The sequence below is a fragment of the Rana temporaria genome, chromosome 4 (assembly GCF_905171775.1).
Source record: "Rana temporaria chromosome 4, aRanTem1.1, whole genome shotgun sequence".
NCBI lineage: Eukaryota > Metazoa > Chordata > Amphibia > Anura > Ranidae > Rana > Rana temporaria.
This window is the reverse complement of record NC_053492.1, coordinates 305,490,558-305,778,915: the sequence shown is the minus strand read 5'-3', so window position 1 is coordinate 305,778,915 and position 288,358 is coordinate 305,490,558. Positions and strand designations below refer to the sequence as shown.

The window sequence follows — 288,358 nt, the reverse complement described above, 5'->3', positions numbered from 1 at the left end:
GAACATATCTCCATACAATATCATAAATATCTAAAGTCAGCGGCGGCTGGTGCTCAAAATTTTTTGGGGGAGCAAAAAAAACAAAAAAAAAACATAAATTTCTGCCACTGTGCCCATTAAACGCAGCCAATGTGCCCATCAAACGCCACCAGTTTGTCCCCTTAAATGCAGACAGTTTGTCCCCTCAAATTCAGCCAGTTTGTGCCCCCAAATGCATTCCGTTTGACCCCCCAAATGCAGCCAGTTTGTGCCCCCAAATGCAGCCAGTTTGTGCCCACAAATGCAGCCAGTTTGTGCCCCCAATTTTCACCAGTTTGTGCCCCCAATTGCCGCCAGTTTGTGCCCCCAATTGCCGCCAGTTTGTGCCCCCAATTGCCGCCAGTTTGAGCCCCCAACTTCCGCCAGTTTGTGTCCCCAATTTCCTCCAGTTTGTGCCCTCATTTTCTGCCAATTTGTGCCCCCAAATGCAGCCAGTTTCCCCCCAGCCCAGCACTTACTTTCCTCGGGTCAGCGCTGTCCTCTCCATGCTCCATCGATGTCTTCTTCTCCCGCCCTCGATGTCGCTTCAGCCAATCAGGTGACCGATAACCAGACCCGGTGCACCCGATTGGCTGAGAGGCAGGGCAGTCTTAGGGAAGCGATTCCCTAACACAGCACTGTTTAACCAGGGAACGCACAGCCTGTGCGCCCTCTGGTTAACCATTTGGAAGCCGATTAGAGCCCACAGGCTGTAATCGGGAAGCCTATTAGCATCTCGCTCTAACCCAGAGGACCAGGGGCCTACCTAGAGCATTTGGCACCCCGGGCGGATCCTATATCTGGCACCCCCTCCCCCACATTAAAATGTAAAAACACCCCACTGTGCCCCATGCATACCTCTGCATCCTTCAATATCTCTTTGACACTTCTGTGTACCCCCCTCTCCACAACTGCACCCCTTTACATTACACAGCACCCTGCACCTCTGGCCCCCTTTACATTACACAGCACCCTGCACCTCTGGTCCCCTTTACATTACACAGCACCCTGCACCTCTGGTCCCCTTTACATTACACAGCACCCTGCACCTCTGGTCGCCTTTATATTACAGAGCACCCTTGCACCTCTGGTCCCCTTTACATTACACAGCACCCTTGCACCTCTGGTCCCCTTTACATTACACAGCACCCTGCACCTCTGGTTCCCTTTACATTACACAGTACCTTGCACCTCTGGACCCCTTTATATTACACAGCACCCTGCACCTCAGGTCCCCTTTACATTACTCAGCACCCTGCATCTCTGGACCCCTTTACATTAAACAGCACCATGCACCCTTTTACATTACACATCAGCCTGCACCTCTGGCCCCCTTTACATTACACAGCACCATGCACCCTTTTACATTACACATCACCCTGCACCTCTGGTCCCCTTTATATTACACAGCACCCAGCATCTCTGGTCCCCTTTACATTAAACAGCACCCTGCACCTCTGGTCCCATTTACATTAAACAGCACCCTGCATCCCTTTACATTACACATCACCCTGCACCTCTGGCCCCCTTTACATTACACAGCACCCTGTACCTCTGGCCCCCTTTACATTACACAGCACCCTGCACCTCTGGCCCCCTTTACATTACACAACACCCTGCACCTCTGGTCCCCTTTACATTACACAGCACCCTGCACCTCTGGACCCTTTTACATTACACAGCACCTTGCACCTCTGGACCCCTTTATATTACACAGCCCCCTGCACCTCTGGATCCCTTTACATTACACAGCCCCCTGCACCTCTGGACGCATTTGTATTACACAGCCCCCTGCACCTCTGGGCCACTTTACATAGCACCCTGCATCTCTGGACCCCTTTACATTACACAGCACCCTTCCCTACCGGACCCCTTTACATTACACAGCACCCTGCCCTTCTGGACCCCTTTACATTACACAGCACCCTGCACCTCTGGACCCCTTTACATTACACAGCCCCCTGCACCTCTGGACCCCTTTACATTACACAGCCCCCTGCACCTCTGGGTCCCTTTACATTTCACAGCAGCTCTGGACCCCCTGCATGTTATACAGACCCCCCCTTCAGTACAGAGACCACCCCTTCAGTGCAGACCACCCCTTCAGCGTAGCCCACCCTTCAGTGTAGCCCCCTTTAGTGCAGACTTTTCCTTCAGTGCAGACCCCCCTTCAGTGTAGACCACCCCTTCAGTGTAGCCCCCCTTCAGTGCAGACACCCCCTTCAGTTTAGCCCCCGTTCAGTGTAGACCCCCACATTCAGCTTAGCCCCTGTTCAGTGCAGACCCCCACTTTCAGGGTACCCCCCTTCAGTGCAGATTCCCACCTTCAGTTTAGTTCAGTGAGATTCAGTGCAGGACCCCTACATATTCAGTACCTCAGATCAGCGCTGCGGCGGCACATGATGCACAGCAGGTGAGGTCCCCCTCCCCTGTGTACACATAACAGAGGAGGGGGAGGCGGCTTCTCTCTGCACGGCTGTGCCTGCCTGTGTGATATACCTGGGACGGGATCGCTCAGCCACACAGCCGGCGGCTGCGAGAGGGGGGGTGGTTGGTGCAGCGGTGTGTCACTCTGCACACCCGCACATGGCACACCCCCCTCCCCTTCCTTCGATCGCTCAGACACAGCCGCAAGAGGAGGGGATGGTTCATGCAGCGATCACGGTGTGTCACCCTGCACCCCGCACAGCCCCCCCCCCCCCCATCACCACTATAGCTTGCCTCTCCCTGACTGCCTGTGCCTTTCACTGCAGCGCTGTCATTGATATAATCGCGGAGGGGGTGTCGGCCTCGGCCCGACACCCCCCCAGAGTTTGGTACCCCGGGCGGCCCGCCCCCCACTTAGTACGCCGCTGCTTAGGACTGAGGTAGCGGAGGTAATCCTCCTTGATAGACTTTGGCCTGGATCACCTTCAGGTAGTTTACAGGTTACCGACTGACAGGTGACCAACGTCCAACCTTTCAGTCATCGGTTCCCTTGATCGAGACCCTATTGGATTGCCAGCCTCTCTTGGCTCTCCTCAGATGGACTCCTAACCGAACAGCCTCCTCTCACTGGGAACTCGCTTGGGATCTTCTCAGGGTTGGGGACCCAGTCGATTACTGGGGCCCCACCACAGCTTTAAATGTTCCAGACCAACATGGTCCCGGAACCAGGAACACCGCGTGGCACGCGCACCCCAGCCTGGAAAGCCATTTCACTGGGTGCCGTGATGCAGTCACCCTAATGGTGGGTGCCGCATTTGAAGACAAGACCCAGACCAATGGCGTCTGTCTCATAAATACCCTCCCCCAGCATGCACAGCAAGGAGAAACCCTCCTAATAGGCCGCTGGGGAAAAGCACCCAAACCTCGACTCCACTGCTGCCACCCATCGTCCTGGGGTGGGAACAGCACCCCAGGAACAACAGAATAAGCCCACAGCACAGCCAAGCTGAGACAGAGTCCCAATTCAACAGAATAACTGGATCAGAGCCAATTAACTCTCTGATCCCCCTCTAAATTTAACAAAGCACTGGTACTTGGAAGTAACGAGGCGCTACAATAACAAGCATGCTCTACTGCATATACAGACTGATTTTATTATTGTGAGTTCAGTAACACTTCCCAAATTGTAGGTGCTATCTAAAAAAAGAGTACACAGCAAAGGTTGTGTCTGTTTGGATTTTTTTTTACCATAATGGTAACCATAATTTTTTTTTAATTCAATATTTAATTTCCCCAATACAAAGACCCTTTTAGTGCACAAATGAAGATATAGAGAAAATACCTATGCATAAACACAGAATTAACATTGTGAGTACCATATTTTCCGGCGTATAAGCCGACCTTTTGTACTTAAAAATATGCGTCAAAACTCGGGGGTCGACTTATATATGCCGGTACCTGTATGCAGATTCTCAGTCAGATTGCGGGTGTCCATTTTCCAAAAGCCGTGCCTCCTCCTCGTGCTGTTCAGTGATAGGTGGAACCTCGGACAAGAGGACATCCGTGATAGGTGGAACACTGAACACAGGCTCTGCTGGGAAACTGAGTGTTCCACTTATCACGGAACAGCACGAGGAGGAGGCGCAGCTTTTGAACAATGGACACCCGCAATCTGACTGAGACTCTGCATGTCAGGGATAAGGTATGAGATCATCGAGGTGAGGCATGCAATGGCACAGTGAGGTATGCAATGGCACAGTGAGGCATGTAATGGCACAGTGAGGCATGCAATGGCACAGTGAGACATGCAGTGGCACAGTGAGGCATGCAGTGGCACAGTGAGGCATGTAATGGCACAGTGAGGTATGCAATGGCACAGTGAGGTATGCAATGGCACAGTGAGGCATGCAGTGGCACAGTGAGGCATGCAGTGGCACAGTGAGGCATGTAATGGCACAGTGAGGTATGCAATGGCACAGTGAGGTATGCAATGGCACAGTGAGGCATGTAATGGCACAGTGAGGCATGCAGTGGAACAGTGAGGCATGCAATGGCACAGTGAGGCATGTAATGGCACAGTGAGATTTGAAAAAAGCTGAATAAAGCCTGTTCCTGTCAGCGGTTGTTCCGGCTACCCCTCAGCTTCCACACAAACTAGTAGGAAGGTAGTCGTCTTATACAGTGAGTATATCCCAAAACCTAAATTTTAGCTGGAAAATTAGGTGGTCGTCTTATACGCCCAGTCGCCTTATACGCCGGCAAATATATCTGGAATGTTTTTTGAGATAATGAGAAAAGCTTTTGGACAAGTCAATCATGAATTTTAAGAACATCCATCAGAGGCTCTTTGCACCAACTTATGATTGATCGGGCACACTTTGAACTCCCTACATACTATTTTCAAGGCACTGAAGACCTGAGCCTAAAAGTAACTTCAAGCAACCTGGAAGTTTGCGCCGGGAACAATAACAATTGGATTCTTACCTGTCCAACTGCTACTTTTTGGCTTGGGTGCCACCCATAAATATGAGATTGTTACCTGAAAATGATAGGTACCTTTACAGTGAAACCTTATCTAACTTTCGCCATGCAGCTAAAAGCCCTGCTAACAACCTGGCATCTTGTACCCCGTGTTAGGTAATATAGAGGTAAAGAGTCATCCATAGTTGATCCAGGAACATTACCTTTTCTTGATGTGCCCTCATTTGCCTCTGTTATCCACACAACACTCCCCATACTTACTGCATAATGGATTCATTCTGTTTGGTGATTGCAGAAAACTTGGGACCTGTAGCATTATGAGTCACTTAGTGCACAGAAGTGACTAATAAATTTGTTCTGCATATCCAATGAATACAGTGATCTGCCAAATCCTTTTTAATTTCCAGTGGATATATTCCATTAAAAATAAGTGGATTTGCTAAGTCAAAGGAGGCAAATTGAAATGAATAAATCCCATCAAATGCAAGTCAACGTTTATAAGTTGTACAAATGTCAACCTAGCAAAGAAACAATAAACTGATAGGTGAAAAAAGGGTAGCCGAACCTTAACTATAATGATATTTAAAAAAAAAAAAACACTGACTGAATACTTTGTATATAGCACAAAAAAAAAAAAAAAATAAGAACTTTATTTGCTCATACCATTTGAGATAGGTTGATTGTACCTTTTGTGTTTTCTCATGTTATAAAAATAATATATGCAATATATATATATATATATATATATATATATATATATATATATATATATATATATATATATATATATATATACATATATATATATATATATATACATATATATATACATATATATATACATATATATATATATATATATATACACATACTTCATTAGGTACACCTTACTAGCACTGGTTTGGACCCTCTTTTGCCTTCAGAACTGCCTCAGATCTTCGTGGCATTGATTCAACAAGGTGTTGGAAACATTCCTCAGAGATTTGAGTCCATAGGAACATGAGAGCATCACGCAGTTGCTGCAGATTTGTCGGCTGCAAATCCATAATGCAAATCTCCCTGTCACCCACATCCCAAAGGTGCTCCATTGGATTGAGATCTGGTGACTGCAAGGGCCATTGGAGTACACTGAACTCACTGTCACATTCAAGAAACCATTTTGAAATGATTTGAGCTTTGTGACATGGAAGATGGATACACTGTAGTCATAAAGGGATGGACATGGTCAGCAACAATACTCAGTTAAGCCGTGGTGTTTAAAGGATGCTCAATTGGTACTAAAGGGCCCAAAGTGTGCCAAGAAAATATCTCCCACACCATTACACCACCACCAGCCTGAACCATTGATACAAGGCAGAATTGATCCATGCTTTCATGCTGTTTATGCCAAATTCTGACCCTACTATCTGAATGTCGCAGCTAAAATGGAGACTCATCAGACCAGACAACATTTTTCCAATCTTCTATTGTCCAATTTTGGTGTGAATTGTAGCCTCAGTTTCCTGTTCTTAGCTGACATGAGAGGCATTTGGTGTGGTCTTCTGTAGAGTTGGGCAAACAGTTCAAGCAGAGCAAAAATTCGGCTCGCACATCGCCTGTTCGCTCGTTTGGCGAACACTCAAATTTGCAGGGCGCTCGGCGGGATGTTCCCAACTGAACGCCCCTCAATGCACTGCGCGCTGCACAGTGCATTCAAAGCTTTGCCCAATCAGGGCATAGTGAATAGCTGGTTGACAAGGAGCTGTCCGGGAGGCTGGCCACTGCATCCTTAACAACGGATGAGTCATCAGTTGTCAATGGGCTACCCTGCTGACAGTTGAATGGAAAAAATTGCAATGGTGTGGGGTCCCCCCAATCTATACCAGCCCCGTTCGGTTATGCTATGGGTTTTAAGGGGAAACCCATACTAAAATCCATACCAGACCCTTATCCGAGCGAGCTCTCCTAAACCAAACAGGCCACATGCCCTCAACATGGGGGGGTGCTTTGGGGCAGGGCCTCTTCCCCACAACCCTGGGCTGTGATTGTGGGGTTCTGCAAAGCCCCCATGTGAATGAGTATGGGGTACATAGTACCCCTACTCATTCACCAAAAAGTGTAAAAAATAAATGAAAACACACACAGTTTTTGACAATTAAAAATAAAAAAACAATGTTCCTCACTGTAGATCCATCATCAATCTCGATGCTGCCGCCAGTGCCGGACCTGAAGAAAGAAAAAAAATATTCCGCCCACAACAAAGGTTAATCACCATCTGCCTGCTCGGCCATCTGACAAAATACTTGCTCCTTACTATTCTTGAATAGGTAAGGAGCAAGGCCACCCGGTGAGATTACCTGTTGGCACCATCCCCATATGACAGCACCGACCCAGCATGCCCCTGGCCTCAGCACCCCCCATGTTGTGGGCATATGGCCTGGTATGGTTCAGGAGGAAGGGTGCTCACCAGTCCCTCCCTTTCCTGACCTACCTGGCTGCATGCTCAGTTAAGGGTCTGGTATGGATTTTGGGGACTCCCATGCCAATTTTTTTTAACATTTTTGTATTTCCGCCAATTTAGATGTAATTTTTTTTGCTTTATAAATGTCAGTTTTGCTGCAGCAGGTTATATACATGGTGCACATGTGCCACTTTACAGGCAGACTAAGGGGACCCCCCAGGTACTATATTTAAAATTATTTTTATTTTTTATTGTTTCACTTAATGCATCATTAAAATCACTGCTCCTTTAACAACTTTTTTCAAACTTTTTTTGCATTGGTACATGCTTCCCAGGGCAGTAGCCGAGCCCCTATTCACTTTTTATGGACAATAACCTGCAAAAGCACTTAAACTTCAATGGGGTTCAGGGTTTGGGTCCGAACGTTTGCAATGTTCGAGAGCTCTGTCACAAACCTAACCGTTTTTTTTTTTTTTTGCCCCATCTCTAGTCTTCTGTAGCTGTAGCCCATCAGGTTTAATGTGCGTTCAGAGATGGTATTCTGCATACCTTGTAACGAGTGGTTATTTGAGTAAGGCTGGATTTACATATATGCGTTTCACACTGCATCCAATTTGCATAACATGTGAGTGTGACCTGCTTTCAATGGAGCCAGTTCACACATGTCCAGGGTGAAAAAGGTCCTGTGCATTTTTAGGTCTAGTTCTGGTGTGAATTTAGGGAAAAATTTGCACCTGAATCGCACCTGAACCAGTGTACAAAAATGCACAGGACACCGGACTGCAAACTGCAGCTGGACCTGTTGAACCACTCTACCCATTCTTCTCTGAGGAGGAAGCACAAGTGCCAATTTGAGTGTAGTAAGAAAGGTAATTTAATACAAGTTTGAATACTGGTACTCACAAGGATTAAAACATCAACAGGCATTGAGCACAAAAGTGCAAGTGCGTCTATGAAGCTTGTACATCAGGATGGCTTCTGCGTGTGGCATTCAAAAGGACCATGCCAGTGGTTGCCGACACTTTCTGGAGTCCTGGAATGCACAGGGAGCCTGATGATGACGTCACTTCTGGGAAACAATGTGGAGAAAACAAGATCCATAAAGACATGGATGAGCGAGTTTGGGGTAGAGGAACTTGACTGGCCTGCACAGAGTCCTGACCTCAACTGGGCAGCCAGACCTTCTTGTCCAACATCAGTGTCTGACCTCTCAAATGGGTTTCTGGAAGAATGTTCAAACATTCCCATAGACACACCTTGTGAACAGCCTTCCCAGAAGAGATGAAGCTGTTATAGCTGTAAAGGGTGGGCCAACTCAATATTGAGCCCTACAGACTAAGACTGGGATGCCATTAAAGTGCATGTGTAAGGTCAGGCATCCCAATTCTTTTGATAATATAAATATATATATATATATATATATATATATATATATATATATATATATATATATATTTGCACTGCTCAAAAAAATTCAAGGAACACTTTGAAAACATATCAGATCTCAACGGGGAAAAATCTCATGCTCGATATCTATACTGATATGGACTGGGTAATGTGTTAGGAATGAAATAAAATATTTATACCGTACAAAGTGTACATATTCACCGCGCTAACTAAAATGCAATAGATTGCTAGCAGCCGACACCACAAAATTAGATCAAATTTGTAACACAAACTAGACAAAGAAAATAAGTGTAGCGCTAAGAAATTGAAATAGACTAAGTGAATGAGTCTTGTAACAAGTAGAATGAAGACACCATAGGTGCTTACAAAGTCCACTAAACACAGTGCAAATAATGTTGATTAAAGTCCGTGAAGAAAACCAAAACAATCCAACTCAAAGTGACTGTGACTTCCAGGCAGCTCAGGGTATAAAAGACAAAAAGAAAAACGAGAGTGCACATAGCGTGAATCCGTAAAAAAAAGTTTACTTTGCAGTATTTAAAAAAAATTACACTCACATTTTAGGTGAACATAACAAGCGCTTAAAACCAATCGAGCAGTGGGGTCAATGTTGCGTTCCGACGCGTTTTGTTCTCATGAACTTCATCCCAGATTAGGCCGATACGTATTCTTCTACATTTTTTTGGTAAAAAAAAATCGCAATAAGCGTTTATTGATTGGTTTACGCAAAAGTTATAGCGTCTACAAAATAGGGGATAGTTTTATGGCATTTTTATTAATATTTAGTTTTTTTACTAGTAATGGCGGCGATCTGCGATTTTTATCAGTACTACGACCTTATGGCGGACACTTTTAGCACATTTTTGGGACCATTGGCATTTTTATAGCGATCAGTGCTATAAAAATGCATTGATTACTGTAAAAATGTTACTGGCAGGGAAGGGGTTAACACTAGGGGGCGAGGAAGGGGTTAATTATGTTCTCTAGGTGGGTTCTAATTGAAGGGGGGTGGGACTGACTAGGGGAAATGACAGATTGCTGTTCATACAATGTATGAACATGCGATCAGTCATTTCTCCCCCTGAAAGGACTGGGAGCTGTGTGTTTACACACACAGCTCCCGGTTCTCGCTCTGTAACGAGCAATCGCGGGTGCGATCGCGGATGCCCGCCGTAAAACTGGTCGGCTAGTGGTTTACCGGTTAAAGTCACATCTCAACCACTCCTGCCTATACACAGTAATACAGAAGGCTGTAAAAGATCACCTCCAATGTCACCTTTTACCTTAGCATATGCTACAAGGGTAGAAAAGGACTTTAGACTTTAAATCCACCGCACACCAAGATACTCAAAGTGGCTTTAGAGTTTTGAGTTCCCAGAGTTCCTCTTTACATCAGAGGACAGGGATTACCGCTGGAGAATCAGAGGACAGGGATCACCACTGGAGAATCAGAGGACAGGGATCACCACTGGAAAATCAGAGGACAGGGATCACTGCTGGAGAATCAGAGGACAGGGATCACCACTGGAGAATCAGAGGACAGGGATCACCACTGGAGAATCAGAGGACAGGGATCACCACTGGAGAATCAGAGGACAGGGACCCCTGGCAGGTCACTTGGCAGAGCTCCTTTCCCATCCCAGCACTGTATGCAGCTCCTACCCCCCCCCCCCCCACACACACACACACACACATACTACACAAGGCTGAAATCACATTCCTTTACACACAGTCTCTCAGTCTTCACAGGCTGTTTTCTGTTGCCCTTCTGTGAAACTCTCTGGACAGAACGGCAGTGTAGTTGCAGTAGGCAGATATACCCTGTGCAGATCATGGCTAACTGGCTGTGTTGTTAAAGCGGAGGTTCACCCATAGCCAACACCTTTTCCCCTTAGCTTCATGCTCGTTTTGTCTAGGGGAATCGGCAATTTGTTTTAAAATATGATCCGTACTTACCCGTTTTCGAGATGCATCTTCTCCGCCGCTTCCGGGTATGGGCTGCGGGACTGGGCGTTCCTTCTTGATTGACAGTCTTCCGAGAGGCTTCCGACGGTCGCATCCATTGCGTCACGATTTTCCGAAAGAAGCCGAACGTCGGTGCGCAGGCGCAGTATAGAGCCGCACCGACGTTCGCGATGGATGCGACCGTCGGAAGCCTCTCGGAAGACTGTCAATCAAGAAGGAACGCCCGCTCCCGAAGACCCATACCCGGAAGCGACGGAGACGATGCATCTCGAAAACGGGTAAGTACGGATCATATTTTAAAACAAATAGCCGATTCCCCTAGACAAAACGAGCAGGAATCTAAGGGGAGAAGAGAAAAAAAAAAAAGAATTGGGTGAACTCCCGCTTTAAGGAAAGTGATTTCAGCTCTGTGAAGGAGGAGCAGTATAGAGTGCTGTAACGGGAAAGGAGCTCAGCAGCCGGGCATAGTATCCAGAGCAGCGGGGTGGTCAGGGGGTGGGGTGCAGCTTAGATATAGGATGGCAAAGCCATGTGACATAAAATCTGGTGCCTGTAGCCCTTCAGGGGCCCCCTGTGGAGGTGTTAAGGGATTTGTTTTAGCAATTTCTGAAGGTTTCTCTGTCAGTGTTGGCAGGAGGAGTGTGTCTTTTCCCCACTTGTCAGGGAAGTGGGGTAAGCGGACATCCCCGAGTGGGGGTGTACAGAGAATCCCAGCTGGTGACTAGAAGACACTGAGCAGTGTCTTACCCCACAAGTGACATCGGTCCCATCATAGCTATAGGACAGCACTTTCCTCCTCTTGCCTCGCTAAGCACAGTTACCATTCCATGTTGCCAGCACACAGCACAGACACTTCCCCATCCTGGACTGTTCTCACCTCGTGCTCCTTTCCATTCAGGAAATGCCTCACAGCTTCTTCCCAGCCAATGAGATTGGAGGGATGTGGACTGTAGAAGGCAAAGTAAAAGCCCAGTACTGGAGCGTGGCTGTGGGGCCCTAGGGCAGATCAGAGCTGGACTTAGTGGAGGGGTTGTGATTGTGACCCCTGCAACCCCTTATGCTACGCCCATAATTCTCTGCATACTCTATGTCATGGAATGAGAGGGGGCTTTTCTGTTTACTGCTGGAATCCATCTCTTGTATTTGTAAAATCATACACACTTTTCAATGGGTGGTTGGGTGGATGATACATAAGCTTTATTGACAACTGAAATTACCACCCTTCTTCCAAGCTGTAGAGTGGGGGTTATTTACTAAAACTGGAGCGTGTTAAATCAGGTACAGCTCTGCATAGAAACCAATCAGCTTCCAGGTTTTATTTCCAAAGCTTAGTTGAACAAGCTGAAGTTAGAAGCTGATTGGCTACCATGCACGGCTGTACCAGATTCTGAGCGCAACAGTTTTAGTAACTCTTCCCAGTCTCTTACTGTTGCATGGTTTATTGGTTGGGTCCTGCACGAGTATTATAGTAAAAACAAGGACAACCAAGGATAGGGAGCATCTCAGTGTGTTCAATATGAGTAGACAGGAGATAATTTAGGTACCTCTACAGTTCATTACAAGTGGCTTAGTCAACATATTTCTGACAAGGCAAAGCTTTTAATCCTATCACCACTTCCAAGATGCAAATGTGGAGTAACAAGAACAGACATGACCTCTGATTTACAAACAAAGCAGGAAAAGCATATTAGATCACTAGAGCAAAATCCCCCAATTCTGACAGGTGCCTTTTAATAGGAACATGAATTCCACTGTAACAAGTCTGATCTTATAACTAGTCACAATAGCACGATCACATTAGCTCAAGATCATATGGTTTCCAAAAAAAATTTCAAAAAGTATTTCTGCTCAGCCATCCTGCTGTTCACGTAGAGGTGGTGATATTGTACTCCTGTGTATAATGTAGATTTTTCTTTTGTAATTCCTTCTACGAAGGTAACCTTGAAAGTTTTGCAGCCAGAAAAAGCTTGCAACTAACCCAAACCCAAGTCCTCATTATGGAGTAGCTGTAATCTTCCACTTTCATTGCATATTAGACACTGTAAACACATTGTGTAATTAAATGTATGTAACTCGTTTAACCCAATGGTTTCTTAATTACTTTTGGGGAACTCAAATGCCACTATTGAACTAATTATTTTTCATGTATATACAGTAGAATGCCAAGGTTCATGAACAAGTTATTGCAGTATAATCCTATTAAGAGATTGACAGACTCATCCAAGGCAAAAGCCTTTTTCCAGTCAATGCTTTCTAGTGTTTCAGTCTGTGAAGGTGGATGTGCCAGGATTTAAACTGGCCATACACAGCTTGAATCTTGGCCTATTTCTGCTGAATCGGCCAAAATTCGAGCAATAGATGACTCTGTGCAGACTACCCGGCTCAACAAAAGTTGATTTAAAAAAATGAATGAGCCGGGTGGAAAATTATCTTAAACAGTGACTGCATGCTATCAAATGCAGGCATTGTTAGAGTCGGTTCACACCAGGGCGACACGACTTCCAGCGCGACTTTCAGAGGCGACTCCGACACGACTTGAACATGAACCACAGGGCGATCTGGGGCGATTTACAACACGACTTGAAGTCGTCTCCAGGACAGGAGACTTTCCAGTGGCCAATCAAACAACAATCAGCTCTGGGAGAGGGAGGGGGAGGGAGAGGTTTGCCTGAGAAATGTATGTTATCTTCCTGTATTGTTGCTTCAGTTAAGACAGTGATCCGACTTCTGAGGCGACTTCCATTGAAATCAATGGGTACAAATCGCCTACAAGTCGGATTGAAGTAGTACAGAAACCTTTTCTGAAATCGGATCGCCTTGAGTCGTGTGTATTAACACCGCTCCCATTCACTTCCATTGTTTTTCTCTACAGCGCGACTTGGGACGACTTGAGGCGACATGAAGTCGGATCGCAAGTCGCCCCAGTGTGAACCGGCTCTTAGGGTATTCCAGCAGCAAGATTTGAAAAGTTTACAATGTAAAGTGAATAAATACTAAACACAGTTCCAATTTCCTGATCGTTAAAATAAATGAACATACTGTATACTACTTAAAGCGGTAGTTCCGCGGGAAAACGTTTTTTTTTTAAAGACGTTTTTGTAAAGCTGATGGTACAACGAAAATTGTACTCACCAGTCTCCTAGTCGCAGCCGCCACCAGGACGATTTCCCCCAAAAGAAGATTTTATAAAATCTGATGATGGACATTGCCATCTTAACTGCTGGCACCGTGAATCCCTCCTGTATTTTCTTCCGGGATGCGGTGTCTCCTGAGAATACCAGGAGACGCGCCGTGTTTGAAATCTCGCGATATCTCGCGGGTCACGTGACTAGTCACAGCGGGGAGTGTCCTTTTCAGGACGCTGCCGGCTGTTGTCCTAGCAACTATGCAGTGTGACGGCGAGCCGCGCCGTCAACACTGCATAGTTGCTAGGACAACGGCCGGCAGCGTCCTGAAAAGGACACTCCCCGCTGTGACTAGCCAGACTAGTCACGTGACCCGCGGGATTTCAAACACAGCGCGTCTCCTGGGATTCTCAGGACTCGCTCCCAGGAGACATAGCGCTGATCGGGGATTTTTTGAAAACACGCCCACTCCCGCGGGGAAATGTGAGTGACAGCTCACAAAAGGCCCTCAATCCAAGGTAAGGAGGCCTATTAAAAAAAAAAAAAAACGGATAGATACAGTACAATGGCTGCTGGTTTTAACAAGAAAAACTTGACAATTAGGGTGAACCACCGCTTTAAGGTTGTTGTGGGGGTACAGTAACGGTCAGAGATACAGGGTGGCCCTGTCTTATCCTGGAAAGCCTGAGGCCCCAAACATTGCTTGCTTTTTTGAAGGTGAATAAAAAATGAACTTGATATTGATGGTGTACTTGCAATCACTTTTCTTGTACACTTTGGTGGCAGTACTGCCTGCCAAAAGGGACATGCTGTATAAAATTTGCTGCAGAGCGGCAATCTATACAGTCGTGTACACCAACAATGTTAACTTGCTGGCGAGCAGTTGGGAATGAAAGAAAAATGCAGATCAGTTGCCTGTTTTTACCACCCTGTTGCCTCCCCTGTGGACGAGGCCTAAATCGTACAGATTCCTTATCTGAAGTTTCAGATGCAGCTGAGGGGGATGCTTTGTCCATCTCTGACACTCCTGCAGCTCTGAGAACATCCACTCCCCGTATCTCTTCAGACAAGGTTTTTTTCGGGTGAAATTGTTAACCCCCAGGGGTCAAAAAACACCATGTCTGCAATGTATTATCAGCACCCAAAGAAAAAGCAAACAACTAGAAAACAGGACACTGCAAGAAAAGGCAAAGGCGAGGGGGGAGAAGACGGAGATCGGCGATATCCACAGAGAAGAAGGAAATAAGTAGCAAATTATCAACTGTCACCTCAGTAGTTAATTTAACGGATGAGGTTTTAACTGATTCTGAATTATCTCTGTTGTCATGGGGTCTATCTTTTTCACCCACCTTTCATTTTGATATCTTTAATACTATTTTGGACACCAACAGGTTTGTCAGGAACCTTCTGCTGCGGAAACTTTTTCAACAGGGAACCGATGAACAGATGGATGACCCACTGACATAAGAGATGGTGAGTGAATCTGACCAAAACCAATCAACTGTAGAACAAGATGTTTGCCCACATGTTTCTTCGTTTATGTTTCAGGATTTATCTGCATCATTAACTTTAGAAAAGCTGTATTCAGAATCGCATATGGGTTCCTATGGAGTTTCATGCAGTACATCATAATATGGGGATACGTTTTTCTACCCTGTAAGGCCCCTTTCACACATGCGGACCGTATGTCTGCTTTTTCTTCCATCCGTTTACGGCTGAAAAAGGGACATACATTGATCCCTATGAGATAGCGGGTGTCAGCGGATAAACATCCGCTGACACCCGATCTCGTCAGAGTCCACTATGCTCTGATTCTGCAGACGGAGGAAAATCCTATTTTTCCATCTGTCTGCGGATTGGATCGGGTGAACACGGACAGACGGTCCCTGCACAATGTGCGGGGACCGCCCTGTCATCCGCCGGCTCAGCGGGGATCAGCGGAGCGATCCCCGCTGAGCAAGCGGAGGTTTACGGGGAGGATCGACACGGATCTGTCCCTTGTGAAAGGGCCCTTAATGCGAGAAACTCTACTATAGACACTGTTCAGGCTGTAATAGAGGAGGAATTGATATAATTGAAACAATGTAGCTTAACATCTAGAAAGATTAACATCTCAAAGCAAGAGAAAGAGGCTCTACGGCAGTTAAAAGACAATAGGGTTAGTGATAGAGGAAGCAGACAAGGGAGGAGCAGTGGTGGTGATGACTAGGGAACAATATAGATCTGAAGCTATCAGACAGCTCAGTGATAATGATACATATCGACCAGAGGCGTATCTAGTTAAAATGCCACCTATGGCAAGCACTAAAACTGCGCTCCTGTCGAAACATATTTCAGATAACCTTAACAAAAAAAACAGCTAACAAAACTAGTGATTTTTATCATCCCTTGTGATACCTTGGGTAGTGACATATTCTCTTTATGGAGAAATCTGGGGTTTATTAGACCCCTGATCCCTCCTCTGCCCCCCAAGGCCAGGTAAATGCAGAAATCTTCATCACTTAAGGCCTTAATTTTCACAGAGGAGAGGGAGAAACTGATGTTTCTCCTTCTTTGTGCGCTGCCAATCCGACCAGATGGAATGGGAGAGCCTTGGAGAACAGGGGAGGGCTGTGGCTGAACGCAGCAGGTATAGCGCTGCCATAGTCCATTAGCAAAGGTGCTGAAAAGGAGATCCTGCCTATGCTCGGGAGGAGGGAAGAAAAGACCCTCAAACCCTGGTAAGTGCCTTGCTGCCCAGCCACTCAACAGCGCCCCCTTCATATGGCACCAATGGCACTTGCCATGGCTGCCATACCCTAGATACGCCACTGATATCGACCACTGTCTAATAATCCCACTACTGTTTTTCAATCAACTCTTTTAAAACATTTTCAGTTGGGCTTCAGTATGAGAGTTCTGTCATCCAAAACTGCTGAGTATCTCTATGTGGATAAACCTGTGGTGCCGGTCTTCCATCATCTCCCTAAAATTCATAAATTTGATCAACCCATACAGGGACGACCAATTGTGGCTGGAATTGGCTCCTTATTGGAGCGTTTGGGAGAACGGCTAGACCAGCACCTACAGCCTTTGGTACACAGATTGCCCGGCTACATCAGAGATACGAGCACAGTCCTATCCCATATCACATCTGTCAAATGGACATCCACCTATGTGTGGGCTACACTGGACGTGAAGGCATTTTATTCGTCGATCCCCCCACAGCGCTGGATTGCAGGCCATCCAATATCATCTTCAACGCTATAGTACCTATTTTCAGGAGCTACAGAAGTTTATTTTGTTAAGCGTTGAGCTTTTATTAAAGCATCATTTTTTTTTTATTTGATGGCGAATATTATGTCCAGCGCTGTGGAGCATCAATGGGTGCGAGACTCTCACCATCCTTGGTAAATCTCTACATGGGTTGGTGGGAGGAACAAGTTTTGTTCTCTCCCAGAAACCCGTTTGCCAGGCAGATTGTATGGTCTAAATCGATGACCTTGTGATGGTGTGTGATGGTGACATTATGGGATTGCATGAATTTTGGAAATTCCTGAATGATAATCAGTTAAATCTATATTTTTAGATTGAGCATGATGTTTCCAGTATACATTTTTTAGACATCACCCTAAAGGGTGATCCAACTACGGGTGATGTTTCAACATGCACTTATAAGAAACCATGCTCTGGTAACGCTACACTTTTTGCAGCCAGTTGTCATCCATCCCACACCATCAATGCCATCCCTTATGGGGAGTTTATTCAAGCCAAACGCAACTGCTCAACAAACTCAACCATTGAACTAGAATGTAAGGTCATTCATCAGCACTTATTGGACCGAGGTTATAACGAATCTGTTAGGCCTCGTACACACGACCGTTTTTCTCGACAGAATCCATCAAGAAATTGGTGGCAGAGCTTTTTTGCCGAAGAAAACTGTCGTGTGTATGTTTTTCATCAAGAAAACTGTCGAGGAACTCAACGAGAAAAAAAGAGAACAAGTTCTCTTTTTCCTCGTCGGGAGTCTTAACTTCCTCGTTGTGTTCCTCGTCGGGGTGGTTTTTTACGACGAGAAACACGTTTGTGTGTATGCTTAGAAGCCCGCGCATGCTCAGAATAAAGTATAAGACGGGAGTGCACCTTCAGTAAAAGTAGCGTTTGTAATGGAGATAGCACATTCGTCACGCTGTAACAGACTGAAAAGTGCAAATCGTCTCTTACCAAACTTTTGCTTAACACGCAGTAACATGAGATTAGCAAAAGCAGCCCCAAGGGTTGTGCCAGTGGAATCGAACTTCCCCTGCCGTCGTATGTGTTGTACGTCACCGCGTTTGAGAACGACGAGATTTGGTCTTGACAGTGTGTACGCAAAGAAAGCTTGTCAAGATTCTCGACAAGCCTAACAAGGAACTCGTCAAGGAAAACGATGTTTCTTTTACGACGAGTTCCTCGGTCGTGTGTACGAGGCCTCAGTTTTTCGTTGACGTGCTCGACGAGAAAAAAAGAGAACAAGTTTTCTTTTTTTCTCGTCGGGAGTCTCAATTTCCTTGTCGTGTTTCACGTTGGGCTGGTTTACAACGAGAAACACGTTCGTGTGTATGCTTAAAAACCCGCGCATGCTCAGAATAAAGTATGAGATGGGAGCGCACCTTCGGTAAAAGTAGCATTTGTAATGGAGATAGCACATTCGTCACGCTGTAACAGACTGAAAAGCGCGAATCGTCTCTCAGCAAACTTTTACTAACACGCGGTAACATGAGATTAGCAAAAGCAGACCCAAGGGTGGCGCCAGTGGAATCGAACTTCCCCTTTATAGTGCCGTCGTACGCGTTGTACGTCACCGCGTTTGAGAACAACGAGATTCTGTATTGACAGTGTGTACGCAAAGAAAGCTTGACAAGATTCTCGACAAGCCTGACAAGGAACTCGTTGAGGAAAACAATGTTTCTGTTACGACGAGTTTCTCGATCGTGTGTACGAGGCCTTATATACCAAGGACTGGAAAGGGTTTTGACAATGGATAGAGAGAATTTACTATCAGATAAGCCTAAAATTAAAGAGAGAGCATAAAAATAAGAGTAAAACTCATCAACCTAGAAATAGAAAAATGGGTAAACCTATTACATTTGTAACCACATTTTCTCAAGAATATAATCAAATAGGTAGAATAATAAAAAAGAATCTGCCAATATTGCATACAGATAAAGATTTATGGGATTTTGCAAGCAGGTTGCCTTTTTTCTAGCCAACGTGCACACACACTAGGGACTGCACTATCACCTAGTCTATTCTCATCCAAACAATGCCAATCCACCTGGCTCTCCTATCCTGGAAGTTACCCCAGTAATATAAAAACCTGTAGGTACTGTAATTTGTGTGATCTGGGTAAAACATTTGTTGCCACAGCTACAGATGAAGAGTTCACTATACAGCAATACATCAACTGTGGCACAAATTATGTAAATTTACCTGATCACCTGTACTTCATGCAGCCTCCAATATGTAGGCTGTACCACACATCCTTTGAGAGCCCGTATAGGGGAACATTATTGTGACACAAATAATTCAAACGCTAGAAATATTTCCAATGCGACACGTCACTTTAGGGAATGTGATCAGGGCGATCTCTCCTCTTTCCATTTTAGAGGAATAGAACGGTCGTCTCACTCACCCCGAGGAGGTGATAGGGAGAGAAGACTATTGGGGAGAGAAGCATGGTGGATTTTTAGATTAAAAACTAGATTGCCTCAGGGGTTAAACCTGAGGTGGGATCTGGACTTGCACTTAAAGCGGTAGTTCACCCTCTCGTACTTGATTTTACCATCGAGACAGGCATTGTAGCGCGAGCTACAGTATGCCTGTCCCGATTTTTTTAACCCCGTACTCACCTCGTAGTCGTCCATCGTAGATTCCGGCTCCCGCGGGGAATGGGCGTGCCTATGGAGAGGGAGGATGATTGACGGCCGGCCCTGGCACGTCACTCTCCCCGAAGACAGCCGGAGTAGGTCTCGGCTCTTCACGGCGCCTGCGCACAGGCTATGCGCACGCGTCGTGAAGACCAAGCCTATTTCGGCTATTTCCGGAGAAGCGTGACGCGCCAGAGCCGGCCGTCAATCATCCTCCGTCTCCAGAGGCACGCCCATTCCCCGGTATCTTCGATGGACGACTACAAGGTGAGTATGGGGGGAAAAAATTCGGGACAGGCATACTGTAGCTCGCGCTACAATGCCTGATTTAAAGGTAAAAGAAAAAAATATATTTTTTTTCCCGTCGATAGGGTGAACCCCCGCTTTAAGAATGCCTCTTCCCATAGCCTCCCCTCTCTTTCTTTCTTTTCCTCCTCTGGTGTCTTTTTTTCACATACCTGGATTATCATTTTTATCTTTTGTATTTAATGTTTTTTTGTATTTCATGGTGTCACTAAAGGATTTTTTTTTTTTAGCTAAATAGATTCTTTTACCTTACTGCAGTCCTGGTTTTATGTCCTCATTGTTCGTTTTTGCTCTAATCCTTCTCTGTTCTGAACACTTCTTGGTTGTCTGTTTCTTGATGAAAAAAGTCATGGGAGCTTTCTCTCTGTGGTCACTAATCAAGGAGGTGTGATTACTGTGGGCCATATTCTGGTAGAAAGTAGGCGGGCGGCGCGTAAGCCATTTACACTCCGCTGCCCCAACCTACAGGAGCAAGTGCTGTATTCCCCAAACACTTGCTCCGTAGTTTGGGGCGGCGTAGTGTAATTGGCCCGGCGTATCCCCGCGTATATCCAAGGTGGCGGCTTGTATTTAAATTAAGCGCGCCCCCGATTCGAACGAACTGCGCATGCGCCGGGCTTAAAATAGCCCAGTGCGCATGCTCCAGTTCTCGGTGTAAAACGTCAATGACGCCGACGTGTGCGTCATTGACGTAAAGTCGTATTCGCAGACGACGTAGTAAAACGACGTACCCGACGGGAAAACACGACGCGGACCCGACGCCATACTTAACATGGCCTACGTGGGACTGGTGTAAGGTTACCCCTCATATAGCAGGGGTAACCTTACGCCTACGCAAACGACGTTAGCGACGGTTACGCGACGCGATTTCGTTCGTGAATCGGCGTATCAGGCTCATTTGCATAAACAAATGAGACCTGAACGTAAACGCCACCTAGCGGCCGGCGGAGTAATTACATTTAAGATCCGACAGTGTAAGTGACTTACACATGTCGGATCTTAAGCGTATCTATGCGAAAATGATTCTAAGAATCACTCACATAGATACACGGGCCAAAAAAGAGAGATACGATGGAGTATCCTGAGATACTCCATCGTAACTATACTCAGAATATGGCCCAGGGTGTCTAAAACCCCTTAGCATCAATCAGTTTCGTTTTACAAACCATCACTGCCCTGTATTGGCTCTGGTTCTCTGTACATCACAGAAGCAGGAAACAACATGCAAAAACGAAACTGAAACTGTAGGTACATTATATGATTGATTTTTATCTATTTTTAATCATTTTTAAAAGGAATCAGTTAACTATTATGTCTCTATACCCTGTAAACAGTCATTTCAGCAAAAAAATGTTTTCCTTTACAACTACTTTAATCATGTATATGTGTATGGATGCATGCACGAGTGTGTGCACACATGTACATATTATCACTACAAGGTGAGTGAAAAATAGTAGCATACACATGGATCACCCAATATGCATTGCAACTGATTCCCTTTTTTGGATAATCGCCTGCAGTCAATTTAGACAATTAATGGGTGGAGCCAGTGATCTTTAGAGCTACTATTTATTTCAAAGTTTCGTGTCTGTAATGTGGTTATGACTAAGGCCTTATAGGCTGAAACGTGTCAACCATTCCTATTTGCGTTTGTCCACTGTGGCTTGTTAATAAACACTACAAATTTTTAAGAGCAACGACCGGAGTGCGGATCATCTTTTCTTCACATATTATAATATTGTTCACAAGAAAATGGGATACGCTAATTGTTTATTTAGAAATACAGTAAAATAATTGTTGTACAGTCCATAATTTCAAGTGTCCGATGCTGGACGTAAGCAAGAATGAGCAAATGCAGTCACAAACACTTGGAGAATCATCAGCTATTCTATAAACATCTAGGCCCGGATTCACAAATCACTTACGCCGACGTATCTCGAGATACGCCGCTTAAGTGTAACTATGTGCCGTCATATCTATGCACCGTGCCCACAATCTGAGATACGCCTAAAAATAGGCTTCCTACGACCGATGTAACTTGCCTACGCCGTCGTATCGTGGGCGCATATTTACGCTGGGCGCATTTGCCACTCCTATTGATTTTCTATGCACATATGCAAATGAGGGAAATACGCCGATTCACGAACGTACTTGCGCCCGGCGCATAATATACGCGGTTTGCGTAAGTCGTACGTCCGACGTAAAGTTATTCCCCATATATGAGGCGCAATCCATGCAAAGGTATGGACCAGGGAACACAGCCGTCGTATTTTACGTAGTTTACGTAGTACGTGGATAGGGCTCGGCGTAGGTTACGTTCACATCATAGGCAGTGATCCGTCGTATCTTAGGGAGTAGTTCCGACGTGATTCTGAGCATGCGCACTGGTATATGTCCACGGGACGGCGCATGCAGCGTTCGTTTTCAGTACTTGTATGGCACTCGGCCCATCATTTGCATGGGGTCACACCTCATTAGCATGGCTCACGCCCACTTCCACCTACGACGGCTTACGCCGAGGGAACCCAACGCAGTTTGGGAGGCAAGTGCTTTGAGAATTCGGTGCTTGCCTCTCTGCGAGACGTCGGCGTAGCGTATATTGGATACGCTACGCCGGCATAAATATGCGCCAATGTATGTGAATCCGGGCCTTAGTGTTTTAATTGTTAATAACAGTTCTGGCTTCTTCTACTTCAGCAGCTCTTAAACGTTGGTTTAGGCCTAGTTAACACCTATGCATTTTTTGTGCGTTTTCAGTTTTGGAGAAACAGACTACAGTCTATATAACATGGTTTCCTATGGGTCACGTTCACATCTATGCATTTTATGGAAAGGGCCAGTGACTTTTTTCTGGCTTTTGGTTCCATGGACTTTAACCACTTCCCGCCCGGCCTATAGCCGATTTACGTCCGGGAAGTGGTTTTGAAATCCTGACTGGACGTCCATGGACGTCCGGCAGGATTTCAAGCCGCGGCGATTGGTAATGCGGGGTGTCAGTCTGACACCCTGCATCTCCAATCTCGGTAAAGAGCCTCCGGCGGAGGCTCTTTACCACGTGATCAGCCGTGTCCAATCACGGCTGATCGCAATGTAAACAGGAAGAGACGTTGATGGCTCTTCCTCACTCGCGTCTGAGAGAGCAGCCCCCCTCGGATCGCAACAGTGGACCACCAGGGAAGCCCACCCTGGACCACCAGAAAAAAAAAAAAAGGGGGATAAAAAAGAAAAAAAAAGTCTGAAAAAAAAAAAAAGCATAAAAAAAAAGATGCCAATCAGTGCCCAACATTTGTAAATCAGTGCTGCCCCACAGGGTCCATCAGTGCCACCCCAGTGTCCATTAGTGCCACCCCACAGTGTCCATCAGTGCCACCCCACAGTGCCCATCCATGCCCAGTGCCCACCTATCAGTGCCCATCTGTGCCACCCATAAGTATCCATCAGTGCCACCCATAAGTGCCGCCCATGAGTGCCCATCTGTGCCGCCTATGAGTGCCCAGTGCCGCCCATGAGTGCCCATCAGTGCCGCCTATGTGTGCTCATCAGTGCCGCCTATGTGTGCCCATCAGTGCTGCCTATGTGTGCCCATCAGTGCCGCATACCAGCGCCGCCAATCAGTGCCACCTCATCTGTGCCCATCAGTACTACCTCATCGATGTCCATCAGCGCCATCTCATCGGTGCCCATCAGTGCCGCCATATCAGTGCCCGTAATTGAAAGAGAAAACTTACTTATTTACAAAAAAATGAACAGAAAAAAATAAAAACGTATTTTTTTTTCAAATTTTTTTGTCTTTTTTTAGCTGTTGCGCAAAAAAAAATCGCAGAGGTGATCAAATACCACCAAAAGAAAGCTCTATTTGTGGGGAAAAAAGGACGCCAATTTTGTTTGGGTACAGTGTAGCATGACCGCGCAATTGCCATTCAAAGTGCGACAGCGCTGAAAGCTGAAAATTGGCTTGGGCGGGAAGGTGCGTAAGTGCCTGGTATGGAAGTGGTTAATGGATCAAAAACGTGTATTGAAAAACACAAAATGCATCTGGAATATGCAAACTGCAACCTGCATAGGTGTGAACCAGGCCTTACACTCTGACCAAGTTGTTTTTCTGATGAATGTGACCATAACTACTCACACACTACTTGTTCTGAGTCTAACTTGAGCCTGCACTACCAACCGGTTATGTAATGTGCCTGACTATTGACACCAAACCAGATCCACGAGTTTAGTGACATCACTTTAGGTGCTTCTGCATTGCTTGCTGCACGTATACTCTTTTAACATGCAGGTGTTTCTGTGCTGGCTAAGGTGCCCAAGTACACAAGGCGACCGTAGCAATACCTGATTGATTTTGAATGTGAATTAAGTCTAGTTTTGCAACAACCCTGGCCTGTTTTTGGTGTACTTGTCAGTCGGTTGGCTGCATTGCTACTGTTATCTTGAGATCAATTTTCTGCCTCGGAAATGGTCATGCATTTGTTGTTGATATAAACATACCTCATGCACTTAAAGCTTTATCTGTAAAACCCACAGTATATAGAGATGCATATATGCACATGCGTATATGCAGTGTATTAATGCACCAAGAGCTGTTTGGGGAAAATGCAAAAACTAGTGCAAAAGCTGGTGCCCATTCCAAGTGCATATTCTCTCATAGGAAAGGGCATGAGCATGCATTGCTGTTGAAGGGTATTCAGTGCCATTTAACAGTGCTGTAACCAGCCTTAGTCTAACACAATAGGGGTTATTTACGAAAGGCAAATCCACTTTGCACTAAAAGTGCACTGCAGTGCACTTGAAATTGCACTGAAATTGCATTGGGAAGAGCAGTCGCTGTTGTAGCTCCTCCTAACCTTCACCCTATAATTCTAGAAGGTTCTCAAATCTTCTAGACCAGGGGGCACCAGAGAGCTGCCAGGATGAGTCACCCAGCCCTGAACCTTAGTAAACCCTGACCCAGAAGCCATAGCTCATGCTTAGACCTGAGCTAAACTATCATTTTCCTACTCTCACTTTTAGCACACAGAGGGTGCTACAAAAGTATGACAAGACAGATGTCAGCCATGTTAAGCACAGGTATCCTGCATTATCTATCAAATGAAATACAACCTTCAACAAGGTAACATTGGTACCACTGATGACCGAAAAACAGTTTGAAATTCATTACTTATTTCCACACTGTCGTGACTTCATTGATCAGCTTTCACCGCATCAAATATAAAAAACTGTAAGTCCCCCTTATATTTACCTGAGCCCCATCTCGATCCAGAGAGGTGCATGAGAGCAGCGGCTCTCCCGGGCCTCTCTCTCCTCATTGACCTAAAACGACGGCTCATTTAATAGACGGGTCGTTTATTTCTTCCATATGAACCGTCATTTTGGCTAAGGAAGTGTCGATGCAAGTGGTTGGGTGAAGCAGGGTGGAAGGAATTCAGTATCACAGGAGATTACCATCACTTCCTACCCAGCTGAGATGAATGGACTATGATTTGCATATTGTTGCTTTTATCACATTGGCACTTTTTTATGCATTTTTTTGGCAGGATTGTCACAGTTTATTTAATACCTATTTAGGTTCATATTATTCACTTTGTATTACTGTACAGCATATAGGGTTGATTTTAGCGCATCATTACATCACATTACCTTTTCTTTCGATTTCCCTTCTAAATGTTTTTTTTTCTTTGTCTGAATTTCTCACTTCCTGTTTCTCCTCAGTAAGCTTGCCCCCATGTTCTGTCTGGGGGTTAGTCAACCAGAACAGCTTACTGAGGAGGAACAGGAAGTGGGAAATTCAGACAAAGAAAAAAAAGGGAAATCGAAGAAAAAGGTAAGTGAACCAACGATGCACTATCTTAAAGGGCTGTACACATACCGCAGCCTACCGCATACCGAGCGTTATCCCCTGCTGAATGCAACCAATGCAAGTCTATGGGGCCACGCAACAAGTTCCCCACCACTGTGTGTAATGCCAACGATTGTGATGTAGTGGTGCACTATTTCCAGTATTAAGGCAGCCAACTACTCACCTCAATGTCAGTTTCTATGACATGTCTGTCTTGCATTGAGGTGAGCTTAGAAATACTAGGGTTGTCATCCTTAAAATTAGTCATGCGTCAGGTATGTGACAAAAAATGCTAAATAGATTATCGTAAATAGCTATGTGCAGGATTCCTGCAAGATTCTCGTAGACTATATATAAACTTGTTTGCACTAGACATTTTAACTGGGCGAAATGTAAACTGTGACCAAACTTCGAAAAGAATTTGAGAATAAACTATAAACTGAAAGTGATAATGAGAGGTAGTGCAATAGTTTTTCCTAACCTGGGTTGTGCCATTCAGTGGACAGAGGACTCTGAAAACTAGGCTTTCGCCTCCATGGTGCCATAACCCGACAATTCCATACTGAGAGCATTTTTTTTTATTTAAGTGGTACTTTTATTTAAGACTACTATGACTCGAAATAGCTGGCCTCGTAGAATTCCATACAATTAATCCCTAGTATGATCCTTGGTCAACTTATTATATTGATCACCTCCTGTATATATAACTGGTTGGTAGATATGTCTCTGAAACTAAGGCAACAAAATTGTGCTACTGATTTTATATTCTAGGTTAGTGCCTATTTTTTATATTTTGTGTAATAAATACAATACATTTTTTCTATTTTTGTGTTATTCATTTTTATTGCATATGTTGATGTGCTCGACAACCTCAAAATGTGGATAGGGAATTGGTTCCATACAGGTCAATGAGACGACCAAAAAAACATGGTGCTCTTATAGGACGTCTGTTTGACGCTTTCAAAGTGGTTGTAAACTATTTACAACCACTTTAACCTACAGGTAAGCCTAGATTAAGGCTTACCTGTAGGCAGGGCTGGACTGGGACAGAAATTTGGCCCTGGACTTCATCCAGACTGGCCCACTTTGACAGGTCTCTCCCATGGCGGCCGGACAACTCCCGCACCCCCCCCCCCCCTAGCCATCCAAGCCCCCTCTCCCCCTTCACTAGCCACTAGCCGTTCTACTTTATTAGAGTAAAAGGGCTGGTACTGCTCCCCCTATAGGCAGTACCAGTGGGGAAGCTAGACATTATTTCACCCGGGGCAAAGAATCAGTTCGTCCCCCCCCCCCCCCCCCCATGGGACAAGATTAGGTAGAAGTGAGAAACTCCCAGGCCATAGCTGTTGAGCCAGCTGTCTGTCCCCTCCCCCCATGATCCTCTGTTCCCCCCAGGTGAGCGCTGTGGGGAGGGAAAGACAGAGGAGTGGAGGGGGGCGGCAGTCCGCTGTCACTGAAGCCGGCCCACTGAGCCATCGGCCCACCGGGAAACTCCCTGTAGTCCCAATGGCCAGTCCATCCCTGCCTGTAGGTGCAAGAAATATCTCCCAAAAAAAGCATCACTGACGTCACATCGGGCGCAGGCGCACTGAGAGTGCCGCTACTGACGGCATCGTGCTCAGTCAGTCACAGCGCCACAGCAGAGATACCCGGAAGTCACTCCGGGTATCATGGCGTCGCTGGAGGAGGCGAAGGAGGGCCGCTGCGGGGGCTTCGATCTCAGGTAAGTAATTCATAATGAGCTAGTATGCTATGCATACTAACTCATTATGCCTTTGTCTTGCAGGTTGTCTTTTTTTTTTTTTGACAAGAGGGTTTACTTCCTCTTTAATTGTACTGTTTATGCATGAATTTTCCACTCTGGGTTCCCCCACCACCATTTTCAAGAGACATCTCTGTCCTCTGGAGTGCTACCGAACCAGAGCTAATGTGCCCACTGATAATTCAAGTGACCCATTGAAAATGTCTATCCAGCGCCATTATTTATGTACTCACATTAGTGCATGGCAGTGGCAATGTGAAGAAAGGGCCCCTGTGCACCCCAGCCAGCCCCCACAAGCAAATACTGCCAAAATGCTTTCATTGAGGACAGAGATGGCAGATAGATAGACCTCGGGGGATGTGAGCAGGCACCACGGTCTAGGTGGCGTGGAGGGTCTCCAGTGAGTGAGCGAGCAAATCCACCATTGCCAGCTCCCTGTCGGCTGAGTGACTAGCGGGGGGTCACTCTCATTGTCACCTGTACAGACTGAATCCCATCATTGTTAGATGCACAGCCACTCGGCCAGGCACCCTACACTGGTTGCAGATTCTTCAAGAGCCTGTTCCGGGACATCCTATTCCTTTGAGCTTTGGTCTCATCAGGATTGGAGAGCAGGCAGAAACCCACTCTTTTGCACCCTACAAAGACACTGCATCTCTTTACATTAAAGGGGTTGTAAAGGTTTCACCTTAATGCATTCTATGCATTAAGGTGAAAAAACATCCGAGTAATAGCGCCCTGACCCCTCGAAAGTCCCACGCCGTGAACGAGCAGGCTTCTCTGCCATCTTCCCGGCTCATTCATTGGTTGATTGAAAGCAGCGCAGCCATTGGCTTGCGCTGCTGTCAATCACATCCAATGACGCGGCGCGCCAGGGGCGGGGCCGAGTGATACAGTGAGCGGCTATGGCCGCCGGCTGTATCACAAGAGTGCGCCTGCAAGCACTCAACACCATGCGAGCTTGCTCACATTAAGGTGTTGAGTTCTTGTGGGGGGAGCCAAGACAGCGGCCGAGGGACCCCAGAAGACCAGGTTTAGGGCCACTCTGTGCAAAACGAGCTGCACAGTGGAGGTAAGTATAACATGTTTGTTATTTAAAAAAAAAAAATTCTTTAGTGATCCTTTAAAGATTCTAAAATGAAACACTTTGCACATGCTATGTTCTGTAAATCACTGAAAATCACAAGGACTCCTCCACTCTTCTCCTCCCAAATTACACAGACACCAGACTGTAGCAAAGTAAGCAAGTATTTTACTTAAGATTCTTGAAGCAGATAAGAACAAGAATTACTTAAACCCATATCTTTCAGTGTTTAAACTCTTTCCCCTTGTAAATATGCAAACGTTATGCAATGCAAAGAGAATCACAATAAGTCAAATAGCATTAACGAGTAGGTCCTGAAGAACCTATGACCCCAGGTATAAAAGGGAAGAGAATCATCATTTATGTTAGACTGCTCCCTTCAAATACTGAAGCCACGGACCCAACAAATTTTGTGGCACAATTATAAAACAACAAGTTACAAGAAATGCAATATTCAATCTCTGAGGTGAAGATGTGCAGATGTCCTACACCACTTGGTTACCACAAACCAGTAAAACAGTTAGGGCATAAGGAAAAATGTTAGAGTATGTACCGCTCGCACAATTTCATTCCCGCAGGCAGTGTGAACCAGGGCTCAAGTGAGTGATGTCCAGTTCTATGATGGCAATAGGGGTCCATGCAACTGACTGACCCCCATCTAGTATACTGTAAATTGGTGTGACGGGAGTCACTTAGGGCAGGGGGCCCGTGGAACTCAGCTCCCCATGCACCTACTATGTCTAAGTCACCCTGTGTCTCTAATAGGGGCACAGGGTGACCGAGAAATCCAATCTGATCTGTACTAATTGGACTCACTGAACAACCACACTGGAATGTTGTGTGTGTATATATATATATATATATATATATATATATATATATATATATATTATACTGTCTCATTTTGTTGTGTACTCTTTTCTGGGTCGTTTGGGGTGTGGCTGTATTACATTGTTCTATTGTGTCTGTCTGCCTTAGGTATTATAGTATGTGTAAGTGTGTTTGCTGTGAAAGGGGGGGGGATTCCTCCAACAGCTCTCCCTGCTGATTGGATAGTCTACCCCGCCCAGAAAGGAGGAAGGATTGTCCCTAGGATTACCTGTGTACTTGTGTTTCAATAAAGAGTTCTTGGTCAGCAACCAAAACGAGTACTGCCTAGTTTGTGGTTGCAAATGGTAGGGAAGTTCTGATATCTATATTCAGACAGGAAGATAGCCATATATGATGAAAGCACTCAAGCGGAGTGTGGGAGGTTTTGTTACAATTGGCCCTAAGTTCCAGAGGGCCCTTGTGCAGCTGCAATAGCTGTAAACATTGTGGGTCTACCCCTGGTCCATGGGGCGGACTAGTTTAGATATCTGTACTTTCTAAATAACAGCTGTGTTTTTAAAGGCTTCAATTGCCAAAAGGCTTAGCGGAAGCTAAATATATTTACTACACGTAACACCTAACTCTCACTATACTTTCACTTTATACTCAACAAAATTCTTTCTTAATTAGACAAGAGGTTGTTGTTGCTATTATTGCACTTTTGAGCCTCAATAATTAAAAATAAATGACATCGGCAGCCTTCCCTACTCTCCTTTGCAGCAGATAGCTTGGGGCAAAATGGCAGGTGCCAGTTAAGCTTACAAAACAAATTATGAAGGCACATGCTTATGTCAATGATACTCAAACTAAACATTGCCTATGTACAATTTGTTCCTCACATTTATTTTTGATCTAAGGCCGAGTACTCACGGCAGGACATGTCCGATGAAAACGGTCTGCAGACCGTTTCCATCGGACATGTCTGGCCGGGGACTGCCCGGGGACTTCTGTTCGATGGCTATACACACCATCGAACAGAAGACCGCGCGTAAACAATACGCGGGGCGTGTCCGCGGTGTCGACGCGTCGATGACGCGGTGTCGCCGCGACAATGACGCGCCGGCGTGGGCGGCCTGCCTTGAAAATGCTTCCACGCATGCGTCGAAGTCATTCGACGCATGCGAGGGATGGCGGGCGGCAGGACATGTACGGTAGGTCTGTACAGACGACCGTACATGTCCGGGCGGACAGGTTTCCAGCGGACTGTTTTAAAGCAAGTCCGGGAAACAGTTGTCTGCTCAGAAACGGTCTGTCAGACAATTGTTTGCTGGAATCCTGTCCGCGCGGCTGTACACACGAGGGAACATGTCTGCTGAAATTGGTCTGCCGACCAGTTTCAGCAGACATGTTTGGTCGTGAGTACGGGGCCTTACATTGGAAGAATACAATTGTTCCCAAGGTCTTACAACTAATCATAAAACAAAAAGGTCAGGGAGGTGATCACATATTTCTACAGTTACAGCTCACCTGATCTGATCTGTGTTTAATATTTCTGATATATGTTAAAGTAGTATCAAAGCCAAAACCAAAAAGGTAATATATTGCAGCTTACCAATCATTATGGTAGCTTCATTCGTTTCAGTAATGATCCGCCTCCGTATGTCCGTAAGCTCAGCGGAGATCGCTCCGTATATTCCCGCTGAGCCGGCGGATGACAGGGCGGTCTCCGTACACTGTATAGGGACCGCTGACACCCGCAATCACATAGGGACCAATGTATGTCCCTTTTTTATCCGCAAACGGATGGATGAAAAAGCTGACATACGTAGGTAGATTCACGTAGGGGCGCCTAACTTTAGGGCGGCCTAGCCTAGTCTTTTTAGGCTACACCGCCGTAAATTAGTTAGGCTAGTAGTGATTCTCAAACCACTTACCTGCTAATTTTCGGCGGCGTAGCCTAAAACGAGCGGGCGTAAGCGCGCCTAATTCAAATGACTTGGAGGGGGGCGTGTTGTATGGAAATGAGGCTTGACCTCACGTTTTTTGAAGTTTTTTGACACTGCGCATGCGCCGGGCGACTACATTTCCCAGTGCGCATTGCGGCTAAGTAGGCCGTACGGGCCTATTGATTTCGACGTGTACGTAAACGACGTAAATCCCGATTCGCGGACGACTTGCGCAAACGACGTAAAAAATTCGAACCTCGCGGCGGGAACGGCGGCCATACTTAACATTGTTATTCCACCTCATAGGTGGAATAACTTTAGGCCGCCTATCGCTTACGGAAACGACGTTAATCGTCTGCGGCGGGCTCGTGTTCGTTCGGGAATCATCGTAAATGCTCATTTACATAATCTACGCCGGCCGCAGTGGTAAGCCAAAACATTGCAATCTAAGATAGGACGGCGCAAGCCGTCCTAACTTAGATATGTTTAAGTGTATCTCTGTTAGAGAATACACTTAAACATAGGTCGGCTTAGATACAGATAAGCCGGCCTAACTCTTTGTGAATCTACCTAAGAGTCCGCACGTCTGAAAGGGATCTAACATGAAAGGCACCACAACCACTGATTTCCGCTACTGATTACACTGCAATGGCTGCAAAAGTCCTCTTGCTCCATTTAGGAGCAGTGCGCCCCTCACAGCTTTTTAGTACCTCAGGGAGGGACAGGTGCAGCGTCCAGCCCTGCTGTAGGCAGCTTGTCAAAGTCTATGACTAAATGTTCTACCGAGGGGTACTGGCATTTAGGGCCCTGTACACTGATGCAGAACCCAGTTCTTCAGATGGACACTACTAGGCGCACCAAAATTCCCAGGAGGAACTTCCTGCTCCTGCAAGGGGCCTAATGCTGCGCACACACAATCGGAAATTCCGACAAGAAAACCGTGAACTTTTTCCTGACGGAATGTTGGCTCAAACTTGTGTTGCATACATACGGTCACACAAAATTCCGACCGTGTGTGCGCGGCATAAGTTCATGGAGTAATAACCAACTTCACCATCTCAAGCAGGTACACTTTAACACATAGGCATTCTCAGAGAAGCATGGAAAAAAAATCTCAGGAATATTATACTTTGTTGAACAGTGAAACCATGTTTGAACAAAGGGTGTGAGCCATAACTAAGAACAATAATTGTTTCATTTAATCAACGTGCAAATGAGTCATACATGGAGCATTTCCAAGTCTTGCAGGAGCACTTCATGCACTTATTCTTTCTCTCACCTTCATTCTCAGACCTTTCTGTTCACGGTGTAAATCTTCAGGGCTGATATGTAGTCATTGGGCTCATTTATGCACTAATAAACATAGTTTTATTGAAATCAAATGCACATGACTGGATGTTCACTAGAGATCGTGTACTACAATTTCCCGCTCTGCAAGTAATGGGGCTACATCAGTGATACATTCCATCTCTGTGGCTTGCAGAAATTGTCCTCTTCCCCATCCATCAGACTACAGTATTGTAACTATATAGCAGGTCACAAAATGAAAGGCTGAGGAAGGAGCTGGTCAATGTCAAGAACTTGTGAAAACAGCCAACAACTGCACAGGCACCAGGATATACATGAATTGTGTCATCTCTGAGCCAGCATCGCAGTATAGGAAGACCATGGTGATGTCTGCACAAATATGGGGTCATCATTCTGGAGAGGAAAAAACATAGACGAAGGCAATGTTAGGGGGAGTGTTGTGATCTTTTTGAGAGCTAAAAAAAACTGATGAAAAAATGCATGAATCGATGTATTGTTAACTTCAGCGGCGGTGCAGGAGAGAGAGGGGACGGCGCTCCTGTGCCCACTATCGACGCACCGCCACTGCTTACGGATTTTATTCTGCATCGGCTGGGGGGGGGGGGGGCAAAAAAGGCATGGACATCTATGTATGTATATTTGTTTACCCAGAAAACCAGAGGGCCTTCATTACAGTCCCATAGACTTCTTTGGGACGCTCTCTCCAATTGTCTTTGGCCTTTGGACACAGCCCCATAGAAATCTACAGAGCTGTAATCTACAGGCAGCAGCCAGGAAAGCGAAGGCTTGCACCTCTGCATTAAACAAACAGCAGAACCACAGCCATGGTCAAGGTAAAGCCCGTACACATGATCCGAACATCAGGCGGTGTTGGCTGGTTCAATAGAAACCGGCTGACATTCAGCCTGTGTGTACAGCAGCAGGTCCAAAAGAAGCCGGCCAAACTTTATGCATCTGTTGAAGGGGCATGACTGAAAAAGATCCGCCGATCGGCATTCGATCAGCGCTCTCAGCCAATGGATAACAGCGCTGACTAGTGTGTTCCGGTGAGAGGACAATCTCCCTGTCAGAACACAATAGCTCAGTGGTGAGATCGCTGTACTGACTTTGGATTGTTAGTACAGCTGCTACTCTCAAGCTCCTCATTTTTATTTTGTTGAGCCCGTTGGGTTGAATGATAAAAACTCACTAGTGTGCACTAGGCTTAAGTGTGCTTCGGTTGAGGGGGTGATGGGTTATGTTAGGAGAAAGAGGCCTAAAAGATAAACCCATGTAGCCAGATTCAGAGAGACGGGCGCATCTTTAGTTAGGCGTAGCGCATCTCATATGCACTACGCCGACGTAACATTGAGAAGCAAGTACTGTATTCACAAATAACTTGCTCCCATATGTACGCCGGCGTAGAGTAAATGGGCCGGCGTAAGCCCGCGTAATTCAAAGTAGCAAGGCAGTGGGCGTGTTGTATTCAAATGAATCGTGACCCCATGTGAATGCATGGCCGAACGAACGGCGCATGCGCGCGAAGGCTCGATATCACGTCGCAAATACTCCCTATGATACGACGTCACAATGCGTACGACGTGAAACCTCACTTACGCCCAGCCCCATTCACGTACGACTTACGTAAACGTTGTAAAATCCGAAGGCACTTCCGACGTCCATACCCTAAACGACTTAGACCAGCTTTTTGGTGGTTTAACTTTACGCCGGAAAAACGCCTTACGTAAACGACGTAGATTACAGCGACGGGCGCAAGTACGTTCGTGAATCGGCGTATCTAGCTCATCTACATATTCGACGCGTAAATCAACGGAAGCACCCCTTGCGGCCAGCGTAAATATGCACCCAAGATACGACGGCGTAGGAGACTTATGTCGGTCGTATCTTGGCCAAATTCAGGCATATCTGGTTTCCTGAATACGCTTAAAGATACGATGACGCACATTTGGACTTACGACGGCGTATCTACTGATACGTCGGCGTAAGTCTCCTGAATCTGGCTAATGATGTTTCTTTGATCTGCCACATTAAAGTGGAGGTTCACCCGAAAAATCTATTTTTAACATTAGATTGAGCAAAATTATGCGAAGCAGAATCGGGTGTTTTTTTTTTAAATCAATGCAGTACTTACCGTTTTAGAGATAGATGTTCTCCGCCGCTTCCGTTTATGGGCTGCGGGACTGGGCATTCCTATTTGATTGACAGCCTTCCGACGGTCGCATACAGCGCGTCACGAGTTCCCGAAAGTTGCCGACCGTCGGTGTGCAGGCGCCGTATAGAGCCGCACCGACGTTCGGCAACTCGTGACGCACTGTATGCGACCGTCGGAAGGCTGTCAATCAAATAGGAACGCCCAGTCCCGAAGATCATACCCGGAAGCCATGGAGAACATCTATCTCTAAAACGGTAAGTACTGCATTGATTTTTAAAAAAACACCCGATTCTGCTTCGCCTACTTAGCCTCAATCTAATGTTAAAAAAAAAAATTCGGGTGAACTCCCGCTTTAAGGTTCCTTGGTCGACCACTGCATATGTGATCTTCAATGTTGCCCAATGAATGGTGTCCTCAATGCTGAGAAATACAAGCAGATACTTATCCATCATGCCATACCATCAGGGTAGGACAACAGCCCCAAACATACAGTCAATGTTATTAAAAACTATCTTCAGCGTAAAGAAAAACAAGGAGGCCTGGAAGTGATGGTTTGGCCCTCACAGAGCCCAGATTTCAACAACGTTAAGTCTGTCTGGGATTACATGAAGAGACAAAAGGATTTGAGACAGCCTACATCCACAGAAGATCTGTGGTTAGTTCTCCAAGATGTTTGGAACAACTTACCTGCCGAGTTCCTTTAAAAACTGCGTGCAAGTGTACCTAGAAGGATTGCTGCTGTTTTGAAGGCAAAGGGTGGGCATGGACACACCAAATATTGATTTGATTGGGATTTCTCTTTTGTTCATTCACTTTGCACTTTGTTACCTGATAAAAAATACATTATTAACAGTTCTATTTCTGAAAGCATTCTTGGTTTACAGCATTTTTTCACATAAAACTTGTGCACAGTAGTATATACTGTATATATGAATGTATAATTATTTGATGCATGAAAGTATATCTAAAACCAAACTTTTTCTTTTTCATTTTAATAGACATTTGTTAAAACCCCTGTATTTTTTTTCCCCATCTGTGTGGAGGAGAGGAGGGGGGGTTGGGGGGATTGAGGTGGTTGTCACATCCTTCATGTTTCTTTCTTCGTTGGGTGCCAAGCAAGGGTCACATGAGATGCCTAGCCGGGGGTGCATTCTTCTGGGCTACATTAGACACTTTGGATGGGGTCATAGCCATACACATGGGGTACCTTTATTTTAACAGACGACTGAACTCTAGCTTACTCTCTAAACGTTAATAAACACCACCATGGTCAATGATGCCTTTAGGAGGGACATACAGAGCCAATGTCCCCCTGCACCTGTTCAGCATATCTCTGCTACCTTACTCCCAGTAACGATATGGGGTCCCACCAAGCACCTAGCGTGGCCTCCATGTGTGCTCTTACTAACTCTTCCTTTTCTGTACCGGTGTAAAGGCTGGGGACCTCTGTGATGCTGATCTACTCATGTTGCTATGGGAGATGGACCCGCTTTGGGAGAGAGTGCCAACAACAACTCGTCCTGCAAGAAGCTATCCCACCTGCCACGTGTACATGCTTTTACGACAGGCTGCTAGAGAAACAGTTGTTACCCTTGATAACCACTTATATTTTCACACTGTATTAACTCTCACACTGCTGTTTTCATACCCCAATGTGCTTAGCTGACCCAAGCCGTAGGCCAAGTGTACTTGTTACCTGCATTACACCCTTTAAGTAACTTTGACCATGCAAAGACAAAGTTTCAAAAGCTTATGGGAAGGTTCTCCCAAGGTTTTTTTTAGCAGCAATGTAGCAAGGTTAGAAGTGAAATAGATAAGAAGTTTCTTTATTTTGAAAAATTCCAATGCCATGTTACAAATTAAAATATAAACTCTGGCTATAGGATACAATACATTTTCCATGACACAGTCATGCAAACACAGATATGAAGAGCATTCCATTAAATAATGTTTTAGCTGTGTGGAAACCCCTGAAATTTCTAAAGCTTTGCTTAATAACTTGGCATGACAGTCAAACAAAGGCAAACTAATCCCTAACTCAGGCATGTGGCTGCCCCAGTGTACCACTACCTGCACAGGATAGAGTCCATAACTGGTTGAATCTATGGTGGTGATGTCCAAGATTGGCATCTTCAGGGTAGACTTCAGGTCCCAGCAATCCCCCCATGTTTTGGAAGACTCTTGAAGCCAGATGTTCGCTAGCTGACACTCCAGTCTCAGCATATTTCATCAGGCTAGCATGACGGACTCTGGCCACGGTACCACAAACAGAAGCAATGAACAGCAAACAGCAACGATTGTTTTTACAGCTCCTGGACTCCTGTCCCTTTTTTGTAATACACAGAACCAGTGGGTCGGACCAAAAAAGCTTGCCAAATAAGAATAGGGAAACACAATTAACACTAACCCTCCCAGCTGGGGCAGCATAAAACTTTACCTGCTTACATGTGTTACAGTAGATATCTCTTCACTTCCTGTCCTGTAGGCACATAAGGAAGCCAGGAAGTGAGAGGAAATCTTTCCCAAGTGAAGGAAATCCCCTCCTAGTAGACATGTACGATTCGGTTCATAACAAATGGATTTTCGTACGAATTTGTTAGTATTCATACATTCCGATCAATTCGAACATCTGAATAGCTGAAAGAACCAGAATACAAAAATTACTAAATTGCGAATAAACAAAATAACGAACATGCGAAAATACGAACTTACGAATGGATAAACTTACGAAACACCGAAACAGTAAAAGAACAAAAATTACATCTATAACAAATGATTTGCATTCCGTATTTTCAATCCTTTGTCTGTTCGGAATTTCGAATGTTCGTATTTTCATTCGTATGTTCGTAAATTAGTTTCTTTGTCTGTTCGTGATTTCGTGTTCTCGAATCGTTCTTTCGAATGGGCAGTGTAGTGAGTGATGTATCTTACTTAATATCTTAGCCAATCAGCTTATATCTTTTGTGTCTGAGTCACAATGTTTTCCTGAATCTTTTTAGATTCAGTTAAGGAGGAGACTGAGTCAGGTCTCGTGACTGAGGGAGTGGACTGTGAGTAAGTACAGGACTTATTAGAAATTAAGCAAGATACACCCTCTCAAAATGGCATACAGGGGCGGAGGCTATAGCCGCGTGTTGAAAACAAAACTAAAATACACTACGAATGACTGCAATGTATTTTCGAAAGTACGAATGCATTCGAAGCACGGTAGTAGACACAAATCAACAAAAACAAAATAATGCTACGAATCAACGGAAAAGGCAATCTCACAAAAGTAACAATTACTAAATTGCGAGTAGTAATTACAAATTTCGAATCAAAGAAAATAAATTTGACAGAATTACGAATCATTCAGTATCAACGAAAATAAAACTGTTACGAAAATACGAACGAGTCCGAATATGAAAACTCGCGTCTTACGAAATTACGGAAACTAGACGAAACAAAACCACATTTTTTGTTGTGCACATGTCTACCTCTTACAACCAGAACAAGAGTAAGGCCCGGATCGGAAAAGAAAGAAAGGAAAAGTGTGTTTAGGGGAGACAACGGAAGGGTTAATATGAGAAGTGTAGGAGGGGAGGTGACAGGGAAGAAAGTCTGAGGGGGTGGTGTTACTTAACCCCTTAACGCCCGCCGCACGACTATATACGTCCGCAAAATGGCACGGACAGGCAGATGGGCGTATATATACGTCCCTGCCTTCTAGCGGGTGGGGGTCCGATCGGGACCCCCCCGCTGCGTGCGGCGGGCGGATTCCCTCGAGGAGCGATCCGGGACGACGGCGCGGCTATTCGTTTATAGCCGCTCCATCGCGATCACTCCCCGGAGCTGAAGAACGGGGAGAGCCGTATGTAAACACGGCTTCCCCGTGCTTCACTGTGGCGGCGTATCGATCGAGTGATCCCTTATATAAGGGAGACTCGATCGATGACGTCAGTCCTACAGCCACACCCCCCTACAGTTGTAAACACACACAAAGTGAACACTAACCCCTACAGCGCCCCCTGTGGTTAACTCCCAAACTGCAACTGTCATTTTCACAATAAACAATGCAATTTAAATGCATTTTTTGCTGTGAAAATGACAATGGTCCAAAAATGTGTCAAAATTGTCTAAAGTGTCCGCCATAATGTCGCAGTCACGAAAAAAATTGCTGATCGCCGCCATTAGTAGTAAAAAAATTTTTTTTTATAAAAATGCAATAAAACTATCCCCTATTTTGTAAACGCTATAAATTTTGCGCAAACCAATCGATAAACGCTTATTGCGATTTTTTTTTACCAAAAATAGGTAGAAGAATACTTATCGGCTGAAACTGAGAAATGTTTTTTTTATATATATATATATATCTTTTTGGGGGATATTTATTATAGCAAAAAGTAAAAAATATTGAATTTTTTTCAAAATTGTCGCTCTATTTTTGTTTATAGCGCAAAAAATAAAAACTGCACAGGTGATCAAATACCACCAAAAGAAAGCTCTATTTGTGGGGGAAAAAATACGCCAATTTTGTTTGGGAGCCACGTCGCATGACCGCGCAATTGTCTGTTAAAGCGACGCAGTGCCGAATCGCAAAACCTGGCCTGGGCATTTAGCTGCAAAATGGTCCGGGACTTAAGTGGTTAAAGAGGAGGCGGTACCAAGGGGGAACAGAAAGTTGGGGAGAGAGAAAGAAGTAGGCAGTTTTTCCTACCCGTCCTCCCTATATGTTTGTTGTTTGTGTGTGTGTTTATTTTCTTTCTTTCAGGAGCGTTGGAACATGGTCATCATGGCAGCTGTAGTTTGGCAGTGTTTTGTTTGGTCTTTGATGGTGGCAGTAAACATATGTGATGGAAAGGGGTGGGGGGCTCATCGATAGTATGTGCCCCTCCGGTGTATTCCAGCATAAAGGTTCGCTGGAATACTGGTAATGGTTGCACTGCGGGAAGGGGGTTGTATCCAAGCTGGTTATACGGCTGGAGGCCTATCATGCTGAAAAGGTCCTGCAGTGTATTTGTGGAATATGTGTTGGAATTCGGGGTGCCGTCAAAGACTAACAGACTGGGTTAATCAAGTTGTTACGAATGTTATATATTTTGATATTGGTGTCATTTATATTTATATTGTGTTAATAAAATTGGCTGCTATGGCCATTTATACTCCAAATTAAGGTGTGGACTCATTATTTTAGAAGGGTAAGAAATGGGGGTGTTGGAGTACAAGTGGTTCTGCAGTAAAAGGGAGGTTGGGTACATCTGGACTACACTGGTCATGTCCCCACTAGAAGGAATTCTTTCTCTTGTTCTGGTGGCAAGTCACAATTCTCTCGCTTTCAGTCCCATTGACAATGGTCATCATAAATAACTAGAAAGGGTAAATCTCCGAAACAAGCACAGAAGACAGAAATAAAAACCTGACAGGAGTTCTTAACCTTCCCCACACAATCCAAAAAGTTTTGACTTTAGATACTCTTTAAGGTGTTAAACTAGACAAAGGCTTCACTGAAGCTAAGTTGCTCTCTTTAAGTGCTACACTACAGTTACATGTTCTGAAAATGAAAACCTCTAGGGTTGGGATTGTGTTGGCAACTAATAATAACCAAAAAAATATATATTTAAAAATATATTTATTTTACAAAATAGTAATAGACACAATGCCACAGTACAAACTTCCCCTGGGGGGGTAAAGAGAAAAAGTGGCTCATCCGACGCGTTTCAAAACAGTCATTACAACATGATCTTCTTCAGGGATATCATATTGTGTCTTATTGTTTCTAAATAAAGAAAAATAAATTGAATAGAATAGAATGAAACTAATCATATCCAATATAGAATCATACAAACATATCAATAACACAACTCACTTCATTGAATGCCTGTGTATATGCATCAAACCCCCAGCAGTCTCTGCGCTGCCAAAAAAGTGTATCACCATCCAAAACACCCAACCGTCTCATCAGAGACTAGGAACAAGGATCCAATAAGGCGTCATATTGTATCTAAGGAAAAGGAATATAGGTATAGGCTGGTTTATCTACAGTTATGTACATGTTCTGGGCATTATCATTCATTTATGTCAGTGCCTATATCTACACCATCCTCTTCCTAAAAATCTAAGCTGCAGGTAATAAAATAAAGCCACCCACATTAAGGAAACCGCTTAGTATCTCCACTGTCACATGGAATCTGCCCATTGTACAAATCACAGTTGCAGTGTTGAAGTATCACAGCTGCAGTATGGGTGTGCTGCAATCATTTGTCTTACATTCTGTCCTGGAGATAACCACTCCACCTTTGGATACATCTCAATACAACACAAACACACCTGACAGCCTAATGTGTAATATACACATATAACAGGCACGTGAAGAACATGTGCTGAGAGCTACCTTTTTTTTTTTAAAACAATTTTTATTGTTTTTTTTTACATACACATCCGGAAAGGAAAAAAGGCACAATGGTTGTTACAAAATCTGCATAAGGTGGCATAAAACTAACATTTGAAACCCCCATGCCCTGTCCCCTCCCGGAATGTAACTGCGCCAGTCCCTCAACGGAGGGACAATTTGTCACCAGATGACCCAGCCTGAGCCCAAGCTGGTCCACCGGCGCAAATACTTGACTGTCAGTAAAAGAAACAGATAGAAACATGACATATCATCCACCGCCAACATTCACACCAGCTCACACCCACATACAACCATACTGGCATCCCAGCCCATCCCCCCCCCCACACACACACCCTAGCCCAGGCCGCCCGGAGACCCCCCCCACCCGCAGCCAGTTATGGCTGAGAGAGCGGGGTATCCCCCCAAAAGAATCCGCTATGTCCAGCCAGGGCTGCCAAATCTTGTAAAACTTCTTGGGACAGGCCCTTCCCTTATATATACACTTAAACATAGGTAATACCTTATTCACCATACGATACAACATTTGGGTATTTGGGGCAGAGGCACTCTTCCAATGTAACAAAATCAGTTTCCTGGCATAGAATAGAACAATTTGTATCAAAGTTCGAGCATGGGTGGTAGGTACAGAGTCATTGAGCACCCCCAACAATCCGGTCTCCGGGGTGAGAGGAATAGAGATGTGTAAAGTGTCCTTAAAAAAAGAAAATAATTCCCTCCAGTATAATAAAACAGCGGGACATGACCAAAACATATGTGAATAGTCGGCCTCAGTGGAGTCACACCTGGGGCAGGAAGCACTGGGATTCAGACCCATACGGGCCAACCTGGCAGGTGTATAGTGCAACTGGTGCTGAGAGCTACCTTAACGTCAACTATAATACCTATGGATTTTTTTTTAAATGGCTTTTAATTTAACCATGGCAGACGTGTAGGCTCAAACAAGAAAGGCCACAGTCAGATTCATTTTTTTTTTTTTTTAACGGTATGCACCAGATAACAATAATACATTGACTGTATACAGTTGTATAATGCGCATTTCAGATAAATGCAAGGCAATAAACACGAGTATCTGACAATTACACAGAAGAAGTATCAGTGTGCATATAAAAATGGTATCAATCCAAAAGACACAATATGCTAGTATATTTTTACACCCAACAAAATAAGACTATGTAAGCTGACATATCGAGTTGGGATAGGCATCTAGGGGTCCACTAATGATCAATGAAAATAATTCAGAGTGCACAAGTATGCAGAAGCCATGTGTATCCACATCAGCCTGGATCTGTGCATACCAAAAAATTGTTTCAAAAATGTAACGAGTGGAAAATAGACAAGAGAGGGAGGAATAGAAACAAAAATGAAAAATTGAAAACCTCTAAAGAAGGTGAGATTTTCCGGGCAAGCACAATTAGGAATGACAACTGAGGTCATAAAAATATTGGTTTTAATACAAAAAATAGATAGACATACTAAATATCATAATGACATCATATGACACCCAGTCAGGATAATACAACCACTTTTCGGCCATCATTCTGCTATATTGGCGGACAGAAAGTGGTTAAAAGAAAACTCTTATAGTTTGGCCAGAACTGGTTCTTGAGGGAGTCTTTTCCATATTTTCACAGTTCTTACTGTAGAGAAGCATTTCCGCATGTGGAGGATACATTTATTTTCCTTCAGACACAAGGAGAACCCCCTTGTCCTCTTTAATGATCTGAAAGCAAATAATTCTATACCAAGTTCACTATATGGACCGCCTATGTATTTAAACAGTACATGGTAATCATTTCCCCCCTAATTGCCTCTTCTCAAGACAGAATATATTCAGTTCAGCTAATCTTTCCTCGAAAACAAGCTCCTTCATGTCTCTTATCAGTTTAGTTGCCCTTCTCTGTACCTACTCTAGTTCTCCAATACCCTTTTTGTTAATTGGTGCCCAAAACTGAACTGCATATTCCAGATGAGGAATTTCTAATAATTTGTACAGGTATAAAATGATATCTCTCTCTCTGGAGTCCATACCTCTCTTTTAATACAAGAAAGAATTTTGCAAGCTTTAGCTTGGCATTGCATGCTAGTAAGTATATGATCTACTAGAACACCCAGGGCCAGATCCACAAAAACCTGGCGCAACTTAAAAAATCCCATTTAAGTTACACTGCCTTAAAATTTCTACCTAAGTGCCCAATCCACAAAGCACTTACCTTGAAATTTCAGCCTGTGTAACTTAAATCCGGCCGGCGCAAGGCGTTCCTATTCAAATGGGGCGAGTCCCATTTAAATGAGGCGTGCTCCCGCGCCGGCCGTACTGCGCATGCGCGAAGTTACGTTACGCCGAGTTTTGTGGATCGCGAAGTTGCGTCGGGAGGGGGGGGGGCGCTCGCTCGTCCCCACTCCCATTCCTGGCCGGCCGGGTAGCGTGCTTTGGATACGGGTCTGGTATGGATTGTAGGGGGACCCCCTACGTCGATTTTTCGGCGTAGGGGGGTCTCCTTACAACCCATACCAGACCTAAGGGCCTGGTATGCTCCTGGGGGGGGAACCCATGCCGGTTTAGATTTTACAAATTGCCGTGGAGTTCTCCCTCAGGAATGCATACCAAATGCCGTCGCTTGAATGTGCTTTTACATGGTGTTACTAACTTTACACTTTGTAAAAGCAGCCCTAATTTTACACTTGCAAACTAAAACTTACGGCGAAAAAACGAAGCTGAAAAGCTTTGTGGATCGCCCTAAGTGATAATTTGCATACCAGAAGCGGCATTTCGAAATGCCCCCAGCGGCGGATGCGGTACTACATCCTAAGATCCGGCAGTGTAATTCAATTACACATGCCGGATCTTCTGCCTAACTTTGGAAAACTGCTTCTGTGGATCAGTTCCAAAGTTAGGACAAGGGATACGATGGAGTAACAGCAGTTACTCCGTCGTATCTCTTTTGTGGATCTGGCCCCCAGTTCCTTCTCAACCATTGAGAACCCCCCAGCTGTTGTCCTATGTAGAATATATGATGCTGCATGTTTCTAGCCTCCAAGTGCATAACTTTACATTTATCAACATTAAACCTAATTTTCCACATAGTTGTCCAAATAAATAGTGTATTGAGGTCAGCTTGTAAGTTTGTGACCTTCTATAAGGATGTTATTTCAACATAGCTGGGTTTCAACTGCATACACTGAAATGGTACTTTGAATCCCAGAATCTCATTTATAAATGTATTAACCACTTAAGGACGCCTCCTGCACATATACGTGGGCAGAATGGCATGGCTGGGCACAGGCACATACCTGTACGTCGCCTTTAAGAGCCCAGCCGTGGGTCGCGAATGCGCGTGACCCAGTCCGAAGCTCCGTGACCGCGCCCGCAGGACCCGCGGAGCCGATCGCCGCCGGTGTCCCGCGATCGGGTCGCAGGAGCTAAAGAACAGGGAGAGACGATCAGTGACGTCACACCTACAGCAACGCCCCCCTACAGTAAGAATCACTCCCTTAGGGCACACTTAACCCCTTAGCGCCCCCTAGTGGTTAACCCCTTCACTCTCATTGTCATTTTCACAGTATCAGTGCATTTTTATAGCACTTTTCGCTGTGAAAATTACAATGGTCCCAAAAATGTATCAAAAGAGTCCGATGTGTTCACCATAAGGTCGCAGTCACGAAAAAAAATCGCTGATCGCCGCCATTACAAGTAAAAAAATATATATATATTAATAAAAATGCCATAAAACTATCCCCTATTTTGTAAACGCTATAACTTTTGCGCAAACCAATAAATAAACGCTTATTGCAATTTTTTTACCAAAAATAAGTAGAAGAATACGTATCAGCCTAAACTGAGGAAAAAAATAGTTTTTTATATATATTTTTTTTGGTGATATTTATTATAGCAAAAAGTAAAAAATATTGCATTTTTTTCAAAATTGTCGCTCTATTTTTGTTTATAGCGCAAAAAATAAAAACCGCGGAGGTGATCAAATACCACCAAAAGAAAGTTCTATTTCTGGGAAAAAAAGAACGCCAATTTTGTTTGGGAGCCACGTCGCACGACCGCGCAATTGTCAGTTAAAGTGACGCAGTGCGGAATCGCAAAAAGGGGCAAGGTCCTTAACCTGAATAATGGTGGCCATAGCCACTCACTGTATTACTCGGCCCCGCCCCTCGGCGAGCCGCGTCACTGGATGTGATTGACAGCAGGGCAAGCCAATGGCTGCGCTGCTCTCAATCCATCCACTCTAGCCAATCAGCGGCCAGGCTGAGCGGTGAAGAGGATATCGGGACCGAGCGCGGGACTTTCTATATTAGTATACTTTATTATATTAGTAAACTATATTAGTAAACTAACTTTACTATATTAGTAAACTAACAGGTCTGTACTTACTTGGTGAAGACTTTAATCCCTTTTTAAGTATAGGCACGACAATGGCCTTATGCCAATCCAGTGATACTATGCATTCATTAGAGTCTCTAAAAATTAGAAGCAATTACTTTGTAATAGCAGAGCTCAATCTCTTGAGGACGCATGGGTGTATGCAATCTGCTGCAGGTGCTATATTCACCTTTATTTTGTCTAAATGCTTCTGGACTATATCAATTTGAACCATCGGGGTTCTTTGGGGCTATGTCAATACTAGAACAAAACAAAAGATTATTGTCTACTTGCAATCCTCCGCTTGCAGATTTATGACTGCGTCTATAGCAGCAGCTGATTGTGTTGTGTTTTTATAACCATTTTCTTATCTTACCATTTTCTTTATGTAGCAGCATGAACAATATACACTAAAGCCATACAGGGTTAGTTTATTTCACTGGCTAAATAAAAATAAATAAAAAATGAGGTGGATGGAGGAAATCTCTCGTTGGGTAATTGTCTTCTGACAGCAGCACCCTACACTGTTATAATACACTGAACATCTGCTACAGCCAATTGGCTGCAGTTTGACATGGAGTTCTTAATACCTACCTCGCTTACACGCTTAATGATACATCAACTAAGTGGGTACAACCTTGTCTATATAAGAAGCAACCCATACAGTCGCAGCTATAACCCATAAAATCCATAACGAATGATAACTGCCAGAAAGATAACAATCTAATTTATTTATACAGAGAGAAAACTTGTATTAATCCGATATTAGCAACTATAACATAAATGATACAACCTTAAAGGAACACTAAAGGTTAATTTTTTATTAGATCAATTGATTGCTGTAAGCTAGAGCATTTAAATATCACTTACCTCGTTTTTCCTTTTGACCTCCAAAATGCAGCAATCCAGGTTTGAAAATGCCATTTCCTGTCTCTCATCTTCTTGCTTTCCACCAGCACCTGAGCCGTTTTGCATGGTGGAAAGCAGAATGTGCTCACCCCCTCCCTATGACTACAGCCCTGCGTGAAGATGCTCTCTTATCCCTCACAGGCATGGATGCTAAGCCTAATGGGAACTGTAGTTCCCATTAGCCCGTGATGTAGCAAGAATGAATGCGCAACGCAAACCAGGAAGTTAGTGAGAATAATGATTCAGGAGTGACGGAGGTGAATAAAACAGCTCGATTTCAACAGGTATCAAACTAGTTATAATGCAAAACATTACTTTTTACGTTATCGGCTACTGTCAGACTTTAATTTAAGAGGAAAATATTTTTGTCTTTACAACCCCTTTAAAACGAAGATGTTACCAATGATACAAAATAATACAAATAGGAATATCGTTATAATGGACATACAAGAGCTATCCGTATATCAGGACAAATTGTAGGATAGGAAAAGTTACAGAAAAGAAAAAGAGAAGCAAGATTAATCTTAGGCAACATCTTGAGATAGAAGAAAGTTAGGGAAAAGTAAAGAGAGAGATAAGGGAATACGTTACACAGAGATCTTACGTGACCATGTTGGCTCCAGACCATTTTGATGGTATGGAGCCAAGCAGAGAGCACTTCACCATGCTCCTCAGATCAGATTGTCAGGCTAATAGAGACCGATGGTGTCTGGCCGTACCCCCATGCCCATACCCCCCCATCCAGGTTCCAACCTCCCCAGGATCTTGTCATTGGTCCAGAGTTGCTCAAAATCTGATTGGCTGCACCTGAAGCCACCTAAAATGTTCATGGTCAGGTAACTTCCGGTGCCTCTCTGTCTAATAAACAACCCCTTTGATCCCCAGCCTACCCAGTTTCCACATTAGCATGCTAAGGGCCCCTGCTGTGATGAAGCTTTTAGGTCTGCCCAGGCTCTCTTCAAAACAAAAGGATCATTTAAATTTAACTAATTTAATTATCACCTGAAGACATTTAACCATTCCATTAAACAGGAAAAAGAGTCCTTTTAAAATATATCATATCACAAAATATATAAAGTCCTGTTAAAACATATACATACATCCTTGCAATGGTTCCCTTGAAGCTCCATGATATAAATATGAATGTCAAAATATCCACCACAGTCCCCCCTGAAGTTCATTCTTGAACTTATGTCCTCGTTCAATGATTTTGTACCCATCCACAACAGCCCAGAAGCCCTGACCCTTCCCACACCACCACTGCCTCTTCCTTTCTTGAACATACTGGAACCCATCAAGGTATACTTGAGGCAGTAAAGAAATCCTGGTGCCTTTAAGACTTTACATCCGAATCATGAGTGACTATACTGCAATGTTTCATCGCCCCTCTGCTGTGGAAGAGCGGAACTCCAACTTTGATGGCGGGATCCTGGCATATCTAGTCCTGTAACTTGGGAATATGGTGAAATGATTGGATCAGACAGCACTTTTCAGCATGGTGAAGGAAAGTTCAGGAGAGTCTTATTCATGGAACATTTGTCTCAAGAAATTACTTGGTTGTCGTTGCTTCTTCGGGTGGTGGTCGGGCGTGCCTCCGGACAGTCGAGCATCAGTACAGAAAAAGAACGTCAGTGTACAGTTATTGGAGGAATGCCAGACAGGAGCAGCAGTGTGGCCATTAAGACTAAATACTTATGAGGGGTGTAATGTGGACGAGTAAGGTGGGATCCCCACAGAGTACAGAGTCCAAGCCACAGCCAGTATCATCCATGGTAGGGATCGTCAACACTGGCTGCTATTGCCAGGTCCCTGTGTTCACCACACCTGTTCACGGGGCTCAGGTTAAAGCAGTAGGCAGACTAGGGGAGGTAGAATTATATTAAGACATAAGACCTGGATGTCCAGGGATACTTTGTGAAATATGGTACTTGTATGTTGAGGAACATTTTCCAACATCTCCCTTTGACAGAAGTCAAATGATTAAGGTCTGTTGAAAGGGGACGGTCACACACTGACTGAAATTTGTCCAGTCTTTGCTGAACCAGACACATTTTAGTCATTGTATGGTCAAATGAAAGTGGTTGTAAAGCCACTATGTGATGTTCATACCATACCCTATGTTAGATAACAACATGTGCCCCACTGTATATGCTTTATAAAAAAATATAAAATAACACTTTAGCCTGAATTCAGATCTAACACAGCACTGCAAGGATCTTTATTTTAGTAGAAATTTTACTTTTTAGCTATGGTTTGCAAATTACAACCATGTAGCGAAAACTCCTGGCAGTTTTTTTTTATGTAATTTGTGTGCCATGGGGGGGGGGGGGCGATTTTCTTCACTTCCTTTTCCAATAAAGCGGGAAATTAACGGCAATCTGGGGGAGTGGGAACAAACCCCTTTTGCGTCTAATATGAACGGTGGTCTTCTTTTCTGATGTAGAATATGGAGCAGTATGGGTCACACTCCTGTAACTACAAAGAATGAGACTGTACGAATCAATGGGTGAGTCAATATGCTGGCATCTAAGTAAAAGGCTTAGTTCAGTTCTGTGCAAATCCCCATTTTGACTTATTTAGAGAAACTAAGTAATGTTCTATTTTCTAAAACACTGGGAGATTTAATATATCTTTATATTTTATTTTTTGGTACTTCAGCAACAACTTTGAATACAATGTCAGTCACCATTGCAAATCATCATTACAAATGGATGAGGGTATAACAGACAGAGTGAAAAACAGCCTTGACTTTATCAAGGAATGTTTTGTATCTATCCACAAATCCCTCCATCTGCCAGGGATGTAATAGCCAGGACTATGCATGCCTTTACTGAAGTTCTGCATACGGAGAGAAGAGTACTACAACGGTAAGTTAGAGAAATACTGTACTCTCTAAATCTCGGCTGGTTCAACAGGACCAGCTGAAATTTGAACCATCTATGGGCAGGCTATTGATCGACTTGAGTACAACCAGCATGTTGGATTTTTCATGCGATTATTTTCAGTGGCTATAGCTGCGGTTGCAGGAAAGAAAATAGTACCATCTATGGCCAGTTTAAGATTAGGCCTTTTGACTCTATATGGCAAATCATAAATCCTTTTGAAGGTCCAATCTTCGACAAGAAAGATAGGTATTGCTGAATGGCGAGTTACTAAAGGTCTTTGTAGAAGGGAAGTATAGAATGAAAACAGAACCCAAGAAAACAGTGACCAAAAAATCAACTCATCTGCGCAGAGCGTGCAGACCCTGCGTAATGACAATTCTGAGACCTGCTGCTGCTGCGCACAGCCACCAATTGAGCTGCATTAAAAGAGGCAGCTCGGAAAACAGTGTACATTTGGAACATACATCAGTGCACATGTGGGTGCTTTATGCAACCCCTCACTCACAACCACACATAGCTGTTTCTTCTTCTGCAACTGAATGGGAAGCTGTAAGACTGGCCATGCACTGATATATTATTTTTTTTTCAGCTTGAAGACCAAGGGAAAAATATATAACTGATTCCTCCATCCACGCTATATACTGTAGCACAGATGGACAAATCCCTCTGCTGAACTATTGTATTCTGAATCAATCTATTGGATTTTGATTGGATGCCACCACAGTTTGCCTAACAATTTTTAGTTCAGTTCTTTCAATTTCTCGATTGAGATGTTGGAAATAAGGGGGCTGACAGGGAAACCCACAAAGCATTTTTTGGCTGGTTCTTCAGGAAATGTATTTTTCATATTTGATCAATTACATTCAGCTAAGAGGGTGGGAGCAGCCATTTGCAATTATCAGTTATTTGAGTATTTTTTTTGTTGTTGTTGATAGGCATCATGATTAATATATATATATGTATATATATATATATATATATATATATATGTGTATAAATATATATATCTGCATAGCTTAATAATGTTTTTAAATATGTAGATATTTTTTAATAAAGGAATTTGTTACCGGTGTTATTTCTTTTATCGACTAAAGGTCTTTGTCGCGATCTAAGTGCTACTGGACTTTTTTTGTGAATGAGTAACCCCTTACTCATTCATAAAGGGGGGACAGTATCTGGGGGCCTCTTATTTTGTCATAAAGGGGGGACAGTATCTGGGGGCCTCTTATTTTGAAGGAGGCTTTCAGATTATGATAAGCTTCCCCCCAGGACCCCTGGGCCAGGGTTGTGGGGAAGAGGCCCGTGTCCTCATCAACATGAGGACAAAGTGATTTCCCAGGGGGCTTCCCCTTGGCAAGGCATCCTCCTTATATTGAGAGTATGTGGCCTGGTATGGTTCAGGAGGGGAGTTTCAAGCTTGTTGCCCACCCTTACCTGGTCATCCAGGCTGCATACTTAGAAAAGAGTCTGGTATGGATTGCCGCTCTTTTTTAAAATGGGTTTCACTTTGTAATCCAAACCCTCATAAGGGTCTGATATAGATAAAAGAATACTCCAATTGCTTTATTTACAATGGAAGATGTAATTTAGTGGCCGATAATTTTTTTTTTTTTTTAAAGGAACTGTGTATTTTTAATGTTGCTCTTTAAGCCTTATTAAAAGAGCTGCTCTTCACTAAACAATTTCTTTTAAGACATTTTTTTTTTTTTTTGCACTAGATCGTGTCCCTCTGGCACTGCACAGCTCCCCGTGCCTTTGGTTTGATTTCAGGGGTCCCTATGCAATAAAAAAAAAAAAAAAAAACAAGCTGGAAGGGAAATGTACCAACAGTAAATTGGTAGTAATTTTTGTATAGTACATCCTACAAATGCGCCACTTCACAAGCAGCTTTAGGGTGCTCCAAAAGCATGTTATTTCAAGGAATCGTCCTTTTTTTTTTATTGTACTTTTTTAATGTTGACCTTTAACCCTTCCTCTGGAAAGGATGGAGGGCTTACATTGAAACAAACTGCATCCAGCTGACCAGCTTAGTAAGCCTTACAAACTAGGATTTCCCTTTTGCTTATAAGCTTGAGGTTGCTTCAGGGACCATTAATTTATAACAGACTGGTTCCCCTAACTCTGCAGATTAAATGAATAGTTGTTGTCAATCGCTGACAAGCCACTGATCGCAGCTATTTAATAAAAATGTCCAACATTCCAACACACATTGTCGCCAGCCACCCTACATGGTGCCATGCTTGTGACAGTTACTCCGCTTGTATGCCTCTGATCAGCTATGCCGATATAATTATTGAACATTTTACAAAGCTGCCTGATTTTTATAATATTTGCTGGGGCCCCCTGACTACATAGGCTATTTTTTTGGAAAGGGTAGTTGGTGGGCTTGCTTTAAAAATTACCTATGTGCAGTGCAGTGCACTTTCAATTTGGCAATCAGTGTTACCGCAGTTCAGTTTACTAACCACTAGATTGGAGATAGCACAGATCTTGTTGGACCACTGATGCCTCTTTGATTGTCCAAATCACCCATCAAGTTGTTGGAGGGGTACAGACTGCTATGGAGTAGCAATGACCCCTTAGGAGAGATCAGTTTCACTCCATGGTCCAACAAAGAACTATGAGGCTTTCTAATTGTGCCTTATGTATTACAGATACTTAAGGGCATATTTGCCCTCTTGTCTTAAAAAGATAAATAAAAAAACATACTGTAAGTGACAATAAAGTGACAATAAAAAAAAATACCAAATGCAGTCATGAGTCGCATAGCAAAGAATATTCAGCAAACTTGCAGTAAAATGAAACCACTTCATAATACAGTTTATAATGCTTGACTGTAAGATATTGTGTGAAGATGCACAGATAAGGAAGCATCAATGAAAAAGCCTTTACGCGTTTCACCAAAATGCTTAACCCCTTCCTGGCCCAGCCCTGACCCGTCCCTTTAATATAGCCTATATGCCCAGAGGGGCAGGACAGACTTCCTGAACACATGACTATTGTGGTCACATAATTGGGAACCTGTCCCGCTGGCTCCTGATCATAGCAAGAAACTGAGAAATGTCTATGACAGTTTGGTTATTGTGCTGGGAGTGTGCAGTGAACTCACTCACATCACAGAAACCTCAGCTGCCTATAGACGAATAGGTGCTGTGTCTGGGCATTAAGCCCACCATCTTTACTGCTGCACATACAGGGGAAACTCGAAAAATTAGAATATTGTGCAAAAGTTCATTTATTTTACTAATGCAACTTAAAAGGTGAAACTAATATATGAGATAGACTCATTACATGCAAAGCAAGATAGGTCAAGCCGTGATTTGTCATAATTGTGATGATTATGGCTTACAGCTCATGAAAACACCAAATCCAAAATCACAGAAAATTTGAATATTACATGCAATCAATAAAACAAGGATTGTACACAGAACAATATCGGACCTCTGAAAAGTATAAGCATGCCTATGTACTCAGTACTTGATTTGGGCCCCTTTTGCAGCAATTACTGCCTCAATGCGGTGTGGCATGGAAGCCATCAGCCTGTGGCACTGCTGAGGTGTTATGGAAGACCAGGATGATTCAATTGCGGCCTTCAGCTCTTCTGCATTGTTCGGTCTCATGTCTCTCATCTTTCTCTTGGCAATGCCTCATAGATTCTCTATGTGGTTCAGGTCAGGCAAATTTGCTGGCCAATCAAGCACAGTAATCCCACGCTCATTAAACCAGGTTTTGGTGCTTTTAGCAGTGTGGGCAGGTGCCAAGTCCTGCTGGAAAATGAAGTTAGCATCCCCATAGAGCTCGTCTGCGGAAGGAAGCATGAAGTGCTCCAAATTCTCCTGGTAGACGGCTGTGTTGACCCTGGACTTAATGAAGCACAGTGGATGACATGGCTCCCCAAATCAACACAGACTGTTGAGACTTCATACTGGACTTCAAGCATCTTGCAGTGTGTGCCTCTCCATTCTTCCTCCATATTCTGGGTCCTGCATCCCATTTATATAGGCATCACCGTCCCATCATGCTCCGGTAGGTACCCACGTGGTGGGTGCACGTGGGTAGGCACCCACCACGTGGGTACCTGCCGGAGCATGATGGGACGGTGATGCCTATATAAATGGGATGCAAGGCGCGCTTCCATCATTACAGTGACAAGAGGCGACGAGGCAACATCGGAAGAGGGGAGAAGAAGAACCTGACGTCACAGAAGACCGCGCTGGCTGCCTGTTAGTAATTGAGCTAACACACAAAGATAGCAGGCAGCCAGCGCTGAAGAAGAAGGCACCGGACAGCTGGAGAAGAACCGGGGTTCGCCGAGTCAACAGCGGAGAGCGGCGAAGAGAGAAGAAGACCCCCGGAGAGCGGAGAAGCTCCCCCCCGGAGAGCGGAAGAAGAAACCCCCCCCCGGAGAGTGGAAGAAGACCCCCGGAGAGTGGAAGAAGACCCCCGGAGAGTGGAAGAAGAAGCCCCCCCTGGTAATAGAGCTAATAAAGAAGACAGGGGGGGCCTCCGGAGCAGAATAATAAATTATTTTAAAAACCCTTGTGTTGTGTGTTTACTAACTTTTACTTTTTGCCTACAGGTGAATGGGTAGGGGTACGATGTACCCCATATCCATTCACTTAGGGTGGGGGGCCGGTATCTGGGGGCCCCCTTATTTGAGGGGACTCCCAGATTCCGATAAGCCCCCGCCCGCAGACCCCGACAACCAACGGCAAGGGTTGTCGGGAAGAGGTCCTGTCCTCATCAACATGGGGACAGGGTGCTCTGGGGTGGGGGGGCCCGCAGTGCGCCCCCCTGCCCCAGAGCACCCAACCCCCCCATGTTGAGGGCATGCGGCCTGGCACGGCTCAGGAGGGGGGGCGCTCGCTCGTCCCCACTCCCTTCCTGACCGGCCGGGTAGCGTGCTTTGGATACGGGTCTGGTATGGATTGTAGGGGGACCCCCTACGTCGAATTTTCGGCGTGGGGGGGTCTCCTTACAACCCATACCAGACCTAAGGGTCTGGTATGCTCCTGGGGGGGGGAACCCATGCCGGTTTTTTCTTTGAAAATTGGCATGGAGTTCTCCCTCTCAGGAATGCATTCTGAGCGACGCTGTCATTTTTTTTTTATAATTATTTGTTTTCCCGGCGCGTATATTTTTTTCACCCGTCGCAACTTTAGTGTCCCGTCGCAATCCACAAAGCCGCCCGGCGTCAATTACGTTCGTGCGCTGCACGTCGGGAAAATTACGTCACACGCATGCGCAGTACGGACGGCGCCGGAGCGCGCCTCATTTAAATTTTAAACGCCCCCCGGAGAGGAGGACCGCCTTGCGACGGTGGCACTTAAGTTACACGGCCTGAAATTTCTAGGTAAGTGCTTTGTGGATCAGGCACTTAGGTAGAAACTTTAAGTCAGTGTAACTTAACTGCTGAAAGTTAAGTTACGCCGCCTGGCTGAGGATTTGGCCCCATGTTCCCAGCTCAACTAAGATTCTTAAACAGGACACAGGACTACTGTGTCCATAATCTAAGGCAGGATCCCTATCCAAGACCCTGGCATATGTTACACCCGCTGGGAAGAGTCGGCTCCCCATCAACTATCGTTGGAGCCAGGCTCCTCTCATCACATGGGTGTCTCCCTCCACAGACCAAGAAGGCAATGGTTTTTTAACCTAATAATTAGTAATTGGGAAAATATAGTGTGGGTGAAACAAAGTGGAGAAAAAGTGTAGAAGAGAGGACAGAGAATGGAAAGTTGGGGGTGGGGGGGGGGGGGAACGACTACACCGCGCCCAGAGGCCCATCTTCTATAAAAAGATCTAATCTGTGAGCGTCCTGGGGTTTCATCTTATCCTGCGCTAAGGCTGTCAACCTTTCATTTAACATCAGCCATGACAATTTGTATTTAAGCTGATCAAATGGCAGGGCAGCAGACCTCCAATTCCTGGCTATAGTTATTTTCGCAGAAATAAATATAAATGTAAGAAGCCGTCTCTGGGACTTGGAAGCCTCCGCAACCCTACTACCCAGGAGTGCGTGTTTTGCTGATTTCGTCAGGTTAATCTGGGTAAGGGTATATATAAAATTGTAGACATTGATCCAAAATCTCCTGATCTTGGGGCAAGTCCACCATATGCGATAGGTGGTTCCCACTTGGCCACAACCTCTAACGCACCCAGAGGTAGCTCCGGGTACAAAGGTGGCCAGTACCATATACCATCTCAATAAGACCTTATAGTTATCTTCTATAAAAGAGGGTCCTGTTTAAGTGGCTTCTAGGGCAACATAAAAAAACAGTATTGTGTTAATTTACAGCTTTGAAGGGCGGCTCATTTATTCCGGGAGGGCGTCCATGAATGTCCACCCTGAAGCACTGCCCCCCACTTGCCCCCTTGGGTGGGCATCTGGCACACACTATGATCCTCCAGATACAATGCAGGTTTTATAGATCTGTCATTATGTGAGAGCAATAATTCTAGCACCATAGCTCATGTTTAACTCTAAACCAGGGGTCTTCAACCTTTATTACCATTATTTTTACTTTATTAAAGGCCACATTACTGTCCTTCAGATGTTAGGGGGCCGAAGTCTAAAAATGTCCCAGTGTCATTAAACAATGCCACAGGCTTGGTGGTCAGAAGGAAAATTACATGGTGCCTGTGGTCAGTAGGAAAAGAATAGTGCCCTATCATTGGTGTCAGTGGGAGGAATAGTGCCCCATTGTTTGTGTCAGTGGAAATGAATGGTGCCTCACCATTGGTGTCAGTAGAAGAAATAGGGCCAGATGAAGGCAAGCAAAGGGCTGCAGATTAGAGACCACTGCTCTAAACTGATAACCTGTAAAGGCTTTCAAAGTGTCACATATGGACAATTTTAGGTACTCTAGTTTGTTGCCATTATAGAGGCGTGCACAATTTTAAATCTTGACATGTTTGGTATCTATTTACTCGACATAACATCATATTTTATATTTTACCACAAATTGGGTATTATATTGTGTTTATTTGTGCTGAAATTCATTTGAGCACACATACGCTCTGTGTCCATAGGATACAGCTGATCACAAATCGAGGTAAAGAGCCAATTACAGCGGCTCTTTATCATGTCCAATCACAGCTGATCACGATGTAAACACAAGCCGGTTATCTGCATTCCTTTCCTCGTGCTGACTGCGTGAGGAGAGGAGTGCCGGTAATCGGCTTGTGTTAAAAAAAAAATCTGCACTGATTATGAGTGTCCTGATTATCAGTGCAGTCCCAACAGTGCCCACCAGTGCTGCCTATCAGTGCCCATCAGTGCCGCCTATCAGTGCCCATCAGTGCCGCCTATCAGTGCCCATCAGTGCCGCCTATCAGTGCCCATCAGTGCCGCCTATCAGTGCCCATCAGTGTTTTTTTTTTCTCCAAATATTTCATATAGGTACATAACTGTGCAATAGTCATTCAAAGTGTGACAGTGCTGAAAGCTGAAAATTGGTATGGGCATGAAGGGGGTAATAGTTTCCAATAGGCAAATGGTTAAAGCAGTTATTTAACTCGTACCTACAGGTTAGCCTGTAATGATATCTTCTAAACTTGCAGTGAGAGATTCACACTGGAAGCAGCTGATGACATCACCGGCACATGCGCACTGCGCTCTAAATTGGAAGGATGCGATGCATACTAGCACATTATGGCTTGAACTACCCAGGGGCCCGCATTTTTTTCTTCTTTAAGGAGTTTACTACTGCTTTAAAGGCTAAGTTCACCTTTTTCCAAAATGATAATAAATGCACATCTTTTTGCAGGTAAAAACATTTTTTTATATATTTTTTTATTCTGCAGACTGTAAAGGCATTGCACCCATAATCTGCAGATGGCAAGTGCAATGCCTGTATCCTGCTAACTTTCAGTACGCAGTCTGCTCGTACTTTCGATATATGGGCAGCCAGACAGTTACTGACTCACAGGAAGAATCAATGGACTACAAGGGCTCTCACAAGGACACTCATAGTTCATTCATTAAGAACTACAAGCTATCAGCCGCAAAGGCCAACAGTATTTGTGGTTCATTATTTTACAGAACTCTGTAAATTAATTATTGGGCTTGTGGGCGGAACCCTGCACAGCCTTGCTGCTTTTAAATTCTGCAGCGGGTGTTTGAAGAAGATCCCCTGCCCGCTGACATAGGGAGGGGGGACTGGGGGGGGGAGAGCTGCAGGAACTGGAACATGTTTCATCTTAAATCTGGGTGGAGCATGTAAGGTTTCAAAGGTGAACTTATCCTCTGAGCAGCATTGTTTAAATAATTAATAAATTGTCATTTAATATATAAAGGGCTGCAATATTTAATATCTTCTGCAAAGCAGGGATGAGAAACTGGGAGAACTTTAGTAAAAAGCAACAAACTTTTCACACATTACACATAGTTAGGTACACTTTAGATACAATCTTGATTGCCCTACATGTTACTCCTTCCCAGTCAGTGTCATTAATACAGTGAGGCCCCATACACACCATAGAATCTATCCGCAGATAAATCCCATCAAATGGGTTTCTGCTGCTAGATTCTATGGTGTGTACACTCCGTCGGATATTTATCCGCGGATAAATCTCCCCTGGGATGGATTTCCAGCAGATGGATATTTGCTGACATGCTCAACAAATCCATCTGCTGGAATCCATTCCAACGGATGGATCCGCTCGTCTGTACAGACTTACCGGATCCATCCGTCCAAAGGGATTCCCCGCACGCGTCGTAATGATTTGACGCATGCGTGGAATTCCTTATATGACAGCGTCGCGCCCGTCGCCGCGTCATAATAGCGGCGACGGCGCGACACGTCATCGGCAGAGGATTTCAGCGCGGATTTCAATGCGATGGTGTGTACACGCCATCGCATTGAAATCTTCTGAAATCCTCGAGAGGATTTATCCGCGGATACGGTCCGCTGGACCGTATCTGCGGATAAATCCTCTCGTGTGTATGGGGCCTGACAGTGTATAGTATTATAGCACCCTTGTGTTTAAACAGGGTTGCTCCTAAATTTACCTGCCAGGTATAGCTACCTTGGCCTATTGTTAGGGATCAACTTAAGTCTGCAATTGCTGTAATTCTCTCTTTTGCCGCTAGGTGGCCGGGTACCTGGTGTCCGGGTACCTGGTGGCTTTAGATATGAGAGGGGCAACGCAAGGTCAGTATATGGTTATATGGGGTATCCCAGGCAATGGGCAGGGATTTTCTTAAATCCCTTGGCCTGCTGGGAGAATCGATATTTTTGAGTGGAGTCTTGGGTGATCACTGTTGGGTGCTGTCTGGGTGGACGTGTGTTGTATTGCCTGGGCTGCTAGACTGGAGTTTGGGCCTATCCCGGGCACATCTGGCTGCTAGGCTGTCTGAGGGACTATCCAGAAGCAAGAGAGAGCAGCGCAGGGTTGGGATTGCAGCTTGCAGTCTAACCAGAAATGCCGGTTCTGCCGGCCGGAGAACCTGTCGTGGTTGGAGGTAGAAGGGAAGCTGTCACCATTAAGGGACCATCCGCCTTATTATCAGGGACCACAGTGAGTAACTGAAGCAAGTACTAGAGCAGCATTCTCACCAACTGGGGGGGGGGGGGTGAGGAATCGGGAAACTTCAGCGGGTATCAAGCCAAGGACCCAGCCAGCGGAGGTGTTGCCAACCTACCAGATGGCACGACACCCGAAATGTACTGGCACAGCCACGTTTTTACTGGCATTTCACAAAAGTTACTAAATAAAATTTTTAGGTGCAAATTTCAGTATTTAGGCTACAAACAAGTACGCTAGGCAAATAGCAATGTGATTTAAAGCGGTCCTCCACCCTAAAGTGGAGTCCCGCTGATCGGAACCCTCCCCCCCTCCGGTGTCACTTTTGACACCTTTCAGGGGGGAGGGGGGTGCAGACACCTGTCTAAAGACAGGTATTTGCACCCACTTCCGGCCACACGATACGGGCGAAAGACGGGCATTCCGTCACATCCCGTCTGTCGCCCGTTGTGTGCTGGGAACACTCGGCTCCCAGCACACAGCGTGTGAGCCAATCGGCGGGCGCAGCGCGACTCGCGCATGCGCCGTAGGGAACCGGGCAGTGAAGCCGCAGCGCTTCACTTCCTGGTTCCCTCAGCGTGGATGGCGGGGGGAGCAGCAGAGTGACGAGCGATCGCTCGTGCTCTGCTGCGATCGGCGCTGGACTCCAGGACAGGTAAGTGTCCTATTATTAAAAGTCAGCAGCTGCAGTATTTGTAGCTGCTGACTTTTAATATTTTGTTCCCATGGCACATCCGCTTTAAGGTAAAAAAAAACATATTTCTGTTATTTTCGATATAATCAGGGCAAATTATTTAGTCACATCACCCCCTGCCTCCATCCCCCTCTGCCACCAACACCCCCTGCCTTCACCCCCCTCTGGGGTGTCACAATTTCCCTCTGCCTCCAATCTCCCCCAGGCCCCCTGCCTCCAATCTCCCCCTGCCTCCATCCCCCTCTGCGATGCCACCAACAACCCGTCTCCATCCCCCACCTTCTGCGGTTCCACCATCCCCTTCTGCAGTGCCACCAACACCCCCTGCCTCCAATCACCCCCTGCCACTAACACCCCCTGCCTCCATCCCCCTCTGCGGTGCCACCGCAGCCACCATCACCCCCTGCCTCCAATTTTCAATGCGCAGTTCCAAGCCGAACCGGTCTCGGCTATTTTTACTGGCACATTCCCGCAACCACGGACATTTACGAACAGGGGGAAAAAGTGCCCGTTTTTACGAACTGTCCGTAAAAATACGGACGGTTGGCAACACTGGGTGTTGCTTGCAGAGCAGCTTTGTGTGTCAAGCCAGGGACCGAGCAGGCCAGATCGGTGAATCTTGAGAAGCATCTTGAGTGTCAAGCTAGGGACCCAGAAGAGAGGGGGGGGGGGGGTGATGCTTGAGAAAGATACCACCGTGAAAATTGGAGGAGCTCAAGGGATTCAGTGGCAGTGAATCATCTAGTCTAGTGAGAGACTGGAAGCTCAGTGGGTCAAAGAACTACAAGGAGTAATTGTGGTGGAAGTGAAAGAACTCTTTGGCCCCGTACACACGTCCGAGGAACTCGACGTGCCAAACACATCGAGTTCCTCGTCGAGTTCTGTGTTGAAGCCGCCGAGGATCTCGGCGGGCCTACTTTCCTCATTGAACAACAAGGAAATAGAGAACATGTCGGCTTCCTCGCTGAAAAGTGTACACACAACCGAGTTTTTCGGCAGAATCCAGCTCCGATCGAGTTTCTGACTGAATTCGTGTGTACGGGGCCTTACACTTTGTGTTAGGAACTGTTAAAGACTGTTGCCATAGGAGACAGCATCCCTGTACATGCAGATGTAGCGTCTTGCTGGATGCCTTTCCCTGCATGGCTGTCCTTCTGTTGAGGTCTTTAGAGGCCTGCCAATTGAACTTATAACTACCTAAGGGTGTCCTGGCCCTAACATTCTCTCCCCAAATGGAACTTCCGCTTTTTTTAACCCTCCGGTGCCACATTTGGCACCTTTCAGGGGGAGGGGGGTGCAGATACATGTCTAAGACAGGTATTTGCACCACTTCCGGGTATCGACTCCCGCGGGAGTCACACCCCTTCGCGACACCCCCCTGCTGTCTTCTGGGAAACACACTTCCGCTTTAAGAGAAATAAACTCTTTTGCATTCAAAAGGTGTCTGGCGCCCAATAACATTAAACATTGCACCCACCATGCCTCACAACCCACCATATACAGAAGGATGTCAGCTATCTTTAGCACTGGAGGTTCTCATTAGACCGAAGGAGGCCTGGGTGTCAAATGAATTATCACAGTCCCAATTTTAAGTCGCTGATTGCTGCCATTAGTAGTATGAAAAAATAAAAAACAAATTCCAATATATATAACATAGCTTGTAGGCTCTATAGTGTTTACGCAAACCAATCTTTTTGGGATTTTTTTAAAATCAAAAATATGCAGCATATTGGCCAAAATGTATGATTTTTTTTTTTTTTATTGGATATGTTTTATGGCAGAAAGTAAAAACTTTTTTTTTTCATATTGCAAAAAATTAAAATAAAACACGGTGGTGATCTAATATCACCAAAAAAAAACTCTATTTGTGTGAAAAAATTATATACATTTTGTTTGGATACAGCATTACATGACTGCGCAATTACCAGTTAAAGTAGCGCAGTGCCGAATAGCAAAAAATGGCCTGGTCATGAAGAGGGTAAAATCTGCCAGGGCTGAGGCTCAAGTGGTTAATATAAAAGAGACAAAGAAAGTGTCTGAATAAAAAAATCCTGTCCATTCGCCATTTTCCTTTTCTAGCCTAAAGTTCTACTTTAACCGAAATGTCCCAAGTGACTTACCATACTAGTACTGCATGCCATCATTTTTTTCAGCACACATCACATCAGTAGTGTGACATGGCCCCCGTACAGGGCTTTTTATCTTGTTTTGAGTTGGGGTTGTGTTGGACAGGGGTGCTCAGTGCCTGTAGCTCAACTTTAATTGATTTCACTAGTAAGGCCACATGCACACTGAACGTTTAGCCTCTGTGTGTTCAAACCCCGGGTGTTTTTGTGCACCTGAGAGGCACAGGTGCTGCGTCCGGCCCTGTCAACATCTCAGACAGGCTGAAATACACCGATACTTATGTTTAAGGAAATACAAGGTAAGGGAAGTATGCCTGGAATGCAGATTACCTGTAAACCAGACATACGTCCTGAAAAGGCTCATTTGCACCACAATCCTTGAGTTTATTGTGCAGTTCCACTTCCGCATTTGTACGTTTACATGCATTTGTAAAAGCTCTGTGCTGTTTTTAGGCGTTATAAATGCGACGTGGAAAACACGAACATACCGCAAGTTTTATGCCCTGTGTTTCTGAGCACAACTAAGGCCCCATACACACGAGAGGATTTATCCGCAGATACGGTCCAGCGGACCGTATCCGCGGATAAATCCTCTCGAGGATTTCAGAAGATTTCTATGCGATGGCGTGTACACACCATCGCATTGAAATCCACGCTGAAATCCTCTGCCGATGACGTGTCGCGCCGTCGCCGCTATTATGACGCGGCGACGGGCGCGACGCTGTCATATAAGGAATTCCACGCATGCGTCAAATCATTACGACGCGTGCGGGGAATCCCTTTGGACGGATGGATCCGGTGAGTCTGTACAGACGAGCGGATCCATCCGTTGGAATGGATTCCAGCAGATGGATTTGTTGAGCATGTCAGCAAATATTCATCTGCTGGAAATCCATCCCAGGGGAGATTTATCTGCGGATAAATATCCGACGGAGTGTACACACCATAGGATCTATCCGCAGAAACCCATTTGATGGGATTTATCTGCGGATAGATTCTATGGTGTGTATGGGGCCTAACCCTTAAAGTAGGGTGACCAGACATCCCCAGTTTCCAGGGACAGTCCCCAGATTTTGGACACTGTCCCTGGAAACCAGTCTGTCCCCGGATTTGTCCCTGGATTGCAGTGGCATGGCTCATCTGGTACTCTTGCCCCGGGTGCAACATTTAGGTGGGGGGGGGAAATCATTACTGTGCCACCCAAGTGTGCTGTGTTGCCTGCCCAGGGACTCCTGTGTTCCAGCCTGTCCCCCATGATCCCTCTGGTGCGGGCGGCCCATGTGTGTGTGAGAACGACGGAGCGGAGGAACGGTGCAGAGCGTACGGCAGCTATTGGAGAAGTTCTTGGCATTGGTATCAGGGGATACTGAGGAGCGGCTGGGTGTCGGGAACAGTACCTGGTGCTGGGGAGAGACCTGCTCCGATGGATTATCATGGAGGCCATGGAGAGGTGAGCAAAACCAATCGATCTACAGTGTTCATGTGGGGGGGGGGTGTGAGTAGTGCAGAAATCAGGTAGGTCAGTGTAGTGGTCAGTATAGAAATCAAGTAGGTCAGTGTAGTGGTCAGTATAGAAATGAGGTGGGTCAGTATAGGAATCAGGTAGTTTAGTGTAGTGGTCAGTATAGGGATCAGGTAGATCAGTGTAGGAATCAGGTAGGTTAGTGTAGTGGTTAGTGTAATTGTCAGTGTAGGAATCAGGGTAGGTCAGTGTAGGGATAAGGTAGGTCAGTGTAGTGGTCAGTGTAGGGATAAGGCAGGTCCGTGTAGGAATCAGGTGGGTTAGTGTAGTGGTTAGTGTAGTGGTCAGTGTAGGAATCTGGGTAGGTCAGTGTAGGGATAAGGTAGGTCAGTGTAGTGGTCAGTGTAGGAATCAGGTAGGTCATTGTAGCAAATCATGTAAGTCAGTGTAGTGGTCAGTGTAGAAATCAGGTAGGTCAGTGTAGTGGTCAGTATAGAAATGAGGTGGGTCAGTATAGGAATCAGGTAGTTTAGTGTAGTGGTCAGTATAGGGATCAGGTAGATCAGTGTAGGAATCAGGTAGGTTAGTGTAGTGGTTAGTGTAATTGTCAGTGTAGGAATCAGGGTAGGTCAGTGTAGGGATAAGGTAGGTCAGTGTAGTGGTCAGTGTAGGGATAAGGCAGGTCCGTGTAGGAATCAGGTGGGTTAGTGTAGTGGTTAGTGTAGTGGTCAGTGTAGGAATCTGGGTAGGTCAGTGTAGGGATAAGGTAGGTCAGTGTAGTGGTCAGTGTAGGAATCAGGTAGGTCATTGTAGCAAATCAGGTAAGTCAGTGTAGTGGTCAGTGTAGAAATCAGGTAGGTCAGTGTAGTGGTCAGTGTAGGAATCAGCAGGGCCGGATTAACAAGGGGGCTGATGGAGCTGCAGCTCCAGGCCCCTTTCTCAAGATAGGCCCATTTGCCCAAAAAAAAAAAAAAAAAGATCGACTTTTTGGGGGGTTGTAGCTCGACGACCAGAGGTCACAGAAACCCCACAATTGGGGGGTAGGCATGGGAAGACCTACCCCACAACTGTCAAAATATGGGACAGCTATCAATTATGGTTCCGGAGATACGGGCCTGCTTGCACAGCCTGTCAGAAGCTACATTCAGAGCGGCCAATATAAATACAAGCTGACACACTGCAGCAGACTGATAGGATCACAGGGCCTGATCCACAAAAACCCTGCCTAACTTAATTTTTCCCGTTTAAGTTACACCTCCGCAAAATCTCTACCTAAGTGCCCGATCCACAAAGCACTTACCTAGAAATTTTGAGCGGTGTAACTTAAAACCGTCCGGCGCAAGGCGTTCCTAATTTAATGGGGCGAGTCCCATTTAAATTAGGCGCGCTCCCGCGCCGGACGTACTGCGCATGCTCCCGACGTCATTTTCCCGACGTGCTTTGCGCGGATTTACGTTGCGACGGGTTTTGAGAATCGCGACGGGCGTAAAAAAAAAAACGAATTGCGGCGGAAAAAAAAAAAAAAAAAAATGACAGCGACGCGGGATAAAAGGGTATACTTTTACAAGGTGTAAACAGTTTAGGCCTTGTAAAAGCAGCCCTAATATTGCGACGGCAAACTAATACTAATAAAAGCTTTGTGGATCTCCGTAAGTGCTAATTTGCATACCCGACGCTGGATTTCGACGAGAAATGCCCCCAGCGGCGGCTGCGGTACTGCATCCTAAGATCCGACAGTGTAAGTCCCTTACACATGTCGGATCTTCTGCCTATCTCTTGGAAACTGATTCTGTGGATCAGTTCCATAGATAGAAACAGGGATACGACGGCGTATCAGTAGATACGCCGGCGTATCCCTTTTGTGGATCAGGCCCACAGTGCTTATAATAATTATTTGTATATTACTCATGGTAATTAACCCCTTACCACCCAGGCCAATTCTGACACTTCTCTACTACATGTAAAAATCATCATTTGTTTTTTGCTAGAAAATTACTCTATGGTGGTCTTTGCACTTTTTATGTTGCACGGTATAGAGCTGCACGATTCTGGCTAAAATGAGAATTGCAATTTTTTTGCTTAGAAGATAGATCACGATTCTCTCACGATTCTTGTGGCGTAACATCATCTTTCACATTAAAACAAACAACAAAAAAAATGGGCTAACTTCACTGTTTTGTTTTTATGGTTTTTATTATTCATTGAAGTGGGAAAATGCAGTGTGACATAACATATTGCAGCAATTACCATTGTATTCCCTAGAGTCTCTGCTAAAATATATATAATGTTTGGCGGTTCCAAGTAATTTTCTAGCAAATAATATTGCTTTTTAATTTAAGAAACAAGTGTTGGACTTTAAGTGGTTACATTTAGTTACAATGTTAGTTAGTTACAATGTTTCATTTTGTTTACAAACTTGGCAGACTGCCCAGATGTTTTCTTTACACACAGAAGTGTATCCCTTTGATCTAAGAAGGAAGCGTTAGTTACAATGGGGTAGATTCAGGTAGCTTTGCCCCTTTTTTTATGGAGGCACAGTGTACTGTTTTGCCGCTGCGCCTAAGTAAATTTCCTGCACTACGCGCGATTCACGGAGCAGTAGCTCCGTAAATTGCGTGTGCGCTCCGGAAAACTGCCCGGCGTAAGGGCGCGTAATTTAAATGATCCCGTAGGGGGCGTGGATCATTTAAATTAGGCGCGTTCCCGCGCCGAACGTAGTGCGCATGCTCCGTCGGGAAACTTTCCCGACGTGCATTGCGGCAAATGACGTCGCAAGGACGTCATTTGCTTCAAAGTGAACTTGAATGGCGTCCAGCGCCATTCATGATTCACTTACGCAAACAACGTAAAATTTAAACTTCGCGACGCGGGAACGACGGGTATACGTAACATTGGCTGCCCCTGCTATTAGCAGGAGCAGCCTTACGCAAAACCCGACGTACGCAAACGACGTAAACTGCGTACGCAGGGCTCGCGTAGGGTTGTGAATCGGCGTTAGTATGAAATTTGCATACTATACGCTGACCACAACGGGAACGCCCCCTAGCGGCCTACGTAAGAATGCAGCCTACGATATGACTGGCATAAGAGCCTTATGCTAGTCATATCTTAGGCTGCCGTCGGCGTAACGAGGTTCCTGAATCAGGAGCATTGGTAACGCCGGCGCAAGTAAGCAATTGCGCTGCGTAACTATGGTTACGCAGGCGCAATTGCTCTTTGAATCTACCCCAGTGTTTCCTGTTAAAAACTTGGCAGACTGCCCGGATATATTATTTTGATAGCTGAAAGTCTCTCCACTTATATGAAAGAATCGTCAAACTCTGCATTGGAGATCGTCAGGGGGGTTGAATCGAGATCACAATTTTTTTAACGATTAATTGTGCAGCTCTAGCACGGTATTTGCGCAGCAATTCCTCAAACATGTTTTTTTTTTATTCATTAAAAAAAACACTAGTTAGTTAAGTAAGCACAATTTTTTTTGGTATCCTAAGCGATGCTTTAAAGGTCCAGTACTAGAATTATTGGGCCAGATTCACGTAGAACTGCGGTGGCGTAACGTATCGTAGATACGTTACACCGCCGCAAGTGCAAGTGCACCGCACCGCCGCAAGTGCAAGTGCCTGATTCACAGAGAACTTGCGATGAAAACTACGCCGGCGGCCTCCGGCGCAAGGCGGGCCAATTCAAATGGGCGTGTGCTCAGTTTCGCAATTCCCGTCGTGCTTTGTGCGCCGTGACGTAATTTTTTCGAACGGCGACGCGCGTAGCGTACTTCCGTATTCCCGGACGTGTTACGCAAACAACGTTAAATTTTAAATTTTGACGCGGGAACGACGGCCATACTTTATACAGCAATACGATTGCTGTGTAAAGTTAGGGCAGGTCAAATAATGACTAACTTTGCGACGGGAAAGTAGACTAGCGGCGACGTAGCGAACGCGAAAATCCGTCGGGAATCGCCGTAACTCCTAATTTGCATACCCAACGCTGGTTTACGACGCAAACTCCCCCCAGCGGCGGCCGCGGTACTGCATCCTAAGATCCGACAGTGTAAAACAATTACACCTGTCGGATCTTATGGATATCTATGCGTAACTGATTCTATGAATCAGTCACATAGATAGAAACAGAGATACGACGGCGTATCAGAAGATACGCCTTCGTATCTCTTTGGTGAATCTGGCCCTTTGTTCTTGCTCTAACAATCGTGGCGTATGTAACCTGTGTGTATCTGGCTCTGATACTACCAGTGCCTACCCAGCCACTGACTAGTATCTCTCCCCAGCCTGTCCCCACACACCCTCTCACCTGCTGACCTGTGGATGGGGGAATCACTTCTGCAGTGTTATTGTGTTCTGCCAGTGAGTACAATGATCAGTGTTGCTAACTATAGATGGCAGCACTGATTGTTTTGGGAAAAACCTAACAGGCTGGTTGTACTCAAATCGAATAATAGATTGACTTGTGTAAAACCAGCTAGCCCATACATAGATTGACTATGGCTGGTCTCTGCATAATTGGTGTAATTTAAATCCATGTATGACCCGCTTAACCACTACGCAGTCCCTAAATATCCTTCCACTTCTGTACATAGTGCTCACTGTCATACTCTCCACACTCCTCTCCTGTACATAGTGCCCACTGTCATACTCTCCACACTTCTCTCCTATACATAGTGCCCACTGTCAAACCCTACACACTCCTCTCCTGTACATAGTGCCCACTGCCATACCCTCCACACTCCTCTCCTATACAGAGCGCCGACTGTCATACCCTTTACACTTCTCTCCTGTACATAGTGCCTGCTGTCATACACTTCTCTCCTTTACATAGTGCCCACTGTCGCACCCTCCACACTCCTCTCCTGTACATACTTCTCACTGTCATACCCTCCACACTCCTCTCCTATACATAGTGCCCACTGTCATACCCTCCACACTCCTCTCCTATACATAGCGTTCACTGTCATAGTCTCCACACTCCCCTCCTATACATAGTGCCCACTGTCATACCCTCCACACTCCTCTCCTATACATAGTGTTCACTGTCATACCCTCCACACTCCTCTCCTATACATAGTGCCCACTATCATACCGTCTACATTCCTCTCCTGTACATACTGCCCACTGTCATACCCTCCACACTCCTCTCCTGTACATACTGCCCCATCATACCCTCCACACTTCTCTCTGGTACGTACTACCCTCTGTCATACCCCCACACTCTTCCTGTACATACTGCCCATTGTCATACCCTTCACACTCCTCTCCTGTACATAGTGCCTTTTGCCGTACCCTTTGCACTCCTCTCCTGTACATAGTGCCCACCACATTCCTCTCCCTCACCTGCACATACTTCCCACTTATATACCGTCAATACTCCTCCCCTATGTCACTTACCCACAAAAACAGTTCTTTAAAATTATACTGAATACCCTCAATGTTACCAGCTCTAGAATGGACACACTTTTGTTAGTTCAACTAAAGGAAATCTCAGTTCTCATATTTGTTCAGCCCCATTATTAGTACTCCTTTAATTTTGTGATTACTACTATGATGTAAAGAGGAACATCGGGGATCTCAGCTACTCTAAATATAGCACTTATATAAAAAAGTGTCCCAGAAAATATTTTTTAAATGTTGGCAACTATGCACTTAGGCACTGCCCAAGGACCACTGGGTCACTAGGGGGCCCCATGAGAGGCTCCTGAGATCCTGTGATAATAAAGCGGTAGTAAACTTTCCTGACATTACTACTTTTTAGAGGCCCTGGGGTAGGTTATGCCACAACGTACAAGTATGCACAGCATATTAGCACATTAGTGTACACTTCAATTTTCAGACTGAGCCCTCCACTGCGCTGTGATGAATCAGGCGGGGCCCGTGCGGTTACATCTTCACGCGGTCTTCCTTCTGGGTTCTGGGCCTTTGGTCACTTGCCTTGGCCGGGCTGCGTTCATGTCATTCCCACGCATTTATTTATTATTTATAAAAGGCCCCACCAAAATCCTCAGCACCAGGCCCATGATGTTCTTAATCTGGCCCTGGGAATCAGGTAGATTAGTGCAGTGGTCAGGTAGGTCAGTGTAGGAATCAAGTTGGTCAGTACTACTGTACTAGTGGAAGGGACTCAGGGGGTGCTAAAAGTCTGGGGGTGCAAATTTCTTGCCTTGTGCCGGGCGCTGACAACCCGCGATACACTATTGATTTTATATATAATTTGAGGGAAATATGCATATAAAATTGTTTAACATTTGCCTATAAAGAAAATGTCCCTGGATTTCATTTAAAAAATCTGGTCACCTTACCTTAACCACTTCCATACCAGGCACTTACGCAGCTTCCCGCCCAAGCCAATTTTCAGCTTTCAGCACTGTCGCATTTTGAATGACAATTGCGCGGTCATGCTACACTGTACCCAAACAAAATTGGCGTCCTTTTTTCCCCACAAATAGAGCTTTCTTTTGGTGGTCTTTGATCACCTCTGCGATTTTTTTTTTTTTGCGCAACAACTAAAAAAAGACCGAAAATTTTGAAAAAAATTAAGTTTTTTTTTTCTGTAATTTTTTTGTAAATAAGTAAGTTTTCTCTTTCAATTACGGGCACTGATATGGTGGCACTGATGGGCACAGATGAGATGGCACTGATGGACATCGACGAGGTAGTACTGACGGGCACAGATGAGGTGGCACTGATTGGCGGCGCTGGTATGCGGCACTGATGGGCACACATAGACGACACTCATGGGCACACATAGGCGGCACTGATGGGCACTCATGGGCGGCACTGATGGGCACTCATGGGCGGCACTGATGGGCACTCATGGGCGGCACTGGGCACTCATAGGCGGCACAGATGGGCACTCATGGGCGGCACAGATGGGCACTGTGGGGTGGCACAGATGGGCACTGTGGGGTGGCACTGATGGGCACTGTGGGGTGGCACTGATGGACACTGTGGGGTGGCACTGATGGACACTGTGGGGCGGCACTGATGGACACTGTGGGGCGGCACTGATTTACTTGTTGCCAGTCAGTGCCCATTTGTGGGCACTGATTGGCATCTTTTTTTTTGCATCCTTTTTTTTTTCCAGACTTTTTTTTTCTGACTTTTTTTTTTTTTTTTGACTTTTTTTTTTTTCTCATTTTTTTTTGTTTTGCCCTTCCCTGGTGGGCATCCCTGGTGGTCCATGTGGCGATCCGAGGGGGGGCTGCGCTGATAAACAATCAGCGCGAACCCCCCCTGTCAGGAGAGCCGCCGATCGGCTCTCCTCTACTCGCGTCTGTCAGACGCGAGTGAGGAAGAGCCATCAACGGCTCTTCCTGTTTACATCGTGATCAGCCGTGGTTGGACACGGCTGATCACGTGGTAAAGAGTCTCCGTGAGAGACTCTTTACCGAGATCGGTGTTGCGGGGTGTCAGACTGACACCCCGCAACAACGATCGCCGCGATGCGCGCCCCCGGGGGCGCGCAGCGGGTAAGAATCCTGAGGACGTCATATGACGTCCAGTCAGGATTCTACAACCACTTTGCCAACGTCAATATGTCATTGGCGGGCGGCAAGTGGTTAAAGAGGTTCTCCAGCCCCCCCCCCACCCCACCCAAAAAAATAAGAAGTCAGCAGCTACAGTATGTGTGCAAGGATCCAGCACTATCCTCACCTGGGCCAGTTCTTTGCGGGTCCTGGGGTCCCCGGCTGTTGTCATGCTAACTGTGGGAAGCCGTCTGGGACTTCTTGCAGCTTCTCACTGCACATGTTCAACTTGCCCTGCAGCCTTCTGGGACCTGTGATGTTTTCCAAGAGGCTGCAGGCAGAGGATGGGGGGGGGGTGAACTTCCGCTCTGTTCTGCTTGGTGACACGGGGCAGAAGTGGAATCGGGTACCTATAAAAACCAGGTACAGGAAACTGCATGTGATCGCACTGCATTCCTGTTCAAATCACATGTGATTCTTTGCAATTTGATCACCGATCACCGATACATTTTGACATGACACCTATGCCTCTTAGGCATGCAAATACGCTAGGCGCGTGGGCCTTGGTGCCGAGCGCCCACACATTTGTGTGCATTAGTGCAAATACAACTGTGCCAAGAGTGGGCACCCTGCGGCTACCAGGAAACTCCTGATCTTTCAAGGTCTTTCCAATCACATGACGGCCGTGACAGCCAATCACGGTGGTAACATGATCATAAACCCTGTCTTACTTCCCGGCATCAGGAACCTCTTAGGGCTTGTTCACACTTGACTAAATGCTTAACATATGCTCCTATAGCGCTAGTGTGGGCGTTAGACTGGTGTTAATGAGCTTTAGTATGGGAGTTAGACTGGTGACATTGAGCTTTAGTATGGGCATTAGACTGCTGTCAGTGAGCTTTAGTATGGGCGTTAGAATGCCGTCAGTGAGCTTTAGTATGGGCGTTAGACTGGTTTTAATGAGCTTTAGTATGGGCGTTAGAATGCCGCCAGAGAGCTTTAGTATGGGCAATAGATTGGCATCAGTGAGCTTTAGTATGGGCTTTAGAATGCCGTCAGTCAGCTTTAGTATGGGCGTTAGAATGGCGTCAGTGAGCTTTAGTATGGGTGTTAGAATGCCGTTAGAGAGCTTTAGTATGGACGTTAGACTGGCGTCAGTGAGCTTTAGTATGAGCGTTAGACTGGTGTCAGTGAGCTTTAGTATGGGCGGTAAAATGCTGTCAGTGAGGTTTAGTATGGCCAATAGACTGGCGTCAGTGAGCTTTTGTATGGGCTTTAGAATGCCATCAGTGAGCTTTAGTATGGGCGTTAGACTGGCATTTTACAAGCATTAATGATGAGCTAAAAATGCTCCTTAAATGCCCTGCGCGCAGTTTTGAAGCGTTTGATGAGCGTTGAGGTGCGTTAAAACCGCTCCACAAATGTCTATTTTTAAAGTGGTTGTAAACCCCCCTAAGACATTTTTACATATAGGTAAGCCCTAGAATAAGGCTTACCTATATGTTCTGAAAATATCTCCTAAACTTGCGCCGTTTAGGAGATTTAACTTGTAGTGCGCGGATGATGTCTTTAGCGCATGTGCAGTAAAGTAACGGCCCTCCGAGCCGTTTCTTCCCCAGCGTGTGCCGTGACTGGCGCGCGGCTCCGGCCAGTCACAGAGCCGGAGTCCGCGGCCCCGGAAGGAAGAGGGGTGAAGATGTATGCTTCCACCAGTCGCAGGCTTCGTTTGCAGGTAAGTGCCACATAATGAGTTAGCCAATCACGGCGGTCACATGATCATAAACCCTGTCCTACTTCCCGGCATTCTGAACCTCTTAGGGCTTGTTCACACTTAACTAAATTTTTAACGCTTAACATATGCTCCTATAGCGCTAGTGTGGGTGTTAGACTGGCGTCAGTGAACTTTAGTATGGGCAATAGACAAGCGTCAGTGAGCTTTAGTATGGGCAATAGACTGGCATCAGTGAGCTTTAGTATGGGCGTTAGAATGCCATCAGAGAGCTTTAGTATGGGCATTAGAATGACGTCAGTGAGCTTAGTATAGGCGTTAGAATGCCGTCAGTGAGCTTTAGTATGGGCAATAGATTGGCGTCAGTGAGCTTTAGTATGGACGTTAGACTGGCGTCAGAGAGCTTTAGTATGGACGTTAGACTGGTGTCAGAGAGCTTTAGTATGGACGTTAGATTGGCGTCAGAGAGCTTTAGTATGGACGTTAGACTGGCGTCAGAGAGCTTTAGTATGGACGTTAGACTGGCGTCAGTGAGCTTTAGTATGGGCAATAGATTGGCGTCAGTGAGCTTTAGTATGGGCAATAGATTGGCGTCAGTGAGCTTTAGTATGGACGTTATACTGGCGTCAGAGAGCTTTAGTATGGACGTTAGACTGGCGTCAGAGAGCTTTAGTATGGACGTTAGACTGGCGTCAGTGAGCTTTAGTATGGGCAATAGATTGGCGTCAGTGAGCTTTAGTATGGACGTTAGACTGGCGTCAGAGAGCTTTAGTATGGACGTTAGACTGGTGTCAGAGAGCTTTAGTATGGACGTTAGACTGGCGTCAGAGAGCTTTAGTATGGACGTTAGACTGGCGTCAGAGAGCTTTAGTATGGACGTTAGACTGGCGTCAGAGAGCTTTAGTATTGACGTTAGACTGGCGTCAGAGAGCTTTAGTATTGACGTTAGACTGGCGTCAGAGAGCTTTAGTATTGACGTTAGACTGGCGTCAGAGAGCTTTAGTATTGACGTTAGACTGGCGTCAGAGAGCTTTAGCATGGGCGTTAGAATGCCGTCAGTGAGCTTTAGTATGGGCAATAGACTGGCGTCAATGAGCTTTAGTATGGGCTTTAGACTGGCATCAGTGAGCTTTGGTGTGGGTGTTAGACTGGCGTCAATGCATTTCATACATATTACAAGCATGCATTTTACAAGCATTAATGAAGAGTTAAAAATGCTCCCTAAACACCCTACGTGCCGTTTTGAAGCGTTTGATGAGCGTTGAGGAGCATTAAATCCGCTCCACAAATGTCTATTTTTACGTTTCCACCAGCAAGGACATCGCAGGCTTCGTTTTCAGGTAATTGTCACATAATGGGCTAGTATGAGATGCATACTGGCCCATTGTGCTTTTACTTTTGCAGGGGAATAAAGAAGCAGTAAAACCCATCAGGGTTTAATGCATTCTGTACTGCAGCTGCCCCCCAGAGCCCCCCTTTTTTTTACCTGAACCTGTCTGTTCCAGCGATGAGCACAAGCCCAACAGCTCCAGCCGCTTTCTCCATTCTTTTTGGATAGATTGATAGCAGCGGGAGCCATTGGCTCCCGCTGCTGTCAATCAAATACAGTGACACGGGAGCTGGGGGGGCGGGCTGAGTTCTGCTGTCTGTGTCAATGGACGCAGCAGCAGGACTCTGGAGCGTGCGTGCACAAGTGCCTCAATGGAATGTGGCTCTCTGAGGGGGCACTCAATGAAGAGGAGGAGCCAAGAAAGCTGCTGGGGGACTCCAGAAGAAGAGGATCAGAGCTGCTCTGTGCAAAACCCTTGCACAGAGGAGGTTTATTTAAAAAAAAAAAAAAAAAAAACCTTTACAATCACTTTAAGTCTAGGTTCACACTTGTGCGAACACAGACATCGCATGTGATTCGCAAACCGCACTGCAGGTCCAATCGCATGCAAAGTCTGTGCAATACAAGTTCAGCCACACAGTTGTATGGCTGAATTTGAATTGAATTCGCACAAAAAGGGCACAGGGACCGCATGCGTGTTCTCACCCATGCGATTCGATTTCTGTGCGAGTTCACAGTTCGCACTGCGATCTGTAAACCGATTTGGATGTGTCATTAACATTGTATTGACACCCGCAGCGGTTCGCAGATGGCAGTGTAAACAGCCTGTGGGAGAAGTGCGATGCAGGAACCGACGCTGGAATTGCGCTTATTTTCCTGCATCGCACATGCGTGAACCGGGGCTGAAGGGTCCGTTGGCGCCGGCTCTGAGGGGTTTAAACAGTATAAATATACTAAGTATATGGAAACCCTGAAAATACACATAACAAGTCCTTTGCCTGGTTCCTGATATTTACAGACTTTTGTAAAAGCCACTGATTTTTCCAGTCAGTAAATTTACTGACAGTTGGCAACCCTGAAGTAAAGCCCAAACTTTCTTTTTTTTTAAGTTTTGCATATAGTTTTATAGAATAAAGGTGTGTAAAGCAGTACTATAGATATATATATATTGGTGTGTGGTGACATGTGCTGGTGCTGTACACCTCGCAGGCTGTGGGAGTGGAGGGAGAGGCAGGTAATGGGTGACACAACAGGTCCCAGCTGAGGGAGTGGCAGGACTGAGGGAGGGACCAGCTGGACTAAGTTGGCAAGTCAGCCATATTGCAGCCAGAGGGGAGTAAAGGAGCACCGGGGGAGAGAAGAGCTGGGCACCTCGGGCACTGACTGCCATCTACAGCGGTGAGTAGTGTGAGGTGTGGTGTGTGTGTGAGGTGTGGTGCGGTGCCTCATCCTCCATGCTGCTTGTCTATAGCAGTAATCCCGAGGAGGACGTGTACTTGTATGTACGTGTAACAGGTGTGAGCGGGATTAGTGCCCCTGCTAGGAGAGGGCACACTGTTTGAGATTGGAGGAGACACAGAGCAGCATGCTGCGAGGGAACGTGTATAGAAGGGGTACAGGGCAGACAATGGAGGTTTGTGGGTGGCAGTGTTGTGTGTAGATGGATGGGGTGTGCCTGTATTCAGGTGTCTTGTGTAATATAGAACACACAGAGCTGCCTGTGAGGAGGACTCATAAATCCCAGCACAAACAGCTCTTCACATGTACAGGGCAGGATTGAGGGAAGAGAAAGTGGCAGAACAAGTTAGAGGAAGGCAGACAGGTAGAGGTGGGGCTGAGGAGAAGTTCAGGGTCACCATACCCTACAAAGGTTCAGTGCCTCGCCATGAGTGCCGGTTAGGGTCATTCACCCACCCATGGACACATCAACTTTACACTTCATCCACACTCTTTTTACACACACACACACAAAAAACACATTTACAAGCGTATTTTTACAGATCTGACCTTCATGTAAACATGATCTGTAACACGCAAACCGAAAATCTGCGTCTGAGGACACACGTGTGCATGTAGAACAGATGCAGGTATCAAGGGGGGAAAAAAAAAAAAATTCTGCAAGTATTTTCTAATCATTTCTCAGGATGTGCGTGAAAAAAAAGCGTGTAATGTGATGGTAAAACGTGTGAATGTAACCATACACAGCCATTTATCGGTGCCTCCGATTTGTAGAGACTCACATTTATAGTGGCACATCTTTTCTGTTACCAGTCCAGGCTGCTGTTTGTTTATGGCATTTGAATTTTAGCTTTGGATCAGTTGTATAGTACTGTATGTGTAGTATTTTATCAGTATTGTGTTAAGCAGCTCATACATGATTCATTTTTTGGTTTGAAAAAAAAAAAAAAAATACTTGATTCCCCCATAACTACATTTATATGGATGGAGGGATCCTCCCTGCTGGGTTATTGTATTCTGACACCGGGGAGACTTTCCTGCCATCAGAATACACTGATCAGCGTCGCTGGCTATAGCCGGTGGCACCAATCGAGTGGAAAAAATCTGACAGATTGTCAGATCTAAGTATGTATCTATGTAGGTGGAAGTCAATCAGTAGATTGTAGTACAACCAGCCTGCCTATACATGGACCAAAATTCATCTGGTCCCAGTCAAATTTCAATCCTTGTATGGCTGACTTTAGCAATCAATTCATATAGAGCTTATGTCTAGGGCAGTGGTCTCCAAACTACAGCCTGCGGACCAGATGCAGCCCTTTCCTTGACTTTATCTGGCCCTTTGGACACACTTCCTCCCTCTGACAACAACAATGGGGTAATATTCCTCCCATCGACATCAATGATGGAGCATACATTCTTCCTCTGACACCAAAGATAAGGTACTATTCCTCCCACTGACACCAATGATGGAGCATACCTTCTTCCTCTGACACCAAAGATAAGGTACTATTCCTCCCACTGACACCAATGATGGAGCATACCTTCTTCCTCTGACACCAAAGATAAGGTACTATTCCTCCCACTGACACCAATGATGGAGCATACCTTCTTCCTCTGACACCAAAGATAAGGTACTATTCCTCCCACTGACACCAATGATGGAGCATACCTTCTTCCTCTGACACCAAAGATAAGGTACTATTCCTCCCACTGACACCAATGATGGAGCATACATTCTTCCTCTGACACCAAAGATAAGGTGAGAAGGGAATAGCCGCTCCAGGTGGGGGAACCCAGATGAATATCCCCTGTTGCAGGCAATGCACTTAGCAAAGCAGGAACAAAGATTGTCTCTGGACAGCCGCACTCTGAACAAATTGTAGCCTTTTATTAAAAGAAGGACAGCACTACAAGTCACAGCAAAATAAAACCTGACTCTGACGCGTTTCGCACTGAAACTAGTGCTTAGTCATAGCAGTGCTATTCCTCCCACTGACACCAATGATGGAGCATACATTCTTCCTCTGACACCAAAGATAAGGTACTATTCCTCCCACTGACACCAACAATGGATCATATATTCTTCCTCTGACACCAACAATGGGGAACTACCGTATATACTCGAGTATAAGTCGACCCGAATATAAGCAAGGCACCTATTTTTACCGCAAAAAAATGGGAAAACGTATTGAGTATAAGCCTAGGGTGTCCATCTGCATGCCCACTGTGCATGCCTCACTGTGCCCATGCCTCACTGTGTCCATGCCTCATTGTGCCCATGCCTCACTGTGCCCATGTGCATGCCTCACTGTGTCCATGCCTCACTGTGTCCATGTCCATGCCTCACTGTGCCCATGCCTCACTGTGCCCATGTGCATGCCTCACTGTGCCCATGCCTCTCTGTGCCCATGGCCATGCCTCACTGTGTCCATGCCTCACTGTGTCCATGACTAGACTGATGTTTAACATGGGAGTCTATGGAAGGGGTGCCCGGCTCTTAAAAAATCTGTGCTCCCCAGCCGTAGGTTCCCGGACAACAAACTTTGCACACTTGTAGAGGATAAATGGGGCTACATGTGTGTCAAGTTCTGGGTCCAAGGAACCTACGACCGGCCGGTACTGGGTCCCCAAAATCCGGGAGATCAGGCACAAAAAGGTGACTCGAGTATAAGCCGAGGGGGGGCATTTTCAGCACAATGAAATGTGCTAAAAAACTTGGCTTATACTCAAGTATATATGGTATTTACTCCCACTGTCCACAATCTGGCCCCCCTAAAGTCTGAAGGACAGTAAACCGACCATTTGTTTAGAAAGTTTGGAGACCCTTGCTCTTGCAGGGGTCTCCAAACTATGGCCCTCCAGTTATTCAGGAACTACAATTGGCATCATGCCTAGTCATGTCTGTGAATGTCAGAGTTGTACAATACCTCATGGGATGTGTAGTTCCCGCAACAGCTGGAGGGCCGAAGTTTGGAGACCCTTGCTCTAGGTGTAGGGGAACAGAGTTGTACAATGCCTCATGGGACGTGTAGTTTTACAACAGCTGGAGGGCTGAAGTTTGGAGACCCTTGCTCTAGGTGTAGGGGAACAGAGTTGTACAATGTCTCATAGGACGTGTAGTTCCCGCAACAGCTGGAGGGCCGAAGTTTGGACACCCTTGCTCTAGGTGTAGGGGGAAAAGAGTTGTACAATGTCTCATAGGACGTGTAGTTCTACAACAGCTGGAAGGCCAAAGTTTGGAGACCCTTGCTCTAGGTGTAGGGGAAACAAAAATCCTCCCTGGCAGTGAGGCTGCTCCCTGCACCATGGTGGCAATCACTCGTTTATGTCTAGGGCAGGGGTTGACAAATTTGCTTGCAATCTAGGAGCCAGGTAAAAAAGTTAGGAGCCAGAAAACGCGCCCCGTCCCGACGAGCTTGCGCGCAGAAGCGAACACATACGTGAGCAGCGCCCGCATATGTAAACGGTGTTCAAACCACACGTGAGGTATCGCCGCGATTGGTAGAGCGAGAGCAATAATTCTAGCCATAGACTTCCTCTGTAACTCAAAACATGCAACCTGTAGATTTTTTTTAAACGTCGCCTATGAAGATTTTAAAGGGTAAAAGTTTGTCGCCATTCCACGAGCAGACGCAATTTTGAAGCGTGACATGTTGGGTATAAATTTACTCGGGGTAACATTATCTTTCATAATATAAAAAAAAAATGGGGATAACTTTACTGTTGTCTTATTTTTTAATTAAAAAAGTGTAATTTTTTCACAAAAAAAGTGCGCTTGTAAGACCGCTGCGCAAATATGGCGTGACAGAAAGTATTGCAACGATCACCATTTTATTCTCTAGGGTGTTGGGATAAACAATATATATAATGTTTGGGGGTTCTAATTAGAGGGAAGAAGATGGCAGTGAAAATAGTGAAAAATTACATTAGAATTGCTGTTTAACTTGTAATGCTTAGCTTGTAATACCAACGGCTCACCACCAGATGGCCCCAGCTCACAAAAAAAAAAAAAAAAAAATTTTTTTTTTTTTTGCCCCCCTTCCAATTCAAGTCGCCAGGACCCTATTTCTAGTCGCCATGGCGACCTGGCGCCCGGGATTTGTCGAGCCCTGGTCTAGGGTACCAGGAAATACTGTCTTAAAGGAAAAAGTTCACCTTTTCCCCCCAAAAATTTAAATGCACATCTTTTTGCAGGTAAAAAAATTGCATTTTTTGGGGGGGAGGGGGCCTGTAAAGCATTGCACCCACAGTCAACAGATTGTGGGTGCCATGCAGGGCTCCTGCAGACTATCTGTGTAAGCTGTGTGCTCGTACCTCATACGGGCAGGTAGTTACACACTAACAGGAAACGTCAATGAACTTCCTAGAGCACTCAACAGCGGCCTGGTAGTTCATTGAGAACTACAACCAGACAGCCACAAAGGCTGTCGGCAGTTGTAGTTTCTCATTTACAGAACCTTGTGAATGAATGATGCAAGTGGGCAGAGCCCCACATGGCCGCATCTTTTTTGAATTGTGACAGCAAGTGCAAGGAGAAGATCCTCGGTCTGCTGTCACAGCGGGGACTCTGGGGGGATTGGAGCAGTAACTTGTTACATGTTACACCCTAAATACGGGTATAGCATGTTAGAAAAGGTAAACTTATCCTTTCAGCTGGCCATACATGGATCATAATTCACCCAGTTTAGCAGGGACTGGGCAGGACAGGTCGTTCTACCAATCAACTTCTTTTCAACCAGTCTGTTGGAAAATTTCCACTCAATCAGCGTTGCACACTATAGCCAACAGCACTGATCCGTGTATTCTGAAGGAGGGGAGGTCTCCCGCTGTCAGAAACCAAAGACACAACAGGGAGGATTCCCCCATCCACCTTGAGTGTGTGGATGAAGGAACCATGTCTTCCACTGCCCCCTGCCTCCATTTTTACATAGATGAGAATGATGTTTGCTCCACTCCTGAAATATCATGGGATATGCACATCACATATCCTTGGAGACATCAGCTTCAACACAGCGGCTGGTGTGGGGTGGACCTGGCATCTGGCTGGCAGCACGTCATCAGGGGTCAAGCTGTTTGAGCATGGAAGAAAAATAAAGAAAGGCGCACTAACCTAGTGCATTAGCACATAAAAAGATTTATTAAAAATAAAAGCAATGGTCCTACTCACAAAAGGAGTTTAGGTAAACGCTTTTCTGACAGTCAAGCTGGTCTCTTTTGACACCTGCCAGCAAGACTTGATGACTGGGAGGATCGGGTGATACCACAAACGACTGTACGGCTGACGCGTTTCTGGGGCGCACCCCTTTCTTCAGAGCCTAGGCAGTCCGTGGTCCCTGAGTCTGGAAGAAACAGCTTGCTTCTGATGATGTCAGAGGGGAAGATGTTGGCGCAGGACCAATGGTGCAGCAACATGTCAGGGGATCACAGTAGGACAACATTGAATTTTCTGGGCGTGCGAGTATGGTTTTTGAAGATAAACAAAAAAAATAAAAAATATTGGGGGGTGGGGAACATAGTTCTTTTTCTACATGGAACCTTTTTGCATGCCTTAAAGCGGATTTCCCCCCATTTTTATCCCCATCACAATGCCAACCCATAGTGCATGAATAAATGGATATTTAAAATAAAAAGATATATATTATTTGAAAGTACCTTTTGCAGGACTTTTAGGCCCAGCCGCCTAGGTGATTACATCATCAGGCTACCCTGAGGACTCCTGGGATACCAGTATCATCAATCCCAGGAGTCTTCGGGCATCCAGTCATCACCAACCACGCCAAGCAGTATCACTACTGCCCCTGCGGGAGATGCATTCTGGGTAGCCGTAAATGCATAGAAGCAGGTATTCTGACAGCTGCAGGTGCTGGATGTCAGAATACAATAGTCAGCAGTAGAGATTCCTCCATCCACGCTGTGGCTAGTTCTAGAGACCTGCGTCGGGTTTTAAATAGCCTGATGAAGTCATTCAAGGCAACGCTAAAGCTTGCGTTTAAGTTAGCCATTAAAAGGTATTACATAAACTCCAAACTTACTGTACCAGAAACAGCAATTAAATACCTATGATTTATACTAAAGTAAATGTTTTACATTTTTTTGTTAACACGTCATGCTCAGGTATTGTGCTAGCTGGTTGGTCCTCCTACCGGTCATCATATATGATGGTGTAGATTCCCCACATCAGCAGGAAAGAAACTGGTGATGCCTATAGGCTTTGTACCTGTCATATGCTAGTTAGTAAACAATGTTTTACTTACAGGTTTATACTGTACCTAATATACATTTTAACGCAGAGACAGAAAAAGTTAACAACTGTCTAATAATATATAAAGATAAACGTTAAAGAGTTTATTACGTGATTTATGCTCTATACAGAGTGCAGGTCTAGAGGGTTACATGTAGCAATATATACCGAACATGTTTAGATTGAAGGGTGTGGTTTAAATGACCTTTTTAAGGTTGTAATTGGACTTTCTTCCGATGGGTGAGGTCTTTTTCTTCTTTGCTACTTGTAACTGCTAGCTGGAGTTATGATTCACACATCTTACCCAATAACGTAGGACGTTTTCCAAGCAGCTCGGCTCCATGTGCTATACTGTGTGTTCATGTTAATACTTTTCTATTTTAGGATCTGCTTTAGTACGGAATCTGGAAATTACATCATTTTTTCTTTGGTGGGCAACTTCAGAAAGAACCAAACATGCCAAAACCGGTAAGAATTATTTTGTTATCCTAGTAGAGTTTAAAAGTAACCTAATCTAATGTACAAATAAATCAATATATAAGGATTATCTGCAATCAGCTGTGGGGATAGGCACGAAAATGACTGCAATCCTGAGAACAGAGATGCTCATTTACAACTGTATGCTCAGAGATTCAGACCAATCAGGAATTAGCTTTAAATGTTTTGTTGTAATATAGGTTGAAGATGTTTGATGGATGGGGATTATGGTGGAAAGCAGTTAATTGATGTTATTGCATGTCGCTAGATCCATGTCATAGGACAGTGATACGTGTTATTTTTGTCAGTGAGTGGACAATCGAATAAAGTGCACATTGTTGCAGTTACGTTAAAGTGCAACTTGCTTGATCACTTCAAGGTGGCCCCTTTTGCAGGTATAGCTATGTAAAACAATAAAAAATAAGCACTTAAAAATAACATGTATACAAGATCATATTCTTTATACTTCCAACATGTACAGTATGCCTTTTTTTTTTTTGGGCTCTACATACCTTATTATGGCTATTTTCCACTCGGCTTCCGGGTACTCACTCCCGCGGGAATAGGCGTTTCTATGCAGAGGTGCAATGTCACCTGGGACTTCGCCCAGATGATTGACGTCCTTGAGAAAAAGTCCCCCCCCCGCACCCCCCTATTGCATAGGCGCGTCAAGAGAGTCACTGAGTTTCCGAAAGTAGCCAAACTGCGAGTCAGCTCTATACGGCGCCTGTGCAGTCAGCTCTACACGGCTCCTAGTCGGTGCGCAGGCACCGTGTAGAGCTGACTCGCAGTTCGGCTACTTTCGGAAACTCCGTGACTCGCCTATGCAATAGGGGGGGTGGGGGGTTACTTTTTTTCAAGGACGTCAATCATCTGGGCGAAGTCCCAGGTGACATTGCGCCTCTGCATAGAAACGCCTACTCCCGCAGGAGTGAGTACCCGGAAGCCGGGTGGAAAATAGCCATAATAAGGTATGTAGAGCCCAAAAAAAAGGGCATACTGTACATGTTGGAAGTATAAAGAATATGATCTTATATACATGTCATTTGGGTGAACCTCCGCTTTAAACTGTTTAAAATCCAGCAATACACTGTTTCACCCTGCTCTGCACATGCTCAGTTGCTCTCTATTTTTCGGCACTGTGTTAAAAATGTAGAGGCCAGTCTGCTGATAGCCTAAAGAGTTACTGCTGCTCAGGGGCTCTGGGCTTCAGCAAACTGGCAAGAAGAAGCAGAAACAATGTTGGAGGCAATTTACAGCACATGCTAATTTTGGTTGCATAATTATTAATGTGGAACTATGTTCCTTGCTAAAGAGCATCATTTTTTTTATCAAGTATGTAAAGTTCTGCTTTAAGACCCTTTTCACACTGGGTCGTTTTGCAGGCGCTATTGCGCTAAAAACATTGCCTGCAAACCGACCTTAAACAGCTGCTGGTGTTTCTCCAGTGTGAAAGCCCGAGGGCTTACTCACTGGATCGGTGCGCTAGCAAGACGTGAAAAAAAGTCCTGCTAGCAGGATCTTTGGAGTGGTGAAGGAGTGTGTATACCGCTCCTTCACCGCTCCCGCCCATTGAAATCAATGGGACAGCGCGGCTATACCGCCAGCAATGCACCTCTGCAGAGGCACATTGCGGGCAGTTTTAACCCTTTCTCGGCCACTAGCGGGGGTAAAACCGCCAAATTAGTGGTAAAGCGCCGCTTTACCGCCACCGCACCTCCCGCCCCAGTGTCAAAGGGGCCTAAGGTTTTTCTTTCTCAGTTTTATCATCTTTATTTTACCCAGCAGAGCTTTATTGGGGAATTTGTGTTTGAAGATGCCCTCCAATACTATTTTCTATCCTGTCTCTAGTTTCATTACTTTGAGTCACAGACACAGGACAGGTGTGCAGGTCAGGTAGTCAGAGAGATGTCATAACTCCTGATCTACAGGTCGATGTCTCAGAAAGTATTAACGTATATGTATAGCCCAAACTTTTTTTTAGTTTCGGATAGAATAGGAAGGGTTGAATCCCTGTCAGTAAAATTTTGGCTGTTTGCGTACCACTGGGGAACATTTCTCTTCACTTCCTGTCCCAGAGAAGCAATATGCAATATGATAGCCATATATTTCAGTTGTAATTCAAGCTGTGGCTGACCTTGTCAGAACTTCCAGTCTGGACAAAAGTTGATTTAGAATTAGACTGAGCCAGGTGGAGAATTATCCATCCAATAGGGACTGCATCCTCTCAGATCAAGTCACAGGGAGCCACGGGAGCTGTGACTTTCTGAAGACAATTGCCAGCAGTGTACGTTCCTCCACTCACGCTGTTTATCATAGGTTGAGCAATCTATTGATTTACTCATTCGGTCCATAGACCTGAACAAGAGAAATCTACACATGTATGGCTAGCTATAGACAGTTTTCAGAGCAGGTGTCCTCTTCAGATTTCCCTTTACCTTTTGATCTGGGTTTCTGCTCACTTTGTTTTGGTGACATCAGTACATATTGATCAGTGTATAAGCTGTATACCTGCTAAACTCCTGTCACTATCTTCTCCAAAGGTGAAGCACTGGTGCAAGTTTGGATTCTGTATCTGTCCACATCAAGATATATAGTGGGCCCTGCACCTCCCACATAGCTGAAAGCCATAGGAGGACTGTTTGGTGTTTGTAAGCTGTTTGCCTATTTGCAGTAAAAGATTGGAACTCGGAGCTGCACACCAGTACTTAGAGGGGTGAATCCCCCCAACACAGACAGCAAAAAAAAAAATTGACAGAGGGTCTAACCCTACCTCACACTATCCAGTACTAAAAAAAGTTTTGCCAAGTGATACACTTTAGCCTAGGTTCACACTGCTGCGAATTCAAAATCGCAGTAAAAATGCGCGATTTTACCGCGATTTCGCGGCTTCGATTTTGCCGCGATTTTGCCGCGATTTCGGCCGCAATTTAATGTAAATCGCGGCCCGAAATCGCAAAAAGTAGTACAGGAACTACTTTTTGAAATCGCAGATGCGGCGTCGCACTGATTAGGACAGTGCCATTGCCGACAATTGCCACCGATTTGAGATGCGATTTGACATGTCAAATCGCATCTCAAATCGTACCCAGTGTGAACCAGGGCTGAAGGCCAGTTTCAGTTTGACAGTCAGCTGGCATGTTTCAGAAGTAGAACCTAATAATGAAATCCTCTGTATCGTCTCAGCACTGCTTTCACCTGTATGGAACAATAAAGATTGTGGTCTTAGCAGATAAAAGCTGATTTCTGAGTGACTGATATTGATTACCCCACTCCACTCTTCTTTGCAGTTATGTTACTGAATAACTCAGTTAGACTGAGGCAACAATCCTCTTTAGAATTGTGAATGTAACCAGTAAATGCTCTGGGTTAATTTTTACGTGACCTCACAAAACTCGGAGCAGTAAGCAGAAATGCTGGGAGACTCTCATGCAGCCAAAGGACCCACTAAGTATTTATTACCAGCAATAGGTGAACAAACTGATCAGCGGAATGTCCCAGGAGTGCCATAGTCCATTCGTCAGATGCCTACAAACCTAAAAACACCAGCCTGTCACTTACTTTTTCTTGTCTCCATGGTATGTGGAGCTCGATTTCCCAGGTTCAGAGTGTGTAACATGATATTTGTCCTCTACAGTCCAGTGTGCAATGATTTACAGAGGGAAGTGACTTTCCTCTCACATTGTAGTAGAACTTTTGTGGCACATTTTGTTACTTCCCGATTTCTTAGAATATATAAAAAATGTCATAGGTGGCTGTTAAACATTCCATGTAGGCACAAATATGGACACATACGTGGATGTATTAGGGTTTATGTACACAGGGATTTATTGGCATATTATATGCTTAGTGTAAATTGCCGGTGCTTTCCTGGGTCTGGGAAGCTGCACATTCAGCTGTATTCTAAGGTACACGTGGCTGTGTTATAAACGCCAGTGGCCCTTTGCATTGATCTGCGAATGCATGTCCAATGTAGCGATAGTTCTGTATTCTGAAAATAATTTTTTTTGCACAGGCAAATGCCAATGCACAATAGCGCCAGGAAGTTATACTAGGCATAAATAATGCCCATAAAAGCTCCATGTGCATAAACCTTTAAAGCAGGGAGGTCCAACCTGCAACCCAAGATGGGGGAGGGATTTTTGAAAAAATGTGTTAAAGCTTAGCAAACACATGTGGGCGAAAAAAATCTTTTTACAGTGTCTCTTTAATGGACTTGTATACGTTTTTATCTTTCTATAGAAAAATCTCCCATTCTTTGCAATTTAATAACATAGTATTGCAATATCAATTATGCAAATAATGTGATAAATACCACACTTCTAGATAAAAATATACAAAGAGTACTAAATGTTACCTTAGAAAAGTGAATTTTTGCTTAGTTTTTTGAATAGTGTGAAGCTCTGGGGGGAGAATCGAAAAAAAAAAAAAGAATTTTCTTTATACACGATTAGATCATAGAAGCGGATACAGGTTCACTTTATTTATTAGGCTAAGTACACCTTTTTTACTCTTTTAGTAAATCTGTGTATAGTTGTAATAAGTCAATTTTGCATGATGTAAATGACAGACGGTAAGAGCCACGCTCTAGCCGGAGACACCAATTATTTGGAAAAAACCCTACAGACTGGTTGTACACAAATCGATCGATAGACCAAATTGTGTATAACCAGGATGCCCATACATGGATCGAAATTCTGCTGGTTCCTGCTGAACCAAATTTCAATCCATGTTTGGCTGTGGTGACAATCCGTGTTGCCTGAGGTCATTGTGAACAATTGTATTCCAAGTTTACTTTAGTGTATTTCTAGAACGCCTCCCTTTGTGAGTTTAGTAGAGGAAAGTGAGTATTTGGATATGCAAATAGAGTACAGAGAGAATAATTTACTGCAGTCAACATTAGTCTATTGACCATGAAATTGTGTATGCTGAGATGTTTAAAGTAGGAAATGGGTGAGATGATCACTGAGAATTCTGCCCACACTTGATTGCATTAAAAAAAATAGTTTGTGCCTAGCCTAGTGGCAGGCCACTCTTTTAACATCCTGAAAAATATATTTGTAACATTGTCGCATCTGTCACATTATTAAAAAACGCCTCGAGGTTCAGTCCACCAATAGGTCATTTTAAGTTCTAGCTGGATGTTGATGGACGGAGTCAATACAGTACCTGGCTTTTTACATGACTTGAATGCTCCAACACCTAGATCAATTCTGACTGTTTTCCTTGAGATTTGGGTGTTCTCACCCATCTTTGAATATTTTCAGACATCTCCTATTGCATCTCCTATTGCATTTCCTTCATTAAAAAGAAAACAACTTATAATGGTCATAGCAGGCATGCAGACCAAGGAACTCAACATAAATATCAGTTTGGGGTTGACTGACCCTTTAATTATACAAAGGTCAATGCAGCAATATACATGCAGATGTCGGCTATAAGACATTCTATATGGCAGTATTAATAGGAGACGGTAGACATTTTATTAGGGTGTTTACATGTGTACATGCTTTTGAGGACATCACTCACATACAATCAATGCTGAGGTGTAACTCATTTTCCCAACAATAGGTTTAAACAGTGGCCTGAATGTTATCAGGGTTTGAAAGCTCACACAATGCACCTGTCATCAAAAAAAGAATTACGATTGTATGCTGACCAATGGGGAATTTGTTGTTTGTTCACATAACTAAAGGCTTTTAGACAATGACACAATCCTGTAATTACATTCTAGTCACAAGACTAGGAAAAAAAAAAAATCATGTTCTAGTGCTGCCTCTGAATCTTGTATAAACATACAAATGTTATGCTAAATGTCAGTAAGGCTCTGCTTATGTGCATGGAGAATGCATTTAGCACCTATAGACATACGTTTCTTCTGGGCTGAATAAAGAATAGTAAGGTACATAACATTACCCTTCATTCTATGATGCTTTTATGGAAAATATATACTGATACTGACAGTAATTGGGATTTACTAAAACTGGTGCACAGAGAATCTAGTGCAGTTGTGCATAGTTACTAATCAGCTTCTAACTTCATCTCATTCAATAAAGAAGCTGATTGGTTACTATGCACAGCTTCACCAGATTCTCTGCGTACCAGTTTGAGTAAATCTCCCCCCAGTGTGGCTATAAGGCTAGGTTCACACTGCTGCAAATTCAAAATCTCGGTAAAATCGCGATTTTACCGCGATTTCGCAGCTGCGATTTTGCCGCGATTTCGGCTGCGATTTAAGAGACATCTGTGCAGTGTTCAATGTAAATCGCAGCCTGAAATCGCAAAAAGTAGTACAGGAACTACTTTTTGAAATCGGTGCAGCGCCGCAGATGCAGCGTCGCACTGATTAGGACAGTGCCATTGCCGACAATTGCCGGCAAATGCCGCCAATTTGAGATGCGATTTGACATTTGAAATCGCATCTCAAATCGTACCAAATCGTACCCAGTGTGAACCTGGGCTAACACGACTTTTATAGCATCATTTATTGTGTTAACAGGGAACAAAATAGAAATCAGAATTGTTTAAAGTGCAACTGCACCACTTCTTAGAATTTATTTTGATTGGCTTGTGTGTATACACCATGATCCCCATTCAGTCCTGTGGAGAGAACAGATGTCTATTTCAGGCATACCCAAATTTTAAGTACACAATGGGGTTTATTCACTAAAGCTGGAAAGCGCTAAATCTGGATCACTTCTGCACAGAAACCAATGAGCTTCCAGGTTTTATTACCAAAGCTTAATTGAACAAGCTGGGGTTAGAAGCTCATTGGTTTCTATGCAGAAGTGAGCCTGATTTTGCACTTTCCAGCTTTAGTAAATAAACCCCATTGTGTACTTAAAAGTGGGGTATGGCTGTACAGAATCCTTCAGGCCCTGTACACACGATTGAACATGTCTGCTGAAACTGGTCCGCGGACCAGTTTCAGCGGACTGATCCGACCGTGTGTACAGCCTAGCAGACAGGTTTTTCCAGCAGACAAGTTTTAAAGCATGCTTTAAAACTTGTCGGCTGGAAACCCGTCCGTCCGACATGTCCGCTGGTTAGTACACCTAACCAGCGGACAGATATCTCCCGCATGCGCCGAATGGATTCGACGCATGCGTGGAAGTATTTTACTTCCTGGTTTGGTGATGTGGCGGCATCAACGTCACTGCCACGTCACCGCGCTGTCTGTCCGCGGGGATTTCGGTTTGATGGTGTGTACAGCCATCAGACCGAAATCTCCGAGCGGACATGTCCGATGAAAACAGTCCGCGGACCGTTTTCATCGGACATGTTCGATGGTGTGTACGAGGCCTCAGTGTTTAAAAGGGACGGTTTTGCTCTCAGCAGATCCTGGCACTAACAGATCCCTGCACGCACTCATGGCGGTGACAGATCTCCAGAATCTGGGAGAGAATAATCTCCCTGCAAGGTGAGGCAGAGCCGCCCATCTACATAGGGAGGTACTAGAGGCAGTCAAGGCAAGAGAGAAAGAGAGATAGCTGCGAGGAAGCTTTGGGGGGGGGGGGGGTTTGCTCACTGTGCTTAGTGCACACCTAAACCCTGCACTCTGTACACAGCACATCCCTAAACACTGCACTCTGTACACAGCACATCCCTAAACCCTTCACTCTGTACACAGCACATCCCTAAACCCTGCACTCTGTACACAGCACATCCCTAAACCCTGCACTCTGTACACAGCACATCCCTAAACCCTTCACTCTGTACACAGCACATCAATAAAACCCACATCTAAAGCTGGCCGTACAGACAGAATATGGAAATTTTAAAGGGTCAAAGTTTTTCACCATTCCACGAGCGGGCGCAATTTTGAAGAATGACATGTTTGGTATCAATTTACTGGGCGTAACATTATCTTTCACAATATAAAAAAATTGGGCTAACTTTACTCTTGTATTAATTTTGTATTAAAAAAAGTGCGCTTGTGAAACCGCTGCGCAAATACGGTGTGACATGAAGTTATGCAACAACCGCCATTCTATTCTCTAGGGGATCTAAACAATTTTCTATCAAAAAAGAAAAACTGATTTTAACAACAGATCCCAAAAAGAGGCTCGGTCCTTAAAGAGGAGTTACGGCGATTTTTATTTAATTAAAAGTCAGCAGCTGCAAATACTGCAGCTGCTGACTTTTAATATATGGACACTTACCTGTCCAGGGCGCCTGCAATGTCGGCACTCAAAGCCGATCTGTCTCTTGGGTGGAGGCGCAATATCTTCAGTAAGGGAATCAGAAAGTGAAGCCTTGCGGCTTCACTTCCTGGTTCTCTACTGCGCATGCGCGAGTCGCACTGCATGATTTTGCTGGTCCCTGCTGTCTTCTGGGACCTGTGTCTCCCAGAAGACAGCGGGTGGGACAGAGAAGGGGCTAGACATGGCGTAGATTGCAGAGGATACTGCGGCGATCTATCTAAGTGGGAGAAAATACCTGGATTACACAAGTATCTGCTCCCCCCTGAAAGGTGCCAAATGTGACACCGGAGGGGGGGGAATACGAAAAGCGAACATACTATTTTTGGGTGGAACTCTCCTTTAAGTTGTTAACATTTGATATTTTTTTCTATTGTGAATAAAATATGGATTTAGAGAAAGTCATTGCATGTTGTTTTTATTTAGATTTTGCACAATTTTCTTGGACTTGAGGGTGTACAAAAAGAGTTGTCTTTGAATATTGTACATAATTCTGAACACAACCAGCATGGAATAAAAGCTGTCCCTGGTCACCTGCTATGTGTTCTGTCAACAAAAACAAATTAGAAACATAACAGAAGCTTAATTGCCTTTGAGGACACATCTGGTACTTGAAGATGACAGTAATAGTCAGTCATGTTTGCTAGGCAATGAGATAATCCAGAATCAAACGTTTTGTATTGTTGTTTTTTTACTTTTCTTAAATAAATAAATATCTAAAATAAATAAAAAATAAATACAAATAAAGGGGTGTTAGCTTTCCAATGGTGTTTCCAAAGATTACAAACACTCAGGTGGAGTGTATTGTTTGCTACAAAGAAAATGAATATAGTAACAATTTGAATCAATCAGGCCTTTTGCATCGTTTATTTTTCTTCAGTCTTCTCTTGAAGATTAAAAATACAGCTAAGGCTCGGTTCACACCAGTGCGTGGTGCGAGATCGCACTTGATTTGCACCGCACTGCAAATCACATGCGATGTCCATGCAATGCGATTTCAGCCATACAGATCGCATTCAGACTAAACTTGCACAGGACCCTTTTTGGTCTGTACCAGAATCGGATCACATGGGTATTCACACTTATGCGATCCAATCCATGTCCGAACTGTCAGTTCGCAGTGCGATATGCAAACCGAAATGGGGGTGTCATTAACATTGTATGTGGCCTCTGAACTACACAGACACTTGTATTTTGATTTAAAAGCACTGTGTTGAGCTCTGTATGATTCAGCAATAGTGGACAATATGTTGCTGTCTCTATTGTGCATTGTTAGATTAGCCAGTGGTATGTTGGGTATAAATAATGTATTCTTTTAATACTGATTTGATATAACTGCGTTGTATTTATTAATGTTTCTGGTAATGGTGTTTGTTGGCCTACATGAGACAAACTTTGTTGATTCACTTTTATAACTCCAAATTTAACAGCTAAAATCTGCATCTGTTAATGCTAGGCATAAACAAGTATGAGCACTGGTGGTTATAATGAATTTGTTGACTGACAAGATTTTAGGATGTAATTAGAACTTTTTGGGAGGAATTCAAGAATTAGGACGTAGGACTATTGTGGATTCTCATAATAAACTTCTGTATTGGGCCCAAGTTTCTCCAGTCTATGTTGGCATGGTGGTTTTATGAAGAGAACTGTGACTCTGTGGCATTGGGCCAGGGATTCAGTCTCATTGTTGGGGGGGGGGGGGGGGGATTTACTAAAACTGGTGCACACAGAATCTGATGCAGCTGTGCATAGTAACCAATCTCGAGCACCGATCTCCCTGTATAGATTTCAATAAAGCCTGACAGCTTCTTCCTGGACCCCCCCCCCTCTTTTAGTGCTTTAGTGAAATCTATACAGCGGTGATCGGTCCTTGTAACTACCCCCAAAGCCGCACCGCTGGCTGTCCCTGTATCCTCCCCCACTCCCCCCTCCGTGCTGCTGCTCTCCCCCTCCGCGCTCTGTGTCCCCCACCGTTCTGCTGCTGTACCCCTCAGCGCTCCATGTCCCCCTCCATTCTGCTGCTGCCCCCCCGTGCTGCTGCTGTCCTTCTACGTGCTCCGTGTCCCCCTCTGTTCTGCTGCAGTACCCCTCCACGCTCCGTGTCCCCCTCCACGCTCCGTGTCCCCCTCCACGCTCCGTGTCCCCCTCCATTCTGCTGCTGCCCCCCCGTGCTGCTGCTGTCCTCCTACGTGCTCCGTGTCCCCCTCCGTTCTGCTGCTCTCCCCCTCCGTGTTCCATGTCCCCCTCTGTTCTGCTGCAGTACCCCTCCACGCTCCGTGTCCCCCTTCCGCGCTGCTGTTGTCCCCCTCCATACTCCGTGTCCCCCTTTGTTCTGCTGCTCTACCCCACCGTGCTCAGTGTCCCCCTCCGTTCTGCTTCTGCCTGTCCATTCATATAATTGAAACATTGTAACCTGTGACTGTGGAATCTGTTTTTTTTAGTCCATTTCTCTGTCTCAAAGGGGAGATGTCAGAGGTCTGTTAAGACCCCTGATATCTCACCAAAGCCCCCCAACAGGGCAAAAAAAAAAAAAATTGCAATAAAAAAAACATGAATTTTAAAAAATAATAACAATTTAAATAAAAAACATATTACACCATCCACTTCCCCGCCCCCTAAAAAAAAGAAAGTGTTGTAAAAAAAAAAAAAAAAATAACAAAAAATTGGAAAAAATACTGTCACAAAGTATCGGCGAGTACTTGAATAAAAGGATCGGTACTTGTACTTGGTCTTAAAAAAGTGGTATAGGGACAACCCTCGAATGGAGCCTAACTCTTATATTTGAGAGGCTCCAAGTTGGAGAATATGTAATAGTGGATAAATATATACAAAAATGACAACAACCACCCCAATTTAAAACAAGCCCTTGAAGTGAGGTGCACATGGAAGGGCCTTGCACATTACAATCAAATCCTTTCCCAGCACACTTAGAGCCGGTTCACACAGGGGTGACTCGTCAGGTGACTCAGCCGCCTGACAAGTCGCGGTCCGCTCTATTCAATAGAACTGTTCTAATAGGAGCGACTCAAGTCGCTCCGACTTAGAAAAAGGTTCTTGTACGACTTTGGGGGCGACTTGCATTGACTTCAATACAGAAGTAATTTTAAAAGGCGCCTCTCAAGTCATCTTGAAATCACCTTGCCGAGTTGCCCCCAAAGTCGTGCCGCCCCAGTGTGAACCAGCTCTTACCAGCTAGCCTGCAAAAAAAAAGTACATGTCATTTTTATAGTTTCCTAGATTTTCTTCTATTAAGACCAACCAAAGAGGGACAGTTAGGAAGTTAGTATAAATATTTAATGTACATATTATATAGCAGATGTTATAAGAATTAGATCATAAATTCATAATTCTATGTAATTCTAAGCATGCAGAATTAAAGCTGAGCTCTAGGCACAATAGAAGCACATAATGTAGATCTACCCTTCTGTATGTACTTTATATTAGCTTCAAGGTACAAGTGGTGTGATAGAGTTTATCACTTTAAGGTGTATTGGAGTATATAATGATATATAATGGAATACCTAAAAGGTATTGTAGCGCCTGGTTACTTAAAAAGTACTCCTGGGGAAAAAAGTACCGGTGCTAGTTAAATTTAGAGAGGGATCAGAGTGTTAACTGATTCTGATCCAATTATTATGTTCAAAACTGGTCTCTGCCTCAGCTTGGCTGTGCTGTGGGCTGTCTGTTGTTACTGGGGTGTAGTTCCTACCCCAGGGCGATGGGTGGCAGCAGTGGAGTCAAGGTTTGGGTGCTCTTCCCCAGGAGCCTATCAGGAGGGTTTAGCCTCGCTGTGCATGCTGGGGGAGGGTATTTATAGACCGGCACTTAATTTCTGCATAGAAAAATGAAAGTAGCAAAATGAAAAACAATTACTAAGACCCCTTTCACACTGAGGAGTTTTTCAGGTGGTTAAATACCGCCTGAAAAACTCCCGCAGTCTCAATGTGAGACGATGCAGTCACACTGAGACGATGCGCTGGCGGGACGGCTCCAAAAGTCCTGCCAGCAGCATCTTTGGAGCGGTGAGAGTAACGGTGTGTTTACCGCTCCTCCACTGCTCCTTCCCATTGAAAACAATGGACACCGCGGTAATACCGCCGGCAATGCGCCTCTGCAGAGGCGCGTTGCCGGCGGTATTAACTCTTTTTCGGCTGCTAGTGGAGGTTAAAACCGCACCGCTAGTGGCCGAATACCGCCACAATTCCGATGTATCGCGCCGCTAAAAATAGTGGTGCTATACCGTCAGCGCACCTCCCGCCTTAGTGTGAAAAGGGCCTAAGGCCTCTTGCGCATGTTACTCCTGTTTGAGCATCTACCTTTTTTTGACAGTTTTTTTCTTGTATGTATTTACGCACATTTTCACGTATATGCGTTCGCATGCACTCGTGCATTGATGCGCAAATGCACGAAAAATTACTGTTGCGTCCTTATCCTGCACAATTTGTAAATTGACATTGGAAGGGGTTTGTGCGCAGTCGTAAATTACTGACCACAAAAGCAGATTTTTCCCCCAAAAAAATTTTAACCGGTTCCTGACCGGCCTTTGTACATTTACGTCGGCAGAATGGCACGGCTGGGCAAAGTGACGTATATATACGGCACTTAGAAAATCCCACCTTGCGAGCACGCGCCCCTGCCGCAAGCTCCGCAACCCTTGCCTGCAGTACCCGCGGTGTCCTGCGATCGGGTCAAAGAGCTGCAGAACGCGGAGAGGCCAGTGTAAACATGCATTTCCCCGTTCTGCCTAGTGACACTGTTACTGATTGTCTGTTCCCTGTGATCGGGAACAGCAATCAGTGACATGTCACATGTAGCTATGCCCCCTAACAGTAATAATCACTCCCTAGGGTACACTTAACCCCTTCAGCGCCACCTAGTGGTTAACCCCTTCACTGCTAGTGTCTTTTTCACAGTTATCAGTGCATATTTATAGCACTGATCGCTGTAAAAATTACAATGGTCCCAAAAATGTGTCAAAAGTGTCCGATGTGTCCACCATAATGTAGCAGTCATAATAAAAAAAAATAAAAACGTGGATCGCCGCCATTACTAGTAAAAAAATAAATTAATAATAAAAATGCCATAAAACTATCCCCTATTTTGTAAACGCTATAACTTTTGCGCAAACCAATCAATAAACACTTATTGTGATTGTTTTTTTTACCAAAAATATGTAGAAGAATACGTATCGGCCTAAATTGAGCAAAAAAAAAATGTTTAATCACGTCGGCTCTCGCGCAGGCCACTAGGGGCGTGCAGGGGCTGCAGCATACGTGTGTAGTGTCCAGTATATTTCAGTATACTCAGCCTCCACCCCCAAACTCGGCATCATTTAACCGTGCCCACTTATCGCCGCAGCACTCTTAGCGTTCCCTCTTTCTCAAACTCTAAAGATGGGAGGTATTGGGTTGGTAGACATTGTGAATGAATGAATGAAAAACTTATAAAGCGCGGCGCATGCGAACTGAATCGCTTCTGGGCGAGGGAGGCTATCAGGCAATGACGACCCTTCATTTTCTTACAAACATTTCTCGGCATACCAAGTTCAAACAGTTGCCTACCCCTGAGTTAACCTGTTCAGAACTTTATAAATAGGCCACTAGGTATCATTTTACTCAGGAAGTAAAGCACTATCTAGGAAACAAAAAGTTTTGATTGGTGACTTCTTTGAATAAGAAAATATGAAGGGAATAAAAAAAAAATGACTAGTCTGCATGTTTACCTAAGCCCGGCTACAGTAATAATAGTTACCAGTACACAGAAGACACATCACTATGCATCATTATCGAATGTCCATAAATACCTCACATAGCTTTAGCAACATAATTCTCTTATCAGTTATGCGTAGCAATGTGGTACATTCCAAGACAAAAAGCTTATTGCTCATTAGCTGAAGGAGTGCTGATTCATTAACTTGAAAGTGGCGAAACCATTAAACTGACGCAGTTGCACCTGAAGTGACTTCATATACGAGTTATTCCTGGGAGGTGAATCACTGGGAGTATCAGGATGTGTGTGTTTGTACTGCACTCCATTAATTACACACCTTAGTTACACAAGAAGCAAAATTGGAAGGGCAACGTCCAGCGTTAAGGGCTGGTGAAGTTATTTATAGGTTTTCTATATATTTTCAGGGAATCGCTTCTACACAGATAACGATAGCTGTGTGTATATCATTTATATATCTTCTGTAATATTTCACAAATGTTTCTGCTACTTCTGCCTTATCGAGCAATTGGAAATCTTACCTAGAAAGTTCTCAAGAAGTGTTTTTATGAAGAGGTTCTCTAATAAACTGAGACTAGCACTACTGAATTGTGTTGGACTATATAGACAATATAGTATGAATATATTATACATGGTTACATTGGTCCAGCTTAAACCAATGCAAGTATGACCAAATGTAACTATGTATAAAGTATCCATACCTGGAAATACACTTTAAATAGCAGAACTTAAAATAATTTGCATTACTGTAAAGCTGACTAAACTATAAAGACCATGTCCTGTCCCGGTACAAGTGGTCACAAATACACAAGACACAAACAACAGGAAAAACCTAACACAGGTTCTTACCTTTCCCAGACTCATCTAGAGCAATTGTTAAGCTTTGGCTCTAGTTATACTTTGAAATTTTTTTTTTTTTAGGTACCTGAGATAAGTCTCTTCCACAGTTTGGATCCTAAGGGTTCACACCAGATGCATTGAGCGGTGTTGAGCAGCCTTTCCCAGTGCAGTTCCAATAGACAATTCAAAAAGCTTTGTCCCCTATCATGTCAAATCACACCACCATGCTGCAGTGGTTTGCTCCTAAAGCTTGCCCCCCCCCCCCCCCAAAAAAAAGTAAACAGTGAGATGCACTGTTTCCAGTGCATTGGAACTGCTGCCTTCCAGTGCACACAAAAGGCAGCATGGATTACCATGCATTAGCATGCTACTGGATTTAAAGGGTTATATCAGTACCCGTGCCTTCGAGGATGGCCCTTAAGCTATCGTAGCATGAATAGCAATAAGAGCAGTTCAGCTGGATACATTTTCGATCCATGTATGATCAAATAACACAAAAAGTGCATTAATTTTAGTTATTTTAATTTGATCAACTTGTGTATACAGTAAGTCCCCTACATAGGAACATTCAACTTGCGAGCCTTCAAAGATGTTAACATGTGTTCGCATGACCAATCCTGAAGCTGGGTGCACACACACTTAGTTGTGACAGATCGCCGTACCAACACAAGCAATGTTTGTGCAGCGATCTCCCCTGCTGTGCTTTTGTGTTCTGGCAGATCACACTGATCAGTGCTCTCAGCCTTTGCCGGCAAACAAGTTGAACTTACTAACAAGCTCCCAGAATGGAACTCGTTCGTAAGTAGGGGACTTACTGTATTAAGAATTCAACAGCAACTAAACAATACATGAATTCTGAGATGGGTATACATATACTGTAATATACAAATAAAGTGCATCAGTATTAAAGAGTCCCAACAAATCAGAAAAGTCCATGAAATTACAGCCACAATTTATTGTGAATAACACTTTGTAATCCAGCCCCCTTCCAAGTGCAGATGTCTGTGACAGCTCCCCCTTCAAGTGTTCCCACTGTGCACTGTTCACCCTGTAGTTTACCAAAACACTCACCTTATAGAAAGCACCTCGCATACATACAGAGGTCAGAAGCGCATATGTCCCATTAAGGGAAAGCAGGATACCGATCTGCTCTCCTCAGTGCACTCCAAGATATCATCTAGCTCTTAGATAAAATATTGCAGCATGCACAGTACATATAAAAGACAAAATACTTGCATATCGCTCGCTGATGTTTAAATACGACCGAGGTTAAAAGCATTCAGGTTGCGTGATAAAATCATTGCATCATAACACTGCTGGAATTTAGCCTAACAGATACCAAAGCGCTCAGCTAATCACTCACTGAGTATGCTGGAGGTTCGTGGCTAACGTGATGACATCAACAGTGTATAAGCACTGCCCCTTTTACATGTATTGTCCAATTCCGGACTTCTTCAGAAAGGTCTTTATGTATGGGCGAGCTGGTTGTACAGAAGTAAATCAGTCAAGTGCAACCAGCCTGTTGGGTTTTTCCTGATCAATCAGTGCTGCTGGCTAAAGCTGGCAGCACTGATCATGATTTTTTGACGACAGGGAAGTATCCTCACTCTCAGAATACAATAACTCAGCACATCGAGTCTGTAAATTAGATAATTGGCAATTTTTTTCTTTTCAACCTACTGTTTGAACAAAAAAATTAAGCATGTATGGGCAAGGCCATATTTAACGTGGGGCAAAAGGGACAGCTGCCCTGGGCCCAGTCATTGCTGTGTGGCCCAAAGCATCTGCCCTTTGAGCCTGAGCTGCCCGCAAATATCTTTCCAGGTGTAGAAAATGTAGCCCCCCCCCAGAGAGGTACAGCCATGGGCTGAATGTACCAGAGCCCACAAGTTGCGCTTCTCCCTCTGTCAGGACCCGAATCGCTGTGACAGGAAGTGAGACAGAGTGGCTCTCTGTGTTCCCCGCTCGTGCCCCCCCGCCTTCTCTGGTTTAGCAGCGTGGAGATCAATCACACAGAGCGGACCGTGTGTGGATTTTTTCTCCATCACTCTTCTGTCAGCAGTGGGGAAAATGAATAAAGCAGTGGCAGTCATCCTGCAAAGTTATGAAAATTCTCGTACGACAGAATAAAAAAAATCGGAAGTGATGTTCATAAATCGTACAATCTGGCGAGAAATTTTTTCGTGTTTGTCTGATCTAATAATATTGGATGAAGTGTGATCGGCTCTCGAAAGCTCTGTCCTAACGTTTCCGATAATCGTATGATCGCTTCAAAAGCGGTATTTTCGTCCGATTTTCAGATCATGTGTATGGGCCACAAGTCTATGTGTGGGAGGCCCCCCAAGAATTTTTTTTGCCCAGGGTCCAAATCAATATTAAGACGGCCCTGTGTATGGGCTGCCTTAGATGTCTTAGAGACTGCCTTGTGAGATTTTGAATAGTTGTTTCATGGCTCTAAAGCAGCAGATAAGCTACACTTTAATCATGCTATGAACAGTAAAAGTCCACTGAAAGTATTTGGATAAAGGAGAAGTCCAGCCTGGGCTCATTCGGCTGGGCTTATCCTCTGGGTCACAGGAGTGTAATTCGTTTTGCACTCCTGTGACCCGTTTTCAGCGGAGAACGGTCTGAAGTCCGCTTTCCGCTGATGTCATCAATGTCATTCCCGGCACTGCATCATCTTGACTCTGGGAGTCTGGATCCGCCAGGTGCCTGGACTGATAGGCATCTCAGCCTCACAGTGAGGCAATCAGCAGCTCTCTGCTCGGGGAGGTGAGAGAACCGAGCCATCGGCGGTGTTTGGTGGCTCGGTTCTCAGTGAAGAGGCAGCAGGGGACATATGTAGCATTGGACTGATGCTGCATCCACCTAGGTAAGTATGATTATGTGATAAAAAAAAATCCCAGAATTCTCTTTTAAGCCTTGACACAATCCGACGATTTATAGAGTATAAAAAAAACTCAAAATATAACCAGGGTATACCGACGTAAGTACAAGAAATAATCTAGTAGTTAGGACATTTTTGGCACATTTATCTATATCAGTAACACGGAAGGGAGCTGTTTTCAGATAGGCAGCAACCTAGTGCCCAGCAGTGTATGGCAGGTGAGAGAATGATACTACAAGTGTTTGATCATGTGCCAAAGAATGATAAAGTCACCTTGTATTCTGTCAGTTTATTGTAGACATAAACGAGTTTTAAAACCTATGAGGAACTATTTACTTGGGTTGTGAAAAAATAGACTTTTAAGAAACATAAACTTAGTTGACTTCGAAGAAACAGTCCATGAAGTCCAGCGCCGTCTTCTCCAGAGCAAAATCTTTGCTGGGCTTTTAATCTCTAATACCTCCATCAGGGATTTGGGAGCTGACTGTGGCTTTCTAAAGGCTTAGCAGTGCAGGGAGACTGGTTCTACAGCTTCCTGGAACATGTGACAAGCACACGTCATTCTCACCTAGGCAAGGATTAAGGAAGTGGGGGTGGATACCTGCCAACAAAAAAAAAAAGTACCCCCCCCCCAAAAAAAGCTTAAAATGTGTTACAGGTGTGGGGGGGGGGGGGTCTGAGGATGAGCGGCACTTTCATTTTGGGTAAAGGTTCGCTTTAAGGAAATGATGTGAATAAGTTGCTTCCTTAAAAACGTCTTTTCACTGTACTGGGGTCCGGTGCGTTTTTGATGCATTCCAGTGCGTTTTTTTATCAATGCTTTTTACCGCGGTACAGTCCAGTGCAGTAAAAATACAGCACGTTCTACTTTTTTTCTGGAAATGGAACTGACCGCACGTGTGTGAAATATACCACTGGAAACCATATAATCCACGTTCCATGCTTTTTCAGATGCAGAAAAAAATGCACTGGACTGCATGTGGTGTGAACTGGCCTTATAGGGAAATTGGAAATTTGACAACAAATGAAAAAATAGAAAAAAAAATCTGTAAAACCACTAGGAGCAGTCAGGAAATGTATTTAAACGATTAGGTGCAAATCCAATAGATATCAGATATCGCCTTGACATGTTTCACACTCATAGGTGCTTAATCATAAGGCCTAATCTGATTCTGACCTCATAATTCACTAACCTGAAACAAGCAAAACAGGAGTTCAAATTGTATTCAGGTTTTACTAACTGCATGCTTGTTCTACATTATTAGCAAGGTTCAAATTGACAGCCCTGGAGCTTGCATCTTTGAAAGGAGTTGCCAATTCAGATATGACATTTCAGTAATAATTCAAGTGCCCTGACACCTACGAAACCCATCAGTTGGTTTGCAGACTGTTCTGAAAGACATCTGAATTCTACATGTGTGTTTTTTTGGTCTCGCATTTTAATAGGATCTTTATGTTGCACAGGATCACTTCACTTGAAAAATCATTTTTGTGTGGTCAGTTTGATAGCATAATGACATAACACAATGAGAAGCTGTTATATTCCCATTCCAATAATATTTAAAAACAAAACAGAAAAAAAATCAGTTTTGCCATACCTTTAGCTAATTTCAAATTAGACAGGTTAACTTTCCAGTAACCTTTGCCCAACTGTGTCATTTCAGACAGCTGTAAAGGTAATGATTAGTAAATTATGTAAATAGAATATCAATTAATTTGTTTATAATCATATTGGCAAAAGGAACCCGTCAGGATAAAAATATGGAATCTGTTATGACTTTTTATTTAACCACTTCCATACCGCGTCATAGGGAAATGACAGCGGCAGGAACCCCTCGCCGATCTGGGTGGACGTCATATGATGTCCTGTGTTCCCGGCTATCTAGGGCGTGCGCCCGCGGCAGTGCTCGTGACCTGGCGCGGGTGCCCGGCGGCCGTGATTACCGCCGGGTTCCTGCGATTGCCGGTAATCACGGCAGGAGTGTGGATTTGTGTGTGTAAACACACAGATCCACCTCCTGTCAGCGGTGAGGAGACCAATGTGTGTTCTCAGTACAGAGGAACACACATCGGTCTCCTCCCCTTGAGAGTCCCCTCCCCCTACAGTTAGAACACACCTTAGGGAACATATTAACCCCTTCCTCGCCCCCTAGTGGTTAACCCCTTCCCTGCCAGTCAAATTTACACAGTAATCAATGCATATTTATAGCATTAATCGCTGTATAAATGTGAATGGTCCCAAAAACGTGTCAAAAGTGTCCGATGTGTTCGCCGCAATGTCACGGTCACAGTAAAAAATCGCAAATCGCCGCCAATACTAGTAAAAGAAAAAAAATGCCATAAATCTATCACCTATTTTGTAGATGCTATAACTTTTTTGCACAAACCAATTAATATCTGTGGTCACTAAGGCCTCATTCACATGAGTGTATCTGTGGTCACTAAGGCCTCATTCACACGAGTGTATCTGTGGTCACTAAGGCCTCATTCACATGAGTGTATCTGTGGTCACTAACGCCTCATTCACATGAGTGTATCTGTGGTCACTAAGGCCTCATTCACATGAGTGTATCTGTGGTCACTAAGGCCTCATTCACATGAGTGTATCTGTGGTCACTAAGGCCTCATTCACATGAGTGTATCTGTGGTCACTAAGGCCTCATTCACACAAGTGTATCTTTGGTCACTAAGGCCTCATTCACATGAGTGTATCTTTGGTCACTAAGGCCTCATTCACACAGGTGTCAGATATTAAACAACATCTTTATTCGTGGAGCTGCTGCGTCCCAATAGATGTGAATGGGACTGCCTGCACACGAATACATGGAACACCTATGTATCCCATGTGGACAAAGATGGCCTTTCACAACGGTGTACACATACTGTACATACATCTGTGTGAATGAGGCCTAATTGCAAACCCTAACTAAATGGTAGATGCAAACCCTAAGAGCCGGTTCACACTGGGGCGGCACGACTTTGTGGCCGACTCTGCAAGTCGTCCTGAAGACAACTTCAGAGGCGATTAGCAAAATGACTTCTGTATAGAAGTCAATGCAAAACGCCCTGAGTCACCCCCGAAGTCATACAAGAACCTTTTTCTAAGTCGGAGCGACTTGCGTCGCTCCTATTAGAACTGTTCTATTGCATAGAATGGGACGCGACTCGTCAGACGGCTCAGCCGCCTGACGAGTCGCCCCAGTGTGAACCGACTCTAACTGAATGACAGGTGCTAAATCATTGTGTGTCATAAACAACTCCTTAATGATTGTAAATAAAATACTTGTTTTAATTTTTTTTTATCCTTTGTTGCATCTGCTGGTTTTCTGCAGGCTATTTGCAGTCAGTTCTTGTCTACAAACTTGCTTTCCAGTGATAGCTGCATTGCATTTTTCTGCCCCAGAGTCTGCATCACACTGCTGCCTTACACAGACCCATCATTGGATCTCACCTACTTATCCAGCCATGTGCTCAAGCTGCGTGCTCCCTTCCACTGTCTGTAATCAGCATTGCTGTTGGAAGCCCCCTCCTTCTTCACCTTCTGCTACTCTCTGCACTACTCCCGACACCTCCCTCTGAGTCCTCAGGAGTCAGAACAACAGGGGAGGCATCCGGTATCAATGTGCGCTGACAGGATTGACTGTCAGCATGCATTGAGAACAACACTGGAAACAACATTGGGTGGTATACATGTGCCACAATGTTAATTTGTGGCAGAACCCCTGGGGACCACCAACATTTTCTCATGGACCATCAGTGGTCTATGGACAACTGCTTGGCAACCGCTGCTTTGGAACCCAAGAGTGTAAATGGGCCATAACCACTAGTTCTTCAAGGTGTCTGGAGGACACTGCTGATCACAGATTGAGGCAAAAAGCCAATCAGGGGCTCTTTACCACATGATCAGCTGTGTCCAATCACAGTTGGTCACGGATGTAAATAAAAGCTGGTTATCTGCACTTCTTTCTTCATGCTGACGGCATGAGGAGAGGAGAAGAGAGCTGGTAACCGGCTTCTCTAAAAGGGACATGTACACTGGTAATAAGGGCATTGATTATTCGTGTCCTGATTATCAGTGCAGTGCCAACAGTGCCCGCCAGTGCTGCCAATCTGTGCCCACCAGTGCTGCCAATAAACGCCCATCCATTCCTCCTCATCAGTACTGCCTACCAGTGCTGCCTATTAGTGCCACCTATCAGTGCCGCCTTATCATTGCCCACTAGTGCCTCCTCATTAGTGCCCATCAGTGCAGCCCCATCAGCGCACATCAAAGAAGGAGAAAAATTACCTGTTTTCTAAATTTTATTACAAACTATGAAAGAGTTTTTTTTATATAAACAAAAAAAAACCCGGTGGAGATTAAATACCACCAAAATAAAGCTCTATTTGTGTGAAAAAAATATAATTTTGTTTGGGTACAGTGTTGCGTGACTGCGTTATTGTCATTCAAAGTGAGACAGCGCTGAAAGTTGAAAATTGGCAGCAAGGGGGTAAATATTCCCAGTAGGCAAATGGTTAAACAAGAAAAAAGGTATTAGCTAAGAACCATGCTCCCCCGAAAGCAAGTTAGCAAGGGCTGTTCAGTCTTGACAGATTTATTTTCAACAAACCAGTTATTTTTGTAATAACATTAAAGGAACACTAAAGGCAAAAATGTTTTTTTTTTAAATAACAAACATGTTATACTTACCTCCGCTGTGCAGCTCGTTTTGCACAGAGTGGCCCCGATTTGTGTCTTCTGGGGTCCCTCGGCGGCTGTCTCGGCTCCTTCTCGCAAAAGCTTTCCACCTTCATGCGAGCGAACTCGCATGGTGGAAAGCTTTTGCGGGCACGCTCCCATGATACAGTGGTGGGCATAGCCGCCGACTGTAGCACTCGGCCCCGCCCCTGGCTAGCCGCGTCATCGGATGTGATTGACAGCAGCGCCAGCCAATGGCTGCGCTGCCATCAATCCGTCCAGCCTAGCCAATCAATGGCCAGGCTGGGAACCGAAGAGGATCACGAGGACACGCGCGGGACTTTTGAGGGGTGAGGTAAGTAAAACGGGGCTTTGGGGGGGGGGGGGTGCGGTACCGTCGGATGTTTTTTCACCATAATGCATTAAGGTGAAAAAACATTTATCGTACCTTTACAACCCCTTTAAGTTGCCTTGCTTTGTCATTTTGTAGAATCTATCAAATAAAATAAATAATCATATCATAAGAAATACAGATATCAGAAATTTGCATATTTATAGATGGTTTTCAATGACTTCATTAATGATTCTGTGGAACGCAAACAGCAAGGTCTATTCAGAAGATTATTTAGATATTGCTTACTATGATAAGCAGTTATCCTCATGCTGTGTGTTTATATATGTGGTTTAAAGAGGTTGTATACACGCACATGGGGGGAAAAAAAACACACACACAAGAAAAAACCCTGTAAGGAAAAGGCATAATGAGCTAGTATGCACTGCACACTAGCTCATTATAAAATACTCGCCTTAGAACGAGGTCCCCCTATCGCGTCTCAGTCCACGCTGATGGAGCTGACAATTTTGCCCTCTGCGTTTCTTCCCGGTTCACGGCTCCGGTGCTGTAAGTGGCTGATGACACAACGAGTATTCTTTCCGCCAAGGTCCGGCAGCGTCTGCCGAACCTTCAGCCGGGTCCTTCACAGCGCATGGGCCGTTGATGCACCAGCCAGAGTTTAGCTGGCTGGTGCAGCTTAGGTCCGCCTAAAAAACTGACAGGTGGACCTGACCGTTCCGCCCGTGTGAAAGGGGCCCATTAACAATATAACATAAGTGCACTGCAATGCATGTATTTTTTGCAAATCTGCACAAGGTGAATGGTTTGTCCATACATGTCAGTCCTGTTTATTGTTCTTCAGCACAGGGCAATGCAATAGACAGAACCATAAACTGTATGCATGTTGCAGTGGGCTATAATGCGGGTGCATTGTAGAGCACTGTATATGTGCATTGAGGTGCAGATGATTTGCAATGCACTTTATCACAACACGTACCCACAGTGTGTTATCTTGTGTTAGGACACAGGTCATGGTAGGTAATAATGCGTGTTTTGGTATAAACAAAGCTTTATAGACATGTGGGTAACGGGTCAAGATTTGCCTGCATTGCTATTTTACACCTTTAAATAATGAAATCCAGCCACACCATTGTAGCTCTTTCTTGTTTCCTGTTTGTGACTGATCTTTATTATCTTTTCCTTACCCAAGTGACATTTTTAATGATAAAAAGCCTGGCTGCTTACTTACATAAAGTCCCAAGTTTCGGTTTTGGGAAAATGTCATTGAATTGTCACTTCCTAAATGGGTTGTGTAAAGAATTCCAGACTACTAAAATGTATTTTACCCAAAGCACAGTAAAATTCATCTCATGATCTCACTTTTATTGCTCAACAGACTGCAGTCTTGCACACGGATAGAAAAGTTCAAGTGCTTTTTTCTTATGAAAGATAGGAAATTGAAGAAAGATAGGAATAAATGTACTTCATCAAAGTAGCTCTGGAGGATTTAAAAATTTGGCTTTGCTAGTCTGGGCCTGGGCACCCAGGCTGTGTGAATTCATTTTAATTTGGTTTTATTAGGCTGAATACAAACAGACAAGGTTAAACATGTTACTCTAATTAGTAAACTGCTGTATGTTTAAGCTATTTCATTGTTGAAATATTCCTTTACAGGCAAAATAATTGCACATACAGTATACTGTCTGTTTGCCAAATTTAAAGATGAATTCCAGGCATGGTATATTTTTTACATAGTTACATTGATCTAGCTTGGACCAATGTAACTATGTATATACTATACCTGGTTGATGCCCCTGGAAGCGGGGAATCACTGCAGTAGACCTTGTTACCTCAGTGATCTCCACATGCTTCCAGGTCCCTTGCTGAGTGGCTGGCCTGATGCATTCAGAACACAGGAGGTCAGTTGCTCAGCATGGGCTTCATTCTCAGAATGCTTTACATTTTCTGAATTAATGTAAAGCTTTTTCTAATTGGACGAAGTGGAGAAGCAGGGCAGCGAAGCCAGGCTTTAGACATACTGTAGTTACATTGTACCAATTCTTCTTTAAAGTAGATTGTAAGCTCTCACAAGTAGGGTGATCCCTCTTGTATTGAATTGTATTGTAACTGAACCGTCTCCCTCTTTTTTGTAAAGCGAAAATTTTATTTTGTAAAGTGTAAACTGTTGGCGGCATATAAATCCTATATAATAACAAAGAGCCTTTTGCTGTGTGCAGAATTAGAGTTTTGATCACTATGGGAGAAAAAAAAATATTAACCATAGTTCTGCTATATTTCTTCTACTTTCTGCTTGCCACACTCCGACCGACCGTTTTCCTCTGCAAAATCCATCAAGAAAAATGCTGGCAGATCATTTTTACAGAGAAAAGCGGTTGTGTGTATGTTTTTCGTCGAGAAAACTGTCGTGGATCTCGACGAGAAAAAAAGAGAATATGTTCTCTTTTTCCTAGTCGGGAGTCTCAATTTCCTCGTCGTGTTTCTCGTCGGGCTGGTTTACGTCGAGAAACACGTTCGTGTGTATGCTTAGAAACCCGCGCATGCTCAGAATAAAGTATGAGACGGGAGCGCACCTTCGGTAAAAGTAGTTTTCGTAATGGAGATAGCACATTCGTCACGCTGTAACAGACCGAAAAGTGCAAATTGTCTCTCACCAAATTATTACTTAAAGGGGTTGTAAAGGTAAATGTTTTTTCACCGGCATTAAGGTGACAAAACATCCGACGGTAGAGCCCCCCCCCCCCCCGTTTTACTTACCTCACCCCTTGCGTCCCTGTGATCCTCTTCGGTTCCCAGCTTGGATGTTGATTGGCTAGGCTGGACAGATTGATAGCAGCGCTGTCAATCGCATCCGATGACGCCGGGGGGCGGGACCGAGTGATACAGTCGGCGGCTATGCCCAACGCTGTATCACGGGAGCGTGCCCGCAAAATCTTTCCACCATGCAAGCTCACTCGCATGAAGGTGGAAAGCTCTTGCGAGGAGGAGTCGAGACAACTGCCGAGGGACCCCAGAAGACAGGGTTCGGGGACACTCTGTGCAAAACGAGCTGCACAGTGGAGGTAAGTATAACATGTTTGTTATTTTACAAAAACATTTTTTTTCAACTTTAGTGTTCCTTTAACACGCAGTAACATGAGATTAGCAAAAGCAGCCCCAAGGGTGGCGCCAGTGGAATCAAACTACCCCTTATAGTGCCGTCGTACGTGTTGTACGTCACTGCGTTTGAGAACAACGAGATTTTGTCTTGACAGTGTGTATGCAAGGAAAGCTTGAAAATATTCTCGTCAAGCTTGACAAGAACCTCGTCGAGGAAAACAACGTTTCTTTTACGACGAGATTCTCGGTCGTGTGTACGAGGCCTAACCCTTAAAGCTGAATTCCAGGTATGTGTTTTTTTTTTTTCTATGGTTACTTTGGTCCAAGCTTGACCTTTGTAATTATGCAAACAAAATCCATACTTGGAATTCAGTTTTATTTAATCAAAGCAAATAAACTGATATCAATTTTTTTTCAAAGTAAACATTTGGATTCAACTGTATATACCCTAAGGCACATGTGTCAAACACAAGGCCCATGGGCCGAATTTGGCCCATTAGGCCATGTTATGTAGCCATCACTTTTCTCATGCAGCTACAGCACTCCCCTCATCTTCTCTCCCACCTTGTCTCAGCAGTCGGCAGCAGAGAAAAGCTGCAGACAGGTTGCAGAATCAAAGCTTAACCACTTAAGGACCGCCTCCTGCACATATACGTCGGCAGAATGGCACGCGGCCCGGTCCAAAGCTCTGTGACCGCGGCAACGTGACCCGCGGACACGATCGCCGCTGGAGTCCCGCGATCGGTCCCTGGAGGTGAAGAACGAGAAGAGCTGTGTGTAAACACAGCTTCCCCGTTCTTCACTGTGGCGCTGTCATTGATCGTGTGTTCCCTGATATAGGGAAGCACGATTGATGATGTCACACGTGCAGCCCCGCCCCCCTACAGTTAGAAACACATATGAGGTCACACTTAACCCCTTCAGCCCCCCTAGTGGTTAACTCCCAAACTGCAATTGTCATTTTCTCAGTAAACAATGCATTTTTATAGCATTTTTTGCTGTGAAAATGACAATTGTCCCAAAAATGTGTCAAAATTTCCGATGTGTCCGCCATAATGTCGCGGTCATGAGAAAAAATTGCTGATCGCCGCCATTAGTAGTAAAAAAAAAAATTATTAATAAAAAGGTAATAAAACTATCCCCTATTTTGTAAACACTATACATTTTGCGCAAACCAATCGATAAACGCTTATTGCGATTTTTTTTACCAAACATAGGTAGAAAAATACGTATCAGCCTAAACTGAGGAAAAAATTTATTTTTTTATATATTTTTGGGGGATATTTATTATAGCAAAAATTAAAAAATATTGCATTTTTTTCAAAATTGTCGCTCTATTTTTGTTTATAGCACAAAAAATAAAAATCGCAGAGGTGATCAAATACCACCAAAAGAAAGCTCTATTTGTGGGGAAAAAAAGGACGCCAATTTTGTTTGGGAGCCATGTCGCACGACCGCGCAATTGTCAGTTAAATCGACGCAGTGCCGAATCGCGAAAACTGGCCAGGTCCTTTACTTGCATTTTGGTCCGGGTCTTAAGCGGTTAAAAGTAAAAAAAAAAAGGTTTACATATTGATTTGAATGATTCAGAGAGTAAAGAGAGTGACAGGAGAATACCTGGTGCTCCTGTACAGCAACTCCCTGTTATAAATGACGATGCTTTGTTACTGTCTCCCAGTTGCGTTTTTGCATTGTCACTCTGTCACATGGGCTTCCAATGCAGACTGCAAGAGGTTGTTTTACGCAAATTATACAGGCATCGTCCACTGTTGTCACCATCAAGAAACCTGTCCTGAGAAATACCATGTAGCCATCACCAGAGTGTATGCAAGTAGGTTGAATGTGGCTGCAAAGAGGTTGCAGGTATATAGAATTTAGATCCATGTACTGCCACTGCCGTTGAACAGAAGTCGATGTACCGATTAACTTCTGTTCAACCATTCTGTTGGCTAAAAGCTGCTCGATCAGTGGCCCCTTGCACATGCTCAGTTTGGTCTCTATTGCTGGCTAGACAATTTCCTTGTTGAGGTGAGCTGTTCAGGTCACATGGTATTGACATCACACTTTTGGGGCGTGTATACAGATCCTAAATGACAGCCCAGTCCCTCCCACCTCTTCCTCCATGTCCAGTAACTAAAAAAGAACACAGTGGGTGGGATGTCACATCTTGATTGATGGATGATCCTCCTCCCATAACAGCATGAGGACGCATGAGGACACAGGCTCTAGTGGAAATCTCCTCCTACTTGAACACTCAGCACTCGGGCAGACCCTGCAATTTATCACGTGACCACGGTATACAGATCAGCCAAGAAGGTATATAGTGGCAGTATTTTAATGTAAAAATACTTTCTTTAAGCTGTGGGCACTGCGGGGGTGGGGCAGGTGAATTATTTTCATTTTACTGGGTTTAGTAATACATTTTAATTGCTCAGCAAAGTAAGACGAAATCCTGTAGTAAGTAAAATTCAAAGGTTGGCTTGAGAACTCAGTAACCTGGGATATGTCAAGAATGACCACAGGAGGTAACATATTAGTTTACTTATGGTTGTCCTTCAGATTAAATAAAGGATCAAGCCAAGAAGAAAAAATGTTTGTTGTTTCAATTATGTGCATTCAACTTGATTCTTGTGATTGAAATTGTTAAAAAGTTATGTTAGTTCCATTTCAGATTAGTACTTGGCTGATGTGGTTTGTGCACAGTAGAGGTACCAGTACACGATAAGATCCAGACTTTTGGTTTTAGTACCATCTCTTCTGATTTTCAACAAATTTGAATATGAAAGCATGGGTCATTGCCATAGGATACTTGATGCTTCATCTGGTCTGTAAAGTTCTTTGGACTAAAAAAACATTGGTAAAAGCATGAATTTTTCATTTGACATTGCTGGTATGTAATTGAATATTGACCAATAGGAAATATTTTAACAATTTAGAATAGATTTAGATTTGTGTCTAAATCTCCCTTTCCTCTGAAGCCCAGTCCTGCGTTCAGATCGTGCTTCAGAGGCTACTGACAGGTGGTGAGAAAGCAGTGTGACGCATTGCGCACAGTTGCGGTGCTTCTCCATTATCTTGAGGGTGTAGCATTTGGTGGGCTTGCCGCCCTCAGATCACCACATGTCAGGTAAACTATTCTGCAGGCGCGGGGCATTGCAACAACGGCATGTAAACACCTCCACAGTTCAGGATGACAGCCCTATAACAAGTATGCAGACTCTGAAGACTGATCTTCTATCCTGAACTCTTCTTTCAGTTTAGTGGCTTTCAATTGGTGATATTTTTTTAAATAGTGCACAAGTATCCATTAGAGAAATATGCTTTCTATTAAGAATTTTTCTGTTTTGCCAGGTTTCTCAAGTGACATTGCTCCTATATCTTCAAATGGAGATTATGATTGCAGGTAATTGCAGAGGTTTCCTTGTAACGTCCAGCTCTTACAAACATGTAATTCAGGTACTGTAGGTGCCAACAACACATGTTTTTAGAGGGACAATGGGCGGTTGTTTAAAAGCCATATACGTATGCCGATGTGGCTCTGAGATGTTTGTGTTTTTTATCCTGTCCAAACAGGATCCTAGTACATACCGGTAACTATTATGGGAAAATTGGCTGTGGCCCATATTCACACTGATTATTGGAAGAGAAGGTGTAAAACATATTTTCTCTGTAGAAAATCTGTGCATGAATAAATGCCTTTACAGCATACCTGCAAACAATGTCAGTGCAGGAAATTGAATAAAAAAGGCATACATTAATCAATAAATGGTGCAGTGGTCTCATTTTGTTGAATGTGGACTGTACTGGAGCTTCTTTGAACCAGCAAACAAGGCTAATTTTAGAAAGCCAATCAACTGAAGATAGAAATTAGTAACAATAAATGAATGAATATATGTATATATCCTCCTAAAAGGGTTAGCACTAAAAAAATATGTCGACCATACAAATAATGCATTAAGGTAAACCTTCTGCCTTTAGAAGCACTTTAAAATTAGAACCTTATTTCTGTCTTTTAGGGTGGGATTATCCCAACTACAGGGGCATACCTACATGCCGGGGACCCGTGTACAGTGGAGTGGTGGGGGTGGCTGTATATAGAGGAACCAATGCCACCCATTTTCCTTTGCAGGATTGGTTCCTCTATATGCAGCTGTCCCCACCACTTCTCCTATCCAGCTTCTTTCTGCTGCCCCCATGCTCTTTTCAGACCACCCCTCCCCCCCGTTGTCCCCCACAGCTCTACCGGGTTTCCCCCTGTCCTCTCCCCCTGGCTGGGGGATCTGTCAGGATGGAGAGCAGTAAATGTGTCATTGTGTACTGTAAGGCCTCGTACACACGACCGAGGAACTTGTCGTAAATGAAAACATCGTTTTCCTCGACGAGTTCCTTGTCAGGCTTGTCGAGAAACTTGACAAGCTTTCTTTGCGTACACACTGTCAAGACCAAATCTCCTCATTCTCAAACGCGGTGACGTAAAACACGTACGACTGCACTATAAAGGGGAAGTTTGCTACCACTGGTGCCACCCTTCTGAGCATGTGCGGGTTTCTAAGCATACACACGAACGTGTTTCTCGTCGAAAACCAGCCCGACAAAGAACACGACGAGGAAATTGAGACTCCCGACGAGGAAAAAGAGAACGTGTTCTTTTTTTTCTCATCGAGTTCTACGACAGTTTTCTCGATGAAAAACATACACACGACCGTTTTCCTCGGCAAAAAAGTTCTGCCACCAAGTTCCTTGATGGATTCTGTCGAGGAAAACGGTCGTGTGTACGAGGCCTAATACATAATAAAAAATTAATATTGTAACAAAAAAGGTGGAAGTACAAAGGTCACACTTGTGACTAGGCCCGGATGTTCCGCTACTGGGCTCGGAGGTAAGAGCCCTGGTCTGGGGTCAGGGGGACCCTTCATAGTTTCTAGCACTGGGCCCTGAATGTTCTAGTAATGCCACTGTCCAACAATAAAATAATTTGGGAATATAGGATAGCCAGTAGCAAGTTATAAGTTGGGGTGGTTGCTATTTACTGTTGGTAGATGTCATGGATGCAGTGGAACCTCTGTGTTGCTAGGTGAATGCAGGCCTTAAAGAGGGACAAGACTTGAGGTCTAGGGAACCACCTGCCATTTACTAGAGCAAAGGATGATGGATCGCGCTGTGGACAGTTCCCACGTTGTGGCCCTTGCTTTCGCTCAGACTGGCAAAAGCTGACCGCAGGCAAAAACGAAGAGTGGTACAAAATCAGCAGACAAGTTTGTAGGCAAAGATGAAGAGTGGTACAAAATCAGCAGGCAAGTTTGTAGTCTAACAGGAAAAGAATCAGGGCAAGTGGAAACCGATCCTGAAGAACAGGCAGAGGTTGTAAATGGTATCAGAAGTTGAACAGATATCACGAGTCATGTAGGTCTTTGCTCAGGCAACTTCCAAGTGTACTTAGGAGGTTCAAATAGCTTTCACAGGCATGACCTTAAAGAACAAATGTCCAGCATCGCTTCTTGCTAAGAACTGGAGGGGAATGGAAGAACTTCTAAACACTAAGGCCTCGTACACATGACCGAGAAACTTGTTGTAAAAGAAACATTGTTTTCCTCGACGAGTTCCTTGTCAGGCTTGTCGAGAATCTTGTCAAGCTTTCTTTGCATACACACTGTCAAGACAAAATCTTGTCGTTCTCAAACGCGGTGACGTACAACACGTACGACGGCACTATAAAGGGGAAGTTCGATTCCACTGGCGCCACCCTTGGGGCTGCTTTTGCTAATCTCATGTTACCGCGTGTTAGTAAAAGTTTGGTAAGAGACGATTTGTGCTTTTCAGTCTGTTACAGCATGACGAACGTGCTATCTCCATTACAAACGCTACTTTTACCGAAGGTGCGCTCCCGTCTCATACTTTATTCTGAGCATGCGCGGGTTTCTAAGCATACGCGCCAACGTGTTTCTCGTCATAAACCAGCCCGACGAGAAACACGACGAGGAAATTGAGACTCACAATGAGAAAAAAGAGAACTTGTTCTCTTTTTTTTTTTCGTCGAAATCCACAACAGTTTTCTTGACGAAAAACATACACACGACCGTTTTCCTCGGCAAAAAAGCTCTGTCACCAAGTTCCTTGATGGATTTTGTCAAGGAAAACGGTTGTGTGTACAAGGCCTCAGACTGCAAAAATCCTAGGTAGGTTTCTGGGAAGCTGGAAAGCAGCTGCATAGTTGAAGAGGATGGGACCCCAATGCAAAACAGCGGATAGATCCTGCAGACACTGAACTGCAACATGAACAAGTAAGGACAGCAACAGAGGCTTTAGATACATGGGACTGTGACGGAAGATTATGTAACGTCACTGATCGACTGTATTTTCAGTGTGTGTGTTAGCATATAGGGTTTAAAAAATATGAAGCAAGTAAAGTAAGAAGACTGTTGTAGTATAAACATCCAGGACTAAAGACTAAAGTAATTGTGCCTTGAAGCTTTTACCACAAGCTACTGCAAACGTAGATCACGTGGGAGTAACAGGAGCAGATCAGTGTCTGCTGGGTAAAATGGATCATGTTGGAAAGTATAACTAATAATTTAAAATTACAATTTTGCTTCTTAGATTTAGGCCTAGATTTCAAGACTGTTGGCATTATCTAAGAACACAAGGATTTCCCTTGCTGACTGTTTGTTAAAGCTGAATTCCATGGAAACAAAACCGCCCCCCTATCCACTGCAAGGGTTAAGTACTTGTTTTAACTAGGGGGTGGTGAATAGGGTGATATACGAACCTTATTCCTCATATATGGGCCCTTTTGTCTTTAGTACTCTGCTCTAAAAGAAGCCTGGTATGACTAAGGTAAATATATTCCAATACCATTTCCAGCATTTACCCTTCTGTTGGCTTTGTTCAAAGCTTTTTCCTCGGCCTGTAATCTTACTGCCCTTGAATATTGCTGTTGTTTGAAGGACTTTCATTGCGTCATAATAGAAAAGTGTAATGTGGGGTATCAAGTCTCTCTATTTGCTAAATTGGTCTATCTTCTGGAATTTCTTTAAAGACTGATTATGTCATGGGAAGTTTTTTTTGGCTCAAACGTTTTTTGATGGGATTTTTTTTGTATGTTAAATTTACAATTGAAAGTATTTAAAACAATACCTATTGTTGCTGCCAGAAATCCAGAGAGCTTCTAATGTCCCGTGTGCTCCGCATCTGATGAAATAAACTCTCAAACAGTGTTTTCAGTCCTGACCAGTTCATCTCTGTGAAATACAGAACACCTTCCCGCTGTGTTATTGGCTATATGTTTTTGGGTGTGATAAAGCTTACCTAGCATGAAAACAAATGCTTCTCAAATAACTGTGCCAATTGTATTACATTGGTTAAATGGTCAGTTTAGCTCTAACTTGTATTTCCCTTTTTGGAGAACGCCAGTCAGATGACCTACCATCTTCATTTGTCTATACAGGGCTCAAATAGTGAGAGTTCTCCACTTTCCTGGTTTCATGTTCAGAATTTCTCCATGTTAGATAAACCTCTGTTATGTTCGGTTCACATGCGCTTATTTCCATGCTGTGCTTTTTCACAGCCCATTCATTTCAATGGCCTTTTTAATGGTCACCACCGTTTACGACCTTCCATCAACCCACGACAGCTTATCGACACTCCACTATCAGGCAAACGAACACGACCCATAAGAATTCCCCCCAGACACGAGACACACAGCTCTGTTCTGGTTTCAAATGCAAGACAACTTTAATGGTTAGCTCTCAAGTTTATATACAGTTCAAGCATGAAAGGAACAATCAAACTCTCCACCCACACACTGGGGGGGCTTCAATACAGCTTCAGATGGCTAATTGCTAAACATTCCAGACATCTCGGTGCCGGGCTATAATTATCATGATCTAATCACTCCACCTGAGAAGTCACGTTCTTTCATTAACAGAATTCAAGCAAAACACCATCACACAATAAATCCCTCTCAATACACATCTTTAGACAGACGTTCTGTCTCTGCATGAAAGGTATTCACACCTCTGAGCATCAATAGGCTTTAAACAGTGTTATCACCCAATGAAAGGCCTTTCAAGAGCAAACCTTATTTAACATGTCAACAGTCTACACAGAGAGATGAGTCATAGAATAAACCAACACTTTGCAATATCTCCAATTGCAATATGAGCTATCAGTAATGTCCCCTGTCCTGTAATTTAGGATATAATTTTTCAGTCACCCTATGGCCCTATCGGACATAAGGTGACCCTAGACATAAGAGTTATTAATGACGCTGGCACAGGAGTACCCCTCATCCTTCCAAAGTCTCTATTTGTCCCGGGTCATACCGTTACAGCCTCAAACACACTGGACCGTGGAAAAAGTAAGTAAGCAAGCACTATTTGTTCAAAACACACTGCACCAAACCTTATGGTACTGCAGTATCATGCGATTTTGTGCGCTCAAGAGCACTGTGCTTGCATTCAATATTTAGGCTGGATTCACACCTATGCAATTTTTGTGCTTTTTGCAGATTTGCACTACAGTCTATTTAACATTGTTTCCTATGGAACTCGTTTTGTAGTGCAAATCTGCAAAAAGCACAAACAAATGCATATGTGTGAATCCAGCCTAAAGGTGCCATGAATAATACATTGGCATTGCATGCAGTTTGTAAGGGCAGTATGTTCACCTGCCATGCTGGAAACTCGTACAGAGCGCACCTTTCCTGCACCGTGTTCTGGTGTGAACTAGCCCTAAATGTAATATGTATGGAGAATTACACAGGATGAATGGGAACATGGTTTTGCTTATTTATACATTTTATATATGTATGTAAATATGCTTAGGGCCTGATTTACTTAGATTGTCAGGGAATACCAGTAGTACAAAGCTCGGGTACACATGAGCCTAGTAAACACTTATGGATTATCAGGGGAAATCATTACCTGTTGAGAGTCATATTAGTTTTATTTGAGGTCAATGACTGAAAAATTGACAGGCGTTTTTGTTCATGTCAGAACTGCTTCTCTCCCATATAAGTCGGCAAGACTGCAGAAGCAGCTTGAAGCAGGTGAATGCAGCTAAGAAGGATGAACATAGGAAAGGATGTCAATTGCAGGTCAAATGATAACAGAAAATTGCTTTGCACTGATCTTAGGTGGGCTGAATGTGTCTAACAGCAAGCTGCAATTTGTCATCAACACAAACCCTAAAAAGCATAATTATCAAAGAAAAGCTTACTGTTTATCACAGACATGCATGAACCTATTCAACAAAGAATTGTGTTTGTGAAGCTTCTCATCCAGGTCATGGTACAAATAGTACTAGTTAAGCAGGCCGTAGATCAGGGGTGCCCAACCTTTTGAAGGGCCACTTAAGCAACTTGGTAAATGGTTGCGGGCCACAGTGAGTGGAACCAGAGCATGACAGGTCTGTGTCTGCAGAGCAGACAGGGACACAACCCGCTCTACTCTAGGCCCTCAAGTCGGCTTACATCTTCCGCTCCATAGAGGTAGATGGAGGATCCGAATGGGTCGGACAGATTGTGTGAAAGGGGCCTAAGGCTGCTTTCACGCTGATGTTCAGCAGTTTACCCACACCGAGGGTGCAAAGCAGTACACCTGTGGCTTTCCTGCGGGTAAGCTGCACTTTGCCATAGACTTCTATTATATCCTGCAGGTGTAGTGAAAGTGCACCAAACCCTCAGGTAATAACAGAAGTATATGGCTCAGGGCAGGTAACCCGCAGGTGCCCTGCGCTACACCTGTGGTTCAGTTTGAAAGCAGCCCAGTAACCACTGCAGAACAGATATGTCCATATATACATTGTGATTTTAGCACTCCAAAACTAAATTGCTTTTATTTTAAAATAAAAAAACACACAAAAAGCATGCCACAGCAGCCACGAGCAGCAGCAGAAAGGACGCGGGTGATGTCACAGGAAAAACTCCTCCCCTGTAAGCACGTAACGTCCGGATTGAACCCACCGCTGACGAAGTCCAATCTGGACGTAACGTGCGTACGGGGGAGGAGTTTTTCCTGTGACATCACCTGCGTCCTTTCTGCTGCTGCTCGTGGCTGTTGCTCCGATTTTTTTTTTTACATTGCCTATCGCCTACTGGCCAGTTGTTTTCTGGCAGATTGTCTGCAGACATACCAGACTGACTGTAGTATGGTTAAGTGCTGTTTTTTACCTTTCCCTGGAATAAATACAGTCTACACTTAGAACGTGTTTTTATTTTTTATTCCACATTGGACCTACTATTCACTACTGCATTGGACTCCACTGCACCATCTCCCCTATGGTGAGAACAAGTTGTCTTTGACCACTTGTTAAAACATATGGTCCAACTCATCTGGTAAGGAGGCACTTCTTAGGCCCCGTACACACGACCAGTTTCCTCGGCAGAATTCAGCTTCCGACCGAGTTTCTGGCTGAATTCTGCCGAGGAAACTGGTCGTGTGTACACTTTCGGCGAGGAAGCCGACGAGGAGCTCGACGAGGAAATAGAGAACATGTTCTCTATTTCCTCGTTGTTCTATGGGAGCTCTCGTCCCGCCGAGCTCCTCGGCGGCTTCAGTGCTGAACTGGCCGAGGAACTCAATGTGTTTGGCACGTCGAGTTCCTCGGCCGTGTGTACGGGGCCTCATATTGGTGGAGGATATCATCACATTTGCCGAAGATTTTTGCTATCTCACTGGGTGTCATCTTAATTCTTGATTCTTCAGTCAAGGACTTTTCGCGCTGCACACATATGCTGTTATCAGCAGTTTTGGGCAGCAGCGTTTTTGAGCAGTAAAAAAACAAACAAAACTAGTGGGTTCTGAGAGATGTTTTTCAGCTGTAAAAACGCTCTAACACTGATAAACGCTCAAAAAACTTCACTCGCCTTTTTTTTTTTTTTACGTTTTTGATCCATTGAAAAAGAAAAAAAAATGAAAAAAAAAAAAAAAAAAAACGCTAACGTGGAAAACGCTATTGCAAAAACGTTGAAAAAAATTGAAAATCTCACTGCAAAGCTACTGCCATTTTTATAACGTTATTTTAACATCCAGTGTGCATGAGGCCTTATAGCAAAAAAGGTAATTTAGTCACTTTAAAGTCACCATGAAATGTGTCCCAAGGCAGATGTTGAGGAAGGATGATAAATTTAGCAACATTTTCTGCTAACTGCAATATGAAGAACTCATTTTACATGCAGATAATGAATACTAATACAAAATGTAATATATCCTGGATTCCTTATCAAAGACAGAATATAAACGGGCCTATTAATATCTATCAATTTTCTGTGTGTTAGGCCCCTTTCACATTTGTGCGACTTGTCCTGCGACTTCAGACTGCAAAGTTGCATGACAAGTCGTACCCATTTTTTCCAATGAGTACCATTCATATCTGTGTGACTTCAAGTCGCAGTGACTTCAAAGTAGTCCCTGCACTACTTTGGTCTGACTTTAATGCAACTTGAGGTCTATAGACCTCAAGATAACACAGGCATTGCTTCAAGTCATAGCAAAATCGTGCAACTTTCAGGTCGCACAAGTGTGAAAAGGGCATAAGTCTCACCTTACATGTTACAATCTGACTGTCAAATCTCCTTTAGATCTACCGTCAATTATGTAGTGCTATTAATTGATTAGATTAGGTAGGCGCTCATATTACACAGTTTTGGTAAATCTAAAGTTGTACAAAGATTGTATTGTCAGATTGTAATGTGTATAGTGATCCTTGTTAAATCTTTTGCTATTTTGTAAGATCAAAGTACAAGGTGGGAGTCTGCAGGAAATGATCTCTCTGTACACACGATCGGAATTTCCGATCGGATAAAATTCGATGGAATTTTCCTTCGGAATTCTGTTCAAGCTGTCTTGCATACACAGACCAAATTCCGACCGTCCAAAACGCGGGGACGTAAAACACTACGATGGGCCACGAACAATGAAGTTCAATGCTTCCGAGCATGCGTCCACTTGACTTGATTCTGAGCATGCGTGTTTTTTTTTTTCTCCGTCGGAGTTCCACACAGACGATCGTAATTTCCAATAAGATTTTTTTCCATCGGAAAAAAATAAAACATGTTCTATTTCTAAACTCTGATGGAAAAAAATCTGATGGGGCCCACACACGGTCGGAATATCCGATGAAAAAATTCAGTCGGACTTTTTCCGATCGTGTGTGGCATTAGGCTCCATTCACACCAGTGCAATTTTTCATGCTTTTTTTGCAGGAATGCAGTACATTTTTTTAACATGGGTTCCTATGGAGCACATTCACATAAATGCATTGTTGTGCCTCTGCGTTTTTGGAAAGGGTCGTGGACTTTTTTTAAATGCAAAACAGCTTTTTTTTGCTTTTTTGGTTAATAGACTTCAAAAGAAAAACTGCAGAAAAGCATTTGGTGCGTTTTTACCTCAATTTGTGTTTTGCGTTTTTGAATCTGCCCAACAACTTTCACCCCCCAAAAAAGCATAAAAAACGCAAATCGATGTAAAATCGCGGTAAAAAAAAACATGGAAAGCACAGCAAAGAGCACTGCATAAATGCTCAAAAGCAACATGCATAGATGTGAATGGAGCCTAAAAAAATGTATCCCATTAATTACTGTACTACAATGAGCTTGTACTTCTGGGTAATTACCTTATTGGCATTGCAAGGCTGAATTGTCAAAGGCTGAGGGTTTTAGAGCTTTACATGGTTATTCCTGAACCAGAACATGAACCTATGGACAGTACTGTGCCCACCTGTGCCTTATATGCATAGGCTCTGTGTTTGTGGTTAGCATTCCTTATTGGTAAATGTGTTTTTGTGGCTTACCATCACATGACACACATTGTTGCAGTGTAATCAAACACATGGTTGACTTGTTGCTTATCTTTATTACATTTCCCAAATCAGTTATAAGAAAAGATTACTGATGAGACATTAGTTACTACAATGCAAGCAATGTTTACAGATTACAGGACACACCATTAAAGTAATTGTAATGTTTGTCCTCATGTTTTATTGCATCCTTTTTTTTCTTATTTTCCCATGACCAAGACTGACCCTTTCTCTTTGTGTGTTCACATTGTACATATAATCCTTCGGCATTTGCATATTGGATATATAGGCTTTCTTTTACAACAACGTATATAGTGTGTGCATTTTAATGCCTTAGTGACATCCGTAGTAAAAAATATTTATGGTATCGTTTTGCCACAGTTTGTATTTATTTCGATGTACTAGTACTTAATGGATCACCACAGCGGCAGCTCTATTGAGTTCATACCACATTGGAGACACAGTGCATGGAGTTTGCATGCTCTTCCTGTGCTTGCATGGCTCTAGTTTTCAGCTCAACACATAGAAGAGACAATTTAGAAAAATAATAATGGCACTTAGAAAAGTGTACGTTCAATTATTTTATCTTTATTATTTTTCTTGTCAAAATGTTCAGTTTACAAACATGAACATTACATAGGTGAATAATTTTTATTTATTTTTTCCTTGAAATATTTATTTATAGCTGAACAACAGACAAACAGCTACATTCAGAGATTAAATACATATAATGGAGCGACTTTACCTGTCCATCCAGTTCTGAGATTTGTACAGTTCGACCGCACAGTCCTGTCTGGAAGGACAAAGAATCTTTGCTGCAGTGAAAGCATATCTAGTCCCAAAAACCAAAAAGTCATGTATTGCAGCTCAGTGACTGCATTCATTTTCAATTTTTAGGCTGAGAACATTTTGACCAAGAAAATAAAAAGCTTGCTGATTTTGCCAGAAATGGAGTGTCCTTTTCACTTATAAGAAAGCACAAAGAGCCATATAATGCAGATATGTTTAAAGTCCAGTCTATGTGATCCCCAGAGGTACAGAGGATAAATGACCATAGACATGAAGGACCAGAAAGTATTTCCCAGGAGAAAATAAAGGAGACGATCTTGATAAGGAAAACTAATGCAGTAACTTCATCCAAAAACCAGCAAGAAACTTGCTGGGAGATATTTTTTTGCCGAGGAAACCGGTCGTGTGTACATTTTCGTAGAGGAAACTGTCGAGACGGGAATGGAGAAAATTGGCTTGTCGAGTTCCTCGACAGCCTAACAAGGAACTCGACGAGGAAAACGATGTGTTTTGCCTGTCGAGTTCCTCGGTCGTGTGTACGAGGCCTCAGAGCGCAGTGCCGCTCGCGAATGCGCAGTGAGTGCCCAGCCGTGAAGCCGAAAGCTGTCAGGGCCGGGTGCCCACATTAGAAATAAAGGCGCCGCCGGGAGAGGAGCGGCACTCCGGGCGGTGTGTCGCTGGACAGTGGAGCAGGTGAGTGTCTGTTTATTAAAAGCCAGCAGCTACACTTTTTGTAGCTCTGACTTTTAATAAGCATAAAACAAGCCTGGAACTCCCCTTTAAGCTAATGCATTGTTGGTTCACTTACCTTTTCCTTCTAAATGTTTTTTTTTCTTTGTCTGAATTTCTCACTTCCTGTTCCTCCTCCGTAAGCTTGCCCCCATCATCCGAGTCGTTCTGGCTGGGGGTTAGTCAGCGTGCTCGCCCCCTCCATTGGGATTACATCCCTGCGGGGAGGCACTGTGAACAAATCAATGGCTGGTGCCAGTGTTGTTTGTATCTGTGCGGTCACTTACAATTAGAACCTCTGACCAATCCTGGGTGCACTGTGGTTTCTCTGGAGTTCTGAAAACACACAAAATGGCAGCAAAGAATTAGTCAGTATGTATGCGGCCATAGGACAACGCGCTGCTGAGTTCAGAGATGGCATTTAACCGATTAATGCAGCAAATTATCCACCCTTGGTTTACTCGTCATAAAAGAAACATCGTTTTCCTCGGCGAGTTCCTTGTCAGGCTTGTCAAGAATCTTGTCAAGCTTTCTTTGCGTACACACTGTCAAGACAAAATCTTGCACCAAATGACTTGAGTGACAAATTCATATTGTTCTTATTTGTGGCATTTTTACTGTCTTGCTATTGTTGTGAAAGTTCATAAAGAAACACCACCAAATTTGTGATAAAGAAAGTGAGTTTTCTCGGCAAAAACCAGCAAGAAAACTGCTGGCAGAGCTTTCTTGCCGAAAACCGAGTGTGTGTACGAGGCTTTCAGGTTTCTCGTCAGGAAATCTGGCCAGAACCTGCTCTCTTTTTTCTCTTCGAGATTCTTGTCGGCCTGTTTCCCGACTAGAAACCCGAGAGTGTACTTGCCTGTCGCCGTGGAAACCCGCGCATGCTCAAAATGACTTTGACGCATGCGCAGTAGCTTCCACGGCATAGGTAGGGTGAAGCAAGATGGCAGCGACGGCATCGAATGTGACGAGCGCATGCTTGTCATACACGATGACATCACCGCGTTCTTTCCTTTCAAGAGAACCGCGGTATTTTTGAAAAGGTCAGTGTGTACACTCGGGCGGCAAGAGATTCTTGCCAAGAATCTCGTCAGGAAAAACAAGTTTTTTTTTTCCTGACAAGATTCTTACCCGTGTGTACGAGGCCTGAAGGTAAATATGACCTCTTTCAGGCTGCTGCAAGTTGTGCCATTTGTCGCACTACAGTGAGGCAGATTTCTAATAAATATCTACAGCACAGTGTCAATGACAGTGTTTAGCAGCTTTAGGTTTTATGTGTCATTACTCCAGAGACTAAAAAAAGGTCATATTTGCTCGACTTCTGACATTTATATCAGATTGTGGACAATACTATAGCATGAGGAAAGCTGGGGGTGCGCAGGAAGGACAGCTGCCCATGGCACAACAAGCTTCAGATCAGTTTCTAGCAACCAGCAGGCTGCAGATTGGTGTTTGCCCCGGCAGCTATTGCTATCTCACCCTGTTCCAACATGTCCACTCTCCACCCTACCTCACCGCTGACACAAAAGCACTCTGTGTCTGTGCAACTAGAAAGCAAGCAATTGGCCACACATGTGCAGCACACACTCCATGCCAACCATGCACAGCAGGAGCAATGATGCAGAGAATTACCATTACCTATTCTACGGGGTGCATTAGGGGTGGGGGTGCAGTCCTGCATCCTTGCCTTGGGTACTGGATAAGCCTGTCCTGGTACTGACCTTGAGTTTTTTTTCTTCTGCTGGTTGAAGGAAAGAAATCTCAGATTCCCACATCCACACAAGTGATGTAGATGCAAGAATCTGCCCCACTGCATTATTGTATTCTGACAGCTACTCCCCTCCTGTCAGAACACTGATCAGTGCTTCAGTCATTGGCTGCAGAGGCTGATTGAAGACTGTCCAATAGAAGCCAGTCCAACAACCGACTTCTGTCAGAGAAGGTTACACGCAGGTCGAAATTCGGCCAGTTCCTGCTTTACACTGCCTCTGCTGCAGGAAGAGAAGTGAGACTCCAGTGTGGGGGAAGCAGATCTGCGCACTGTAGGAAGTGGATCTCACTATCTGATAGGCATAAAAAGCTGATGAGTACTCCAGCTCTGTAGCATGATAATATATGAAAGTGTAAATAAAAAATTATCATCATTCTTTTAATTTAGAGGTCTAATCTGCGCAGAGCACCTATGATTCTCCTATGTTTGCCTGTCAATGAGTGATATAAATGAACTGACATCATGGCCTTAAACACACAATACACTGAGGGGTTGGCTCTTTACTGACTTGTTGTTTCTATGGCTAATCGGCTTCTTATACTAGCCTGCCCAGGGCTTCATTTCACCAGGTTTTAGAAGATTGCTTAGTGCGTAGGTGTTTTTAATCCCATCTGCTCTTTAATCCCACTTGCCTTTTAGGTTAACTGTAGTCATCACAGTAACAAGGTGGTTTAGTGTGATACATTATACTGACATTAACGTTGTTAAAGTGAACCTGTCACTAAATGTAAGAAGAAGAGGAACAATGTTTATAAATAGCTTGATGGCTGATACTTTGAGGTGCCTACACATATTGTTCTTTCTGAAGGGGCTCCCCGATTTCAGGACATGCTGTATTAGCCCAAAGTCAGGAAACCTTAAAAAAATCTTAAAGGGGGGGGGTGTACCTTGTGTACCTTCACTGCAAGGGTTGACTTCTCATTTAGTCTAGGGGACTGTCAAAGCAGGTTTACCTTCCTAATCCTCTGCTCCCTTAGCAAATGATACTCTGCCATGCTTCGGCAGTGGACTGTCCATTGGCATCCTGTTGTCCAGTAGAGGGTGATGGACAAAAAAAAGTGACAAAAAAGGGCGATGGGAAAAAAAGGACTGCAGGGACCGCCATTGCAGCCCTGAGGAGCCTGCAGGGTCAGAGGGGTCAGGTAAGTAAAACTGATGTACCTGGTCCCCTAGGCATAAATGAGCAGGCAACCCTTATAGTGCAAGCACAGCCCCTTGCAAGGGGAGTTTGTAGGTTTCATGATACCAACTTGCAGGCCATAAAATAACGTTGATATCTGCTGAAAACTGCTTGTGTTACAGAGAGCAATTATGCCTGTCAGAGCCTGATTTACCATTAGACAAAGCGGGCATAAGCTGACCATTCACTAATTGATTTCTTTTGTTTAGCCTGGGGGCTAAACAAAATAAAGAAACCTTACATCCTTTTTACCTCAACCTTACTGTCCCTGGTTGCTCCTTTCATTCATTGGATTTCAGTTCTTTCCGTCTTGGAGGCTCAGCATCATATGTGCATGTTATTTAGGGTGGTTTGTGTTTAAATGTAGCCTGCCTAGGAATGCCCACCCTCCAGAATAACATAAGTTTTGATAATTCCATAACTCCTTTTAAGAGTCAGCCCACTGCCTACATCATGGCTGAGGGCTCTTAAAAAGGAGTACAGAGGCGGGGTGCTGTGATGTTTTTAGGAAGCTGTTTAAATGGCAGTGATCTGTGACTTTTAGCGGGACTGCGACATTGCAGCAGACAGATCGGACACCTAACTGATATTTTTGACACTTTTTGGGGGAACTAGTGACATTATTACAGTAATCAATGCAAAAATATGCACTGACATTGTACTAATGGCACTGGCAGGAAAGGGGTGATCAAGGGGTTAAATGTGTTCCCTGGTTGTGTTTACTCACTGTATGGGGGATGGGCTGCCTAGGACAACACACAGATCCGTCATCCCCTGACAGAACGGAGACCTGCCTTGTCTACTTTGGCAGATCTCCATTCTGTGTTTGCGAGGGAACGACATTGAGCCTGCTGACTGGCTCCCCCGCTGGCCAATCATGTGCTCACAAAAGGCTGTGTACGAGGCCGACGTACACCTATGGCGATTCGTGCAGCCGATCCAACCTGCCGATGGTATAACTGTGCTGGCTCGTTGGCAAGTGGATAAACATTTCATTTGTGTTTTGATGAAAGGAGAAAAACAGGGACAGTGAAATATGAGCAGATTAAACATCAGCTTTAATGCAAACCTGTCACAAAGTTAAAGGGAAAGTCAGCATATCAACAGAATAATGGTCCCTAAAAGATTGCTTCAAAGCGTTTATAAACCGCTGAACTTTTTTTTCCTACCCTGCAATATAATGTCATAATGTGCTCGTATGCATTAAAACCTTAAAAAAAAGCTCTTCCAGTAAATCTATTATAAGAACATTCGTGAGTGATTCTCTTTAACCGCTTAAGGACCGCCGCACGACGATATACGTTGACAAAAGGGCACGGCTGGGCACAAGGGCGTACATGTATGTCCCCTTTAAGAACCCAGCCGTGGGTCGCGAGCGCGCCGCCGGCGGTGCGCTCAGGACCCGGTCCGAAGCACTGTGACCGCGCCCACAGGACCCATGGACCAGATCGCTGCCGGTGTCCCGCGATCGGGTCACAGGAGCTGAAGGAACAGTCTTCTCTGTGGCTTGTCACTGATCGTCTGTTCCCTGTCATAGGGAACAACGATCAGTGACATCACACGTGCAGCCACGCCCCCCCTACAGTAAGAATCACTCCCTTATGGCACACTTAACCCCTTAGCGCCCCCTAGTGGTTAACCCCTCCATTGTCATTTTCACAGTAATCAGTGTATTTTTATAGCACTTTTCGCTGTGAAAATGACAATGGTCCCAAAAATGTGTCAAAAGTGTCCGATGTATCCGCCATAATGTCGCAGTCACGAAGATATTGCTGATCGCCGCCATTACTAGTAAATAAAAATGCCATAAAACTATCCCATATTTTGTAGACGCTATACATTTTGCGCAAACCAATCGATAAACGCTTATTGCGATTTTTTTTTATCAAAAATATGTAGAAAAATACGTATCGGCCTAAACTGAGGGAAAAACATTTTTTTATATATTTTTGGGGGATATTAATTATAACAAAAATTTTAAAATATTGAATTTTTTTCAAAATTGTCGCTCTATTTTTGTTTATAGCGCAAAAAATAAATACCGCACAGGTGATCAAATACCACCAAAAGAAAGCTCTATTTGTGAGAAAAAAAGGACGCCAATTTTGTTTGGGAGCCACGTCGCACGACCGCACAATTGTCAGTTAAAGTGACGCAGTGCCGAATCGCAAAAAAGGGGCCAGGTCCTTTAGGTGCATAATGGTCCGGGTCTTAAACGGTTAATATTGCCTTCTAACTTCCAGTTGTTCACTCATGTATTCTTTGTTTGTTCTACCCCTTTTTTACGGGAAAATGCATTTATGTATATACTATTATACTGTATATGTAAAAAATGACTCTTAGCCTAGGTTCACACTGCTGCGAATTCAAAATCGCGGTAAAATGCACGATTTTACCGCGATTTCGCGGCCGCGATTTTGGCCGCAATTTAATGTATATCGCGGCCCGAAATCGCAAAAAGTAGTACAGGAACTACTTTTTGAAATCGCAGATGCGGCGTCGCACCGATTAGGACGGTGCCATTGCCGACAATTGCCGCCGATTTGAGATGCGATTTGACATGTCAAATCGCATCTCAAATCGTTCCAAATCGTACCCAGTGTGAACCAGGGCTTTATGATAAATTGACTGGTAAAGCCACTATTATTTGCACTTCTCACTATGTAAGCAACTGATTAATAAAATATTGTACATTTATTAATTCTCTTTAAATTGGGCATGTTACTTGGGAAAGATTTAATCAGGTTTTATACAATGTGACAACCTCTGTCTAGCTAGGATTTATCTGACCTCACCCTGATCCTTATTGTGTACATAATGGGCAAATGGAACCAGTATTGTGTCATTTCATTGTCGTTTGACCAGCTTCGTGGAAAAATAATATACTAATTCAATCGGGCAGATACCGGTACTATTGCCAATAACACTTTTTCTGCATTATTTATATGCAGCAGTGCATGTAAAGCTCTTAATAATTGGCAGATATTTTATGGGTTAGGACCTGTGGTCATTTTCATAATGATCTTTGTAATTGCAAATGGTCAGTGCGTCTCTTTTGCAGAAATAAAACAGTATTAGAAGGCAGTCTATTAATGTTAAAATGTTATTACACACATCAATATACAATTATACAATTCCCATTGGATTTGCCAACAGCTAATTAAGCCTTGTACACACGATCGGATTACCTGGCGGGAATTGCGTGATGGCAGGCTGTTGTCGGAAAATCCCGACCGTTTGTACGCTCCATCGCATAATTGTTGTTGGATTTTTCACGGACAAATGCAAGATGGCATGCTTTAAAATTGTCTGCCAACAATTGTGCGTTGCAGGAACAAAAATTGTTTCTGGACAGCCGCACTCTGAAAACATTGTGGCCTTTATTAAAAGAAGGACAGCACTACAAATCACAGCAACATAAAATAAAACCCGACTGCTGACGCGTTTCGCACTGAAACTAGTGCTTAGTCATTGCTTAGTCCGTCAGACAAAACTCCAAAGTACAAACACGCATGCTCAGAAGCAATGCTCACCATAACACGACATTAGCAGAAGTTGCCCAAAGGGTGGCACTAAAGAGCTGAAAAACAACATATTTTCGTGTTTGTTGGCCCACAATTATTTGCCGTTTGTATACAATACAAGTTCCTGGCCAACGCCCTTCAGACAAAAGTCCTACGCTTTGTCCGCAGAAAATCCGATCGTGTGTATGAGGCTTTAGTGTGAGCACCAACCAACGTGGATATAAATTGATTAGGTAGGTTCTTACAATGCATTGGTGTTGGTAAATCGTGTAGCGCGTGTTTGCTTCCCTGATGGTAATGACACAGCAAGGAAGGATAACTGATACAGTGGTATTAGCTTAGGGTTGGATCCCACCATGGATTGCATAGGAACGCGCTTTACAATCCAGGTGTAGTACGATTCCAGACAATCGGATGAAATCACACTGGATGGTAGCAAAAGTAGTGCATGCACTTTACAATACGCAGAGCACGCTGTGCAGGGAAACGCACCGTGTTTTGCTTCTACTGTTCTTCTCTACCGAGTTCTTACTGCAGATGAAGGTAAAGAAATATCTATTCAATTCTACACAAATTTGGGATGTTTGACCTACCTGTCACACAGTGAATTTGTATAAAGATACATTTGTATAATGTTTTATAATAGTTCACAGGAAAGACATGCACAATAAACCAATGACAGTGTCAACAATGAACATGTCTTATATGGACTTTCACAGCAGTAAAAGCAGTGACAGTTGTTTACAAGTACATGAAGAGGAGTGACTACAACATTTTATTTTCGGTTTACTATAAATAGTGCTCTGAATATTGTACTGTAAAAAAGGTGTCTATACAGAGCAGCACTGTCCAATACTGACAATTTATAATGTACTTGTGGGTCTTGGAAAAGGGAAACTGTTTGTCTGGAGGTCTTAATGGCCCTCTGCAATGGTACAGAGTACTTCAGTACTCTCCAGATAAAGTTCCTCCTTTTTTTTTAAATATTTACAATATGTTTGTGCTGGCCTAGCTCCTCTGCCCTCTCCCCTCCCTGCATAATCTTTTATGTAGCAGCCAGGGGCAAGAAGTGAAGGAAATACTATAGGGTAACTCTAAGTCAGCTGGGGCTGCTGGCATCACATCAATGATGATGGTACCCAGAAACCATCTCTCGGCTGCACTAAGGAGGGTTTTATAGGTAAATAACGTGCAGAAATGATGCTAAATGCACATATATACAGTATAGCATGGGTGCTCAACCTGTGGCCCTCCAGCTGTTGCAGAACTACAAGTCCCATGATGCATTGCAAGGCTGACTGTTACAAGCTTGACTTCCAAATGCTGAGGCGTGATGGGATTTGTAGTTCTGCAGCAGCTGGAGGGCCACAGGTTGAACACCCATGCAGTGTAGTCTTATGAGAAGGTTTTTGATGTTATGAATGGTCTGATGACATGATCACTTTTAACCACCAGAAATGTCCTGTTAACGTGACTGGTATTTGAAGTAAATGTTCACTGGTGGGTTGTCGACTACCTGCTGAAACTCCTTGTTGTCTCATTGGGTTGATTTACTAAAGACCACAGTTCAGTTGCACTCTGCAAGTGCAGTTGCTTCAGAGCTTAGTAAATGAGGTGAAGTTAACTTTGCAAAGAATACCCAATCACATGCAAGGAAAAAAAAAATGTTTTTTTTGCTTTTACATGATTGGATGATATAAGTCAGCAGAGCTTCCCTCAATTACTAAGCTCTGGAGCAACTGCACAGTCTATTTGTCTTTAGTAAATTAACCCTAGTGTCTCCAGCTTCAGCATTTTAGGGACTCTGACCTCTAGAGTTGGCCCTCATTTACTTAAAAAGTAATAAAGGCATTAGATTACCACGGAAGCCTGGGAAATTGCATCTTCAGAAGTAGAGACTAGCAGTGGAGGGTTTTTAACCCCTGTCAGTTTTGTTTTCCATCTGTGTCCCATTGGTGAGGTTTCCCTTCATTTCCTGTCTCATAGCCATAACAGGAAGTCAAAGGACATCTCTCCAAAATGAGGGAAATCCCTGGTTGTCACCAGAACTAGTGTCCCCATCACAAGATTTCCCCTCTATTTCTATTCAAAATTTGTGACATTTTTCCCTTTCAGTAATAACAATCACCAGGACATATATTGCGAGCGAATCTTCCTAACTGGGGGCAAAGATGACTATAAAAACCTGACAGGGGTTCTAATCCCTTTCCATTCTATTCAAAGCTATATAATTGTCTTCAGATATGTGTTAAGAATATAATGAACTCCTATACAAAATGCGTTGTTTATAGAGTAATGCTGTAAAAGATGAGATCCCAGAAAATGAATTGCTGAATGGTTGGTGTGGGTTATTATACCCATACCCATTCAGGTGGCATGGGTTATTGTACCTTTTTTTTTTTTGCTCTGTAAATTTGAGTAAACTCAATAATGAGGTCTATTTACTCACATATTTTGTAGAATAACCTATACACCTACATTTGGTTGTTTGTATCTATTTTTACGGAATGTTTTATTGTTTCAACTGTGAATATAACAAATTAATGTGGAATTTTGCAACTAGTTTAGCTAACCTGTGGTAGAAGTGTTCTTATTTTGTCGCTGCTATTCAGTTTCGTAATCAGTGAATAGGAAAAAGTCTGTATGAAACTAGCAGTAATATGAGACAAATAGCTTTATGCTTTATATTTAGTTGATTAGATGATTTTAAGCATTCTTTCCATTATATGCACATATCTTAAGAAAGGCATTTACAATCGACATACATAAATGATCTTACCAAGCTATTGTATTTTATTTATTTCAGGTCAATGTACGGGTGACCACTATGGACGCGGAGCTGGAATTTGCCATACAGCCGAACACTACTGGCAAACAGCTTTTTGATCAGGTAGGACCCAGTAATTGTACAGTAATATGTTCATTTACAGGAAAAATATATTGTGAACAGATTCTTTTTTATAGTTATATTTTAAGGCTCTGTGCACACTAGCATTGTTAAGCCCCTAAAAGCTGTTATTAGCATTTATTTTCTGCTCCTAGAAGCTAAATTATGTTATGTTAAAAAAAACTCTGAACTCTCCTAAACACTGTTAACCACTGCTAAGCACAGTTTCCAACACTTTTTTTTTAGCCAGTGGCCCGCCGACACCCAAAAGTGGAACTTCCAGTCATTGTTCTCCCCCCCTCCGGTGCCACATTTGCCACCTTTTGCATACTGGTCTTTCACAAGTATGCTTTCCCCACTAACAGGAGCCTCAGCCGCGAGTATTGACGTCACTGCTGGGGCTCCCTCCTCCTCCCCCGACACATCTCACACCTTTGACACTACTTTGGGACCATTCACATTTATACAGAGATCAGAGCTATAAAAATGCACTGATTACTGTGTAAATTTGACTGTCAGGAAAGAGGGCGAGGAAGGGGTTAAATGTGTATCCTAGGGAGTGATTCTAACTGTAGGGGATGGGGATTCACAAGGGGAGGAGACCGATAGGCGTTCCTCTGTACTGGGAACACAACATCAGTCTCCTCTACTCTGACAGGTCGTGGATCTGTGTGTTTACACACACAGATCCACGGTCCTGCTGTGTTCACGGGCAATCGCGGGTGCCCGGCAAATATCGCGGGCGCCGGGCACGCACAACGGGAGGTAAAATACATCCTATGAGACCATCATATGTCTATGCATGGTAGGGAATTGGTTAACAACCAGCTATTCACTGGTTGTAAAGGATGCCAGCGGCCGCCCACACTTTTGCACCTAAACACTTTAAAACGTTGGCAAAAAATGCTAAATATTAGCGTTTTTTATCCAACGTTTTTTCCAGCTGTTTTTGAGCGTCTAGTGTGCATGGAGTCTAAATGTTGTGGTCCTGACGCAAGATTCCTGTAATGTGTGTTTGTGTAATTGCATAAAGAATGACAATGCTTTTTAAGCTGTACCATGGTGTGGCTCGGAGTTAAATTTCAGTACCATTAGCGGTAACCCCGAGCCACACTCGGGTTTGCATCTCAGGATCTTGGTGCAGTTTGCTTACCTTGTCTTTAGGATCCTGCGATGTCCCCCCGCTCTGTCTGTGGGCTGTGTCCTCCACCCGATACCTCTGTGTGCCAGGCTCCGTTCCCTGCAAGCATGGGGGCGGAGCCTGGCAGCAAATTCAAAAAGTACTAAATTCATAACACATACAGTACACTGTAATCCCTTTTGTCCAGTGCCCTGCATGGAGTTTTATATTATATATACTGTTCTTTCTACCTGGAAACTTGAGATTGTCCATAGCAACCAAATAGTGTCCCTTTACGTCAAAAGTGATTTTAGACCAGCTAGAAAACAATGATAGTAAATTAGAACCCCTGCGGAATTGAGCGATAGTGAATCATGGGGAAATTCATTTTATTTATATTATATTATTATTTTTTATAATTATTTATAGATCTTTAATATATTATAATTTATGATTTTGTGTTTCAAACTTTATCATACCAGGGATGTCTACTAGACTCTTGTTTGGACAGATTTAATATTTTTTTCCCCTAATTAGCTTCCTTTACCTTAGTGTAGTCCTCCTTCACTTACCTCATCCTTCCATTTTGCTTTTAAATGTCCTTATTTCTTCTGAGAAATCCTCACTTCCTGTTCTGCTGTCTGTAACTCCACACAATAATGCAAGGCTTTCTCCCTGATGTGGAGAAAGCCTCTTGGGGGGGGGGGGGGGGCAGGAGGGTCAGGACACTCTCTACTTTGCAGATAGAGAAAGGAGCTGTCTGTTAGTGGTCGTCCTGACACTCCTGCTCTCCCCCTCCCCCCTCAAGAGGCTTTCTCCACACCAGGGAGAAAGCCTTGCATTACTGTGTGTAGTTACAGTCAGGAGAACAGGAAGTGAGGATTTCACTACGGTAAAGGAAGCTATTTAGGGAAAAAAAAATTCCTTTACAATCCCTTTAAGTGTGTTATTACTAAGAATTACAGGCCTACAATATAAAACGCCAAATTTCTATGAGAAGCAATTGTAAAGCTTTGAGTCGCAAAAATCTGATGTAATCATACTGCCAGGGGGGCTACTGGTCTTACAATACCGGCAGTACCATTTGTAAAGTGACTCTAGAGATGCCTACACATATCTGCAAGAGCTTCTAATGTCTCCACTCTACCTGAATGTCAAGCTGCTCTAATTGGGGCAAGACGTTATAACTGGCAACGTCAATAGTCGTCTGTGTCTTCTTACCTCCCACACTTTCTTACTGGCCTATGAGGCTGCCTATGGTGATGGATTGATAGAATGTTTGGTGGCAAGAGAGACCACCTTTAATACTAGCAGGAAGTATGAGAGCTTTGCTCATTCAGGGCAAATCTATTAAAGTAAAACTCTGTACATTGTCCCCTCTCAGATGATTCACAGCAGGGCTGCATGTATAGGAGGTCCGCGACATCCATGCTGTCTGCGCCATCCAGTGTAACAAAGCCCCACCTCCTCCACGTCCCTCTCAGATGATTTAGAGCAGGGCTGTATGTATAGGAAGTCCGCGCCATCCACGCTGTCCACTGTAACAAAACCCTGCCTTTTCCTCATCCGTTCCGTGATGAGGAGGAGGCGGGGCTTTGTTACAGTGGACGGCGCAGACTTTCTATACATACAGCCCTGCTGTGAATCATCTAAGAGGGGACAATGTACAGCATAATCAGGTGCAAATTCCTCATCAATACTGACACAGCGGATCAAAGGTAAATGGGCACAGTGAGGCTGCAAATGAGCACAATGAGGCTGCAGATGAGCACTGTGAAGCTGCAGATGGGCACAGTGAGGCTGCAGATGGGCACAGTGAGGCTGCAGATGGGCACAGTGAGGCTGCAGATGGGCACAGTGAGGCTGCAAATGGGCACAGTGAAGCTGCAAATGGGCACAGTGAAGCTGCAAATGGGCACAGTGAGGCTAAAAATGGGCACAGTGAGGCTGCAGATGAGCATTGTTGACCCTCTTTTCCACTTACAATAGCTGCTGCATTTCCTACCCTAGGCTTATACCCTAGTTAATACGTTTTCCCATTTTTTTTGTGGTAAAATTAGGTGCCTCGGCTTATATTCAGGTCGGCTTATACTCGAGTATATACGGTACTGCATGTACTAAGTGTCTAAGTTTAGATTTATTACAAAGTGGAGAAAAGTACATTAGGCCAAAGTGGAGTTGTGGGAGATGATTCCCTGCTCCACTTTCACAATGTTTATAAATGTTTACAATGTTTATAAATTGGAATGATGTTGCAGCAGCTTCAGTTTTGCCCATTCGTCTTTACTCTGCTATATTTGAAATGGCCCTGTGAAATCATTAGTGTATCTATTAAAATGTAAAAAAATACACCATTTCTAGCCAATAAATGCAGCATTAAAGTGATTTAAAACGATCACCTTGTAGAACAACCTATTCAGTTTAAAATAGAAATGAAAGGCAAAACATTTGTGCATAGATCTAAAAATCATTACGAATTCCTTTTTTTAAGTGATCGCATTCCCTTTGTTCTCAGCTGCATTAGAGCTGGGGAGAGAAGAAGCAACAGTACACTGATATACCCAGTGAATGGCTGTGCAGGGGGGAGTATCTCAGGGCAAGGTTGGAAGAGAGTACACTGAGTTCCCAGCACAGCTTGAAAACTGACCATGCTGTGCTCTCCTGCTTGGTGTGGTCAGTTTTTAATAGAAAAGCCAAGGGAGTGTCAGGAACACCAAGGATTTCACACAAAGGAAGCAATACAAAGAGAACAAGATACTTTTTCATACAAGTACATTGTACAGCAAGCACCTATCAGGAATATGAAATGTTGGGTTCACATATTCTTTAACCCTTTCCAGACAGAGTATACATCGCTGTGTGGTTGCAGAAGTGAGATTCTCTGGTTGGAACACACTGATTAAAAATCTCCCTATTGCATTCCTTCTTCATGATCCAGTGTTATGAAGTAGGCACACATTGTGTACGGCTAATGAGCCATTGCAGCAGGAACAATAACATGCTGAGTGCTCATTTGCAAAGAATCTTGGTGTACCAAAAGTAATTGTTTTACAATTTTGGCTGAATTTCTTGTTCCAAACTATTTAAATTATGAGTGACCGAATGCCAGTTTACATCACCCTTGTTGCCCCAATTTTCCAAATGATCTTCAAACTACAAACAAACTTTAAGAAATGATGAGCCAATTGTGCACTCAAATCTGTATTCCACATTAGGAAAAGCTTCATTGCCGTGGTAGATGCAATCCCTGATTAAATTAAAGATTACATCTGATTAACCCACATTGGGTACTTGGTACCCATCGCAATTAATTGAAACATGGAAAAGAATTATGAGAACATTAAAGCTGAACGCAAATCGCACTTTTTTGCATTTAAAAAATTCCCTGTAGCGCGGTAATATTCACCCTCTCACAAGCAGGTAAGAATGCTTTAAGGCCCCGTACACACGACCGAGTTTCTCGGCAGAATTCAGCCAGAAACTCGATCGGAGCTGTATTCTGCCGAGAAACCCGGCCGTGTGTACACTTTCGGCCGAGGAAACCGACGAGAATCTCGTCGGGCCAAATAGAGAACATGTTCTCTATTTCCTTGTTCCTCAATGGGAAAAGTTGGCTCGCCGAGATCCTCGGGGGCCTCAGACAGAAGAGACATGTCTTCTGCATTAAAACTCCAGCCTGTTCCCAAATATATATTTATTGAGTAACGTTCCACTGTAATCATTTGCTAAATGCATGGCTTTTCCTTTACTTTCTTATTAATATTTGAGGGATGTATGGCCACCTACATGTTCCAGTAGCTGCATTGTGTTTAAATCCCCCGAGGCTTCTAGTCACTAAGTCTGTTTCATTAATTTAGCAGCTGCCATCCTGTGTAACAAGTTTACATAGTATAAAAACTGATAATTATATACACAGTACATTCACATTTACACGCATAGGAACACATGTCTGTATGGATGCTGTCTGCTCAAAACATAAACGCCATCAGTAAACACATACTATTTGTATTGTCATATGTCTGAAATGCATAATAATACCTGTACTTTTACATAATACTTTGTAGGGGTGTGTGCTAATTCATTTCAATATTTTTCATATCAGAGGTTTCATCCATATGTTTTTTTTGTATTCAAAACATTCAGTACTAAAATATAAAATTCTGCAATTTTAAAACATGTTAGTAAAACTGTACATACCATCACAACTACTATATGCATCCAGGTGAATTATACCTTGTTTTTTTTTTACGGAGAAATTGGGCTTTCCTTTGGTAGTAACAGATAGCATTTTTTTAATTTAGCTGTATATTTCTTGCTATTACCATAACCTACCACAAAAAAACAACCTACAATCAATTCTTCTACGCCTGACAATCGCAGCGATACCACATATAGTATGTGTATGTTATTTGTACCCGTAGTACAACCCAGAAACTTTGCTGTGCATTTTGCCTTTGTATCCTACCAAAAACACACTGACACTGATACTAGTTTAAAAAAAATTTTTTTTTAATACTACGTAAAATATACTGATCTTTTGACCTTGACCATTGACCCTGTAATTGACTCCAACTCTGATCTAGTTTTATTTTTTTATATTATTTATTACACACACTTTTGTTTGTTTACATTTTTCTCCTTTAGCAAAGAGAGTCAGGCCTCGTACACACGACTTGCTGTTTTTTGTTTTTTTTTTCGAGGAAACCGGTCGTGTGTACACTTTTCGACGAGGAAACTGTCGAGGATCCAGTCGAGCCAAAAAGAGAGCATGTCTTCTTTTTTCCTCGACGGGAATGGAGAAATTTGGCTCTCCGAGATCCTCGACAGCCTAACAAGGAACTCGACGAGCAAAACTATGTGTTTCGCCCGTCGAGTTTCTCGGTCGTGTGTACGAGGCTAAAGATACAGTGGAGCTTTGTCTACATTCAGGAGGAGAAAGCATACATAATTGTGGTACCGGAGGGGGAGAGGAGACACATGAGCGGAAGTTCCACTTTTGGGTGGAACTCCGCTTTAAGTTTGTAAAGCCAGGAAAGTTTACACTCCATGGAAAATATTGACCAATAAGATTCTGCAGATAGTTGAACTGTTAATATGATGAGCTATCTTTACTCCATTCATAATACAAGCACAACATGTAGGAGAGGGTTAGGGGTAGAAGACAACACTTTACTAGTAGTCTTGGGTGGCAGCAATGGCAGAGACTGCTCTGAGCACAACAGCAGCTATTAAACAGTATAAAAGCAGTAATTATGTGCAAAAAAATTTAACATAACAAAATAATTAAATAACATTTAGGGAAAGCTACTGTATATGGGTCATTAATGTTTCTTTTTATAATTGTATTTGTAGTGAATAAAAGAAAAATAAATACACAAAAACTAGGATGTTGTTTAGGGATCTACCTTGATTTATTTACTTTTTGGAAGGCAAGCCCTTGGATCAAGTATGCAGTTTTTCCAGTGGGTTTTGCTTATGGTGTACAGTGTGATGATACAATGGTGCTAGTTCTGGGTGCAGAGCTTCTAGCAAAGAGAACGATGCAATAACCTAAGGCCCTCTTCACACTAACCCACCCTTGAACCAAATTCCTTTGGATATTTTACCCTCATTCACCGTTATGGTGACACCTACATTTTGGATTACTGTCTTGGTGATAGTAGTCATCATGACAGTAGAGAGGGTTCCTACCTAGGAACACAGAAAGCAATAAAATCCGACAGGGCTTTTTTTTGTATTTGCTTATTTGCATTATTTAGTCCCACTGGGCTGGAATCCTCTGCTCTGAATAGTTATTGTGCCCAAAGGAATAGCACCAGACACCTTGGTGACGGAATCGTCCCTTAGTATTGATGGTTTATTTTTGTTAGCAAAATCTTCAGATAAATCAAGTTTTATACTGTCTGTCTGAGTAAGAGATTAATAATACCTTTTACTAAAATCAAGATTTTTTTTTCTTCTTTGCATTGCTTTGCATACTTCTGTCAATTATTAACAAGTACTTTGTGGTTTTAGGTGGTTAAGACGGTGGGACTTCGTGAGGTGTGGTACTTTGGACTGCAATACATGGATACTAAGGGTTTCCCAACTTGGTTAAAACTTGATAAAAAGGTAAGTTTGCCATTTAGTAGTAGAGTCCAGAAGTCATACCTAAATTCCAGAGATGGCTAATGGTTCTTCACCTATAATCTCACTGTAACTATTTAACCAGTGCAAACAATGTGTTACAAAAATTGTTATCTCAAAGAGCAGCCTATGTTACTGAAGAGGTGAGATTCTGCATTTTGGAATAGAGCATAGTCTGGCAGTTACTGAATTGAGACAGAAATGCATTAAGATGTAATAGCTAGATTCAGGATGGCGAGCGCATACTTGCGGCGGCGTAGCTTATGGCATTTAGGCTACGCCGCCGTAAGTTAGCGAGGCAAGTACATGATTTACAATGTACTTGCCTGCTAAGTTACGGTGGCGTAGCCTAAAGCGGGCGGGCATAAGGGCGCCTAATTCAAATTAGGCTGAGGGGGGCGTGTTTTATGATAATTAGGCTTGACCCGACGTGATTGATGCTTTTTTGGAACTGCGCATGCGCCGTGCGCCTACATTTCCCAGTGTGCATTGCGGCTAAGTCCGCCGCACGGGCCTATTGATTTTGACGTGGACGTAAACGACGTAAATCCCTATTCACTGACGACTTACACAAACGACGTAAAATTTTCGAATTTCGACTTGGGAACGGCGGCCATACTTACCATTACTATTCCATCTATTTGATGGAATAACTTTAGGCCTGCTAATGCGTTACGTAAATGGCGTATCTGTACTGCGTCGGCCGGGCGTACGTTCGTGAATAGGCGTATCTACTGATTTACATATTCTACGCCGACCGCAATGGAAGCGCCACCTAGCGGCCAGCCTAAAAATTACACTTTAGGATACGAGGGTGTAAGACACTTACGCCGCTCGTATCTGAGCCTAATTTAAGCGTATATGGTTGCCAGAATACGCTTAAATTAGCGCTGACGCAAATTCTGACTTAGGCTGGCATATCTACTGATAAGCCCGCCTAAGTCTCTCTGAATCTAGCTATAAATTTGTAGAAATGTTGCCAGTGCTAACTGGTTTAGGCTGGGTTCACACTATTGCGAATGGGATGTGGATTTCTCTGCATCCAATTCGCATGACAGTAGATTGTGACCAGCTATCTATGGAGCCAGTTCACACATCTCCAGTTGAGCTGTGGTGCGAATTGCACAGGAGTCCTGTGCGTCTTCTGGTCTGTCTCAGGTTCGAATTCAGCCAAAAATTCAGACCTGAAACGGTGAACAGGGACGCACCAGACCCCTGCTGCGAGCCGCTCCGCATGGAGATGTGAACCTGCCTTAAGGTATAGTTAAAGCTAGATATAACGACACTTCCACTAATGTTAACTGCTTGCCAACCAGCCGCCGCAGTTATACGGCGGCAGGTCGGCTCTGCTGGGCGAGATCACGTAGCTATACGTCATCTCGCCGAGCAGCCAATAGGGGCGCGCACGCCACCGGAGGCAGTCCTGTCAGGGGGAGAAATGCCTGATTGTCTGTTCATACAATGTATGAACAGCGGTCAGTTATTTCCCCAAATTAGCCCCGGTTCACATATGCACGGTGTAGGAAATTCAGCGAATCCTAAACATTTCCCGTACCGCATTTAAATCACACTCCTTTAGTGCGATCTGCCACCGGTGCCAATGTTAAATTTATGACACCTGAAAACAGTTTGCGAAATGCAGTGTGATTGCAAGAATCGGATCACATAGGTGTTCACCTGTTCACCCATGTGATTTGAGTCCAGTGTAGCTAAAAAAAAAAATGCCTGCACCTTATTCGTGCTGTGCGGTGCAAATTGAGCCCATACAAACGAATGGGCTCAAATCGCACTGCAAAGAATCACATGTGATTTGAATAGGAATGCAATGCAATTCCTATCTGAATCACATGTGGTGTCCTCCACCGCACAAGTGTGAACCCAGGCTTAATGAGCAGTTTGATTTTGCCTAATTCCTAGAACTGCCTATTGAGAGACATCTCAGTATATGCTTACAGTCCTCTGACAAATAATGCTTTGTCTTCGGGGCAACCTGTAGAGACCAGTCACCAGTTTGCATGATTGCTGATACTATCAGTCATGTCACAAATGTTTTTTATTCATTTCACCACTAAGTACTGTTGTTATTCTTAATATATGTATGGCCAAAGCTTTTTTTTTTTTTTACATTTTGGGTAGGGTTTATACCCCAACTATGTTTTGTGCACCATCGAGGACATTTGGAGGCAAAATTAACATCTTAGACAGGTGCCCTCATTGAAAGATTTCCCATTACCTTTTGTTCAGTGAACAACTGTAAAATTTGGGATTTGACAACACTTCACACCTGACTATGCAGAAGTTACAATTATATTTTTTACAGCACTGTAGCTGATGAGGCCAGTAAATGTGACTCATTTTTTCCATGTTTTATTATACACTGTTACTGGTTATTCTGCTCTATACAATGATGCTAAAAGTCAGATTGAGCTATCCTAGAACAAAAACAATGCAACAACACATTTTTAAATACCACATGTCACACTTTCCAGGATTACAAAATGTTGGAATCACAATAATAAACACATCAGAACACATCATTAAAGAGGTTGTAAACCTTCGTGTTTTTTCACCCTAATGCATCCTGTGCTGAAAAGCAAGACCACACATTCTCAAGAATACATTACTATACAATACAACACATTACACCACTTCCCAAGTTGTATTTTGTCGTGAATATGAGAATGAAAATGAGAATTTTAGTAACCTCTTCATTTTCGGGGAAAAAAGGACGATCATTCGTCTGATATTCTCATCATGCGTTCGAGGGTTTACTGTTTGCCTTTTTTTGCAATTCAAACTCAGCTTGCAGGTTTAAATAGTATTCAATAATTTTATACAGTAACACATTAATTGCTGTGATCTACCCGACTTTGATTTTTGGACAGCAATATTAACTAAAGAAGTTACTAATGCTCAAAAGTTTTCTGCTTAAAGTGCTCAGGCTGTTAATGTTTACACCTAATGTCTAACCTGTAAGTGTGATGCCTGTTAGGAAATTATTCATTAAAGCGGACCTTGTAGTTAAATGCAAGATCCGCTTATGCTGCCTGAGCCCCTTTTAACTTCACAAACAACGTACTATTTGTGGGTGTAAGATGCACCAGTAAAAAAGGGTTAGGGTTTATAGTACTTACCTCAATCCTGTCTTCTGCCCATGCTCAATAAATCAACTTGTGTACAACCAGGGTGCCCAGACATGGATAACAATTCAGCCAGTCCCTGCTGAACTGGACGAATTTTGATCCATGTATGACCGACTTAAGTCTGGAAGTGCATACATGATGCAGTCTGTTTAAAGAGAATTTATAGTGGATGTGTACTCATCTCATCTTATCTTACATGGTATAGTCAGGTCTAATACAATGTTTTTAGTCAAGTAAATATGCTAGCCAGGCATATTAGATACTCCCACTTGCAGTAAGTGTTCCAGGGATCACAGGGACCTGATTCGTTTAACTTGGCGTTGTCCAAATTACATATATTTTGGGTACGTATAATGAATACTCTAAATACTGTATTTGAGATCTGGCAGGGGAGACACCATGATCATGAAGGTGGTTCTCCCAGGGCGAGGCTCGGCCATTGTACACTCTAGGCCGTGCTGATCGTGGTTGTCTTCCCTGTCGCTTCTCGGCCTTTTGGCTAGGACTGGGTGTGGTATCTGTCCTTATCAGTTGTCAGCGGAGCGCTGAAGCACCTCCTACATGGGGAGGGTGGATGCATTCCAATGACGTCATTGCACCTGGAAGGATGGTTTCAGCAGGAACTACGCTGTGCTGCCCGACAGAATACTGGGGGCCAGCCCATGGTTGAGTCTGAGCCATCTGGAAGGGTGCTCCTGGTGAGGATGGGTACTGCGCTTGGTCTTGGTCTTTTTGCCGAGTTCTAGTCTGGCCTTCTGGCTGGCTGGTGTAAGTGCTATCTCTGTCAGCGATCCGGTTGGAGGAGCTGGTAATGCCCTGGGATAAGACGGGGTAGAGCCATGCAAATCCGCTGGGTTGACGGAGGGTCTGGAGGGGCTAGTATTGGTGGAGGCTGTTATCTGAGTGGCAGTTCTCCCCAAAAAAACCTTGAAGGGCTCTCTAGCTGGCAGGGGTGGAGGGCTGCACTGGCCGGTCAGGGGATCGGATATGGAACGAAAAGCCTATGGTGCATGTGCCCCTGGAGTGGCAGTCCAGGGGTATCTGAAGATCACTGTGTGTGAGGGACACATTGATTTAAGATACCACGGTCACTGCACCAGATACACGCTTTTTTTAGCACCTGCCTCCTGGGCCGGGCCTTTTGGCTAGGACCGGAGGAATTTTTTATTCCTGGCCGGAGGGCCTGGTCATTGTTTCACCACAATGGCTACTTCTTTCACTCTCCTCTCCACTATCCCTTCCCCCACTTTATTTTATTTAAGCCTGTGTTTGTCACTTTTTTGTCTTTTTTTGTTGTGCACGTTTTGTCACTGTGTGATTAGTAGGGTGCGGGTCCTCGGGCCAGCCCTGAACGTCTTGGGAGTGGGTGGACATGGCCTTCTGGCTTAGTCCGCCTGCTCTCATGGGGTCTCCCTTTGGGGGAGCCCCACCTAGTACTGGGAGGGTTCTGTTTCGGCAGTCCCTCCGAGGAAGTTGGGTCCGTGTCGGCTTCGGTTGCTCGGACCACAGTACCTCAGTCCCCGTCTGGAGCCTAACGCCCCGGGGGATCAGGGTTTGGGTCCCTCTTCACAGGAGGACCACTTGACGTTGCACCCGTCTGCACGTTTTTGTGAACACTCTTTATGTGTGTGCACATTTTTCTGCACCGGGTGGAGTTTTTGGGTGTGTTCACACGCCATAGGCTTTTCAAAAAAAAAAAAAAAAATGTATTTGAGATCTCTGTCCCGCTTGACCCCAAACCATGTCTTTTGGGCATATTAAACGATTTCCAATTACCAGCTCTACTAGAGAAGCTGTGGCTAGAGCTATTTTTCAAGCCCAGAAAATTATACTTAGTTATTGGAAGTCTGCTGATTCTCCATCTTATAAGGAGTGGGTACAGTGTATGTGTGAAACTCTCAGACTGGAAAAGTACATTTACCAGTATAGGGGATGCTCCCATAAATTTGAAAATCTTTGGGGTCCATGGTTGGATACCCCGAGTCCATTTGATCTTGTCATGGACAGATTACTCATGGAATTTAGCTGAGCATTTCAATACGTGAGTCCGGGGTCGTGGCTAAAAAATTATAATGTTTATTATGACATTAGCTGGTATACCTCTAATGATTATGTGTAGGAGGGGCGTGTTATGTTTGAATAAATATGCAAATCAAGCAGTGTATGTGTTTTTGATGGTATTTGATATATGGCTGCAACTAACGATTATTTTCATAATCGATTAGTTGGCCAATTATTGTTTCGATTAATCGGTTAATAACCGCAGAAAAAAGAATTTTCCGCCGATTTGCATTTTTTTTTCTTGGGCCAATTTGTTGTTGGGCAGATTAAAAAACACAAATTGCCGCAAAAATGCATTACATGCTTTTCTGTAGCTCCGTTGAAGTATATTAAACCAAAAAAAACATATAGCATTGTTTTGCTTTAAAAAAAAAAAAAGTCCTTGCCCTTTCCAAATACAGCTGAAAAAATCATGCATGGGAACATGTCCCATAGGAAACCATGTAAATGAACTGTAGTGTGTTTCTGAAAAAAACACCAGAAAACACAGAGGAGTGACCCAGGCCTGAGATGTTTAGTAACATAATGGGGTTAAAAAAACTAACATTAGTACAAAAAGAGCAAATAATCACTACTGTAAGGGGTTCATTTTTTACTGTGTGACAGTGAAAGTAATATTTACAGTAGCGATTTGCTCTTTTTGTACTATAAAGGGCTCATTTTTTTTTTTTTAACCACATTATGTTACTGCCCGATTAATCTATTATGAAAATGGTAATCGATTAATTTCAAAAATCGATTAGTTGTTTCGGCCCTAATTTGATATGTTTGAGAGGATGTCTTAGAATTGCTGTATCAATACTCTTTGTTTTTGTTTCTTTTCAATAAAACCTTTCTTGATGTAAGAAAAAATATGCTAGCCAGCCAGCAGGTGGAGCTCCAGTGTCCTTTTACAGCAAAAGAACTTGTCCTTTTCAGCTGTGCTGAAAGAGCTGCCCTGTTTAAAGAACTTGAATAGAGATATTAGGATAGTCATCTATCCCTTATCAGATAGCAGAGTTGGATGTTTCTATCAGACAAAGGCAGCTATGAAGCAAGCTACTCTGCTTTTCTGAATCTCTGTATATACCCCATAGTCTATTGAAAACCCTTGTTATGTAGTAAATGTTTATTTGCAAAACACAAATTGTGTGTGTGTGTATATATATATATATATATATATATATATATATATATATATATATATATATATATAATCGTTTAAAAATGTATAAAAAAAAAAAAGAAGTTTAAACGCACACAAGAGAACTGTTCGGTTTCCTTTTAAATGACTTTTAGATATTGATATCCTTTTTGTTTATGTCTGTGGTATATAGGTATCAGCACAGGAAGTCAGAAAAGAAAACCCACTTCAGTTCAAATTCCGTGCCAAGTTCTTCCCTGAGGATGTGTCTGAGGAACTGATCCAGGAGATCACTCAGAAACTGTTCTTCCTGCAAGTAAAAGATGGTATACTGAGTGATGAAGTGTACTGCCCTCCTGAAACAGCTGTCCTTCTTGGGTCGTATGCTGTACAAGCCAAATTCGGAGACTACAGCAAAGATATCCACAAATCTGGATATCTGAGCCCAGAACGCCTTTTGCCACAAAGGTAAGCACATAAACAAGTAACACCAATAATTAGATTACACAATTTCCTAGCCACAGAAAAATAAGAAAATATAAACAACTTCTCGGTCAGTTAAAGAGGGTCTTTAGTTTAAGCCCTTGTTTACATCAATGCGATTTGACATTTCAAAATCACATGACAAGTCGCACCCTATTTTTGGCAATGGAACCGTTCAAATTATGTGACTCGATGTTCCTGCACTACTTTTCTGCAATTTTGTTGCGATTTCCATTGCATTCTGTTAAATAGAAGTGAGGAGTGCTTGAGCCCTGGTTCACATTACAGGGATTTGGCATGCGATTTAACGTGTCAAATCGCATGGCAAATCGGCAGCTATTCCCGGCAATGGCACTGTCCGAAACGGTGCGATGTCAGTCGGGACTGACATGCGGGAATTAAATCGTGTGAGTTCAGCTGGACTCCCCCTTTTTTATTTCTGCTGTCAGTGTGAACCTAGGCTAAAGCGAAAGTTCCACTTTTAGGGGGAACTCTGCTTTAAAGTGGAACTTCAGCTTGTATTAAAAAATGTATAAATCACCCCCTCTGATTAGAAATAAAAAAATCAGCGGTTGCTGCAATTTGTATCTTCTCTCCAGGGTATAATTCCTCTCTTGAGGTCTAGTGCTACTCAACAGGTTGTGCCATTCAACCAACTTCCTTTGAGGCCAGGTTGTCTTGGAGTCACTCTCTGGCTCAGTTATCAAGTGACTGTATTTGTGTAGCATTCTGTAGCCACCCACCACTGAATGTAAATGACCCATGAAATCAAGTGACCTGACTCAAGACTTGGGGGGAAAAAAGGTATTTTTTTTATATTTTTCAAACAATACAAGGATGTTTCAAGGAGGGGGGGGAGTTTTGCAAACATAGGATTAGTTGGTGTGTTGAGGGGGTGATCAAGCTGGAGTTCCACTTTAAGTATTGCAATAACTTAGCAGAATCCCATACATAAATGCCAATTAAATAAATGTGGTGCATGGCATAGCAAAAAGTTCACTTTCATGCCAGGCCCCTGCAGCTGCTTATACTTTCTTTCTTTGCACACATTCGGCTGCCAGAAGTCCTGTGAGAAGTATATAAGACTGAAGTCTCCCTCCCATGTGACAGCAATAAGTATGTGGGTGGCCAGTTACCAATCACCGGTGTTGTCATGTAGGAGGAAGGGCAAGGAATAACAAGTTCCTTATTACCTAATATCACTTACCTGAATGACAAGCATGACTGTGAGCAAAAGGAATGTGAGTTTAAGCAGCTGCCAGCGTTCACATGAACCTGTTGCTTACCCTGCATGGGCAGGTCACAGGGACACTTTACATGATTGTACAGTTATAAGAAACTAGTCTGTGAAATGAATGTCCATGTATCTTGTGTTTCTAGAGTGTTGGATCAGCACAAGCTTTCCAGAGAGCAGTGGGAAGAGAGGATTGAGGTGTGGCACACGGAGCACCGCGGAATGCTTAAGTGAGTTTGGTTTTGTGGTTTGTGTATTACTCAAACATCCAAATACACATGTATGTAAGTCCCACTCCAAAACTCTCCAAGCAAGAAAACACAATTATTTTAGACGGAATAATCGTTGCAAAAAAAAAAAATCATCTTTTTATATCCACTTTCCCTTTTTTGTTTTAAAATGAAAATGTTATTTAATATATACCAAAACAATGGCGCCTTTTGGGGATAAGAACACATAAACCAACAGCTGCCCCCTTTAAAGTGAACAAATCACTAAACTGTGTAGAATTATAAAGTAAAGATTAAGGTGCTATACATGTTCATGTGAAAAACTGGCACCAAGAAAAACACTGCATCAAACTTAAATGTGCACATTAATGAAAAAATAAGCAAGCATAAAGTCCTTAAGTGAATAAATCCCAACACCAAAATGGAATGCTCCGAGATAAAACTTCTAGATCTTCCACCACGAGTGCTCAGTATGAAGATGGCCACTCACCAGAGCTGTTTGACCCCTTTTTACAGGACGGTCAAAAAACGCTTTGGGAACACCAGATTGGTTCCGCTAATGGCATAAATCCACTCCAATGGCCACTCAGGAAGGGGCTAGAATGTAAAAAATGACTCCACAGGAGACACGGATAAAAGTCTCATAGTGTAGTAATTTTTTAATAAAGTAAAAACAGCAACAATAATAGCAGTTACACTCACATGTAATAGTGCCTGGTTGGCCACTAGGTGTAAACAGAGTGTGTGAGTCATCTGATCCCTGGGGGTGGCGCGCGTTCCACATCTCGCTTCGAAGGGCACAGCCTGATGTGGGGTATCAAATATGGACCCGGAAATGACGGATCCTCTGCTCCAACATATGTTTCGCTGTGATTGGCTCTTCAGGAAGTCACACTGAAAGCGCTCGGGCGTCGGCGGTAAAGCGCCGCTATTTTTAGTGGCGCTTTACCATAGTTTTTACTGTGCTTTTCGGCTGCTAGCGGGGTGCTTTGAACCCACACTAGCGCCCAAAAAAGGGTTAAAAGCGCCGCCACAGCGGCGCATTGCCGGCGGTTCGCCGCTGCCCATTGCAACAGGTTTTTTCTATTAGGATAAAGGTTTTATATAAATAAATAAATGCTGATCATTGTAAGCAGCTCTGTCAGTGGTAGATGGTTTGTGTCAATGTTCTTAACCGCTACAGCTTTGAGAAACAATTGTTTTTTAAGGTGATGTCTGTATATCAGATGCATAGGTGCAATGACAGCGCTAAGATCATCTTTCAACCTCAATTGGTTGTAGAACTGTGCTGTGGGTTAAACTTCTACAGATTTGTGGTTTTTTTTTGATGCATGCAGGATGTTTTTGTCACCTAACAGCTTGCTAAAACTTTCAGACTTTCCCTAAAGATGTCACCTTGCTCTGTAGAAATTGTATTTGACAGACTCCCACTGACTTGTGCCAGTAATTGACACAGAGGTTGGTTTACTTAAACTGGAGAGTGCAAAATGTGGTGCTGCTCTGCATAGAAACCAATCAGCTTCCAGTTTTTTTTTTGTCAAAGCTTAATTGAAAAAGCTGAAGTTAGAACCTGATTGGCTACCATGCGGAGCTGCTCCAGATTTTACACGTTCCAGTTTTAGTAAATCAACCCTTCTTCACTTTAAAAACACCAATGCTTCTGATTAGGCAATGCTACACTTGTAACCTCCTTAATGAAGTGCCTCACTGGCTCACTAGGCAACATGATTGCTTGAAAAAAAGGAGAGGGTAGGCAATTTTCAGTACCATAAGGGAGTGCTGACGGTTTATCTGATCAGTATTCTCTGGCATTGGGGCAAAGCAGATGAAATTGAATACTGTATATTCATTTTACACCTCAGCAGACTACTGATTTCAAGAATTGAAAACCAATGTTTGTAGAGTTGCTGTTCATCAGATCTTTCCAGTACAATGAATATAGATTGCCATAAATGTTGCAAAGTGTAGTGTTGTGATATAATGCAAGCAGTAAGAGGAGGCTGGGCTGCTGATAGCCAAGTATCACAGTTCTTATTGTCATTGAAGGATAAAGGAAAAATAAAATATGTTATGTAGGAGAAATAGATTTATTTTAGAAAGAATTTAATCCTAATGATGCAAAACCGAAATAGAGATGCAATGGGCTGGTACGCAGAACATGAGCATGTAAATGCACACTCTATGAGGTGGAGTCTGAAGTAAGCAAAAAAAAAAAAAAAAAAAAAAAAAAAGAATTTAATCCTTTATTATTTTTATTTTAGACATCCTCTAGATCAGTGGCTCTAAACCTTTCTAGTGCAGTGACCCCTTGATAAAATTTCCCAAGGTGTGGGGACCCCTAACAGTAAAATTATTTTCGTAGCGTGGGTTGTCAGCACCCAAGACAAGACAAGTAATTTGCACCCCCAACCCATGGACATTTAGCGCTCCCTAAGTCCCTTCCACTTGTACAGTATTAAAATCCCTTATGGTACATTTTAGGATGTAGCACTCCTTATCTTTGTTCTCCTTTCTTTCCCTTGTATCGCTCTCTATCCTAATTTCTTGTTTTTTTCCCCCATCCCTCTCTCTAGTCGTCTTTCTTGTTCTTTCTCTCCCCTTTTCTTTGTTCCACCCCTCTTTTCCTCTCATTTCCATGTATTCTCTATTTTTATTCCTTCTCTTTCTCCTTGGTGGGCATGTGGGATGAGTGGATTAGGTGCTCTTGAACAAGGTCGACTGCTGATCTGAGAGCTGTAGTGGGGACTTTTAATGGCAAAAATAATCATAGGGAGTGTTACTCACTGTGCCTCTGACTTTGTGGCGTCTCGTAGCAGTGACACTATGTCGGAATCAGGACATAGGGTCTCCTCCAGCCCCTCCCACTTCACATTCCTCACCAGTCAGCTGACCTCTAGCCCCTTTCCCCCCACCCATGCCGTGAACGGAATGGGCGGCTTCAAAGAGGCTGAGTTGGAGGCCACGGGCTCCAGAAACAGCCCTGCTGGGCGGCCACAAAAAGGCAGGGAGAGCGCTGCGGGCTTCAAGAACAGCCAAGGATTCGGGGACCCCTGGCAGATAATCATTTGACCCCTGAGGGGATCCCGACCCTAGGTTGAGAACCACTTCTCTAGGTAGTTCATAAAGGAGTTGCCGAAACACAACCTGCACTTGACTTTGGTCTGCATAGTTGTAGTTTAATTTACATATTTGATATTATATTATTGTTATTATTATTTATTTATAAAGCACCAATGGATTGTTAGTGCTATAAATCAGATAATAAAGGTTGAAAATTACATACAAAGAAAACATGCACAAAAGCAAAGCACTTGAGAAAACCAAAGGACTGCCTGAATTCGTTTTCCAGTAATACAGATAATAGTAACTGAAATGATTGGAACTGAATGATATGGTGTACGGAACTCCAGGAATAGGGTCCTGAATGGGAGACATATTTTCCTAGACATTTTTAGTACTTGGGGGTTCTGATCCATGTTGGATGAGGGTTTCTGGGGTAGTCCAGTTGGAGAAAAGACTGATTTACATTACTCTCTGGATTGGTAAGTCTTCATTTTGGACCCAGAATTCTGAGGCTCTGAGAAACTTTGGGTGGGAAAGATCCTCTGAACCCTGAATAAAGGGACTTTGGTCCTTGAAAGGATTAACCCGCCTTCAAGGGAGGCTTAAAGGGCAATAAGAAGGAGTAAGCGCCTATCTATGGAGTGAAATAAAGTAATCCACATCTGTGAGAATGTGGGCTGTCTAGCTAGCTTAATTATACTAGAACTATTGACTGTTGCCTTTATTTTTGCTGAAGGAAGCTATGTGTGTTGGCTTGTATTGAGAGACCAATAAAGACTATTTACTTTTACAAGTGACTGGCTGGTGATCTTGGATTCTCCATATTACAGTGGTAATAAATGACTTGTGTAAAAGAATAAACAGTCGCCAGCACTTTTCAGAGAAGAACAGCTGCTAGCACTAACCTTAAAAAACAATAAAGAAAAAAGAGTGCAGTGTATATATATATATATATATATATATATATATATATATATATATATATATATATATATATATATATATAAAACTAATTGTCTAACTCCAAAAATGATGTCATAAAGTGAGGTAAATAAGTAACAAAAAAAAATTCATATTCATGTCAATCTTGACTAGTGATAGTCCTCAGTGATCTATAAGTCTCTCTTCAATGTGTCCCACCACTAATCCAATGCTATCACCAGAAAGTGTTTCTGCACAAGTCATAGGCAGCAAACTGGGCCCAAAGGTATCATCTAGATTCAACTATCTAACCCTGGGGACAGACTGATGGTATTCTGGAGATGACAATAGCCTTTGAGAACAGTAGATGGATGGCAGGACTTTGTGGAATGGATGCTCACCAAAAGGCAAAGTAATTGGTATCAGTGTAGTATTTAACCACTTCCATACCGGGCCTTTTCTGGAACTTTGTTTTACAAGTTAAAATTTGTATTCTTTTCCTAGAAAATTACTCAGAACCCCCCAAACATTTTTTTAGCAGAGACTCTAGGGAATAAAATGGAGGTCGTAGCAACTTTTTACGTCTTTTGACGAATATTTGTGTATTTAAATAAAATATGAAAATGTCATGTAATGCCCGGATCAAATGGCTGTGCAAAGACATGAGCAGCATATAGGCATAGTGCTAAAACACAGTAGTCCACTCTTAAAGGACAATTCCCTAATAAGGGGTTTTATTCGTGAAATGATCACCACAGGAGTGACCCACCACCAATATAATGCGCTCACGAGATCAAATGGTTGCACAAAGATGTGAATTATTCTTTTAACTACTACACTATTACCAATTTATTTGCCTTTTGGTGAGCATCCATTCCACAAAGTCCTGCCATCCATCTACTGTTCCCAAAGGCTATTGACCTGGCGGTTTTCTTCTCCAGAAAGCCATCACTCCTGTCCCCATGGTTACATCATTAAATCTGGATGATAACTTTGAGCCCAGTTTGCTGCTTATGACTTGTGCAGCAACACTTTCTGGCGAGCGCATTCGATTAGCTGCGGGACACATTTAAAGCACTTTGTTGGAGTGGTCCAAAGAGATTTATAGATCACTAAAGACCATCACTAGTCAAGATTGACACTTCTATATAAAAAATGTTGTTACTTATTTACATCACTTTATGATATGATGAATTTTGGTGTTATATATATATATATATATATATATATATATACCGTATTTATCAGCGTATAAGACGCACAGGCATATAACACGCACCCAAACTTTAAGAGGGAAGTTTCAGGAAAAAAACTTCCCACAGCCCCCTTACCCTCTATTTATAGGGTAAAAAAGTGAGTGTTTATACCAATAATTACAGTAATTATCTAAGCGCTGCACTTTTTTCTTTATAATAAATGACTTGTATAGATTTTCCTTTGAGTAAAGAGGCTGCCAGAGCGGTGTAGCATATAGGAAGTGGTGGAAGGAATAGATATGTTCTATAGAAGCATTCATGACAAAGGGAATATTTACTAAAGGCAAATCCACTTTGCACTACAAGTGCAAAGTACACTTGGAAGTGCAGTCGCTGTAAATCTGAGGGAGATATGCAAGGAAAATAAAAAACAGCATTTTAGCTTGCACATGATTGGATGATAAAATCAGCAGAGCTTCCCCTCATTTCAGATCTCCCCCTCAGATTTACAGCGACTGCACTTCCAAGTGCAATTTCAGTGCAATTTCAAGTGCACTTTGCACTTGTAGTTTGCACTTGTAATGCAAAGTGAATTTGCCTTTCGTAAATAACCCCCATGGTAGAGCTGAGAGTCTCTAGATAGTGGAAAAGTGGACATAATGATAGAGTAGATGAGGTGAGAATTTCAGAAGAATTAGTAGGGATTATATCTTGGAGATTTTGTACAATAACCATTAACTGATTTTTCATTTTCATTATACTATAGAGAAGATTCAATGCTGGAATACCTGAAGATAGCCCAAGACTTAGAAATGTATGGCATCAACTACTTTGAAATTAAGAATAAAAAGGGAACAGACCTCTGGCTGGGAGTTGACTCACTGGGCTTGAATATTTATGAACATGATGACAAGTAAGTAATCAGGCATTTACTGGATGGTTTGACTCGTTTGACCCAGCGGATTGCTTTTCAGAGAACAATACAGGAGCGGCAGACAGGCATTCAGGAGATGATACTGTCACCTTAAATGCCTGTGTTTTCTTTTTTTGGCTTTTTTTCTTAATGTCCTCTGAATATCACTTTGCAAGTCTAGCAATTGGCTCTATCGAATGGGTCGTGTTCAGTGGCCAACGCATCACTTTGAGCTTTGATCTGCATATGATGTTAGTCAAAGCAATCTGAAAAGTATATAAAAAGCGTTTGTTTTAAAATGTGTGTTTTTAACCCCTTATTAAGCCTTATGCCACGTACACACCATCACTTTATGTGATGAAAAAAAATGACGTTTTTAAAAACGTCACTTTAATTGACTGTGTGTGGGGGAAAACGTCGTTTTATGTCTTGTAAAAAACGACCAAAAAAATTTGAAGCATGCTTCAATTTTATGTGTCGTTTTTCAAAAGTGCACTTTTTACTTCACAGAAATTGACCGTGTGTAGCAAAAAACGTCGTTTTCTAAGACGTTTTTTCATCCACGCATGCCCAGAAGCTACTTATGAAGCGAGCTTCAATGGTAAAACGTGGTGGAATGTAACCTCACTTTGCAAGATCATTGTGAGAAAACGATTGTGTGTAGGCAACTTCGTCTTTGAAAATTGAAGTTTCAAAAACGTCATTTTTTACTTCACAGAAAGTGTCATTTTTTTTCATCACATAAAGTGATGGTGTGTACGCGGCATTAGTTTACCCTTCCAGCTCTAATTAACTCCTTTTTCCTCTTACCCCATAACCATTATTTTACAATTTTCATACTTTTTGTGTTGTTTCATTTTTTAGTGTCACATTAAGAAAAGATTGAAAAAAAAATGCCTTCGGCCCAGAATCCTAATTAAAATGCTATTTTAAAGCCATACTCCAGGAATACAACCTCTTTGTAAAATGTAATGACATACGGTTAGTTAAGTCCAGTGAGGTGCATGCCACCTCGTGAACTTATCTTTTCAATTTAAATCTGGCAGCTTTACAAAGCTCCCGGAGTACAGCTATCACTACACTACCAGAGCTCAGATGGGAGAGACACTGTGGGGGTTATTTACGAAAGGCAAATCCACTTTGCACTACAAATGCACTTGTAAGGGCAGTCGCTGTAAATCTGAGGGGAAGATCTGAAATGAGGGGAAGATCTGCTGATTTTATCATCCAATCATGTGTAAGCTAAAATTATGTTTTTTAATTTCTTTGCATGTCCCCCTCAGATTTACAGCGGCTGCACTTCCAAGTGGAAGTAGTGCAAAGTGGATTTGCCTTTTGTAAATAACCCCCTATATTCTTGGACACAGCATCGCTGCCTGCTCCTCCCAGCTGTTCATTCACAGAAGCCTTTGTATTTTGTCAATGAGTTCAATTATTATAAAGCGCTCTGTGAATAGGCAAGATGCGACTCTGCAGCCTCAGGAGCTGAGACCAGAGGGTCCAGCATCAGAGTGCCAGAAGCATAGCAAGCAAAGCCAAGCAAACAGATCAGTTGCGTCGGCAGGCAGTAGGGTTTTTTTTTGTATGGGCGGCATACATCATGATTGATGATGAATGTACTTCGGTGGACATTTTCTGTACTTTTTTTTATAAGTGACTTGTCAAAAACTGTGTTGTGTGTTTATTTACAATTGGCATTTTTTTGGTGAATGAGTGAACTTTTTCACACAGAGGAGGGGTGCTGGGGGGGCTTGTCAGAGGGGGCTTTTCTCTGGGCACCCCCACATACACCAGGCCATGATTGTGAGGAAGAGGCCCTTGTCCTCATCAAAATGACATGGTGCTTCCCCCCCCCCCCCTTTCCTGGACTTTCAGGCTGCATGCTCAGATAAGGGTCTGGTATAGATTTTTCTGGGGACCCTGCGCCTTTTTAAAACTTTTATTTTTTATTTTTTGCTCTTTTGTTTGGAAATCTCTGCTGACAGCAGCTATTCACTTGTCCGTGGCTCTGTGACTGCCGATCGCGAGTACCTGGAGGACATCGCGGGCTGCCAGGCACGCACATTGGCACCCACGTGACACAGCGGCCACAGCTTTTCCGCGATGCGCGCCCTCATCGGCGAGCAACACGGAAGAGAACACAGGGACGTCCACCCGGCAGTTCAGGTCCACGCTGCGGCCGTCTTTCGGCCATAGCGCGGATCTGAAATGGTTAATGACTGCAATATGTGTATGCCAAGGCATAAGTGAGAATGTTTGGGAGACAGCTAATCAGTTTATCTATTGCATATTTAATAGTGAGCATAATAAAAGAGAAGGAATGAAGCATATAGCTATACTTTAGTGCTCTCTTTACTGGAAGGATATACTGAGGGGTGTCCATCTGGTGAAATGCCTGAGTAGCAGCAGCAGCTCTGTAAGGCACAAGGTGTGGTTAGCCCCCATCCTGCCCTGTCTAGAGAAATAGAAAGGAGTACATGAAGTCACTCTTTTGTAAGCTGCCAACCTTGCAGATTCCACCCTGTGGAGAAACAAGGAGTGCCTGTCTGTAGGTTACGTAACAGAAACTGCCAGTACTTTTTTTCATTATTTGAAATACTGGAACCCTACAGTGTCACTATGGAGACACAAACAGGTTTTTCAAGCTGCTACATCCAACAAAGTAAAGGACTGATCAGAAGAAAACTTTTCCTGTTTGGAACATACCAGCTAGCTAGCACTACAAAGTTACCTTGTGAGTGCAGCATGTGATTTTCTACTTATTGTAAGTGGATAGGTCAGACACCTGAATTCCTGGAATTTGCAGCTCTCTTACGAATATAGAGGGCTGCTTTTCAGAAAGCAGTGGGAGGTTAATCAGTGCAGCTTTCCATTATGTATTTTAGGTCTCTTAATTGCAGGTCTCTAAAATAATAACTTGGCACCATGATGGTTTTTAGGAAAGTTTCATTTCCATTGTGACTTTCTTTGCATATGTTGCCAAGCGCATTTCTGCCCATTGTCCCAGTATCCCCTGTATGGCAATTATGATTAGGGGTATAACTAGCTATTGTACAGCTACTTAATTCATTGTGATATCATAGAGATAGTGAGTCGCAAACGTTTTCTGGTGCCACTAAGAATATTGGCACCAAATGTGAGCTGTGCGTTTTGCTTCGATTTGGATTCTGCCAATGATTCCAAATCACCTCACGTTAACTTGGTTTTAATTGTTTCTCCTGCTAAAAAACTTTACCTCCTAGCAATTTTTTATTTTTGGTTTATAGTTCTGCCCTAAAAAACTTGACTAAAAAGATATAGTATTGTTATAACTTTGCCAAAATATTGGTAAAAGTTATTTCATTTAAAATCCTTCACAATTGCTCAGCAGAAGCAAAAACACAAATACCTGTGTATTGACCCTTACACAAACGTTGCCTCTGTGCATAGGCATCCTGTAATAAAGAGAATAAATGCGACCTGTACTAGGTTGGCATGTTGGGTCCCTCCCACAGTGCTGCTCTCTACGCAATTTATGTGCAGCACAATGATGGTGTCACCACTACTTTTATATAGTAATATCTGGGCTTGGGGAATAACAATGTTTGGGGAACACAAGGCAGGGTGAAACTTTATTGTGTAGATGGGAGCACTTTAGTTTTACGGACAGTTTTACACCTAAAAACAGTAATCGGTACTTTAAAAGATGCCAATTGACCTATCCCCTCACCCTTTCACTGATCAGCTAGTTTGTTCCGGTCATATTCTATACAGTGCCTTGGTCATCTGTGGTCATTCATATCTCAGCATGCTAAGATACGCCTGACCTGGAATAAAGGGTCCAGGTAATTCATGAGAGTGGCAATAAATCATTTATGCTGCTTGATGATATCATTGTTAATGGGTGAACAGGAATGATGGCTGGTAACAAAAGACTTTCCTAAAATGAATCACTTTAATTCTTTTTTGCTACATGCTAATATTTTTATCATTATTATGTTATATATAAAAAGTGTTATTTTTCTTTTAGGCTGACTCCAAAGATTGGGTTTCCCTGGAGTGAAATTAGAAATATCTCCTTTAATGATAAGAAATTTATTATCAAGCCAATCGACAAGAAAGCTCCAGTAAGTGCACATACAGTATGATCATTTTTACTCGGGTTATTAACACATTAATAGCAGTTATCCTGCACTTATCTTATGAATTGATGTCCATATACTGAGACTGGGTTCACACTGGTGCGAATTGTGACCAGCTATCTTTTTTTCTCTACATTACCCATCTCAGATCTACAGCGAATGCACTTGAAAGTGCACTTGTAGTGCAAAGTGGATTTGCCTTTCGTAAATAACCCCCCATTGGGTCATCTAGTATTCTCCCTTTAAATGGCCTGATGCTCGTTAATATACAATTGGTACTCATTACTAGCAAGAGTTTGCCCATATATTGAACATTGAGGTGTAATTCAGAAGTCAAACCAGTGTGAGTAATTTCTTGTACAAATAAGCGGTATAGGATGTGCACCATACCGCATAATGTAAAAAATGGGGGAGTTGAAATATGGCCAGCACAGTGCATTGAGTGGGGTTGCCGTGTGTCACTTACAGTACCATGTATGGTGGTTTGCAGAATATATGTTATATCATAGTCAGAATGGGAACATTATCACAGTAGGCATGAACCCCATTTTCTGCAGCACACATCATACTTTATTCTGTCCCCTAAGACTGCAGCACTAAAATGCTATTCTCTTTTCTATTCCAATAAAAGGCTTAGCGTAAACAGGAAGTGGCGTTGTCTTTACTTCTTAAGTAGTAATTCACATTTACAAGATTGTAACTTATTTGTATATTGTGGGCGAGAAAAAAAAGTGAAATATACTAGACATATATACTGCCTTCTCCATCACCCTACCAATAACCTTCACAAATACCACCCAAAGAAAGCATTTTTTTAGGTGGATTTCTGCAATATATTACAATAACAGTGTATTCTACTTATGTGCTGGCACCATATGTTTCTGTTATAATCACATTCTCGATGGTAGTTTGGTGAAATGGTAAACAATTAAATATGACTATTGCCAAGAGTCAGCTTTTGCATTTCCTTTCATAACCTGCACTTAGAAAATTAAATATGAAAAACCTGTATAGAGAACTTGTTGTATGGTGCAGTTCTCTTGAAACTGGTCAGCTCCTGTGTTTCTGTTTGAAGCCTGCACTCAGAAAATGAAACATGAAAAACCTGTATAGAGGACATGTCGTATGGTTCAATTCTCTTGCTTATAATGACAAAAGCTTTTCATTTTATTCCATCCATAGACACGAGAAGTCATTAACTTTCAGTTATACTGCCACCTACTGGAGGATTGATCACTGACAAAGAACCAAAACTGTAGGCCAGTCCAAGATGGCCCTTCCTACTATCAGCATGCCTCAGCTTCTATATTTAGGCCCCAGATAGAAGGACATATTTCTTCAGTTCTTCTGGAATAAATCTAACTTTTTTTGCCAGCATATGACCGTATTTTTATCTTTATTTAGGATTCTCTTTTACCTTACTGCTAGAACTGATCTCTATGTATTCAGCTGTCCAGCATGGCCTATACTAAACCTGACTTTTGTAGTGCTGTGACCGGACCCTTTGGGCTGGACATTACAGGGCTATCCTTGAAGTGGCCTTTGGGCACTGGTTTCCATGTACAGTGCTTTTCAGACCCCATTTTGGCAATCTAGCTGCATTCACTTTCTAGGTCCAGAGCTGCTGACATTACCGCAGTGCTTGCCCTATTTCTAAAGTCTGACTCTGTTAGTAGGCTTAGCATGAGGCATTAACTCATTGTTTGGATCATTGGGTGCATTCATATTTTCTGCTTTCCATCAGTTTCTTTGTGCTCTGCATTCTTTTCCCCACCATTCGGCATTGGGGAAGTATCTTTCCATGGCTGATTCAGCTTTTCAAAGAACCTCACTGTACTCCAATCCCAGTCTTTTACTTCTGCAGGCCTACTGCGACTTTGGCCATCCTGAGCCATCAGACCTTCACTGGTTAGCAGAGGTCGAAATTGGTACCTGCAGCTCTTCCTCCTACCCTTTGCTTGATTGCCTTCCTCCATATGGTCGCAACTTGTCTGTATCCAGAGGATGATCCTGCTGCAATAGGGGAGCCCCAGCTTACACTTTCTTTCTAGGTGTTCTGACATTTGCAATCTGGAATCCTTTTACCCTATGATTATAAGGTCTAGCTTGTCATCAAAAACCTTCTTAGCTCCACCGAAGAAGGCCAGGTCCCTTGTTCTATTCAACAGGGCCTTTAACACAGTCACTCAAGACTTTTTGTCAAAAATTCGCCCAGTTTCTCACTGGTTCTGTCTGCAGAAGGCCTATCCATACTCCCTTATTGAGTTTATTGCTGTTCTGCCTACGGCCTTAGAGGCAACCTGATTATCGGTCACAGTAACCATTTTTAAATCTAATTCTGGGTCACCTCAGTCTCTCCCTGACAAGATAGTCTTTGATTAGACTATACTCTTACAACTCTTACAACAGATTTTGAAGATACTGTTTTAGCTTTTATTGATGCAGTATATACTATTCTTGAGGATCAACCTACTGTCTCTGGTACAGATGCAACGACCTTCTCATTATACCCACTCTTTGAGTTAAACCCTGTCTTTACATTCCAATTCATGATGTATTCCTCTATGGGAAATTGGAAACACCCTGATGGCTCCCAGATGCCCCTCTGAGCACTTACTAAATGTGTTCCTGTTTGAAAAGGGTTTTGTTAAACATGTGTTCTATATCCACTGTGTATCTGCCAGTGACCAACCCTAAGGCCCCTTTCAGACGTCCGCTCCGCCTGTCCGTTATTACAAGTCCGTTAACGGACTTGTAATACATCCCTATGGGATCGCGTCCGTTAGCGGATGGAGCATCCGCTAACGTCCGCGTCCGTCGGGATCCGGTTTTCGGATGGAAGAAAACCCTATTTTTCTTCCGTCCGGCGGAACGGAACTGATGCAGACGGACAGACGGTCCGTCTGCATCCGGTTCCCCATAGGGCAGAGCGGAGCTCAAACAGGGCGGTCTCTGCACTGTGTGCGGGGACCGCCCTATCCGCCGACAGCTCAGCGGGGATCCCCGCTGAGCCGACGGAGACACACGGAGCGGACCCAGAAACGGTCCGCTCCGTGTGAAAGAGCCCTTACAAGGAAATCACTAGCCAGTAGAGGGAATTCTTACATTAAAGAGCAGATGCCTGGACCCTTACCTTTCAGCTGTAATGGCCTGCCTAAAACGTATTGGCTTGTCGTCTTTATGGGTCTGTTGTCATTAGAAATAAGCAGAGCTCTGGTTAAAATGTTGGAATGCGGACACTGCATCCTGGGATCATCTGACCCACTTAAGCCTCGTACACACGATCAGACTTTCTGCGGACAAAGCCTCTGACTTTTGTCCAAAGGGCATTGGCCATGAACTTGTCTTGCATACAAACGGCAAATAATTGTCAGCCAACAAACACAAAACTATGTGGTTTTTCAGCTCCTTAGCGCCACCATTTGGGCAACTTCTGCTAATGTTGTGTTATGGTGAGCATTGCTTCCAAGCATGCATGTTTATACTTTGGAGTTTTGTCTGACGGACTTGTGTATGCACGATCGGATAATCCGACAGCACACAATTGTTGGTGGGCAATTTTAAAGCATGCTTTTCCACATTTGTCTGCGGAAAATCCAACAACAATAAAAAGGGTCGAATTATCCGTCAACAGCCTGTCATCACACAATTCCCGTTGGATAATCCGATTGTATGTACAAGACTTTAGTCTTCCACAGACAATGGGCCTGATTTACTAAAGAGAAATCCACTCTGCACTACAAGTGCACTTGTAAGTGCAGTCGCTGTAGATCATTGTAGATCTGAGGGGAAGCTCTGAAATTAGGGGAAGCTCTGCTGATTTTATCATTCAGTCATGTGCAATCAAAAATGCTGTTTTTTTATTTTCCTTTCATATCCCCCTGAGATCTACAGCCACTGAACTTTCAAGTGCACTTATAGTGCAACGTGGATTTGCCTTTTGTAAATAACCCCCAATGTCTCTTCAGACCAATCTTTGACATTATCATCAAGGATATCACTGAGGCCAGAGCTTCCATCTACCTCCTATATCTCTATCATGCAAACAGGAATCAACTTATAGACCATGAGTTATATGCCACTACCTTAAGGTGATTGGACACTGGCAAATGTTTTCACTGCCCCCTACGGTCCCCTTTTAACCCCGTCCATTACGTGAGGCTGAAGTCTTTTTCCAGTGTCTTTATGTGATGGATGCCTTCTCGTCTTGGAGGAATATTCTCCTACTATTTATTTTTTTACTAGGTTTATTTACTTCCTTTAACTGATACTTCTGTCAAGATCTGATCGCTTAAGACCTTCATGGCTCATTGCAGTTTATGGATCTGGGACCTTTGAGCCCACTTTGGGAACTGTATGTCTTTACTTTCTGTCCATATGCAGAATCCTGTAGTTCAAAGCTTGTATCGGGTGCATGCAAATGCCTTTTTCGCATGCCCTTTGATGGTGAGCTTCTCTTTGGCAGTTCCTTCAACACATTGAGGTATCTACTGAGGATAGGAGGTTCAGATTCCATTATTCAAGTGTAAAATTTGTTATGGAATGGATATTCCTGCTATACGTATTGGATCTGTTCACCAGTGTCCAGTACCTGAAGGTAGCAACATAAAACTCATGGTCCATGAATTGATTCCTGTGTCCTGTGCTATATTCCAAGATACAGAACTTTACAGCATTTTTTAGGTACTTAGAATTCCTCTTTTATATTTTTTAGGTAGAGTAGGGAATGGTTAGAATCTCTCTCATGTTTTTTCTGCTTTTAGGGATATGCAAACTTCTCAACAGGAACAAGGGTATCAATAAATACTAGTGGATTTAATACTTCCCAACGCTGTCCAAAAAAAATAAAAAAAAAAAGTCTGGCCTTAGTTGAGATTTAATGGTTGATTATTCAGATATTATTTGAGAGTCGTGAAATCACTGTATTAACTAATATTTCTGTTGACACAGGACTTTGTCTTCTATGCTCCACGCCTGAGGATTAACAAGCGGATCTTGCAGTTGTGTATGGGTAACCATGAGCTGTACATGCGTCGCAGAAAGCCAGATACTATCGAGGTACAGCAGATGAAAGCACAGGCTAAGGAAGAAAAGAACCAGAAGCAGCTTGAACGGTAATAAAAAGAGCCCAGGGAATAAAACAGGCTCCAGTCACAAATGAGCATAGCAATTTACTGGCGTTTTTCAGGCATATTTTTTTAAGTGTTTTTGCAGCTTTTTACAGTCATTTTTTAACCATTTAAGAAGTGTATTACAAGCGTTTTACAGCTTCAGGCATTTTTGTTTAGCCAATAGAAAGGACACTGGGGAGGAGAGGGAATTAGGGGTGCTGTTTGGACAGAAAACAAGTGACAAAATGCTTAAGTTAGGTATTTCTTTTAAAGTATATGGGGCCAAAAACGCTTGTAATCTGCCAAAAAGAAGCTCATGTACGACAGGCGTTTTGTTTTGGGCGACAGAATGCTCAGATTTGAATAGGGGCCATTGCAATGAATGGGATTTGGCTTGTTGAGTGCTTTAGAGCTACAAGCAGAAACTCACTCGGGTTTGAATAGAGCCTTATGCTCACTGAACTGGTCATTATATGGTTTGCTACTTTTTTTTTGTTTTAATACCTTGTATTTCCTATAGTGTTTATCTGCCATATTTATGCTAAGATAAGGAACAAATCTCTGCATTAAAATATATTAAAAAGGTTACCTTGGCAAATGTCAGTATTCACTGGGCTAGGTTTTATATTTCTGAACCATGCCTAGCAAGGAATTTGGTGATGTTTAACCACTTCAATACCGGGCACTTTCGCACAAATAGCTTTCTTTTGGTGGTATTTTATTTTTTGCTAAATAAACAAACAAAAAAAAAAACGAAAACACTCCCTTACTCATTCCAAAATAAAAAATAAAATTCCGGACAGACTCCATGGCAGCAAAGATATGGGTTGACCCCGCCTCCTCTCCACTCCTGTAGGACCCCCACTCCCATAAATTCATGCTCAGAGCCAGAGACCACGTTCCTTTTTTCCCCTCCTAATGACCAGAAGGTTGAAGTTAAACTGTCCACAATCAATGACTGCTAGCTGTGCCCCAGAAGACGTGTGGCATCTACAGCAATCCCCAGCCATTGGCAGGGTGTAGAAGGGTTATGGATGTGCTGCCATGTAAAGTCCCCAGCTATGAGCGGGGTGAAGGGCGATAGATGCAGTGCCATCTAAAATCTTCAGCGGTCCCCAGCTATTAGCGAGGTGAAGTACGGCCACGGATGCGGTGCCATGTAAAATCTCTAGCAGTCCCCAGCCATTGGCAGGGGGAGAAGAGTGATAGGTGCAGTCTCATGTAAATCCCCAGCTGTGAGCAAGGTGAAGAGGGGTAATTAATGCGGCACCATGTGGAATCTCCAGCAGTCACAGCTATGAGTGGGGTGGAGAAGGGCGATGGATGCAGTGCCATGAAGAGCTTAAGCCTGGCCATTGGCAGGCAAAGCGGCCTAATTGCCTAGCTATGAGCAGGTGGCCATAAAAGCCCAAAAGCCCTGGGCCCATGCAGCAGCAGAATCTTCTGTATCCAGGTGTAGTCGTGGGGGGGGTGTCGTGTGTGGCGATGTAATACCTTTATATTACATATTCCATGGCAGCAGTGTGTGTTTATCTGTTTGTCTGTTTTCTTCCAACCTATGGCGGGTGGAGCACGGGTTCCAAGCCGACACTCTCTCTGGTGTCCCTGAGTTACTCCTACCCAGGGACTCAGTGCATGCATGCTGTGGGCGGCGGTGGCATCATTATAGTGGAGAAATTCAATCAGCGGTCAGTACTGTTGATATTGGGAATTCTCTGTGGGCAGCTTGCAGCAGTTTCCCAAATGCTGTGTGCAATCATCACAGGTATATGCTCTGCTCTAACACCCTTGGGCCAGATTCAAGAAGCACTTGCGCCCGCGCAACCTATGGTAAGTAAGCAAGGGCTTACTTGCTCCGGTGTAACGAGTGCTCCTGATTCAGGAACCTCGTTACACCGACTGCAGCCTAGGATATGACAGACATAAGCCTCCTTATGCCTTCATATCTCAGGCTGCATTCTTGCGTTGGCCGCTAGGGGGCGCGGCCATTGTGATCGGCGTATAGTATGCAAATTGCATACTACCACCGATTCACAAAAGTTGCGCGGGCCCTGCGCACGCAAGGTACGGAGTTTCCGTACGGCGACTTTAGCGCAAGGTTGCTCCTGCTATAGCAGGGGCAACCTATGCTAAAGTATAGCCGCCCTTCCCGCTCGTGAAATTAAAATTTCACGTCGTTTACGTAAGTGATTCGTGAATGGCGCTGGACGCCATTCACGTTCACTTAGAAGCAAATGACGTCCTTGCGACGTCATTTGCCGCAATGCACGTCGGGAAAGTTTCCCGACGGAGCATGCGCTGTTCGCTCGGCGCGGGAGCGCGCCTAATTTAAATGATTCCCGCCCCCGGCGGGATCATTTACATTAGGCAGCCTTACGCCCGGCTATTTAGCATATCGCCCGCGCAATTTACGGAGCTACTGCTCCGTGAATCGCGGGCATTTCAAAATATTTGCGTGGGCGCAGAGCAAAACTCGTTGCCCTGTGCCCACGCAAATATTGCATGGATCTACCTGAATCTGGCCCCTTGTGTGCTGTCTTGGTGTGATTCTATCACCTGTGCATGAAGGTTGTCTTTGCAGTTCACACTACAGATGTATCACTGCCCCCCCTTGTGGCCAGTCCTTGCATAGCAGGTATGAGAGGGTGTTTAACCGCTTTATTTCCTAGCTTACCTTGTTTTTAGTTTTAACCATTTTCTTTTCCACCCTATTTTGTGTTTTTTTTTTTTTTTTTGAGAGTCCTTCTAGATCAGATTGACAATACGCGGCATGAGATGAGAAAGACCTCATTAGATCACAACATCAACATTCTTCGTACAGATTTAGTCATCATAAGTCACCCTCAAGGTCCAGCCTTCATAGTAGAAGCTCTGACTCCTTCTCTAGGCACCACGTCCACCACCATGTCAGCAACTCCAAGGAAGGAGCCTGCTGGGGATGCAGGTCATAGAGTGCAGGTCTCTGTGTGAGCCATACTGTGCGGTTGGAGAAAAGGATGGTGATTTCCAGCGAATGGAGTCTCTGGTGAGGCATGTGGTGCAAGAACAACTTAAACACTAAGGCCCAGATTCACGTAGATCAGCGCATCTTTGTGCCTGCGTAGAGCATCTCATATGCGCTACGCCGACGTAACTCTGAGAGGCAAGAGCAGTATTCACAAAGCACTCGCTCCCAAACTTGCGCCGGCGTAACGTAAATTGGCCGGCGTAAGCCCGCCTAATTCAAAGTAAGTTGAAGGAGGGCGTGATACATGTAAATGAACCGTGACCCCATGCAAATGAATGGCTGAACGAACGGCGCATGCGCGCGCATGCTCACAATCACGTTGCATATACTCCCTAAGATACGACGGCTCAATGCCTACGACGTGAACGTAACCTACGCCCAGCCCCATTCACGTACGTCTTACGTAAACGACGTAAAATACGACGGCTGTTTCCGACGTCCATACCCTAACATGACTTACCCCTGCTTTAGGTGGAATAACTTTACGCCGGACATACGCCTTACGTGAATTTAGATTACAGCGACGTGCTCAAGTACGTTTGTGAATTGGCGTATCTCGTCATTTGCATATTCGACGCGTAAATCAATGGAAGCGCCCCTTGCAGCCAGCGTAAATATGCGCCCAAGATACGACAGCGTAGGAGACTTACGTCGGTCGGATCAAGCCAAAATTCAGGCGTATCTTGTATTGAGAATTAGGCGCATAGATACGACGGCGCATCCGTGGACTTACGCGGCGTATCAGAAGATACGTCGGCTTAATTTCTTTCTGAATCCGGGCCTGCGTGTTTTCCCACTAGGACAGCCAGGAAAAACTGGAACCGTCCTAACCAAACCATCCATTTATAAAGATCTCAGTCAGTGAGGCAAAGGTAGAATCCCTTTGCTCTTGTGGTGCCTTTGACAACGCAATGAAGGGGACATTTACATGGAAAGAAGAGGAAGTTCCTTAAACACCTTTAGAGAGAGTGTTCTAATTTCCCATTCCTAATGGAACTAAGCAATATAATTTTGGATGAGTGGAGCAGGATCGTGAGATATACCTCCCTTCTGAGCTCTATCCGTTTAGGGACAAGGATGTGAAGCATCGAAAGGCTGCCTCTCTAGTTGTTGAAGCCTTGATGAGGCAAGCAAGCATGTCGCTCTTCCTTGGAAGATGCAGTGATTGGCCTGAAAGTCGGCCTGGGAAATGTTGAAGAATGTAGAAGCAGCATTCAAAACATTTGCAGATGAAGCGGCCAGAAACTCAGTAAGTTCAGGAGCTGGAGCTGGTGGTAGTTTCTATGATGAGGCTTCATTTGACTACATCCACATAGTAGTGATGCTCTCGCTAGCTATGGCTAAGTAAGTGCTATGGCCCTGGCCTTGGCTTGCTGATCCCACCTCTAGCAGGTGTGGTGGAAGATCCCTTTGAGGGAGCTTCATCTTTTGGCAACAAGCTGAATAGTACCATAACCCGGGCCACAGTTGGCAAGTCAGGGTTTAGCCTCAGGACCGGTGCCTGATAGGCCAGAAGACGACATAGACTGAAGACAAAGTTCAGGGCGTGCGGAATTCGGGCACTTTTACAGACCATTTTAGGAAGAGCTGGTGAAGAAGCCAGGTATCCCCTCAAATGTCTGCTAAGTAAACCTGAATTTGGGTATCTGAGAAACTGAGTTTGCGCCTCAGACTGTTGGACTGTCAAATCGGTCATTTAAGGATACGCATGGTCCTATGGATGTCCTCCTCATCTCAGGTTTGTTGCCACAGATTGACCTCACTCCGAGGTAAAGAGGCATATGCTCTTGTATTATGTAAAGTCTCTGATATTGCAAAGTGCTGCTGTGCCAGTCCCAGAAGGTGGAAGATTTCAGGGCATGTACTTGCCCCTCTTTATGGCCATGAAGAAGAACGGTTTGCAGAGGCCCAGTTATAGACCTCACGCACCTAAAACAATTTTCATCAAAAAGGAGAAGTTTATGATGGGGACATTGTCCCTGATCTATTGGGACAATGCAGCAGGACCTATGCGGTCCCTCAAGTTCCAGTCACCCTGGGATTTCTATGAAGACTCAGAACAGAAGTTGTGGAGGTAGAGGCAGGAAAGCCTTATTGGCCAAATAGGCCATGGTTCCCTGTGCTAGCACAGCTCAACTACCAGAAGCCAAAGCCCATTCCCCTCAGGCCAGACCTTCTGTCACGGTGTGCTATTCTACATCCATGCCCAGCACAGTGGGGTCTAATGGTCTGGTCTTGATTGGAGGACCTTGACTGCTCCTTCGGAGTCATCATCCCTCTCATGAATACTTGGAGACAGAACACAAACAAAGGAGAATCAGGTAAAAGTTTGTGCAATACATGTCTGCTGCTGATGGATCATGTAATGATCCTGAAGTTCCTATTATTCTGGGCTTCCTCCAGTCAGATTTAGTTCTGACCCTATTGGTCATCTCCCTCAGAGTACAATTGTCAGCGTTATCCGCCGTCACAGGCGTGTCCAGATCTAGGCTTTTTTTCCTGTCTGACAATTCTGTAAGGAAGCAACTAGGCTCAGACTTCGGAGTAAGAAGAGGCTTCCCAAATGGAACCTTCCTCTTGTTCTCGACTCTCTCTCGGGAATTGAAGTAGAAGTATTCTAGGGCTGTCTTCTCTAAAGACCTCCTGTGAAGTTCACCTTTCACGTGGCTATCACGTCAGCATATAAAGCCTCATAGTCTGAAGCATCGGCCATGGAGAACCTTTCTTAATGCTCTTTCCAGAGCAAGTGATGCTGTTACCTATGCTCGACTCAGATCTCAAGGATACATCAGTCTTTCATGGGAACCAAGGAATTGGTCTGCTAACCTTTAGAGAACTAACATGAGTCCTTTAGACGTGGGAGAGGTCATGTTGTAGCTTAGTTGGTTATAGCATTTCTATCTAGTAAATGGGGAATCCTGAGTTTGACTCTCAGCAGTACCTTTTTTTTTACAAATAGTGATCTGACTTTTGCGCTACTTTGAGTGATTTGGAGTGTGTAAAACAAATGTGAACTATGTATAAGATTGCCTTTTCCTTGGTTCTAGGAAGCTCTCAGATATTGTTATATCTGCAAGCCACAGCTTCCCTCTGACTTTTAGAACGCCTGTTCATTCTTTGCTGAAAAGAAAAACCAAGGACTTTCCTCACATCATGCCACCTACAAGAGACCCATTTCCATATCCCAGATATGAAAATGATAATTCCTTCCATGGAAAGGAAACACAGCGTTACCAAAAAAAAACATTCAATTTAACAAGTCGTGAAGATTCCTGGAACCGTCTTAATGCAACTCCGACCCTATCAAGTGCAAGGCGGTCTGCTTATTACAATGATCCTGAGTCTCCAGCTGATAGTTTAGACTTCAATTTAAAGTCCGTGTACAACCATGATGAAGGCCTCTTTAAGAACCGCAATGAAACACTATTCCAGGTGGAGACATTCACAGACGACCATGGAAGGATATTGAAGAACAGGGTCAAAGAATTATCTACTTCTCAGGAGGAAAAAACAGGGTTTAGACATTCAGTGAGTCCACAGAAGATAAGTGTGCACAGCATTGATGGAGCCATCACAAGTCATCACGCAGCTGTTACTAATCAAGGCTACTCTCGGAAACAAGATGGTGGATACTACAGTATCTGATTTGAACACTCTCCTGTTCAGTGAAATTTTGGTGTTATGGTTCAGAAATAAACCCTAATAAGCAAAAAAAGAAAAAGGGAAATGTGCCTCATCTAGAATGATTGTGGCATGGGTTGTCAAGGTTAACCAAGGGCTTGGCTCCTTTGGAGGTGGTGACCTCTCACTCGACCAGGAGTATGTCTACATCTTCAGCAGTTTTGCAACATTTGGTTCCCAATGTAATCCGTAGGGCGGCCTTGCGGTCCTCAATCAAAACATTTATGGCTCATTATTGCGTAGAGCCTGCTTTTTTATGCTCTGTTTATTATGGCTTGAAGGTTCTGTCTGTTGACGGTACATCAAAGCCTTTGGTTCAGCATTGCCCGCCCATGAGGTATATGGCTAGTTATTACCCAAACGTATGCTGCCATGGAGTCTGTCAGGAAAACTGAAAATCAAATATTTACTGTAATTTTCCTTTCCTGATGGACACCATGGCAGCAGGAGTCCCGTCCCCCACCCCCCAGTGTCAGGAGGCTAATTACGGAATGCAGCCTCTGGCTCTTATGGTATACTTTTATTCATTTTTATTTATTTTTTTACTCGTAATGGCGGCAATCAGCGACTTATAGCAGGACTGCCATATTGCGGCGGACATTCGGACACTTTTGACACTTTTTGGGGACCAGCGACACTAATGCAGTGTCACTAAAAAATATGCAGTCATAAAATATAATGCTAAAAAATATGCACTGTCACTGTACTAATGACTTTCACTGGGAATGGGGTAACCTCAGGGACGATCAAAGGGTTACTGTGTAACAGTGTGGGAGGTGCTTTTAATAGGAGAAGACATGGATCCCTGCTTTGCAGAGAGACAGTATCCATGCCTTCCCTCCTGTCAGAACGGCGATCTGCCTTGTTTAAATAGGCCGACCGCCATTCTGTGTCTCTGCAGGGTGATTGGCGGGTGCGCGCGGACATCAAGTCTGCGGTACCCACTGATTGGCTCCCACTTTGTATACTCACCTTCTGTGCGAGCCGGCGGCAGGGCACATTCGCGCCTGCTACCCGGAAGAGCCGGATCACGTATTTATATGTGATCTGGCTCACAGCTGTCGCCCTGTAGCTGTAAAACTGCTATAGAGCGGTAAGCAAGTGGTTAAAAACAATGGCATACAAAAAGGAAAAAAAAATAGGAACAGAAGGAAGAGGATTGTGTTAAATACGGGTAATTTTTTCAGGAAATAAGGAGAAAATTCACTCCTCTTACCTTGTTTGCAGGGAAATCTTCCAAAATGTTTAAACGGATTTCATTGGCACAAGCTGAAAGTCCATCGACACAGACCCTAAGGCCTTGTGTACACTGAACATTATAATATTTATTTACAATATGCAGATCCCCGTTCTGCCTCTGTGTACCACTATCGTGGGTCGCCGGCGGACATCTAGTCTGCGGGGCCCACAGCGGGCACATGCGCTCCCACATTGTCACATGCATGGACCACCATATCTGTAGGCGATCCCTCTTCAGGGAAGCCTATCACGCCTCCAACGAACTGAAATGTTATCACTTCAATCAGCTCATCTCCCCCAGTTATAATCTTTTTGTATGACTTGCCCCACCCTATTAGATTGTAAGCTCTTGTAAGCAGGGCCCTTTTAACACTATTGTAATTTTTCTGTGTTGTTATTGTACTGTCTTCTTTTATATTGTAATGCGCTGCAAAAACTGTTGCCGCTATATGAATCCTGCATAATAATAATAGTGATGTTCCCTCTCTATTGTGTTTTACACAGGCAACAACTTGAAAATGAGAAGAAAAAGAGGGAAGCGGTGGAGAAAGAGAAGGACCAGATGATAAGAGAAAAGGAGGAACTCATGTTCAGGTTGCATGAATATGAAGAGAAGACTAAGAGAGCAGAGATAGGTAATGCAGCATTACCAATCAGGATTTATCACTCTTTATGCTATAAAAGTTGTTGTTTTCTTTTCTCAGTCCTTTTTTTTCTTATAGAGACAGCAACAAAAACATTAGGCCGGATTCATAAAGACTTACGCCGACGTATCAGTAGATACGCCGTCGTAAGTCCGAATGTGCGCCATCGTATCTATGCGCTCATTCTTAAAATGAGATACGCCTGAATGTTGCCAAGATACGACCGACGTAAGTCTCCTACGCCGTCGTATCTTGGGTGCATATTTACGCTGGCCGCTAACGTTGATTTACGTGCCGAATATGTAAATGAGCAAGATATGACGATTCACGAACGTGCGTACGCCCGTCGCAGTAAGCTAAGCAGTTTACGTAAGACATACGCCGGCGTAAAGATAAAACACCTCTATAGGTGGCGCAGCCCATGCAAGGTATGGACGTCGGAACTGCCGTCAGATTTTACGTTGTTTACGTAAGTCGTACGTGAATGGGGCTGGGCGTAGGTTAGAATCACGTCGAAAGCATTGAGCCGACGTATCGTAGGGAGTATTTGTGACGTGATTCTGAGCATGCGCGTGCATGCGCCGTACCAACGGCCATTCATTTACATGGGGTCACAGTTAATTTAAATGTAGCACGCCCACTACCTGCCTACTTTGAATTAGGCGGGCTTACGCCGGCCCATTTTCGATACGCCGACGTAACTTATGGAGCAAGTGCTTTGTGAATACTGGCCTTGCCTCACTATGTTACGTCGGCGTAGTGCAAATGGGATGCGCTACGCCGGCCAAAAGATACGCCGCTCTACGTGAATCTGGCCCATTGTTTTCAACAAATATATAAATACCGCATTTTGCATAATTATAACGTTTTTTTACTAAAAAATTCAGCCTCTAAAATTTGTACATCTAGAGCAATATTTGCTTGTCTGTGCTTCTGCTCAGCTTTGTAAATGTTACATTTTTCAAGGAATTCCTCTAAATTTGCATTTTTGAGACAAATTTTCCTTTCTATCAGGAGTAACATCATTTTTAACAATTTTCAACATCTTAAACACTTGTTAAAGTGTATGTCCAGCCAAAGCGTTTTTCTCATCCATAAAGGGACACAGGATTCAGTTATGCATCCAATTGGGTCACAATTTTTTTTAAAGTAAATAAACACATGCATCTCGCTAACTTTTTCAAATCCATAATTTTATCGGATTCAAAAAGACACAGCTTTTGTCATACGGGTGTGTGTGTTAGAATTTATACCATTTTAACCATTGATGCAAAGAAGCTGAATAACCCAGTACAAACCCATCATTAATACCAGCCAAACCCACTTATGTAACCCTCTAGACATCAAAACTCCTGGAAAGTTCCAGAAGACAGTCTCATTGCTTAGCCAAACAAGCTTGCTGTGAGAAAGATGACCCTTTCTTGCTTGTTCCCACATAACTACCTTTCACATGTCCACACATTCTTGTTTAATAACTTCACAAGTTTGGAGGAGCTGAAGGGAACAAGACCATACCCATCAGGCCTGTAGCTTAGCAGAATCAAAGTTCCAAACTACCTTGAGGCATTGGATTATCTGTTGCAGAACTTGTACAATGGGCTTTTCAGAGTGATGTGTTATAAGATGGCCCAGTCTATCAGAAAATGCAAGTTCTTTCTCACATCTGCACTGATTGAAATACACCCTTACCAATAGAGTTTGTATTGTTTCTGTTAAACAGAATTATCTGAACAGATAAGAAAAGCCCATGAGCTGGAGGAAGAAAGGAAAAGAGCTCAGTTTGAAGCAGAAAGATTGGAGGCAGAACGCATTGCTGCTCTCCGTGCCAAAGAAGAGCTGGAGAGACAAGCTGTTGATCAGATGAAGAGCCAGGAGCAGTTGGTGAGTTCCCAATTTCTGTATGCTTTTTTATTACTTATTTTCTTTGTATCGCTTAATCTACCTGCAAAAACACAGCTTCTTACGGAGTGCTCAGTGTCCTCATATTCTCTTTAGAAGGGTTACTACACCTAGCCTTGCATTTTGAGAATTTGCTGCCACCTAGAGGGCACTATGAGGATTTGCTGCCATGTAGTGCACACCTGTTCTGTAGTGGGGCCCTGTGTTGTCATTGTTATGGGGCCCTACAAAATAATAGTACAGGATATTTCAACCGGGACAATATGAGGACACACAAAAAAAGATCATGATGTTCAGATTGTGCTTGTTTAGTCTACATGTCTATAAATGTATGAACATACAGTTTGTGGAAAGTGTCTATGAATGTATGTGTTCATATTATGAAAAAAATCTGCATCCGACCTAAAACACAGAATTCTGTTTTCTCACACAATTTTTCTTCTCCCACAGGCCTTAGAGCTTGCAGAGTATACAAATAGAATTACCCTTCTGGAGGAAGCAAAGAGAGCCAAAGAAGACGAGGTGGGCGAATGGCAGTTAAGGGTATGTACTCATACTTTCTTTTATATTTTACTGAACATTTCTAACAAATAGTTGCTAATACATTTATCTGCTTCTTCTTATAAGAAATATCTGTATAGTAATAATACCTTGTGCTTATTTATGTTTAAAGAGGAGTTCCACCCAAATTTGGAACTTCCTCTTAACCCACTCCTCTCCCCCTTACATGCCACATTTGGCATGTAATTTTTTTGGGGGGGGGAGTGGGGGCTTCAGGAAGAGTGGGACTTTCTGTCCCACTTCCTCCTTCCTGTAGGCGACTTAACTTAATCGCCTACAGGAAGGGGCTGCTGTAGGCGATCGCCTAGGACACGTCACAGGTCCTAGGCGATCTCCTGGCCAATTACACGGCGCAGCGCCGGGCCGCGCCGCTCGCGCATGCGCAGTGGGTGCCCGGCCGTGAAGCCGAAAGCTGTCACGGCCGGGTGCCCACACTGAAAATGAAGACGCCGGCCGGAGAGGGGGGGGGAGAGGAGCGGAGCCCCGGCCGGCGCGTCGCTGGAGCGCTGGAGCAGGTAAGTGTCTGTTTATTAAAAGCCAGCAGCTACACTTTTTGTAGCTGCTGACTTTTATAAACATACAAATTGGCTGGAACTCCCCTTTAATCTCATTTTATTAAGTTTTCAAAATATTGAGGTACAAAAGAACAATGTCCATGATGAGCCAAAAGGTACAAACATATCCATAGAAGGCAAACATATGCATATTCATATAAGTAATACTTTAAAGCCAGTAACAACCAGAACATTTTAGTCAGAGCATAAAAAAGAAAGAGGAAAAACAGCAATCCTTGTTTCAGAAACAAACTAAATACACACTGGGTATGGTAATATAAACCAGGCACACAGAAAACAAGAGGGTTCCCATATATAATATAGGGGAGGTAGAGTTAGAGTTTATATGTGGGTGTCCAGTAGCAATACCATGTCTATGCCCAGGGTGATATCCCTAAAAGCCCCTTTCACACTGAGGCGCTTTTCAGGCACTTTCACTCTAAAGAAAAGCACCTGAAAAGCTCACGAAAACCTATTTCCATTAACATCAAAGAATGCTTTCACACTAAGGCAGTGCACTGGCAGGGCGGTGAAAGAACGCCCCTCTCCATTGATGAAATGAATAGAAAGCTCTTCAAAAGCGCTCAGTGTTATACTGGCAGTTTAGAGTCGCCTCAGTGTGAAAGGGGCCTAAATGGTGGATCCAAAAATGGGTCAAAATATGGAAATAAGTGAAAGAAAGAAAAAGTAGATAAAGGGGAGGAGAGAAAAAAGGAGGGAGGGGGAAATGGGCAATGAAGGTAGTAACCTTGTGCTTTTTTATATGTTTACTTTGCTATAGTTTGTACTATTTTACCAGATCATTTGGTAGTTATACCACATTTCAAACATTTGTTAGACTTACATATGTTTCTAAAAAATTAAAGCACAATGTTTGTTTACCTTATAAACATTGGCAAGATAACACTTGTTAGTCATTTTAATAAATTTACCAAATGTTTTTTTTTGTTGTTTTGTTTTTCCACAAATCCACATAGCTATAGAAAACATACATATGTTTAGCATTATAGGATACACTTTGAAACTATTGCTGTTGATTTTTAGAAAGCTGCTGCAAAAATTGGAAATGTTGCTAAGATCACTTAATCCTGCCTCATTGTTAAGTGTCTGAAGATGGGCTTATTTAATTAATGTAGAAATTAGAATGTGAATGTGCAAAAAACTATAACACTTTAGTAAAAGATTGTTTCTGATTGGTTGCAATCCGTTTTCAATCTTATTTCACCAAAGAACTGTGGTTGTTATAGGTAGTATATACAGTACATTTCATACAAATTTTCCTATATATCTTTGATGCACATGTCTTGCCATGTGTTTTTATCTGTGAAAAGACTGGCAACCCCTAGCTTTGGTAATATAGTGACATATATACATTGCTATTCCAGTTACATTCTATTTCTTTATTTCTATATTTATATCTTCACATAAGTCTCCAATGTTTTTTTATTAAGCGTGCTTTGGTTGAAGTACACTGTATATAATGTTTTTATTTTCTTGGTTAACAGGCAAGGGAAGCTCAGAGTGACCTCCTGAGAACTAAGGAAGAGCTACATATAGTCATGAGCACCCCTCCACTGCCCCCTCCTCCACCTCCACCTGCATATGTGCCCATCAATGTGCCCATCAGAGAATACGTGAATGAGCACCTGCCAGAGGATGGAGTGGAGTTTAGTGCAGAATTCACAAATGACAACTTTTATGATGATCGCAAGGAGGAGTCACGCATTACAGAAGCAGAGAAAAACGAACGTGTACAGATGCAGCTAATGGTGAGATTACAATATGCACATATTTTTATGTATTGCTTACAACTGAAATATATTACTGTAGTTGTAGTCCGGGGGGTTAGTTGTTTTAAGGAGATGTATAGTCTTTTATATGTGATTGCCTATTTTGTTGCTTTGCACACTTATTTTGTGGCTTCCCCTCAGAATTCAGATTTACAGAGTACTTAATACAGTGCCTTGAAAAAGTATTCATACTCCTTGAAATTTTTCACATTTTGTCATGTTGCGACCAACAACGTAAATGTATTTTATTGGGATTTTATTTGATAGACCAACCCAAAGTGGCTCATAATTGTGAAGGAAAATGATAAATGGTTTTCATTTTTTTTTTACAAATATGTGAAAAGAGTGGCGTGCATTTGTATTCAGCCCCCTTTATTATGATACCCCTAACTGAAATCCAGTGGAACCAGTTGCCTTCAGAAGTCACATAATTAGTAAATAGAGTCCACCTGTGTGTAATTTAATGTCAGTATAAATACAGCTGTTCTGTGAAGCCCTCAGAGGTTTCTTAGAAAAACTTTGTGAACAAACAGCATCATGAAGGCCAAGGAACACACCAGACAGGTCAGGGATAATGTTGTGGAGAAGTTTAAAGAAGAGTTAGGTTATAAAGAAAATATCCCAAGCTTTGAACATCTCACGAAGCATTGTTCAATCCATCATCCGAAAATAGAATGAGTATGGCACAACTGCAAACCTACCAAGACATGGCCATTCACTTAAACTGACCGGCCGTGCAAGAAGAGCATTAATTAGAGAAGCAGCCAAGAGGCCCATGGTAACTCTGGAGGAGCTGCAGAGATCCACAGCTCAGGTGGGAGAATCTGTCCATAGGACAACTATTAGTCATTCACTCCACAAATCTGACCTTTATGGAAGAGTGGCAAGAAGAAAGCCATTGTTGAAGGATAGCTATAAGAGGTCCTGCTTGCAGTTAGCGAGAAGCCATGTGGGGAACACAGAAAACATGTGGAAGAAGGTGCTCTGGTCAGATGAGACCAAAATTTAACTTTTTGGCCTAAAAGCAAAACGCTATGTGTGTCAGAAAACTAACACTGCACATCACCCTGAACACACCATCCAGCAGGGACAGGGTCAGGGAAGCTGGTCAGAGTTGATGGGAAGATGGATGGAACCAAATACAGGGCAATCTTAGAAGAAAACCTGTAATGCCCTGTACACACGATCGGTCAATCAGATGAGAACGGTCTGTTGGATTTTAACATCAGTTAAGCGATGAAGCTGACTGATGGTCCGTCGCGCCTACACACCATTGGTTAAAAAAACGATCGTGTCGGGACGCGGTCACGTAAAACACAACGACATGCTGAAAAAAATGAAGTTCAATGCTTCCAAGCATGCGTCGACTTGATTCTGAGCATGCGTGGATTTTTAACCGATGGACCTGCCTACAAACGATCGTTTTTTTTTCTATCGGTTAGGTATCCATCGGTTAATTTTAAAACAAGTTTCACATTTTTTAACCAATGGATAAATAACCGATGGGGCGCACACACGATCCATCAGACCGTTCTCATCGGATTGACCGATCGTGTGTACGCGGCATTAGAGTCTGCAAAAGACTTGAGACTGGGGCGGAGGTTCACCATCCAGCAGTACAATGACCCTAAACGTTCCCTCCCGCTGCTTGTAATAACAGCCAAGCGGCTGCTATTACAATAAAGCAAACCCCTTGATGCAATATGGGTCGTTTTTTGACCGATACTTCTGAAAAAGACAATATTAGCAGCCGATAATCAGTCGATCCCTAGTATGAAAACTTCTTCAAGGCACTGTACATACATACGTTCTTTGATGTACATGTGTGTTAATGCACAAGTTTTAATGTGCGTTTTGTCACATGTGTGTGTTTTGTTATTAGTGTATTCATTGTAAATGGGCTGCAAATGCACAAGAGTGGACACAAAAATAGATATGCAGCCATGTTTGTTACACAGCGCACCACAATGTACAGTAGTGTGTTACCATGCATTGGGCTGCATGATAACACTACAAAGGAATAGCACTACAAAAAAATGTTGGCCATCAAAGTTTTTTTTTCTAGCACTCAGGTGTACTACAAATTTGTGTCTTTCTTCATTACAGGCTTTGACAAGTGAATTGTCTCAAGCACGAGATGAAACCAAGAAAACTCACAATGATTTGTTGCACACAGCGAACAAGCAAATGGGCCGCGACAAGTACAAGACGCTGCGGCAAATCCGACAGGGCAACACAAAACAGAGAATCGATGAGTTTGAAGCTATGTAATGGATGTCCAGTGTCAGAAAACACATTGTATCTCCTTCAAGAATTTTTTGAAGGCTCTTTGAATAATAACAATGTACAGTTGACGTTAAATGGCAACAAAAGCAGAAAAAACAGCTTGAAAATATTGTTTATTCTCCACTTTACGAAATTTAGACAGCTACATGCTGAAAGCATTGTAGCAAAAAGAAGTTTTCTATAACGGGGGTCAAAATGCTTTACGGTTGCCCCAAGCAACCGCAGCTCATTTTTGCACCATGCAATTATTTAAGTAAATAGTTTATTAGAGATTATGTTTATCAAGCTTAATAATTAACAGTTGAAATTGTGGTGCCAAAAGGTTCCTTGTTCTTTGACTTTGGAGCAAAATATTTTTTTTCCATAATAGTCAGCTGTTTGGCGCCAGATTGTATACACTGATGCAGAAGGGTCATTTTGTTTTTATTATTTTTTTCACTGTAAATCGCATTGGTGTATGCCTTTGATTAAAGATTTCTTGGGTGAATACTGTGCCATATATTTTCTGTGTAATTTTTCACTGCTTACAAAAATATGTATTTAGCCTTGATGGTTAACATATAAGCCAGATCAAATTTTTGAGTGTTAAAACATTTAAAAAAAATAAAGTTAAGCTATGTCAATGAATTTATTATTAAGGCATTGTGGTACCTTTGAATTGTTTATTTATGAGTATAGCGCAATAGTTTCCAAAAGTATCGTAGCAACAATTTACCATGTACATGACAAATTTCTAATCCAATCTAAATATATATAAATATATACAATATAAAAAGCAAAAAAAAAAATGCTTAAAAGGTTTGTAAACCCTAACATCGAACTTCTCTTGGTCTTGTAAATATTCAATTGAACGCATTTTGTTATGTCTGTTTGCAAGTGAAAGAAATACTTGTTGATTTTGCCAGAAATCTTGTCAGCTGATAACTTTCCTCTCTACCTCAGCTGCACTGGTATCAGTTACATTGTTTCCAGCTATCCCCGGGGACTGCAAAACCCATACTTCTATATTATGTAGAGGTGGAGAGGTTTGTAGTCCACTAAATTAGGACAGCAGCCTAGGGTGACAACAAACGTTCCTGTATAGATACTGTACCATAAGTGATCATTGTCACCCTAAGACAGGAACCATATTACTGACAAGTGAAAATAAAGGGGAAAAGGCCTGAAGAAAGTAAAAAATAATGCAGCCACCACATCTAAGGTTTTAAAGAATATGTTCACTTTTAGAAGCCTGTGTTACACCTGTGTTTAGGAAGTAACATGCTTCTATGTACCCGTCTCCTCTCTGTGACATTGGGAGGGATATCTTCTCCCCGCAACCACTGTCACATATTAAAAACAGCACGTCTCTGCAGGGCTCCGCCCACACGCAGCATCATTTATTAACATAGTTCTGTAAATATTAAAACTACAAGTACTGTCTTCCACCTTGGAAGATGTGCTTGTAGTTTGAATGGTTGTGAATGTGTTGCTCAGCATGTCATAGTCCATTCATTCTTCCTCTAGCTTTGTAACTGAAAGCCTATACAGGAATATTTGCACAAAGCTAGAGGAGTCTGAGAATGCACCATCTGCTGATTCTGGGTGCAGTGCTCTTCAGGCTACAGTAAGAAAATAAAAAATAAATGCACATTTTTTTTTACCTTCAAAAATATGTGCATTTATTATTTTGTTTGTGAAACGTGAACTTATGCTTTAAATACAATTGCTGTATCTCAAAAAGAAAGATATATTGCCTTATCAACCACCGAGGGACGCAGAAAGATAGTAATTCTTATGCCGCGTACACACGACCGGTTTTCATGACGAGAAAAATGCAATTTTTTAAATTGGTCATTAAAAACGGTTGTGTGTATGCTCCAGAGCATTTTTCTCGACAAGAAAAATGGCTGATTTTTTTTTTCCGAAACCTGCTCTATTTTTTCTCGTCGTGAAAAACGGTCGTGTGTGCGCTTTAACGAGGGGACAAGTTATGAGATGGGGAAATTAGCAAAAGCAGCCCAAAGGGTGGCGCCAATCAAACGGAACTTCCCCTTTATAGTGGCATCGTACGTGTTGTACGTCACCGCGCTTTGCTCGAGCATTTTTTTTCACAAACGTGTGTATGCAAGGCAGGTTTGAGAGGAATCACGTCGAGAAAAACTTTGTTTTTTTCCATGACATGAATAATGGTCGTGTGTACATGGCATTAGACTCTAGTGTGATCAAGTCTTTGGGGCCATTTTAAATTTCCCACCACAGTCATTTTGTAACAATTAGGGTTGAAGAAACTGAAAACTGAACTTATCCCAGTGTGTGCACACTCTCCCCGTATTCCTCCCTCCTTTTTCAACCTAAGGCAAGTGACTTTCTGCTGTTGCTCATGCATTTTCAGTGCTTTGTAAATCCACAATTTTTTAGTCTCGGTCCCCTGCCCGCCTTCCATGACTTGTTCACCTCCGGCCATCCATGAACCTCCTTAGCACCAGCTGCCCAGATTTGTGAGTAAGCTAGGTCTTGCTTTTCCTTAAGTCTATGTTGTGGTCTGCTATTAGACATACTAAGGACAGTCCCACTGCAACAGACTGCCCAGAAGGGTCTAATGCCAGCAATATAGATGCTGGATTTCCTAATATTTTAAGATCATCTAATTGGAGTCTTATACAGCTTCACAGCATGCAGCTGAGATCTCCCACATGTCTGCAATACCTTTAATATCTACTTTGAATATGTTGTAGGTTTGTGCACAAATAATGCAGCAATTTGCTTGCAGGGGGACCAAGTGTTCTGTCATCTTCCACAATGGAATCCTTTTCTGATCCTAGCAGACATCACATTCCACATTTTCCTGAGGCCCTTATCACTATCTGTAATTCACAACCTTCTCCTGAAGAGCCCAACTTTCAACATGTTCCATTTGATTCCATCTTATGAGGTGTTGACTCTGACTGATGCATGGTGTTTTTGCCCAGCAATTGGAGTATCCGCCTGTTGTTCCGGTCACAATGTTTTTTAAGGCTGTAGCTCCTAAGACCCTCCAAACTCAGCATGTAAATCCTTCCTCTTTGAGCACTGGAAACAATGTGGGGAATCATGGCAATAGACATCTTCCTGACAATGGATTTTTTTCCTTTTGAAAGCCAATTTATTATTAATTGTTCTTTACCCACTGTAGATGCTCCAGTCATTCACATAAACAATCATGCTATTAGCCCTGGTTCACAATGATTTGACATGTCAAATTGGCTGCAATTGCCGGAAATAACACTGTCCTAATCGGTGCGACGCTGCATCTGCGGTGCTGCACCAATTTAAAAAAGTAGTTTCCGTACTACTTTTTGCAATTTCGGCCAAAACCTGCACATATGTCTCTGTAATCGCTGTCGAAATCGGGACTGCCAGCGGGAGTGAAATCGTGCAAGTTCAGATGAACTCATACGGCTTCACTCCCGCAGCCCAGTGTTAACCTGGGCTAAAACAGGTTTTAACCTTTAGGGATTTCACTATCAGATGCCTTACTTATGTCACAGTTTGAGTTACTGTGTCTTGTATTACTGCCCATCCCTTTGTGGTGACTCAGATTTGTAAATTCATGTCAGTGTCAATCAGCTATCTTAGAACTGCTTCATTCTAAGGGTTAAACCCTTGTTTCCTGATTCTTATAAGTATGTATTTAATAAATGGTCAGGCAGTATAAACTGTGGCTTCCACATTTCTGATACACCTTGGAGTTTGAGATGAATTGTCTCTCTCTCTCTGGGTGAGCTCCTAATTTGTGATTATTATCTTTTTTTCTTTCCAGGTTACTCCCTCTCTCCATGTAGATTTCTTGTTGAGAAAGTTGTCATACTCCTTTCTAACGCTTGAGAGGTTTCTTATCTGTCAGGTACATCCTGCATATTGTGGACCTTTTTCTCCCTAGAGTGTTCTGCTTAAGCCTTCCGCTGTTATCCGATTAGTTTTTTTATTTTGGATATAGACTGCCTTACATATAGACTATGTATCTTTTTTTTTTTATACTTTCCTTATCTGTCCAACCTTTATTTTCCTCCCGTCAAAAGTTAGATATCCTAGGCCTAAGCCTAGAAAGCTCACTTTTTTATTGACCGCCCTGCTTTTGATCTAATATTGTACTTATGTTGAGGTTGTTTTTTGTCCCACCTTTTTATCTTATAGTGGATGTTTGGTTGTCCTTCATATTGTCAGTTGAGATCCATAATTTTATCAAGTACCAATGCCCTCTTAGCAGTGTTTACCTGTCCTGTTTTGGAACACCAGGTTGATCTTCAGTGTTTTTTTCCTCGGTCGTGCCAATGGCCTCATTTGCCTTTGTCCCCTCTTTTCATCTAAATTTCATTGGGCATTGCCTAGATCAGATCTCCTTGCACTAAGATTCCACATCTGTTGGATCTTTATAAGGTTAATTCACCTTGAGGCTGGGTTCACACTTGTACGACAAATGCTCTGACATTGGGAGCTCATGTCGAATGACGTGTGAAAATCAATGTTTTCCTTAGAGAACCTACTTAACTGGTCCAACACAAGTCGGTCCGACTTTGAAAATGCTCCCTGCACTACTTTAATCCTACTTCAGCCCATTAAATATCATTGAAGTTGGATCAAAGTAGGATCCTCGTCCTAACCATTAGACTTGTGACATCCGACATGGTGATTACATCCGACATGGTGATCCCTTTTTTGGCACTCAGTGCACACGTACTTTACTTTATTTATTCACTGTATAGTACACATCACCAGTTTTTCTGTGATTTATTTACAGGGTTTATGTACCAATTTTTCTTGTTTGTATATACTGCACATGCACTTTATTTATTTGCTGTTTGGCACACATATGGCAAGTTTTGTGATCCCCATTAGGATCTTTATTTATTGATATTTCACGGCTATACTATTTTGCATTGTTTGCACAGGCGTTTTATTGCCACTTCCTATTGGATTTTCTTATTATTATCAGCGCCCCCTACCCACTTTTCAGCGCCCCCTACCCATTCTTATTTGAATTGTTTGGGGAGCAGCTATATTTTTTGTTTTTGTTTTAGTTTTGTATTTACAGTTTGGCGCGAGATCTTTATTACGATTACAGCAGGAGTAAAAGGAATTTATGTCACACTGGGATTGTTTTGATTGGTCAAAAGGACAAGTCATACTATCACAAAGTCGGTTCAAAGTAGTATCCTGTTCATTCAAGTCAGATGGATGTAGGACCAATGAAAGACTGATTTAGGACTGATGTCGCAGAGCAGTAGGATGACAGTCGTATGACTGTTGTGTAGTATCAGTGTGAACCCAGCTTTACAAAAAAAAACTGCCTATGCAGATGAGAGATGCCTTTAGATGAAAACAAGCTGTGCAGATTTGACCAAAATTGAATAATGACCTTGCCTTAGGTGTAGGCCAAGAGTCTCCAAACTTTCTAAACAGGAGGCCAGTTTACTGTCCTTCAGAGTTTAGGGGGACCGGACTTTTTTTCAGCAGACTGGATTGGACCCGGTAGTAAGTGGGTGTAAATTAACAGAAGTCCGTTTACACCTACCTGTCCCTAGGAATTCATGGACTATCCAATCAGGTCTGCCTGAAAAACTGAGCGGTGGATCTGACTGGATTGCAAAAGGGGCCTTATTTGGAAGTGGTGGAAAAGAGCGTTCATTATCTTTGGGAGTATCCAAGTAGGAGCTTGCCTGAATATCTATCTGTTTTGTGCTTGTTTGCTCTTTCGTAATGGGGTCAAACCATAATGTCAGAACACACCCTGGGGCAATTGCAAGTAGAGGTCGATTGGTTTCACTATTAATACAGCATATTTTCAGCAGTTTTTGCGGACTTATATATCACATATACAGTATTTTATTATTTTTTTTGTTTAGTCTCTATCACTGATCATTTTAGATATTATCTATGGCTGCTTTGTGGCTACATACAGTAGTTTTATGTTTCAATAGCTTTTATTAGAGTTTTGTCATACAAAAATATATAAAAATCTCAACTTGACATTGTACAGTCGCAATACAGCACATGGGATTCAAACACTCAGGGTCCTGGCATCCAGGGGGCCCCTGGCATAGCATTTATAAACATAAAACAAAAACTAAAGCATGGACTGGAACCTAAGAGCACCTCTAGATGTCCTACAATAGTCCACTGCCCCTCAGAGCCTCAAGCCCCTCCTCACATCCCAGGTCTCATCAAGTGAACCACCCGTCTAAAAGAGCTGTCCCCCATCAACATATCGGGGGGGCTCAACTCCCCAGACCGTGCGGACACCTCTCAAATCAGTTCAGACTGACAATGGTCCTTTAAGAATGTACAAACCAAGAAAAATTGGGAGTCACACAGATCCTTAAGGCCTGGATCCGACCCCAAAAGTAAAAATACAATAAAAATAACAGAGGTAAAGAAGAAGAGAAAACAGAGTGAGGAAAGAATAGTTGAGGAGAGGGAGGGGGGGGGAGCCCTGATTCAGCACCCGAAAAACCCCTGATCTAAGAGCCAAGACTAAGCTATAGACATCCTGGGATCATTTGTAAGGTAATGAAGCCATGTTTCCTATACCTTATGAAATAATTTAATTTTATCTCGAGCCAATGTTGTCAGCTGTTCATTTAGCATCAGCCAAGATAATTTACCTTTAAGCTGCTCAAATGGTAGGGCAGCCGACCTCCAGTTCCTGGAAAAGAAGCTCGTCAGAGGAAAACCAAACCATTTACAATACAATAACAAAAAAATACCACAAAGAAATCTTTAAAGCCAAAAAAAAACATTTTTCGAAATGCCATCACCAATGCCCTAAACCGCCCCCATGAACTCTGCAAGCTAGTCACCCGGACCATGAATCCAGTCTGTCTTGAAGCCCCCAACTCTGATACCCAAGAATTTTGCAATGAATTATCGGATTATTTCGTTAACAAAATTGAAGAAATCCGTGAAAGCATTCAGCAAAACAGTACCCCCTTCAACCCCCCCCCCTCAATCACTCGCCCAATACCCACATAAACTCACCGCAATCAACGAAGTTTACTCTCAAACTCATCCCCATTGAGGCCACTAAAAATATCATCGGTGCCCTGCGAGATAGCACAGCACCCAATGATATTATCCCCACCAAACTGCTGAAGGAATGTGCCGATATCGTGGCACCGCCTATCACGCAGCTTATAAACCAGTCTTTCAAGGAAGGCATAGTGCCCACCCAGCTGAAACAGGGCATAATCAAACCCATTTTAAAGAAAAAAAAAAAGAAATGAGAAATGCCTCGCTTTGATAGAGAACTGGATGACAAAGAGTTATCTTAAACTCAACGGTTCGAAAACAGAACTTCTTCTGTTTCATGCCAATCGAAAGAATCAACCTACAACAACCTGGACACCTCCGCCCATTCTGGGCAAAATCATCACCCCTAGCACCAAAGTAAAAAGTCTTGGAGTCATCTTTGACACCTACATGACAATGGATGCACAAATAGGGTCAGTAGTCAGCGGATCGCACCATCTGCTGCACCTACTACACAGACTTATTCCATTTATTCCTAAAGAAGACATAGCAGTCGTGGTGGGAACAATTATCAGACTGGACTATGCAAATGCCCTTTACCTTGGACTCCCAAAGTACCAAATCACTCGCCTGCAAGTCGTTCAGAATACGGCCGCTCGACTTGTGACTGGGAAAAAAACATGGGAATCAATCTCACCTTCACTGAGATCCCTTCATTGGTTACCAGTAAAAGACAAAATCCCTTTCAAAGCACTCTGCCTAATACATAAGTGTATTCTGGGAAATGCCCCCCAATACCTATGCGAGAAAATAAAAGCCCATAACCCCAATTGTGTTCTGCGATCCACCAACCCAAATCTACTCCAAATACCCAAAGTCAGATACAAGTCCAAAGGAGAAAGAAGATTTGCGGTCCAAGGGCCTAGACTATGATACGCTTTACCAACCTCCATTCGGTTGGAGAACCACTTGGCATTTAGGAGAAAGATCAAAACCCATCTCTTTTGAGTTCAAAGGAGAAATGGACAAACGAGCGCCCGATTCAGTTTGCATGTGCAGCGCTATATAAGTTTTTCACTCACTTTAGTTATTTTAGCTGAAATGAAAATAAATGCCAAAAACCGCCTGCAGGGCTTGGAGGCCTCCACTACCCCGCTCCCCAGTAACGCTTGCTTAGCTGATTTAGTCAGGTTTATCTGGGTGAAGGAGTAAATGAGATTGTACACCCTGATCCAAAACCTCCTAACCTTGGGGCATGTCCACCAAATATGATAGGTGGTGCCAACCTGGCCAGATCCCCTAAAGCATAGCGAGGTAGCTCTTGACACAAAAGTAGCCAATCTGGCCGCACCATATACCACCTCAGCAAAACCTTATAATTCGCTTCTATTATCGAGGTATTAATAAGAGAACGAGATGCTGTCTCCGCTATCTTATGCCATTCGTCCAGATCAAGGGTTTCTTGTAAATCAGTTAACCATTGGACCATATAGTTCAGTTTAGTCGATATGCTCAGAAATATCGAGTATACCGCAGATATGTGACCCCTGTTTTTATCATAATTACTACACAGATGTTCCATGGGGGTTCATGTTACTAAGTCGCTCTTACGAGCTAGGGTTTGCACATAATGAGAAATCTGAGAAAATCGATAACTTTCTGCTGGAGGCATATGATATTTGTCAATCAGAGTCTGTTTGGACAACATACCCCTATGATCACAGAGGTCAGCGATACACATAAAACCTTTATTGCTCCACCATTCAAACGCTTGGGGAGTGAGACCCAGGGTGAATGCTCTATTTTGAGGCAGGGGTGCCAGCGAAGCATAGGGAGACTTGAATTTGTGGATCTAGATAGTCTGTCCCATATTTCCAAAGATAACGTAGGGCATAATATAGTAGGCCGATCCTTAATTGGGAGCCACAAAATATGAGAAATTGGGCTGGAACCGCAAGAGTGAGATTCCATGGCCATCCATATAGCTTGTGCCTGTTGGGAATGGAATCTAGAGAGTTAAGCCACCATAAAAATATTTCAGTAAGTCTGGTAGACCAAGTCCACCTTTCCACTTCAGCATATATAGAGTGCTCCTATTCACCCTAGGTCTCTTGTCCCCCCAAATAAATTGCAGAACTTTATTCTGGAACTGTTTAAGGTCATTACAGGGCAATGAAACGGGCAAGGTATGGAAAAAGTATAATAATCGTGGTAGAACATTCATTTTTATCGAGTGTAGTCTGCCAAACCACGATGGTGGATGAATTTGCCACTTAGCCAAATCTTCTGTCAACCGTTTAAAAAGAGCTGGATGATTCCCCTTGTACAACTTACTGAAGGATGAAGTCAAATGTACACCTAAATAGGGGAGTGCATCTGATTCCCATCGGAATTGAAATGATCGTTCAAGCGTAGTCTGAGTGGAGCTTAGTAATGATAGATTTTGCGCTCTTGACTTACTGTGGTTAATGGTCAACACAGAGATGTCAGAGAACGGTTGTAAAATGACATATAAATTAGGCAGGGAGGTGATCAGCGAAGTCAATGTCAGCAACAAATCATCAGCAAAAAGTAAACATTTATGCTCGTAATCTCCGCAATATATTCCCCGAATATCCTTGCAAGCGCAAATTTTAATCGCTAACGACTATCGCTAGTTCGAATAATAACGGCGATAACGGGCAACCCTGTCTAGTTCCCCTTTTGATTGCGAATGATTGAGAAGAATATCCCTTAAGCATTAGCGAGGCACTCGGGGAGTCATATAATGTACGGAGGAGGTCCAGAAAGTGCCCCCCAAATCCGAAACGGGTGAGCACGTCAAATAGATAGTCCTAGGAGATGGAATCAAAGAAGATCTTAATATTTCCTGTAGTAGTGATTTGGGAAGCCATCTGGCCCCGGAGCCTTAGTAGGATGCATAGTTTTGATTGCTGCCCTAATTTCAGGTTCTGTAAAAGCTCCATACATCAGTTCCGCATGGGCTTGTGTTAAGTTAGGCAGCTGCATGTCACGGAAGAATGTATCCGCATTGGATGGGTCAAACACATTCGGCTTGCCATACAGCTTAGCGTAAAATTTGTGAAATTCCTCAATTATCCTTTCAGGATTTTGGGTGGCAAGGCCTGTGAATAGTCTCAGTTTAGGAAAATATGGTGTGTCAGGTCGGGGAACCAGCTTCCTAGCTAACATTGTGGTTGGTTTGTCCCCCATAGTGTAGAACCTATGTTTAGACCTGCTAATATGTTTCTCCGCTTGTGTAGTCAAACTAAGATTAAGTGCTAATCTAGCTTCATCTATTTTGTGCCTTATATCTATCTGGGTGTTCACCCATTAAGTCTTCTAAGTTAGCTTCCAATTGCTTATTTGCCTGTTCTGTTTCGCCCTGGCCGCCACTTGTAATAATTTGCCCCGTATTGCAGCTTTATGGGCCGCCCAGTTAATTGCGGGGGACATGTCCGATGCCTTATTAAGTCTGAAGTACTCCTGTATTTCCTTTTGAATCTCTACAAAGATTATAGGGTCATTCAGCAGGCTCACATTAAGTCGCCATGGGGAGGGTTTAGATTTAGTCCACAGTTCCGTGGTACAAAGTTTGATTGGGGAATGGTCCGACCAAGGGGTGGATAGAATTTTAACCGACTTAATATATGGGAGCAAGGGCGTGCGTACTAAGAGGTGGTCAATCCTAGAATATGTATGATGGACTTGCGAAAAATAAGTAAAATCTCTGACCGTGGGGTTGCTTTCCCGCCAAGAATCAATTAGGTCCTGTAAATGGATAAGGCGCGCCACTTTGCTGCTACAGGTCAGTGGACGCTTTAGAATTGGTTTTGAGGAGTCAGACTTGTCCATAATTCTATTTAAAGGAATATTACTATCGCCCCCCCATAACCACCTGTCCCTGGACCTTGGGCATCAATATCCGGAGCATTTTACTAAAAAATTTGATCTGTCCAGTATTCGGGGCATAATACGATATAAAGGAAACCTCCCGGTCATGGAGCCGCCCCACCACCATAATATACCTGCCTCCTTTGACCTTAACAATAGTAATAGGGCTAAATGGGGTCCGCTTCGAAAAACAAATAGCTACACCTCCCTTTTTTACCCGGCCCCCTGCAAGATAAAACTGTGGATACTTTACATTAAGGTAACGAGGCGCCAAGGTGGTAGAAAAATGAGTCTCCTATCAGCCTTCTGCTTATGATAAAACTGAAAAGCTTTCGTCCTTTTAGCAGGAGAATTAAAGCCATGTACATTGTGGCTAATTATAGAATAGTCAGTGATATATGTTGTAGCCATCGTGGTAGGGCAGAGCACTCTTACCTTGTATAAACAACGAAGTGGGTGGGATCACCGGAATGATGACTATCAGCTTGTGCAACCCTCCGGACTGGGCTATATAAGGAGGGTGCCAACCCGAGGCTCGTGAGGAAAAAGGGGGAAGGGTGAGAAGAAAAAGCATTAGAGAAACAGAAAAGGAAAATAAATAGTGTATAGGCCGTAGGCCCAAACATCCTAACTGAAACAATCTTAACTGAAATATAAAATTATGGGGAACAACCCCTACCGGAGACAATGTCTGGCATGTTAAGTGCAAGCGTACCATCCTCATCAGAGAATGAGTTGTCTCGCAATTGGGTGGCACGTGTGACCACCCCGACCCAAACATAAAGTATCTCTGTTTAAACAGGTCATTCGAGATCATAATAGGAATGCCATAAACTAATTAACATATAATAAAATATTAAACTGCCTGTGATAAAACATATCCCCAAGGTCTGTGACACCGGGGCAGGAAGGATCCCCATTGGTTGTTCCTGCCCCTGAGCCACCAACCAGAAGGGGAATTGCTTATCGTCCCCCCCAAAAAAAACACACCCCTCCGTTTCTAGGTTAATAGAAAAATTCAGGTGAATATGTCGGGGTTAGATGGGGCTAAATATTAACCGTCTAATGGTCATTCCAAAAACAAGGAAACCAGATAACCATGTTATCAATGTACAGTCACAATGGCCCAACCCATAGTCCATCATGAGCTTGGGACAGGCCTGCGCAACTGAACTCCAGCAAGTCCCAGAGGGGGGTAGAACCAAAAAAATAAAACAACAACAATACTCAGGTGTTCCGGTGTGAACTCTTGACCTGTGAGCACTTACTATCCTGCCACAGCGGTGAAAGGGCACGGTGATCCAGGCGCAGGGGAGACTAAATCAGGGAGTCTCGTGAGATGATGCCAAGGTCAAGCAGTAGATCTTCGCCTGTTTGGAATGTGGAAAAAGAGTGGGACTTTCCTTTATAGGTGAATGATAATTTAAAAGGGAACGCCCACCGGTACTTAATCTGCTTATCCATGAGCTGCTGTAGTAATGGTCGCAAATTTCTACGTTTTTGGCCCGTCGACGGGGCCAAATCCGTGAAGATCTGTATTGATGCTCCAAAAAGTGACAAGTCTGGTCTGCAAACATCATCTTCTCCTTTATGCGATAGTAATGCGGCTTGATGATAATGTCGTGTGGTAATCCGTCAGTCCTTGGGACCGTCAGTGCCCAGTGTATGCGGTCTACTTCCATTTGGTGAGCAGCAATATCAGGGATCAGATCTCTCATTAATTCTTTTATAGCCCCCTCCAGATCAGTGTGAGATTCAGGGAGGCCATGGATGATTCTCCAAGTCCTCAATTTTGGTGTAAGCCTCTTCTAATCTGTCCTGGAGGTCTGTGACCATGGCAGAGTTCTGATTGACTTTTTTAATAGTATTGTCCACTTTAGTTTCGATGAGCTCAAAACGCTCAAAAGGTGCAGGCCTTAGAGAGCTCCTGCTGCAGCATGGTGGAGAACCGGCCTAACAGCACTGCATCAGGGGAATAATTCACTAGCTGGGGAGGTGGAATGTCCTGGCTAGGCTGGCTGAACAGGGCCTCTGTGAGATCTGCCATGTTGCTATCCATGGAGGAAGCAGGGGAGTTAACTAAGTCATGTCCTTCAATATACATGGCTGGGGATGCGGAATGGGAAGGTGATTTACCCTGCTGGACGGTCTCCACTTCTCCTAAGGACTGCGAGGAAAAAGGGTCCCTGGGTGGCTCTGGATCCCGCTGCCTATCCCCTCTCTGAGCCACTCCATCGGATCTGGCTTCTGTGCTGCCGCGTGTGTCAGGCCTGCCGGGCACCATATTGGTTTGCGGCCTATGTTTGGGAGAAGGCCCCGCTCCCTTTTTAATCGTGGCCTGTTTATACTGCCCTTTCCACGGTTGGCCTTATGCCCGCCAGTTCATCACTGCCCCTGGACTTCGATAGATCCAGTCCTGGCTCTCGGACCTCGCTGCCTGTGCTTCTAATTGCTCCGTTGGGTCGGGGCGCTGGGAGCCCAGTCAGATCATGTCTTTCTCCGAGTCCCGTGCATGCACACTCCATACAGTAGTTTTGAATGCATTTATAAATCACAGGCTATTTAGCACTTGTGTGGATTTTACCACAGATTATTTTGGACATTATTAACCACTTCAATACAGGGTATTTTCACCCCCTTCCTGCCCACACCAATTTTTAGGTTTCAGCGCTGTCGGATTTTGAATGACAATTGCGCTGTCATGCAGCACTGTACCCAAATGAAATCTTTATGTTTTTTCCCCCACAAATAGAGATTTAGTTTGGTGGTATTTGATCACCTCTGCGGTTCTTTATTTTTTGCGCTATAAACAAAAGAAGAGCGACAATTTTGAAAAAATCACAATATCTTTTACTTTTTGATTTAATAAATATCCCAATTTAAAAAAAAAATTAAAAATGTTTTCCTCAGTTTAGGCCGATATGTATTCTTCTACATATTTTTGGTAAAAAAAAAATCGCAATAAGCGTATTTGATTGGTTTGCGCAAAAGTTATAGCATCTACAAAATAGGGGATAGTTTTATGGCATTTTTATTTTTTACTAGTAATGGCAGCGATCTGCGATTTTTATTGTGATCATGACATTGCGACGGACATATCGGACACTTTTGACACGTTTTTGGGACCATTCACATTTATACATCGATTAGTGCTATAAAACTGCACTGATTACTGTGTAAATGTGACTGGCAAAGAAGGGGTTAACACTAAGGGCCGCTGAAGGGGTTAAATATGTTACCTGGGAGTGATTCTAACTGTAGGGGGGAGGGGACTCACAAGGGGAGGAGACCGATCTGTGTTCCTCTGTACTGGGAACACACATCGGTCTCCTCACCTCTTACAGGACATGGATCTGTGTGTTTACGCAGGTGCTGGGCACGCGCAGCGGGTCCCAAGCAATGCGGCAAGCGTGCGCCCCCTAGACGGCCGGTGAAACCCAGGACGTCATAGGATCTCCTCCCGGAGGGACAAAAGGTTCCTGCGGACGTCATATGACTATACGCCGGGCAGTAAGTGGTTAAAGGAGAGGTCCAGCCTGAGCTTGCTTGGCTGGGCTTCTCCTATGGGTCCAGGCACCTGGGGGATCCAGACTCCGTGGTCGGGATGATGCGGCACCTGGACTGAAATCCGTGACATCAGCAGAGAGCAGACTTCAGAACGCTCTCTGCTGAAAACGGGTCACGGGAGTGAAAAACAAACTGCACTCCTGTGATTCATAGGAGAAGTCCAGCCAAACAAGATTTGGCTGGACTTCTCCTTTAATGGTCATGGCAGGCATGTAAGTGTGTGGACCTAGGAATCCAAGAACAGAAATCTCGATTTCACAGTCCTGGATAAACCTAAGAAACTGTTGAGTGATACAAATGTTCATCATATTCTGCTTGCAAAAAAAGATATAATGCTTGGGGGGTTTTAAGTAATTTTAGAGCAAAAAAATGCTGATTTTAATATGAAAAATTTCAAAATTGCTCTGGATGGCAAGCGGTTAAAATGCAACTGTGGCCAGGCTATGGACATTCAAGTATTTACCTATTCTTAAAGCTGAATTCCAAGTATGGTTTCATTGCATAGTTGCATTGGACCAACACATGTTGCATATTTTTTTCCTTGGGTTGGGTCTCTGTGGAAGTGGGAAATCACTGTAGTAGATCGTGCAATTTTTTGGGTCCCGTGAAGAGGTGGGCCGATGACATCACAATCTCTACCTCCTTCAATCAACTACTACAGTAATTTACAGCTTCCACAGTAGAACCAATTTCACTGTAGTAGTTCAATTAATTTGAATTGACTGCCCCCTCCCAGTAGTAAGTTAGCATCCTGTCAGCCTTGCAATCTTCAATGTAAACACAAAGCAGGTGCCCAGGAAGAGGAGAGAGAGCAGAGTACTGAGACTCCACTTTTTGGGCGTCGCTGCTTTTCTTGTGAGCTTTGAGAAACTTCTGTCCTGCAGCTACAGATGTCAGACCTTTTTTCAATCACATTTAGTGCCTGGTAGGAATGTGTGCATAAATATCTCGATGCCCATAGCATGGAAACAAGTTAAATTTAATTAGGCCTCCTTCATACTTCTAAATAATACTATTGTCCTCTAAGCTAGTACAAATGTATATTAAAAGACGTAAACAGTTTTATCTACTTCAAAAATCATACTGGACTCATCGGCATCACAATGTCCATGTTGGATTACTTTATATTTCTTCCCTGAAGGGCTTGTCAAACAATTTCTCTCTTATACATAAATTCCCAGTGTCACCAAACCAGTGCAGCCAGCCACAGTGTCTCCAATCGCTAGCCACACCCGTACAGTGTCACCCAACCAGTCCATCCAGCCACAGTGTCCTTGTCCCTGATGACTTGATCACCACACCAGCGTCACTAGACCAGTGCAGCAAGCAACAGTATTTCTGATTTGCTACCACCCCAGTACAGTGTAAGCCACCAACAGTGTTATTATCACTAGAGTGCCAGAGCCAGTGAAGCCAGCAACATTGTCCTGATCACTAGCCATACCAGAGCCAGTGTCACCAAAGCCACTGAAGCCAACAACAGTTAGTTGCAACCAGTGTCCTAATCGCCAACCAGTAACAGTGTCATCAGTTGACAGTACAGCCACCACCAAAAATGTCCAAAAAATTTCACTAGTGAAGAGGATTTCTAAGCTCATTAACCTCCGGAAGATTTACCACCTTCATAACCAGGCCATTTTCTCTTTTTGTCCATGGACGGACACAGCTCCTTCAATCTTGACTTGTGGGTTATGTTCCTGTTCTATAGGAGAGGACTAGGCAGAACATGTTAGATATTTAAATACATGTTACTTTAAACAGAGTTGAACAGCCCCGCCCAGGGGGTGGTCCCTCCAGACATAACCCTCCGCCCTGCAGTCAGCAGCTCAGTTTTTTTCCGCCTAGTTGAAGAGGAGGACCTGGCTCCCTTTGGTCTCAGGGTCCTGAGAAAAAATTTTCTTATTTTTTTTTTTATGATTTTATTTTGAATAATCTTCTATCAACTGCCGGCTGGGTGACAGGCTGGATAATATAGATCCTTGTAGTCCCCCCAGTCCGGCCATCGACAGGCTGTCCATTTTATGTTCTTGACAGGGCACTCTGATTCCAGCCCGTGGCTGCATGGACACCCAAGGGCCATGTTGTCTTTTGACACTCTGCCCGCCCTTTAGCCACGCCCTTGTTGCCCTTTTCCATCTCTCCCCCTGTCTGCATCATCTGCCTCTTCCGTCCTGTCTTTTCCATTGGCGTGGCTTGATCTCGCCCGCCTTGGCTGGGTCATGCCATTATGCTGACGTACACTGCAAAGCAGTATGGGTATTGTAGGCTCAGTGTGGGATGCACGCAAGCATGCACGCACTGTGGCTTCCTGTTTGTCCGCTGCCGTTCAGCAACGTCAGACGCTGACCGGCTGGGGGACTATTTAAACCGGCATAGCCAGCCTCTGTGTGCTGGCTTGTCGGTGGGGCACTGTATTGTTGTTATAATCCTAAGGTAAAAAGCTTTTTTCTTCTCCTGAATTGTCTCACTATTCTGATCTATTGATTTTATCAATAGATCAGACATCCCCCCCTCCCGCCGCCATCAGGTGCTTCTCCGGGCTCCCCCGTGCCATCGGGGGACCCAGAGAAAGGATCGCCCTGCGCCGGATAGGAAGCATAGAGATGACTGGTGACCAGATGGTCACCAGTCATCTCTATGACCGTCTGAGGCCCAGGCGCGATGTGATGACGTCACACCCGGGTACCGTAAGTAAACAAAGCCGCAATTGCGGCTAGTAAGCATTAGATCTGTGAATTTTTTTTCACGGTCTTATGCTTTCCAGCCTGGAGGAGAGATGTGGGGTCTTATTGACCCCGCATGTCTCTCCTTAAAGAGGACCTGTCACACACTATTCCTATTAAAGGGATGTTTACATTACTTGTAATAGGAATAAAAGCGATCAAAAAAATAAATAAATAAGTAAAAAAAAAAAAATTAAAACGCCCCTGTCCCCGGTAGCTCGCGCCCAGAAGCAAACACACACGTAAGTCCCGCCCACGTATGTAAACATCGTTCAAACCACACATGTGAGGTATCTCCGCGTGTGTTAGAGCGTGTGCAACAATTCTAGCACTAGACTTCCTCTGTAACTCTAAACTGGTAACCTGTAAAAATGTTCAAAGCGTCGCCTATGGAGATTTTAAAGTAACAAAGTTTGGCGCCATTCCATGAGTGTGCGCAATTTTAAAGCATGACATGTTAGGTATCTATTTACTCGGCGTAACATCATCTTTCATATTTTACAAACAAATTGGGTTAACTTTACTGTTTTGTTATTTTTTAATTTATGAAACCAATTTTATCCCAAAAAAAGGCGTTTGAAAAATTATTGCGCAAATACTGTGCAAGATAAAAAGTTAAAATGACCGCCATTTTATTCCCTAGGGCAGGGGTGTCCAAACTTTTTTCAAAGAGGGCCAGATTTGATTAAGTGAATATGCGTGACGGCCGACCATTTTGCCTGACATTCTTTGAACCATTAAAATTCTGTCTTAGGGCCCTTTCACACCAGCGGACGAACGGTCCGCTTTTCATAAGTCCGTTTACGGACTTACAATGGTTCCCTATGGGATCACGGCCGTTAGCGGATGGAGCATCCGCTAACTTCCGTAATCACCCGCCTCCGTCAGGATCCGGTTTTTCAGACGGAAGAAAACCCTATTTTTCTTCCGTCTGATGGATCGGATGAATACGGACAGATGGTCTGTATTCATCAGATTTCCCATAGGGGAGAGCGGAGGAGAGACAGGGCAGGGTGGATTAACAGAGGAATCCCCGCTGAGCCAAACGGGCTAACGGAGCGGATCAATACGGATCCGCTCCGTGTGAAAGAGCCCTAAGTGTGTTTGTCTGAGCACTAATACACTGCCCAACAAGAATTCTCTTGCCTTTGTGGCTGTGTGTGGTGAAGAGATGAGCTTGGGCGTGTTATTTGGATATACCGTATTTATCGGCGTATAACACGCACAGGCTTACCACTGCCATGAATGCAGCCTTACCATTGCAACCAATGCAGCCTTACTATTGCAACCTCACCATTGCAACCAATGCAGCCTCACATGTGCCATAAATGCAGCCTGAACGATGCCCATCTGCAGCCTCGGAGGGCAGAGGGAGGGGGCGGGACGAGTGCCGACAGATTACAAACAGGAGAATGTCTTGTTTACCCTGTGGCCTCTTTAATACAAAGTCCTGCCTCCTATGATAGACAGAACAGTCGTCCAATGGCATCCCAGGAGACGGGACTTCCAATAGAGACGCTGCTGAGTAAACAGGAGATTCTCTTCATGTAATCTGGCGGCGCTCGTCCTGCCCCCTCCCTGTCCCCTCCAAGGCAGTGCCAATAAATACAGTATATATCTTTTGTGGCCCTGGGGGCCACAAACAATATATATATATATATATATCCAAATCCCCAGGGGGGCCATATTAAATCAACAGACGGGCCGCATTTGGCCCCCGGGCCTGACTTTGGACATGCCTGCCCTAGGGTGTCTGCTAACAAAACATATATAATGTTTGGGGGTTCTGAGTAATTTTCTAGCAAAAGCATTGTGATTTGTACATGTAGGAGAGAAGTGCCAGAATAGGCACGGTATTGAGGTGGGTATAAAAGCTCTGTATTGAAGTGGTTAAAAAAATAAGTTGTTCGAAATTCAAAACACTCTCAAACCAAGTTACTCTTAGGCCTCGTACAGATGACCGGATCTATCCGCTGGGATTGATCCGCGGATCAGTTCCAGCAGATAGATCCGGTCGTGTGTACGTCCGAGCGGACATTTTCCGACGGATAAAAATCCAGCCGACGGATTCCCAGCGGATAAAAATTTCTTAGCATGCTACAAAATCTATCCGCTGGAATCCAGTCCAGCGGACTGATCTGGTCGTCTGTACAGACTCACCAGATCAGTCCGTCCGCTCCCCTCCCTCTAATGCGTCGTAATGATTCGACGCATGCGTGGAAGTATTTACCTTCCAGCATCGCGCACGTCGCCGCGTCATCGTCGCGGCGACAGCGCGACACGTCACCGCGCGGATTTCGATCTGATGGTGTGTACAGCCATCAGATCCAAACCCGCCAGGGGATTTATCCGCTGGAAACGGTCCGGCGGACCGCTTCCAGCGGATATCCTCTCGTGTGTACGGGGCCTAAGACCAAGGTTTCACTGTATATTATATTTCACTTTTAAAATGTTCATATTTTTTAGTTTTATATTTTCACTAGTGCAGCACATTTAAAATATTGTTCATATGGTTGTAGTGTGCTTGTACATTTGTCAGGAGAAAGCAAGACTTGAAATAAGGTGCTGGTGTACATTTTTAGTGCTTAGAGTCATTTCTTTGTTGCTTTTTATACTTTCTTTAAATAATGATTGCAGCTTACGAACTGCCACAGTAAAATAATTACCAAAGATCTAAAATGATTTTTGCAGTTAATTCACTCCCTGTTTCAGTTTCGTTTCTCTCTTACAGTACCTATGTCTCTGAGGTGGGAGTGATCTTTACCAGAAAAGGAATATAAAAGAGGATGTGTTGTGTCTTGTACATTTGTCAGAAAGAAGAGAGACTTGACACAAGGCAGACAACACAGAACGGACAACACAAAATGGCAACGTTAGCAAAAAGACCTCGTATCGAATCAAACCCCGAACTTTGTAAGGTCTTGAGAGAAAGAACAGACAATTTGAAAATGAAAATGAAAGACATTTCCACAGCAGCAGAAAAAGTTAACGAGGTCATAGACAAAATTATCAAGTCTGAGCCTACTAGAAGACACCCTCTGTTTAAAAGCATGGAGAAATTGTCTACAGGGAGCTACTATGAAGGCGTCAAGGTAATAAATAGAATTATTTCTCTACTAAACAGGTTTGCTTTATTAAAAGAATAAAAGCAGTGCAGGGTTTCAAAAAACTCGGCACGATCATTACATTGAAGCAAAAAACTTAACCACTTCCAAACAGGGCACTTATACACCTTCCCGCCCAGACCAATTTTTAGCTTTCAGTGCTGTTGCACTTTGAATGACAATTGCGCAGTCATGCTACACTGTACCCAAACTAAATTTGTTATGACTTTGTACCCACAAATAGAGCTTTCTTTTGGTGGTATTTGATCACCTCTAGGATATTTATTTTCTGCAAAAAAAAAAAAAATTACCGAAAATTTAGAAAAAAAAAAGCTTTTTTTTGTTTCTGTTATAAAACATTGTAAATAAGTACGTTTTCCCCTTCACTGATGGGCACTGATGGTACTGCACTGACGGGCACTGATAAGGCGGCACTAATGGGCACCGATGAGGTGGCACTGATGTGGTGGCATTGATGGGCACTAATATGCGGCACGGATGGGCACTGATAGGCGGCACGGATAGGCGGCATGGATGGGCTTGGATAGGCGGCACGGATGGGCGCGGATAGGTGGCACAGATGGGCACAGTTAGGCGGCGCGGCTGGGCACGGATAGGCGGCACGGACGGGCACTGATTGGCGGCATGGATGGGCACTGATAGGCGGCATGGATGGGCACTGATAGGTGGCACGGATGGGCATAGATGGCCACTATTGTATGTGTTATACTAATGGATGCCAATCAGTGCCAAACAATGCCTGCCAATCAGTGATGCCCATTGTGGGCACTGATTGGAATCCATTGCGGCACTGATTGGCATCCATTTGTTGTGTCCTCCTCATCCCTGGTGGTCTAGAGTGGCATCCTTTTTTTTTATCCCTGGTGGTCTATATGGCCATCCCTGGTGGACCAGTGGGCATCCCTGGTGGTCCAGTGGGCATCCATTGATTATCAGCACAGCCCCCCCCCCCCCTGTCACAGGAGCAGCCGATCGGCTCTCCTCTACTCGCATCTGACAGACGCGAGTGAGGAAAAGCCGATTACCGTCTTTTCCTATTTACATCGTGATCAGCCGTGATTGGACACGGCTGATCACGTGGTAAAGAGTCTCCGTGAGAGACTCTTTACCTTGATCGGTGTTGCGGGGTGTCAGACCCGGGGGCGTGCGGCAGCTCACAACCACTTTGCCGACGTCAATATGCCATTGGCGGGCGGCAAGTGGTTAATGCAGTACATAATCCAGGCACGAAAAAACGGTAATATAAAAAGTACATATTACTCAGATAGCAGTTCCACAATGGTACAGCTGAGAAAGGGGGGAAAAAAAGGTCATATGGGGGGGGGGGGGGGTGGAAGGAGAAGAAAAAAGGAGGGCAGAAAAAAAGTATTTCCTCTGAGAATAGTTAAGCCTCGTACACACGATCAGATTTTCCGCAGACAAAGCGTAGGACTTTTGTCCAAAGGGCGTTGACCGTGAAACTTGTCTTGCATACAAACGGCACACAATTTTTGGCCAACATACACAAAACTACGTGTTTTTTTAGCTCTTTAGCGCCACACTTTGGGAACCTTCTGCTAATGTTGTGTTTGGTGAGCATTGTGTGTTTGTACTTTGGACTTTTATCCGATGGACTTGTGTACACACGCTTGGAAAATCAGACAATAGACCGTTGTTCGTGGAAAATTTGAAAGCCTGCCATCCAACATTTGTCCACGGAAAATCCGACAACAATTGTCTGATATAGCCACATAATTCCTTTCTCATCCTCTTTCTCTTTTTTTCTCTCCCTCTTCCTCACCCTCTTTCTTTCTCTCCCTCTTTCTTTCCTCTTTCGTTCTCTCACCTCTTTCTCTTTCTGTCTCTCCCTCTTTCTCACCCTCTTTCTCTCCTCTTTCTTTCTTTCTCTCCCTCTTTCTCTCCTCTTTCTTTCTTTCTCTCCCTCTTTCTCTCCTCTTTCTTTCTTTCTCTCCCTCTTTCTCTCCTCTTTCTTTCTTTCTCTCCCTCTTTCTTTCCTCTTTCGTTCTCTCACCTCTTTCTCTTTCTTTCTCTCCCTCTTTCTCTCCTCTTTCTTTCTTTCTCTCCCTCTTTCTCGTCCTCTTTCTTTCTCTCCCTTTCTTTCTCTCCTTCTTTCTCTTTCTTTCTCTCCCTCTTTGTCATCCTCTTTCTTCCTCTCCCTCTTTCTCTCTCTCCCTCATTCTTTCTCTCCCTCATTCTTTCTCTCTCCTTCTTTCTCATCCTCTTTCTTTCTCTCCCTCATTCTTTCTCTCCTTCTTTCTCTTTCTTTCTCTCCCTCATTCTTTCTCATCCTCTTTCTTTCTCTCCTTCTTTCTCTCCCTCTTTCTTTCTCTCCCTCTTTCTCTCTCCCCCTCATTCTTTCTCTCCCTCTTTCTCTCCTTCTTTCTCTTTCTTTCTCTCCCTCTTTCTTTCTCTCCCTCTGTCTCATCCTCTTTCTTTCTCTCCCTCATTCTTTCTCTCCCTCTTTCTTTCTCTCCCTCTTTCTCATCCTCTTTCTTTCTCTCCCTCATTCTTTCTCCCCCTCTTTCTTTCTCTCCCTCTTTCTCATCCTCTTTCTTTCTCTCCCTCATTCTTTCTCTCCCTTTCTTTCTCTCCCTCTTTCTTATCCTCTTTCTTTCTCTCCCTCTTTCTCATCATCTTTCTTTCTCTCTCTCATTCTTTCTCTCCCTTTCTTTCTCTCCTTCTTTCTCTTTCTTTCTCTCCCTCTTTCTTATCCTCTTTCTTTCTCTCCCTCTTTCTCTCTCTCCCTCATTCTTTCTCTCCCTCTTTCTCATCCTCTTTCTTTCTCTCCCTCTTTCTCTCTCCCCCTCATTCTTTCTCTCCCTCTTTCTCTCCTTCTTTCTCTTTCTTTCTCTCCCTCTTTCTTTCTCTCCCTCTGTCTCATCCTCTTTCTTTCTCTCCATCTTTCTTTCTCTCCCTCTTTCTCATCCTCTTTCTTTCTCTCCCTCATTCTTTCTCTCCCTTTCTTTCTCTCCTTCTTTCTCTTTCTTTCTCTCCCTCTTTCTTATCCTCTTTCTTTCTCTCCCTCTTTCTCATGCTCTTTCTTTCTCTCCCTCATTCTTTCTCTCCCTTTCTTTCTCTCCTTCTTTCTCTTTCTTTCTCTCCCTCTTTCTCTCCCTCTTTCTCATCCTCTTTCTTTCTCTCCCTCATTCTTTCTCTCCCTTTCTTTCTTTCTCTCCCTCTTTCTTTCTCTCCCTCTTTCTCACCCTCGTTCTCTCCCACTTTCTTTCTCTCCCTTTCTTTCTTTCTCTCCCACTTTCTTTCTCTCCCTCTTTCTCTCCCTCTTTCTCACCCTCATTCTCTTCCACTTTCTTTCTCGCCCTCTTTCTCTTTCTCACCCTCTCTCTCCCTCTTTCTCACCCTTTTTCTTTCTTTCCCTCTTTCTCACCCTCTTTCTCTTTCTTTCTCACACTCTTTCTCACACTTTCTCTCCCTCTTTCTCACACTCTTTCTCTCCCTCTTACTTTCTTTCTTTCTCTTCCTCTTACTTTCTTTCTTTCTCCCTCTATCCCTCATTCATCTTAGACGCTAACCACACACCCTCAGAGCCACGCCCATGTAAGCCACGCCCACTATTTGGTATAAACCATGCCCGTTTGCCACCGCCGTAGAGGGTCCCTTAGAAGAATTTTGCTTAGGGCCCCAGGGAGGTCAGGATCGGCACTGCTCTGGCCCCTCCTGTACACAAACTGCCCCCCTCCATTTCCTTCACAGCCTCTACTTAAAGAGTTTCTTCCTACCTGGTCCCCGCTCGTTTTCACGAAGCTGACATATTGCTGGCACAGAAAAGCCCAGTACACAAGGGGCGCACATGCACATAGTAGCCAGAGGTGGCAGTAAAGAGCTCCATTACTGAGCTCAATGCCACAGAGCATGGGTGCTCAACCTGTGGCTCTCCAGCTGTTGCGGAACTACAATTCCCATGAGGCATTGCAAGCCGCTGACAGGTACAAGCATGTCTCCCAAAGGCTGAGGCATTATGGAAATTGTAGTTTTGCAACAGCTGGAGAGCCACAGGTTGAGCACCCATGCCACAGAGAGTACACGCTGTGAGATCGTTTCTGTAATGCACAGCACGGCTCCTCTTCACTCGTCCTGCCTTCTTCTGGCCCCGACGGCCCCCGGGCCCCTTGCAGTTGTAACGGCTGTACCCCCCTCATGGCGACCATGGCCTCTGACAAGAATTCTGTTTTTTGTCCTCTGTGAGGTACAAATACATTTTCCTTGTTTTGAGGTGGACAGGTGCAAATTTACTGCGATTTTACTATGAATTTACCGCGATTTTACTGCGAATTTCAGGGGGCAGACAGTGAACAATTCACAGAGATGTGAACTGTGTGCTGCGAGTTTGCTGCAAGTTCAATTGAAGCCTATAAAGATAAAATTTGCACTGCACCATAGGAATTTGCATCGTACCCACAGTCAACACGCACAGGACCCTTCTTTTTGTTCCCTCGCACCAAATTTGCAACGCATAGATGTGAACCAAAGCCATGGAATAATATGCTTTTTACATGACATGCGAATCTGTGTGTTCTTAAACGCATCAAACTCGCTGTAAATTTGCATGTGTATGAACCCAGGCTTAGTGTCAGATTCTCTGCTGCAGTATCGTAGTCCAGTTCTAAGTCACCGATCGCCGATATTGGTAGTGTAAAAAAATAAATAAAATAAAAAATTTCAGTATATATACCATAGTTTGTAGGTGCTATAACTTTCACGAAAACCAATCAATAAATACTTATTAGGATTTTTTTTTAATCAAAAGCACGTTTCAGAATACATTTTGGCTTTAATGTATGAAGATTTTTTTTATTATTATTGGATATGTTTTATGACAGAAAGAAAAAAATGTTGTTTTTTTAAAAAAATCTTCTGCCTTTGTCCATTTAGATCGCAAAAAAATAAAAACCCAGTGGTGACCAAATACCACCAAAGAAAGCTCTATTTGTGTGAAAAAATATATATACATTTTGTTTGGGTACAGCGGTGTGTGACTGCGCAATTACCAGTTAGGGTAGTGCAGGACTGAATAGCAAAAAATGGCCTGGTCATGGGTAGAATCTTCCAGAACTCAAGTGGAATTCCAGACACCACATAACTAATCATAAAAACATTCCCCCCCGACACCAATTCTGACGAACTTTTGTAACAAAAATGTGCATGCTTACCTTTTTACAGGCTAGACCGGTCTAGTCACGTAATCTCCCTTGTGTCAGCCTGCAGGGAAGGGGAGAGTGCACTCCGACTACAGCTAGTAAAGCCTAAAGCACTGACATTAGCAATAAGCTTACTATGGCCCACCCGTTGTCAGCACTCCCTTCTCTTCCCTGAAGCTGCGCTGGCTGACAGTGGGGAGCGGGATCACATGATTGAACCAGAGCAACCTGAAAATAGATGAGGCCCCTTTCACACTGGGGCGGGTGCAGCGTTGGCGGTAAAGCGCCGCTATTTTTAGGTGCTATTCAGACACTAGCGGAACGGTTTTACGCCCGCTAGTGGCTGAGAAAGGGTTAAAAAACACAGAGGCGCTTTGCCGGCGGTATAGCCGCGGTGTCCCATTGATTTCAATGGGCAGGAGCGATATACACACCGCTCCTTCACCGCTCCAAAAATGTAGCTAGCAGGACTTTTTTTACCGTCCTGCTAGCGCACCGCTCCAGTGTGAAAGCCCTCGGGGCTTTTTCACTGTAGAGACAGCAGCAGCTGTTTAGGGTCGGTTTGCAGGTGCTAATTTTAGCGCAATAGCTCCTGCAAACCGCTCCAGTGTAAAAAGGGGTCTCACAATCTGGAAACTACTTATGGTAACATTATCTAAATCTGCTAGTGCATCCTAAGCCTCGTACACACGGTCCGAAAATCAGAAGGGGATTGTCATTTGACAGGCTGTTGTCCAAAGTTCTTACTGTTAGTACGCTCCTTTCAACAATTGTTTTCCAATTTTCGGCCAACAAATGTTGGCTGACAGGCAGTCAATTTTTGTCAAACGATCGCTCTATGTCAGATTTTCGGATGATCAGTACCAAATCCGTCACACAAAAATTGAAAGTGCAAACACACATGCTCGGAATCAATGCTCACCAAACACGAAATTAGCAGAAGGGGCCCAAAGGGTGGCACTCAACAGCTGAAATTGCTTGTAGTACGTAACTACGTTCGTGTTTGTGTCACGACAATTTGTGTAATGTTAGTATGCAAGACAAGATCCTGGCACACGCCTTTTTGACAAAAATCAGACGCTTGGTTGTCCAACAATTGTACCGTTTGTGTACAAGCCTTTATACTCCCCTCCCCAGTGGCAAACTTCCAGTGGAATCGCCTAGGGTGAACTTCCGGTTTAAGATAGTAAATATGTTACTGGCCAGATCAGCAGGTGGAAATAAAGAGAAAATGCTTAAAAAAGAAAACTAATGATGCAGCCACAGCATTTAAGGCTGCAATATATAAAATTTTTGGGTTTGGGAATAATAATGCTTTAAATACTAGCAGGGATATATCTTTTGCATAGAAGCATATCATTTACAGTTCCCTGTCTGGAATTATTCTCACAATCCAAAAGCAAAGAATGTGCTTTTTTTTTTTTTTACTCAAACTTACCGTATATACTTGAGTATAAGCCAAGTTTTTCAACCCATCTTTTTAGGCTGAAAATGACCCCCTCAACTTATACTCGAGTCTGTGTCCGTTACAGGCAGCTGTCCCCGTAAAGAAGATGGCTGCGGGCCGACAGTGCAACTGCGCATGCGCCGTTCCGAAGAATGCCGTGCTCATAACTCGTACACGCTTGGCCGGGCGCCAAGGGCGGGCACATGCCAGTGGACAATCCACAACTTGTGGCAGGTGACGTGGCCAGGTGACATGCCCAGGTGACATGGCAAGTGGACAATCCACAACTTGTGGCAGGTGACGTGGCCAAGTGACATGGCAGGCAGGGGAGGGCTGGCAGCCTTAGGCCTGGGGGGCAAGTCCAGTCAAGTGGCCCCCTGCACCACTGGACCCCTTTACATCACATAGCCCCCTGCACCTCTGGACCCCTTTACATCACATAGCCCCCTGCACCTCTGGACCCCTTTACATCACATAGCCCCCTGCACCCCTTTACATTACACAGCACCCTGCACCTCTGGACCCCTTTACATCACATAGCCCCCTGCACCACTTTACATTACACAGCACCCTGCACCTCTGGACCTCTTTACATTACACAGCCCCCTGCATCACTGGACCCCTTTAAAATTACACAGTACCCTGCATCACTGCACCCCTTTTACATTACACAGCACCCTGCACCTCTGGACCCCTTTACATTACACAGTCCCCTGCATCACTGGACCCCTTTACATTACACAGCCCCTGCACCACTAGAGCCCTTTACATCACATAGCCCCCTGCACCTCTGGACCCTTTTACACTACACAGCCCTCTGCACCCCTTTACATTACACAGCACTCTGCACCTCTGGACCGCTTTACATTACACAGCACCCTGCATCACTAGACCCCTTTACATTACACAGCCCCCTGCATCACTGGACCCCTTTACATCACATAGCCCCCTGCTCCTCTGGACCCCTTTACATTACACAGCACCCTGCACCTCTTTACAACACACAGCCCCCTGCATCACTGGACCCCTTTAAAATTACACAGAACCCTACATCACTGCACCCCTTTACATTACACAGCACCCTGCACCTCTGGACCCCTTTACATTACACAGCACCCTGCACCCCTTTACATTACACAGCCCCCTGCATCACTGGACCCCTTTACATCTCAAAGCCCCCTGCACCCTTTTACATTACACAGCACCCTGCATCACTGCACCCCTTTTACATTACACAGCCCCCTGCACCTCTGGACCCCTTTACATTACACAGCCCCCACAGCTCTGGACCCCCTGCATGTTACACAGACCCCCTTCAGTTCACACCCCCTTCAGTGCAGACACCCCCCCTTTAGTATGTGCTATGTGTTTATGGAATGATTTATGATTTTATATATATATATATATATATATATATATATATATATATATACACACACACACACACACGTTATTTCTCACATTTCATCCATGAGATAAATAAAAGGTAACCACTGGCCCAGCATATTGGTGGTCAGTGTGCCTCCTGTATGCTGGTGCTACATGCAGGAGGATGCTACGTACAGAGTGCAGGGCTCAGGAGGATGCTACGTACAGAGTGCAGCGCTCAGGAGGATGCTATGTACAGAGTGCAGCGCTCAGGAGGATGCTATGTACAGAGTGCAGAACTCAGGAGGATGCTATGTACAGAGTGCAGAACTCAGGAGGATGCTATGTACAGAGTGCAGAACTCAGGAGGATGCTATGTACAGAATGCAGAACTCAGGAGGATGCTATGTACAGAGTGCAGAACTCAGGAGGATGCTACCTACAGAGTGCAGAACTCAGGAGGATGCTACCTACAGAGTGCAGTGCTCAGGAGGATGCTATGTACAGCGTGCAGGGCTCAGGAGGATGCTACGTACAGCGTGCAGGGCTCAGGAGGATGCTACGTACAGAGTGCAGGGCTCAGGAGGATGCTACGTACAGAGTGCAGAACTCAGGAGGATGCTACGTACAGAGTGCAGAACTCAGGAGGATGCTACGTACAGAGTGCAGAACTCAGGAGGATGCTACGTACAGAGTGCAGAACTCAGGAGGATGAATGCTACGTACAGAGTGCAGGGCTCCGGAGGATGCTACGTACAGAGTGCAGGGCTCCGGAGGATGCTACGTACAGAGTGCAGGGCTCAGTAGGATGCTATGTACAGAGTGCTTTGCTCAGGAGGATGCTACGTACAGAGTGCTTTGCTCAGGAGGATGCTACGTACAGAGGGCAGAGCTCAGGAGGATGCTACGTAGAGTGCAAAACTCAGGAGCATGCTACGTAGAGTGCAAAACTCAGGAGCATGCTACGTACAGAGTGCAGGGCTCAGGAGGATGCTACGTACAGAGTGCAGGGCTCAGGAGGATGCTACGTACAGAGTGGAGGGCTCAGGAGGATGCTACGTACAGAGTGCAGGGCTCAGGCGGATGCTACATTCAGAGTGAAAGGTTCAGGAAGGCACCCTCGCCCCTATCCTGAAACTATCCCCCTGTGTGCTGAGAGAAGAGAAGCTGCTGGGTGCACAGGGGGATTAGGTCTGCTGGAGGGGGGTGGGAGAGTTGAATCCTGGACAAGGAGAAGGATCATGGCTGACCCCAAACACACACACAGATTAATGCTTATTAAATATCCATTTAATTTCTTTTTTTAACAATTATGAAAAACAATTGAAATGTAGTGAAATGGGTTCACAGTGGTGTGATGTGGGATACCCTGGGAATCCTGTGCGGGTTCCCGCATCACACCTGAATCACAGATGGTTCACACTGACATCTGCGAACCACTACGGGTGTCAATAGAAAACGAATGACACCCCCTGATTGGTTCGCAGGTTGCAGTGTGAACTATAAAATGGTACAGGAATCGGATTGCATTGGGTGTCAACACCCATGTGATCCGATTCCAGTGTGGACACAAAAAAATAGTCCTGCACCATTCTGGTGTAAATGTGATGGGATTTCAGCCATACAGTTGCACAGACATCGCATGTAATGTGCATGGCAATGCGGTGTGGATCACATGCGATGTACACGGCAATGCGGTGCGGATCACATGCGATGTCTGTGATTGCACAAGTGTGAATGTGAAATTATGGATGCAATTGGACTAGTGCTCAGACTCCATTAAGAATCCTATAATGACAGATCTAAGCTATAGGTGATAGAAAATGACACATTAACCAGATCAGTCAGTAAAGGGTTAATTAGTGGTGTTTGGGCAGTGTGATAGAGATTTGTAGAGGGGGATGGAGTGTGTAAGGGGGTGATGATGGTGTAGAGGGGGGAGTAGAAGTTACATTGGATAGGGGGATGGGAGATTTATAGCAGAATTGAGGGGGAAAGGAGACTAGAAGGGAGAGTGAGAAGTTGCACTCGATAGGATAAGATAGAAGACCTGAATCTAGGTGACAGAATGGGAGAGGGGGGGGGGGGCAGAACGGAATACACAGCCTGGGGGCAGTGAGTTGGAGGAACAATCCACTATGGGGCAGAGAAGGAGAGTACAGGGGAGACTGTCCTGGGCACAAGTGAGGGAGAATATGTGAGCAAGACGACAAGTATCTAGAAGGGGGAGGGGTCACAAACTTTTGGAGGTTGATGGAAGATCATGCAGGGGAGGAGAGCTGATATCACAGCACTGCTAAAGACTGGCATGTCATCATTACATTCACAGTCAGACTCAGACATCACACGGCACCTTACTTTACTTTTGGTTCAGCTGTGTGCAGTCTCTCTGACTCGGTCTCCTCTCTGCAGCCAGCCCACGATGTACGGCGCTCGCCCTGATCCTCCCCTGACGTTCCACATGACCTGGCTTCCTACAACTCCCACAATGCAGTGCGGCAGCAGCCAGCCAGCCAATCGGCGGCCGCCACTGCCGAGTTTTGAAGAAAAAAAAAAAAAAACAGCGCTGCAGACCGCGGCCCTTTTAAATATAATGTGAGCGGCCTGGGGGGCAATGTCCTCTTTCCCACCTGGGCCAGTCCGCCCCTGAGCAGGTGACATGGCCAGGTGACGTGGCCAGTTGACAAGCCACAACTTGTGGCAGGTGACGTAGCCAGGTGACATGGAAGGTGACATTGCCAGGTGACGTGGCCAGTGGACAATCCACAACTTGTGGCAGGTGACGTGGCCAGTTGACGTGGCAGGTGACGTGGCCAGTGGACAATCCACAACTTGTGGCAGGTGACGTGGCCAGGTGACATGGCAGGTGACGTGGCCAGGTGACGTGGCCAGTGGACAATCCACAACTTGTGGCAGGTGGCGTGGCCAGGTGACGTGGCAGATGACGTGGCAAGTGGACAATTCACAACTTGTGGAAGGTGACGTGGCAAGTGGACAATCCACAGCTTGTGGCAGGTGATGTGGCAAGCGACACGCTAAATACAAGTACACTGCTGCTCTCTCAGCTGCTACTCACTCTGGTCTCACAAAATGGTTAAATAATACTGTTTTTTGAGCTTAGGGAGGGTCTTATGATGTTTCTTAACTAAACGCTTATAAACGCAAACGCGGTAAAACGCTGCGAAATTCGCGGAAAAACGGGCGTTTTTAAACGCCGGTTATAGCCTTTAAAAAATGTGTGTTTAGCAGAGTTTGCACCGGTGTCCCGTGTGCATGGGGCCTAACTGTGATGATAATAACAGGACAAAAGGATAGGGTGACTAACCATGACAGGTATAGGGGCAGCAAACATAAAACCTGACCGGGGTTCTCATCCATCTCCACTCTATTTAAAAAAATTTGCCTTTAGTTAAATTTTAAAAATTAAACATTGAAAATAAAAGACCTGCTCTTTTTTTTTTCTCCAGCTATCAAGACCAAATGAATTTGACATCATGCTGAAAATTACATTTGAGTGCAACCAGAAAATTGAGCCGGCACCTATTGATGAGAGTGGTGCATTCTACACGCTAGCATTTAAACCACAAATACCACTAAGCGTTGCTGAATACATTGACGATGAAGGAAATCTACTGGCCCAAAGTATCTTGACTGACTTCAGAACTCTGGTCAAGGAAGTCCTCCTAAGTTCAGGTATGCTAAATTTCATTTAACTTGTACATTTATGCCTGTGTAGAAATTCTGAAAATATTATTAAAAAAAGAAAGAATACACAGATATAACACATTCATGTTTTACATTTCCAATTGGACTTAAAGTAAAACCCCAGGCAACAAACCAAATACATAGTGTAAGCGATATATATCTTGAAGCAGATAGGCTACAGCAACAGAAGACAACACCGGGTGCCACTCCTGTCAGCTAAGAACAGAAAACTAAGGCTACAATTCACACAGTCTTAGGCCTCGTACACACGACCGAGTTTCTCGGCAAAAACCAGCAAGAAACTTCTTGCTGGGAGATATTTTTTGCCAAGGAAACCAGTCGTGTGTACATTTTCGTCGAGGAAACTGTCGAGAAACTCGACGAGCCAAAAAGAGAGCAAGTTCTCTATTTTCTCGACGGGAGTCTGATTTTGCTCGTCGAGTTCCTCGACGGGCTGGTTTTCAACGAGAAACTTGGACGCCTGTATGCTAAGAAACCCGCGCTTGCTCAGAATAAAGTATGAGACGGGAGTAAAAGTAGCATTTGTAATGGAGATAACACATTTTTAAAGCTGTAACAGACTGAAAAGTGCAAATCGTCTCTTACCAAACTTTTATTTAACACGCAAACACATAAGATTAGCAAAAGCAGCCCCAAGAGTTTAGCCAGTGGAATCGAACTTCCCCTGTCGTTGTATGTGTTGTATGTCACCACGTTGGAGAACGAGGAGATTTTGTCTTGAACATGTGTACGCAAAGAAAGCTTGTCGAGTTCCTCGACAGCCTAACAAGGAACTCGACGAGGAACTCGATGTGTTTCGCCCGTCGAGTTTCTCGGTCGTGTGTACCTTACCGAAATTGGACACTAGAAGATTGAAATTTTTTTTTTTGGTTTGATGAGTCTCGATTTCAACTGGGGCATTCAAATGGTAGGGTCGGAAATTGGCATAAACCACAGGAAAGCATGGATCCATCCTTGTATCAATGGTTTAGGCTGGTGGTGGTGTAATGGTGTGGGGGATATTTTCTTGGCACACTTTGGGCCCCTTAGTACCAATTAAGCGTTGTTTAACCACTTAAGGACCGCCTCCTGCACATATACATCGGCAGAATGGCACAGCTGGGCACAGGCACGTACAGGTACATCCTCTTTAAGTGCCCAGCCGCGGGTCGCGGGCACGCGGCTAGGTCCGAAGCTCCGTGACCGCGGGAACCACGGACCCGATCGCCGCTGGAGTCCCGCGATCGGTCCCCGGAGCTGAAGAACGGGGAGAGCTGTGGTAAACACAGCTTCCCTGTTCTTCACTGTGGCGCCGTCATTGATCGTGTGTTCCCTTTTATAGGGAAACACAATCAATGATGTCACACCTACAGCGACACCCCCCTACAGTTAGAAACACAAATGAGGTCACACTTAACCCCTTCAGTGCCCCCTTGTGGTTAACTCCCAAACTGCAATTGTCATTTTCACAGTAAACAATGCATTTTTAATGCATTTTTTGCTGTGAAAATGACAATGGTCCCAAAAATGTGTCAAAATTGTCTGAAGTGTCCGCCATAATGTCGCAGTCACGAAAAAAATCGCTGATCGCCGCCATTAGTAGTAAAAAAAAAAAAAATTTATAAAAATGCAATAAAACTATCCCCTATTTTGTAAACGCTATAAATTTTGCGCAAACCAATCGATAAACGCTTATTGCGATTTTTTTTTACCAAAAATGGGTAGAATTATACGTATCGGCCTAAACTGAGGAAACATTTATTTTTTTATATATATTTTTGGGGGATATTTATTATAGTAAAAAGTAAAAAATATTGCATTTTTTTTTTCAAAATTGTCGCTCTATTTTTGTTTATAGCGCAAAAAATAAAAACTGCAGAGGTGATCAAAGACCACCAAAAGAAAAGCTCTATTTGTGGGGAAAAAAGAACGTAAATTTTGTTTGGGAGCCACGTCGCACAACCGCGCAATTGTCAGTTAAAGCGATGCAGTGCTGAATCGCAAAAACTGACCAGGTCCTTTAGCTGCCTAAAGGTCCGTGTCTTAAGTGGTTAACCACTTACGCCCCGGACAATTTTGTTGCTAAAGGACCAGGCCCCTTTTTGCGATTCAGGACCGAGTCGCTTTAACTGACAATTGCGCGGTCGTACGGCGTGGCTCCCAAACAAAATTGAAATCCTTTTTCCCCCACATATAGAGCTTTCTTTTGGTGGTCTTTGATCACCTCTGCGTTTTTTATTTTTTGCGCTATAAACAAAAATAGAGTGCCAATTTTGAAAAAAATCAATATTTTTTACTTTTTGCTATAATAAATATTCCCCAAAAATATATATATATTAAAAAAAAAAAATTCCTCAGTTTAGGCCGATACGTATTCTTCTACATATTTTTGGTAAAAAAAAAAAAAAAAAAACATTATAAGCGTTTATTGATTGGTTTGCACAAAAGTTATAGCGTCTACAAAATAGGGGATAGTTTATGGCATTTTTATTAATGTTTTTTTTTTACTAGTAATGGCGGTGATCAGCAATTTTTTTCGTGACTGCGACATTATGGTGAACACATCGGACACTTTTGACACTATTTTGGGACCATTGTCATTTTTACAGCGAACAGTGCTTTAAAAAAATGCACTGATTACTGTGAAAATGACACTGGCAGTGAAGGAGTTAACCTGTTGGGGGCGCTGAAGGGGTTAAGTGTGCCCTAAGGGAGTGATTCTTACTGTGTGGGGGCATGGCTTGGCGTGTGACGTCACTGATCGTCATTCCCTATGACAGGGAACAGACGATCAGTGACACTCTCACTAGGAAGCACGGGGAGAGGTTTGTTTACACTTACCACTCTCCGTTCTTCAGCTCTGTGACCCAATCGTGGGATACCGGTGGCGATCGGGTCACGCAAGCTCAGTCATGGAGTACCCAACAGGGGACATACCTGTACGCCAATATGCACAGCCGTGCCATTCTGCCGACGTACATCGGCGTGCAACGGTCGGCAATCGGTTAAATGCTACGGCCTACCTGAGTATTGTTGCTGACCATATCCATCTCTTTATGACTACAGTGTACCCATCTTCTGATGGCTACTTCCAACAGGATAATGCACCATGTCACAAAGCTCAAATCATTTCAAACTGATTTCTTGAATGTGACAATGAGGTCACTGTACTTCATTGGCTTCCACAGTCGCCAGATCTCAATCCAATAGGGCACCTTTGGGATGTGGTGGAACGGGAGATTTGCATCATGGATGTGCAGCTGACAATTCAGCAGCAACTGCGTGATGCTATTATGTCAATATGGACCAAAATCTCTGAGGGATTCTACAGTTGCAATAAAAAGTATGTGAACCCTTTTTGAATGATATGGATTTCTGCACAAATTGGTCATAAAATGTGATCTGATCTTCATCTAAGTCACAACAATAGACAATCACAGTCTGCTTAAACTAATAACACACAAAGAATTAAATGGTACCATGTTTTTATTGAACACACCATGTAAACATTCACAGTGCAGGTGGAAAAGGTATGTGAACCCCTAGACTAATGACATCTCCAAGAGCTAATTGGAGTGAGGTGTCAGCCAACTGGAGTCCAATCAATTAGATGAGATTGGAGGTGTTGGTTACAGCTGCCCTGCCCTATAAAAAACACACACCAGTTCTGGGTTTGCTTTTCACAAGAAGCATTGCCTGATGTGAATGATGCCTCGCACAAAAGAGCTCTCAGAAGACCTACGATTAAGAATTGTTGACTTGCATAAAGCTGGAAAGGGTTATAAAAGTATCTCCAAAAGCCTTGCTGTTCATCAGTCCACGGTAAGACAAATTGTCTATAAATGGAGAAAGCTCAGAACTGCTGCTACTCTCCCTAGGAGTGGCCGTCCTGTAAAGATGACTGCAAGAGCACAGCGCAGACTGCTCAATGAGGTGAAGAAGAATCCTAGAGTGTCAGCTAAAGACTTAAAAAGTCTCTGGCATATGCTAACATCCCTGTTAGCGAATCTACAATACGTAACACACTAAAGAAGAATGGATTTCATGGAAGGATACCACAGAGGAAGCCACTGCTGTCCAAAAAAAACATTGCTGCACGTTTACAGTTTGCACAAGAGCACCTGGATGTTCCACAGCAGTACTGGCAAAATATTCTGTGGACAGATGAAACCAAAGGTGAGTTGTTTGGAAGAAACACACAACACTATGGGGCTGATTTACTATTCTCTGTGCGCTGCGCTGGTTCATGCCTTAATTAGTGCCCTGGGTGAAGCCTTAATTAGGCGCATGAACCATCGTAGCAGCGGCGCATTGCAAGTAATATGTAAAGACGCCGCCAAACTCCCTATAGAAGTCTATGGGAGAAATCAAAAGTGTTAATTTTAAAGGCTAATATGCAAGTTTTGTCCTAAAAAGTGTTTGGGGACCTGAGTCCTGCCCCAGGGGACATGTATCAATGCTTTTTTTATTTTTTAAAACGGCCGTTTTTTCGGGAGCAGTGAATTTAATAAAGTGAAATATTCCTTTAAATTTCGTACCTGGGGGGGTGTAAAGTCAGCATGTGAAATAGCGCATTTTTCCCGCACTTAGAACTGTCCCTGCACAAAATGACATTCTGAAAGAAAAAAAGGCATTTAAAATTCACACGCGGCAATAATGAATTGCCGGCTCTGACAATTCTGACAGGATTCATTCATTAAAAAAAAAAAATGTGTGGGGGTTCCCCCAAATTAAATTACCAGGCCCTTCAGGTCTGGAATGGATATTATGGGGAACTCCACCCCAAATTAAAAAAAATGACATGGGGCCCCCCCAAATATCCATACCAGGCCCTTCAGGTCTGGTGTGGATTTTAAGGGGAACTCCACCCCAAATTAAAAAAAAATTGCGTGGAGTCCCCCTAAAAATCCACACCAGACCCTTATCCGAGCACGTTAACCTGGCCGGCCGCAGAAAAGAGGGGGGGACAGAGTGCGGCCCCCCCCCTCTCCTGAACCGCACCAGGCCACACGCCCTCAACATGGGGAGGATGTCCCCATGTTGATGGGGACAAGGGCCTCATCCCCACAACCCTTGCCTGGTGGTTGGGGGGGTCTGCGGGTGGGGGGCTTATCAGAATCTGGAAGGGGACCCCCAGATCCTGCCCCCCCATGTGAATTGGTAATGGGGTACATTGTAACCCCTACCATTTCACGAAGCAAGTGTAAATAGTTTTAAAAAAACACACACACACACCTAGAACAAAGTCCTTAAGTCCCAGGAAGAGGGAAGACTGGGCTTACCCAGTGATGTAGCAGAGGGTACGTCAGAGGGTGCGAGGTCACGTGACGGGTGGCCCTGCCTCCCCTATATAAGTAATGTAACACATTCAGCCGCTCATTCGCTGGGCTGTGTCCAGCGGTGAGAGGAGGTCGGCGATGCTGCGCTCTGGATAGATGGATCTTCTCATCGCTGGACCGGAGATCACCGACCGTCGCTGGATACAGAAAACGTTGGAGCAGGAAGCCGGGAACGAGTGTCACCGCTGGATTTTTTTTATTTTTTTTTTATTAATGAAGGACTTTGTTCTAGGTGTGTGTGTGTTTTTTTAAAACTATTTACACTTGCTTTGTGAAATGGTAGGGGTACAATGTACCCCATTACCAATTCACATAGGGGGGGCCAGGATCTGGGGGTCCCCTTTGTTAAAGGGGTCTTCCAGATTCTGATAAGCCCCCCGCCCGCAGACCCCCACAACCACCGGGCAAGGATTGTGGGGATGAGGCCCTTGTCCCCATCAACATGGGGACATCCTCCCCATGTTGAGGGCATGTGACCTAGTATGGTTCAGGAGAGGGGGGGCCGCACTCTGTCCCCCCTCTTTTCTGCGGCCGGCCAGGTTAACGTGTTCGAATAAGGGGTCTGGTGTGGATTTTGGGGGAACTCCACGCCATTTTTTTTTCAATTTTGGGTGGAGTTCCCCTTAAAATCCACACCAGACCTGAAGGGCCTGGTATGGATATTTGGGGGGACCCCACGTTATTATTTTTTTTTACGGCGGGGTTCCCCTTAATATCCATTCCAGGCCTGGTAATTTAATTTGGGGAAACCCCCAGACCTTTTTTTTTTATAATGAATCCTGTCAGAATTGTCAGAGCCGGCAATTCATTATTGCCGCGTGTGAATTTTAAATGCCTTTTTTTCTTTCAGAATGTCATTTTGTGCAGGGACAGTTCTAAGTGTGGGAAAAATGCGCTATTTCACATGCTGACTTTACACCCCCCCCCCCAGGTACGAAATTTAAAGGAATATTTCACTTTTATTGTTTCACTTTAAGCATTATTAAATTCACTGCTCCCGAAAAAACGGCCGTTTTAAGGGCCTGGTATGGATATTTGGGGGGAACCCCACGTCATTTTTTTTTAAATTGAGGGCGGGGTTCCCCTTAATATCCATTCCAGACCTGAAGGGCCTGGTAATTTAATTTGGGGGAACCCCCACACATTTTTTTTTTTTTTTAGTTTTAATGAGCAATGACTGTATTCTTTATAGCCATGAGTACTTTTAAATTACTTTTTTTTTACTTCAGAAATGACATCTTGTACAGGGACAGTTCTAAGCACGGGAAACATGTGCTTCACAGGCATGTTATACCCCCTCCCCCCCCTGTATGAAATTTAAAGGAATATTTCACTTTTATTATTTCACTTTAACCACTTTCATACTGCGCCTATTCTGGCACTTCTCTCCTTCATGTAAAAATTGTATTTGTTCCTGGGAAATTACTCAGGACCCCCAAACATTATATATATATTTTTTAGCAGACACCCTAGGGAATAAAGTGGCGGTCATTTTTTATTTGATTTCCAATTGTATTTGCGCAATAATTTTTCTAACACCTTTTTTTTTTTTCAAAAATGTATAAGAAAGAACCGGGACGGCCGCACTCCAAAAATAAAAATGTGTTCCTTTTAGACGCCCTCAAAGCTAATTGTTTAATTGGCTAATCAGGGAAAAGGATAATCACAGGTGTATCACACAGATAGGGCTGAACGTGTTTTCCACATGTCCACAAACGTGCATCCTATCATCCATTAGCCATAAAAAAGTCCTAGAAATGCAGAACTATAACATATAAAATGAATGAGTGAATGTGTGGATGAGTGGGTTAATACATGATTAATATGCATATTATGCAGACAAATGTAAATGCAAATGAGACCCAAAACTGAAGACACATGGAAAGGATGTGTAGACTAATATGGGAAAATGAAAAAAGTGATAGATCAGATGTGTGTGTGAAAAGGGTGAAAGGAGCAGAAAAATAAGAAAAGAAAGGAAAAGAAAAAATATGAGTGAAAAAGCATATGAACTGGAGGTCCTAGGGAAACGTATGTGAGACAGGAGAGTGTGGAGGAGTGAATAGTTATGTGTGTGAAAGGAGTGAATGGGTGAAAGGAGCAGGAACACGTATGTGAGACAAGAGAGTGTGGAGGAGATAAATTAGATATGTGTGTGAAAGGGGTGAATGGGTAAAAGGAGCAGGAACACGTATGTGAGACAAGAGAGCGTGGAGGAGATAAATTAGATGTGTGTGTGAAAGGGGTGAATGGGTGAAAGGAGCAGAAAGATGAGAAAAGAAAGGAAAAGAAAAAATATGTGAGTGAAAAAGCATATGAACTGAAGGTCCTGTGGAAACGTATGTGAGACAAGAGAGTGTGGCCCAAAAAAAAACGGTTTCATGAATTAAAAAATAACAAAACAGGAAAGTTAGCCCAATTTTTAGGGATAATGTGAAAGATGATGTTACACCGAGTAAATAGATACCTAACTTGTCACGCTTTAATATTGCACACACTCTTGGAATGGCGCCAAACTTCGGGACTTAAAAATATCCATAGGCGATGCTTGATTTTCTTTTTACAGGTTACCAGTTCAGAGTTACAGAGGAGGTCTAGGGCTAGAATTATTGCTCTCGCTCTAACGCACGCGTCAATACCTCACATGTGTGGTTTGAATGGTGTCTACATATTTGGGCGGGACTTACATGCATGTTCGCTTCTGAGTGCGAGCTACTAGGGACAGGGGCGTTTTAATTTTTTTTTTTTTTTTTTACCTAATATTTTTCTTTTTGCACTTTTTTGTCCCTTTTTTTAATTTTGGATCACTTTTATTCCTATTACAAGGAATGTAAACATCCCGTGTAATAGGACTACTGTGTGACAGGTCCTCTTTATGGAGAGAGGCGGGGTCAATAAGGCTGGAAAGCATGGTATTGGAAGAAAAAAAAGATCTCATGCTATCAGCTGCAATCATGTTCATTCAGCACAGTGGTGTAGGGTATAGCACTTTGACCTAGCAGCAAAAGGGTCGCTGGTTCGAATCCCGCCCGTGACACCATCTGCCTGGAGTTTGCTCTCCCTGTGGCTGCATGGGTTTCCTCCCACAATATAAAAACATGCTGTAAATCGGATCCGAAATAAATAAGCCCTAATATGCAGTAGTATATTTAGGTTTTGTGCTGCCCTAGGCCTGACTACATTTCTGCACCTCCTAATAGAAAAATGACCCACCCTTCCTGTCAAGGCCACACCCTGTTTTTGTATGACCCGCCCAGGAATTTTCAGGGGACACACACACTAGTTCTGGGGGGGAGGGGGGCACTGGATTTCCTGAATTTGCATAGTTTTTCTCTCACTTCCTGTTTGGCTATGGGGCAGGAAGTGATGGCAAATCTCCCCAATTGGACACAGATAATACAAAATAAACTGACAGGGCCTATAACCCTCCCTCACTCTATCCAAAATTAAAGAAAATAAAGTGTTGATTATAGTTCTAGTTTAAGCACAAATTTCAGAGAGTTTTATTGAGAGGACTAAGAAAATATAACCATGCCAATAGGCCAGGATACAGCGTTGCTAATATGTATGAATGTGTGTTAGGGCCCCCCCCACAAACACCACCCAATGTTAAATAAACAATTTTCTTAATTTGCAAATAAGTATTATCTGCTCATTTTTGGGGGATGCCTGCAACCCTGATAGGGTGAAGACACCTCACAAATGTCACTTTCTACTTCAAATTCATTCACTTCCTGTCACATAGCCAAACAGGAAGTGAGGGTAAAACCTTACTAATGTCTTTTGTTGGGGACACAGATCAATCTAAATAGTTTCCCATTATGGAAATTGCATTTTGCTGTGTACACCCTAAATTATTGGGGATCTTGGACTTTGGGGGTCCATTTACTAAAGGCAAATCCACTTTGCATTACAAGTGGACAAGCAAGGAAGAAAACAAAAAAACTTTGCTTCTACAGGATTGGATGTTAAAACCGTCAGTGCTTCCCCTCTGATTTTCAGCGACTACGCTTGTACTGCAGATTGGCTTTGCCTTTACTAAACCCCAAGCTAAGTAATCATTTGGGGTGTACACAGCAGTGCAATTTGCCTAATGGGGACACTAGTTAGATTGACCCCAAGAAAAGACATTGGTAGGGTTTTAACCTCACTTCCTGTTCAGCTGTGTGACAGGAAGTGAAGCCAATTTTAAGAAAAGGGACACAAAGCCCAACCCAAAAACCACAAGCAGGGGTTCTAACACTCACTTTGCTTCCCTCAAACACCCACAATTAGAATAGGATTGTCTTGCGCTAGATTTAAGCACAGTGCTGTAAATCAGCACTTCAAGCCTGTCCACAAATACCCCCCCCCCCCAACAGGCCATGTTTGCAGGTTTTCCTTCATCTTGCACATGTGCTTTACAAGACAGTCTGGACAGCAATTATTGATAAGAGAAATCCACAAAACATGTCCTGTCGGGGGTACTTGAGGGCTGAGGACCACTGCAGTAAAAAGAAAATACTTACCACTTTGTCTTTTTAATTTCCTGGTGATTAAACATGGCAGCAAACTTTTCATGCCTACACACCAGGAAAGAAGCTTAGACAAAAATCACACCTAATTTGTTAGGCCAAACCTATTTCAGCTGCAGCTTTCAAAATATGTAGCATGAAAAAGTAACAAAAAACAAACTTCAAAATTTGAAAGTAATTTTTATTGGTCAACAAAACAAGGAAAGCAAAAAAGACAAACAAACAAAAACAAACAAACACACACACACACACACACACACACACACAAAAATAAATTTAAAACATCAAAATAAACATAGGTTAAACGTCCCAACATCTTCAGAAATATTTTTTAAAATAAGGCAGCAGAGACAAATACATCAAATTGAACATCATTTAAAAATAAACAAAAAACATTGGCAAAATAAAAATAAACATGCTCCAAAACACATTTCTGTTTAGCCACAACATTCCTGCCATCCTGCCCCCTCTCAGGGCAGCTGAGGACTGCTCTATCCACGCTTTTTATAACATGTGTGCTTGCGTGCTAGTAATTAAGCAATTGAAATCACATGAACAAATTTCAGTCTCTAGTTTGGGTGAGCTTGTAAGTAGTTACACCTGTTAAGGATGTCCTTAAATTACTAACCCACCCACGCTCTATGAGCATGCTCAGAGACATCCAAGTGATTTTTTTTTTTTTTATTTCAATAGTTTTTTATTGATATTTTTCAATCAAACAAAATAATGCATTACAATAGCATATAGTACACATTGCATCGTAGCAGTAAGAGACAAAGTAATACTCATTATCTAACATACAGATATGTGTTGGCTAAGCAAAATAATACTACCAATCATCATAAGAAAAATTGTAGAGTATTTTCTGTAGAGAATTTTCTCAATAGCATCAAGTCAATAAGAGATCAAATCTCAATATCAAAGGAAAAAGAAAGAAATACATTAGCAAACAAATAAAATAAAGGAATTAGCTTTCCCGAACACCCCATAGGGGAATCATAGTGTTCGAGAGCTATCTCCTCTCATATTTCCTATCCGAATAGTAAACAACGTGTTGGAGGAAATAAGGTAAACAGAATTATGTCCTGTTTTTGAACCAGAGGTCCCATTGGATTGAGTATTTATGAAGAGAGCCCAAGGATGACGCTAAAATCCTTTCATAGGAATTATGTAAATCCAAGAGGTCAATAGCGTCATTGGGGGAAGGCGGATCGGGATCTTTCCACTTTTTTGTAATCGACAATCTAGCTGCCAAGAGTAGATGGGTTATCGTTCTACGAAGATTAAATGAAAACCTGTCTATTCCGAATGATAAAATAGCCAATGCTGGATCAGGAGCCACTCGTGTTTGAGTCAGGTCAGATATTATATTGAAGATTCCTGCCCAATAGACTGTGAGCTTTGGACAACTCCATAATATATGGAATATGTCTCCTCTGACTGAAGTTGGGCAACGTCTCCAACAAGCTGCAGGGGTTTGGGGGTCAAATTTGGACACTATTACCGGAGTAAGGTACCAACGTAAAGTGATTTTGATAGATAACTCCCACAAGGAGGTGCAACGAGTGGCAGATTGATTGGCCTTACAGGCCAAGCAGCATTGGTCATTCGTGAAAGAGCATTTAAGATCTTTTTCCCAAAGAAGATGGGAGGCAGATTTATTAAAAACTCGTTTTTGTTGCATTATTTTGTCGTATTGGCGAAGAAAAATAGGTCCAAGCTGAAGCATTAACTTGTTTGGAAATATTGACAAGTTTATATAGACAATGCATTAATTGAGTATATTGAAACTCGTTGGTGTGAGGGAGGTCATATTCCGATTGGATAGAAGACAAGGGGCCTGATTTACCAAGCCTTTACTCCATGACTCATGGAGTAAAAGCAGGAGTAGCAGCCGTTTGGCCATTTACTAAAGAAATACGCTGCTAGTGCAGTGTATTTCCCTAGTTACTAATGTGCTCCGTGCGCCCAGGAGAGGGTGCATTGTGCACCAGTACAGACCTGGCGCACGGCACATTAAACTATAAATTGCGGGGGTTTGGGCGGGAGTTTATTAAGGGGGGAGGTGGGGGGATGCAGGGGAAGTGAAGTGACATGTGTTTTGAAGTGTTTGGCGGGCCGAATTGAAAGGGAAAGTGTTTTTTGAAAACAGATCCCCGTACGCTTGCACAGTGCGCCTGAACCTCGGGAGGTTCATTTGCATACTGGGCATGCGCAGAGAGAAAAGTCAGGGATTCCCGTGCGCCTCGTCAGTACGCCGTGAAAATCTTGGTAAATACCAAGCGGCGTACCCGTGAATGCGCTGCGTGACGCGGCGCACGGGAATCTCCGAGCTGTTTTCAGCCCTGAAGGGGAACTCGGCGCCAAATTTCAAACTTGAAATCGGCGCGGGTCCCCCTTCAGGGCTACATTAGGCTCTTAGGCTTGGTCCGGAACTTGAGGGGTCCCCCCCAGATCCAAACCAAGCCCTCATCCCAAGCATGCAGTCTGGCCCGGACAGGAATGGGGGAGGGGACGAGCGAGCGGCCCCCCCCCCTCCTGAGCCGTACCAGACCGCATGCCCTCAACATGGGGGAGTGTGTGCTGTGGGGGAGGGGGGCACTGCCCCCCCACCCCACAGCACTCTTGCCCCCATGTCGATAGGGACAAGAGCCTCTTCCCGACAACCCTTGCCATTGGTTGTCGGGGTATGCGGGCGGGGCTAATCGGAATCTGCGAGCTCCCTTTAATAAGGGGGCCCCCAGATGCCGGCCCCCCACCCTATGTGAATGAGTATGGGGTACATCGTACCTCTACCCATTCACATGGGGGAAATGTAAAGTAAAAAAAAAACAACACACAGAATAAAATATTTTATTAATCTGCTCCGGAGCCCCCCCTTTCTTCTTTAGCTCTCTTAGAAGGGGGGGTTTCTTCTCTCCCGATCTTCCGCCGGGACCCTGGGCTTCGGTGATTTCTGCCGGGGGAGGGCGCCATCCCTCGGTCCTCTCCGGAGCCTTCCGCCGGATGCCCCCACCCCATTTAAGCTCTTTTTCATTAGGGAGGGGCATCCGGACTTCGGGGTCTTCTGCCGGGGGATGGCGCCTATCCCCCGGTCTTTCCGGTGCCTTCCGCCAGGGTTCCGGTCTTCCTGGTCTTCTGCCGGGGGTGCGCCAACTCCCCGGTCTTTTCTCTTCTGTCTTCTCTGCTCCCTCTTCTGCCTGGCTCCCCCGCGGAGCCAGGGCTTTCTTCCGTCTTCTTTATTCTCCCTTCCTTCTTCTGCCTGTCTCCTCCGCGGAGCACAGGGCTTGTCTCCGCTGTCTTCTTGCTTCTCTTCCATTCGATGTTGACACGACGAGGTCCGGCGCTGGAATGCCGTCTGAGCAGTGGGCATGGACTTATATAGGGCAATGCCACCATGTGACCTCAACCCATGTGACATCACATTCCCATCATGCCCAGGGAATGTGATGTCACATGGGTTGAGGTCACATGGTGGCATTACCCTATATAAGTCCATGCCCGCCGCTGACACGGCATGTCAGCGCGGAACCTCGTCGTGTCAACATCGAATGGAAGAGAAGCAAGAAGACAGCGGAGACAAGCCCTGGGCTCCCGGAGGAGACAGGCAGAAGAAGGAAGAGAGAATAAAGAAGACGGAAGAAAGCCCTGGCTCCGCGGGGGAGCCAGGCAGAAGAGGGAGCAGAGAAGACAGAAGAGAAAAGACCGGGGAGTTGGCGCACCCCCGGCAGAAGACCAGGAAGACCGGAACCCTGGCGGAAGGCACCGGAAAGACCGGGGGATAGGCGCCATCCCCCGGCAGAAGACCCCGAAGTCCGGATGCCCCTCCCTAATGAAAAAGAGCTTAAATGGGGTGGGGGCATCCGGCGGAAGGCTCCGGAGAGGACCGAGGGATGGCGCCCTCCCCCGGCAGAAATCACCGAAGCCCAGGGTCCCGGCGGAAGATCGGGAGAGAAGAAACCCCCCCTTCTAAGAGAGCTAAAGAAGAAAGGGGGGGCTCCGGAGCAGATTAATAAAATATTTTATTCTGTGTGTTGTTTTTTTTTTACTTTACATTTCCCCCATGTGAATGGGTAGAGGTACGATGTACCCCATACTCATTCACATAGGGTGGGGGGCCGGAATCTGGGGACCCCTTTATTAAAGGGGTCTCTCAGATTCTGATAAGCTCTCCGCCCGCATACCCCGACAACCAACGACCAGGGTTGTCGGGAAGAGGCTCTTGTCCCTATCGACATGGGGGCAAGAGTGCTTTGGGGTGGGGGGGCAGTGCCCCCCTCCCCCACAGCACACACTCCCCCATGTTGAGGGCATGTGGTCTGGTATGGCTCAGGAGGGAGGGGGGTGCTCGCTCGTCCCCACCCCCATTCCTGTCTGACCAGACTGCGTGCCTGGGATAAGGGCTTGGTTTGGGGGGGGGGGCCCACGCTATTTTTTTGGGCCCCGGTTTAACCCCTTATGTTCCAGACCAAGCCTAAGAGCCTGGTATGCACCTGGAGGGAACCCACCTTATTTTTTTTGGGGGGGTCTTGAGTTCCCCTTCATGAACAGCGATCTGTCATTTACACATGTCAGTCCCATCCCCCCCCCTACAGTTAGAACACACCCAGGGAACATATTTAACCCCTCCCTCGCACCTAGTGTTAACCCCTTCCCTGCCAGTGGCATTTTTTGAGTAAGCAATGCATTTTTTACAGCACTGATCGCTAGAAAAATGCCAATGGTTCCAAAAAAGTGTTCGATGTGTCCGCCATAATGTCGCAGTACCGATAAAAATCGCTGATCGCCCCAATAACTAGTTAAAACAACAAAAAAAAAAAATTTGGAGACGCTATACCTTTTGCAAAAACCAAACACTAAACGCTATTTGCGATTTTTTGGAACCAAAAAGATGTAGAATACGTATCGGCCTAAACTGAGGGGTTTTTTAGTTTTTTGAATATATATTTTTGGGGATATTTATTATAGCAAAAAGTAAAAATAATTTTTACATATGTGGGCGGGACTTACGCAAGTCCCGCCCACATATATAAACATCGTTCAAACCACACATGTGAGGTATTGACGCGTGCGTTAGAGCGAGAGCAATACTTTTACCACTAGACTTTCTTTGTAACTATAAACTGGTAACCTGGAAAAAAAAATAAAAGGTCGCCTATGGGGATATTCACGGAATTCATTTTGGCCCCATTGCAGGAGTGTTTCCAATAGTAAAGCGTGACATGTAAGGTATCTATTTACTCAGTGTAACATCATCTTTCACATTATCCCCAAAAATTGGGCTCACTTTTGTGTTTTGTTAATTTTTAACCACTTGAGCCCGGACCATATTTCTGGTCAATGACCGGGCAAGTTTTTGTGATTCGGCGCGGCGTCGCTTTAACTGACAATTGCGCAGTCGTGCGACGTGGCTCCCAAACAAAATTGGCAACCTTTTTTTTCACACAAATAGATTATTAAATGTGCGTGTTTACTTCTGTCTTTAACACCTCCCCTTCAGGCTGGAAAGCATCAGATCAGGGGAAACAAAAAAAAAAAGCTCTCATTCCATTGCAGCTTGGTTCCTACATGTGTGATGAACTGAGCATGCTCAAACACTTAGAAAAAAAATATCCTTTCTTTTTAAAAGGTGAAAAACACTCATTGGATGCTCATAGAGCGTGGTTTGGGTTAATTGCAGGTGTGCCCAATTACAAGCTCACCCAAACTAGAGACCGCAATTTGTTCATGTGATTTTAATTGCTTCATTACTAGCACTGTTATAAAAAGCTTGGATCGATCAGTCCTCAGCTGCCCTCAGAAGGGGCAGGCTGGCAGAAATGCTGTTGCTAAACACAAATGTGGTTTGTTGCATGGGTTTTGTTTTATTTTGCCAATGGTTTTGGTTTATTTTTAAATGATGTTCACTTTGATGTATTTGTCTATGTGGCCTTATTTTATGAAAAATGTGTAAAGCTATGGTTAATTAGAATTTTGAAATGTATTTTTGTTTGTTTGTCTTTTTTTGCTTTCCTTGTTTTGTTGACCAATAAAAATTACTTTAAAATTGTTAAGTTTGTCTTTTGTTACTTTTTCATGCTACATATGTTGACAGCTGCAGCTGAACTAGGTTTGGGCCTAACAAATTATGTGTGATTTTTGTCTAAGCTTCTTTCCTGGTGTGTAATCATGAAATGTTTGCCATGTTTATTCTCCCTGACTTTAAAGACAAAAACTGGTAAGTATTTTATTTATTCTGCAGTGGTCCTCAGCCCTCAAGTACCCCCGACAGGACATGTTTTGGGGATTTCTCTTATCAAGAATTGCTGTCCAGACTATTTTAAAGCACATGTGCAAGATGAAGGAAAACCTGCAAACATGGCCTGTGGGGGGGGGGGGGGGGTTTGCTATTGGTGGACAGGCTTGACGTGCTGATTTACAGCACTGTGCTTAAATCTAGCGCAAGGCAATCCTATTCAAATTGTGGGTGTTTGAGGGAAGCCAAGTGAGTGTTAGAACCCCTGCTTTGTGTTTTTTTATTTTTGTGTTGAGCTTTGTGTCCCTTTTCTTAAAATTGGCTTCACTTCCTGTCACACAGCTGAACAGGAAGTGAGGTTAAAACCCTACCAGTGTCATTTCTTGGGGACACCGGTCAATCTAACTAGTGTCCCCATTAAGCAAATTGCACTCCAGCACTGCTGTGTACACCCCAAATCATGGGTCTTCAAACTACGGCCCTCCAGTTGTTCAGGAACTACAATTCCCATCATGCCTAGTCATGTCTGTGAATGTCAGTGCATTACAAGGCCTCATGGGATGTGTAGTTCTACAACAGCTGGAGGGCCGTAGTTTGAGGATCCCTGCCCCAAATGATTATTTAGTTTGGGGTTTAGTAAAGGCAAAGCCACTCTGCAGTACAAGCATAGTTGCTGAAAATCTGAGAGGAAGCACTGATGGTTTTAACATCCAATCCTGTAGAAGCAAAGTTGTTTTGTTTTCTTCCTTGCTTTGCACTTGTAGGAGTGGATTTGCCTTTAGTAAATGGACCCCAAAGTCCAAGATCCCTAATAATTTGGGGTGTACACAGCAAAATGCTAGAGTGCAATTTACATAATGGGAAACTATTTAGATTGATCTCTGTGTCCACAAGAAAATATATTAGTAAGGTTTTACCCTCACTTCCTGTTTGGCTATGTGACAGGAAGTGAATGAATTAGAAAGGGTGAAGACACCTCACAAATGTTGTCACTATCAGGGGTGCAGACATCCCCAAAAAAATGAGCAGATAATACTTATTTGCAAATTAATAATTTTTTAGTTAACATTGGGTGGGGTGCTCTAACACACACATTCCTACATATTAGCAACGCTCTATCCTGGCCTATTGGCATGGTTATATTTTCTTAGGGCTCTCAATAAAACTCTATGAAATTTGTGCTTAAACTAGAACCAGGGGCGGACTGACAACTCATGGGGCCCCTGGGCAATAGAAGATTATGGGGCCCCTCTGGCTTACAGATGACCACCACGCCAGGAGGTAGTGCAGAGGCGGGCAGCTAAAATCTTGGGATATTCACATTAAAAGCATGTCATTTTCGGACATATCAGGGACAGATCTAAAAAAAACACAGATTTTTACATACTGTCCCTGGTTTTACTGAGCCTGGCAACCCGGATGGGGCCCCCTAGTGGCATGGGGCCCTCGGGCAGTGCCCGAGTGACTCAATGGTCAGTCCGCCCCTGACAAGAACTATAATCAACAAGTTTTATTTTCTTTCATTTTGGATAGAGTGAGGGAGGGTTATAGGCCCTGTCAGTTTATTTTGTATTATCTGTGTCCAATTGGGGAGATTTGCCTTCACTTCCTGCCCCATAGCCAAACAGGAAGTGAGAGAAAAACTATGCAAATTAACCACTTCCCGCCCAGCCTATGGCCGATTTACGTCCGGGAAGTGGTTACACAATCCTGACAGGACGTCCTGCAGGATTTCATGCCGCACGCGCCTGTGGGGGCACGCAGCGCGGCGATCGGTGATGCGGGGTGTCAGTCTGACACCCTGCATCTCCGATCTCGGTAAAGAGTCTCTCACGGAGACGGAGACTCTTTACCACGTGATCAGCCGTGTCCAATCACGGCTGATCACGATGTAAACAGGAAGAGCCATCGATGGCTCTTCCTCACTCGCGTCTTACAGACGCGAGTATAGGAGAGCCGATCGGCGGCTCTCCTGACAGGGGGCGTTCGCGCTGATTGTTTATCAGCGCAGCCCCCCCTCGGATCACCACACTGGACCACCAGGGATGCCCACCCTGGACCACCAGGGTGTGCAAAAACAAAAAAAATATAGAACAAAAAAACAAAAAGCATTAAAAAATAAGAAAAAAGATGCCAATCAGTGCCCACAAATGGGCACTGACTGGGAAAATCAGTGCCACCCCACAGTGCCCATCCATGCACAGTGCCCACCTATCAGTGCCCACCTGTGCCACCCATAAGTATCCATCAGTGCCACCCATAAGTGCCGCCCATAAGTATCCATCAGTGCCACCCATAAGTGCCGCCCATCTGTGCCGCCCATGAGTGCCCATCAGTGCCGCCTATGAGTGCCCATCAGTGCCGCATAGCAGCGCCGCCAATCAATGCCACCTCATCTGTGCCGTCAGTACTACCTCATCGATGTCCATCAGTGCCATCTCATCGGGGCCCATCAGTGCCGCCATATCAGTGCCCGTAATTGAAAGAGAAAAACTTATTTACAAAAAAATTAACCTAAAAAAAGAAAAAGGTTTTTTTGTTTCAAAATTTGCAGTCTTTTTTTAGTTGTTGCGCAAAAAAAAAACGCAGAGGTGATCAAATAACAACAAAAGAAAGCTCTATTTGTGGGGAAAAAAGGACGCCAATTTTGTTTGGGTACAGTGTTGTATGACCGCGCAATTGCCATTCAAAGTGCGACAGTGTTGAAAGCTGAAAATTGGCTTGGCGGGAAGGTGCGTAAGTGCCTGGTATGGAAGTGGTTAAGGGAATCCAGTGCCCCCCCAGAACTAGTGTGTGGGTCCCCTGAAAATTACTGGGCGGGGTTATACAAAAACAGGGTGTGACCTTGACAGGAAGGGGTGGGTCATTTTTCTATTAGGAGGTGCAGATATGTAGTCAGGCCTAGGGCAGAACCAAACCTAAATATACTACTGCATATTAGGGCTTATTTAGACCGGAACCGATTTACAGCGTGTTTTTATATTGTGGGAGGAAACCCACGCAGGCACAGGGAGAACATGCAAACTCCATGCAGATGCTGTCACGGGCGGGATTCGAACCAACGACTCTTTTGCTGCTAGGTCAAAGTGCTATACACTACACCACTGTGGTGAACGAACATGATTGCAGCTGAAAGCATGAGATCTTTTTTTTTTTTTTTCAATACCATGCTTTCCAGCCTTATTGACCCCGCCTCTCTCCATAAAGAGGACCTGTCACACACTAGTCCTATTACAAGGGATGTTTACATTCCTTGTAATAGGAAGAAAACTGATCATTTTTTTTTTATTTTTTTATTTCAGTGTAAAACATTATAAAACTAAATAAAAATAAATAAGAAAACCCCAAAAAAAAAATTTAAAGCGCCCCGTCGCGACGAGCTCGCGCACAGAAGCAAACGCATACGCGAGTAGCGCCCGCATATGAAAACAGTATTCAAACCACACAAGTGAGGTATCGCCGCTATCGTTAGAGTGAGAGCAATAATTCTAGCCCTAGACCTACTCTGCAACTCAAAAAATGCAACCTGTAGAATTTTTTAAACGTCGCCTATCGAGTTTTTTAAAGGGTAAAAGTTTGACGCCATGCCACGAGCGGGCGCAATTTTTAAGCGTGACATGTTGGGTATCATTTTACTCGGCGTAACATTATCTTTCACAATATAGAAAAAAATTGGGCAAAATGTATTGTTGTCTTATTTTTTAATTCAAAAAAGTGATTTTTATCCAAAAAAAGTGCGCTTGTAAGACCGCTGCGCAAATACGGTGTGACAAAAAGTATTGCAATGACTGCCATTTTATTCCCTAGGATGTCTGCTAAAAAAAAATATATAATGTTTGGGGGTTCTGATTAATTTTCTAGCCAAAAAATTGTGATTTTCACATGAAGGAGAGAAGTGCCAGAATTAACCCGGTGGGCAAGTGGTTAAAGTACTCATGGCTATAAAGAATAGAGTCATTGCTCATTAAAAAAAAAAAAAAAAAAAAAAAGGGGGTCCCTCCAAATTAAATTACCAGGCCCTTCAGGTCTGGAATGGATATTAAGGGGAACCCCGCCGTAAAAACCCCCAAAAAAAAAGACGTGCGGTTCCCGGCAAATATCCATTCCAGACCCTTCAGGTCTGGTGTGGATTTTAAGGGGAACTCCACCCCAAATTGAAAAAAAAAATGGCGTGGAGTCCCCCTAAAAATCCACACCAGACCCTTATCCGAGCACGTTGACCTGGCCGGCCGCAGAAAAGAGGGGGGGACAGAGTGCGGCCCCCCCCCCTCTCCTGAACCGCACCAGGCCACATGCCCTCAACATGGGGAGGATGTCCCCATGTTGATGGGGACAAGGGTCTCATCCCCACAACCCTTGCCCGGTGGTTGTGGGGGTATGCGGGCGGGAGGTTTATCAGAATCTGGAAGACCCCTTTAACAAAGGGGACCCCCAGCCTCATTGTACCTCTACCATTTCACCCCAAAAAAAATGTCAAAGTGATAAAAATGACAGTAGCCGGTTTTTGACAAATCTTTTAATAAAATCTTCTTTTCTTCTTTCCTTCGGGGTTCTTCCGCTGCTTCTTTCTTCTAGTCCACATCTTGCCCGACGTCTTCTTCTATCTTCTCCGTCCGTCCTTCCGCCTTCTGGTCCCGCATCTTGCCCGTTGTCTTCTCCGTCCGCCTCCTCGTCCGCATCTTGGGTCTTCTGCGGTCTTCTTCTCGGTCCGCCGCCTTCTCGTCCCCTGCGTTTGAATTGTAATTGGCCGCCGTTTTCCCGCTCCTGGGACCCGCCCCCCTCTGACGCCACAAGTAAACTCCTTAGAAGGTCATGTGCGTCAGAGGGGGGCGGGGTCACATGAGTGTGACACGGCGGGAACTTCTTCTCCGGGCGGCGCGATTGAAATTGAATTCCCCCGCTGTGTGACGCTCTGCGACCCCGCCCCCCTCTGACGCACATGACCTTCTAAGGAGTTTACTTGTGGCGTCAGAGGGGGGCGGGTCCCAGGAGCGGGAAAACGGCGGCCAATTACAATTCAAACGCAGGGGACGAGAAGGCGGCGGACCGAGAAGAAGACCGCAGAAGACCCAAGATGCGGACGAGGAGGCGGACGGAGAAGACAACGGGCAAGATGCGGGACCAGAAGGCGGAAGGACGGACGGAGAAGATAGAAGAAGACGTCGGGCAAGATGTGGACTAGAAGAAAGAAGCAGCGGAAGAACCCCGAAGGAAAGAAGAAAAGAAGATTTTATTAAAAGATTTGTCAAAAACCGGCTACTGTCATTTTTATCACTTTGACATTTTTTTTGGGGTGAAATGGTAGAGGTACAATGTACCCCATTACCATTTCACACAGGGGGGGGGTCAGGATCTGGGGGTCCCCTTTGTTAAAGGGGTCTTCCAGATTCTGATAAACCTCCCGCCCGCATACCCCCACAACCACCGGGCAAGGGTTGTGGGGATGAGACCCTTGTCCCCATCAACATGGGGACATCCTCCCCATGTTGAGGGCATGTGGCCTGGTGCGGTTCAGGAGAGGGGGGGGGCCGCACTCTGTCCCCCCCTCTTTTCTGCGGCCGGCCAGGTTAACGTGCTCGGATAAGGGTCTGGTGTGGATTTTTAGGGGGACTCCACGCCATTTTTTTTTCAATTTGGGGTGGAGTTCCCCTTAAAATCCACACCAGACCTGAAGGGTCTGGAATGGATATTTGCCGGGAACCGCACGTCTTTTTTTTTGGGGGTTTTTACGGCGGGGTTCCCCTTAATATCCATTCCAGACCTGAAGGGCCTGGTAATTTAATTTGGGGGAACCCCTACACATTTTTTTGTTTGTTTTATGAATGAATCCCTTTAGAATTGTCAGAGCCGACAATTCATTATAGCCGCGTGTGAATTTTTAAATGACTTTTTTCCTTCAGAATGTCACTTTGTGCAGGGGGAGTTCTAAGTGCGGGAAAAATGCGCTATTTCACATGCTGACATTACACCCCCCCTAGGTACGAAATTTAAAGGAATATTTCACTTTTATTGTTTCACTTTAAGAATTTTTAATTTCACTGCTCCCGAAAAAACGGCCGTTTTAAAAAATAAAAAAAGCATTCATACATGTTCCCTGGGGCAGGACTGAGGTCCCCAAACACTTTTTAGGACAAAACTTGCAGATTAGCCTTTAAAATGAACACTTTTGATTTCTCCCATAGACTTCTATAGGGAGTTCGGCGCGGCTTTACATATTAGTTTCAATGCGCCGGCTGCTACGCTGGTTCATGCGCCTGATTAAGCCTCCACCCGGAGTACTAATTAATGCATGAACCAGCGCAGCGCACATAGCTTAGTAAATCAGGCCCAAGGTCTTGATGTATCCATTCGAATAAAAGTCATCCAGATACCTAATACCTTTCTGGTTCCAAAAAGGAATCGGCATCCTGTTAGTAACAAAGTAAAATGTTTGGATGGGAATTCTAACTTCGACTCCGGGCCCTGCTAGATCAGTGAAGCTTATACATTTTTGCCAAGTTCGTATTCGTATGGAAGCAAGCATTGTAGGAGGTAAGTGTATTTGGGTCTTAACACCCAATAGAGAACCAAACAACCAGAGGTTGGTAGAACCATACATACAGTAACTAGCCTCTATCAGCCCCCATTGAGTAGTAGGAGTATGATAGAACCACTGCTTCAGTTGGGACAAGATGGAGGAATGATAATAGTCCTAGAAATCAATATATCCAGTTCCACCGCTCATTCTATGTTTGATTAACCTATCATGAGTACACCTGGATTTCTTCCCATTCCAGACAAATTTAGACAAGAGAGATTGCATGGACTTAAAAAACATAACAGGAACAGGAATGAGCAAAGTCCTGAAAAAATATAAAACTTGTGGAAGATGTACCATTTTGAAGGCTGATAATCTACCCCACCAAGAAAATTCGAATTTGCTCAAAATCTGAAGGTCAGTTTGTAGTTTACTTCTAAGGGCAAGGTAGTTGTGTTCATATAATTTTTCGGTGGTCCTTGTGAGATGAACACCCAAATATGGGATGGTGGAATCCGCTCAAACATAGGGGAATTGATGTTGCAACAAATTTTTATTAACAGCATCAACTCCAATGTCTAAGATGAGTGACTTCAAGGCATTAACCTTGTAAAATGAAACCTCGCCAAACCAGGATAGAAGCTTTTGGATTTCGGGTAAGGAGGAGAATGGATTAGTTATCATTAAGATGACATCATCCACAAACAAGCTTATTTAATGTACTTGATTGCCAATATTAATTCCTGAAATTTTAGAATTAGTTCTAACATGTTCTGCCAGGGGTTCAATCAGCATGTTGAAAATTAGGGGAGAAAGTGGACACCCCTGACGGGTTCCGTTGGAAATACCAAAAGGTTTAGATAAAAGACCGGAGGTAAAGACTCTGGCTGTAGGAGTAGTATACAGAGCCAGTATTGCTTCAAGGATAGGTCCAGCAAATCCAAATTTCTGAAGAGTCAAGTTCAAGTAGTCCCAATTAACCCTGTCGAACGCCTTTTCTGCATCCAGAGAAAGAAGCAGAGAAGGCGTTCCCATCAGTCCCACATTGTGAATCACATTCACCATTCTCCTAGTAGCATCTGAAGCCTGGCGGCCTCTCATAAAACCCGCTTGGTGTGGATTAGATCTGGGAGAATTTGATTCAATCTGTTGGCTATCAACTTGGCATATATTTTCAAATCAACGTTAAGTAAGGAGATTGGCCTAAAATTAGAAGGAGAGTTGGGTTCTTTACCAGGTTTGGGTAGAGTAACTATAATGGCCAACAACATTTCTCTTGGAAAAGCGGAGGTAGAAATCGAGTGGTTGTACAGTGTTGTTAAGTGAGGGGAAACTAAATCCTTAAATACCTTGAAATATTCCCCAGTATACCCATCAGGGCCCGGAGACTTAGAGGAAGGCAGACCATCAATGGTTTTACTGATTTCATTTATAGTGAGAGGGGCATTCAATTGCTCAAGATGTTCAGCAGAAAATTTAGGTAAAGTGATTTGATCGAGGAAAGACCCAATCTCCTCACTAGTTGGTTGATGGGTGCTAGCATCCAATTTGAGGTTATACATATTATCATAATAAGTGCCAAAGGAATCGGCAATGGTTGTGGATTGATGAACTTTTTACCAGAAGTCGGGTGATAAAGGTAGGGGATTTTAGTTTTAAGTCTAAGACCTCTGATGCGACTAGCCATTAGCTTCCCTGGACTTATTATTAGCAGTGTAGGAGGTTGCTTTAAGTTTCCTCAAATTAAGTTCATAGGATTCAAGTAGTAAGGACCGTAATTCGTGTCTCAGCTCAAATAGTTGGGACCGAAGGTGAGGCAACGGAGTAGTTTTATTTCTGAAATCAACCTCCTCTATTTTTTTGGATAATTCATTGAGTTTCTTAGTTCTCAATTTCTTAACTCGCGATCCGAGTTGAATGAAGAAACCTTGCATATAAGATTTGTGGGCATTCCACAGTACCGCCGGGTCGGACACCGAACCTACGTTGTTGGAGAAAAATTCCGTAAATTTTTGTTTAAGAAATTCCTCATGAATAGGGTTTTGGAGTAGATAATTATTAACACGCCACAGGTACGAGTGCTGTTTAGAATTCTTATTAGCTATTTTAATACTGATTGGTGCGTGGTCCGACCAGGTGATAGAGTGGATGCGAGAGTCAATAACATTCTGTAGTAACCATTTGTCAGAAATGAACATGTCAATCCTGGAATAAGTGTTGTGACGCGAGGAGAGAAACGTAAAGTCCCTCTCCTCCGCATGACAACACCTCCATATGTCAAAAAGATCATTCTCTCTAAAAAAGGTGGATAGAGGGGAAGAAATCCTCTTGGGACCGGAAGAAACATCCATAGTGACATCTGGAACAATATTAAAATCCCCACATAACAGCAGATGACCTTCCTGTACTTTTCGAACCTTCTCAAGCACGGATCTATGAAACTTCAATTGACCGTGGTTCGGGGCATACAAGTTTGCAATAGTATACAAAACATTGTCTAATTTACAAACTAATATAACAAACCTTCCATTCGGATCAGTAGTGCAGGATATTAACTGAAAATAAATAGTGTCACGGATGGCAATCAAGACACCCCTTTGTTTTCTAGAAAAGTCAGCCTTAAAAACATAGGGAAAGGATCTATTGTTACATTGGGGGGTCGCCCCTTGAGCAAAGTGCGTTTCCTGCAAGCAAAGTACATCGCATTTGTGGGAGATAGCAGTTTTCCAAAGCGAAGAACGTTTTGCTGGGTGGTTCAGTCCCTTCACATTAAGTGAAAGAAAAGTGATAGACATCGTGAATAGCGTGTAGAAGCTGCTGGAATGTGCCGATGAAGTTCAAATTTTGGGAGTAGTGTGCAGAAAATAACTACCTAGTACACCGTATGCTAGAATGATAAGGGGAAAAGAAAAATAAAAACACAAAAACACAGGGCAAAACAAAACAAAAAAAAAGCACACAAATATAATAAAAAATAGGTATCAGTGAGTTGCTCAATCAGAACAGGACCAAGGAAGTAGGATATTCAAGGCAAGATATGCTTAAACAGAAATACATCCTACAAACTTGGAAAGAGCAATACTAGAACAAAAGTATCAAATGCAACTAATGTCGGGTGATATTAGTAACCCGACACTATAACAGGGTAATGTTCAAACAGCAAAGGATGTAAAGACTGGCATCCAGGGAAAATTGTTGCAATGAAAAATAACATCAACAAATACTTCTTCATTGTATCACTTCGCAGCAGGGATGTGATGAGCTGTGTTGCTTCATTTACCAACATGTATACCTTCCATAGCCCGTCTTTCCTCATCAGATAGTTCAGGGAGAATGCCCCATGAGCGCAGCAAGCGAAGTCCATCTAGAGGCTTGGATATGATGGTGGTTTTCTCGTTAGATGTTATCAGCAATGTAGCAGGATGTCTCCACTTATATGGGATCTTATGGTTGTTTAAAGCTTTTGTGACAGTTTTCAGCTGCCTTCTCATATTGAGAGTATATTTTGACAAATCAGCGTACATATGAACCTCCTTATGGGGAGCAGGGAGTTCAGGTTGGGATCGAGCTCTGGTCAGCAATTTCTCTTTAGTAGGGAAAAAATGTATTTTCCTGAGAACATCGCGTGGGATGGATGCGTCCAGGTGTTTTGGTTTAGGAATGCGGTGTATACGGTCAATCATTCTTTCTATTGGGGATATGTCCGGTAGCAAGGCCATTATCATGTCTCCCGCATACTTTTGTAGATCTGCCTGAGCAATAGATTCAGGGACTCCCCTCAGTTTAATGTTTTCCCTCCTAGAGCGATCTTCCAAATCCGCGATTTTAGCACGCATCCAATCTGCATCATCCATTTGATTTCTATATGCGTTAACCAAATTGTCCACAGTTTTTGATTGTTTCTCAATCTTATTTTCTACATGGAGGACCCTCTCTTCCAAGCCTTTCATTTCAATAGAAAAGTTATTGAGCATAGCAGATATATTCACCATAAGTGACGATTGAAGGGATAAAAGCATATCCTTCATGGTAGTATCAAGGACCGGTTGGCCTGAGGTAGGATAACAGGCTATTGATGACGCCACTTTAAGGCCTACCTGGTCCTGGCTTAATGATGTCGCAGGAATTACAGGGGATTGCTCTGAATGGTCATATTTCATCCGCGCTTTAGCCAGGCTTTTAGAGGATGGACTATGAGGGGGAGACACCTCCGGGTTAAATACATGAGAGTCTGAATCCCAGTTGTCCGGTATCTCATCAGGGAGATCAGTATAATAGGAGGATGGCATTACCTCAGATCCGTGGGCGCTATTTTGAGACTGATCCTCCGCTGCAGCTGACATATCAGACATGTCAGTCAGCTTTCTAAAGCGAGTTTCTTTAATCCGCTTGCGTGACTGCATCGAGTGTGGTCTCCCCTCACAGAATATCAGTCTCAGGCGATTCACAGAGCGATATTTTGATGGATTGGCCGAGAAATCCCCAGATGCCAGTCAGAGCTGTCAGCTCAGGCATCCATCACGATCGCACGCAAGCCACGCCCCCTTTTGGGCGTACTTTACCCCAATTCTTTCTTGTTGAACTTAACCACCTGCTGACGGCCGTACGACTTTGTACGGCCTCAGCGCGGCTCCCAATTTCTAACAGGCCGTCTTTTTACGGCCTCCCCTTTGCACGTTCCCCGCGCGCGCTCCCGAGCGCGCAGCGGGGAACTGCTGTGCTGGCCGTGTCCCTTGGACACAGCCAGTCACAGATCGCCGTGAACGGCCAATCGGAGCGGCCGTTTCCTAGGCGATCTGTGCGGCCAATGAGAGATGATCTCATATGTTTACATATGAGATCATCTCTCATTCCCGGCTCTCGCAGACAGCGGTGCTGTCAGGGGAGAGAGGAGACGGATCTGTGTCTCTTGTACATAGAGACACAGATCGGTCACCCCCCCCCAGTCACCCCCCTTCCCCCACAGTTAGAACACTAATTAGGGTACACATTTAACCCCTTCCTCACCCCCTAGTGTTAACCCCTTCCCTGCCAGTCACATTTATACAGTAATTAGTGCATATTTATAGCACTGATTGCAGTATAAATGTGAATGGCGCCAAAAATGTGTCAAAAGTGTCCGATGTGTCCGCCATAACGTCGCAGTCCCAATAAAAATCGCAGATCGCCGCCATTTCTAGTAAAAAAACAAATTTATACAGTAATTAGTGCATATTTATAGCACTGATTGCAGTATAAATGTGAATGGCGCCAAAAATGTGTCAAAAGTGTCCGATGTGTCCGCCATAACGTTGCAGTCCCAATAAAAATCGCAGATCGCCGCCATTTCTAGTAAAAAAAAAAAATTTATACAGTAATTAGTGCATATTTATAGCACTGATTGCAGTATAAATGTGAATGGCGCCAAAAATGTGTCAAAAGTGTCCGATGTGTCCGCCATAACGTCGCAGTCCCAATAAAAATCGCAGATCGCCGCCATTTCTAGTAAAAAAATAAAATAAATAAATAATAATTCTGTCCCTTATTTTGTAGGCGCTATAACTTTTGCGCAAACCAGTCGCTTATTGCGATTTTTTATTTTTTTTTTACTAAAAATATGTAGAATACGTATCGGCCTAGACTGAGGATAAAAAAAAAAACGTAAAAAAAAATTGAGCTATTTATTATAGCAACAAGTAAAAATATATTTTTTTTTTTCAAAATTGTCGCTCTATTTTTGTTTATAGCGCAAAAAATAAAAACCGCAGAGGTGATCAAATACCACCAAAAGAAAGCTCTATTTGTGGGGAAAAAAGGACGTTAATTTTGTTTGGGAGCCACGTCGCACGACCGCGCAATTGTCAGTTAAAGCGAGGCAGTGCCGAATCGCAAAAAGTCCCCTGGTCAGGAAGGGGTTTAAGTGCCCAGTAAGGAAGTGGTTAACAAAGCACCAAAGGTAAGTGGTGGAAGGGACTGAAATTTGGGAGGATGAAGTTCCTCTAAAACCTTACTTTCTGTCTAGTGACAGCAGACAATCATCCAAGTGATTTTCACCCTCAAAAAGAAAGTAAAACATTTCTAAGTGCCTGAGCATGCTCAGTTCAGCTCACATGCAGGAACAAAGCTGCAATGGCTGCTGAAAGCATGAGAGCTGTGTTTTTCCCCTGAACTCATGCTTTCCAGCCTGAAGGGGAGGTCTTAGTGAATTATTACGTAACAAAAATAAATAATAATGATTAAAACGCCCCTGTCCCTAGTAGCTCCCAGTCAGAAGCGAACACGCACATTTTTTTCAGGTTAACAGTTTAGAGTTACAAAGGAGGTCTAGTGCTAAAAGTATTGCTCTAACACACGCGTCAATACCTCACATGTGTGGTTTGAACGATGTTTACATATGTGGGCGGGACTTGCATAAGTCCCGCCCACATATGTAAACACCGTTCAAACCACACATGTGAGGTATTGACGCGTGCGTTAGAGCGAGAGCAATACTTTTAGCACTAGACCTTCTCTGTAACTATAAACCGGTAACCTGAAAAAAAAAATGTCGCCTATGGGGATTTTAAAGTACTGAAGTTTGGCGCCATTCCATGAGTGTTTGCAATAGTAAAGCGTGACATGTTAGGTATCTATTTACTCGGTGTAACATCATCTTTCACATTATCGCCAAAAATTGGGCTAACTTTAGTGTTTTGTTAATTTTTAACCACTTGAGCCCCAGACCATATTACTGGTCAATGACCGGGCCAGTTTTTGCGATTCGGCACTGCGTCGTTTTAACTGACAATTGCGCGGTCGTGCGACGTGGTTCCCAATCAAAATTGGCGTCCTTTTTTTTCCCACAAATAGATTTTTTTTGGTGGTATTTGATCACCTCTGCGTTTTTTCTTTTTTTTTGCTATAAACAAAAATAGAGCGACATTTTTTGTTAAAAAAAAAACAAAACATTTTTACTGTTTGCTATAATAAATATCCCCAAAATGATCTAAAAATAATATTTTTTTCCCCTCAGTTTAGGCCGATACGTATTCTTCAACATATTTTTGGATCCAAAAAATCGCAATAAGCGGTTGATTGGTTTGCGCAAAAGTTATAGCGTCTACAAAATAGGGGTTAGTTTTATGGCTTTTTTATTAATATTTTTTTTTTTTACTAGTAATGGCGCCGATCAGCGATTTTTATCGGTACTGCGACATTATGGCGGACACATTTTTGGGACCATTGGCATTTTTCTAGCGAACAATGTTCTAAAAATGCATTGCTTACTATAAAAATGTCACTGGCAAGGAAAGGGGTTAACACTAGGGGGCAAGGGAAGGGTTAATTATGTTCCCTGGGTGTGTTCTAACTGTAAGGAGGGTGGGACTGACTAGGGGAAATGACAGATCGCTGTTCATACATTGTATGAACAGACGATCAGGCATTTCCCCCCCTGACAGGACCAGGATAAAGGGGAACTCCGTGCCAAATTTCAAACAAGAAACCGGCGCGGGTCCCCCTCCAGGGGTACATTAGGCTCTTCGGCTTGGTCTGGAATGTGAGGGGTTAAACCAACGCCGAAAAACAGCGTGGGGTCCCCCCAGATCCAGACCAAAACCTCATCCCAAGCATGCAGTCTGGCCCGGACAGGAATGGGGGTGGGGACGAGCGAGCACCCCCCCTCCTGAGCCGTACCAGACCGCATGCCCTCAACATGGGGGAGTGTGTGCTTTGGGGGAGGGGGGCACTGCCCCCCCACCCCAAAGCACTCTTGTCCCCATGTCGATAGGGACAAGAGCCTCTTCCTGACAACCCTGGCCGTTGGTTGTCGGGGTATGCGGGCGGGCGGGGGGGTTATCGGAATCTGCGAGCCCCCTTTAATAAGGGGGCCCCCAGATGCCGGCCCCCCACCCTATGTGAATGAGTATGGGGTACAAAAAGTTAAGGGGAGGGGAAAAACATAAAGGCACTCACATTTGCCAACATCCGAAATATTGAATCAAGAAAAACGTACTACACAAGGTCGTGACAGGGCGGACTTTTTCAGGCAATCACAGGGACATGAGGATTTAGAAAAAATTATAAATTTAATTACAAAAAATTGTTACATACAATAACTTCAATAAAATACAGTGAAACAGTACAGAATATACATTCACAAGCAATATTATCTTTCGTCTCGCCTACGCGTTTCACCTAGCGGCTTCTTCAGGACGAGTTTGAGAGAGAGTTTTTTGACAATATAATATTGCTAGTATCATAAGTCAGTAAGACTGCTAGCCATCCACGTGCATCGAAAAACCCAAATGGGATCGCAGGTGTATAGAAGATATATAGCTTGTGAGATAAAACTCAAGATGGCCTAATAGGAAAAGAAAAAAGAAGATTTCCTATGGTTGGCGGCAGGCCATGATGTATCAAAATTACATAAATAAATTCTGAAGTGAAAAGAGACCCAATCCAGACCAGGACCAATGAGGCACGGAGCAGGGGAGAGGAGCCAGGGTGGAAATTAGATCCACATGCTGGACAACCACACTGCAATGTCCAATAGAGGACAAGCCCGAGAGTTGGAGGCCTCTGCGAAGGAGTATCGTGTGTCCCGGGGGGTGTAGCCTGTGCTGCCTCTATTGAACATTGCAGTGTGGTTGTCCAGCATGTGGATCTAATTTCCACCCTGGCTCCTCTCCCCTGCTCCGTGCCTCATTGGTCCCGGTCTGGATTGGGTCTCTTTTCACTTTAGAATTTATTTATGTAATTTTGATACATCATGGCCTGCCGCCAACCATAGGACATCTTCTTTTTTCTTTTCCTATTAGGCCATCTTGAGTTTTATCTCACAAGCTATATATCTTCTATACACCTGCGATCCCATTTGGGTTTTTCGATGCACGTGGATGGCTAGCAGTCTTACTGACTTATGATACTAGCAATATTCTATTGTCAAAAAACTGTCTCTCAAACTCGTCCTGAAGAAGCCGCTAGGCGAAACGCGTAGGCGAGACGAAAGATAATAATGCTTGTGAATGTATATCCTGTACTGTTTCACTGTATTTTATTGAAGTTATTGTATGTAACAATTTTTGTAATTAAATTTATAATTTTTTCTAAATCCTCATGTCCCTGAGTATGGGGTACTCCCATCATGCCCAGGGAATGTGATGTCACATGGGTTGAGGTCACATGGTGGCATTGCCCTATATAAGTCGATGCCCACCGCTCAGACGGCATTTCAGCGGGGGACCTCGTCGTGTCAACATCGAATGGAAGAGAAGGGAGAAGGCAGCGGAGAGAAGCCCTGGCCCCCGCGGAGGAGCCAGGCAGAAGAGGGAACAGAGAAGAAAGCCCTGTCCCCCGGAGGAGCCAGGCAGAAGAGGGAACAGAGAAGAAAGCGGAAAGAAAGCCCTGGCTCCGCGGGGGAGACAGGCAGAAGAGGGAATGCCAAGACAGCAGAGAAAAGACCGGGGAGTTGGCGCACCCCCGGCAAAAAATGAGGAAGACCGGAGCCCTGGCGGAAGGCACCGGAAAGACCGGGGGATAGGCGCCATCCCCCAGCAGAAATCGGCGAAGCCCAGGGCCTCGTCGGAAGATCGGGAGAGAAGACACCCCCCCTTGTCAAAGAGCTTAAAGAAGAAAGGGGGTACCCCGGAGCTGACTAATAAATTATTTAAAAAATCTGTGTGGTGTTTTTTTTTTACTTTACATTTTTCCCCAGGTGAATGGGTAGGGGTATGATGTACCCCATACTAATTCACATAGGGTGGGAGGCCGGCATCTGGGGGCCCCCTTATGTGCCCCCCCTCCCCCAAAGCACACACTCCCTCATGTTGAGGGCATGCGGTCTGGTAAGGCTCAGGAGGGGGGGGGCGCTCGCTCGTCCCCACCCCCATTCCTGTCCGGCCAGACTGCGTGCTTGGGATAAGGGCTTGGTATGGATCTGGGGGGACCCCCGAGCTGGTTTTTGGCGCGGGTTTAACCCCTTACGTTCCAGACCAAGCCTAAGAGCCTGGTATGCACCTGGAGGGGAACTCGCGCCGGTTTTTGCTTTGAAATTTGGCGCGGAGTTCCCCTTCATGGTCAGCGCAGGCTGAAAACAGGTCGGAGATTCCCGTGCGGGAATCCCTGAAATTTCTCTGTACGCATGCCCAGTATGCAAATGAACCTCCCAAGGTTCAGGCGTACTGTGCAAGCGTACGGGGATCGGTTTTCAAAAGTCACTTTCACTTTCAATTCGGCCCGCAACACACATTCATACACATGTCACTACACTTCCCCCGCATCACCCTACCTCCCCCCTAATAAACTCCCGCCCAAATCCCCGCTATTTACATTTCAATATGCCGTGCGCCAGGTCTATAGTAGTGCTCAATGCCCCCTCTCCTGGGCGCACTGAGCACTTTAGTAAATAAAGATTTTTTTTTTTTTTTAATAAACATTTTATTGAATATTTTCAACAGTACAGCGTAATCCAAGACAAAAAATACTTCAGTCATATTACAAATAATGTCTTGACGGAATCTTATATTAACAAATCACCCTGCAAGAATATGTACTTTCCTATGCAAAATTACAACGACATCGTTGAACTATAAAGGAATGAATCCGGACAAGAGATCAAGTGTCTCGGGGCGACCCACAAGTCCCACCTTGGCAGAGGAATGCGAGTTCCGTGGCCTTCCACCAGACGTCTGTGTCCAGGGTCCCCCTCTGCCCTACCCACCCCTTAACGGGGACTTTCTGTGGGCAGCACAGAGAGCGGACCGGTGGAGATCGGAGCAGAATAAGTTTAACTTCCAATATCTATGGGAGGCAATAGCCATTATTTGGCATACTACTAGTGGCTATAGTTCCAAACTACCCCGCCAATTTAGGTCAGTCGGTTTCTATATTTTTAAGGGAGCATATGATCCTATATAAGAGAAAGGGGGGGTCGGACTTATCTAACTGTTAGGATTCTGGGTGAGTATACCCCCTGATGTTATGTTAGGAATCATGTAGATCTCGGGTATTGCTTATGTAGGGGGATCTCTATACCGTGCCCAGCTTGACCATGTTTGTCTGTAATTCTCGTGCGTATCTTTGGCTTGATGGATTAGGCGCTCCATCTCCTCCACCCTGTCAACACGGGCATGCCAATCCTCAACTGTCGGAACCGTTTTAGATTTCCACCACTTGGGGATACATTGGGTGGCAGCATTCACAAGGTGGAGAGTTAGTGATTTCCGGTATTGCATTCTAGGAATAGGTGTATGGTGTAGTAAGAACTGTGCTGGATCAAGGTTAATTGGCATTGTTGTTATTCGTACAATACGTTCATGCACCTCTTTCCAAAACTGGGCTAAATGAGGGCATTCCCACCAGATATGTAAAAGTGATCCTTCTGCTACATCACACCTCCAACAGGATGATGAAACTGCCGGAAAGATTTTATGAAGTTTCTCTGGTGTTCGGTACCACCTAGTACAGAGCTTGTATCGATTTTCTTGTGCTGAGACATTAATAGAACCCCTATGTGTGTGGTCCCAGATCCGGTCCCAATCCTCGTCAGACAGGGATATGGAAAGATCCCTGTCCCAGGCTGAACGTGTGTTAGAGGATGGAGCAGATTCCGGTGTCAGTAGTGTGTGCAATGTGGATATCAGATGGCGTTTTGGTTCACCCGCTGTACATATTTGTTCTAGGGGGGAGAGATCTCTGCACCATTTCTGATGTGTCTGGGTAGGGCCTAAAAAGTGCTTGATCTGGAGATATTTGAATATGGACATATTCACCTGAGGGAGAGCTTTAGTTAGTTCCGAATAGGCTAATAAGATACCTTTGTGGAAAAATTGATGAGCTCGAATAGCCTGAGAGTTGGGATCCAATACTGGATGTTTGTAGGATATGTTTGGTGTGAAATCTGGGTTGTGGGATAAAGGAGTCAACGGGCCCGGGGAGGGAGTTGTTTTAAGTGATCGACATATTATCTTGAAATTTTTAAGCGTTGGGCCTATTAACGGGTGGTTCAGACCTTCTATAGGTATCGAATGGTAATCTATCCAAGGCAAATGTGTAATTGGAAAGGGAATGAATGCATTCTCCAAGGCAATCCAGTCCTTGTTACAGCAGTGTAGATGCCAATCTACCAACCTTGTGAGTAAACAGGCTTTGTGATATAGGGCTAGGTCGGGTATTCCCAAGCCCCCCCTGTGTTTTGGTTGAATCAATTTGGACCAGCTCAGTCTGGGGGCCTGGCCTGCCCATAAAAATGTTCTACAATGTTTTTTAAATGTTGCAAAAAAGGTCTGAGGGATTGTGATCGGAACCGCCTGAAGAAGGTATAAGACCCTCGGGAGGATATTCATCTTGAGGATAGCTGATCTACCAAACCATGAAAATCTGCCGTTGTTCCAGTCCGATAGGTCTGACTTAATCTTTGAAAGAACCGGTAGGAAATTTAGAGCAAACAACCTACTCAGGTCTTTAGGGATCTTAATGCCCAGGTAAGTGACATAATCGGATTCCCACCTAAAGGGGAAGTTTTGTTTACATAAGTTGACTACTGAAGATGATAGAGAGATATTTAGGGCTAACGATTTGTCAAAATTAATTTGCAAATTAGACATGGTCTTAAACAGTTTGAAGTCTGTCAAAAGGTTGGGGATTGTGGTTATCGGATCCGAAAGGAACAGCAGGACATCATCTGCGTAAGCCGCTGTCTTGTACTGTTTTCCCCGGATCTCGACACCCTTAATGGCTTCATTCGCCCGAAGCTTTCTGAGAAAGGGTTCCATCGTGAGGATGAAAATAAGGGGGGATAGGGGGCAACCCTGACGTGTTCCGTTGGCTATGGAGAAGGCGTTCGATAGGTGGCCATTAACCCTAACCCGGGCAGTGGGAACAGAGTAAAGCACTTGGATCATTTGGGTGAGGCGTGGTGGTATGCCCACTTTAATCATAACTGCCAGCATATAATCCCAGGCCACTCTATCGAACGCCCTCTCAGCATCCAGTGACAGAAAAAAGCCACTTGTTTTTGAGGAGGACAGCCAATGATGTATGTTGAGGGCTTTAATGGTATTGTCCCTTGCTTCCCTGCCAGGGACGAACCCAACTTGATCGGTTGTGATAAGTTTGGGGAGCAATGGGAGAATACGGTTGGAGATTATTTTGGCATACAATTTAACGTCTACATTTAGTAACGATATCGGCCTATTGTTGGAAACCAGCGTGGCATCTTTGCCGGGTTTGGGAATCAGCGATATGTGGGCTTCTAAAAAATCTTTATTGCGTGAAGGAGAATCCGGGAGGGTATTAAATGTTGAGAGGAAGTTGGGGATTAAAGTATCAGAAAAGGTCTTGTAGTAACTAACTGGCAGGCCGTCAGGGCCAGGACTTTTCCCCGGTTTAAGTTGTTTTAACGCTAAAGTAGCTTCCTCAGTGGTGATTGGGGAGCCTAGGTCTGCAATGTCTTCAGGGGTAGAATACGATGGGCAGAATTCTGACAAGAATTCCTCTATCAAGGTCTTCCTGTCAGGGGCAGTATCTGGTTGCTGTGGTATTTTCAAATTATATAGCCCCGAAAGGTATTTTACAAATTGGTCAGCGATTCCATTGTTGGTAACAATAGATTCCCCGGATGTGGCAGTTACATTATTGATGGTGTGGGATGCCTTTTTTTTTTGCAAGGCCGTTGCCAAGAGTTTACCTGACTTATTCCCATATTCATAGAAAAGCTTACTGGTCAGTGTGTGTTTGCGGGCAAGCCTTCTCTTGATTTCCCCTAGGAGTTCTTCACGGGCTTTCAGTAAATCCTCATGTGTTTGGGTAGCTAACGTTCGTTTATGTGTTTGTTCTAGGGCCCTAACTTTATCTGACAACTCTAAAATGCGTGCTTTTCGCATCTTGGCTCGTTTGGCCATTATTGAAATAAAATGTCCCCTAACCACACACTTATTGGCCATTATTGAAATAAAATGTCCCCTAACCACAGACTAATGGTGCAGAGGTGTCTTCGGTTATGTTTTCAGAAAAATAATTTGACAGAACTGTCGAGATTTCATTGGTATTAATACTGTCCAGCAAGATGGAATCATCTAATCTCCAAATAGACGATCTAGGACGACTTGTGGGTATCGATAGCCGAATCGTGATCGGGTGATGGTCTGATAATAGCATTGGGTCAATCGTGGCCTCAGCTAGGGAGGTAAGGTCGTTTTGTGTAAGAAAGAAGTGATCTATTCGAGAGTACTTTTTGTGAAGTGGTGAAAAGTAGGTGAAATCTTTCACATTTGGGTGAAGGGTTCTCCAAGTGTCATGTAAGGTCAAGGTGGAAAGGGCGGACTTTATCGCTTTTAAAGCGCTAAATTTCAAGCAGGTGGAACCATTGGATGTGTCAAGGTCTGGTTGTAGAGGAACATTAAAGTCTCCGCCTAAAACAAGGGAGCCCCTTTGGAAGGATGTTAGTTGATAAAGGGTTGAATTAAAAAAGGAAACTTGTTTTGTGTTAGGCGCATATATATTAGCTATCGTGTACTCTACATTGTGTATGGTACCACGTAGGAATATATATCGTCCCTGTGGGTCCCTCTGGACATCCGTGGCCTGAAAAGGACAATGTTTAGAAATTAAAACCGATACTCCTTTAGACTCCGCCTCGATGTTTGGGGCGTGAAATACTACTGGGAAATTCTTGTCAGTCAATTTGGGGATTCCGTCCGCACGAAAATGTGTCTCTTGAATGAGGGCTATGTGTACTTTTTCTTTTTGTAGCGTGAAAAGTAAGCGTGAACGTTTCTCAGGGATATTCAATCCCCTGATATTTATGGAGTATAATTTAATGTGGTTTAAAGGTCCCCTCCTCTGAGAGGTGGGTAAGGGGGATGTTGCCTGAGTCATATCTGTTGGGAATTTACCCGGCACGGGAAGAAAGGGGTGTATGCTCGGAAAAAGGTCGTTATAAAAAGATTATAAACCTCAAAATGGGTTTACGGGGCAACGAACAATGCTGTTAGCGTAAGGCAACAAAGCTTGATATAACTAGATACCGATTAAGTGATGAAGTGTACTTCGCTCACTTTCTATTTACAGAGGACAATCGGAAAGGTACAGTGGGTACCAGACCCCCAGGGTCTTAACCGAGCCCTAGAAGTGCCAGTACACCACTGTTGTGGGGTTGGCCAGAACCAATACAGGAAAACAGGACGCTATAAATCAAGTTAAATCTATACCACTATATCTATGTTTCTTAGTGAGTAATTGAGATGTGACTAATTTAACCGTGTCACCCCAGAGTAGATTCAGACTGAGAGAAGACAGGGTGCCTGATTAGGACACCTCTTATGTCAAATGTGCCATTCGTTCCAATTTGGATCGTGAGGGCTAGATAAAATTAAACGTAAACAATGAAAGAACTCAGGTTAAATAGGCAAACTTTTCAACTACTAGACAGTTACTATCTGTTACTATCTGTTCACTCTTAATACTAACATTATTCCCAATATCTGAGTTTTAGACTATAATGTTTGGCAACCACCCATCTGGAGAGCGTATTAGTAGCATATGTGTGATGCCAAACTGCTCCAACAAGATCCCCCACCTACCACCATACTTACTCCTGGATGTCAAGGCCTCCAGGTATAGTGGTCAGCTAAAAGTTTTTAGGCCAACCCAATACTCGGGGTCAGTTACCATGGCCATCAGTCTCTGTGTCCCTCAAAGGTTGAGTGATGTGGTGTTACCAGGGAAGGGAAACACCTCCTTCAGCGGTGGGACCGTTGTGAAGACTATACCGCCTCCCGGCCTGGGGATGCGAGCTCATTATATGTACTCAGATAAATGGGAAAACATAACCCCTCAAACCGGGATCAGTAAAACTTATGCGGTCTATTAGATATGTGTATCTGTGTCCACCCGCTCACTCATTATGGTCTCTTCTGGCCCTTCTGGCCTCCGGTGGGGTGATGTACTCTTGCTCTCTTCTTGCACCGGGGGAATTTTGCGGAATTCTTGAGTTAGAGGGTGACCTCATCCTGCGGAACCTGGTCGCCTGAGTTTCCATGGGCGTCTCGGGTGGTTTCCCTCTTCTCCCAACGGACCTGCGGTAGGGTGCGTACCAGTCGGGCACCGAGATCGGTGGCAGGCCAAGAGTTTCACAAAATTTAGGCAGGTCTTCTGGTACTCTTAAAGATGCATTGCGGCCTTGGTTAGTGGCAGACAAACAGAAGGGAAATTTCCACTTGTACCTAATGTCTCTTGACCGTAAGGCTTCCAACAATGGTTTAAGATCACGCCTGTGTTGCAGGGTAATCCCTGAAAGATCTTGGTACAACTGGACCTGGGCTTCACCACAATGCAGTCTCTGTCCCCTGGCCCGGTTCTGAATTTTTTCTTTCAATTTAAAATCTGTCAAACAGCATATTATGTCCCTTGGAGGATCCGTATCTCTACCTCTTGGGCGCAAGGCCCGATGTATTCTTTCAAAATCAATGAAGGTTTGAGGGGATTTACCCAAAATGGAGTTGAATAGGATAGTGACTTCCTTTTGGATCTGGTCGCCTTCAATTATCTCAGGCACTCCCCTCACACGAAGATTTCGGCGTCGGCCTCTGTTGTCCAGGTCTTCCAGCTGCCGGTTAACTTCCCTCAGTTGGAGGGTATGGTCATCTATCTTTCTGGTGGATTTTTGGAGGGTTACTTCGTGTTCCTCTGTTATCTGTTCAGTGGAAGACACCCTATCAGCAAGGGAGCGCAGATCTATGCGTAGTTCAGCTATTGCTGCAGCAAGAGTGTCCTTGATGTCTGCGGCCACTGCTCTTAAATCTAATATGCTAAGCTGTGGTAGAGCAGCACTCCCCGTCTCTGTCGTTCCCCTTGTCAGCTGAGGGGGTATCTCCGGTTCCGGGGCCGTTAGCACAATGTCTGCAGCATTTTGTGAGGGTACCTGGGATGAACTCTGAGAAGAGCCCCTGCGGTTGGGTGCCGTGTTCCCGCGCGGGGCACGGGGCTGGTCCATGTTGTTAGGTCCTAACCCTCTGGTATTTTCTCTGGGGGACCGGGAGCGAGAGGCTGATGAGGAGCGAGATGACGTTACCATGCTATCCAACACCCGACAGTTAGCTTTTTGGGCAATTTGTGAATTGTATAGCGTCGTGTCTCCTTGCAGTAGGTTCTATGAGGGAGTGTTGCTGAAAGGTGTATGAGTCTGCAAAGTTCGCCAAAGATAATGTATGCTACCTTTGGGTGGGCCAGGGTGGTCGTCAAGCCTGGGCTCTGGGTGATAGGAGCCAGGGGCCACTTCTGAGAGAATAAATATAGTTACCGCAACAGGGCATGAGCTGGAATTGGTTCAACCTGGGTAGCTGATTTTAGGATGCAATACTCTTCACCAGTGTCTCCAGGGCTATTGGTATCCACTATGTGGGGAGATGGGGTGTAAAGGAGCACAGGGGGGACCTAAATGTCCGTTTGGAGCCCTCACAGAGAGGACCAAGATGGCCGCCGACAGTCTGTCTAAGCCCCCTTTCACAACCCCTCAGGTAGATTATTGCCCAGTAAGAAATACCTCTGTGGCTTTGTCAAGCCGTTCTGCCCCCAGTCCAGAATGCGGTGAGGTGTTTTGAGGTGAGGGGGAGCCGTAATCTCCGCCGGTGGCCGCTGCTGGGAGGCCCAAGATGGCCGCCGACCCACTGTCCTGGCTGCTATCGCGGCCCCTCAGGCGTCTGGTGCAGGGAGCGGTGGGCCGTTTCAGTGACCCCAGGCTGCTCGGTCTCCGGACCGGAGGGATGTGGGGCAGTGAGGAGAGAAGAAGCTCCGTTTTGCCGCCGAGCGCCGTCCCCAGACGACCAGTATGGCCCCCGCTCCACCACTAGGCCGAAGCCGCGGTCTTTCCCAGGGCGCCTCCCCCGGTCCGGGCAAAACGTCCGCGGCGGTCTCGGGCTGCGTCCTTTCGGTCCGGTATTTACCAGGGCGCATACAGGGAGGGTGTCCCGAGTGGGTGAGGTGTCCTCTGCTCCAGAGAAATGCGGTTCCTGTCGCTCAAGCCTCTGTGCTTCTCTGAGGTGACAGGAGCTGTGGAACTACACGTCCATCTTCTCTGCCGGCTTGGCCACGCCCTCTAGTAAATAAAGATATACGCTGCACTGCCAGCGTATTTCTTTAGTAAATGTCAAAAACACTTTTACTCTTGCCTGTGCGCCGTGAGTCATGGTGCACAGGCTTGGTAAATCAGCCCCATTGTTGTCTATGCCGAACGCCGAAAGCCGCCTGAAAAAAAGGGTCGGACTTGTTTTGAGCTTCAGGCGTACGGCGTTTCGGCGTTCGGCGTGGAGATGTGAACCATCTCCATAGACAACAATGTAAAATCACCCCTCCAGCGGCACGAGCGTCGGGCGTCGAGCGTAAATACGCCAAGGTGTGAATGCAGCCTAAAGAGTTACAGATCCAACCACCGCATATTGTCTCAAAGGACCTTCAGGGTCAATCCCCTTTGCTGGGGTCCACTGCCCTGGATCTGTATAACACCCTGGCAAAAACGCCTTGTCAGGTGTAACTGAGCAGGGTTCTGTGCATGCAGAGTCCTGTACCAACTGGTCCCATTACAGGAAATGCCTGTGTCTTATCTTTTCCACCAATACAGGGTCCGGGTACCATTCTTCTGAGCATTTAACCACTTAAGCCCCGGACCAATATGCAGCTTAATGCCCAGAGGTGTTTTTACAATTTGGCACTGCGCTGCTTTAACTGGTAATTGCGCGGTCATGCAATGTTGTACCGAAACGAAACTTGCGTCCTTTTCTTCCCACAAATAGAGCTTTATTTTAATGGTATTTGATTGCCTCTGCGATTTTTATTTTTTGCGATATAAACGGAAAAAGACCGTAAATTTAGAAAAAAATTGATTTTTCTTAAAACAAAAAGTAAAAAATATCGAATAAACAAAATTTTAGTCAAACATTTAGGCCAAAATGTATTCAGCCACATGTCTTTAGTAAAAAAAAAATCGCAATAAGCGTATATTTATTGGTTTTCGCAAAAGTTATAGCGTCTACAAACTAGGGTACATTTTCTGGAATTTACACAGCTTTTATTTTATGACTGCCTATCTCATTTCTTGAGGTGCTAAAATGGCAGGGCAGTACAAAACCCCCCCAAATGACCCCATTTTGGAAAGTAGACACCCCAAGGAAACTGCTGAGAGGCATGTTGAGTCCATTGAATATTTTTTTTTTTGTCCCAAGTGATTGAATAATGACAAAAAAAAAAAAAATGTTTTTACAAAAAGTTGTCACTAAATGATATATTGCTCACACATGCCATGGTTATATGTGGAATTGCACCCCAAAATACATTCTGCTGCTTCTCCTGAGTACGGGGATACCACATGATTGGGTTTTTTTGGGAGCCTAGCCGCGTACGGGGCCCCAAAAACCAAGCACCGCCTTCAGCATTTCTAAGGGCACAGATTTTTGATTTCACTCCTCACTACCTATCAAGGTTTCGAAGGCCATAAAATGCCAAAATAGCACAAAACCCCCCCAAATGACCCCATTTTGGAAAGTAGACACCCCAAGCTATTTGCTGAGAGGCATGTGGAGTCCATGGAATATTTTATATTTTGACACAAGTTGCGAAAATATGACAAACTGATTTTTTTTTGCACAAAGTTGTCACTAAATGATATATTGCTCACACATGCCATGGTTATATGTGGAATTGCACCCAAAAAAAAAAACAGCTGCTTCTCCTGAGTACATGGATACCACATGTGTGGGACTTTTTGTCAGCCTAGCCACGTACGGGGCCCCGAAAACCAAGCACCGCCTTCAAGATTTCCCTCCTCACTAGCTATCACTACCTATTACTGTTTTGAAGGCCATAAAATGCCAAGATGCCACATAACCCCCCCAAATGACCCCATTTTGGAAAGAAGACACCCCAAGCTATTTGATGAGAGGCATGTTGAGTCCATGGAATATTTAATTTTTTGGCATGAAGTGATTGAATAATGACCAAAAAAAAATAAAAAATTATACAGGCACATGAACTTTAAAAAGCTTTTTGCACATATGTTATGACTTTGCACTTTGTACCCATATTTATATATATTTATATTAATTTAGACCTGTTTGTTGGTAAACTAGTTGCACACAGTATCACGTATATATCTCATATGTCTAACAGAATGAAATTTTAATAGTCACATGCTTGTGAGATTTTTTACTGTTATTTATTTATTTATTTAAATCTTGTTTGGTGGCACAGTAGTTGCACTTAGCACTACGCAATAGCACACGCTGGTGACAGCTGGACATTGCAATTTATTTACTTATTTATTTATTTGTATAGTTATTTATTGTGTTTTATCACGCATACCACTGCACTGGATTCAGCACTTTATTGTATTAGATTTAATTTACTATTTTGTGTCATTTCACATTTAGACCAGCGCAGTAACCATATTTCTTTGCTTTCACTTATAAACCTCTTTGGAGGTTTACACAGTACTGCAGCAGGTCAATATAATATAACCTGTTTTTTGCGCCGGTGACAATCACATATATAGAATTCTGCAGGAAGGGCACTATGGGCACGACGGGCCTGTCTTTGTCTTCTTCTTGGTGGCAGCGGGACACTACTTGTGCTTGCCACCTCGCCAGCTTGAACTGCACTTATGGGACTCGCCACGTCACCACGTCTTACTGCAGTGCTGGATGAACGACCAGGGTGTACTAGGCCGCTGGTGCTTGCCAATCCACCAGAAGGAATAGCGGCGCTAGTACTGGCTCTCTGCTCCATACGAGGGACCTGCGGTTCTTGCTGCTCAACAACATCAGAACGGGGTCGGGTACGCCTGGCCTTAGCAGGGACCTCAACTTCGTCGTCAGAGCTATCTGACATGGAGCCGCTGTTGTAAACGGGTTTATATTCTGAGCCAGATTCTGACAGATGCGTGACCTCCTCTTCACTATCTGTTAAGCTCATGAACAAGTAGGCCTCGTCATCAGTGTACGTTCGCTTTGCCATTTTGGACTCTAAATTTAGTCGTACACTGGTGATGATTCACAGGTAAAAAATGCACCTGACTATTGAAAAGCAAATGTAGAAAACGCTTCCAAAAAAAACTGTTAGCGATCGCAGGGATCAGGCCTGTCTCTGCGAACGCTGCAGTTATGTGTGTTGTGTTTTTGAAGTGACGGTGATCGATCGATACTGCACTTGGGTGGGTTGGGCTGGGCAGAGGGGGAAAACGCAGGTGCTAGCAGGTATCTGGGCTGATTCCGCTAACAATGCGTTTTTGGGTACCCTAAACTGCTGGGTACGCTAGTATAGATCTGATCAGATGAGGTATCGATCCGTTCAGATACTATACCACTAAGGGGGGTGTATGCTTTGCGAGTGGGTGTAAGCGGTACTGGCACTAACCTAACGCTGCCTGGGGCGACGCAGACCCTGACTGACGCTAAAATTTAATTTATATCACCCGCCGGGCGATCAGGGGATTAAACCTTTATTGGGTTATATACGGCGGGTGCCCTGATGCTATAAACAGCAAACTAACTAACCAGCGTCAACCATAACACTTATACGATGATCACTGGTGAAAGGGTTAACTAGGGGGCAATCAGGGGGTTAAAACCTTTATTAGGTAATATATGGGGGGAACCTGACGCTTTCTAAAAGCCTGGCTAACCTAAAATAACTAAATAACTAACTGGCTAACCCGCGTCACCAGTGACACTTATACGGTGATCACTGGTGAAAGGGTTAACTCTAGGGGCAATCAGGGGTTAAAACCTTTATTTATGGGGGTACCTAACGCTATATAAACCTGGCGGCGAACCTCAAAAAAAAACTAGCTACCTAGCGGCAAAAGTGACACTAATACAGCGATCAGAAAACCGATCGCTTAGTGACACTGGCAATAGGGGGTGAAAGGGTTAATTAGGGTGGTGATCAAGGGGTTAAACCTTTATTAGGGGGGTAGGGGGCCTAAAGCTAATGTCCCTAACACTTTTTTCTGTCACAAATGACACTAATTGCAGTGATCAGAAAATAAATGATCACAGCAATAGCGACACTGTGACAGTTGGATGGGGGGGGGGGGTGATCAGCGGTGACTGGGGGGGGTTGTGTGCCTATGTGTAACGTGTCAGTGTTGTGTTTGGTGCAACTCACATTACAGAAGTCCTCTCTCCTCCGGATCCAGACGAAAAAGACCCACACGAGGAGAGAGGACTTCACTTCCTCTTCCTGTGTTTACACTTAACACAGGAAGAGGCTGAGCAGGACGCCCATTGGCTGTGAGCAATCGAGAGGAGGCGGCTGGAATCGAATAGCCGCCCCCTCATCCCTGGACGCTCGTAACCACTTACCGACCGCCGCACGGAGCGGGGGGGGTCCCGATCGGACCCCCGACCCGAGAATAGGCGAGGACGTATATATACGCCCATCTGCCTGTCCGTGCCATTTTGCGGACGTATATAGTCGTGCTGCGGGCGTTAAGTGGTTAAAGCTATAGAAATGGATCCAAGTAGTGCAGATCTCCTGATCCCTTCTGAAACCATTGAGAACATGGAAGTGAAGAGAAATCCACTCCTCTCCTTTCAGGCTCTTCTATGTACATGCTTGCTAATGCCTGTGACCAGGCGGAGCAAAGTTCATGTGACATCAACATTATGATGGCACCCGACTTAGAAGTGAGCTATACTAATTAAAAAGTGCTGACAATACTGATATATTGTCCAGTGAACAAGCCAGAGAAGGAGGGGTAACATAAGAAGCTACATTGTTAAAAATAAATAAAAATTCAAAAAATAAAAATGCAAAAAATAAATCTGTCATCTGCTTGACCGTCAGTGTGCCAGAAAGCATAGATAAAAAAATGACAAGTTCTTTTGGAAGGTAAAGCAACAAACGTCTCAGGCCCTGTACACACGATCGAACATGTCTGCTGAAACTGGTCCGCAGACCAGTTTCAGCGGACAGATCTGACCGTGTGTACAGCCTAGCAGACAGGTTTCCAGCAGACAAAAGTTTCTTAGCATGCTTTAAAACTTATCTGCTGGAAACCCGTCCGTCCCACATGTCCGCTGGTTAGTACACTTAACCAGCGGACCAAAATCTCCCGCATGCGCCGAATGGATTCGATGCATGCGTGGAAGCATTTTACTTCCTGGTTTGCGGACGTGGCGGCGTCAACGTCACCGCCACGTCACCGCGCTGTCTGTCCGCGGGGATTTTGGTTTGATGCTGTGTACAACCATCAGACCAAAATCTCCTAGCAGACATGTCCGATAAAAACGGTCCGCGGACCGTTTTCATCGGACATGTTCGAGCGTGTGTACAGGCCCTAACTGTTCCACTTTGATTCTGATGATTTAGCACAATTTTTTTCATGTCTACTTGAATGCTCTGCAATGTCAAACTCACCAGTAGATGGCCCTTCAGGTAAATTTGACAATTGTGATATGTTAATTTATTTGTGACTACCTGACACCACTCCACAATCACAAATAAGTCTGTTTTGTTTTTTTACAACAGGTGAGTCAGTCTCTGTAAAGAAAAGAGAATCTTCAAGCCCTGCAGTTACACTCACTATTCCTAATGTACCTGAAGCTATATCCGTGGATCTGGTTCTTGCGCTTGAAATACAACAATGGCCTAAAGAAGCAAGTGGTGGAATGAAGATTGACAACTGGCTTGGCATAAAGAAAAGACAAGAATATAGAAGTATGCCATACTACATGGTAGCCAAAAAACCCAGCCAGGATACGGAAAACAATAACGGTAAGATGTATGATTGCTTGTTTATTTTATGTAATTATGGTTATTGTTAGCTGAACTTCAGTTCAGATAAAAACCCAGTAGGAATACATATAAAAACAAATTTTATTTTTTATTTAATTTAAAAAAATGCCAGAGTTACATCATGTGCTTCCAGATGCACTAAAATCTTGATTGGCATTATGTTATTACATCTTCAAATGAATGTTCAACGTACAAGAATTTTACATACTAAACTAAAGACGGTCTTGTGAAACAGGCACTTCTGCCAGACAGCATAGCAAGTTGTTTACTTCACTTTTTTTGCAATCCAATAAAGCAATAGAGTTTGGTCACCGACCGGTCCCTAGTGTATAAATGGACAATGAAAGACAATAGGCCCACTGGTGAGGTCATGACTCTACTCCCTCCTCCATGTTCAAACTGGTATAGCCAGGGCTCAAAAATCCCGGGCGCAAGGTCGCCATGGCGACTAGAAATAGGGTCCTGGCGACTTGGCTTGGAAGGGGGGGCAAAAAAAATATATATTTTTTTGTTTTTGTGAGCTGGCGCCATCTGGTGGTGAGCCGTGGGAATTACAAGTTATTACCACCAGATGTGAGCTGGCGCCATGTGGTGGTGGCCGTTGGTATTACAAGTTAAGCATTACAAGTTAAACAGCAATTCTAATGTAATTTTTCACTATTTTCACTGCCATCTTCTTCCCTCTAATTAGAACCCTCAAACATTATATATATTTTTTATCCTAACACCCTAGAGAATAAAATGGCGATCGTTGCAATACTTTCTGTCACGCGGTATTTGCGCAGCGGTCTTGCAAGCGCACTTTTTTGGGGAAAAAATTACACTTTTTTTAATTAAAAAATAAGACAACAGTAAAGTTATCCCCATTTTTTTTAATATTATGAAAGATAATGTTACGCCGAGTAAATTGATACCCAACATGTCACGCTTCAAAATTACGTCCACTCGTGGAATGGCGTCAAACTTTTACCCTTTAAAATCTCCATAGGCTACATTTAAAAAACTCTACAGGTTGCATGTTTTGAGTTACAGAGGAGGACTAGGGCTAGAATTATTGCTCTCGCTCTAGCAATCGCGGCGATACCTCACATGTGTGGTTTGAACACCGTTTACATATGCGGTCGCTGCTCACTTATGTGTTCACTTCTGTGCTCAAGCTCGTCGGGACGGGGCACGTTTTCTGGCTCCTAACTTTTTTAGCTGGCTCCTAGATTCCAAGCAAATTTGTCAACCCCTGGGTATAGCAGTATTAAACCTAAAAACAATTTATTATATTGCAGCTTGCCAATTCGTAGATGTGATGGCTATATCAGTTTTCTGTTTTAGGCTTTCTTTCCTTTATCTCCACCAGGTGATCAAGCCAGTAAGTCTGATAAGATAAGACAAGCCATTTACCACTGACAGGGGTTCTTACAATGCTTAGCTTTTACTTATTCATGTAAAACTTTTATCCCAAAAGGAAAAAAACTGTTTGCTGTAATCTGGCTCCAGCTTATTTGTGTATTTAAATTTGCTAGTCCAGCTAACACTCCCCTCCCCCTAGACTGACAATGCTTCTGCCCAAAGGTACCTGTGCTTCTTCATTTATGCGCTCTAATACAGGAGGTGTGTCACCGGCCAGGAAACATAGCTTCAATTGGCTCAGAGTGCTGCCCCCTCAGTCAAAGTGCTGCTTACAGTGGGTGATGGGAAGCTGATAGAACTATGTAGAAATAATTAATTAATTATTAAAGAATGAATACCTGGATTTTTTTTTTTATGTGCTTGGAGTTCACTTTTAAGCTGGCTATATTTCTCATTTGCAAAAATACTATGACCCCTTGCACACTTACTGCGATTTTATTTGTTTATTTTCTGTGTTTCATGCACTTCCCCTGCATTTTTGGGCCACCTGCACCTGTGAAAAATGGACATGTGACCCAAAAACGCACCACAAATGTGAGCCACCGGTGTGTTTTTTACCGCAATTTCAAAACTGCACCAAAAATGCAGCATGCAGGACTTTTCAAAATGCACTGCACCCACAGCACAGTGACGTGAAACTTTCCATAGGATTTTTTTTGCAAAATAAAAATGCAGGAAAATATATCAATGTGAAAGGGCGCTAATCCCTTTATGTCCCTGACACTGTCATTCACTACAAAGAACTTGGTAAAAGCTTTGCAAGCAAACCAGTTTGTAATCTCCTCCCTCAAAAGAGAACAATGAGGAATTGACTAAACATATCAAACCTCAAAGCTTTTTCTGTACAATGGATTCCCAAGGTACATTTTTGTGATATTTTGTATCCCTTATGCTCTTAAGGACCCATTTTCACCTAATTGCATTATTCACATTTTAAAACGCATCCTAATGCATGCGTGTGTTACTGTACATGTGTCTCCATTCATTTCAATTGGTTCTTTGCAGCATGTCCACATATAAAAAGTGTCAATATGTGTTTTTTTGCTGATGTCAACACATTGCATATACAGTATCCGAGCAAGCACTATCCAGAAGAATAATATTATGCATGCAATGCATTTAATATGTAGCATAATGTGGTTAGTAACACTTGCAGAGATTTGGCTAGAAGCACAGCCAGGTGCAAAAGGTGAATTGTTCAATACAAAGTAGAGTCCCTTTGGACATTCAGGGCTAAATTCACATAGAGTTAGGCCGGCGTATCAGTAGATACGCCGACCTAACTCGGAATCTGCGCCCACCTAAGTTTAAGTGTATTCTCAAACAGAGATACACTTAAACCTGCGCCGTCCTATCTTAGGGTGCAATATTTAGGCAGGCCACTAGGTTGGCACTTCCATTGCGGTCGGCGTAGAATATGTAAATCACTAGATACGCCTATTCACATACGTACGTCCGGCCGACGCAGTACAGATACGCCGTTTATGTAACGCATTATCAGGCCTAAAGATATTCCATCAAATAGCTGGAATAGTAATGTTAAGTATGGCCGCCGTTCCCTCGTCAAAATTCGGAAATTTTACGTTGTTTGCGTAAGTCGTCCATGAATAGGGATTTATGTCATTTACGTCCACGTCGAAACCAATAGGCCCGTGCGGCGTACGTTGCCGCAATGCACACTGGGATATGTAGGCGGACGGCGCATGCGCCGTTCCAAAAAACGGCAATCACGTCAGGTCAAACAAAATTAACATTAAACACGCCCCCTCAGCCTATTTACTGGCGCGACACCCAAAATTTACTGCCACAGCCACGTTTTTACTGGCATTCCACAAAAGTTACTAAATTAAATTTTTAGGTGCAAATTTCAGTATTTAGGCTACAAACAAGTACGCTAGGCAAATAGCAATGTGATTTAAGGTAGATATTAAGGTATAAAAACATATTTTTGTTATTTTCGATATAATAAGGGCAAATTATTTAGTCACATCACCCCCTGCCTCCACCCCCCTCTGCCACCAACACCCCCTGCCTTCACCCCCCTCTGCGGTGCCCCAATCTCCCCCTGCCTCCAATCTCCCTCTGCCTCCAATCTCCCCCAGGCCCCCTGTCTCCAATCACCCCCTGCCTCCATCATCCCCTGCCTTCATCCCCCTCTGCGGTGCCACAATCTCCCTCTGCTTCCAATCTCCCCAGGCCCCCTGTCTCCAATCACCCCCTGCCTCCATCATCCCCTGCCTTCATCCCCCTCTGCGGTGCCACAATCTCCCTCTGCCTCCAATCTCCCTCTGCCTCCAATCTCCCCCAGGCCCCCTGTCTCCAATCACCCCCTGCCTCCATCATCCCCTGCCTTCATCCCCCTCTGCGGTGCCACCAAGAACCCCTGTCTCCATCCCCCACCCTCTGTGGTGCCACCATCCCCCTCTGCGGTGCCACCAACACCCCCTGCCTCCAATCACCCCCTGCCTCCATTGTCCCCTGCCTCCATCCCCCTCTGCGGTGCCACCAACAACCCCTGTCGCTATCCCCCACCCTCTGTGGTGCCACCATCCCCCTCTGCGGTGCCACCAACACCCCCTGCCTCCAATCTCCCCCTGCCTCCCTTGCCCCCTGCCTCCACCCCCCTCTGCGGTGCCACCGCAGCCACCATCACCCCCTGCCTCCAATCTCCATGCGCAGTTCCAAGCCGAACAAATCTCGGCTATTTTTACTGGCACATTCCCGCAACCACGGACATTTCCAAATGGGGGAAAAAAGTTCCCATTTTTACGAATTGTCCATAAAAATATGGACGGTTGGCAACACTACTAGGGCTTGTTCACACTTTTTGCAGTGTGTTGCATGCATGTTAATTTTAAGACACATTTGACATGTGCTACTAGTTCACCTTTAAGCACATTTTGAGGAAAACTGCATCATGAATACTTCAAAATCATTTTTTACTGCACCTAAAACACACTCATTTGAACAAAGACCAGAAACCATATTTAATTTGGAGTGGTTTCTTCAGATTGAATTTCTCTCTGTTTAGAATTAGCCAGGATAGTTATTTATGGGATTTTTCATAATATTCTGAGGATCTGCGAAGCATATTTTAGCATAGCAATTCTGTTTTAACAAATTGACAAGTGCTCAAAACGCATCCCTTTGCTTGAAAGAGGCCACCATATTGGATACTTGTTCAAGCAGTTTCCTCGGTAGTAAATGAGTCATTTTGGCACTGTTTTTGCTGGGGACACCATTTGAATGGGTACATTGCCAGCATATCACAGCTATCTCTTCATTTCAGTGTATATTAAGATGCCAGAAACCTCTCACTCCACGTAATTCTAGCATCATTTCTTCCTGCTCATGTAGATGACTGCTTCCTTTTTACAGGTACCTGGCGTATTTCCTTTTCAAATATTGAAAAGGATATAATTATTAATCATCATGAAAGAGAAAAAACCAACTGTCAAGAAACCAAGTGCTGCAGGTTAGTAATGGAAATAGTGCTACAGACTTATTTATAACAGTTCATCACAGTGGAACTCCAGCTTTTTTTTCTAGAAAATGTTGCAGAATTTTATAGCCTACCAGGGCACTTCTTTGTGTGACCTCGATCTCACTGTGACATCCAATGTGGGTGAAAAATTCTGACTCTCCACACATTCCTGCCTATAATGATCCATAAGTGTACCTGACATTCTTTAAAAAAAAATGTTGACACTTTTTGGTTTAAATACAATTGGAATTCAACTGTACTCCTAGTATACTTCTGGTGTGCATTTCCAGCCTGCCTAATTGTCAGCTACTATTGCATACCCACCATGACAAGCATTTAGATCGACAAAGTCAGAAGTCCTTTTATGCATACATGTCCTAGGTCTGGGGCTCTGACTACTGAAGCAAGTGGGTCAGCATGACTACCGGGCAACTGGTATTTTTCAAAGCTGAAGTCAGTCATGTTACTCTCATCAGTGGCTTTACTAGGGTTGGTGTCACCTTGTGCAGTAAAACATGGTGTGTCCCCCCCCCCCATGTGTATCCTGCCCAGCGCCCTGCAGGTAGTGCACAGTCACGGGCGCACCCCAAACCGGTCCCTGTAAATGATAGTATAGGGTGGTATAGTGGCAGGTTAGCAAAGTAAAAGGTGGTATAGTGGAGGCTAGGGTGGTGTAGTGGCAGATTAGGGTAGTATAGCGCATGTTAGAGTGGTATAGGGCAGGTTGGGGTGGTATAGGGCAGGTTAGGGTGATATAGGGCAGTTTTGGGTGGTATAGAGCAGGTTGGGGTAGTATAGGGCAGTTTGGGGTGGTATATTGTGTCCAGAACGAAAAAGCCTTTGTCCTACGGAACGGATGCTCTAATAATTCCTTGGAATCAGTTTTCACTAGGGTTGTCCCGATACCACTTTTTTGAGACCGAGTACAAGTACCGATACTTTTTTTCAAGTACTCGCCGATACCGAATACCGATACCGAATACCGATACTTTTTTTTAATGTCATGTGACAGTTAATGCTGCTTTTTCACATTGCATTTTAAACTTCAATTAAGCACTATAGGTGTAATACAGAATAAATAAAATACAAGTACTCGCGCAAGTGCTCAGTATCGGTCCCGATACCGATACTAGTATCGGTATCGGGACAACCCTAGTTTTCACTGATCTATGCATTCCCTCCATTCCCTCTCTTACAGAGATTGCTGTGCTCAAGAAGGAGGGAATACCAGTACTCCTAGTGGCCCCGAACTGGCCCAGGAGACCCTGGTATGCTGAGATCATAAAGATGGCGGTAGGAAGACCGTGGGTGCTGCCACTACGTCACAACCTGCTGTCAGAGGGTCCAGTGTTCCACCCTTCCTTACAGAAGCTAAATTTGATGGTCTGGCTGCTGAAACCCACATCTTAAAGAAACAAGGCCTCTCAGGTCCAGTTCTTGCTACACTCATTAACTCTAGAAAGCCAGGTGGAAGGCGTATGCTTCCTGGTGTGAATACAGAGGGTGGAATCCTCAAAAGTATGTCATAAGTAGGATTCTCGCCTTTTGCCAATTAGGAGTGGATATGAAATTAGCCCTGAGTACCATCAAGGGTCAAATATCGGCTCTATCAATCTTTTTTCAGAGACCGTTGGCATCTTATTCCCTAGTCCGGGCTTTTATTCAGGAAGTACTGTGGATAAATCCGCCAGTCAAGTCTCCCTTATGTCCCCGGGATTTGAACTTAGTTTTGTCTGTCTTGCAAAAGAACCTTTTGAACCTATCCGCCATATTCCTTTGATTCTTTTGAGCAGGAAATTGGCCTTTTTGATTGCTATCTCTTCTGCTAGAAGAGTATCAGAGTTAGCAGCTCTTTCTTCTAAAGAGCCTTATTTAGTTTGTCACAAAGACAAAATTGTACTCCGCCCCCATCCTACCTTTCTTCCAAAGGTGGTGTTGGTGTTTCATTTAAATCAAGACATTGTTTTGCCTTCCCTTTTTCCTGAGCCGCGGTCAGCGGGGGAAAAGTTATTGCACTCTCTAGATGTAGTGAGAGCAGTAAAAGTTTATCTGCGCCACAAAACAGGAAATGTAACCTTTTTTTTGGGGTGTTAAAATCACCCCGCTAGCAGCTAAAAAATGGCACAAAAGCACCGCTTAAACAGTGCTAAAGTGCTGCTAAAACGAGCAGCAATTTAGCGCTATTGGGCAGTGCTCTCAGTATGAAAGGGGTCTTACACGTGGTTACTTTGGCTGGGAAGGGGGCGGAGCAGAGATGACAGTCTGGGATTTTTCTACTTCCATTAATGGGGTAAGTGGCTAAAGGGGGGTAGGTCTACTTTTATCACTGCAGGAATTCCCTTTATGCTCCATCCAGGGGCGGACTGAACATTTGGGCACTCGGACACTCGGGCACTGCCCGAGGGCCCCATGCCACAAGGGGGCCCCATTAGAGTTGCCAGCCTCAGTAAAACCAGGGACAGTATGTAAAAATCTCTATTTTAAAAAAAATCCCAAGATTATAACTGCCCCGCCTCTCCAGTACCTTTTCAGTGTGTGTATGTGTATTCTGTGTGTATGTATACTGTGTGTGTATATTGTGTGTTTGTGTGTGTATACTGTGTATGTATACTATATGTATGTGTGTATACTGTGTGGCCCCATAATCTATTGCCTGGGGGCCCCATAATCTCCTATTGCCCGGAGGCCCCATAATCTCCTATTGCCTGTGGGCCCCATTATCTCCTGTTGCCCGGGGGCCCCATAATCTCCTATTGCCCGGGGGCCCCATAATCTCCTATTGCCCGGGGGCCCCATAATCTCCTATTGCCCTGGGGGCCCCATGAGTTGTCAGTCCACTTCTGGCCCCATCTGTGCTTTTTCAAGCCTTACACTGCACATTAATAACTGGAGTACTTCTTACAGCCCTCCCACTGCACACTGCCCACTGACTGGCTGTTATCACTGCACACTGCCCACTGACTGTATGTCCTCGCTGCACACTGCCCACTGACTGGCTGTCCTCGCTGCACACTGCCCACTGACTGGCTGTCCTCGCTGCACACTGCCCACTGACTGGCTGTCCTCGCTGCACACTGCCTACTGACTGGCTTTCCTCGCTGCACACTGCCTACTGACTGGCTGTCCTCGCTGCACACTGCCCACTGACTGGCTGTCCTCGCTGCACACTGCCCACTGACTGACTGTCCTCACTGCACACTGCCCACTGACTGGCTGTCCTCACTGCATACTGCCCACTGACTGGCTGTCCTCACTGCACACTGCCCACTGACTGGCTGTCCTCGCTGCACACTGCCCACTGACTGGCTGTCCTCACTGCACACTGCCCACTGACTGGCTGTCCTCACTGCATACTGCTCACTGACTGGCTGTACTCACCGCATTTTTGTTAAGGTAAAAAAATGAAAGTGTTTGCATTGATGAGTGTCTATTTATTAATTTTTTTTTAACATGTTTACATACTGTATATTTATAAAAGTGTGTGTGTGTGTGTGTATATATATATATATATATATATATATATATATATATATATATATATATCTCTGCACGCGTGTGTGTTTGAGCTTACAGGTGCACACCCTAATGCAATAGGCTGCACACACCTATGGTAGTGGGACTACATAAACATAACCTTACAAAAAATTAAGAGCACTCCACATGGACAGTGGGAGAGGTTAGATGGATTCCATTTGGGGTTCATCGGAGCTGCGGCTTGGCTCGGGTGCCACCATAGCAAGCTGCTTGCTGTGGGGGCACTCAACACACAGGAAGGAGGGGCCAGGAGTGCTGAAGAGGGACCCGAGAAGAGGAGAATCTGGGCTGCTCTGTGCAAAACCACTGCACAGAGCAGGTAAAGTATAACATATTTGTTTTTAAAAAAAGCGAGACTTTACAATCACATAAGCAATCTTGATCTGACAAATAAGTTCATGCTACAAACATAAAAGTAAATATGAAACAGCAAAATAATACAATAATGCAAATAAAACAAAGTCCTGAATAAACTCCCAAATGCGACACACATGAAATATGAAGTAACTAAGTAAAACACCCCAATATACAGTCCAATTTAGATCTTTAAACAGATCTTGATTTGGCAAAAAAATCCATGAACTTGAGCAATTCTTCAGTATATACAAACTTGTGCAAAACACCCTGGACAACAGTGACCATCACTGCCCACAGTGAAGAGGACTCCTCACCTTGTAACACAAATCGTATTAATAAAAAGGAGGTCAATAAGCACTTTTTAGTACAGCTAGCCAGTCAGCATGCATATATATCATTTTCAGCTCTCCAGTCTTCGGCATCCAATGAACATGTAAATCACAAAAAATGGTGCATAGTGTAAAATGCTTGCTTTATTTAAAAAATGAAAGTTAAAAAAACACTCACAGGGTAAAAAAAAAAACATATCACATATGCGGTAATAAGCACAGTATACTCTCACAATGGCAGATTAGACATTGGCAAGATGGCACACGGTTCCTGCCTAGCGTGATATAATCACTGCACACCGACCACCTGACACGTATCGCCCCTTCAGGCTTTCTCAAAGGATCCCTTGTGAGTGTTATTTTAGGTTTTATTTTTTTAAAAACCCAAGCAGTGTACACTGCTTGTGGAAGATGCACCGTGAGGCACATGACGCACATTGAGGCTGTGGCATCGCTACCGTGATCATCACTTTCAGGTAATCTCAGATGTCATATCTGGTCTCTTGGAACGCAGGCCGGCTTTGCCATGCAAGCCACGGTGCTCTGACTTTTCCAAAGGCTGTCTGTGTTGGTGCTTCTTAACCCCCCTGATGGTAAACCCGAGCGTGACTCGGGGTTGGTTTTCAATGCTAAAATCGGTATCCCCGAGTCACGCTCGGGGTGGACGTGCAGCGGCGCGGCTTACCTTTCGCTGGATCCACAGGCAAATTACTCACCTTGTCCCTGGATCCAGCGATGCCACCCCGCTGTGTGAGCGAGCGGGACCTCCTCGCTCGATTCACAGTCCCCGTGTGCCGCCGATCTCCGTTCCCTGCGACGTTACGACGCAGGGGGGCGGAGAATGGCGCCAAATTCAAAAAAGTAAACAAACACTTTACATACAGTATACTGTAATCTTATAGATTACAGTACTGTATGTAAAAAATACACACACCCCTTGTCCCTAGTGGTCTGCCCAGTGTCCTGCATGTACTTTTATTTAAAAAAAAAATGTAATTTCTGCCTAAAAACTGTAGATTGTCCAAAAGTGTCCCTTTATGTCAAAAATGGTTTTAGATCAGCTAGAAAACAGCGATAATAAATTATAATCACTTGCAGAAATGTGCGATAGCGATTTGCGGGGAAATTCGTCATAAAAAAATAAAAGTAATGACAGCGACAATTCTGCAACTGAGCAAATTTCAGTGATTTTGAGTTGATTACATTATTGAATAATTTTTTATATAATTATATTATTATTTGTTATAATTATTTATAATTATTTATTATATTATAATTTATAATTTTGTTTTAAAAAAAAAATCATACCCGGGATGCCTACAAGACTCTTGTTTGGTCAGATTTAAGTGAGTTATTTCTAAAAATTACAGGCCCACAGTATAAAACGCCAAATTTCCTTGCAAAATAAATGTACCGCTTTTGGTACGTAATTCCAGACAGAATCATACCGCCAGGGAGGTTAAAGGGGTTGTAAAGGAATTTTTTCCCCCCTAAATAGCTCCCTTTACCTTAGTGCAGTCCTCCTTCACTTACCTCATCATTTGATTTTGCTTATTTCTTCTGAGAAATCCTTTCGATTTTGCTTCCAAATGTCCTTTTTTCTTCTGAGAAATCCTCACTTCCTGTTCTTCTGTCTGTAACTCCACACAGTAATGCAAGGCTTACTCCCTGGTGTGGAGAAAGCCTCTTGAGGGGGGAGGGGGCGAGCAGGAGAGTCAGTACGCCCACTAACACACAGCTCCTTTCTCTATCTGCAAAGAAGAGAGCGTCCTGACTTGCCTGCTCACCCCCTCAAGAGCCTTTCTCCACACCAGGAATGAAGCCTTGCATTACTGTGTGGAGTTGCAGACAGAAAAACAGGAAGTGAGGATTTCTCAGAAGAAACAAGCAAAATCAAATGATGAGGTAAGTAAAGGAGGACTACACTAATGTAAAGGAAGCTATTTAGGGGGGAAAAAAATCCTTTACAACCCCTTTAAGCACCTTGTAAATGTGAGTGCATTATCATATGGTTTTTAAATGTACCCAGTTTTTAATTAACTTGCTACACTATGTTACTATTCTGATGTTTTGCTTGTGTTTTTTCTGGATAATGAGAGAATGCTTGTGTGGTGAACGTGGATTTATCCCATCTCCATCTTGGTTTTTATCTGAAAAGTGATATAGACCTTCAATGGTCATTTACTGTACGGTTGGTGAGCGAGTGGTCACATTCTGTTGGAATAAGAATAACTATTGAACAGTATTGTTGAAAATAAAGGCACAGATCAATCCGCGCTACTCCCAAAAAGTACAATTGAAATAATGTTGAATATAAATAGTGATAAAAAATAAAAAGTGAAGTGCTGCACTCAAAAATATAGGAACCTAATATTGGGCTCCAGAAGACATATAGAAACAAAAAATATAAGTGCGCTACTATCATAGCATCAAAGCCATGGTTGACCAATGTGCACATCAGTATTGTTGAAAGGCACGGCGACCGGGATAATATTTGTATGGACTGGCTACTATTTCATATATGATATAAGGTTACATGTGTCACTGAATGTTATTTATTTTATTGTGATTCTTATTCTTCAAGGAGTAGCGGCCTGCTTTATATATTTGATCATATGATCCAAAGGTTTAAGACTTTCTGGGGGTTATTTACAAAAGGCAAATCCACTTTGCACTACAAGTGCAAACTACAAGTGCAAAGCGCACTTGAAATTGCACTGAAAGTGCACTTGGAAGTGCAGTCGCTGTAAATCTGAGGGGTAGATCTGAAATGAGGGGAAGCTCTGCTGATTTTATCATCCAATCATGTGTAAGCTAAAATGCTGTTTTTTGTTTTCCTTGCATGTCCCCTTCGAATCTACAGCGACTGCACTTCTTCTAAGTGCACTTTCAGTGCAATTTCATGTGCACTTTACACTTGTAGTTTGTACTTGTAGTGCAAAGTGGATTTGCCTTTAGTAAATAACCCCCTCTATGTCGATCAAAGGATGAAAAGATATATGTACCTGCTTTTTTCGCATATTTTTGTATATATAGTTTATTTACTAAAGCTGGAAAGAGCACCACTTCTGCATAAAAAACCAATGAGCTTCCAGGTTTCATTACCAGGCTCAATTGAACAAGCTGGGGTTAGAAGATCATTGGTTCCTTAGCAGAAGTGAGCCCAATTTTGTGCTTTCCAGCTTTAGTAAATAAACCCCATAGTCCTAATTTGTAGCACGCTCTCACTGTTCAAATGTCCTTCAGGAAGCCATGTCTTAAACTGATGAAGAATCTACTGGAAACCCTAAAGGTACTTGAACCGCAAAGAATTAATGAATTCATTTCATACCACGCTAAGACTGCTCTACTACACGCCTGCACAAAGTACCCAAGTGATGAAGATTGGAAGATGGAAGAGCTGGATGTTTGCTTTAATAGATATGTTGAATTCTTTCAGGAATGCCTGAAAAATTATTCTCTTTTAAATTTTTTTATACCTTCCCACAACCTTTTCAGTAAAGATAACATTCCAAACGAGAGCTGTGACAACCTTTTCAAAGCATTAGAAGATCAAAAAACAAATGACTATCCAATATTTTCAGCCAGAAAGCTGCATCCTGCAATTGCTATTTTAATCCAGTGGTATATTGGTGAGCTCATGGACTTTATTCACTCCTTCCGGCAACTGTTAAAAATCCTCCAGGAACACTTCCAGAGCCAACAGGATGTTATATAAACAGTGTGCTTCTGTATGCATGCATAGCTTCTCAGCCCAAGGCTGATATTGTATCCAATCATTTAGTCTGGGTGGTCATGGTATTTTTTTTATTGTAGAAACAAAACAAGCTACACTTTTCAGTTACTTTGTATATTCTTCTCTCTCTTATTGCAGCATAATATAATACAAATTGCTAAATTGGGGGAAAAAGTACAAAGTTTTCCTGCATCAATCCCCCATTATATTATAGGTACAGTTACAATTTAGGAATATTATCAACTTTTAGTTAATTGATTAGCACTTTTTCTTCCTGTAATAGCTTTAATTACCTAAACTGTTAAAATACATTTGCCTATTGGCCATGCCTTATTATTATGCATATTAAAACCTATATATGTGGGCTCAATAGAAATGTGGAAAAAATATTTTGAGGTATATAGGTACACCAGTACCAAATTGCAATTAAATTGTTTGATCATTTTAATTAGAAATAAAAATATCCAGTTTGTCTGGTAAGGCATTGGTGCTGCTGTTTTGGCTACATTAGAAATAAGGATAAGAAAACCAATCATAGTAATATTGTTTCATTTGGTCAGGCCATCAAAGTTTCAAACCCTTCAAAACATGAAAAAGTTAAATGAATGAATAGGTTCCCATTAACAAGGTAATTATATCTATGGGATAAAGAATAAATGTCATGTAGCGTTACTTGCTGGAATTAAATACGGAATTAAATACGGAATTAAATACGGAATTAAATACCCTTTTATACATCCAAAAATGCTGTTGCTCACTTGTCCTGTGATCCCAAGAAAATTAGACATACTAAAGCCTCGGACACACGATCGGATTTTCCGCGGACAAAGCGTAGGACTTTTGTCCGAAGGGCGTTGGCCGTGAACTTGTCTTGCATACAAACGGCACACAATTGCCGGCCAACAGACATGAAACGACACGTTTTTTTCAGCTCTTTAGCGCCAGCCTTTGGGCACCTTCTGCTAATGTTGTGTTATGGTGAGCATTGCTTCCGAGCATGTACTTTGTACTTTGCACTCTTGTCCGACAACAGACCATTGTTGGTGGAAAATTTTAAAGCATGCATGCGTCTGGGGAAAATCCGACAATAATTGTCCGATGGAGCATACAAACGGTCAGATTTTCCGCCAACAGCCTGTCATCACACAATTCCCGTCGGAAAATCCGATCGTGTGTACAAGGCTTAACATCACAAGTGATTCAAAGATAAGTGCATGAAGCGTTCTGTGCCATTTGAGCCATAGGCACTGGAACTGCAGAGAGAGAGAGAGATGTGAACAGTGCCATTTTTTTTAAATGTCATCACAATATACAGATAGTAAGTTCCACATACATTTAGTCCCCTTTCACACTGGAAGTGTTTTTTTAGGCACAAAAGGGCTAAAAATTACACCTGTAAAATGCCTGCCCTGCAGCCCCAGTATTAGAGCCCTTAGTGCTTTCACAGTGAAGCTGTGCGCTTGCAGGACGTTAGAAAAAGTCCTGCAAGCAGCATCTTTGGAGTGGTTTAGGAGCGGTGTGTATACATCATGATTTACGAAAGGCAAATTCACTTTGCACTACAAGTGCAGTTGGAAGTGCAGTCGCTGTAGATCCAAGGGGGACATGTAAGGAAAATAAAAAAAAACAGCATTTTAGCTTGCACATGATTGGATGATAAAATCAGCAGAGCTTCCCTTCAGATCTACAGCGATTGCACTTTCAATTATCACTTGTAGTGCAAAGTGGATTTGCCTTTCGTAAATAACCCCCTGTGACAGAGTAGCAAGTTTATTAAAAAATTGGGCAAATTTAAAACACATATGATAATGCACTCACATTTACAAGGTGCTTGAGAAGCACCAACACAGACTGCCTTTGGACTACAAGTGCACTTGTAGGTGCCGTCACTGTAGATGGCTGTAGATCTGAGGGGAAGCTCTGCTGCTTTTATTATCCAATCATGTGCAAGCTAAAATGCTGTTTTTTATTCTCCTTGAATGTCCCCCTCGGATCTACAGCGACTGCACTTCCAAGTGAACTTTCATTGCAATTTCAAGTGTACTTTGCACTTGTAGTGCAAAGTGGATTTGCCTTTCGTAAATAACCTCCAGAGAATCACAGGTCAGGGTACAGGGTCTTTGAAATTGGCCGTATGCCATGTGATTGTTCTAACCAATCACAATTGTAAACAAAGTCTGCATGATGTAGCCTTTGAACCATTTCCTCTCACAGCGATTGGCTGTGAGAGGAAACAGTGGGGTTGATTTACTAAAGGCAAATAGGCTGTGCACTTTTGAAAGTGCAGTTGCACTCTGCACGGGCAGTTGCTCTAGAGCTTAGTAAATAATGAAGAGCTCTGCTGACTTCCATCATCCAATCATGTGCAAGGAAAATTGCAAAAACAAAATCTTTGCTGACACGTGATTGGATGATGGAAGTGAGTGAGTGAAAAAACTTATATAGCGCAACACATGCGGACTGAATTGCCTCTGGGCGCTGTATCCATTCTCTGAGTGAATCCCCTTGGCCTCAGAAGAGATGGGTTTTAATCTTTCTCCTGAAGGCCAAGTGGTCCGACTCCAATCGAATGATGGTTGGTAGAGCGTTCCACAGTCGTGGTCCCTGGACTGCAAACCTTCGATCTCCCTTGGACTTATATCTGGCTTTGGGTATCTGGACAAGGTTTTGATTGGTGGATCGTAGAATACGATTGGGGTTGTGAGCATTTATTTTTTTGCATAGATATTGGGGGGCGTTTCCATGAATGCACTTATGCATTAGACAGAGTGGGCCAGATTCACGTAGCTCAGCAGATCTATAGATCCGCTCGATCTACGTGAATTAAGATCCGCTCCCGCAAGTTTAGGAGGCAAGTGGCTAATTCACAAACCACTTACCTCCAAACTTGCGACGGCGGATCCTAAATCCCCCGGCGGAATTCAAATTCCGCGGCTAGGGGAGTGTACTATTTAAATCAGGCGCGTTCCCGCGCCGATTTAAATGAGCATGCGCCGTCCGCGAAATTTCCCGGTGTGCATTGCTCCCACTGACGTCGCTAGGACGTCAGTGGTTTCGACGCTTACGTAAACGACGTCCGTCCGTATTCGAGAACGACTTACGCAAACGACGTTAAAAAATTCAAATTCGACGCGGGAACGCCGGTTATACTTAACATTGGCTGCGCCTGATAAAAGAAGGGGTAAGTATACGCCGGGAAAGCCGCTACGGAAATGTCGTAAGAAGACTGCGTCGGGTCCGCGTACGTTCGTGAATTTGCGTATCTCGCTGATTTACATATTATTTATCGTAAATCAGCGGGAACGCCCCCGGCGCCATTTTTAAATGGAAAAAAAGATCCGACAGTGTAACACAGTGTAACACTGTCAGATCTTAGCCCTATCTATGCGTATCTGATTCTATGAATCAGGCGCATAGATAGGACCAGTGTAAGTCAGAGATACGATGGTGTACCTGTAGATACACCGTCGTATCTCTTTGTGAATCTGGCCCAGTGCCTTGAAAGTGATCCTATCTGTTACTGGCAGCCAATGAAGGAAGTCAGCAGAGCTCTCCATTATTAACTAAGCTCTGGAGCAACTTCCCTTGCAGAGTGCAACTGCACTTTCAAAAGTGCACAGTCTATTTGCCTTTAGTAAATCAACCCCAAAGTGTTTACTACAATAATCGGAAATACAGGGCCAAATTCTCAAAAATCCTGCGTAACTTAAATTTCAGCAGTTAAGTTACACTGACTTAAAATTTCTACCTAAGTGCCCGATCGTCAAAGCACTTACCTAGAAATTTCAGGCCGTGTAACTTAAGTGCCGCCGTTGTAAGGCGGTCCTCCTCTCCTGGGGGCGTTTAAAATTTAAATGAGGCGCGCTCCCGCGCCGGCCGTACTGCGCATGCGTGTGACGTCATTTTCCCGACGTGCAGCGCGCGAACGTAATTAACGCCGGGCGGCTTTGAGAATTTCGACGGGACACTAAAGTTGCGACGGGTGAAAAAAAAAAGACGCGCCGGGAAAACAAATAATTATAAAAAAAAATGACAGCGTCGCTCAGCATGCATTCCTGAGAGGGAGAACTCCATGCCAATTTTCAAAGAAAAAACCGGCATGGGTTCCCCCCCCCAGGAGCATACCAGGCCCTTAGGTCTGGTATGGGTTGTAAGGAGACCCCCTCCGCCGAAAAATTGACGTAGGGGGTCCCCCTACAATCCATACCAGATCCATATCCAAAGCACGCTACCCGGCCGGTCAGGAATGGAGTGGGGACGAGCGAGCGCCCCCCCCTCCTGAGCCGTGCCAGGCCGCATGCCCTCAACATGGGGGGGTTGGGTGCTCTGGGGCAGGGGGGCGCACTGCGGGCCCCCCCACCCCAGAGCACCCTGTCCCCATGTTGATGAGGACAGGACCTCTTCCCGACAACCCTTGCCGTTGGTTGTCGGGGTCTGCGGGAGGGGGCTTATCGGAATCTGGGAGTACCCTTTAATAAGGGGGCCCCCAGATACCGGCCCCCCACCCTATGTGAATGGATATGGGGTACATCGTACCCCTATCCATTCACCTGGAGGCAAAAAGTAAAAGTTAGTAAACACACAACACAAGGCTTTTTAAAATAATTTATTATTCTGCTCCGGATGCCCCCCCCTGTCTTCTTTATTAGCTCTATTACCAGGGGGGGCTTCTTCTTCCACTCTCCGGGGGTCTTCTTCCACTCTCCGGGGGGGGGTTTCTTCTTCCGCTCTCCGGGGGGGGGCTTCTCCGCTCTCCGGTGGGCTTCTTCCATCTTCTCCCCTCTTCCGCTGTTGACTCGGCGAACCCCGGTTCTTCTCCAGCTGTCCGGTGCCTTCTTCTTCAGCGCTGGCTGCCTGCTATGTTTGTGTGTTAGCTCAATTAGTAACAGGCAGCCGGCGCGGTCTTCTGTGACGTCAGGGTCTTCTGTTCTTCTCCCCTCTTCCGATGTTGACTCGTCGCCTGTTGTCGCTGTAATGATGGAAGCGCGCCTTGCATCCCATTTATATAGGCATTACCGTCCCATCATGCTCCGGTAGGTACCCACGTGGTGGGTGCCTACCCACGTGCACCCACCACGTGGGTACCTGCCGGAGCATGATGGGACGGTGATGCCTATATAAATGGGATGCAAGGCGCGCTTCCATCATTACAGCGACAACAGGCGACGAGGCAACATCGGAAGAGGGGAGAAGAACAGAAGACCCTGACGTCACAGAAGACCGCGCCGGCTGCCTGTTAGAAATTGAGCTACCACACAAAGATAGCAGGCAGCCAGCGCTGAAGAAGAAGGCACCGGAGAGCTGCAGAAGAACCGGGGTTCGCCGAGTCAACAGCGGAAGAGGGGAGAAGATGGAAGAAGCCCACCGGAGAGCGGAGAAGCCCCCCCCCGGAGAGCGGAAGAAGAAACCCCCCCCGGAGAGTGGAAGAAGACCCCCGGAGAGCGGAAGAAGAAGCCCCCCCTGGAAATAGAGCTAATAAAGAAGACAGGGGGGGCATCCGGAGCAGAATAATAAATTATTTTAAAAAGCCTTGTGTTGTGTGTTTACTAACTTTTACTTTTTGCCTCCAGGTGAATGGATAGGGGTACGATGTACCCCATATCCATTCACTTAGGGTGGGGGGCCGGTATCTGGGGGCCCCCTTATTAAAGGGGACTCCCAGATTCCGATAAGCCCCCTCCCGCAGACCCCGACAACCAACGGCAAGGGTTGTCGGGAAGAGGTCCTGTCCTCATCAACATGGGGACAGGGTGCTCTGGGGTGGGGGGGCCCGCAGTGCGCCCCCCTGCCCCAGAGCACCCAACCCCCCCATGTTGAGGGCATGCGGCCTGGCACGGCTCAGGAGGGGGGGGGCGCTCGCTAGTCCCCACTCCATTCCTGGCCGGCCGGGTAGCGTGCTTTGGATACGGGTCTGGTATGGATTGTAGGGGGACCCCCTACGTCGATTTTTCGGCGGAGGGGGGGTCTCCTTACAACCCATACCAGACCTAAGGGCCTGGTATGCTCCTGGGGGGGGAACCCATGCCGGTTTTGAATTTAAAAATTGCCGTGGAGTTCTCCCTCGGGAATGCATACCAAATGCCGTCGCTGGAATGGGCCTTTACAATGTGTGACTAACTTTCCACATTATAAAACCAGCCCTAGTTTTGTGCAGGCAAATTCGGAACTTAGGCAGAAATCACAGTGATGAAATGCTTTGAAAATCTGCTTAAGTCCTCATTTGCATACGCAAAGCTGCATTTCAATGAGAAATGCCCCCAGTGGCGGATGCGGTACTGCATCCTAAAATCTGACCGTGTAAGTGTCTTACACATGTCAGATTTTCTGCCTAACTTTAGAAAAAGCCTTTTGAAAATCGTTTCCAAAGTTAGGCACAGACTGAACAGCAGTTCCGCCTGCGTATCTCTTTTGGGAATCAGGCCCACAGTGCCTTGAAAAAGTATTCATACCCCTTTGAAATTTTCCATATTTTATCATGTTACAAACAGAAACGTTAATATATTTTATTGGGATTTTATGTGAGAGACCAACACAAAGTGGCACAATAATTGTGAAGTGGAAGAATATGTGAAAAGTGTGGGGTGCATTAGTATTCAGCCCCCTCAATACTTTGTTAAAAAAAAACCTTTCACAGCAATTACAGTTGCAAGTCTTTTTAGGTATGACTCTACTAGCTTTGCACATCTAGAGAGTGAAATTTGTGCCAATTCTTCTTTGCAAAATAGCTCAAGCTCTGTCATATTGGATGGAGAGCGTTTGTGCATTTGTGCATTTCTAGTCTTGCCACAGATTCTCAATTGGATTTAGGTCTAGACTTTAATTGGGCTATTCTAACACATGAATATGCTTTGATGTAAACCATTCCACTGTAGCTCTGGCTGTATGTTTAGGATTGTTGTCCTGCTGGAAGGTGAACCTCCCGCCCCAGTTAACAATCTTTTGCAGACTCTAACAGGTTTTCTTATAAGATTGCCCTGTATTTGGCTCCATCCATCTTTCCATCAACTCTGACCAGCTTCCCTGTCCTTGCTGAAGAAAAGCATCCCCACAACATGATGCTGCCACCACCATGTTTCACGGTGGGGATGGTGTGTTCAGGACGATGAGCAGTGTTAGTTTTTTGCCACACATAACGTTTTGCTTTTAGGCCAAAAAGTTCAATTTTGGACTCACCAGACCACCTGCTTCCACGTGTTTGTTGTGTTCCCCTCATGGCTTCTTGCGAACTACAAATTGGACTTCTTATGGCTTTCTTTCAACAATGGCTTTCTTCTTGCCACTCTTCCATAAAGGTCAGATTTGTGGAGTGCACGACTGATAGTTGTCCTGTGGACAGATTCTCCCACCTGAGCTGTGGATCTCTGCAGCTCCTCCAGAGTTACCATGAGCTTCTCAGCTGCTTCTCTGATTAATGCTCTTCTTGCCCGGCCTGTCAGTTTAGGTGGACGGCCATGTCTTGGTGGGTTTGCAGTTGTGCCATACTCTTTATATTTTTTGGATGTTGAATTCAACAGTGCTCCGTGAGATGTTTTTTATACCCTAACCCTGCTTTAAAAGTCTCCACAACTTTATCCCTGACCTGTCTGGTGTGTTCCTTGGCCTTCATGATGCTGTTTATTCACTAAGGTCCTTTAACAAACCTCTGAGGGTTTCACAGAACAGCTATATTTATACTGAGATTAAATTACACACAGGTAGACTCTATTTATTATTTAGGTGACTTCTGATTTTAGAACTAGATTTTAGTTAGGGGTATCAAAGTAAAGGGGGCTGAATACAAATGCACGCCAAACTTTTTAGATATTTATTTATAAAAACATTTTGAAAACCATTTATCATTTTCCTTTTACTTCACAATTATGTGCCACTTTGTGTTGGTCTATCACATAAAATCCCAATAAAATACATTTGCGTCTTTGGTTGTAACATGACAAAATGTGGAACATTTCAAGGGGTATGAATACTTATTCAAGACACTGTAACTATCAAAGCCCCCTGTGCAGTGCAGTGTTACTATGGCACTGCTGTGACTAGTGATCATAGACACTGGATGGATGCACTGGCATACAGTGTTATCAGTGTAGCAGCCAGCATCTCTTATCAATAGACACAGCAATACAATGATCACAGCCCCCTGAGCAGTGCAGTGTCACTATGGTGGCATTTTTATCTATCAAAAAGTGTTTCCCAGCACTAAACTTTCATCTGATTTCTAAATTGCTGCATTTGTAAATTCCAAAAGCCAATATAAAGAAATAGTAGTGGTAAAAAAAGCACTTGTGGGTTTAACCAATCTTATTTTTTTGTACAATTCTCCTTTAAGGGGCGTGGCAAGGGGTGTGTCCTATGCCTGCATACTTTTGCTGATAGGTGTCCCTCATTCCCATCTCAGAAAGTTGGGAGGTATGCATTGCTGTGTCTAACAACTGTGTTCCTGATTGCTGCCACTCCAGTGCCAGAGTCACAAGACCAGTGTAAGCCAGCAGCAGTGTTCCTGATCACAACCACACCAGTTCCTGTGTCACCAGACCAGTGTATGCCTGCAATAGTGTTCCTGATCACCTCTACAGAATCCCAAGGAACATATAAAAGGCCATATGGATGTATAATTGTAGGCACAATGGAGTATGAAACAACCAGCTTCATAAAATAAAAATCATTTATTTGCACTACCAAGTCAAAAAAAGGCAATAACAGTAGAATTGTGGAGGACTTCATGCCATATCCCTTCAGCCCAGGGCCGGTTACCACTAGGCAAACTAGGCAGCCGCCTAGGGCAGCTGGCCACTGATGTTCCTACTCTCTTCTCTCTGCAGCAAGCAACTAAGTCTTAGCATCAGCAGGCAGCCGCCGCTCCGTTCGCACACTGTTGGTTATTTATTAAAGGCAAATCCACTTTGCACTACAAGTACAAACTACAAATGCAAAGTGCACTTGAAATTGCACTGAAAGTGTACTTGGAAGTGCAGTCACTGTAGATCCGAGGGGGATATGCAAGGAAAATAAAAAACAGCATTTTAGCTTGCACATGATTGGATAATAAAATCAGCAGAGCTTCCCCTCGTTTCAGATTTACCCCTCAGATTTATAGCAACTGCATTTCCAAGTGCAATTTCAAGTGCACTCTACAAATGTAGTTTGCACTGGTAGGGCAAAGCGGATTTGCCTTACTTAAATAACCCCCATAGTGTCAGAGGCGCAGCTGCAGTAGAGGACGGTGTCTGTGTCCTAAATGAATGGAAGCAAGTAAACATTCATTCATGGGCACTGGTAGGCTGCATTGATTGGCGCTGGTGAGGCTGCATTGATGGGTGCTGGTAAGGTTGCATTTGATGGGCGCTTCATTAAAAATATGGGGTATACATGGGCAGGAAGTGGAGTCAAGGGGGAAGCCAAGGGGGGTGAGAAAATTAGGCTTCATATAGGGCAGGCATGTCTAAAGTCTGGGCCACGGGCCAATCGCGGCCCGCGTTCCGGTTTCGGACGGCCCGCCTGGTGATCATGACATGTATATCTTTTGTGGCCCCCAACGAATAGGTATGCTGGCTGCCTTGAGGAGAGGGACGAGTGCCGTCCAGACAGGGGAGTATTTCCTGTTTACATGGTGTCCTGTGTACAAGGAAGTCCCGTCTCCTGCGCTGCCATTGGACAACTGTTCTGTCCATCACAGGAGGTGGGACTTTCAATTAAAGAAAACATAAGTTTCTCCTGTTTGCCTGTTGGTGCTCATCCCGCCCCCTCCCTGTCTCCTCTGCACACTGCACTGACGGCAATGGTAAGTCTGCATTCATGGCAATGTAGTAAGAAAAAAAAAGGGGTTAAAGCTGCGCCACTGAACCAAAACATTAAAGTCCACTGAAATCAAAAAATGTTACACTATGTACAACTAGTCCAAATGTGCACCATTCAGTATGCACACAAATATTTGATCTTGAAAGTTATGCTCCAAAAACTTCACACCAAAGTGACTTCACAGATATTTCACACTTAAGTGAAAACCCACCACCGAGTATCAAAGCCGCTTACCGAAAGGGCAAGCTCGATTAGCAAGCGGCTATAGCCCAGCCGCGGCCTTTGAAAGCTGTAATGGACTCCAAGACCAGAAGTTCCCAGAGCTGGCTTCCTTCGCATTCACAGACTCCACCAGATGGACATAAGTAGAAAGAATTTGCACCATAGCATAATTCCGTATGACTTATTTATTTAAAAAATGCAAGTGGTACTTTCAAGATGCAGGTAAAAACTTTACATATAAAAACAAATGCCAGCTGGAGCCCTTCCTCCTCGGCGTGGTGACGTCACTGCGCATCCACCCAAACTCGTTTCGTCATTAACCAGACGTTGTCAATGGGATGGCAATGTAGTGGGTGCTGCATTCACGGCCATACAGTGGGTGCTGCATTCATGGTAATACAGTGAGTGCTGCATTCATGGCAATACAGTGAGTGCTGCATTGATGGCAGTGGAGTGTGTGCTGCATTAATGGCAATATGGTGGGTGCTGCATTTATGGCAATAGAGTGGGTGCTGCATTAATGGCAATGGAGTGGATGCTGCATTCATGGCAATACGGTGGGTGCTGCATTCATGGCAACGATGAGGCTGCAGATGGGCACTGATTAGGCTTTAGATGGGCACTGATTAGGCTGCATTGATGGGCACTGACCCTTATTTTGCTTCACAGTTCTTTATTTAAAATGTAAGATTTTTTTTACTGAAATTTCCTTTTTAAAGTGAAGGTGCGTGTTATAAGCCGATAAATACGGCATATCAAAAATAACACGCCCAAACTCATCTCTTCACCACACACAGCCACAAAGGCAAGAGAATTCTTGTTGGGCAGTGTATTAGTGCTCAGACGAACACACTTAGACCAAATTTAAATGGTTTAAAGAATGTCAGGCAAAATGGTCGGCCCTCAACCATGTTCACTTCATCAAATCTGGCCCTCTTTGAAAAAAGTTTGGACACCCCTGGCCTAGGGTGTCAAAAATTCTTGCACCAGCCCTGCTTCAACCACATAGTGTGTATATGTCTCTGTGTAAGATGCTCTCCCAAAAGGGAACCCCTGGCTACGGGAGCCTACCTGCCTATGGATGGAGATGTACCAGCGATCGTGGGGCTGGTGGGACAGTATGCAAAAGCCAATAGCTCTGGGTACGATCGGAAGTGCAAGGAGGCTCTAATGACACTACCAATGGCAAACAAGTAAGTCCGATGCAAGGTGGGAAGACAATCGGATCACTGATCCCAAGGAGCTGGTTGAGGGCATGCCACGCCTCACGCCAAAACTAACTACCTGCGTGAATGGCCGGAACACAGAACCACTGATGGAACCCCGGCACCAGAAGATGACATCACGACCAGCATCAGAGCGAAGAGCTGAGTGGTAGACTTGTGCAATTAATTTAGTAACAAAACAAAATTCGTCCGAATTTTGCAACTTTCCGACATTCGGAAGCATTACGAATAAAACCAAATCCGAAATAAAATATATCGCAAATAGCGAATGCCTTCGGAATAATTCGTTAATGTGTTAACGCAGCCTAATGCAACAGCAAGTCAACTTGTGATCCTGATCGCATAACGAATAATTTTATTTTATTCAAATTGATTCATTTTATTTCCTAGTGAGCTACTAAACAATTGGAAAGAAATTGATTCATCCGAATGTCCACTAAATTTAACGAATAGTGAAATTAAATGATTCCTTATGCAAAGTCACAAGTTGACTTGCTGTTGCATTAGGCCGCTTTAAATCATCAAAAAATTAGGCTGAAGCCATTCGCTATTTGCGATATAATTTATTTTGGATTCGGATTTCTTCGTAATTGCTTTGTTCGGAAATTCAAATGCATCCGAATGTCCGAAAGTTGCAAAATTCAGACGAATTTCGATTTAAGTTCAAATTAATTTGTTATTCTGGGTATTAGAGAGTTAGGGCTCTTTCACACGGGCGGCCCGTTTAGGTCCGCCTGCCAGTTTTTTAAGTGGACCTGAACGGGCGCTCCGTGCTCCTCTATGGAGCCGCGGATGTCAGCGGTGACATGCCTGCTGACATCCGACCCGCTCCGATCCGCCAAAGTGTGACGGAGGAAAAACCTACTTTTCTATCCGTCTGACGGATCGGATCGGGTGAACACGGACAGACGGTCCGTGTTCATCCGATCCCCCCATAGGGGAGAGGGGAGAAATAACAGGGCGGTCCCTGCACAGTGTGCGGGGACCGCCCTGTCATCCGCCAGCTCAGCGGGATCAACAGAGCGATCCCTGCTGAGCAAGCGGAGGTTCACGGGGCATATCATTACTGATCCGCCCCTTGTGAAAGGGGCCTTACCGTTTTTTAGGCCAATCAGTTCATACCTTGGGGGCTAGATTACTGGCATAGAGTAATTTACAGTCCAATCAACTGTTTTATTTTGTACTGGAGGTTGGATTAAGGGCAAAAAGTTCACTCCATTCCAGTGGGAAAGGGAGTTTGAGCAGAGGAGAGGAGACAGTATTTTAGAAGCAGCAGAACAGAGTCCAGTGAAGTAAAGTTGTCAAGATGGATTCAAGCTCTCAACATGAGATTCCTCCTCCTGGTACCAGCAGCAGCAGTGACACAGCAACAACAACCACCACCCGCACCTGTGAGCTTGCACCACCATTGTCTGTGTCTTGTATGTCAGCATCTGTATTGCCAGGCCCAGACAGTCGTACTTCCACCACCAGTACTACACAACGTTCCAGTAGTCGTGTTAGGCCTCACAGGAGTGGCTTTTCAAAGGGGAGGCAAATGAAGCAGCAGGAGCAGCTCGCCTGTCCTGTTTCAGTGCCTCAGCAAATGCATTCAATCAGATGTAGCAGCTGCAAGAGGCCAAGCTTTGATACTTTGACTAACAGTAGTGCTAGGCTAAGGCCACCCTCCAAACAGAAAAGGTCAGGGAGGGAAACTGTTGATGGTTCAAAATCCCCTACTAGCAGGGCTGAGAGGTCCTGCTCTGAGACCAGGAAGCAGTTGGCATCTATTGCATGTCGTCGCCCTTTTCAGGATATTCCCCCAAGAACAACCTGCACAATTACCACTAGTGCCAGTTGTGTCACCACCACCTCCGCTATGGGCACTTCGAGAAATGCGGTGACACCAAGTATTTTTTACATGACTAGTGTAGTTTCAATGTGCCACTCTCTCCTACACCCCCTCGCTCCATTAAATAATTCCCTTTTACCACCCCCCCCCCCATTTTCCCCCATAACCATTCTAACCCAGTAATGAGACCGACACAGTAAATTGGAGTAAAATTGGCCACAACAGCCATTTTATTTTATAACCAAATAAATCTTTAACCAAATTTTAATGATAGGAATGTCCAACCATTCCAACTTTAACTATTAACACTTTTACCAAACACTTTTAATATTTGAAACCAGTCCCAATTGGTCCTTGACAGTAACCCCCATTAACCTTTTCACCACCACACTGCGGTACCAATTACCATACCCAGGCCTCCAGCCGACCCAGCTCTGAGACACCTTTTTAACCCGCAGTGCACCGTAACCGTATTGCAGCAGACACCGTTCCACTGCAATAACCACCATAGGAGGGGCCATCCCATCGATGAGCCCCCCAACCATTTCCATTCCATCAGTTCACTGTCACCGTCAAAGACAAAGCACACCGCCACAGCCCGGAAGGGAAACCCCCCTTTTCCTTACGGGCCCCCCCCACACCCGCAGGGCCCTCTGAACCCCTTCCTGTACACCTATCATCCACAAGTCTGTACCCACATCCGTCAGGTGAACACCATCCCTGAGCAGATACAAACCCACGTTCAACTCCAACTCCCTGTGTCGCACCACTAAACCCCCGTGTTTTGCCACAAACCTCCCCAGTACCTTGTTTACCTTCACCCTCCCCTTATTGACCCGATCCACCGACCTTGCCATGCGCCACGTTGTTCGCGCGACAATGTCCGACCAGATAATCAACATCCTGGGGAAAGATGCCCGCATCGTCAAGACGTCCGCCTTAACTGCCGTCATCAAGTCCCCTATAGGCCGAATCCCCAGGTCGTTCCCCCCGACGTGTATCAGCAACACATCTGGGGGTCGGTCGAGCCGAACATAGCGCTGTACTTCAGACAGCACCCTGCCCCAACCCATCCCGGGGATACCCAACCACCGAATCGTAGCCTCCTGCCTGGAAATTCCCAATTGCCTACCCCCTGGCCTAGCATCCACTCTCCTGGCCCCCCTACAGACATAAGAATGCCCCATGATCCATACGAGGCACGCCTGTCTTCCACCTGAAAAACAAACAATAACCATGACTATTACAAACACACCCCACAAATAACATCCCGGCCTCTCCAGCAGTCTACCTCCCCCCAATTTATTCATCCATCACCAAATGCGGGAGAACATAAGAATGGAATCTCCTCGACTCCCATCTCCCAATCCGTTTTACTGCCGCCTCATCCAACCCACACTGGGCCGCCTCAGTCGCCGCCCCGATGCGGAAGGAGTGCGAGGCAAACAGCCGCTCGTCTAACCCCACAGTCTTCAAACATTTTTTAAAAATCGCAATGAATTGAAAACGCGATACAAAAGACCCATCCACGTGTACCCAAAACGGTCCACCAACCTCAGGGCGTCCCTCTGCATATTCCCTTACCACCCTTACCGGACACATCTCTGAACCCGGCATAGAATACAAAATTACGTCCCTCCCTTTGCCCTTCTGATCCGTCTTTGACCGTCTCAGCCGAAAAACCACCCTGTCATCCTCCGACCGGACGTCACCCCCCGAAAAGCCCCCGGCCACCCGTTTTGAGGGACTAACCAACTCCCCTATCCGAAACGCCCCAAAAAATGCCACCGAAAAAACCGCCCGAAACAAACGCACTTCGTATTCCGAAGAACAGACGTCCCTTAAAACCCCAAAAATCCTCCCCAAAATCGAAAACGACACCGGCCTCCGCGCATCCTTGCACTGGCGCCCTTTTTTGTAACCTTTTACCGTCTGCTTTACCCAAAATGTTTTCGTGAGATCCGTCCTACCCTCCAATTTGAACCAAAATGCTAAAGCTGCCAGTTTTTTCTCTAAAGCCGATACAGACCCTCCCTTCTCCATATGTCTAGCCACAAAATACACCACCAACCAGCCCATTTCACCCTCCCCCAGCTCGGCGTCCGCCAGCCGTCTGAAACTGGCCCATTCCTCCCACACTTTCGAGTATGCGGCCCATGTCTGCCCACTCACCGACCTCCTGATCCAGTCTGCAGCGGCTCCAATGCAAGCCCCCACATCCACCCCGGGCAAGGAACCCCTTCCGCATCTGCCCCTGGAGCCAGCTCCCTGAACCTGTCCCACTGAAATCGAGACAAGGCATCAGCGAGTCTGTTATCCACCCCCGGGATGTGTACAGCATACAAGAATATGTTCCACTGTAAACAGCGTAACACGAGATGGTGCAATAATCTCACCACCGGTACTGATGAACCAGAAATCCGATTAATGACCTGCACCACACCCATGTTATCGCAATTTAGCCTGATCTTCAAAATCCTGCATTCCTCCCCCCATAACTCGATTGCCACCACCACCGGGAATAGTTCTAGCAGCACCAGGTTCTTCTCAAAACCTGCTGCTACCCAGGACTCAGGCCACGCCTCTGCACTCCACCGCCCCTTGAAAAAGGCTCCGTAACCCGTGGACCCGGCCGCATCCGTGACCAAGTCCAGGTCAAAGTTGCTGACGGGCCCTGAAATCTAGATTGCCCTCCCATTATACGTTTCCAGAAACGTGTCCCAGATGTGCAGATCCACTTTCAGCTTACCCGTCAGGCGGATATAATGCTTAGGAGCCTTCACCCCCGCTGTTGCTGCCGACAGCCGTCGGCAAAAAACCCTCCCCATAGGGATGATGCGGCAGGCGAAATTCAACTTGCCCAACAACGACTGCAGGGACCGCAGCTGAACCTTGTCCCGCCCCAGCATCCCCCGAATCTCCATCCGAAGATTCTCCACCTTGTTCACAGGAAGCCTACATTCCATGGCCTCGGAATCAATCATGATTCCCAAAAAACTCAACGCCGTGGCTGGACCCTCCGTCTTGTCAGCTGCCAAGGGCACCCCAAACTTTTCCGCCATGTGCTGCAACGTTGCCAACAATATTGCGCACACATTGGACGACGGAGGGCCCACGCACAGGAAGTCATCCAGGTAGTGAATGACTGAATCCGAGCCTGCCACATCCCTGACCACCCATTCCAAGAAAGAGCTAAACGTTTCGAAAAACGCGCAAGAAATCGAGCAGCCCATCGGCAAACATCGATCCACGTAGAACTCATCCCGCCACCGACAACCCAACAGCCGAAAGCTGTCCGGGTGAACTGGCAGCAAGCGGAACGCGGCCTCAATGTCCGACTTTGCCATCAGGGCCCCCCTTCCATACCGCCACACCCATCGTACCGCCGCGTCAAACGACGTGTAAGATACTGTGCATGCTTCGGGATCTATAGCGTCATTCACCGACCCCCCCTTTGGAAAGGACAGGTGGTGAATGAGGCAAAACTTGTTCGGTTCCTTCTTGGGAACCACCCCCAGAGGCAACACCACCAAATCAGGCAGCGGCATCTCTGCGAACGGCCCCGCCATCCTACCCAGCTCAACTTCCTTCGCCAGTTTTTCTGACACTACCGCCGGGTTTTCCAAGGCAGACCGCAGGTTCCTAGCCAAGGGTGGCGCCTTCGACAAGGAACAGGGAATGACAAATCCCTCCGAAAACCCGGCAGCAAGCAGCTGCGCCGCCACCCTGTCCGGGTACCTATCTAGAAAAGGCCCCATCTTTTCCCCCCTCACTGACGTTGTCCCCCTTTCCAGCAGCATCCCCCGCCCGCTTGCCCTTTTTGAAGCAATGCGACAAGGGGTGAGCCCCCCCGCATCCGGAGCATTCGTGCTTAAAGCGACAGGTTCCTCCAAATTTGCAGGAACCCTCGTTAAACTTCCAGCACCCCCCCCATCTCTTTCCGGCCGGTGATCCGGAGGAGGGAGTACCCCCGGCCCCGCCCTGAAAAAACTGAGTTTTAGTCCGGGGCGCGGAAATCATCCGCATCCACAGGCTGATATCCTTGTGGTCCCAACGTATAGTAGGACGCACAGCCCGCCGCTGGCGAAACTGCTCGTCATACCTCAACCATCCTGTCCCCCCATATACCCTATACGCTTCCCCTATCGCGTCCAGATAGCAGAACAGCGCCGAACAGTGTTCCGGGCTCTTCTCCCCTATGACGCTAGCCATGATTGCAAACGCTTGCAACCAGTTGCTGAACGTGCGAGGAATCAGCCTGTACCTTCGCTTTTCCTCGTCGTCCTTTTTGGAACTGTCTGGCTTCACCCTATCCAGGTTAAACTTTTCTAGCGGCAGAAGGGAAAAAATCTTAACATACTCACCCTTCTGGATTTTTTCCCGAACCTCCTGCTTCAGATGAGACCCCAGTGGCCCTTCAAAGCAAACATATACTTGACCTGTGGCCGCATCGGCCATCCGGACCACATCCGTCCTGACCCCCCCGTTTTCTCACCCCCGTGTCACTACTTGCACTGCTGTCTGGCACCACCCCCGTATTCCCCCCCACCGGGGCAGGTAACACCCCAGCCACAGGAACCCCACCCGCTGACCCCCCAATCCAGGGCGCAGCCTGAGGAGGCGTCCCCACATCCCCCCCCCCCCGGCAAAGCGCTGCAACAATTCACTCAAACCACCCAGCAATTCTTGCAGCCCCCCAGGGGAACCCTGGGCAGCAGGAGCCACTCCCGCCGAAAAATTATTAGTGGACTTACCAGGCTGGCCGGGCCCGTCCCTCACAGCCGACACCGGCAACTCCACCGCAGGCGAATGGTCCCTCCGCACCTCATCCTCCGATCCCGAAGCTTCCCCCTCCGATCGATCTTCCGAGGCCGGCATCCTCGGCGAAGTCTGCCTCCCAGGCCCGGAAAGCCTGGAGGCCATGGATCCCACCCTCTTGGCGGATCGTCCTCTACCCATCGACCCGGCCGTGGATGTCCCTGCTCCGCTACTCCCCCCGCTGGATCTCCGATCGGCATCCCTCAATGGCTCCGGGGATTCGGGCCTCCCCCTTGTCCTGGGACCGGTGGTCGCGGTCCTGGACGACCCCCCGGCTGTTGCCCCGCGTTTTTGTCGTTGCACCCCCCTCCCCGCTGCAGTCCCGGTGGTTTGGGGGGGACGGCTCCTGCCATGCTGCTCCGCCGCGTGGGTGAGGATCGCGCGCCATTCCGGCCTGAAGCCCCGCCCACCGGACCCAGACTAAGCGGCGGATTCCGACCGCCATCACCCCCAGCCGAAGCATATGCTCGCTTGGCCGGGGGGGGGGGGGGGGGGCGACGGGTCCCGCTGGGGGCTCCGACTAGGCCGCTGGGCCCGCGAGGTGGGGGTAGGAGAATAGCGCTCTAGAGTCATGCTGCAAAATTGCTTCTCACTTCTACCGTAGTGTGAAGGATAGCCACCTTCTCAGGCAGGAACAGTATTGTTATTGCCAGACCACTAGGCAGGGAGGACTGGGTCATGATTGACCAAGTTGTCACAGTGCTCAGACCTTTTGAGGGTGTCACTGACAATTTAAGCCAAGAGAGTTCTAGCCTGGCACAAGTGGTTCCCCTCTTTGTACACCTTTCAAATAAAATTGATTCCTTCCTTTCCAATAGGGAACAATTGCCTGGCGCCAATATACTTGCTGAAGTTGATTCCCTTCTGAGGAGGCTGAAGGAGAAACTCAGTTGGCGCATAAAAGAGCTAATCGACTCTCGCCCTGAGTTCATGTTAGCCACAATTTGTGGCCCCCAGAATAAAAGGCAAGATAGCACTCAGCAAAAATACTCTCACCAACTGGAGGGATAGATTGATAGAGAGGGTACATGAAAATGGGAATACAGTTAGACAAGGGACAAAAAGAGGAGCTGGAGATGTCTGATGATACTCTGTTACCTGATAATAGCAGCACTACTGCCAGTGCTTACGCCATCAGAGCATCAACTTTTTGGGCCGAGGCACTTGACAGTTTGGTGGGACCCACTAAACAGCCCCCTAGAAAATAAAAAACTGCTGGTGACATAGTTAGGGCTTACCTAGCTGAACCTCCTTTGTCCCCCAGTACAGATCCCTTAAATTTCTGGGATGAGAAGAAGGGTGTGTGG

The 288,358-nt window shown here is 44.3% G+C and overlaps 3 protein-coding genes and 1 pseudogene across 3 annotated transcripts; all 4 read left to right on the top strand.

Moving 5' to 3' along the window:
- The first annotated feature begins 75,145 nt into the window (after nt 1-75,145).
- EZR (ezrin) lies at nt 75,146-178,623 on the top strand. Its single transcript, XM_040350557.1, has 14 exons — nt 75,146-75,253; nt 81,939-82,022; nt 131,410-131,493; nt 138,626-138,721; nt 145,257-145,531; nt 146,927-147,010; nt 152,957-153,103; nt 157,113-157,209; nt 162,175-162,338; nt 170,767-170,897; nt 172,627-172,787; nt 173,256-173,348; nt 175,426-175,689; nt 177,817-178,623. The coding sequence occupies exons 2-14, from the start codon at nt 82,011-82,013 to the stop codon at nt 177,979-177,981; spliced, it is 1,773 nt and encodes a 590-aa protein (XP_040206491.1). The 5' UTR covers nt 75,146-75,253; nt 81,939-82,010; the 3' UTR covers nt 177,982-178,623.
- LOC120938522 lies at nt 142,258-142,412 on the top strand (annotated as a pseudogene).
- Nucleotides 168,018-169,052, top strand: LOC120937379 (uncharacterized protein C1orf194 homolog). Its single transcript, XM_040350558.1, has one exon. It carries the CDS (start codon nt 168,496-168,498, stop codon nt 168,985-168,987), a length of 492 nt encoding a protein of 163 aa, XP_040206492.1. The 5' UTR covers nt 168,018-168,495; the 3' UTR covers nt 168,988-169,052.
- Nucleotides 178,624-197,886: 19,263 nt separating the features above from the next.
- Nucleotides 197,887-269,642, top strand: LOC120937377 (cyclic GMP-AMP synthase-like). The gene is made up of 5 exons (XM_040350556.1): nt 197,887-198,259; nt 209,731-209,956; nt 256,052-256,297; nt 261,101-261,197; nt 268,673-269,642. The coding sequence occupies exons 1-5, from the start codon at nt 197,954-197,956 to the stop codon at nt 269,142-269,144; spliced, it is 1,347 nt and encodes a 448-aa protein (XP_040206490.1). The 5' UTR covers nt 197,887-197,953; the 3' UTR covers nt 269,145-269,642.
- The last annotated feature ends 18,716 nt before the right edge of the window (nt 269,643-288,358 follow it).

Bases quoted from the DNA above. Each gene is read 5' to 3' on its own strand.
- EZR (XM_040350557.1), top strand. The intron at 131,494-138,625 runs GTAGGACCCAGT...TTGTGGTTTTAG, and splicing joins GCAAACAGCTTTTTGATCAG to GTGGTTAAGACGGTGGGACT. The intron at 162,339-170,766 runs GTAATAAAAAGA...TGTTTTACACAG, and splicing joins AACCAGAAGCAGCTTGAACG to GCAACAACTTGAAAATGAGA.
- LOC120937379 (XM_040350558.1), top strand. From the start codon at position 168,496: ATGCCACCTACAAGAGACCCATTTCCATATCCCAGATATGAAAATGAT.
- LOC120937377 (XM_040350556.1), top strand. From the start codon at position 197,954: ATGTGTTGTGTCTTGTACATTTGTCAGAAAGAAGAGAGACTTGACACA. The intron at 209,957-256,051 runs GTATGCTAAATT...TTTTTACAACAG, and splicing joins GGAAGTCCTCCTAAGTTCAG to GTGAGTCAGTCTCTGTAAAG. The intron at 256,298-261,100 runs GTAAGATGTATG...TCCTTTTTACAG, and splicing joins GGATACGGAAAACAATAACG to GTACCTGGCGTATTTCCTTT.